Genomic DNA, 279,922 nt, shown 5'->3' on the forward strand with positions numbered 1-279,922 from the left:
GAAAAAAGGCAGCCTTGGCTGGCATCCAGTAAATCCTGGTCAACAGGTCAACAGCATGAAGGAACCCCTATGTGTATGATGGCGCCAACCTCGAATTGCCGTAAAGCCCTTCAACAAGAACAATCCCAATTTTTAGGTGTCAGTGGCTGCATTTCCATCACACATATGCGCAAAACTCTATCAAAATTCTAGAAATATTTAAAAAAATACTATTTTGCAATTACACTGTTTCCAATAATTCAAAATTATGAAAAAAAAACACAAACCACCTCCAACGATAAGTCATTAATAAAATGAGACCGACGTGAGGAATCCTCTGATTTACAGCAGAGACATTTAAATTTCTGCCACAGCACTGGCGCTAATTGTCGTCCATCAAAGGAGACGTTGGCGTCCTATTCAGGACATGGAGCGGCGAGCTCCTTTGGCGTGGGATGAAGCCATTTTGGGAAATTGTGGTTGGTGATTTTACAGCAGAGCTGTGGATCCAACAGTTCCCCTTTTGATGAGCTGTTTCATTGCAGTTTTGAGAAATATATAAATTTCGATTTGCCTAAAAAAAACACCTCTTCTAAGAGCAAAAACTTTTTTTTTTTTTAATTTTTGTGTTTCCATTAGTTAAATTAACATCGCAATTACAATTTGCACAATTTTGTAGTCAATGGAAATGCAGCAATTGACAGGATTTTACTTTGAAGGCTCCTGAAATCAACCACTTAATCAATCACTAAATATATAGACGATATTTCATCAGCATGTTGTAGATTTTACAGTGGTTGACATAAAGGAATGATGAAAGGAATTATTTAAGATCTAATTTAAAAAGGTGTATTTTTAATTTCTGTTAAAAAAATAAACGACTATACAAATAATAGATACAACCCTTCACTAATTCATCACCAAACTCCTCTCTTCTGTTTTTGTGACAACAATGTAGATTTAAACTTAACTTTTTGGCTCAGTATTTCTGAAACTCACCACAGAGTAAACATAGTTAGTACTGACTTGTCAAGGAGCAGCTCCTCCACATATATTTCCTATAGGGGGTCAGCTCACAGAAAAACTCAACAAATTCGCTTCAGTTTCAATTCGTGGTTAAAAAAAAACTTTTATGATATTTTCCTGTAAGGGTTTTGGTTTTTCGGGCCCATTTTCTGAGTCTTCTACTATATGTTTCATTAAAATTTGATGCTTTTTTTTTTACTCTGTGGAAGAAGAATTTCACTGAAATTTTGAGCTAACCTTAAATGATTTTAAAAGTTAAAGTTTCCCACACATTACTTAAAAAGACGGTCTGTTTCTCTCGATAATTCAGAAAAACAAATAAGTAGAATAACTAAAACAAAATTTTGAACTGGAACTCTGAAGTTTAATCAAAGTGAGGGAAGCTGCTGAGTTTTTCTCTTCAAGCTCGCGACTGCGTCATTGTGTTCATCTCGTCACTTGATACACAGTTATTATGGAAGATATTGATTAAAGCTGCTTTAAACTGCGTGCATTAGCTTCCCTAGTTTGGATTTACTTTGCCCGTCAAGCTTTCGATCACTTATAAATCACCAGAAAGTCCTACTCTTTGCAAAAGCTTTTTTTTTTGCTTCATTTAAGTGATGAAAACCAGACTTTCAGACTTAATGTGAAAAAAAGCAGACTTCTGCAAGATTTTTCTCCTCTTGGTTTGTCTGGGTTATGAATTTTTGAGGGCATCAAATGTCAGTCTGATTGGTGGGAGAAAAAGCTCTGACTCACTCCAGGCTATGCTGGAAGTTGAAGCTGTTGTTTTCTGCGATTCCGAGACAGAATAATTTGTGTGACTTTGAGTTTCTGTCTGTAATTTATTGTCTTGCTGTGCCACTGTGGAGCCGTGGTTCTCCAGTAGAAAGCCACATGGTTGATCTATTAGTCTTTGTGTTAAACATTGTGTTTCCGGGGAGTTTGTCTGTTCGGGAAAAGTCCACCTCGGCCGCAGAGCTCAATCATTTTTGTTCTTCTACAGTGACACACTTTGGTCTATATTTCATGTCCCTTTGACTAAACTGCTCTGCTGTTGAGATGCCCACATTAAAGTTTGATGCACTCCTTGTGTATGGATTTAGCTGCCATGCCAGCAGAGCACTTTGCCTTGAGAGAGAAATTAAACCCCCGAGGTTATTCTAAGATAGATTAAATAGGGAGGAGAGCTAAGACTGTTGGGCTCGTGGGAGGGGCGCCACCCAAATATAGAGAGTCTGCCAAATGCCAGCCGGGCAGAAGCAAAGAGGCCGGCCTTTCGGATTCCTGCCGGCGTGGGGGGGGTTGCAGGAATTCAAGGATGTGTGCAGAGATGTCTCTCCTGCTTGTGTCTGTGAGTGGGCGTGCTCGAGTTTGTCTGCACAGGTTGCACACTTACAGATGAAAAGCTTCAATCGCTTCTCTGCTGAAGAGGAAAACTGAGAAGAGGAAAAAAAAAGAAATGTTTGCTTTGGCATTGAACTTGCTTATTCGTGTCTTTTTCTGATGTTCCTGAGCTGAGAGTGAAGGCAGAGGTAAACAAAGGCAGGTAGAACACAAAACACCTTCAGAGGACGGGATGAGGGGGATTAGGGATGGGAATCGTTCAAACACAGAGCGAGAAAACCTTGTTTGCTACGTCTCACATGTTTGGTTACTCGAGCTGATGAGCAGCAATTAGACAGCAGTTAATTAACTCTGGCCATCAAACTGAAACTGAGGGAAAGGAGGAGGAGCACATGAGCTAGAGGGGGAAAGAGTTGGGGGGATTGAGAGAGATGGTTGAGTGACCTGGGAAGCACAGACGCTGTTATCGTCAGGGGAAGTTCATGTGTGCATGCAAATGAGGGGTGTGTACCTCCAGATGGGACCGTGCATGTGTGTGTGTGTGTGTTCCAGCAGAGGGAGCTGTGTAGGTCCGTGTCACTGTAAGTGCTCTACATGACCATCTGGCTCTCTCTGTCAGAGTGGATGCTGAACCTTCAGTTAACCCGCTCCCTGCCAGCATCCTCGGCTCACGAAATCAGCCCATTAGTAGATACCATATTGTCTGACTCCAGCCACATGGAGAAAAGCCTCCATTCTGTTTGTTTTCATCTCAGGAAACTAATTGGTGAATAGTTTGGACTTCATAATCCCGGGCGTAGATGAGTGATGGTGCACTGCCTGAGCCGCTGTGGCTCCTCTCTGACCAGACTGGGCCTCTGGCCCAGGAGAGGAGGGAGCAAACGGTTAATTTCGCATTCTGAGTGCTGATGCAGTGTTCCAGCTGAAGCCTTTGGAGAATCTCCTGCTTTCTCTCTCTCTCACACATATACACACCCACAAATGCACACCACACTGTTTGCCAGGCAGCTTGCTGCCCCCGCTTTAATTAGGCTAATTGAAATGCGAGAATAACCATTTTCTTGATTGCTAACTTTTTTTTTTTTTTTGAAGTGGGGCGATGAAATGAAAGCCACACTGAAATGTAAAGAAGAGACAGTTCTGCCTTTTTCCTGCATCACATCGGACCCTCTCCACTTGAACCTTTAGCATTCTAGTTGTTGCTTCCTTGCCTCTGCCCCCCCGGGAGGGAAGCGTCCCCCGCCAGTGGCTCCAGTGTTGTTAAGCCAGAGAGTCAAGTAAGATTTTCCACACATCCTTGAGACAAATTGTCAGACACTCTTTGCGCTTAAGTGCTTTTGGCAGGTCTACAGGTGGTTGGGCAGCTTTTCCTGTGTTGATGGGTTCTCTGGAAACCCACTGTGGACCTTTAGCTGTGATGAGGAGCGTCCCCAGGGCAGTCTGTGTTCACAGAAAACAGAAAAAAAACCCAAAACAAGTGGGTTTTGGGGAGAATAAGCCATAATTCTGACTCATTTGCATGCATTTTCCGACAGAAAGACAATAAAGTCATGGATGCACATGCTTTTTAGCCGTGCAGAAGAAGCTGCAACACCTCTAACATCTATTATGCTGCATGTACACATTATGCATACACACAGGCATTTGCAGATCAATGTGATTTCCTCAAGAACATCTCTAAACGTAATGAGTCATTGAACTGACTTCTGCTGCTTTCTTAATCTGGCCGGTGTCAGCAGCGCTCTCCATGGCAACCTGAAGTTCTGGTTGTCACCTCTTGAGATATGAGGAAATAAAGAAATTTTCCCATCATGCCTCCACTCCACAGGGATTTTTTTTATCCTGAAGTCAGGCCTGTGAAGGTTTGTGTTGCTGATCTTTTAGCGCCCTCTGCTGAGAAAAGAAAGAATTTCAAGTCAAAGAAAGGCAGAACATTGATCTTATTAAAGGAGTGTTTGTAGTTGATAGAGTTGCTTGGGTTCATAAACAACCATGGATTGGCTGTGTGGGGTCAGGCCTGCTCTGAGAAGTATGTCCGTGTATTGACCTGACAGAGATCAATACCAGACTGAGGTTCATTTAGAATTTTGAGAGCTTACTGCACCATTGAACTTCATGAGGTTATTAGCATGCAAATGAGGAGTTTCCACTTTGCTCATTCAAACTAAAGCCTGGTGACGCCTGCATATTTACACTGCACCTCCAGAGTGAATAAAATACATTTTATTGCAGAGTTTTCCAATTAGTTCTTTCAAAATAAAGGTCACTTTTAACTGAGATTTAGATTGACAGATGTAGTTTTGCGTCTGAAGTGCGAAATATCACATCAGCCGTTCATATCCATGTTATGAACATAACATGTTCATATCCATGTTATGTTCGTATCCTAAACAAAATTTGTTGTCACACATCATCCTGAGCGAGACCTCATCTGAAGAGCTTTTCAAAATAAACAACTTTCTGGGTACTCCTGTGTTCTAAAAAGCCACAGCTAATTATATGACACAGTCTTTGTTCCACTGTTGAAGCTCCAGATCTCCTGACCATGACTCAACAGAAGCATCAGGTAAGGTTCAATGCAACAACGTCTGTTCAGATGAAAACAAATCATTATGCTGATGTGGAGACAAGGCACGAGCATTGATGAAGGTTCTTTAGGTGCATACAGATGTGCTGCATTGTTCAAACCGCCACTTTCAATGAAAAGTCTATGGAAATGCGCCTAGACCAGAATTTTGGGCTTCCATGTCTAAAACTCCCATGATTGAGCGTGAAACGCAAGTTTTTAAGTGAGGTCACAGGCTCTACGGCGGTTACTATTCGGGTGTTCATTAATTGTCAATTCAATTCAATTCAATTTTATTTATATAAACCAATATTACAACAATGGTCGTCTCAATGGGGTTCATACCGGTATTATTGTCTGCTGAAAGTTCAACCAGTTGAACATTATCACGCTGAACCGCTCCAACGCAGCACTGTGACCAATCAGGAGCTTGGATTTGGTAGTGACGTGTGGGTGGCGTCCACTTCAAAACACGGAACAAAGGACAAATTAACCATAAGGGGTTTGTCTCTGTTCAGAATAATATGAGACCAAGATGGACATTTATAGGAACAAAGCTTTGAAAACGAAAAACCTGGAGGAAGAGTTACGGGATTTTCACCAGTTTGACATTTCCCTCAGAGCCTCTACCCATTGTAGGTGGCTTTTTCTGATGCTCCAGAGCTGAGAGTGAAGGCAGCGGTAAATAAAGGCAGGTGAAACACAAAACACCTTCTGTTTACTAGCGAACGAGCGCTAGTAAACAGTAAAAACACAAAAGAAGAAGAATCCCCTCCCTGCCGCTACCATGCGGGTAGCGCATGTCTGGGGCAGTGTAACACAACCGGCTGAATACAAATTCATGAAACCATGTATCTAACATATGTGCGTCTTAAATGCATCACAGTGTGAATACAGCTTCACACTGCCGCTACAATCTGCGCATGGATGAAATTTCTGTCTTCCGTGATACCTGCTGTGTGATATGGCCTACTACTTCAAAAGTGTTTCTTGCAGTCGTCATCCGTCAAAGTGCGCAGATGTCCTTCCACCGACGGGTCTTCAGAGGGGAATTGGGTTTTGAGCTGTTCAAAAATTTTGGACGGTTGCAGTTCATGCATGGGTATCATGCGTCATGCATGATATCTCTACCAATAGTGGCTGGTTGGTCGCTAATAGATGCCAATCTCAAAGAGACGCCAGCTCCTCTTTAAGAGCCTAGTGGTCGATCAGAACGCAGAAGCCTGAAATTCTGGTCTACACAGCTTAATCACCAGTAAATGCAGCCGGTGTGCAAGCACCTTAAAGGACTTTTCAAGTATTTACCACCGATAAATAACTTTCATATCGCGTATACGGTGCACAAATCACACGAAAGGTTCTTAGGCCTAATTGATGCACGACTCACTAATAAAATGCACATTAACAGCCCAATAATCACGCACGGTTGATGCATCACTCGCGCAGTGTGTGACGGGTATGTAAATCTGCTGCTCTTTCACCCTTCCTGCTGTCTACAGTGACGGGGGTCTCCCGCTGGGTTCTCCCCAGCTGCGGCTCCAGTTGGGGGTCCCCGTCTCGGCCTTCAGTCACACCTGAAACCCGCCTCCATCTAAATCCTTAAAGTCATTCACCTTCAACTCTACTCACCTACCCTCACCGCTCAACTTGACTTCCTTTCATCAAATCCTCTTAGTTACATTTTTTTAATGAGGCCCTCTGACCTTAAACTGATGAAACTGAACTCATATGCATTTTCTTTATTAGTTCAGCTGTTAAGATTTTTTTTTTTTACTACGGTGATGTGTTAGAAGGTTGAAAGAGGCGGATCTAAGCTGAGAACAACAAAGCTTGATATCATCCTTTTCTTTCTGAGTTCTCTTCTTCATGAGGTGTTTTCTGTGATGACATCAGTGTCGTTTCATCCCAGGCTTCTCGTCTAGCAATCATCCCATTGAGTCACCCTTCTGCAGGGCTCCCTCGTGGTCGTCTGTTTCTGCGGTGACTTCATCGACTTAGAGCGTGGCTTGACCCGGACACGGCTTTCCTGACACAGACATGCAGCAGACTGGTGGCTGCTGCTTCAGTGTGGGGACGACTGTGACACACGGCAGCTGTGGACGTGTTGGCAGGCAGGTCTGTGAGTCTGAGCTGATGATGGCTCACGCATCCTCTCCACGCTGTTCCTGTTCCCTCATCCAAGACTCAAGCACTTGATATCTGAGCTGCAAATTTATTCCCCAAACTGTTTGGAAATTCAGTCAGTTTGCAAGACAAGAACAGATTTATTTATCTTTGAAATTAAAGACAAAAAGGGTTTTCCTGGGAAGTTTTCTTACTTTGGTGGTTTTGTTTTATTTACAGACATACATACAGCATTTTTCATTCCAACCCTTATCTGGACTGAAAGGATGAGACTAAACATCTGATGGCAAACAGCAATTATCAGTCTCATCTGAGTGTTGCGCACCGCGTCTGCAACATGTTTGGACCTGGCGCAGATGCTGACATGATCCTAATCACAATGTTAAGATCTCTGTGATCCACTGAATCAGAGTATAATAAAAATGTCACTTCTGTTGAAAGGAAATGTTAAAAAACAGCCCATGAGTTAAAACCCAGCATCAAGTTACGTCTTTAAGATGTTTATTTATCATTCAAATGACGGTGAAAAACATCTTTTGATGAAAAAAATAATAGTTAAAATGTAGTAACTGAAACTTCTACCCGAAAGTACATTAAACAGGTAAAACAGATTTTTTTTTAACAACAAAAACAAAAGAGAAAAGCTTTTTTTTGTGTGTTTTATAGCTGATCTCATTTTACTCTGTCAGCATGTTTGTGACTGTATACAAAAAATAAATCTAAAAAATAAAAACGGTGATTCTGAACTCACCACACGTGTCGGTGCACCTTTACATTCCAGCATGGATTCCTTATATTAAAGCATTCTTAACATATTGATTTGATGCATTCTGAATGAACTGAAACATTGTGTCCTTCGAAAGGTTGCGAGCCTGAAAGCTTTGGTGTCGACCTCTACAGAAATGATCTCTGTGTCTCTGTGAAACACAGAACCATGCCTTTTGGAAATTCCTAACATTCTGTCTGCATTCCACTATACCACTTCCACGTAATTGGCTGGATAAAGCCCCTCCCACCCACCGTCCTTCATCCCCCGACACCATCCCTGGTCATCCTCATCTTCAATCTTCAAAAACTCCTCACCTGTATTGAGAAAGAAAAGACTTAATTGTTTAAAATTGTTTTAAAGTACTTAAGACATTTAAAAAAAACAACTTTTCATTATTACATTTTTAGGATTTTTTAAAATATAAAACTAAGTCAAACATGAAAACAATCTAAGTGCCCCGTTCATCCATGTTCCTCCACTCATCTGGGACTGGGGGCAGCAGTCTAAGCAAAGAGGCCACTTCTGCCAGCACCTCTGGGGGAATCCTGAGGCGTTTTCAGGCCAGCTAGATGTGGTCTAGCTAGACGTGTCCTGGATCTACCCCAGTGTCTGAACCCCTGTGGAACACCTCCCCAGGGAGGTGTCCAGGAGGCATCCAGACCAGATGTCTGAGCCACCTCAACGTGCTCCTGTCAATGTGGAGTAGCAGCACTTCTACTCCGAGCTCCAGGTGACCGAGCATCCAGCCGCCCTACAGAAGAAACTCATTTTGGCCGCTTGTATTCTGGGCCTCATTCTTTCAGTCACGACCATAAGTGAAGCATTGGACCAAGGGTCAAAATATAAGTGTCCAAATCAATCAAAGTCTGAAGAATCAATAGTTAACAGCATTAACTTGTGGTTTTCTGAGCGACTTCTCGCTGTCTGACACACTTATAGAGAAATATTGGCGCATTTTAGCCTTAGACTTTATGAATATTTATAACTATTGTCGTCCTGAGGTTTTCTTTTCAGCAAATTAAGGGTTTTATTAATTTATTTTTTTTCAGGATGAACTACTGCTTTGGATCGTTGGGACTCCATGACCCACATTCAGTCAAAACCTCATCTGTCAGTGAGTCTGTCAATCACCAGAGAAACAAGAAGGAGCTCAAAGCTGATCCTGGGGGCAGTCCCACCTCCACCTTAGACTCCTCTGTTTCGCCCACAGCAACAGGACATCTCTTCCAGCTTTTAAAGAGAATATATCTGTTCATGATTAACATGGTTATCTTGACTTTGGGATCCGATCAGATGTCCTTCCCGACATTTGCAGTTTCTAATCACTTTCTATATTCTTTCTTTAATGGATGTCTTCCTATTTGGGAAGCCTGCAAGTGTCTTGACTGCACTTGGCTTTAGAATAACTCCTCTGTGCTTAAATAGGACTTAAAGCTGTGTAGGAATGGCTGATGTTCTGCAACAACAGCTTTTCTGAGATGACGACTGATTTCTTTTCACCTTAAGAAATCATGTAGAGCTAATCCATAAAAGTCTGTATTTAACCAACATCGTCAGCTTGTCAATCCCAAAGATTTCAGATTTTCATTCATGCTTCTGCATTTTGGTAGAAATATGGTTGAAATTCCTGAAAAATATGACACTCTCTCTCAGCTTGGCATGACATGTTTTACCTTTACTTTGTGTTTACCTGCTTTAAAGGAGAGCTCGTCTGTCTCCTGGCCCACATAGTCATACAAAGCTCTTACTCGTACTCCTCCAATCATCACACTATGAAGCAAGCAGAAAAAAGACTTAAAAAAAGAGGGTTATGAACTCTGAACATCATTAGATATCTATCTGCGTAGACCTGGATCTTATCTTAAAAAAAAAAGTAATTTTGTTAACATTTTAGAACCTGCAATCATATAACCAATACAAAAAATATCTGAACATGAAGATACCTGCATTTTATTCAACATAAAGCGATTTTGTTTAAGTTGCAGATTTAGACAAATGCTTGAACTAAAAGTTGTGGTGTATAGGTGCAGAATTGCTGTAACCATTGTTGTTGAGCAGCTTTTGAGATAAAAATAAAGATCAAACGTTTGAAGACAAATCCATTGTGAAAACAACTTTAATTTCCCCAACTGGATCATATTTCTGCAGAACAATTGATCGCTTTAGAGGTCAAATCTGGGAGAAAAACATTTATTTGATCAAATAGAAGACTGATGGGTATTTGTATCTTGCTGTAACAGAATTAGCTATTTTTTTTCAGTAGATGCAGCTTTGACTGAGGTACAATTCAATTTTCTTTAGGCTATAAATCAAATAAAGCATTTTTTTAAAACTAAAGCTCCTAATGTCTGTCCAGTTCCCTCTGTTGTCTTTACAAAAAAGTTCTAATAAAACACAAGTGTAGTGTTGTTTAAATAAACCAAGAAGTCAGAACAGCCTTCATTCTCCTTTCCTTCAATTACCTCCAGTTGAGGCAGGAGTGAAGGAAAGGCAAAGACCCACTCATGGAGCAAACAAAGGTAAATTGCATTAAACAAGTCCTGGAAATCACTGCAAAATCCATCAAAATGTTTGACTAAAATCAATTTTAGTCTAAAAAGCTGGCAAACAGAAGGAAGGAGACCTAATAAAAGGCAGAGGAGAGTCTGAAATTCTCACGTTGTCCATAACAGGCTTTCAGAATCTCCCCACAGTAAAGCTGACTGTGCTTTGTTACTTACCTCTTCTCTATTTTTGCTTGCTTTTCCACTTCTTTCTTCCCTTTTTTAGTTTTCTTTTCAGGTGTCCATTCCTGAAAACCGTGATAAAGGGAAAAACAAAAAAAAGGTTTGAAAGAATCAAACTAACAGCTGAAGTTGAAGGGTGAACAAATACCTGGAAGTGAGGCCAGTTGGTGGGCATGCCAGGCCCATAGGTGTTTTTCCACCAGCGAAGGTCCTCCTGCTCGTCGATGGCCATCAGCGTGTTGTGCAGGTCACTGTACACAGCTCTCACACTGAGACAAAGCAGGAAAGATTTCAAAGCTTCAGTCTTCCTCGATTCACAAAAATGTTTCAGAAAAACAAAGCTTAAAAAAAAACAAAACAATCCATAACAATAAACCAATAAGATCTGACATCACCAGCCCCAAATCGGACTCTCTAGAAATCGTCACAAACCTTTCATTGTTTGTAACGTCCAGGTGTTTGTGAATGGAGAGGAAGGTCTGCTTGAGAAACACAATCCTCTTGCGTTCTTCATCCTGGGATTGGTCAAAGATGGTCTCCATCTCCTCCATGTAGCGGGGGACATAGCGGTTGACCTCATCCAAAATTTTTTCGTATCGGGCTCGAACCTGCAGAAGTTGAAACCACAAGAGAATTCGGCAGTTTTAAACGATTGCTTATATCTGGAAACACGTGAACTTGGCAGAAATACAATAACGAGAAAGAAAAACATCTACAACTTTTCGGTCTATGTTTAGCAGCATCATAAGGCCTGGGCCAGAACCAGGACCATTGACTGTCTTTGAGGAGTGACCCCTCATCCCTGGCGTGCCAAACAGGAAGTACCCTCTGGTTCCTAGAAGCCAAAATCCTATAGACATATATGGAGAAAAAACAGCTATTGCTCAGTCATTCTATTTGCTCTGCTACCTTTTCTACCAAGGAAACCTAATTTTTTAATGATGTTATGTTGTATTGAAAGTTAAAAACTGACCAATCAGATGCCTTGATAAAAAAGTAGGTAGAGCCAGCTGGCCACCATGTCCAACGCTCAAAACGTTTGACAGATTTTGTGTAACCTACTTTCATTTGCAGAGGGCGTGGACTTGCAACAAGCTCACTTTTGATTGGAAAGAGGGGTTGCCATTGAAACGTTTTAGACCAACCACTGCTTACTGACGTCGTCTGGCTGCTACATGGCGATGTCTGTGTCACGAAGAAAATGGCACCTGAAGTGACTTTATTTTGTTAGAGCTGGAAGTGAACTATTTTCTATGGGGTGCTCCAAACCAACTCTAATTCTCAGATACAGACAATAAGCCGATGGATGGAGAACAGTAAACTACTCTGATGTGTGTTTCACACCTTCTCAGCCTCCTGCTGAACCTGCTCCCTCTCCTCTTGGATCTTCTTCTGTTTGTCCAGGGCGACGTCCGGGTTTCCCTGAGCGTGTGCTTCTCGTTCCCTGGCTGCGTGCTCCTTTCGGCTCACCTTGTGGTACGCCCGCCTGGCTTTGTCTAGCTGTGGGCAAAATAACCAATCTCAACCTGCAAAGCACAGTGCTATACATTGGATTGTACAGTAGATGTTTAACCACCAGAACCGCAGAAATGTTTCTAGATGTTTAGGTTGTGGATTTGATGGAAATTCATGTGTACAATATTTAGATTTGTTTAAAAAAAGATAAATTAGAAGAAGAAAAGTCAGATTTTCCTGCAACAGTTCATTCTGTTTGGCTTAGTTGAAATAACAGTTGCAGTAGAAAGTAAATATGTAAATAAGAGATTGTGGTCAAAAAGATTAAATCAATGGAAGTAAACCGATTGACAAACTAGTCAAATTAACGGTTTTAATGAGGAAATTATCTAGAGGACACAGATGATAAACATTTTTAAAAATAAACGCAAAATTGAGGATTTTAACATTTAAATGGTTTTTCTGCTCTACTGTATTCTACTGCTGCCTCAGATCAGAAAAGTTATATTACATCTTTTGTTAGAACAAGACAAGACTGCTTGTGGAGAACAAGATCAGACGATGTTATAGAGTCGCTTATACCCCACTGATGACCATCATTTCTGTTTGTCCTCACCTCAGCCTCTTTTTAGAGGCTCCTAATTACAAAGTGGAGGTCCATTGTCCTCGTAAAGTGCGTCAAGAGCCCAATTGAAATGCGACACATTAGCTAAGAGAATCAGCTTAATGTAAGGTGAACTGAAAGATCAAGTCATACATCTTGTTCTGGTATCCTCAGGGAACCATCAGAGTGCCTACGTGTTAGATTAATTATGAGAAACTTCCATATCACAGGTTATAGAACAATGCAGCTCCTGAGAGAGCATCCACCCCGTGTTTAAACCATTTTGTGCAGATCTATTGTTAAAAAAGAGAATTTTTTTGGTGGTACTTTTAAAAAATATCCATTGTAAACTTCCAGAACGGCCAGATGCACTGCAAACTATTTGATACTTGCAAAGATTTCAAACCTTGTTTTTTATACATTCAAAATATTTACCAGGTTTTAAGACGTTTTAACTCCTTTCTGCTCCAAACATTTGTCAAGCTTTCGTCACAAATTCAGCACAATTAAGAATTTTTTATCCAATTAATATCTAGACATATGGAAAATATTATTAAATTGAGTCAAAATCCTGTTGCTCCATACTCGACAATAGAAAAATTTGATTAAAAAAGTAAATTAAATAAAAACACTCAATTTGCTCGATTTGAGAAATGATCAAGCAATTTGTTGTTTTTGTTAGCAAACTTTTGCAAATTTTATAGAAAAGCTACATTTATTTACATTTTTAAGTGCTGACATTTTATTTATTTTCTGAATAAGAACCACAGTCATTTTTGGTTCAATGTTAAGGATGCTATTTCAACGTTCAATAAATGTTGGCAGACTGGAATTTATTGTCATTATTTTGGAAACAAACATTTTGGTTAATTCTAAGAATAAATGATAGTTTTAAATTTTAGGAGGATTTTCTGAAGATGGGCCAACTTGTACTAAATTTTTCATTTTGTTCACATTTTCTTTTTAAACGAGTCATTCCCACTTAATAAACTAGTTTTTTCTCACTGCAATCAAAATTAAATACAAGTAGGTTTATAAAAACTCAAAAAGCACAAATCACATTTGCTTAGAATTAGCGAAAAATACTTAATCTTGGGCTGAAAAACATTCACTTTGAAATAATCCTGTTGGCATTTTTAGCTAATTTTGGCCGTTTTTGAATGTTTGTGTGCAACTTCTTTTTTCTAGATTTTGATATCTTATAATATTTCTTGTTGACTTGCTGCATGGGCAGATCAGTCTCCCACTTTCTAGTGATTTTCTCCCTAAGAATAGCATTTTTTTACAATTATTAGGCTACCTCTTTTTGGAAGGTCTCCCCCTGCAATACTCTGAAAGTGTGTTATATTGTCAAAGGCTGGAAAATGAAAATAAATACGTTAAGTGAGGGCCAATGAATGATATCAGCATGCCATTCTTTAAGAATGATTTCTTCTATATTCATACATTTTTTTATAATGAGGGCAAAATTATAAAGCAAGACAAAAGCAGACTTTAAATGAGGTGTGCAATAAAATGTGTAGAAGCTGGGATGTCTTTATGAAAGCACAAAATTTAAGGTTTTACTGTTTATTTTTTCCCATTTTACTTCCAAACTGTTGACTTTTAAGTCCAAAAATCTGACCTTTTTAAGCCGCTTGGCCCATGGTTTCTGGGTGCGTGCAAACCCACTCTCGATGTCTTGCGACTCCTTGAATCCTCCAAATAATTTTTTGTGGAAAGTGTCCTTCTGCCAGGTCCTGACCTGGTCTCCGTCTTCCAACACCAAGGAGCGACAGATGGAGGCGTGTAAGGAGGCCAGCCGGTCAGCGGAGGACATGAAACACTGCCAGCCCTTCAGAAGAGACCCGTAGAGTGGACCTGAGCGAGGAAGAAGAGGAGGAGGAGGAGCAGGAAGAGGGGTTCATTTTTGTGGTTTTCATTGACATCAAACAAAAACATGGAGTTTATTTTTGAAATCCCAGGACAGGGCTGCAGCTGCTGCACTCACTGGAGTCCACCACTGGTTTCCACTTGTTGCTCCATTCACTGAGCTGCTGAGCGTACTGCCTCTCCAGCCGAGCGCGCTCTTGGAAGCACGCCACCATGTCATTACAGGCATGGAAAGCGTCTTCTGTGCGCTTCACTGTGCGCTGATAGTTCCCAGGCTGACAGGACACAAGAGATACGGAGTCATGAGAAACATACAGAGGGGCCTGACCTTTGACCTTTTCACATAACAGTTTTATAAACCAATTGAGGGGAACACGTTATACCCCTCATTCAGTTAATTACAGAATAAATATTTACAATAAGGGACAATATTAAAAGAAATGTTTGCTTTAGAGTTGGCTAAAACAAAATTAAAACTATGCCTGAATTTATTTCCAATTACATAAAAAAATATTCTTTAGTTTCCATTCAAGGTGATGCTAAATTAGATTGAGTCCTTGATTTAACAATGTGCTGCAAATCTGCGACTTATAACGTGAAAAACTAAAAAAAAAACAACTAAAAAACTAAGGTTTGGCTGACAGGAGACACAAACGACGTCTGTTTCCAACCCGACAAGAGACAAGATTTCCTTTAAACCTGTTTCAAGGATGAGGGTGTGAAGGTAAGGAGGCCTCATTTTGTACACAAAGCTCGACATGGTGGTGGAATCCGTGTGTTTAAAAGCAGAAACCAATTGGTCTAATGCGACCGCTTTAGCTCCTCAGGAACCCAAACAGTGGGTTCATTTTCAAAGTCTGCAATTTGCAAGGCCCTTAATGCAGATATATGACCAAAAACAGTAAACGTAAAGGATAGTGACATTTGTGGAAAGGGATCATCTTTAAAGTAAGGCTAAAATTTCTTCTCAAAGTTTTTCAATGATCTCCATTCAACTTATTTACCCCTAGAAGCCAATCATGCAACCTGGAATTTTCCCAGAAGCCTCAGAAAAATCAGTGTTCATCAATGCTGGTGAGTATAGACCATAACGCATTGCATTTGAACGATTGGTCATTTGAAAAATATTTATGTAAGATTATTATTTATAAATGATCTAAGATTTCATTATCAGAACACAGTGCATCCATAAATCGTCTTTGTATTACAACGGTTTTTACTTCGACAAATAGGTGACGCCATGTTTAGGCATTTAAAAAAAAAAAAAGAGAGTATGCCTGAATTGTATTAAAATCCAGAACACTGGATGGTCCCGCACCTTCAGGGATGAACTCTTTAACAGCAAAGCTTTAGCTCCACTGTCAATGTTTTTTTGACTGCCGCAATTCTTCAACCGTTTACACAATTAACGTAATTGCAGTGGATCCTGAGGCGGAAAAAAAAGCAGCGTTACACTTTTCAGTAGTGAAGTGCTCAAGAAATCAACATACAATAGCTGATGGTTTTGTGCCATCATGCAACACTTTCCATTAGTACTGTATAGCATAATGGCACAAAGCCAATATAAACCTCTCTTCCCCACGTCGGTATCAGCTGATTGAAGTTGATTGCGTAGACAAGACATCAGCATTATGGCACGTCAAAGAGCTTATGTCATTTAAGTATCGCCGGCGACATCTCAAGTGTTTGAGGGTTATGGAGAAGAGAGGGAATTTGGACAAAGCCTAGTTCTGACAATAGTTAAAGGGCCTATATCACGCAAAATTTAAATTTATGAGCTAATTTACATTAGTGCATTATAATGTAAAGTCCTCACAAAAAACCACCCCAAAGCGGTATTTTGATCCATGCATGCATTTCTGAGTATTTCTCTGAAAACCTGCACTCTGAGCACCAGCCCCTCCCAATCAATGACAACAAGTATGGTTTGTTTTCTTGGAAGAAACGCAGCCCTGCTGTAGAGTTCGGCTCTTGGTTGATGTCATGAAATAGGCGGCACCCACACTGAGCGAAAGGCGGAGCCTCAGAGATAGAGTTATCTGCGAAAATAACTCGCATTTCATAAAAAATGCGTTCTTTTGTGTAATCTATAATCAATTATATGGATATGGTTTACACTGAAAGGCTTAAGAAAAGCATGAAACAGGCCCTTTAACTTTCATTTTACATTCCTCTCTGTGACTGTGACTGTGTCTGCCTGCTCCTCCAAGACACAAGTCAGGTTTAATGCACAGGAATATGAAAGCTGTATGCCTTTTTAGGTTAAAATAAGCAAACATGTTGGACGTTGTGGGTAAATTATGCTTCCTGTTGATTATTTCAGCTCTATTTTTGTTAATTTTAACTTAACTCTGTTCCAGTTTGCATAAAAATGGGGGAAATTCTTGTCACTGTAAGAGAAAACCAAACTATTTTGTGACAGCTGGATGTCGAATGTACCAGGGAACAAGGCCTTTTCTCATCTAACTGCTTCTGGAAAATCCTCGGTCTCTTTGTCATCATACAGTTCATGCTTGCACATCTGTGATACTGTAGCAGCTGTCTCTGATCCTCGCAGTCATGGTTAACTCTTCATCTAGCCGCAGCACTGTGGGCCGTGGACGTGACGGGCAGACAGAGAAGGAGCGGCAGAAGCGCAGCCCTGAGTGGAATAACACATCTGAAGCAAGCGTGTTGTTTGTGGATGTGGAATTTGGAAGTCTCCACAGTTTTCCTGGCAGCTGCTCTGGGCTCCTTCTCACTCTGCTCACACTCACTCCCGCTCCCCTCCTCGCCTTCTATCTGGTCGTGGCTGACACGTGTAGACAGCTGGCCGAAAGACGCCGCTCACTGTGGGCTGTCATGTTCTGTTAGATCACTTGAAGAGGCACTTCTCATGTAAATACCACCAAGGAACAAAAGAGAAGCAAACAGATTTTACCTGTCAAACAACATTAAGATCATAGACAAAGTGGATATGAATGCAGAAAGTAGAGTTCTTCTTTAAGTACTGTTACACATTTTTTATAAATGGCTGGCACTCTAAGACCCACTCCAAAGAAATTCACATTCATGGTGCCTTTAACATGTTCTTGTGGCATTTTACTCATGATGAAGGATCTATATAAAGAAAATTACGATTAAAATTGTATATCTGGGCATTTTCTTGTTCACATTATTTTGACTTAGAAGCAGACGAAAAAATGCCTTTTAAAAAAGGTTGGGGATGTGAGCTCTCAGCAACAAGGAGGGAAAGGGGGGCGGGGTTGCTCCTTGCCAACAGTCCCGTTCACAACTCAGAGGTGAGTTTCTATTGAATTACTACCACTCTGCAAAAACTATACTCACTTTATTAGATATACCTTACTAGTACTGGGTTGGACTCCCTTTAGCCTTCAGTACTGCCGCAGTCCTTGTGGCATAGATTCAATAAGGTACCGAAAACATTCCTGAGAGAGTTGGGTCCATATTGATATCTGCATACAATAGCTGCAGATTTGTCGGCTGCACATCCATGATGCCAACCTCCCCTTCCACCACATCCCAAAGGTGATGTATTTAATTGAGATCAGGTGACTGTGGAGGTCATTTGAGTCCAGTGAAATCATTGTCATGTTAAAGAAACCAGTCTCAGATGATTCCACCTTTATGACATGGCACTTTATCCTGCTGGAAATAGCCAATCAGAAAATGGTCCACTGTGGTCAGAAAGGGATGGATATGGTCAGCAGCAATACTCAGGTAGGCTGAGGCATTGTAACCATGATCAATTGGTATAAAGGGGCCCAAAATGTGCCAAGAAAATATTCCACATACCATTACACCACAACCACCAGCCTGAACCATTAATACAAGGAGGATGGACCCATGCCTTCATGTTTTTTGAAACCACATTCTGACCCTACCATCTGAATGTAGCAGCAGAAATGGAGAGCTCAACAGACCAGAAAGAACTTTTCTGATCTCCTTTTGTTTAGTTTTAGTGAGCCTGTGAGATGTTGGCTTCTTGGTACTTCCTGTTTGGAACTCCAGGGGGGAGGAGTCTCTCAGTCCAGTTCTCATATACAGTCAACGATGTACATGGAAAATGATGCCGATCACATGGCACAAACTGTTGTACTGAAATTCACACTGAGCATAAAAAGAAGACAAGACATTCAAGTGACTTATCCTTAATTCAGGCAGGTGGTGATGGTGTGATGGTATGGGGAATCAAATGTTTCAGGAAAGACTAACACTTCGGAATTCCTAAGAAAAAAATAATACATGGAATTATTCAATATTTATTCATTTTTCAAGACAAATATTCTCAGGTATAAATGTTTTCATACCACTAGTCATAAGAAACTTATTTCTTGCCTTGAGAACTACCAGGAAAGCAGTTTTTCATCACATAAATTCAAGAAATCACATTAAAGGGGAAATTGATCCATGAATTTTTAAAACCTTAAAGCTTGTGAGTCAAGATTTATTTGGAGGGATCAACTTTTTTAAACTCCTTCTTGGACACTCGAGTTCTGTTGCTTTCCTGCATTAATTCTGCATTAATGAATCAAATCTTCATGGTTATTTGAAGCATCCACAGCTTTCGTTTGAGGCAAAAATCGAGCATTTATGAAAGAGCTCATTTTTATATATTTTTAGTAATGATAAATTGACAGAAATGTCATTTTTAACAAATATTTTCCTACATCTCATTTATTTAATTTGGCATCCAAAGCTGGCTACATTTTGGAAGTCAAAAAATCTACACCTGTATTAAATAAAGTGATTTATTGTGGTTCTAGCAGCCTTCATTAAGCAGCCCCAGTCCCTAGAGAGCTCCTAATGAAACACTTCAGGGTTTTCATGCTTTAATCAGAATCAGGAGGGGAGCTTTACATCAGTGCCCTTCTTGTTCCCCTTCTTCTCCCACTTCCGTTCTCTCTCCCTGCCTCTGTTGTGGTTTTGCACTGACTCTCCACTCGTCTGTGAACTAAGCAGAAACAGCTGAGGAATCCACTTAAAGGCCAGCGGCGAGGCTGTAAAACCCGCCATGTTGTCTCCCATGAGGAGGACAAAAATCCTCTACTGGAGGGATTTTACCAGCAAAAATATGTACAAACTGTCAAATATGTTCAATGTGGAAAAAAAAAGCATTTTGGAAAGATTTCATGAACACAATTTTTAAGTAAAGCAGACATGCACTAGGCAAAATGTGTGCATTTCTATTATACTTGGAAAAGAGTCGTGATGGAAACCTGGTAAAACCTTGAAAGACAAAACGTAAGGGCGGAGGTAAAAACCAGAATTTCCAAAGCTGAAACTGCTGCAAAGTGGATAAATACATCTACAAGACCCACTTTGATGAAAATTGTGTTTTTGGCATTTTTAAACATGTTCTAGTGGCATTTTCCTCATGACAGAAGACGTATATTAAGAAGATTTCTCAGTGTTTCTTTATTTTCAAATCGTGAATCAGGAGTGCACGAAACAAAAAGGTCAAATTTGTGATTTAGAAAATACTCTGGGTGGGCTAAAAGCTCCCTGCTTCATTGCATTTTGATCCACTTGCAGACAAACAAATTCATGTACATCTTTGTTTTCCCCGTCCAAGCTGGAATCTGGATTTTTGTTGTACCCATAATAGTCAAGGAATGAGGGGCTCTAAGCTAGTGGGAGAGGGCCTCAAAACAAAGAGCTCTCAGTAACTGTGTTGTTCTGCACCAGTGGAAGTGAATTTCCAAGTTGTAAATCACTCTAAACACCTGAAAACAGGCCACTGTTTTGGGAAAAAAGTAATTAAATTTTAGGAAAAAAATTCTAGTCACCTAGTCTAGTTTTCTCAAACTAAGATTGTTCTCTTATTGAAAAACTTTTTTAATAAGATCTTTTTTTTTGCATGACAGAAAGTAAGACAATTTTTTCTTGAAGCAAGAGTCTTTATTTTCTTAAGATTCAGCTTTTGCACGAAAGAAACTATGTTAAATAAAATAACAGTTTTTTTCGTTTGTTTTTCCTAAAAAAACGGCATAATCATAATTAAAAGACCATTGCTTCAAAATAGATCAAAAGAGGATCCCAGGAGGGTCTTTAAAAAAGAAAAAAAAGACGTTTGGTGGTATTTTGATCCAAAATCAGATTATGAGACCCAGAAATGCAACACTTGGCAGATAAAAGTCTGGACCTGCATGCCTTAAATGAATAAAGATTCCACTGAAACATCAAATGCCGCCGTTTTTGTCGTTTTAAATGTGTATGGTGAGAGTTGAAAAGACAATCAGTGGTTGTGTCTAAAGTGTGACAAACAGTGCATCTCTGAAGTCTGCAGACACAACAGCCAGACGTTTCAACACCACTTCGATGACTCGGCAAAAAGCACAAGAGTCTTGGCTTGCAGTAAAATGACAGACACCCCTGACGGCATGACGGCAGGATGACATGAACAGGAAGCAACCTGGAAACCCACCAACACCACGGGAGGCTTCCAAATTGACAGCGGGGGGAGAGATGAAAGGGAAGCAGCCGGTACCAACAGGGAAGCACATTTAAATGAGACCGTCTGGCACAGTTAAAGCAAACTAGTGCCTCAATTTCACTGCAGTTTCCACAAAGAAGAGTTGAGATTATTTGAACTGGATTGAACTGTTCTGGAGAGAAATTTCCTCCAAACAAGGCTTTTCTTGGAACCAGTGCTGCTGGTAAAGTGAGAGCACAGCCTTGTTTACAGAGATCTGCAGCCTGAGTGACAAAAATATTTGCACTGTTTTGACTAGAAGGTTACCCTGACTTGCAAAATTATCTTCTCCGTCCCCATCAGTCATAACAAATAGAGGCAATATGTACGTACCATCCAGAAGCTGCGGCTGTAGACATCCTCAGAGCTGGTTTCAGAGGACGCCGTCAACATCTTGTTCCCTAAGAGAGAAAGAAGTGAGTTGATGCACGCGTTGACCTTTGTGACTTCATCCTTCACTGACAGGAAATGATGGCTAAGGTTCCAGCGTCAATGAGGGATTAAATGTGCAAAAAACATTCCTTCGTGAAATAGCCTCAATTATTTGATAATAATTGAATAATTTAGCACAAAAAAAACACTTTTTAATGCTTCTGTTTAATGCTTCAGCATTTTGGATTTAGGAGCAGAACCACAGCTCTGTATTGGGGCCTCTCACGTTTGTAACAAACACACCTTTTTCAGCCTGAGGGGTGGATTTTTGTGTTTACTGCCATTCTTGCTTGGTGATACTGAAGTCAAGTGAGGAAACTCTCCTGTCAAGATCATTGGTAGTTCCACCTAACTAGTCAGTTCTAATTATTTTATGAATACAATTTAAAAATATAACTTTGGAAGGAAGAAAGAGTGTGGTGAAGGTTTCTTTTTTGGTGTTCCTCTCTAAAAACGTAACTTTGCATCTGGTTATATCATTCCTGCACACAAATATTTGCAGTTTTGTTAGTTCCTGCTGATGGAAATATCTGTAGAAGCCATTAGAGCATCTGATAAAAACTCCAGCATTCCCTAAAAAGGCATCAGCAGTAACCTTCATTGCAAGTTTTAGCTTTATTCTACTGTGCAGCATTTTGCATTTGGTGAATGGCTAAATGTTAAGTTTGTAAACCATCTTTAGCTCCAACTGCATCTTGAGTTCACCTACTCAACTTCTACGACCACAGAAATCTGATAACTGGGAACAATCAGATATCTGCAATGTTCAAACATGGTGCATTTAAATTCAGTTCAGCCATTGGATGATTTGAAAACGTCTTTTATGAGATTTATTTTACTTTATAAAGGATGACAGAACGTAAGACCCAAACTGTCTGGTTTGTTTAAAACAATCTAACGGTCATTCATTCCCTCACTGAACTTCATAAAGATGTTTTGACACTTTGTGACATCAATGCTATTTCTTTAGGTTTAGTTTGTTGATTTGCACACATTAAAAACACAAAATAAATCACATCAATTGATAACAGAAGACATAAAGAGGGAAGAAATAGGATTACTCCAAAAACATCTTTAAGTGTGTAAAATCAGATGATCTCCATCTAAATGATTTTAAGGTATTCTGTTTTTATGATCAATTGATCAATCATTTAAAGAGTAAGAAGGAGGTTTGAATGTTGAATTTTTTGAAATACATTTTCCAGACGTCTGTAGCTATGACTAATGATGAGCTCAGAACACACCAGCAAACGCGTGCATGCTACTTCCCAGATTAGCAACCTGAACCTTCTCGAAATAAAACAGCAACTGTAGGTCAACACGGCCGCTCATCCTCAAGTCTGTGGCAGAGGAGCTTTGATTCAGCTTTTAATAGAAAGGAAAAACTTAAAGCAGGCGTGTGCAAACTCCGGCCAAATGCGACCTGTGTTCACATTTCTATCGGCTCACAGGCTCCTTTAATAAAATCAATAATATGCAGCCCCAAGCATTTTCTAAAAACTACGTGTACGGTTTCTAATTAATGATTTTTTTATTTTATTTACTTGTCCTGTCCAACAGCTGAGCAGACAGATAGGAGCTGAAGGCATCTTGTGTTGGACAGATTTTACTATTACCATTGGGGTTTTTGGATCAACTGACACACAAGGTGTGTATTTGTGTAAACCCCTTTTGTGATTTAGGCTAAACTTTATTTATTGATCCTTTTTTATTGTGGAACTGGACGAAAAAGAAGAACAGGAAAGAAAGGAGGGATGATAGAGAGAGGGGGAAAGGGAACAGCAGAAAGGGGAAAAGGGGTGTTAAGGAAATCTGGAGGATGATTACAGAAGTGGTGGGGAAGTTCAATCATTAAGCAACAAGCAGCAGCGGTAGCCAGGGCCCCCCCAACACCGGCACGGTTGTGCGACCTCTCTGTGACACTTCCCAGCTCACTTTTAAAATGTTAACTCTAAATAAAAGAGGAAAGTTGACAGTGAGGGCCACCGCTTCCAGGACAAGTAGAAACTTGCCATAGTTCAAGAATGAAACATAAAACGACTGTATCTGCCTAATATGCAAAGAGGCTACGATTTATTTCAAAGAGTTCAATATCAAGAAGGACTTCCAGACAAGAAATGCTAAATACGACAAGCCAACTGGGACTAAAAGGTGCAGAAAATTGATAAAAAGAAACTATCATGTTTCCTGGACTATACGTTTTTCTGGACTTTAAGTCGCAGCAGCCAAAATATGCAAGAAGAAAAAATGGGACAAATTTACTTTGCAAACTGCGGTAACAAGAACACACATTTAATCAAATTATAAAGACGGAACAGATAACAACAAAAATAGACTGAATATGTGCACACGTCACTACCATAACATGAAACATAGGAGGAATGTAGTATATTAGTGCCACATATGAACAATTATTCAGATATCCACAGCATAAAGAATGCTAACATGTCAATCAAATACATTGTAATCCTTCAGATCACTAAATCTGTTGAATTTCTCAATTTTGGAACAATCCTCCAAGGCCGACGTGTGATTGAGTGACACTTCTTTTTCTGCATTGCTGTCAGAAGCAAATACAGATGCATGTGCCCACAGTGCCCTCTACTGTATTTGGTTTTTTAAGAATCACATTTAAGTCGCAAACTCCGGTCAAAGTATGCAAGAAGAAAATCTGCGATTTATACTCTGAAAAATGTGGTAATTTAGGTAAAACAACATTTAAATCTATTACATTTTAATTATGCCATTGCAATTTGCATTTAATGTTATTAAAATAGTTCAAAGAACATCAGGATGAGTGGTTGGTCCTCAAACATTTTACTCACACCAAAATCATATTTGCAAAACGTTTGGACACCCTAAACTTTAAGGATCGGACAGATTTGAATGAGTTTGCATGACTCTGCGTGGCCTTTAAAGCTCCTCGACGTCCTCCTCATTCCGTTTGTTGTCTTTCATTGGATTTTCATGCATCATGTTACACCGTAAAAAAGATCTCACAACAGCAGCCTAGTGCTCCCCCGATGACCTGTTGTGTTTTTATCTGACTCTACTTCTGATTGTATTTTTCAAAAAAAAAGAAACTAAGTCAGCATTTTTTTAAATCCGTCATTAAAAGCTGAAGTGCAGCCGAACAGAGCCTTCATTGCTGGCTTGTTTTTTGCACCATCTCTCCTCGCAGCAACCTTCAGGCGCACAATTACATTCAGTGATTTCTGCTGACATCCTGCTGTTCACGCGGCGTCACATGCTCTGCTCAGAGAACAACCTCCGAGGCTCTGGAGGTCCAAATCTTCCCCAGCCTCGCTTCGTTTTCTCTGTGCCACTGTGGGTTTGTGGTAGATTACACAACACTGTGATCTGCAGGAGGTCACAAGTAATGAATAGCATCCCTTTCAACCTCTGACCTTTAACTTCCTGAGTCCCCGTTCCTCAATAGCTGCTCCTCCTAAAGTAAGACTGGATTTTTTTGGAGGAAAATGGGGGGTTGGGAGCGCTGACGTCTTGTTCTCATGTCAAATTTTTGGCGCCAGCCTTTGCAAAATTTCCTATAACCTAAAAAGCAGCTTGCAACCATATTGATGGCTTAAAATTAGCTCTGCGTGCCATTTTGAACAAAGACAAAAGAAAACAGCTTTTTGTCAGATTGATTTGATCTCCATTTGGGCCTTTCACAGGTTTTTTTGTTTGTTTTTTACCAATTCTGAGAAATCCATCTGGAATCGGTTATGCTAGCCACACAGCCAATTCAAACATGAGTTCATAGCTTTAGTAATCAAGATAAACAGGCCCTGAGAGGGTGGGATTGACCCAGATTTTCCTGTCATTGATTTAAGACTCAACCCTTCCAAGATAATGTGGAAGAAACAAAAAGCACGTCTCATTTTTTGACAAGTTTTCCCCTCAGGAATGTTTCACTTTAAGAAAAGGATGGGAATTTTGTCTTTTTATGCTGTATTACTCTCTTTTAAAGTTGAATCAAAAGCAGGACTCATCCCCCTATGGGAACACACCAGAATTCAGCATGGATCCTCTGAGTCAGAGGTACATTTGTCCCATCAGAAGTTCAGGTGTGGATCCAGGGAGTTGCTTAAAACCTTCTAGCAGGACAAACTAAACTTGAAACTGATAAAAGGCTCCATCTGGAGCTCCCAGCCTGCTAAACCCTTTCACCCTGTTCTGCAGCACGCTCTCCCTCCTCCCTCTGACCCGTTTCATCTGTCGCACATAACTCAGCGCACATTGCAAAGAGGGGAATATATAGTAACAAATCCACAAAGCAGATAGACAAGATATGCCTCTTGGAGATGTTTTTTAGGTTTTTTTGTGTGAAGGCGTTCAAAAATATGTAACTTTTTCCTCACCTTTTGGTCCCTCCTGAGTTTTCCTTCTCTTCAGTTGTGCAAAAGTTCTTTGGTAGTCCTTCTCTCTGCTCCTCCAGCTTTGATTTTCCGCTCATTCAGGACACTGCCGCTCCTTCTCTTCCCCTTTCTTTGGCCCACAGCTTGTGTCAGATGAGTTGGCTTCTCTTCTTTTTTTTTCCTTCCTCCCTCCCTCCCTTCCTCCTCTCCTTCCCTGCCCTGTAAAAGTTCTCCTCCTCTCTCCACCAGCACAGCTGCTTGGTCTTTGGACGTCATCACTTATCGGAGATCGTCTCTGTCTTTGACTCATCATTCGTGTCTTGACTGAATTAATGGGGACCATCATGTGTGTGCATGTTTGGGAAGCTCAGCTCATCGTTGACTAATTCAACCTGTTGGTTAGGAAGCTTTGATTTATTTCATTGTTTTTGCCACATTACAGAAAATTCAAGGCCGCTTGACCAGATAACCCTGATCCTTCCTTAGTCTCTTGACATTCCCTGGAAAAGTTTGGAAACCCTCCACAGCTAGAGGACACGTCCATGTTTGTGTGCAAAAGCCTCAACTGCTGCAGGTGAATTATTCCCCCTCGTAACCTAATGAGTCACGCAGCATTAAACTTGCAGATACAGGCTCTGCAAATAACAGACATACTGTTTTGTGTTGCAACGATGCAACCTGCTTTTTTTTCACACAAAAAAAAAAGACTAATTCTGCCATCCAGTTTGGAAAGATAGCAAACGGGTGTCGGTCGATTCTCCAATTACACTGATGACACAGGAAGAGCATTGCAGCACGAGAATATCTGCTCGGAAGTAACTTGAGACGGGAGTAAGCTCCTGAGACTCATCTTTGATTTTTCTGTCCTGACTGACATTTTATAACCCTTTTGTTGATCACTATCGATCATTTGTAAATTCTACTATCAATGGAAAAGAGGTTAATTTTTTTTTTAAAACTGCTCGGATAAGAACACGTACAGCAAGTTTGAAGCAGTTTAAAAATAATCGAACTGTTTGTTGGTTTGTGGACAACATTTCACTTTCAAAACAATAGAACAGGTTCTGTCAGTTCTTGAATCTTTGAAAAGAGTTTGACAAAAGAGCTGATGGAACGCTGCGGTAAACCTCCCTGTTTGGACATGTTGGGGATTTTTAATGGGGATTTTTTTCCTTACTAAAAAATAATTTCTTTGATTAAGATTTTGATGATTTTGTGTTTGACAGCAGTCAACAGTGTTTGAGAAATGGAATTAGTTAAGACAAGATCATTACTTTTTATTATTTCTCAAGTATTATTTGTTAGCTGCCTATGTTTATCATTTTTGATTGTCTCCTGTTTTTATGACACAGTTATACGATTCATGATTTCTCCATGAAACAGCGTGGGATTTAGCTGAAAAAAGGATATAACATTTTTGAGAAAATAATTAAACCAATATGATGAACCTAACACTCAAATAACAAATAATATTGATAAAAAAAAAAAACAAATTGAAGCAGAAGAAGTTGGATTCAAACATCTAGTTATTACCCTTAAAACACAATTTTAAGCTGTAAAGAGTTTTTATGTCTTAGGTAGACTATTCTAAGGCTGCAATTGTAGAAAAACAAATGTGTTTTAAAATGTGTTTTTTTTTTAATGTCATGTTATTGCCTAAAGGGCCCATGTTAGGGCTGTTTATCTGGAAATTCAATGCTTTGTTTTCACCACATCCTCTGTGATTTAAATTGCCAGGGCGGTTCAGCCTCTCCTAAAAAACGATTCTTGGCCTGGAATAAAAAGTATTTAGAAGAAAGATGTTATTTTAATTTTAGATCTCTTGTAGAGACGAAAAGAAGCTACATAATAATAATAATAATAATAATAATAATAATAATAATAATAATAATAATAATAATAATAATAATAATAATAATAACAATAATAACAACAACAATAATAATAATAATAATAACAATATAATATAACAATATAATAATAATAATAAATTGTTGTTTACATAAACCCTCGTTGGCATGTTTTTTTTTATACATTTAATTTTTAGGCATGAATTCAGTGTAATGCCAATCAGTGTTGTAATACTCCAGTCCACTAGGTGGCGATAACAAATTCAGCACACCTCTGGCAGACGCAGAGTTTATAAAGCAGAAGAGGTGCATCCGTTTGAAATTCTTGCACAGAGTCAAATCAGCAGAACGCACCGGTTAGAGTGGTAAGACCTCGATTCATCACCTTTTTGAAGCTTTGTATATTATAAATTAATATTTTTATGATTATGTCAGTAATTTACTATGTTAAGTGACGTCACAACAGCGAATATGGATAACGATGTATCTATTATTATGCTTTTACGAAATGTCGCAGTCAGTATAACCCTTAATCGTTATTTATGAAGATTTACTATAATAGTATTAATATTAAAAAATCATCGTACTTTTATACTGACCGGTGATAATACTTGGTATTATTCCTTTACTTGTGGAGGCCTCGTGCCCACGTGGTGAGGATGCTACAAGCTAGTAGCTAAACACTGCAGTCCAATCTAGCAGCGCCATCACGCTTTAGAAGTTTATTTTTCCTTAATTGAGCTTTAATCGGACTTCTCCGCTGATGTTTTAGCACTGGGCTCTGAGTCTCCATGAAGAGGCTGTGCATCTTCGGCCTGACAAGCCGAGGTTTCTGAGGAGAACGCTCACACAGCACGTGGGTCCCTGGCATCGGGTCATGATGCTACACTAAACATGTGTTTCTTTTTCTGTTTGCAGAGTTCTGGTCAAACCAAATCTGGACCCTAACACTAACAGGTTTGACATTTAGACTGGTTTTGATCGAAGATGCTGCTGCTGTGAGACTCTTGTGATGCCTTGCACTGGGCTCAGAGGAATCAGTGATGACACAAGTGCAACTCTGCTACTGACATGGCAGAGTCTGAAGAGACAAACATCATGAAATCTGAATTAGATCATTTTGCTCTTTGATCTGACAGGTTTGTGTTTTTCTCCCACAGGTTTCTATCTGCGACCACTAACAAATCAGCCCGATCAATAAACTTGCCTGCAACTCTACCATGTTCTCTGGTCTCATTTATATACACGGGTTTCAAACGAAAACTTTTTAAAAAAATAGATAAGAAAGGTTACCTTGTTTCTTGTTGCACATAGCAAAGTATATCCATGTTACTTTTGTTAAAAAAATTGCGAAGCTGAGGATGCTTTTTTAGGCTTTGATTGGAGGTCGAGACATATTTTAAAAAATGTACATTTGAATGGCTATAGATGCAGGATTTAACTGCTCTTTCTTTAGCCTCAAAAGGATGCCAAATCTTTCCAGAGTCCCATTTATAACTGCACTCGCAGAAAAAGTAGGCCAGTGGCCTCTAGGGATGAACCATGAGGAACCCACATAGAAAAAAGTGAAATGCTTTACGAGGCTTCCCAACCCTATTTCTGCCTTGCTGTGTCCTGACTGTGACAGAGCACACCTGTTCTAGATATTTGGCTGCAGGTAAGGCTGAGAACCAGACAAGGTGGTAGACTTTGAGCATCAGGATCAACCGGCCATCCATCTTCAGAATCCACTAAATCCCCTTTTGGGATCCAACCTAACTACTGTTTGGTAAACCCAGAAGTGGTTGACGGGACGGTGGCTGCAAAAGTCCAAGTCTGCTCTGCTGAAGATGCCCACACTCACCTGAAAATCTTCATTGTTATAAAGAAACATTCAACAATCAGAACAGTTTCTGTTTATTATATTTCTAACAATTTATTTCTTAAAACATCTGAAATTCATATATTTGTATGAATGTGTGTATATGCATATAACATATACATATATATTCTGTAAGTTAACTTTATCAGCTCTTTTTTTTTTTGAAGATCTCTTAACTGAAATCGATTGCTTTCTATAGAGTCGGACCGATTCCCCCAGATGTTTTCGTCCAGTTGTATTCCGCGAGCGCTCGCTCTGTCAGCAGAGAAATGAGTCAAAGCTGTTTCTCATAGGTCATTTCAAAATTTGATCTGCTGGAGGTGTGGGCAAAAAGGTTTTGGCCCCAGTTTCTTTTCTTTTCCCCCCAGACCTGATGGAAGCAGAATCTGAGCCACAATGTTCCTGTTTGGCCTTCTTTTAGATGAAATGACCTCAAAACCTCCAAAGGGAAATGTAAAAAGTCACAGTTGGTCATGAGAAGAAGATTGTTGCATAATGTAGAGGTACAGGTGGATGAGCTGTGAGCACTTTGGCACATGTGACCGACCGTTTGCAGGAGCTGCTTTGTACAAACTGGAAGATGCGAATGAGAGGAAAAGAGCGCAAAAAGGCAGAGAACGGGTCAAACTGTATAGGAAGCAGAGCAGTTAAATAAACACATTTTACCTTTTCTTGTTAAACGTTATTTGGAAGACAAAGATTCTTTAGAACTTTTCAGATTTCTCTTGTTTGTACATCTTAAATGATAGATGAACATTATTTTCATCGTCCTTAATGTTATTTCTTTTACATCTAAATATAATCTCTTTTTGCCCATCTGTCCATAAACGGGTACAAAACTAATCACTCGAAGAACCTCTGCAGAATCACACTTCACAGCCTGTGTGCACTTTGAGGAACAAACATGTAGAACTTTGCTTTTTTTTGCAAAAGTATACCGAGGAGAGCAGGAATGGCCGTCTAATTCACATTTGACAAAAGTGTTCGTGGACTTGAGGACAGCAGGAGAGGTGAAGGTAGAGGTCATGAAAGAGCCCTTATATTTGATCTCAGCAAAGCTACGACAACTAACGGAAAGTGGCAAAAAACAAAGGGAAACAAGAGTTTGTGGTGAATCAACGGGGGCTTGCTTACATGCAGGTTGGAAAATCCAAAAGTGACGCATCCTAAGATTAGGAAAAAAAATCTTGCCTCCATGGCAACAGCTGCTACATCCTTACAGCATCTGCATATTATTGAGTGGCAGCTAATTTAAAAAAAACTGAGAAAATTATACTTTGAGGCCTTTTTAACATTTTAAATGAAAGCTTCACAGTCTGACAACAGCAAGGTCAACATGTCAGAGAAATGTGCTTCACACTTGGTCGCTTTTTCACAGAAATTAAGCAATGGTCGGGGTCAAGTGCAACTTTTCAAAAATACCCTCACATACTTTAATATTAGTTACCACAATGATTATCTTCAGCAAACAGCTTAAAATAAAGAGGATCCCTCGGGAGCAACCTCTGAGTCTGCAAAGGCAAAGCGGGACTTCAATAACAGTAAGGACGATGATAGTAATGATAAAAAGTAACAACAAATCTCTTTGTATCAATATTCCAGTGATCCCGTTTAAAGTTTAAAAAGTTTAAGAACAATCAGTGTATTAAAACTTAATGAAAGCATTTGTTCCTCCTCGGCCGGGCGTCTCGTCTCCTCCTGGGTTTTCCTTTCCGGGGAGAACTGCGTCTCCTGGAAGGAGCTGAGGGGGTTTGGTGGGAAAGAACACAAAAGAGGCAGTTTTTACTCTTCATCCCCGCTCTCGCTTGAAGACTCCACCACTCAGAAGGTCTGAAGAAGGAGCATATAGCACCTGTCTTCATGCTGAAGAGATCTGTCTCTGACAAAAAAAAATAAACATCCTTTGGAAGATTTCTCTTCACGTAAGTCCCACCTAACAGTTGAAAGCACGTCCCGTCTCCTGGATGCATTGTTGGATCCAAAAATTAAATGTGTCTATATAGAAGGTGTCCCAATAACTGTCACAGACACCTGGAGCGTCTACATGTTTGATGTATGCATGCAGGCTTGAGTGGTAGTAACTTGGGTGCCTGTGTGTGCACATCAATTATTTTCATTGTTTTTTACGTTGTTGGTCTGGGCACTTATTTTTGCTACAAATTGGTGATACAGTGACCAGTCTGTATATCTGTTGGCAGAATATGATAAAGAGCTTTAGGGTAACGTGTAATCCTGATGGCGGGACGCGCACTGAGAACAGAGCCCTAGCAGCCATGAGGTACAAACAACACGTGCCCAATCCAAGTCGAACACACAGCAAGCCTCCCTGCCTGGAACCAGGGACACCACTCATCCATCTGCTGCCTCGTCGCCTCTAAGACTCGAGGAAGAAATACTGCTTTGTCACCAAGCACACAAATGCACCTTCTGCACACATTCATCAGCATTCACCCTGAACTGCTTCCTCCTCTCTGTGACGCGCGCACAAAAAGGCTGCACTCCTCAACGAAAAGGAGCCGCCAACTGAGGAGTGTGGGGACTGAAAACTCACCAATGGAAGTTTTTCACTGCATTTGGCCTGTAATGGTTCCTGCTAAGGACCTCATCACTGATTGGTGCTGCAGAAACAGAATCCTCTCACACATTGTAGATGAAGGGGGGTTTGTGTCTGAGCGTGTGTGTGTGAATCGGTCTGTGTCAGCCGTCCTTCCATCCTGGGGTTTCTTCAAGCCTTAAACTTTATTTCTCATACTCTTTAAAATCTGCCCCCCTCCCCCCTCTTCATTTGTCGTGTGAATCCCCTGTGGATAGCAGCACTGGCGTCTTCCTCCTTCACTGACTCCCAGGACTCCTCATTTCTCTCTGAGCTTCTCTTCGGAACAGACCTGCAGCCTCAGCTTCGACTCCCGTCCTCCATCCTCCTCTCCGTTTGTCCATCCCGAGGTGACAGGACAGAGATGGGAAAAGGGCTGCTGGATAATCTGTGGACAAAAGCACAGTTAGGACTTCCTAACTATAAAAGTTAAACAAGGATAAATTGTTGTTTTTTTTACCTTTCGGCATATCCCTCTAGGGTTCGCCACAGCAAATCAGCTTTCACTGATTTGGTTGTTTAGCCGAGATTTTTACACCGGGTGCCCTTCCTGTCACAACCCTGCATTTTATCCATGCTGGGGGCCGGTACAGGGGTCCCCCTTGTGGCTACGTAGTTAGGCAGCAGTGTGAAAGGTCTTGACCATGACCGACCCTGGCTTCCCATGTGCCAGTACTACACGAATTCAACTGAGGCATACAGACGCTTCAAACAAGAATCAATCTATTCCTAAAATATTTTACAGGTGACTCATTTCCAGGAGATTCCACAAACATGAAAAGCTAGAGAGCATTTCTCCTCACATTCTGATACACCTGACCAGGTTATTTACTGGATTATAAAACTTCAACCTACACCTCTAGCTCACAATAAAACAACAAGTGTGACATCTCCAGATGAATCAAATCTAGATGCTCTTACAGAAGTCAACAAGAAGAGGGCGCTGTTTGTCTATAATAAGGACCTCGACGCTTCTAGGAGTTTACTTGTAAATATATTGAAATGCGACCCACATCTATTTATATAAAACACTTTAACGTCCTTTTTAATGTTTAAAAAAATTACTTTTTTTCAAGAAAATGTTAAAGAGAATTGATCCTTTAAAAAGTTTACCTGGGATGCAATCAGGTGTTCAAAAGGGTTGGGTTTTAAAAAGAACCACTGACGGCTGAGAGACTGATCACAGAAAATCCCCATCCATCCTTTCATCCATCCATCCATCTATTCATCCATCCATCCATCCATCCATCCATCCATCCATCCATCTATTCATCCATCCATCCATCCATCCATCCATCCATCCATCCATCCACCCATCCATCCATCCATCCATCCATCCATCCATCCATCCACCCACCCATCCATCCATCCATCCACCCATCCATCCATCCATCCATCCACCCATCCATCCATCCATCCATCTATTCATCCATCCATCCATCCTCTGAACTCCTTTTAGGGTCATGGGGTCTAAGCCTTGCTACTGTTGGATGATGGTGTTCAGCCTGAACAGATTGTCGGCATGTTGCAGGGGCACACAATCACACACCCCTTAACATACACTGACAACCCTTGGGACACTTTAGAAGGACCAATGAACCCACTAAGCATGATTTTGGACTGTTGGAGGAAGCCAGAGTGCCATGAGAAAACCTACACATGCATGAGGAGAACATGCAAACTCCACAAAGAAAGGTCTCAACTGGGATTTGAACCTTCTCACTGTGAGGCACCACCATGCAGGCCCCACAGTAAATTCCTCATAAAATGAAAAAAAAAAAAAAGTTTAACAACTATACAATTTCCCTGTTTCAAAGTTTAAAAAGAAATCTCTGTGTCCCTATATGTAGCAAAAAGCTTCTTCTTGATCTTTAAAGCCACAAACTCATCACAGACAGAAAAGATTCGAGGAATTTTGACGTGTACATGTGGGTAAATTCTCAAATGTCACAACAAAAGTGATGATGCTAAAATTAGCACTTAATAAAACAAAGTTTTATTTATTTATTTAACCTTTATTTAACCAGATAAGCTATTGAGAACGTGTTCTTATTTACAATAATGACCTAGTTCAAGGGTGTGGGAATTTTCTAAAAAACAAAAACTAGAATGATGCGATGCATTTAAACATGCAAGCACTTTACATGATTTTGCATTATTTTCTGCTGTCAGACTATGGTTTTAGTTTAGATGTGAGTGCTTAAAAAGCAGTTTCAGTTCATGTTACTTTGTAAAAGAGACATTACAAACGTTACCCCCCCCAAATTCCTTTAGAAACTGACACAATCTATTTAAAATAGATGTTCAGGCTCACCTGTCAATCACACTCCTCAAAGCTCGTTCTATATTCATGCGGTGGCCAACTCTTGTAACTCCCAAATCCAGGTAGTCTTCCTTCGTCAAGGAGGGTAGGTGGGTGCCATCAATCTCGTTGTCAAGGAATCGGTCTCTGTGTTCTCCCAAGTTCAGGTATCCCAGCCAGTCAGCAACGTCATACTTGGTCCAGTAGGGCAGGGGCTTGGAAGCAAAAGGCTTGGTGGGGGACGGGGGTGGTAAGTGGGGGTAACTCAGGCAAGTAGGTGGAGGGATAGGGTGTAGGGGCGGAGAAGATGTCCCAGACAGAAAGTGAGTTGGAGAAAGGGATCGAGATACCACCAAAGTGGAGTTTGGAGGAGGAGGTGCACCAGATGGAGCAAACAGGGGAGGGGAAGGTGAGAAATAAGGATCGCCAAGGGGGTTTCCAGGTGAGGGTGGGGTGATGGAACCACGGAGGTCATAGATGGCACTATACAGGGGTGAGGTAGGGAGCAGAGGAAGGGATGATGGGCGCGGCGGGCCCAGCTTGGGCCTTTCGGACGGGGAAATGAGCGGGCTTGGGGCTCTCCTGCGCTGAAGTACGTGGGATTCTGCTTTTCGAGAGTCTCGACTGGGGATGAACTGAAATTCTAGAGCTTTGGTCCGGTAGACAGGTCTGTGTTTGGGGGAGGTGGGGTACGGGGAATAAGATGTCGGGGACACTGGGGAATGGGAACGTGGCGGCTGAGAGGCGGCTGGGGGCTGAGGTGAAGGTGATCGTCCCCAGTTGGGGTAGTGGGAAGCGGGGGTGGGAGATGGCGATAACGACGGCTGCGATAATGAGATTGGTGACGGGGACTGAGATCGAGCTGAGGGGGGGCTCAGAGCTGAAGCAGAGTCTTCTGAAAATCTGTCAAAAGAAAGAGGAACCAAGTTTAAATTTTTTAAAAAAGGAGAACAATGATGAAAAACATGCTCGGACTCAATATGGGACACGCCCTTCCTCCATCTCTAACTATCTTTTGTTCATTTTTGTTTCATGACAGAATGTAAGTTGAGGTCAAATCTCTCTTTTTTCAGACAGAAAGGTAAACAGTGTTAAAGTTGTGTCTCCATTACCTGTTTCTGCTTCTGGGAAAAACACATGGAAAAAGCCAGAGAAATAATGCAGATTTACAGATTGTAGACGCTTACAAAAAGCAGACAGCAAAGGTTCAAACATCCGTTTGTCGAGATAAAGAATTTACCATTAATGTTTTGGAAAAAAACAAAAACAAACTTTTTGGCTTGCATGTACCTGTGTCTGCTCAGTGGTCTCTGGCTGCTCCAGCTGTCTTTGCTTCTTTGCTGCAGTTTGCTGCTCAGCTCATTAATGATGTTGGGCTTCATACTGGATACAGGGGGGTAAATTTTCTTCCCTTCCAAAATGGCTCCCGACTGGCTGCTTCCATCACCGCTCATCTGTCCGTCTCCCCAAAGAGGCTTCATGTCCGGCGTGCGTGGCCGATCGAAATACGGCGAAGTCGGACGTCCCAAGTTTTGCATGTCCCTGATATTATATGCATCCTGCCCACTGTCATCGTCTGCCGCTTCTTCCTCAAGCTCATCCTCCTCCTGCTCCGTCCTTTGCCTGTGGGAGTGGAAGGATGCAGGAGCAGTGCTCGTCTGTCTCTGCAGCTCCCCGGTACGGCCTCCGTCTCTGAACCTGCTCGTTTTTGGGTAGGTGGAGGCTGCAGCGGTTGCATTCTGCATCTCGAAAGTTTGCCCATCTAAGTAGTTCATGTAAGACTCAAGGAAATCTCCCCCTCTTTCTGTCTCCCCTGTCCCTCCTCCTCCCAATCTCCCTCCCGCTCCTAACCTCTCTCCTCGGTCTAGTCTTTCCCCGCGAACACCAGCACCACCCAGTCCCAGGATGCTGTCGAGGTGGTGGTCGCTGCTGCTTCGACTGTCCAGCTCCTCAATTCCAGAGTCCACCACCGTCTCCTGAGACTCTCCTTTTTTGGTGGTGGGGTAAGAGCGCTGTTGCTCCCCCGGTCTGCGACTGCCTCCAGTGGTGGTGGAGGTGGTTGCATGTGTCATTTGTGTTCTCTCCTGGTAGAGGTGGACGGAGGTGCTTGTTGTGGTGGCAGCAGCAGTGGTTGTAGCAGCACAGCTAGCGGTCGTTGCATGGGAGGCAGTGCCCCTGTGCGGGACAGAGGTGGCAGCTGTAGGGGGAGCCGGGGGACCCCGGTATGCTGGGGGTGGTGCAATATTGTGCGATGGAGGTGTGGGTGAAAATCTTCCAGTGGAAGGGGTGCTGTTGTAAAGATGGTGTGACATAGAGAAGGGTCGATGGTATGATCCAGGAGGAGGCGGGGGAGAGACCGCAGGGTGTGGTGGGGGTCTCGTGGTTGGTTGCAGAGTTGATGGTGAGGAAGGCGGAGGCGGATTGGGGGATGTCTGGGAGGGAGATGGAGCAGACTGAGTCAAATTTGCCACCTCGCTGTCATATGACGTGAGGCTAGAGGCGGTGGAGTCACCTGCCTGGGGCGAGGGCAGGGGTGTGTGAGCAGGAAAGCCACTTACAAAATGGTCCTTGTGGGGCGGAGGAGGAGGTGGTGGCGGTGGAGGAGGTGGAGGAGGTGGGGCTTGTTGTTGGCGGGAAGCCATATTGTTGGACAGCATCCTGTGTTGTGAGTACCCGGAAATTCCCCTATCAAAGCTGTTCGCAAACTCTAACGGTGGCGGGAGGGGGTCTACGTACACAAATTCATCATCTGCATCAATTGAAGGAGCAGGAGGAGGAAGAATCATCAGGCCTGTCCCGGTGCCTCCTGCATTGCTCACTGGTTGCTGGGTGCTGGTTGGTGGAGGAGAAGGAGGTGTGAGTGACAACCTATAAGCATCAGCTTGACTTTCCATCCTGAGAAAAGTGGGCCTCCGTGGCTGTTGAGACTGGGGCACCTGATGACCGGTGCTATCAGCTGCAGCCGCATTGGCAGCAGTCTGCTCTGCCCTCCTCATGTAGCCCTCCCTGTCTTTGTCCCTCTCCCTTGACAGCTCCCTTTCTCTCGACCGGTCGCGTTCCCTCTCCTTGTAGGAAGGCTGATATGGCTGAGACTGATAGTGGTGTGTGTGGACCGTTTTGTCCTCAGAGAAGCGAACCCTAAGCCCTTCCCGAGTCCCTCCTTCCCGTTCCCTCTCTCCTCCACCACCTTCATCACCCCAAGAACTCCCAGCTCCTCTGAGGATTCTGGGAGACGGTGGGCGACCAACTGTGGGGGTAGTGGCCGCCAGGGAAGAGGAGGTGACTAGATATGAGCTGGAGGACTGTGATGTGGAGGACACAGCCTGAGAGGTAACAGAGGACGAAGGGAAGACCACACTCGACATCTGGCGGGCGAAGTGATGCTCTGGTCCTCTTCTCAGCGTGCTGTCGTCCCTCAGGGCCCGTTCTCTAGCAGCCAGGGCAAGCCCTAATGGCGATGTGGGGTCAAGTGCTTTTCCGGTAAGGGGGTGAATGAAGGTGGTGTTTGTGGGGAGTGGGGGCTGTCTGCCTGCTGATGTGTACAAATCAGCAGGGACAGACTTGGGCTGATAGTCCAGGGCAGGCGTGGAGTATTCAGGCAGGCCAAAAGCTGGGGGCATACTCCGAGTGTGATGGATGAAGGTGTCTGCAGAAAACATGCCTTCATCAATGGATTTGGAGGGTCGTAGTCGGGTGGATGAACTGTCAGCCTGTGAGTTGAGCGGCTGCTGGGACAGCTGAGTCCTTGTTATCCCACCTATTCCATCACTTACTCCCCCAAGACTCACGTCCTCCTCAGCTGACATGAACAAGGAGGCGCTCTTTCGCCGCGCCTCATGAAACCGCTCCCTGTCTCTACGAGCTGCACCAACAATGGCAGCCCCAAACTGGCTGGTGAAGTCCAAGTTTTCCTGGGCTCGAACTGAAGGCAAAGAGGGAGGTGGCGGTGCTGGAATGGATGGTGGCGCAGGAGGCTGTGGAGCAGGAGTGGAAGGTGGAGCACCATGAGGTGTTTTTGTTTCATTTGCCTCCCCTGATGCAGGAACGTCGGCCTCCACACTGCTGCCTTGGCTGCTGCGCCCACTGCTGCTGGTTGAAGGGGCCTTAACAATGATGGTGGGAATAGGAATGGAGCTTTTCTCCACAGAGTCTTTCCCCCCCAGAGTTCCCTGGCCTACACGCAGGTCTTCCACTTTGGACTGCTTTACTAGAGGGCCTTTACCTCTCCTGGCCCCTCCTTTAGGACCCCCGGCTGACGCTGCGCTGCGGTCTGCACGCTGGGGTTGGCTCTGAGTAGTCTGTTGTTGCTGGGGCATCACTGTTGCAATGCTGGATGGAGGGACGGCTGTGCTGTAGCCTCTTCTGAGACCTGCTGCCTTAACCCCCATCCCAACCCCAACAGGCTCCCCGGTGTAGGCAACCTTTCGCGAAGCAGTCCTGCTTTGAGCTGTATGGACAGCCGCAGCATGTGCATAAGATGTGGTGTGGTCCACTGCTCCATCTCTAGGGCCAGCACTGGTACCACCTGCCCTCTCCCTGCCACCATGGGTGAAGTGCACAGACTGGGCCTGGGAGTAGGGCTGATAGTGTGCAGAGGTGGACGTAGATTGGGACACGGAGACAGACGGCTGCTGAGAGGACTTGGCTCTCCAACCAAGTGGAGGAGCCGAGGAGAATGGAGGCTCCGGTGGAGCAGTGGTGGGAGGGGGAGGAATTTCGTCAGGGCCGGGCACTGATAGACTTCTGGCAAACTTTATCCCTGGAGGATGCAGGAACTGTTTTTCCTCCTCAGGCACACCTGCAATATTTGTAGAGAGTAAAAAAAATGTTACAAAACGAAGAAGAAAGAAGAATGAATAGAAGATAGAATAAAAAAAGGGGAATGCTGAGAGTGTCTGTCCAAATCTGCCTGCCCAAGAAGCTGCCAGAAAGTCTGTCCTCATTGCTTTGTGCCACATATTCCTCCACTTGAAGAAAATATACAGCAAATAACAGGAACATTATTATCTTTTTTTACCACAAAGAACTTAGCTGTGTCCAAAAGAAAGTTTAAAAAAACTACAAGCAAATCAGATATGGGCAAGAAAAATAAGCAGGTGCTGCATGTTACATAAAAAAATGATATCAGACTAACAAACTTTTAGCCTCCAATCAGATTCATTGGCCACAGACAAGACGAACAGGTCAGCACAGCACAGACCTCGACTGAGCCAGAGGACAAACAGACAGCCAGGTAAGGAGGGGGCAGACAAAGAAACAGACAACCTCACCGATGGATTTCTGCCGCAGCATACCGTGCGGGGGGGCATGACCTGAGGCGTATTGTCCTCGGTCGTAACCAAGGCCCGAACCTGACGACATCAGCCCCATCCCGGACTGATCCCCATAAGCCTGCTGGAAGAAAGCCGCACTGACACAGGCATTTGCAAAAGCTTCCAAACCTGCCGCGTGCATTAACAACACACATCTGTGATCTGTTTCACAAGACACACCTCATTGCCATAGAAACTTCTCCCCCTGTCTCTCTTTGGCCCCTGTCCCCGTGTCCCCGGCGCCTCATTGTTGCTGATTGTCTGTTGAGCTGCTGCAAGAATTTCATCGAGTTTATCTGAGAGAACGTAAAGAAGTAAAGAGACAGACAGGAAAGAGAAATAGAGACACACGGCAATGAAACAGAAAAACGGACAGCAACAAAACAAGAAGAACACTCGACAAGTGTGACCAGATAGATACGGGGGAGCTTCAGCTGACAAACATGAGCCTCCTTACTCAGAGCCATCTGATAGACTGTCCTCTTCTTCTCTACAGCTTGTGAGGATTCGAATTCTAAAATAGGGAAAAAGAAGGCCAGTCAGAGACCGGGTGCCAAGTCATTTTGGACAGACATAAATACAACGGCTTAAGCTGCAGTGCATCCGAGCATACCTGATTTTTTTTTCCATGGGGTAGCAGCTGGGAGGAGGACAAAAGGAGACTTAAGTTTTGGCAGAAGTGAAAGTGCAATGGCGTTGTGACAGTGAATACTAATCATTTTCCCCAGGGCCTCACAAACTGAGTCACCTCGTCAGGTTTTTCGATCCTCTATGAAAAAGGAGGCATATTCACACACCCACGCCCCCCACAGCCGACGAACGCACACGCGTGTTACAGGAAACATGCTGCACTCACATGCAACCAAACACACATTCAATCTACACTTAGTCTGAAGACGCTCCCACCTCTCTCCACTGTTGAGGTCCCATCGGCGTGGTTGAAAGAAAAGAAAAGAAATGTGGTTATTAGCGACGAGACCGACGAAAAGGGAAGAGGATGGGTTAAAAAGTGAGCCCTTGCATCCACTGGTGTCAGTAAGTCTGTGTTGCTTTTGTCCTGAAGGATTTATCCAAAATAAACACACGTAGATGATGATTTTCAAATCCTTTCAAAAAAGTTTCATAAGACATGCAGCAAAACACATTTGAGCAAGACTTGTGACAAACTACAGACGAGTTTACAGTATTTGTGAACTGGGGTGCCTTAAATAAAGATTTTTGTTTTATTTTAATGCCCTTGTTGTCTTGCAGCATGACTTCCAGGTGAACTGGGACACTGCAGCAATCTTAGAGGTGAAATTGTTTCACAGCTAAATTAATTCAGATGATTTAAAATCAGCCTATGGCCCAAGCAGACATCCTTCCTCTCAGAATGTAGTGTCAGAACTGGAGTTAGAACCCGCTTTCTTAAAGAAGTGGATTTAAAGACCCACGCCAATGAAAATAGTCTTTGTGGTGCTTTCAGCATGTTCTTCTGGCATTGTTTTTAAGATGGAGGACATATTAACAAGAAAATGAAGCTTAAAATTGAATTTCTGAGTATTTTTTTATTCAAAAACAGACCAAAAAAAATGTCATTTGTAAAAGATCATATTTGCGACATAGAAAATATGTTGGGCGGGCAACAAGCTAACTGCCGCACTCTATTCCGATGTATCTAGTTGCAGACAAATATATCCATGCACGTCTTCCTTTTCCTCATCCGAGCTGGCATCTGGCTCCAATATTTCTCGCCCTTTTTGTTGCACCAGTAATGTTAAGTTTGGGGTGTGAAGGACTGTTAGCTAGCGGGAAAGAGCGTCAACAAAGGGATGACGGGAAGTCAGGGGAGGCTAACTCCACGCTAAAAGTCCAGCCCACAACTCAGAGGTGAAATAAATAAAAAAATTAATCTTTTTTTTTTTTATCTTGTCTAAAAACGAGAGCGCTTGAGAAAGAATTTCAAAGAGGACTTTACGTTTTGATGACTGAAATTTTTCATCTTGCATGTTTTTCTGGGTAACAGTTTTTTCTAATATAAATACACTTGGAACAAACATATTTTAACCTCAACAGTTTAAACATCATATTATCTATTAAAATGGTTTATTCTTCAGGTTACTGGTTTCAACATCAGTACAGAAACCATTTAATTGCTCATGCTGAATGTGAAGGGTTAACCAGGCTTTATATTTAAAACAGGATGTTTTCCCTCTCAGATTTCTCATCACTTTTCTGCGAAACTCATGCTGTATCAAAAGGGATGCACAATATGTCCCCCTCATGAATAAATCCATACAGTGAAAAGTACTATTTTTTAAAGCAAAGATTGTGGCAACCAGAAGGTGGTTTATAGGTTTAGAAAACGAGAGTCTGTGCATCAGGCTCCGTGTTCATGCTTTGTCGATCAGGTGAGGTCACATCACATTGAGAACTCAGGTAAGGGCAGAGGAAGGGGTGGAAGGCTGACGTTTTGCAGCAGGAGTGCCTGTACACTTTACAGAGATGGACTGCTGCGGATTCTTTAAGAGTCCCCTCCCTCGTGAACATCTCTGTTGCTCGCTGGACTCGGTCAGAAGCAACACGCAGAAGACATCAACCAATTACCGATGCACCACCGGCCAATGTTCTAATCTGCAAATGGGGGCGTTGACCCTGGTCATGCAACTCCCACTATTTTGCCTCAAATAGAGACGGCGTAGTCGAACATAATGGCGTTACTATGGCAACAGACCTGGAACAAAGTTGTTTTTTTTAATTCTCTACAATTACTCATCTTTATCTTCTGTGTGTTTTCTTTCAAAGCAAAGACATTTTCAAAAATAAACTGATGGAGAAAGCAACGCTTTTGCTGCTTTATTAGAAAACAAAAACCTGAAATATTATGTCCCTATTTTCTCCCAAGAACCTGGAGGCTCCATTAGGGCGATGCCCTTGTCCTGTCAACAAGTGTCTGTTGAGAGAAGGGTTGCGTGTTAGGGAGGTCTGGTGTTAAAGTTGTGGTTTGGCGAGGGAAGAATAGGAGGTGCAGGGGGGGGGTCAAAGGTAGGAGAAGCGGGCAGTGAGAGGAGGATCAAACTGTGGATGGAGACACTTTTTCTTGTGGGGTTACCTGTAGTGGGGGTGCTGGAAGTGACAGTGTGGAACCTCTGAAAGAACAGTGAAACGCATTGAGACCGTCAACCATGGCGACAGCCAATCTGTCTTTATCTCCTTTCTGTCACTAAATAATCACACCACGACCTCTCTGCATTCTCGCTGTTTAAATTCAGCCAAAGTTCAGCTTCCTCTCACACTTTTATTAACAGTGACAATCACTCCTCATCACCTCAGCCTGTTTCAACCAGTGAAACTGTTTCCTTTATTGTCTGTATCTCTCTGGCCCCTTTCTCTGTAATCCCTCCCCTTTCATCTTCTGTAAAGTTAATTTAAGGCAGTTTCTTACCCATTTCCTCCAGCTCTGAAGTCATTGATTTGGAACGTAGGGCAATAGCCGGAGTGTTCAGCCTCTTACTCTGCTGTGGGACTGCAGGAGGAGAAAAAAAAGAGCAAATCAGTCGGTCAAAGTGTTCACAAATAGGACCAGAAATCAAGGCAGGTACTCACTTTTCTTCCTGGAGCCTTCCTCCATGTCTGGGTTGCGTGTTACCATGACAACCTTTACCATGAGGCTGTTGCCGCCCTGTCGTATCATGTTGACCACCTGCCGATGACCCACCTTCACCACGTTCTGACCGTTAACCTGTGACATGAACAATCCTTTTCTTACTATAGTCTGTCTTTATTCTACTGCAGTAAAGCTTAAATTAATTCAACTGTAGACCAACCGGTGCTAAAGGATGTTTTATACGAATAAATGTGCCTTACCTCTATGAGAAAATCCCCCATCCTGAGCCCGGCTCTCCAGGCCACTCCTCCTTCGTCCACTGACTCCAAATACTGCAGAGCTGGAAAGGCCGGAGTGGGTGTAAACTCTTCGATTGGAGTCTGAGCTGGAGACACCATAAGAACAGCAGACTGAGCATAAACATTGCAGGTGAGATGTGACAAAAGCAACATGAACTTTACTGTTACAATCACAAAGTCAAGAGAAAATCTTTACAGATTTTTCTTACCTTTGGCCCCCCTTAGCACAAAGCCAAACCCCTCACTGTCTTTCTTCTGGAGGAGCACAGTCTTCTCCTTGATTATGTAGTCACTTGCAGGCACAGACAGAAACAGTAAGCAAATGGAAAATTAGAAGCAGTTTACAGAGGTTTTGTCTTTCTCGTGTCTCCCCTGTCAAAGGTAAAGGCCTTATAGAGCCTTAGAAAAAAAAGCAATTGGAAGACATTCACTCCCTGTACAGCTAACATCAGCACAGTTCTAAACAAATCAAGTTGCAAAGACTAAAAATGGAAAATAACATCAACTCTTCCTCAGTTTCAGCTGCTCCAAATTGGCAAAAAAATGTTTTGACATCCGCAGAAAAAATGTTATCTGTGAATAATGAGCAATTGGACATTGCATCACTATTTAGTTAATTAACTTACTCCCATCATCTTTTTTCAAAGCGTTCTCAGTGGTATTTTAATTATGTTTAATGCCATTTTTAGCCAAAAGCAAAAAACCTGTGACGTAGTTTCTGCAGAGTGGCAGAAGTTCATTAGAAATTCACCTATGAGTTGTGGGCGGGACCATTTATGTGGTGTAAGCCCAGCCACCCTTCCCATCACACATCTGTTTACACGACCTCCTGCTAGCTTACAGGCCCACAACCTCAACCTAACATTAGCAGTGCAACAAAAATGGCGAGCAATATCAGAGCAACCAGCCACACAGTTTAGATCCAGATTCCAGCTCAGACGAGGAAAACAAAAGCGTTCATGGATCTATTTGTCTGCAAGTGGACGCATCAGCCTGTGGCGCACCTACGTCACAAACACGGAATATTTCAATCTGCATATCGTTTGTCTGCTCCTGATTCAAAAAGATTTTAATAGAGAAATTCATAGAAATATAATTTTAAGCTTAATTTTCTTCATATCTGTCCTCCATCTTCAGACAAATAACAAATGACTTTGTTAAAAACACTAAAAACAAAAACTAATGAATTAAACTAGTACTGCTGAGGAGCAAGGATGCATAATTACTCACTGCTTCTGCATTTGAGAGTTTTCCTTACCTCCTTTTTTATTGTTCTAACTTACTCATACGGTTTGAACAACAGAATTAGCCACATACATTTACCATGCAATACTGTTAAAACAAGAACAGATTTTGAAAACATAATAATTCTTTTCATGAAAGCAGCGAGTCAAAACTGGACTCTGTTTCGCTCGCCTGTACATCTTTGACAGCCTGCCAAGAGCCAATTTCTACCAGAACAACAGAAAGAGATGCTATATCCAGGACCATGGCGCTGCTCGTTGCCTCAGCAACAGCTAGTACCAGACGCAAGGAATCTTGGGTAGGTCCACAGCCGAGTCAGGGTATGTTAACTGTAAATTATTAGTCACTGACAGAAGACGACGGCACGCTCACAGGTGATGTTGGCAGAGCATTTCCTCGCTCTGCTACGGCACAACAGGCGGGAACGTGGCCAATCTACAGAATCTACTTACTGGAAAACTGCTAAAGCTACTGTGAGGTTCTGTGTGATTCTATCAGTAAAATAAAAAACGAAGAGCATAGACTGAACCGGTTTAGCTTTTTTTGTTGATCAAACATTGTGTTGTTGGTTTAAAACAAATCACAAAGTTTTTTGTTGAAAAAGCCAAAGCAGTTTGTTATCAATAAAACCCTGTGTGTTCTTCACATTCTGTCTATTGTCCTTGTCTTACGGGTCAAAAATTACTCACCCTATCAAAGCCCCAAAATAAAACAACTTCATTGAACTAATATCTATTGTGCACACTGAGACAACCTGTTAGTCATGAATTCAAATCAATTGAATTCATTTTATATAATTTTTTTTGCTACGCAATACAAAAAATACAATCACCAGAGAACGTTATTACACTTTGTATTGTATTGCATCATCATATAAATGTGAAGTGATCACTTCAGAATTCATTTATAAAGATGTAAAACAACAATCTCAGATTCTTTGTCAACAGTTTATTCTTTAAATATTTTAGAAAGTGTGTGTGTAGATGTGGGTGGTCTCACATTTATGACTTTGTAGAGTCCAATCAGAGGAGCCTACCAACAGTGTGGAGTTGCATGGTCACTGTAGATGTGTGACTCTAGGTGTGTCTGGGTGTAGGTGTGAGCGTGTGGGTATGTGTGTAGTTGTTAGTGTGTGTAGCTGTGTTTGAAGTTTTGTAAGTATGTAGTTGTGAGTGTGTAGGTCTGTGTGTATGTGTGTAGTTGTGTGTGAATTTAGTTCCACATGTTTCTGTGTGTGTATGAAGGTGAGTAAGTGTGTAGTTGTGTGTGAGTGTAGTTGTACATGTTCGTGTGTGGGTGTGGGTGTGTGTGTGTAAGTGTTTAGTTAAGAGTGTAGACCTGTGTAGGTGTAAGTGTATGTATGTGTACATGTGTGTAGGCGTTTGGGTGAGTGTGCAGGTGTAGGTGTGTGTAAGTAGGTGTGTTTCAGTGTAGAAAGAAGTGTGTGTTTGTGTAGGTAGAAGTGTGTGTTTGTGCATCTTAGAGAGACTTAGAGAGTTTATGAACTTTTTTCTGCTGTTTAGATGCTTTTTTAATCCACGGGTCAACAATGAAACAATCTCAGTGCCCTGATGGAGCACAGCCCACATGTAAACACGAACAAAATAACTTTTTTTTACTGATGGAGTCACTTTAAGAAAAGTAATAAGCTTTCAGTTTGGTAAAGGATATGTTAAGGTATTTTTTTCTACAACCAAACATAGTAATGGGCCTTGTTTAAAACAATTTAAGGGCTAATAAGATAATTCCAGCAACACTTTTTAAAATCTATGTCAAACTAGCCGCTGCAGGTCAATACCAACCAAAGACATTTCTTGAAACTTTGAACCAGTTTCAAAGTTAGTTGTAGCATCACTTCTCTGGGACATTTGTTATGAATGAATGGACCAAACAAATAGCTGTGCATCCAGGCAGTGACTCACACAAGTATATATATCCTATCAGCTGTAACATACTGTAACCACATGCTGACAATCCCACTGTGCACCAAAATAGTCCCGTCCCACTCCATCTGTTCATCCCTCTTTCCCTCTCTTTAGTCTTTTTTTTGTTGTTGCATACTACCATCCGGATGGCTCCTCCATTCTGAGCCCTACACCTTCTGATCAAAAAGTGACTCTTTTCTTCTCTTCTAAGACCCCCCCCCCCCCCCCCCCCCCCCCCCGAGATCTTTTCATTCAGTCGATTAAGTGTGTGATTCTCTCCATAAGCCATGAGAGCTGCTCTGTCTCTTCCCCGGCTCTGCCACTTTGTTACTCCTGTCCTCTTTTGTCCATCTCTGCCATGAAGCTCAGATTTCACTTCTCTGAGGGGCATGGAGAGCCAACTCGCGACGAGCTCAGGACATATTCAGCCTGACGCGTGAATTGGCAGAGCTCAGAGTTCATTGCTTAAAGTTGAATCACATTTTACAGCTTGGCCTGTTGTATCCCTGCAGGCAAAACATGCAACAAGTCACTAGAGTCTTTTCAGGTGGGGGAATGCAAGTTTGTGGGATAAAAAGGTTTGACTAAAAATACTTCACATTATTCAAAGAGAGATGTTTCACACTTTCCTGTCTGATCACATTTAAGCACTGAAAACGGGCTAGAAAGTACTGGATTAGCCCGGAAGCAGATCCCAGGTTTAGCTGGACTAACTTGGAAAAATCTCTCTCTATGTGTGTGTGTGTGTGTGTATATTTTTTTTAATTGCTTGAAATAAAGAATTACAATTATGGACTTTTTAACCTTTTATATTGTGCCCCCAAAACAAAATGCCTCTCACATTAATCATTAACAGTTCTGAAATCTATGTGCATGAGATACTGCACGAATTAAACCTGGAGAACCCACAGGGTCACATTTTTCTTTTCTTTCAGTTTTTTTAAATTGTACTGTTTGTCAATTTTTGTCCTATTTTAATGCTTATATTTTTAGTCCTTTATTTTTTTTGGATGCTGTTTATCGCTGCTACCCAAAATGAACAATTGATTAGAAAATCTTCAAATTTCCTTCAAAAGCCCATAGGAATATTGTCCTGGGGTTTTACAGCATTAAATAGTATTTCATTCTTTGGGCACTCTCCAGACCAAGCTCTCTGCATTAGTGCTCCCTAAGATCTGCTGTTTGCTCCCAGATCTTCCTGATGATTACTGAACTTGTCCTGTTTTTACCATTGACTGTATCTGAGACCTGGACTGAGTGAACTAGTGACAGACAGACGGATGGATCCACATACAGCAGCTCTATTAGCTCAGCTAAAAGTCAAAAAGCTAAAACAGGGTCAGGCAGGCAGGGTCGATAACAGGAATAAGATCATTAGAGGAGAGACAGGGTAGTCAGGATCCAGGCGAGAGTCGGCGCAGGCGGCAGGCAAACAGAGTCAGATACAGGTCCAAATATAACGCTCAGTAATGAAGGCAGAGTAGCACAATCAAGACTTCGCAATACTTCATATGCTGTGGTTGATTGAGTGAATGAGAGTCAGGTGTGTGGCATCCAGGAAGTGTGCGCTGGGGATGCTGGGAGCTGTACTGTGGTTGAACTCAGGAGACAGTTCCTGCTGGTGACCAGAGGGGGAGACAGTCCTCTGACCTCTGACAACTAGTGTGAGTTGTTTTGAGTCAACATTACTATGGCAACCACTCTTGCCAACCAGAATTAAGGTTGTTGGACGGCCACACCCCTATTACTTGAAAACGGGCTACATGAAATCTGTCAAATGCGTTGAACATTGGGGACCGGCACACCCTACCTAATTTTATTGAGGCATCTGATTGGTCAGTTTATAACCTGAATGACTTGGCAATAAAGAACACATATGAAAAAAAAAGGATTATCAAGAACATGTTTCAAAAGGTATCAAGTTATTCTAACAAATAGAATGACATAGCAATAGCTGGTTCTTTATCTATAGAAGTCTATAGGATTTTGGCTTCTTTCAGGTAGCGGGTACTTCCTCTTCGAATGCCAGGGGAGTTCTGAGATACAGTCACAGCTTTTTTTGTCAACTGTCACAAACATTTCTCTGGTTCAGGTTTTTCAGGAAGTCACAAACCTTAAAGTCAAGTAAACTTAAAATCAGCAAAAAAAAATTAAAAGAAAATCTGCATCACAGCCAGGTGCCATCTCCACCGTTCAAGACTTTTCAGGCAAACTTCTTTCTCATCCTAACTTAGGTTAAAGTTATATTAAACAAAACAGACTGCAAGACACCATACACAGAAAATATTATCTACAGTCTGTTAATTGATGGACCTGATTAACTAACGAATGCAATTTTTAATCAAAGTTCATCCTACTTCAGAAGATCTGATGACCTCCTTGCCAACACTGTTAAAGCTTTGGAGCAGGACCGTGCAGAGCAGGACCTGCCACAAGGCTGCAGGCAGCTTCAGCTTAGTGAGCATCCTTGAACTTGTGATGATGCTGCATCATTCAAACTCTCCCTCCGTGCTCTGTTTGCTTTCTCACAGTTGTCTCCATCACTCACACACCAACACTGGCGAAGACACGCCGACGACCACTCGCAGCGAAACACACCAAACCTGACGCTGGCTGCAGGAATCTGCTCGAACAGTGGCAGAAACGCCACGCATTCCGACATGTATGCAACACAAACAAAACGTGCAAGCAGCCTGCACATCAGCACAGGCAGCAGGCGTCACTTGTGCCAGTGCAGCATCGCTGGAGGACATTTGTTCAAAGCGGGGAGAAAGGAAACGCCACATTCTGGCGTGTTCACACAGAACAACTGCACTGCTCCGACACGGCTGTGCCGCTGCGCTCAGCCGCACACGCGCCCATTCTAACACAGCTGTATGCAGGCATGCTTTGTAACATCTGTCAATTCATCCCAGTGTGACGTCCACACGCATGCATCCCTCCTTCACCTCCTCAGCATCTCTAAAAAGACAGAGTAAATGTGGGGATGGGAGGGATGAAATGTCATGGCAGGTACCTGTAAATGAACCAGATGCTCCTATTCAAAGGGCCCAGCGACGGCCAGGAAGAAGAGAGGGAGAGGGAGAGGGAGAGATCCTCCTCGCCGCATGCCCCCATCGCCATTTCCTCCCCTCCCTCTCCTCCTCCTTCTCCTTCTCCTGCTCCTTCTCCTTTCCGTCTTCAAGCAAGACAGCAGTGAGAAAGAGCCGCGAGAAAGGAGGAGGAGGAGGAGAGGAGGAGGAAGAAGAGGAGAGAGAGATGAAGGAAGGGAAAGGGAGAGGGCCAAGCTCTCCCAGCCCCTTCATACTTAAGACAGAGAGGAGGAGGAAGAGGAGGAGGAGGTCTGGGAGAGAGTGAGGGATTGAGATGGTTAGCAGTGACTGCGACACAGTGAAGGAGAGAGAGGAGGGAGGGGAGGAGAGGGAGGGCAGTTTAAAGGAGAGAGAAAGTGAGGGGTGATTGGATTGGTTTGCAGGGGGCTTTAAAGACCCACTCTGATGAAAATCAGGCTTTTGGCGTTTGTAACATGTTCTTGTTGCATTTCTCTTATGATGGAGGACATATATAAAAGAAAATCAAGATAAAAACTGCATTTCAGAGTATTTCTTTATTCAAACTGTCGTGAATCGGGAGCAGATGGCAAAAAAGCTGTTGCAAAGCCTGTAGCAGTGACGTATGTGCTACAGTCGGCGAGCTACAGGCTCTCTGCTCCGCTCTTAGGCATCCACTTGCAGACCAACAGATCCATGAACGTCTTTGTTTTCCTCGTCTGAGCTGGAATCTGGATCAGAACTTTACGAATGTATAGCTCTGATATTGCTTGCGATGTGTCTTGCACCGGTAAAGTTGCATTGGTAGTGTGAGGGGCTGTAAGCTAGCCAGAGAGAACATAAACAAAGGAATGATGGGAAGTCAGCGTTGGCATACGCCAAGTCAACAGTACAGCCACCAACTCAGAGGGGAATTTCAAAATAAACTACTGGCGCTTTGCACAAACCATGTCCTAGAAAATGAAATTTTTTTAAAATTATGGCTAAAAACTTCATAATCACGATTTAAAAACCTTTATAAATAGTTCAAAAGATGATCGGAGTGGCACTTTAAGAGCATCAAATCATTACAGACGAAATGAGACAGGCTCAGCATTTGGATGCAGCTTTTTTTTTAAATATTTTTTAATATACGCTTACTTTGGCTGGCTGGGTTACAGAAATGATGTCACTGACTAAAGCATTGTTTTGGGCTCCCGACACCATCTGACACATTAAAAAAACAAGCTGATTTTTTTTCTTATCAGTCTGCACAACAGCTGGTACCCCTTCTCACCTTCACCCTGAAAATGAGTCACAGTGTTTGTAAAAAAGGTGTCAAACATGTTTTGGTCATGTCTTGCTTTCCGTGACCAACCAGTTCCCCATCTGAACAGACTTGACCAGCATCCATCTGCCTGATTCTGCTGTCTCTCCCATGTCTCCCTGCTTCCCTGGAACCTCCTCCTGTATTGAAAATTACGTTTTTTCTTAAAAACATTGTGTACTCCCTGTCTGCAGATCTGGAAGCCCTCCAAAATAAAAGCATACATGTTATGCTTCTTTGGAGGTATAAATACCACGATAATCAACATTGTTGGGGGCAAAAAACAGAGAAAATACCTAATTTAACCTCTTCACTACCCCAAATCAAGCAGCTTTGGTGCATACATTTATAATTTTATGGCTTTAAATCTAAACTTTGCCAGGACAAAAATTGGATGTACAAGTCCCGATCAAACATGTCCCTGTATCAAAGATCCTGAGACTAATTCCTCAGTCACGTCAAATAAACAGGATTTTCTTCAGGCGTTGAACATGAACACATGTCTGCGTGTCTCATCTCTGTTGATGTCAGCAGCATACGCTCTGAATGCATCAGAATGTGACATCCAGTGAGTGAGAACAGGTTGTGATGCTCCACACAGGAATTCATCCGACTGTGCTGCTTCTGACACCCTTTAAAATCAAACACGGCTAACCTCACCCACCCTCCTGTTTTTTTTTCTCCCAGCATGTCTGTAAAACACCATTCTTCTCTGTAAACAAAGCATGAATGAAAGAGGAGGGAGGGGCGGACGCAGACAGGAAGAGGGAGGACAGAGAAATAGCTGGCAGATGAGTGGCAGAGGGAGGAAGAGGACAGAAAGGCACTCACATCATCTCCCAGCCAGCGCCTCCTTCAGCGTACGTCAAAACGGCCAGCTCGCCCCCCTCCCTTTTGCTTGCGCCCCTACATTTGTCATCCTCTGAAGTCCCTCCTGCCTTTGACCGCAGCTCCTGCTCTGTCTCTGGTCATGTCTGTTCTCCTGCCTGCATGTTCGGCCACACCACTATGATTGCGTGCGTGCAGAGCGCATGCATGTGTGATGGCAGAGAGCACGGCCGGGGTGGAGCAAACGCAGACAGAAGGTGCACACGCTCCTGTTTATCTGTTAAATGTGTGTTTCTGCTCATCTGGGAATCTGCAGATTCATTCTGTCCTTCAGCAGTTCATTCAAATCGATATTTTAAAAGCATTTTGAGTCAGAAACATGTCTATAGTGTTAAATATAACAAAAGGCACAGATTAGCACTTTAACTCCTTAAAGTCTCACTCCAATCATGTTTTGATTTATTTTCAAAGCGTTTCCAGTGGTCTTTTAACTCTGGTTATGCCATTTTTAGACTAAATTTTAAAAATTGTGGGACATACACGTACTCTCTGCAGAGCAACAGTGGTTTGTTAGGAATTTGTCTCTGAGTTGTTGGTAGGACTGTTGGCATGGAAGTAAGCCTCCCCTTATTTACCATCATTCCTATGTTTCCACTCTTGCCTACTACCCCTCAGCCCCTCACAACCCCAACACAACATTACAGCTACAACAAAAATGGCAAGCGACATTGGAGCTATCCCACCGTACAGTTTTGAGCCAGACACTAGCTCCAGATTCACAATTTGACTAAAGACATATTTAAAAAATGCAATTTTAAGCTTAATTTTTGTTACACCTCACCTCCATCATCAGTAAAAGAACATGTCTCATTGGGGTGGGTAAAACCAGCCTGAACAAAGCTTCATGTGGGTCTGCAGAGCAGCAGCAGGTGTGAACAGGTAAAAGTTGTTCTGACACATTTTTTTTTTCACTTTTTTCAAGAGAATTACATTTTTTCTTTGCAGTTGTTCAGTATATGCACCAAACAAAAGTCTCTATTTATGTTCCCAACAGGAAGCTCTGCATTCTAAGAAATGGTAAAAAATAAAACTATAAAAAGCTGGTGTTTCATTTCAACAACACCTCACAACAACGCAACAGAAATCTGGCACCCTTCACTTTTTTTTTCTTTTGCTTCCAAGCAGCCAGACTTTGCTGTAATCTCCTTAAGTGGTCTGACGCAAAAGTTTCCCAGGATTTCTGAAAGTCGTTCGAAGTTTTTTTTGTCTTAGACTTCTTAGCCACTTAACCCCTATGAATGATTTATGCATAAAAATCAGCTCACAGTCAGTTGAAGCTGTGTTATGTCTTCATAAAAAGCAAACATTGAGTGAGAGGGCTTCATTCTGATCCCTGCCAGGATCCAGTTATCACGCCTGGTTACGGCGTCACGGCTTGTCCTGTCCTCCAAACGTCAGACCGCAAAATGCCTCATAACAGTCCGTGAGCAGAGCTGGATGATGAGGAGGCACGAGTCTTCTTATCTCATCACAGAGGTGTTTATTATATTTTATTTTTTTAGAAAGAACTCAGTGTTATCCAGGTAATCTTTTAATTGATATTTTAGTGAAGTTTTTCAAAAGAACCTAAATCCTAATGAGGATGAAGATTTCTGTTCCAAGTTCAAAAAGTGTCAAAAACAATTGAAGTTGTTTGGATTACTGCTCTTTTATTAAGACGAATAGCAGGATTTTAGTAATCAAACCACAAACATTTAATATACATTATTTTTAAATCTGTTTGTTTTGTCCTTTTCATCCAAACCTTGAGAAATAAGAACTAAGAAAAGCAGTTATTCTCATGAGAGGAATAAAGTAAATCCAAGTTTGCATTGTTTTGAATGATAATTTTGACTGCATCAATAAAATTTAAAAAAATTCTGTTGTTGTTGTTGTTTTACTGTTGTTGCTGTTGTCTGGGGGGGGGGGGGGGGGGGGGGACTCTTATTTTGTGAAGAAAATGCTGACTGATTGATACCTTATCATGATATCACAAGTCTGGAGTCCAAACAGACCTGACGTCTCCTGAATCTTTCACAACCTGCTGACGTCTGCTTGCTGCAGCTACATAAAAACTATATCCATGTCCTTTTATTGCACCACAGAATAGTCCTCTTCCTCCGTTTGAGCTCCTCATCCCTCTCTTTTCTCTTCTCGGTGCCCTTCACTGTCTGACCTCCAGATGGAAACACCACAGGGAGGTGAGGGTGATAGAAAGAAAATTAAAAAGTGCAGAGGGGGTTCCTCATGCCGTGATGAATAGAACGTGAAGGAGGGACGCAGGGATGGTCAAAAACCCGGCCAAATATAAACGAAAGGACACGGGAACAAGTGTGAGGGCGGCTCTGAGTCAGACGTGTCTGCACGTTCTACAGGTATGCACCTCTGCCTGTCTTTCTGTGGAATGAAGGAAACCTTGATGTTTTAAAAAAAAATCCTTTCAGTTTTAAGATGAGGCTGTGAGAGGACAGCTGATGTAGGGAATAATATGTGGAAAAGAAACAGCAAAGAAAAGTAAAACATTGCTGAAAATGGGTATAGAAGTGAAAGATTGTCATTAATACACCCTGATTGATGGAATTTTAGTTCAATTTAAGTTCACAGTTTTTCACAAACTGTGTCATTTAATAGAAGTTAATTTGAAAAAAATAGTTTTATTTTGAAAAGCCATCCAAATACTTTCCAAAACTGCCTTCATTGAAAACGTCGAACGTCTACAGCTTTCCTTTTTTCTACTTTGTGTTGCACAAAGTTCACTCTGATATATTTTCCCTACAAAATGTATCCAACGTGAATGAATGAGTAAAAGCATCTAGAAATACTTTCTTATTAAAATTCCTCCATGTGTGCTGGCGAAACTATCAGAAGGCAACAAAATCCTTCATCAAAGCTATATTTTCTTTTAGATATTCATTGTGATGTTGATTGAAACAATAGTTTGAACTCTGTTAAAAATCATCTGCCAGTTATGCAGCTGAGCATGAGTGGATGCTGATGAGGTTGTGGTGAGAGGATGAGTGGCTCGGCTGCTGCTTCATCGCACAAAACTGGGAAAACTATCTCTATCATCTACTGAAATCTCAAAAACGGTCCAAACAAAGAGGAACGTATAGGAGCTTAGAGCTGCAGCTGAGTGCGGATGTTTAAAATAAAAACTTCTAAAGGCAGCACATCAACTGGTGAAAAGGAGGCCGGCCTCCCCCAAAACTGTGTAAAGAAGACGCCCATCCGAGCCGGAAGATCAGCTTGAAGTCTGGAGGCGGTAAACCCGAATACATCATCCGACTGGATGAATCACTCACAGCACTCCCAACCGGTCAAAGTATCACTGGAGTCTATGAATCATGTTATCTGGGTGGATGTGTGCAGTTTGTTACCATACAAACAAATCTCCTGCCAGCATGCGCCGCAAACTCGCAGCGAGAAAGCGAGGAAGGGGGTCAGAAGGAAGAAGCTGTCAGGTTCAATTCAGCGGAAGTGAAGTCGCAGTGAATTTATAAACGACTCTGCAGAACAAAAAAATGTTCAAGTCTTTGTTTCTGGATGAAGCCGAGATCCGTGTGGAGTAGAACTGTTCACTGAGGGACTCATGGTATAACTCTTCTATGGTCTTTTTTTTTTTAAATTGTATTGCTTATTTGCTTAATTTTCTTAAAAGCTACGATATATATATATTTACTGTGTTAATCTGGAAAAAGTTCTTAATCAAAGAATTAATGGAAACAGGTTTGTTAAAAAGAGAAACACAATTATTCCTTTGTTTTTGTTTTAGATTTGTCTACATCTGCTTCAGTTTTTATTTACGTTTTTTATTTTTTATCTGCGATTTATATTTTTCAAGCAAACTTTTTAAGTCTTTGATTGGTGAGCTCAAAATAAGACGGAAATAACAGGAAGAAATAACATAAACGTCACTTTTCTGCTGCCTGACCTGCAGGTCGGTGAAGGAAACGCTCTTACCTGGGAGCATCAAAGCTGTCGTACGAGCCCACAGTGTAATGTCGGAACAGCCTTTTAGCTCGCTCCCCTCGACTCTCTGAAACACAAAGATCATGAGGTCAAAATGCTGGAACAACTGAAGCCTACCCGTGGGTTGAAATATCAATAGCAACATCAAAGAAAGGTCTCAACACCAACATTTTTGTTTTTCTTTTCACAGTTTGCGCAGTTTTTTCCTTAAAATTGACAAATTTGTGAGACAAACATGGCAACCAGTCAATCAGGAGTGAGCTTGTAGCAAGTCCCCATCCCTGGTGTTTGAACACAAAATCTGTCAAAAGTTTCAAAGGTTGGGCGTGGGGGCCAGCAGGCTCCACCTACTTTTATTGAGGCATCTGATTGGTCAGTTTATAACTTGAATAATTTGCTTATTGGAAAAAAATATCCTGATTATGAAGAACAAGTTTAGCTGCTTATTTCTCTGTAACACTCAGCGGTTCAGTTGAGTCAGTTACCGTGTGACTTCGGGTCTATTCAGTTTGTGACTGATTACGGCTAACGATGGCCCAAAAAGGGAGGAGAGTGGGCCAAGCAAGGGAAAAAACAAACTTTCCCAACAGATCTATCACTGCTTCTGGGAATACAACAGGATCCCGATGGATTAATATACAACAGATGTTTCTCTGGACGCATCGTTGGGGTGTGTGCCAGAACTTTCTGCCACACATCATAAGGTCTTCCTTTTATCGGAAAGTCGTACAGTAGTTGACTCAACTGTACCGGTAAGAAGCCGCTGTCCATCTGAATGCAGATGGAGCGTGAAAGGGCCCACAATATTTCAGACTGCTTTGTCCTGGGAGACGAAAGACGCCAAATAACTGATATTTTTGTATATATCTGTGCATTTGTCAAAAATAACAAAGTAACTGGGAAACATCCTTGGGGTTGTTTGTGTAAAAATAAAATGAACACAAACTGTATAGAAGGAAAGAGATCCGTCCTGTGTTTTTTTAATAACACTCATTTAGTGTTGAGTGTTCCATCTAAGGGATTTTGGCTTCTTGGAACCAGCAGATACTTCCTGATTGGAACGCCAAGAGGGAGGGGCCACTCAGGGGCCACTCAGTCCACAAATCAGACACCCATTTATTTTAGTGCTCGCAATTTGACAATTTCTACTTTATTCAAAAACTTAGATTAAGTCTCTGACTTTACTTCAAGCAGCAAATGACTGCTGCACGGGATTTCCGAAATATAATGTTTCAGATGCAAAAACAATAGAACCCCTTTGAAACCTACATTTTGTACTGTTTTTAACATTTTCTTGTCATATTTTCTGATGATGAAGGACATATATAAAGAAAAGTAAGATTAAAATTGAATTTCTGCTGATTTCTTTATTTAAACTATTGTTAAGCAATACTAGACTATGACACAGTTTTTTAAATTTTGGCCAAAAACAGAATAATCAAAATTAAAAGACCACTGGGGAACACTTTGACACTTTAACAGCATAACAACAAAGTAAAATTATTTTATTTTTATGGTTGCACAGTGTCAAGTCTTCGCAGTGATGTGTGGTACTTGTGATGACCTGATCGGTTGTCTTGGCTCCGCAGCATCACTTCCTCCACGCAGTCGGAGGGGAACCATCCTGTGCGGCCTCTCACCGTGCCCTCCCAGTACCCGCCTTCGCCGACGCTCAGCACTAAAACACGCCAGCAGGGAAGAGCGCGGTGTTAGGACGCTGCATCAAAACGTTCCCAACCACACAGACGACAACGATAAACAGACACACACAAAAACGGATGTTACAAAAACATAAAAGGATTAAAAAAAAAAAAAACGCACACACTGACATGCAAACCTCCTACATACTCACCAAGACATACATACCTGGAGACACCTTAGACTCACTCACAAACACACACATATTCATACCTGCAGACATTAAATACAAACATATATGGAGGCCTTACACTCTTGAGAGGACAGGTGCATCTTTAAACGGGCAGAAACTTGGATCTCTGAGCTCCACAGACTTTGTTCAGTCAACAGCACCAAGGCTAAGGTGAAATTCCAAGAGCTGCCTCTGAACAACTAACTCTGCTGCCACGTTACCTCTACTGATTTTTGTCTGAGTTCTGATTTTTGGCCAACACAAAGCCAAAAAAGAAATGTGTCTTCTTCCTGCTGTCATCACTCCAAATAAGAACAAAGCAAACACAGGAAGTCTTTTTTCTTCAGAAAAAAAACAGAAAACATTGGTCTTAAATTAGACATGTTAAGTTAAACATGTAGAGGCTCAATTTTGTGGATTTATTTGGCAGATTAGTGAGGCGGTGAGTAGTTTGTCAGACAGCTGTCTGTTCCTAGTTTTTGTTTTTTGTCTTTTCTGTCCTCACCTTTAACCCTGTCTCCCTTATTGAAGCTGATTTCTCGCTCTCCTTGTGCAGAGTGCGCACGAGTGGCCACAAAGACCCGTCCTGGGACGGCGCTGTACAGGCGTCTGCGGGGATCTGCAGTTTGTGCTGTGGTGCTGGTGGAGGAAGGCCTGGGGAGGAAGAGGAAGGTTTTACCTGAAGATAAAAATTTCAATGCTATCCAAAAAAAAACAGCTTTTAAAGTTGTTTTTTTTACATAAGTGGTTTTGACATTTTCTAGTTTTTGCTTAATTGTGGCCCTCTTGGCCATTAAAATATATCAGTTGTTGCACCAGTGATATTAGGTTGAGAATTTGAGTGGGCTGCAAGCTAGTATGAGAGTGCAAATGGGCAGTGTTAGGTAAACTATATTCAAAAAGTAATGCATTATTTTACTTTAGTTTCTGGATGAAATTGTAATTAAATGACTTGTTACTTATTAGAAAATGTAATCCACTAATTATTACTTTACTTTTTATTCATCCATATAAATTCTCAAGGTAAAAAACAGCACATATAAGATCCTCTTTTCTTTCACTTAACTTAGTTTTTTAGACAAACCTGGTTTTGTTAGAATTCAGACAACAGAGTGAATGACACAAAAATAAGTTACAGCACATGCGGTCTATGCCACTACTCAAAGTGAGATGTGGGGGAAAAAACTGTTACACCTACTATATCTATAAAATTGGAGTCATATCTATCAAATCTGAAACTTAGCCATTCTTTTGAAAACACAAACTATTAAACGCCTCCAGCAGTTTCTTCTGTCTCCTCAAATGGAAAAAAGTTATTCTGACTGGACAGGGCAGATAAAACAGAGCCAGATAAAAAGTAAACAGTAAATGCTAAAATCAAAAAATAAACCACTATTTACAATTCAACTTTTTACTTTATAACTTTTATATACTTTGTCATTTTAAGCTAATAATTAGTTAATAATAATAGTAATTAGTTGATGTAAAAACAACACAAAACGAATATAAAAAGCACTTCTAATTTAAACAGTTTAAATATTTTTATCAAGTGCTGACAATTTAGAATTAAATAAAATATTAAAATTAGTCAAGATTCTAGTTTCAGTTTTAATTTTTCTACAGAAAATAACGTTTCGCCCTTTAGTCTTTACAAAATAAAAGCATGGGAGTATTGGTACCTGAAACCTGGGCTGTTGGGACTATGCTGTGTTCTGTCAATGGGAATTGCATTACTTTTGCTTTTTGTTTCCTTTAGTATTCTTTTAATCTAAATGTTTGCTTTGTCTGTTTTTTCTTGGTTGTCAAAGATAAAGCTCAAATTCTGTCTTTATTAATTTTTTAGGGTTTTTTCAGGTTTTAATTTCTACTCCTGTTTTATTTTGAAGTTTTCATTCATACCACCTATCTTGGTAATTTCCCTGTTCCATCGTCTGTTGAGGTTTATTTTCAAAAAAACAACAATCCCATCATCTGCATCCAGATCCTCCATGATCTCCATTTCCGCTGAACACAAAAATCCTTCTATAAAGTCATATAGTTCTATTTTGTAACATGCCTGGCATGAAAATATTAATAATTTGCTTTTTGCTTTGAGTATATTTCTGCAAAAAAAGACACTTTATATAAAGTTTTAACACATAATTGTTTTTGTTACTCTACAAATCAAATCAAAAAAGCTTCCTTGAAATGGATTTGATTTTAAATTGGTTTTAAAAGTGCAGGAATGACACAGTGGCTCTAACTTGCTGGTCAATTTTAAACAAGGTTTCTGTTTTCTGTTTTTTGGCACCTCACCCCTGCCTCCGGCTCTGCCTGCTCCGTTCCTCCTTGTCACCGATCCTCCCTCGTGATGGGGAGCGTGTCCTTGCTCCTCTGGGGCTGCTGGAACTCCTCAGAGCTCCTGTGTGCTTGAAGCCCTGAAGAGCAAAACATGAGACGGTCAAAGGTCATTTTTAGACAATAAAACAAGCCCTGTTTAAGCTCCAACGTGACAAAATCCTGGAATAAAAACAGCTTTTTGATGGGAAAAGCAAAGCTTGCACTGCACAGAAGGACGCAGTTTCACATATGGAATCACATTAAAAGCAATTCTTTGGAAATTATTCTGACGGATCTTCAGAAATCTCAAGCAGGTACCTGCACAGAGACAATGTTGGAGGTCGGGGCGTTGGGCACTGCCATCCAGTCTGGGAGGTTCATGCTGCTGTCACTGTTCGCCCGGAGGAACGGGTGAGGGTGGGGCACTGCCAGGGTGCGGGAACTGTCCCGCCTCTGGGGGGCGTACTTTGGAGACTCCACAAAGGGAACTAGGATGTTTTCAAAAATTGCAGAATGACTGTGTGTCAAAATATTACTTTTTAATGTAACTTTTGCAAACAATTCCATGAATGTTGCACTTTCCTGATCTGTAGAGCAACTTACCCGTCACTACAGTGAAAACACAAAATGTAAGGTAAAAAAAACGGAAGGTCAGCTTACCCACATCCACGTCCCGGTGGTTTTTAATGATTTCCCCAAGTTCAAAATGACCAGACATGACAGCCACCTGATGAGGACAAGCCGCAAACCTTTAAGTGCTTTAACTGAAATCTCATGTCAGACATTTTTTCAACTGAATCAGATTTTACAAAAGGATTTTGTTCTACAGAGGAAGATGTCGTTTACGTTTGGGTTTTTCTTTTTTGATAAACTTGACATTTTTACTGCTGAAGGAAAAGAAAAATGGGCTTGAAAGCTCAAAAACACTTGATTGCATCCAGGAAACTGTGTGAATGCCATATAAAAAACAAGCAAAGAAACCCACTGAAATGAGGGAAACAATAACACTCAGATAACCAGATACCCAGCATGCAACAGGGCAAAGGTTTGCCATTTCTTCTACAGTATGAGGCCGAACTTTGATTCAAATCACTGCAGTTCTGTTGGCGTTTTTCCATCCGTATGCATAAACAAAATATAATTTAGAATTGAATATCCGTTTGAATTACTGGTGAAAAAACGTCCATGCAGTTCACATAAAGCTGAAGCCTTTATTTGTTCACTTGGAGTAGGTAAAGCCAAAAACCTCAACCCCTTGTCCTCCTCTTCTTCCTCTTTAGGTTACGTCTTAATTTTACTCTTTCGGATTATCAGGATAGTCTGGGACTATCAATTATTTAGCTAATTCGGACTCTTTGGATTTGGAGATTTGGAAGCATTTGTGTCTCATAATTCAAAATAAAAGTCCGTACCTGAAATGCTTTTCCATTTTCACAATGACGCTGCGTTTGTTGACTCAAATACAAAATGAAAAATCAATCCGCCAAACAGCCTTTTCTTTTTCTCATTCTGTCACTTAATTAAAATGATAAATAAAATGGTATTTGACATTTTATTTTCAGAAAGTTCCTCTGTAAATGTGTAGCAAAATTCAATTAGAAGTATCCAATTTGACAATTGAAATGGATGAACAGAAGTGCTTTTTCATTTTCACAATGTAACTGCATCCAATGACTCAAAAATAAAATTAAAAATCCCTCCTCTGAAATGTTTTTTCATTTTCTGTTTCAACATATCTCATTATGTGACATAATTAAAGCGATAATGCAAAGAGGGGATTGCATTTTCACATCCACAGCGCAAAAAGTGTTGCATAATTCATTTCCAGTCAGCAGTTGCAGAGGGAAGGCGGGGCGATGACGTCGAATTCCAGACACTAATGCTAGTTTGGTTCTTTTTATTTGGGGACCTTTAGAAAAATGAAGTCTGAAGTCTGATGTGATTCCAAGCAGTCTCTGCCACTTGGAGGGATTTTTTTTTTAGAACATAAAGCCAGAAACCATGTAAACCAGTGAATCACCTGAAAGGGCGTCTGCCCGCTGTTGTTCTTAGTGTCTTTACTGGCTCCACGGTACAGCAGGATTCGTGCACAGCTTTCCTGCAAAACAAACTGTTCTTTTAAAAACAACTTCATGCACATTATATTATCTGGTTCAAATAGAAAAAGGTTATTTTTGCTGTCCTGGTAGACATTTTCATTTTCCTCATTTGTAATTAATACTTACATTTTCTAATAAATTACATTTCAGGTTGATAAAATATATTAAAAAGTTGTATTCTGGGTTAAAGGTTTTCATGGAAAGTACTTTTAATACAGCATCAAATGAATATGTGGGGTTTAACTGAGCATTTGGGTTCAGCTTTATTCCAACGGTTGATCCTAAAACCAGCTTTCAATCTTAAACATTCACCATCTGGCAACAAATTGATTGTTTTAACTGGTTAAAAACTCTACTTTTGTTACATGACTCTATTATACTTGAATTTGAGAATTCAAGCAGGCTGATTTAAGTTCAGAAAACACAATAAAATAAGAAGAACAGAAATTCAGGAGCAAAATTTGAAGTAATTTTTGAGCGGAGATCAGATGACTGCACACAAATTTAACCACAGTAGGTTCAGGTTAAGATTTGCAACCAACACCTCAAACATTGACGGGTTCTAAGCTTTTCAAAGATGAAGTCAAGATGCACCGTTGGCACCTCCTCATCTGCAGACGGCTCTGCTGCAAAGTTTTTCTCTTCACATTTCGGGTAATTTTGTTGCGCTTCGGGTAATGCCATTGTGTTTTTTCTTTTGTATGTAGTGTGAGCCCTGTCGGCCACCGTAGCTTTAAATAAAAAACCTTCACACCTTTTCTTTATTACATTAATTTTTCAAACTGTTCAGTTACTTTCCTGTGAATAGAAATTCTTAAATACTGTAAAACAAATGAGCAGAATCTCATAAATATCTTTAGAAAAATAGTAAAATCATTTAGATTTTGTTTCACTCAGTTAAACTACATTTTTCTTTTTTAACAAAATGGACAGATACAGCAGTTATTTCTACTTTTACTCCGCAAATACCTTGTTGTATAAAGCACAGATGTGCAAGGCAGTGTTTCCAGAGGCATTCTGGGAGGAGGAATCTGCCCCGTAGAAGAGGAGGTGCTCCAGATGCTGCGAGTTTCCGTTCTGACAGGCCTGTGCGTCAACGTGTTGGAGAGATGATAAAAAAAGAGGGGGAGAAGAAAGAGACACAAGTGAGATGAATCAAAGCGTGAACAAATAAGAATGATGTGGTTTTTAATAAGGAGATGAGGGGAAAAAGCAAACACGGATGAAGACAATGATACGCACAGATACGCAGGATGAGAGCCACTGAGCGACTCCAGGTTTAATTAGCACCACCTCTAAAGTCAAAGAGAGGGGAAGTGAGATCACAAAGGCTGGAGCCATTCTTCCCCTCAAACACATGCAGAGGTTCCTGTCACTAGATGGTTGTGTGACAGCTGCTCATTATCTTTTGTGCTTCCACAAGCTAGTTTATCTTTATAGGTCACATTTGGCCGCATAATTATGCGTCATTTTTATTTTGTTTCAGTGGAAGATTAAGATGATCTAAAGCCCCATTTATCTTCTAGTAACTCAGTGGGGGGCAGACTCAAGGCCTCCTGCAGATTTTCTGACTTATCTGCTGCTGGTAACGTGGAACAGGTGTGCCAAGTTTGACACCTGTGTTTCTAGTTATTGAAGCTTTTCTGTATGCTTTAAGAACAAAATATGTTTCAAAATATAATAACCTACAAGGGTTTTCCTTACTTTTATTGTAAATGATTTTTTTTTTTAGTTTTGGATTTGTTTTTGGTATTTTCTGTTTTAGCCTCTTGACGTCTATTGATGCATTAATGCAGCGAACCACTTCAGCTCCAAAATAACAATTATTCATCATGTGAAAGCAAAAACACAAGTGAAATTTTCTATAACATAGCTGGAAATGAATTCAAATGATGATGTGGGGTGTTTCACCTGATGGAACTTTTTGGTTCAATTTGGCGTAAAAAACTACGCTAAATGTTTACATTCCGGGGATTTTCAGAAGATTTTTTTCAGAACTTCCCCCTAATTGAAAACAAAACGCAAGAAATTAAAAAGAGCAAAGACAAACCTTGACTTTCTCTTTCTTTCACATCTGTCTTCATAACTGTGAGATGAGGGGGATAAGGGGATGAAGGGTGACACGTCTGATGGCATGAGTTTGAATGCAGACACACACTCAGAGGCAGGGATGCGTGCAAACCTCTGCCAAAAAAAGCATACTCAAGTATATTTTTCTTGATTTAAGAGTAAAATGTCTGTGGATCCACCCGACTCTACCTGATGCGTCTCGTCCCAGCCGTTCTCGTCCCTGATGCCCAGCTTGGCTCTGTGGTACAGCATTGTTTCACAGCAGGAGGTGTCGCCTCCCGTCAGCACAGTGTGATAAAGCGGTGTCAGCCCCCGCCGGTCCTTGTAGTCTGGAGATGCACCCAAAGAGAGCAGCACCTGCAGGAGCAGATGATATTTATGTATTAGTAAATGGTGGAAACAGTCAGAGAGTTCAGGGGATTTAAGCAACACTTCAGGCTGTAAATGATCACCGTCCTCAATTTTATTGGAATATTTAGGTCTAAACAGCAAACCAGCTTCTCCAGAACTTCGTTGGGAAATACCAGAAACCTGGACAGGAGTGAAAATCCACTCCTTTTTCATCCTCTAATTCAGAGCACAGCAGAAATCACATCACGTCAGCACCATGGTCAGCTCCCATGCGGGCCCTTGGGATGCTTTGTTTTAACTAAACAGTGGGAGTCCCCTGGTCCGCACCACTTCTAAGTCAGCTATGGGCGCCAGCAGAGGCAGCCTGCCGGGGGTGGGGGGACACTGGCAGGGACAAGGAACACCCGGTGGGGGCCGCAGCTGGGGGGATTTGCCAGAAGGTCCCGGCGTGCATTTAGAGCCGCATCCACGCCTGGACACTGGCGTGCGTGAACAGTGCAGGATTTTTGCGCTGTTTATATGCACTTTATTAGTGGTTTTCACGGGTTAAAATGTACTGTCCACCCTGTGGTGTGAGTTGTGCTGTTAGAGAGTGTACGAGATGTGTGCGGCTGCCATTAATGAGCTGTATGGAGAAGTGCCATCAGTGTGGAATATGGAAAACAAATATTGCGAGATCTTTCAAACAGAACACTGAGAGCGCAGGTGGCAATATGGATTTACGCTGGAACTGAACCACTACGTAAAGGCTTAATTCCATATTCCGCGCCGAGCTCACAGTGTTCGGTTTGAGAGACCCGTCAACCACGCACACAGAGACTCACTCCGGACAAAGAAATGCCGCTGAGTATTGCGCGTCGCTACGCATGTTTTTAAGGTCCTGTCGCCAACTCTATATACATTTCGTCGTTCATTAACCGCGCAAAGTTCAACCTGGACACGCGCCAGTGAAAAGTTAAAAACAAAAAAGAATCCCCCCTCTTTGCAGCTCCCTGAGTGTCCGGTGTGAACAAGACAAGACGCACTTAATGCGCGTTCAGTTTCAACCGACCAAAGATTTTGTACGGCTCAAAACCAAATTCACGTAAAGACCCATCGGTCGAACCCCTCGATGGACATCTGCGCACATAGACAAATGACAAACATAAGAAATAGTTATGAATTATTAATCTCACGATTGTATCACGAAAGACCGAAATGTCATCTGTGGACAATGTGCAGATCGTTGTACGTGGCAATGTAACCCGGCCTTAAAGAAGGTTTGTTTACCAGCAGGGCTGTGTGATGGTGGCCTCGAACTGCTTTGTGCAGCGGTGTGAGTCCATCTTTGGCACGGAAGTCGATGTGAGCCCCTCCATCCACCAGCACCCGGATGGCCTCGCCCCCACCTGGCTCGCACTGCACCGCCAGGGTCAAAGGAGTCTCTGCAGGAAAACACAGATCCAGAGTTTGATGGACTTTTTTTCAGAAGGGACCTAAACAGAGTTACAACTTTTTATTCTTTGCTTGAGTGTGTAACAAGTGTAACAGTTAATGGAACTTTAAGTTTCATTTTGAATACGTGCGGCCAACAACAAAATGCAACCTTGGATGCGCATAAAATAAATACGTGTACAGAAATGAGCATCTTGGCTGCACGCAATATATGTAGCCAAACTGAATTTCAATCACTTTTTGTGCTGGTCACATGTATGTGCCAATGACATCAGCCTTCAAGAAAACAAACAAAAAAAAAAACTTTATTATTTAACTATGTGGTTTCAGCTGGGATTAAAGACAAACTTCTGTTCACTTTGAAGCCTCTCAGTCTAGTTATAGCTGATCTCCACTGATTCTCTCTAGGACAGATATTTGTGTCAAACAGGGGAGTGTGTTGATGTTTCTCTGCGCTGTCCATGGTGCTGAAGCCGGGGGAAAAACCGTGCTTGCAGCATCTTTTCTTTGTCGTGGTTCTAAAACACTTTGTTTTTCATTTAAATAAAAACGTAGTTTAGACATAAAACATTTTGTGTTTCACATGTCTGTTAATATCGTTACTTATGAAATTAAGGGAAACTATTTTCTGGAAGTCAAAGCTGTTTTGTTTTCTATGCTGTACTAGTTAGGAAAGTTAAGAATGGCCTTCCTCTCAGCATTCAGCAGCCAGTCATTATATTGTCTAACAGTTTCTTTTTTTGCATTACATCAAAAGTAATTAGTGCAAACAATAAAAAAAATCTTAAATGACATCTTAAAATTCATATTAGAACAAATAAAAGCATAAACACCATATAAATTTGTATAATTTGGTATACTGTTCATTTTATTCTCAAACAGCAAAAAATTAGTTAAAATAAAGCAACTTTAAAAACAAATTTACCTTTTTTTGCTGTGCCATACAAAAAAAATTCAGAAAAAAACAGATTTAAATGCTAAAGATATGAATTATATTCTTTAGTCAGTTACTCTAAAGTTCACCTTAATATAAGACGTCATGTTTCAAATTTTATTTGAAATTTAAGTGATGAATCATGAATCCTTTAGTGAAAAATTCCATAGAAAGTAAAGTTAGATGTACAACAAAAACTTTTTTCTGCTCTGAAAAACAGTATTAACATGTTTGAACGTTTGCAACGTTTTTGCAAACAATCTTTAAATATTTCAAATAAAAAAGGCTTTAAACTGTAAACAGACATTTTTAGATTAGTCCCTTTGCTGGAAGGCCCTTACAGGGGCTCTCTGCTGCCCCCCAGTGCTCAGCACTGGGAGTGTGCTTCACACCCCTGATTACACGCTGCTTTTTGTGTTTTGACACCTGGTCCCAGAACAGCTGGAATGGCGCTGTGCAACACACCCAAACTGTAGAGCAGCCGTCTGCTGCAACCCCCAGAGCAGTAACAGCATCTGAGAAAAGCCACAAAATCGTGAACAGTTCTGACTCAGATTATGCACTAAGTGTGAAGACACACATGAAAGTGCTGAGGGCGGAAAGCTAAGCAGGAGGCCGGGAGCCTGCAGACACTGTAAAGGTTGAGTTAAACAGCTGAGCCTGGGGGGTCATAGGTCTGCTGGGACCAGCATGCTGGTCTCATTTAAATGAACTTTTTGTCTGGATTTTACTGTTTAGAGATGTTGTTTTTAAGCCACTTTTCACGATCAGTTTCTTCTACCTTGAGGTCAAGTCTAGATGTTGACAGTTTTAGATCGCAAACATACATTTGTCTCCTGCTGGAATGGGGAAACACTCCGTGGACGGACTTTAACTACTTCTGTCAGTCAATTTTTAGCTTTTTAATGGATAATTTAATCATGCTAACACCCATTTAAGGCATTTTTCTGATGATGGAAGATTATTATTTGGAAAATTAAGCCTAAAATTGTATTTCTGAGTTTTTCTTTCTTCAAATTGTTGTGAATCAGGTGCAGACAAAAAAAACGTTGTTTTAAAAAGCTTTTAGTTGTGACATACAGAATACACTTGGCCCCCTTTTCCGCTCCATTCTGATGCATTTCTTTGTAGACAAATAGATCAAGGTATGTCTTTGTTTTCCTCGTCTGAGCTGGAATCTGGCTCATAACTTAACAGCTGGATACCTCTGATATTGCTCACCATTTCCATTGCACTGCTAATGTTAAGTTGGGGTTGTGAGGGGCTGTGAGCTAGCGAAAGAACGTGTAAACAAAGGGATGATGAGAAACTGGGAAGGTTCACTCCGCGCCTACAGACCTGCCAACAACTTAGAGGTGAATTTATAAAGAACTTCTGCCGCTCTGGAGAAAATGTGTCCCAGAAAGCAACTGTTTTCTTTTTTTTTTTGTGACTTAACCTGGCATAATTATAGATAAAGGGCCACTGGGAACACTTTTACAAAAGATGAGGGACTTTATTGAGTAAAAGTGGTTGGTGAAACTTTGTTAATGTGAACCTAAACACATTCTCTACAGTTTTGATTGTCAGATATTGTTTTTAATGTCCTCCATGTTGTGGTGGCTCCCTACCGCCAGTGTCGGCATCCTGGTAGTTGGGATCCAGACCCTTGTCCAAAAACTTGGCCATCTTGTCTACAGCGCTGGTTTGAATGTAATCCATGAATTTCTTCAGACTGGCCTGAAGTGGTAAACCACACAGGGAGAAAATTGAAACAATCAGGAAAAAAACAAACCGTTGCCTGTTTATTGGTCACATATATTACACACATGTCCCCACAGAGGTTTGCGTACCTTCGTGTGCAGCTTGGCCAGCTGCTTCTCATCCAGATTAGTTTGTTTGTATACCCTGGTTTTATAACGGAACTAAAGTGGAGACAGAAAAAGAGAAAGGGGTTAATCCTCCTGACACACTGGGACTTTGTCCTGGTTTCTTTTAGCTCCTTTTGGCCCAAATCCACCCAGTGAGGTCTGTAGATTTACTGCATAGACAAGATTTATCTGCTTCCTTCACTGCTTACCAGATTGCAAGTAGACGTCTGTGCAGACCAATGAGACTTGAACAGGTGGGTCACCGAGCAGGTAAGACTACAATTTGCCTTAAAACCCTTTTAGAAGGCAGGGATTTAGTTTATTTAACCTAAGCCAGTGAATGGGAAGTTATTACACCTGTGGTGGAAAAGGTGTGTTTACAGCTTAAAGACATTGTAGGACACAATGTGAGGAATGTTGTCTTGTTTATGGAGCTTACCGATCATCACAAACATTTAGAGAATTTTATACGAAAAAAGAGTTATATTTGGAACGAACTTTATGCAAGCATGTTAACATTTTCGCAAGATTTTGTTCTGTAAAGAGGAAGATAATCAGAAGAACAGCGCCCTCCTGTGGGCATTTATGATGTTCACATTAAGTACAGGAACACAAAGTGTTTCTGGAGGTTTGGGTGTTACCTCCAAATATGGAACCCCTTTTTCAAAGGACTGTGGGTACTCTCTGAGCAGCCTCTCCTCCTCCAGGAACTTGGCGTCGTGGCCGTCCGTTGCGGGCTGGAACAGACCGTAGTTCAGAACATCTCGTAGAGATTCGGTCAGGGAGCAGAGCACCTGCTGCTTGGCCTTCCACACTGTGGCATCCGGGTTGAACCGCAAACATTTCTGCAGGACAAACACATTCCATTAAAGGACAGGAGCTAACGCGATAGAAAAAATAACACTAATGCAGAAAGAAAATGTCAATGTCAAATGTGAGATACGAAACAGTCTTACTTAACCAATAGACACATTTATTGATATGTTTATTAATGAATACAAACATTTATTTGTTCTTCTGCTAAACTATCAGCACTTTAAACCCAACAGAAAACAACACAAAGGTAAAACAACTGATCCTTTATGATCAACAGTCATAATTTTCTTTATTGTCATGCACAAGGACATTATAATGCTGCCAAGGTGTTTAAAAGAGTCTGTAAAGTCAGGCTTAGAATTAAAAATACATTTTTAATATGAGATATAAAAACCTAAAAACATGTACTTTCAGGATAATGATAGAATGATCATTTTTTAAACATGAACGCCCTTTGCAAAGAAACTGTTCAAAGTTTTTAAAAACCTTATTGGATCAAAATAAACATTAGAGTTCTGACATCAAGATGTAATATCCCGGAATCAATATTTTATATTTTATTGGAGCTACGCTGATTTTATGACATTTTTTACTGTGTGCATTGACCTGGTCTTTGCTTTATTTTTAGATTTATACATTTTATGTTTTTTCTACATGTTTGATCCTTTTTTGTTACACATAAGATCAGTTTGGTCTTAATATTTGGTAATTTGTTGTAAAAAAGACCACATTTACCATTTGATAATAAGGTTTCAGGTTCATTGTGGAATTATTATGCAATATAATCAAAAATATACACTAAGAAGATGGATGTCAAACATTGTTACAGAAAAAACATGCTTTAATTATAAATTAAGCAAATTATGAAGTAAAAAAAAAAATTCCCAAAAAGGCCCCTGATTACTAAAGGTTAAGACTCTATTTTGATTTTTGATTAGTAAGCTGTTTAACCACAATTAAAACCACTAACTCTCCCAACCCTCCTATTAAAATGGAAATGAACCCGCAGGTGTCTCTACCTATATTATTATTAGTTTAGTTTAAAACAAACATAACAACGTAATTTATGAGACTCCTTGAAATAAATCGTTGTAACATTATTAAGTGGAGCTTTGCCTGTTTTTTTAGACATTTTTTGTTTGTTTTGACTTTGTCTTTGCTTTATTTATTTTATTTTGGAAACGTTTTTTTTGTCTCTACATGTTTAATCCTTATAATAAAACATAAAAACAGTTTTATCTTACTTTTTGCAGTAAAATAATGACAGTTTCAGGTTCATCATGGAATCATTGCATAATATAATCGAAAATATCTCTGTAAAAAAAGAAACGAGATTGCCACGGAAACTGTTTTAAAGATAAACTAAGCACATTATAAAATAAAATAAAAGCTCAAAAAAGTACTACTAAGGGTAGTTTTCTTGAAGATCATAGAAGCCAATAACACTTCATGATAAGTTTTGATGGTTTTATTTTATAGAAAGAGCAATGTGTAAAACGTTGGAAGATCAACTATTAAGATTATAAATTTATGTCAATCAGGAAAAAAGGTCTTGATTGAAGGAAAAACAGCAGAAAAATAAAAACAAATGTAAAAGAAATCATCCATGCATGCAGCATGGGACGGTAGCGTCATGCTGTGGGATGCTTCTCAGCACAGAGGAAACTGCAAAAGTTTTTGGAAAAGCAAAGATCATTAGCCAGTGATGACAGTCCGCTCTTAAGGAAAACAATCTGCAAAGAAAAATGATTGTGAAGGTGAATGTTTGAGGTCTTCTGCTTGCATCTAAACCTTTGCAGAACTTCTGTGGAGTAGCAGCGATGCTCAGAATCTTCCCGCCAGAGTTTTTATTTAGATATGCATTTTATTTATAACTGCGGATCCAGAGCGTGCAACATATATGTGTCGCTTGAATCCACTCCAGCTCAGCTGCTTGGAAGCAGGTGTTCAGTTTGCAGCACTCTCAGGCCGCTCCCCCCGAGAGCCAGAGGGGGGAGACAGTGTCGGAGTAAAGAGGATGACTCCTCACAGCCTCCGTCAGCAGAAAGGGAATGAATGTCAGATTCCTGCAGCCCTCCGTGTCTGCGGCGGGTCATGAGCATCCAAGCAGCTCACAGGCTCCTTCAGCAAAGATGAACTCCCTCACGCAGATGGCAGCTCTTCCATTCTGCTCTCCGTCTCTTCTCCTCTTCGACCCCCTTTCCCTGCACTTTTTTCTGACCTTGAGGCGGCAGCAGGATGAGTTCCAGCAGCTGCATGGGTTCCTGGCAGGGCTGCTCCCTGACAGAGCGTCCTTTCAGCGTCACTCGTCCACATCACATCGACACACATCTGTGTCCAACCGAGAGAAAGAGCAGCCTGCGGCTTAGTGCAGAGGACTAACATCCCATTCTCTCCCTCTGTTTTACTGAGCCACTCTGTTAGCGCACAGCCAACACGGTCACCGTGGCAACCAGTTCATTAGTGGAGCAAGCTGCTTGTTGCCATAGAGACATCGCTGTGTTCCCAAGAAGATGTGGTACTGGGAGGGTGTGCTTGTGGTCGCACGTGAGCACGTGCAACGGCGTGCACAAGCTTTCGCGCGCGAATGTGTGCCACAGCACACAGGAGATGCTTTGAGGGTGAAGAGCACAAAAGATAAAGACGTCTGCTTGTTTGTGGCTACAGATGCGTGCACGATCCTGCACGCCCTTACAGTGCCATCGAACAAACTCTCAAATTAGTCACAGACTCAGCAGGAGAGGATGAAAAATGAAGGACTCAGCTGACACACCGCGAGAAAATCACCACAATCAGCTGTGAGAGAATTTTTTGTGGAGCACAGATTGTGGAGAAAAGACAGTTATTCTGCTGTTTGACTGAGATGGAGACATGGATCAGAAAAACAACAAGAACAAAATGATCCTATAGGTTCAGATGACCCAGAAAAAAACACACATTCTCGTGTTATTGACTTGCAAAGTTATGGAAACGAGACATTTGTCAGGATTTTTTTGAGGCAAACATCGCAAAGGTGGTCATTTGCAAATATTTTTTACATAATTTTCTTTTGATTAAATTTTCCTTAAAAAATAAACTTAGTTCAGTGCTGATGGTAAACATTTTTATGTTTTTCTGTTTAAGGTGGTATAAACTTTTCATATTTATTGACTTTCAATTTAAAAAAAACACCAAGAAAGAAATAAGACTGACATCTATTTTGTTTTCTTCTGAAAAACCAGTGTTTATGGGAAATAGTAAAGCTGTAGAGATTTGATGAAAGTATAAGGAACTGAAGGCTGTGTCAAACTGCTGCTAAGTACAATTTGCACATTGTCTACAGATGAAAACTGGTCGTCCTTGAACATGGATGTAAAAAGTAAAAAAGTTATAGTTCTTCTGGAAAATCTTCCCAGATGTATCATCATAAACAATGTTAAAACCACGAAAGAAATACTAATAATGCAAAGAGCACGCAAATCTGCGCTTCATTGAATTTCTTCACTTTGAAACTCAGGGCACTGAGCACCATCGCATCAGCACCATGGTCAGCTCCCGCCGAGCAAACAATGTTTTTTTTTTTTTATATATTAAACAGTCGGATTCTCCGGGTCTGCACCACTTCTAAGTTATACTTCAAAGTGATTTGTATTCTCTCCATCGCAGTTGTCAGTAATGGTGACGTCCCTGCCCAGGGTCTCTGTCTCTGGGGCCCCTGCCGAGACAGGGACCCCAGACTGGCTGCAACTGGGGAGATCCAGAGAAGGGCACACCGAGTTGCACGTGCCGTATCTGGATGACGGGGGTCGGGTGGAGCGGGAGACCCCCACTGGTATTATGGAGTCAAAACAGTCAAAACTGTGTGCTTAATTCATAATTCTTGAAACCTAGCGAGAGAGCATACAAACGCTCTCAACAACGCCTCCGGCAACAACTGTTTTTGATTTGGGCTAAAAATGACCATCATAATTATAAGACCACTGCGAACGCCTTAAAAATGGGTCTTTTATAGCTTTTTGTAACATTTAAATCTTTTATTTGAAATCGCAATTTCTATCCTGTCTGTTAAAGCTGCAATTCCACTACTCCCTGCTCACACACACCCACCCACTCTCTCTGTCCATGCTGCTCTTTATCTTCCCTGCCTCTCCGTCTCCTCCCCGTCCATCTTCTCAGGAGCTGCTCTGTCACTTATAAATGCAGAAATACGAGGCGCTCCTCTTTCACTGCCAGCATCTCTGCAGGCCAAATGCAGGAGGACGGGTCTCTTTAACAATATCTGTGGGGAAATAAACTCTGATTTAATACAAGCACACACAGCTCAATTGAACTTCTTTCTTCTGTTTTTTGTATAATTATTTAACCTTAAAAGACTTGCCTCCTAGCTTGCCCCTTCTCCTCTTCTTTATCTCATCTTTCTGCACTTCTCCCTTTTTGACTCATTCAAATCCTCTTTCTTTTTATCTCTTGACCCCGGACCTCCTCCTGTCATTAGCATACAGCCTCTTCAGCAGTGAGGAGAGGCCTCCTAGACTCTGTCCTTTAGTTCTTCACACTCCTGTCTTTTAGTCTGAGCCTAACTCCTGACTGAACGATACAATGTGCACCTTGGAGTTTGTGAGATTCAGCTCAGTTCAAACAACAGAGAAAAAACTGTTTGTCTCCTGCTGTTTAATGCGCTCGCCTGACAAATGGCAGCTTGGCTGGGTGTGTGCAGATTTGATCATCTAATAAACTTGCAAACATTGGAGCCCTGAACTCCTGCTGCGAGAGAACCGAAGGAGGAACGTGACTGTCGCTGTGAACACTAGTGTTCACGGACCATTGCCTTTAACAGCAAATAAACCTGAGAGTGAAAAGAAACTGAGCAGCATGCGCCACGAGCTGCGTTTGTGTCGTCTCCTTTGGACCGGCTGCAGCTGTCGCTTTTTATTTTTCTGCTTCTGCAGTTGATTTATTGTTATAATGTCCAACCTCTTCTCTGCTGCTACACAGAGGATGAAAATATCACATAGAACATGAATCGGCCGGAGATAACAAAAAGAAATATTTATAAATAAATGTCACATTTGTACATTTTTCATGAAAAAATATGTTTATTTCAATTTGATATAAATGTTATAAGGCCTTTCTGTCACAATCCCACTCACTCCTGCACACAAAGTCACACACTGATGGTGGCTCCACTGTGATCCAGGGTGCCAACCTGTAACCACCTGTCAGTGTCGGGACACTTTAACACAAAGGTAAGGCAGCAACCAAACCTGAAACCTTCCAATCAGAGGTCAAACACTCCACCTCTGCAACAGCTGACACCTTGTTTCACAGGGTAGATGTAGCTCAAAGGAATAAAAGTTCAGGATAATAATTTAAAATTCTAACGTTTGTAAACTAACGGATCACAGTTTCATATTAATTTAATGAATAAGCATTTGAATAATAAATTTAGTTAAGTATTTATTTATAAGTTTATCCGAAAACAAAAGATTATAATTAAGTACCCATTCCAATCATCTTCAATCTATTTTCAAAGCGTTCCCATTGGTTGTTTAATTATGACTATGCCATTTTTAGCCAGGACACAGTTTCTGCAGAGCGGCAAAAGTTTAATAGAAATTCACCTCTAAACTGTGCCCCCCCCCTTTCCCCTTACCCATAACTGAGTGCTCCCTGTACATGTTCTCACACGCTAGCTTGCAGCCCCTCACACCCCCAACCTAACATTATCGGCGCAACAAATATGGCAGGCAATATCAGAGTTATCCAGCCGTACATTTTGGATACAGATTCCAGCTTAGAGGAGGAAAACAAAGATGTACATGGATCTGTTTGTCTGCAGGTGGATGCGTCAGAGCGGAGTGGAGCAGGGAGCTTGTGGGCCCGTCCAGTGTATTTTTTGTCTCAAATGCTACTGCATTTTTTACATTTGCTTCTGATTTACGATTTTAATGGAAAACTAAAAATTGTACTTTCTTTATTTATGATCTCCATCATCAGAAAAAGCCACAAGAACATGTTAAAAACACAGATTTTCATGGTAGTAGGTCTTTTAAAAAAGGCCTTCAAAAGCTGGTTGTGTGTGCTCACTCAGCACCTGCTCAGGTTTCCTTCCACAGAAAATGCTGCATCAGTGTTGGTCAGGTGGGATGTCAGCTCTGTGATAGTAGCTCTCATTTCATATTTGTTGTAGCATCTGGTGTCTCTTGCTCTTAACAAAACTTTGAATCCACTTTATGCCTGAAGTCAGACAGGAAATCCTACCAGGGTCAGCGTACGGGTTCCTTCAGAGCAACAGGCAGGAACTAGGTCATGCTAGAAGAACAAATAATTCAGATTTCTTCTAATGGTCCTAATGGTGATTATTAGATGAGTTTTCCTTTTTGATTGCATACATTTCCCATTAAAAAGTAAAGTGATGTGAAAGTTTACCATTAAGGTCACTGATGTATGCAGAGACAATGGTAAATATTTCAGTCAGACAACTCATGCAGTAATGCATTCAGTATGCATTCAGATTCCTTTAACTTTGCATTTCACATTCCTTTAGTTTGGCATAAGACTTCGTGCAATTTCATGAGACAAATTTCCATAAAATTTTGGGTAACGGAGATTAAAAGGAGCTCAAAGGTGAAAGCCGGGGAGGTGGGTGGGGCCACAAACGCAGCGCTGCAGTAAAGAAGGATGAAAAGCTTACACACCTGGACTTAAATAGGACGCTGAACAGGTGAGTTGATTAACTGAACCGACCTAGGGGAGTAACCGAAGTAAACGCCTGCCTGAGTTATCTGCTCGAAATTGCTCCCAAGGTCGCTCACTTCATGTACAGTTATGGAGGAAACATACCATAAAAACATATGGAAAACATGAATTTTTTGGTTCTACTTTACTGAAGTAAAATGACTTTTTTTCCAGATTTTTCATGAATAAAACAAAATTAAGTCAAAAGAAAATTGAATTTGATCCTCAATTTAATGTGGGGGAATTTGTGTTTGCAGCTCATATATTTACAGTACAGCAATATAAAAGGTCAGTTTAAAATAAGATTTAGTATTTCTTTTTTTTTAAATAAAATACAATTTTAAAAGAGGGTTAAAAAAAAAGAGTTGCTTGACATTTCTCACATTTTTCTATAGACAACAGAAATGTCCATCACATCTTGCATCTTAGTTTTTTCCTTTTAATCTTTTTTATTCAAAGATTGTGTTTTTTTCTACGAAGACATATTTCATAATAATTCATACAATTTGAAAAATGTTCGATTTTGAAGGTTTGCCCAAATAATGTCACCTAGAAAAGGAAGTTGATGCGTATGTTTTAGTGGCAGAAAGTAGAGAACAGCTACTTTTTGGATATACATTTGCTCCTAAACTGTGAGTTTTCTTGTTTCAGGAACAGCTGTGAATGAAAGACATAACAATGACTCAAATTGTGTTAACATGTTCTTGTGGCATTTTTCTCATTATTCTCATATATAAAGAAAATTCAGCTCAAAATTGCGTTTCTTTGTTCAAATAGTTGTGGAGCAATGCCATTTGAAAAAGATCTTATCTCAATTTCTAATGAAGTCCTGCTGCTCTGCAAAAAGTAAGTCCTAGAAAACGACACACGTTTTTTCATTTGGGCTAAAAACAGCAGAATTATCCCTAAAAGACCTCTGGGAAAACTTTTACAATAGATCAAAAGAGGATCAGAGGGGGACTTTAATGACAAAAAACGTTAACCTTATATTTCCACAGAATCCTTCAAATTTTTCTAAACAGAAACTTCAAATAATTTTAAAAATAAAAAAGTCTCAAGGGACTTGTTGCCTTTGATGTTCTAGTTCAGTATTTCACACAGTCAGAAATACAAACACAGATACTTTATGTATTTTACACTTACAAAACACTAACACAAACTAATTCTAACAGCCTGACCTGCCTGTCTGCTTCTGAAACTCTCCTTTAACTGAAGCAGAGCAGATTTGTTATCCACGTGCATCAATGCAGCACACAGTCTGCTGAGAAATACCACAGGAGGACGGAACTGTGTGTCTGCAGAAGGAATCAGGTTCTCATCTAGCAGAGACGGGTTTGGTGCAGCTTTAGCATCCGTTCTGTGGGTGGATCTGACTAAAGTGAAGGAGAATATTTTCTGCAATGTTGACAAGACTGCAGACAACATTTAAGTTAATCATTTTAAGTTTGCTCTTCAGGTTTTTCAAAAAGCACAAAATGTCCAGCTGCCAGCATTCATCTGCTGTTGTTACTTTCCATGGAAGGAGAAAACATCATTTCTGATTAAATTCCCTCCATGCGTCGATTTTATTTGTCTCTTTTAGCTAACATTCTGCCTCTAAAAAGACAATATTTTGTCTTTTTTTCCTAATACTTAACTTTCCTGACCACATTAGTGTCATGGTCAGTTTGCGGAGGTCACTCTGTAACCGAGCTCCATCGTTTCACCTCACACTCAGAACAGAAGGATTTAAAGCTCTGTTTTCTCTGCTGCAAAATGAATGAACAGTCACCAGTTCATTTGTTTTATAATGTGTATCCTCTGAAAAAGCTGCACATGAACGCACTTTTTTCCACTCACATCCTCCTCCCTCACTTCCTAATATGTTCATTTGTGCAGGGCTTCCACTCCCCTGTCTCATTTCAGCACAATTAACCAACAATTAGAATATATTGAGAGGGAATTTGCTGACATGTAGAACAGACCAAATACACGGGGAGTTTGGAGGCTCATCACCCAACACATCAGAGAGGGGGAGGGAGAGAAACAAGGGATTAAAAAAAGGAAAATTCACTGAAAATATGGCAGAAATGGAGCTAAAAAAGGAGAGCTGGGTTGCAGCTCCCCTGACCTAAAAGCCCGCTGTCACACTGCCACTACGTACAATGTGCGCATTGTCCACGGATGACGGATGTCCTCGGTCTTCCGTCATACATGTGTATTATACTTAATTGACAAGTGTTGCTTAGGTTTGTGTGTAATTCGTTGATGTGCGCAGATGTAAGTCGACGGTTTCAGGCGTCCAGGGGTTTATGTGAATTCTGTTTTGAGTTGCCCAAAATTATCTGCTGGTTGCAGTTCATGCATAGGTCTATTACCGGGTGGTGTCCAGCGTGGACGGAAGGACCACTGAAGAAGTCCCAATAAACCACCCAAAGAGCATGTAAACCTGCGCTTTATTGATATTCTTCACTTTGACAGAGCACTGAACTGAAATCACACCGCTTCAGCACCATGGTCAGCTCCCGCAGTGGGACCTCGATATCCTTTGTTTTAATTAAACAGTCAGATTCCCCTGATCCACACCAAGTTTAAGTCAGCTACTAGGACTCCCGCCCAGACTGGAGACCCCCACAAGAAATACCTGGCGCCTGCCCCGAGTCCCATCCACGCCTGCTGTACCCGACCCGCCTCCCGCGCGGCGCCGGACACCGCCCTGCAAGAGACCTATGCGTGAACTGCAACCCACCAAAAATATTGAATTTCAAAAACCGAATTCACGTGAAGACCCTCACAGACATCTGCGCTCATTGACAAATGACGAACGCAAGAAACACGCGTGGATCATGTATGTTACACACGTATTACGAAATACCAAAATGTCATCTGTGGACAATGCACAGATTGTACACAGCAACAGTATGACACGGCCTTTAAGGAGAAATGTGGAGTTCATGAATCTTTGCAGCAAGTCTGTAAAACAACTTTTTTCCAAGTTAAATAAATGTCTCTTTTTGCCTTTTCTCCATCTCTACACCCCACCCACAAATCTAAAACTGCATGAATGGAGCTTCATGTTCCTAACTTTGCCTTTCAAGTCAAAAGCAGAAGGTGGAGAGCTGTTCAGCAGTGTGAAGCATTATAGAGTGAATGAAAGATGAACTCACTGAAGCCTGAAACTCACATGAGAAAAAGGGATCCAATACACCACATTAATAACACAAGAAATGAACTGAGGCCAGTTTTGAAACAGTTGTGAAGGACGCAGTGAGATTTAACCAACCAATACATGTAGAATTAAAGCCATGAGGCCACGCTGTAGGACCCGCCCCCGCCATCCCCTTTGAGCCACCCCCGCTGGCTAAGCGGCTACTACATGCCCCTCACTCTCCTGCCCCCGCCCCTGCCACCATGGTCAGAGCTTTTCAATATGGTAGCTTTTCTGTTGGCTTTATCTCCATAGCAACCATTTTGTTTTTTGTTCCCGTGGGTGTGAGGAACGGGTCTATATAATTTTTTGAATCATTAGAATCTGCAAAAGTAAATTTTTTGATTTCCTTGGCAACTGAGTTTTTTTTTTTTTAACCATGCCCACATTCCTAATATGTTCTCGCATTGCTCGCCATTTATGTTGCACGCTAATGCTAAGCTGGGGTTGTGAGGAGCCGTAAGCCATGGCTGCTCCATGCCATCATCCATCCACAACTCAGAGGTGAATTTCTAATGAACTCCTGCCGCTTTGCAGAAAATATGCCCCAGAAAACGACACAGGTTTTTTTTTTTATTTGGTTAAAAACGGCAGAATCATAATTAAAGACCACGGGGAACGCTTGGAAAATGGATTAAAAGAGGATCATACCTCTGCATTCTTGGTCCTACACCACCAGTTCCAGACAAAAAACACACATTGGTTTGCAGCTAAACATTTTACTCATTAACTTATTTGATCTAGTAAAAAATCAAAGCTACTCCAATATTAAAACATTTGTAAATGGAAACTTTTTTTTTGCTTTTATTTCTTACTCTAATACCTGCTCCTGCCATTGCAAGAATTAAAGCAAATTTTTCTCCATTTGCTTTTGTTTCTTTACTCCAACGTTTCGATCAGCTCTCTGCATTTTCTCTGTGTTTTGATGCTTCAAAAGGACAATTTTGCCTAATTTATGAGGTTTTGACTTTTGCTAATTTTGTTGCAAACGTTTTTAGTCTTAACTGACTAAATATTGTGGTTTCCAGCACACACACACACACATCCACCGCAAGCAAAGATCAATACTAAATCACAGAGCAGTGGGAGGATGAAGTGTTCAGAGAGGTATTTGTGGTGCAGTGTGGTGGTGAACCTGATATATGAACACAAATACATGCAGGAAGACACAAATACACTTAGTCCATTTGCCGCTTTCTGTCCTGCGTGTGATGTGGACGTGATGTGAGCCGGATGCAGAGAAAAGACTGACAGCTGATGCTGTGAGCTCCACAGCCTTCTGCTCCTCCAAAACAAAAGCGCTCTGTCTCGTGTTTTCTGTGCAGAGGAGCGTCCCTCGCCTCTCTCTCCGCACTTCTGTTTTTCTTTTACCTAAATTTTCTTTCAGCAGCACATTCGCACTTATCTCACCTTTGGTCCCCCACAGCAATGATTCCCCACTGCTGGTAATTCAATTATCAGAACAATTGTGTCTCCGGCGACAGTTCACTGAAAGAGATTACTCATCACCCAGGCGGGAGGGGGGGCATCACGGGCGTCTGGCGGTGCTGGCTGTAATTTTGTGTGCTGTTGAAGTGTGGGAGAGGTACCGTTCATTGAGGCAGCTGCATCTATCCATTTAGACTTCTGATAAAGGCTTCGCCTCCTGACGTCACACCGCTTTCGGGAAGGTGAAGAACCGCAGATTGGTCTATCATGATGTTGGACGGCCCTTCTAAATGCATTTCAGGCCAACAGAGCCTTCAGTGGAGGCTTTGTTGCACTATTTAAAAGCTTTTTGGCAACATTTACCAAGTGGCTGTGCTTCCCTTCTGTTAACCTCCAGCTCATCCTCACTTCAACTTCCCTCTCTTTGACTCTGAATCCTCTCATGCTTGCAGGCTTTTTCAGAATTGCATTCATGCACTTTGGCTCTGCCGCTCACTTCCCTTCCTCTTCCTGAGTCACCTTGAGAGTCATTCTCTCCCAGATTAGCCAATTATCGGTCCCTCTTTGGGGTTTTTTCAGTGCTGATGCGGTGAAAGAAGGACGGTCCTCTGAGACCTGCACAGTTTCTTCTGCACTTTTGCACATGCAAAGTTTCAGGGACCAAATCTTTACAGGATCAGAAAACCTGATGCTTTAACTTCTAATGTCAATATGGCGACAATATTCCAATCCATACATTTCCTTGTCATTTTTAGCAAGAACAGAGTTTTTTGAACCAAAGTTCTTGAACCAAAGATATTAAAGGACCAATGTTGTTAAATTTAGACAGACCCCTGTAAGTCCAAATCACTGATGCTTGAGTTTTAAAGAAGAGGGAAAGCAGAAAAACGGTTGAAGTGCGGTAAAGATTTGCTTGAGCAATCATCAAATGTTGCAGTGTTGGTGGCCAGAAGCTGTTTTCTCTCAGAAGTTATTCCCACGGAAATAATTTTCTGTTGAACATACCTCGTCTTTCAATCAGTGACGTCCTGTAATACCAACCATTTCCTGTTTCCTCTTTAGTTTCATTTTATAACATTTCATGTCTGGAAATTACTGGTGTTTTCTAAAACATTTCATTTAAATTTTGTTTCTTTTTCTGTTTTTTACTTCCAATTCTAAGATGTCATATCGCTAATTATCATTTTCTTTGCTTTTTTAAATTGTCTTAAATATGTTTCTTGCATTGAGTGATTTGTTGATGTGATTTGCACTTCAGGGCCACCGTCCTTGTGGCCGGTCGGTCAGGTGTCTCTCTGTGTTTTTGTGTTCATGCATTTTTGTAACAGCTTGCAGGGACAGTGTTGTGTGCTTGGCGGTTTGCAGTGATTGTGTGTGGGCGTGCTCTCACCGTTTGCTTTATGTCTGGGATGCCTATGCGGAACACCATCATGGCGATGTGGGCATCTTCAGATGCCACTGAGTTGCGATCCTTCAGCCTCCTCTGCTGCTGCATCTGATTGGCTGCTTGTTGGTGGGGGGGTCCGGGGTTGGATGAGTATGGGTTTGCCGCGTGTCCTGGATTCCCCGAGCGTCGCTCTGCCGCGGGCCGCCCGGACGTTTTCCCAGACTGCCTGTGCCCCTGACCCCGGTCCATCCGAGACAGACCTCCCCGTCTCACCTCCTCCTCCTCCTCCTCATCTTCCTCCCCCTCCAGCTCACCATTCTCATCCTCCTCTACTTCCTCGTCTCGCTCGTCTTCTTCCATTTCCCCCTCCTCCTCTTCCTCCTCCTCCTCTTCCTCGTCTTCTGCCCCGGGATAGAGAAGCCTACTGTTTCCCAGCATCCTTTGTTGCTCCTCGTCACTTGACAGGGGGCTGAATGGCATCGTTACGGCATCAGAGGGCGCAGCATCGGCAGCAGCACCATCATTTCCAGAGAGACGCTGAAATCAGTCAAAACAAAGATGAAGTTCATGAGTTTCTTCTCGGCTTGGTTTCAGGTGCCTACACAACACTCTTCTGATAAACTCCAGTTTCCATGGAAACAGACTCCCTAACTGTCAGAACTACATAACAGTCATGATGACATACTCTTCACACCTCGTGTATAAACACACCCACGATGGCTGTAATTTGCACCCACTTGACTCCTGACTGACACCCAGAACCGTCCGTGTTCTGCTGAGAACCGGGTCATCAGACGCCTGCATGACTATGAGAACCGCATCACAAAAGTTAGAACTGTTACACGGTAAAGGTGCAAAGTAAGGTCGGAGCAGCTCTCTGTATGAATGGGGTTATTATTTCTTTTGAAATTATTTCTTTTAAAAATATAAAACCAATTTAAATCAAAGACATTTTCCTGAAATATCTCACAGCTGCATGTTGATTTTCCTCCATAAGGCAGGTTCTGCAAACACAGGGGACAAAAATACCCCTGTCACAAACCTTGTAATCTTCCTCTTGCCATCAGTCCGAACAGAGCCAAGGAGCCACTTCAGAGCACCAGTGAGCAAGATTACAGATCTGTCCCTGAAGGCCACCGCTTGGCTCCACGAGCCGCTTCTGGATTTTTCAGGAGCACTTCAGCCTGGAAGGCTGCGCTCCAAAACAAGCAGCTGCATCACAAAAAACTCCACTCGTCAAAGAAGGAAGGACCAATGAGAGGAGAAAGATCAACTGGAAAGAAGTCTGAACCGATTGTTTATCACTAAAAGATGAAACACTTTATGTTTTTGGGTTTGACATGCATTTCTGTCTCAACGCTGACTCGAAAGGTTAAAGAAAATGAATGTTTAGCGAGAAAAATCAAGTTCAGGTAAATTAAAAATAATTAATATTGAAGGCAGAAGATCAGTTTTTTGTTGTAAAGAAAAAATGCTGGTAGACGTGTAATTATGGGGCTCATTTTAGGCCTTCTTTCCACTGAGCGGTCTGGTCTGGTCTGGTCTGGTCTGGTTTAGAATGGTCCAGGCAATTCAGGTGAGCGCTTCCACTTAAAGATGTACCGTCACAACAACAACTATGGAGGTCCAGCTGCTCTTTTTTTTCCACATTGCTGTTGGTACTTCATGAAGAATTCGATTGAGAGAAGATTGCGGATACATCCGCTTTCTTGGAGCTTTCTTTTGTCGTGACGACCTTCAACCAATCAATGGGTTTCAACAGTCACTCGATCCTAACCGGTTCATTCCATTTCTCTTTTCTTTTTTTTTTAACCTGTTCTGTCCAACAACTGAGCAAACAGATAAGAGCTGAAGGCCTTTTGTGTTGGACAGATTTAACTATTACAATAAGAGGTTACCTTCTATTAGCCAAGGTGTATGTTTGTACAAACCTTTTTGTTAGTTATAATGTCTTTATCAATTTATTACATTTAATGTATTATATACATTTTCTTTTTTACAGAGGGAAGGGAGGGGGGAGATGTGTGAAAAATAGGGGAAAAGAAAAAAAATGGGCGGGAGTAGACGATACCCAGATGCTGGCCAAGGACAGAGCCAGAACCCAGAGGACCCAGGAGTCACCCACCTCCCACCAAAGATGGGGACGCAACCACAGCCCCCCCCCCCCCCCCCCCCCCCCCCCCCCCAGACTAAAAACTCTCCTCTACAACCCCCTCACCCAACACCTTCCTCAATCCCTCCACCAATATCCGCCCATTTTCCTATGGACCTACAACCAACAGGGGCACCAAAAAAGGGTACGGTTTGGACCACTTGATGGGTCCATTTTATAATGGAAACGCTCAAAATACCGGACTGGACCGGACCAGACCGCACCACTCAGTGGAAACACGGTTTAATTTACTGTTATTCTGAGTCTCAATAGCAAATTGAGATTTAAGCGATGACAGCTTTTATATGATCATTTCTGATTGATGAAAAGTAACTGTTGGTTAGATTTTTTTTCTGAATCCATTTTCAGAACTCACTGAGTCCCTCTTATGGTCATGGGGTTTGCTGGAGCCCACCCAGGCACTGTTGGGCAAAGGGGCAATTTAGAGATGCCAATGAGATTATGAATCATGTTTTTGAACTGTATGGGTGCCTGAAGAGAACATGCTAACTCCACAAAGAAAGGTCCCAGCTGGGATTTGAACCAGGGCCTTCTTGCTGTGAGGGGAAAACATTTACCGCTTACCCCACTGTGCCCAATATTTAGCTTTTTACAGGTAAAACTATCAGAAATTGCTTTAAATCCAGGTCTGAATCGGAAGCTGCATGGGTTGTTAAGTAAATAATGTTTAACCCCCTTGATACAAATATGCATCCAAACCCTGCGGGCCCAAGATTACTACATTTTAAAGTCTACAGGAAAGCAAAAACATAAGTGAATGTTTTTTTGTTTTTTTCTTAAGTGGACATGAATTCAGGCATCAAGGGGTTAAATCTGAGCTGCAGGTTTATTGTGTGCTGCTCGATCTTCTCATTTCTCCTGACTTCTTCCACACTCCAACGACTGAACACAGACTAACTGCAAATCTCTATGGCAGCAGTTTTTTGAAAGCCTGTTAGCACTCCAACTTCTGTAGACCATCAGCAAAGAAGGAGACACAGATGGCAGCCGAGCGTGAAGCAAACTGCAACAACATCCAGACTGCATCGCCCAGAATATAAATAATAAAATAAAAAAGGAAAAGAAGATTTGACATTTTTCTGACATCTGAGCTAAAAATGACTGATACGGGGATACCAAACGTTTTAAATCAACTATATAATGACCATTTTTTAAATGAAAGCTGTGCATTTTCAACAGAAACTAAAGACAAAAAAATGATCTACAACAAAAAGGAGTAGTTCAATTTACCCCAGATCAGGGGTAAACAACCCAAATGAATGGGGGTTAAATGTACTTATTTAAACCTTTACTATAACCTTTACTATAACAACAACGGAGGCTAAATTTCTTCCACTTATCGAACAAACTGGGTAATTTCATCAAGCACTACTTTTCTTTAAATAAAAAAGCTTTCTGATTGGGTCTTCTCCACAGACCCTTGTAATTGTGTCAATGGAAATGTTTGGTCTCATCTTCAATGATCAAAATGTACAATTTCATCTGAGCAGCGTGGCTGCCTCCTCTCATCCTCACACCTTTAAATTCAAAGGGACCGTCGCTCTCCTCAGAGCAGTTTTTCCTTCTCTTTTATTTCTTCCTGAGGTTTTATTCTTCTATTGTGCTTTTGTCAACACAAAATCTTCATCCAGATAGATGATAGTGAGATCATGCATGCATTTTACCACATTTAGACATTTCTTTCCATATGTGCTGCACAATTTGTCATCCCAAATTTAAGTATTATCTGTAACTTGGTGTTGACGTTTTAAGGTGTTGATGCTAAATTCAATCTAAATATTAATGATTAATCTTAAATGTAAAAGAAAAATCTCAGTGTAAAATATAGTTATATGTAAATAATAAACGTAACTTTACATTTGACACTGAGATTGTATACTTATACTTACATTTTTTATTTAAAACTAATTGTTAACACTTAGATATTTTAACATCTAAGAGTTTATACCTTCAACTCCAAATACATTCAATTTTTGATTTCCTACTCTAGATTAAGATTTAATTTCTGTTTTTATGAGTGCTTCCATAAAAGTATTTAGGCTACTTCTGCAGAAAATCAAATACACCAAGTACTTGAACCCGTGCAAACAAAGGTGAGCGGCGCTATCGCCTGGTAGATTTTTAAATCATCAGAAAAGGTGAAATGGCGTCCCTTTGGTGGTTGCTCGAATCGATTCTGCCTCTTGTAAAAAGCGAAAAAATAGCAGCGAAATCCAAGGAAGCTTGAGAAAACACAGACAGAGAAGGGAGGACAAAAGCTGATTCGAACTGTTTGAAGGTTCAAATGACGAAAAATGATGAGAACAATGGAAAAAAGGAGGAATCGGTGAGAGCGGACGGACTTCTGCTGAATTTGCACACATTGAAGATAAAAACAGAAGGGGAAAACCTATATTTTTATAAATTAATGCTGACAAATCATGAAAAGAGAGAGGAGGCTTAAGAGATAAGCATCAGAAAATGAGATGACAATGCTGAATCTGTCCAATTCATAAACTTTCCTTTAAATATTGATGATTCAACTTCAGAATATATGTTTTTTTTTAATCATGGTAAAAATGTAATCATACAGTATTGCTTTATGATAACTGAGCTTTAATAAAGGAGATCTTTAAACTGCAAAAGCAACTTTTCCACTTCAGTATAAAAAAAAAACCTTTGTCTTAAACCGTCAGGTTCATGAATAATCAATAATTTAAAAAAAATGTACCTAAGGGAGATTTAAAGGTGTGAGACAACCGTGGTGCAACAATGATGAGGATTTGTGATGGAATGAAGAAAAAAGGAATTTAAAATTTTTGGGATTCAGAAGAACAAGGAAAAACCAGAACTGCATTAGAGTTTAGAACTGGAGACGATGAAGACTATGCTTAACTCCCAAATGTGCTGTATTTATAGCTTTTTGCTCCATTTTTAGACTTCTTTTTAAAAATTTAATCCATAGCCAAAAAAAAAAAGCTCCATAACCGTATTTACAGTAGAAACTCAGCAACCCCCGAATGTTTCAAATGTAATAATAAATTGAGTTAACAGTGAAGAGCTCAGACAGCTTTTATTGCAGCTTTTCCCCAGACTGATATCTTGGGTGTTTTTTCTCCACCTACACCACAGCAATCATCATCCCTCTGAAATAATAACGTGGATGGTGTGACAGACCTATTTGTCATGCTTTCTTGGCTATTTATTCATACTTTTATGGTGGATATCAGTCTCATCCTATGGGATGAAGCAGAAAAAAAGGAAAAAAAATAAAAGACTAAAACTAACCTCTGATTGAATCGGTCACCGTCAATTAAGCTGGAACAGGTCAGGCCGGACGGGGAATCATGACAGAGACTGATAATCAGCTCCCCAGGGGAAACAAAATGAGGCTCGCTCATAAAAGACTCATAATGAATGTTGTGCGTGTGAGAGCTTATCAGCGTCTATCTGGGTGATGATGTGATTAGATGTTATCTAATGTAAGCCAGCGTCTTCCTTTCTGAGAAAGGGAATCTTTATCTTTTGCCGCTCTCCTCAGAGAGACGTTTGAGGTCAGATCATTAACTCTTTTCAGCCAACTCACCAACCGAAACCTACGCTGACCTGGCTGAGCAATTAGAGACATCCACTTCAACAAAAGGACTGAGATCTCTGCGACAGATTCCACTTAGTACAATGTTTGTCAGCGGCTATGAAAGCCTGTTTCAGCGCTTTCTATGAGCCCAGTGTTCAAATCTACATTATCTGACAAAATTCAATTCTTCCTCTTTTATGAAGGCAAACAATTATTTCAGTTTTACTTTTCTTAATTATTCTTCAAACAGTTTCTCAAAATTCTTTAAAAAATAAAAAAACGTTGTTACTTTTATCACACGGCACCACTTTATATCACCAACAGCATCAAGCACTAATCCAATGATCCAGGTCTTACATGGTTCCAAGAAAAGTCAAAAAGAAGAGAAGAGGTCTTCCCTTGATAGAAACAGGCTCAAACCTGACTATTCATCCGTCCTTTTCCTAACTTGCTGAATCCTTTCCAGGGTTGCTGGAGCCTATCCCATCTACTATTGGGTGATGGTGAGGTACACCCTAAACAGGGTGCCAGTCCATCATAGGGCTCACAGTTGACTAAAAACCTGGAAACCTAAATCGAAACTGGCTTTAGCTACCAGGAAATGCTCTAAGCCAAGGAAACTTGTCTAAAACTTGGCTCTGATGCGAGAGAATGAATAGTTGGGAAAGCTTTACCCCCTTCACAGGCAAAAAACATTTTTTTTTTAAATAATGGGCTGATTTGTAGCTCATTTAACCTTTTAACACTGGAGCGTTATACTGCAGTCACATATTTAAAATGCCACCGCGCTGCGACCCATATGCAAGTTTTTTAGGAAATTTAGCAGGTATTTGTAATCGGATGGCGGCTGTTGCATTTTTTACACGCCAAAGTTTTAAAAAAAAAGTTCAAATTAAACACCTGTAGGTCGCACGGTGGGAGTCGTCTGTTGATCTGCCAATTTCAGACTGCCACCCCACTGCCCCTGTGTTGCCGTCTTTGGACTGCTAGGCCCTTTATTTTCTTGGGAGTTGGGGCCTTGCCCCTTCTTCGGAGTGATGTTGTCTAATAATGGGTCAATTTTTCAGTTGACAAGGTCATAGTGTGTGCTAAAATCAGAGTTGCAAATGAGAAGTGGCCCGCCGTCTGCATTCATGACCACGCCAACAATTTTCCAAAAATTGGACGGCGGCATTAAATCTTGAAGACTCTGCTGATGCCTCCCTGTCCCACGGCTGTAGTTGTATTTTTGACCAAAGCATGAGATACGTTATTGACATTCTAAACCGTTCACACAATTAAGAGAGATCCAGAGCAGAGAAAAGCTACACTTTGGGTTAGTAATAACAACGTAAGGTCAGCTGATTCACAATGATCACGATAACTGTCGAGGAATTACAGATGTTAAAGGGTTAACATATTGTGGCATTTTGTGAGCACTTTTCTAAATTAATCAAATTCAAATAAAGTTCTTCCTTGGGGAATGTTGTCAGGTCTTTTTGTTAAAAATCTCTTCTTTTGAAAAAGCATTTAATTCTATTTATTTTCAGTTTTTTTTATAATAACTTTTCTACACACATCTACCATAATCTCCTGGAATAAAGATCATTTTCATAAATTTGATTAAAAAATCTTTTGTAGCCAGAAAACGTTTTGGCATCTTTTCCGTTTGAACCTTCGCTGGATGAAGATCTAGTCAAAATTGCTTTAATGTAAAATCAAGATCAGTCAGAGAAGTTGTAGCTGCAGGTGCGAGTGGCTTCATCACTAAACTCATCGCCGTGGCAACACAAAAGAAGAAGCTGACTGCAGAGTAGAAATCCTCCCTTCAACCTCTGACAGAGGGAAGCACACAACCATCGATGTGAAGCTTTTGCTCCATCGTGGGAGATCAGTTCTTTTCTTCTTCATCGTCTTAACACTCATTTGCTGCAGAAGTTCTCCACCCAATGCTCCACCTCCTTCTACTCAGTTCCATACACCAGCATCTAGACTCTGGAGTCTCTAGAATCCTGCACCTGATCTGAGCTTTCAAGCCACGATTAATTAATTACATTGAAATGTTGCTTTAAAAGAAGATTTATCCAACAAAAAGTATTTGCAAGGTCAGAAATACAACAGAAAGCTGAGGTCTGAATGTCAACCTTACAGGTAATTCTTCAGTCTCACTCATAGACAGATGAGAGTCACATGATACAAAAACAGCCTGAATGTGATGGTGGAAAGGCTTTGGAACCAGAGATCTGAATGAAGTCAACTGTAGCATCCTCTGTTAGGTTGTGAAAAAGCGTGATCCATTGAATTTTTAAGTTCTGAGACATCTGGATGTGGGTTTATGGATTATAGGTCACAGTGTTTGTTTTCCTGCTGCCAGCGTTGTGTCTCAGCACATTTACAGAAGCTGAGATTAATTTGTCTTCCTGCAAAGATCTGACACTTTTCACATTTGTCCCTTTCAGCAGTTCTGCAGCCGAGGCTTATATTGGATGGAGTGGCGTGCGACGCACACGAAGACCATCGGTCTTGTTTTGTGATGAGCCGTATTATGTACAGCTGGCTCTCTTTTTGTGTTCCTTACAGAACCGACATTGATCCTTTCTTATTAATTCTTAACGACCTGATCCGACAAAACTGTATTTGTGGTGTTTTTCACATGTTGTTGTGGCATTTTACTGATGATGGAGGACTTAAAGAAAACTATAAATAAAAAAAAACTAAGATCAAAATTTTCATTTCTGAGTATTTCATGATTCAAATTGTTGTGAATCAGGAGCAGATGCCCTTTAAAAAATCTTGTAGGTGTGATGTAGAAGCTGCTACGGCAAGCTTCAAGCTCCCTGCTCCGCTCCATTCTGATGCATCTTTTGCAGACAAATAGATCCATGTAAAGCTTGGTTTTCCTCGTCTTGAAACAGCTCCATTTTTGTTGCACAGCTGATGTTAGGTTGGTAGTTTAGCAGGAAAGCATGTAAGCAGATGGATGATGGGATCTGGGGGCGGACTTGCTCCATGCCAACAGCCTCGCTCACAACTCAGGGTTGAATTTCTAATGAACTACCGCCGCTCTGCAGAAACAATGTCCTAAAATAATGACACACATTTCTGGATTTTGGGAACGCTTTGACAATAGATCAAAAGATGATCGGAGTGGGATTTTAAACCTAAATATGTCTCTATCAGCTCACCCAATCCACCGTCACAGGTTTGACCCCAAAGCAATAAACTGAATGAATTGTGTAAATGTTCTAAGCCAGGCTTTGCTCTGATCCTTTGGAGTTTAATATACTAATGAAATGAAAAAGATGGCTGTAACTACTGTAGTATCACTTTTCAAATATGAGAAAATTAAATATTCATGAACGAGAACATGCAAGACAAACTAGTAACACTTGTTTTGGAAGGAAGGAAAGAAACGGCGAGATCTACAGATTTGTTTGCCAACCTAGTTTGTAAATGTTCTCAGAAACATAATCAGGAACACACTGATGCTAATGATCAACCAAAATGGTTTTGAAGATGGAAGGTTCTTTAGCTACAAAGGTTAAGAAGTAACTTTTGCGGTGGTGTTGCCAGAGGTTTGACCTTGTTCAGCTCGTCTTCGATCGGTCCGCCGTCTGCCGTGACTCCATCAAACTCAACCTTGCTGCCTTATTATCTGTCCCAAACATCTTCACAGCTCTGTCTTTCTCTTGATCTCTGTCTCTCTGCTTCACCCTCTCTTTTATGTAGGACACATGGATATTTTCAGTGTCTCAGTCCCCAGGAAATTTCACTGGGAAACTTCCAAAGAACAGATCGCCCCACTTTCATGCCACTAAACTGGAACGGCCGATCTCCCTCCCTGCTCGTTTGACATCTACACACAAACCAGACGCTCCCAGACACGGCGCAAGGAGACTCACTCCTGCAAGGAGATGGCAGGTTTGCAGCTGATAAAGTTCATAATCTATGACCTTCTGCTCCGCCACATACTCATGTGTTCGTGGTTCGACTGCAGGAGCGGTTAGTTCATCACACATAAGAGCTGTGTGAAGGAGAACGAAGCCACTTGTTTTACACAGGTTCTTACGCAACCTTCCCCTGTGCTGTGAAACTAGGGTGAGGCCCGGCAGAGAAACCTGGTTCCAGTTTGAAGGAAAAGTGGGGCAGGTGAGCAAAAACGTCACTGGTCGTGCGCTTTCAGGGAAATAAGCTTCAGTACATGTAGTGTCCCAGAACATTTCATCTCTGCAGACACGCAAACATCCCATCATGTCTGCGGTTCCTAACAACAATCTCTGGATTGGAAGTCTCAGAGGCAAGTTGTTGTTTTTATTAATGGCTAAGATGTCATTTCACCAAGTCATTTGACTAAACCTTTTGATTTAGTCCATTCACCTTTAGGTCGTTGTCATTTTGGGATTCAAGTGTCAAACAGATCCCTGAGCCATTGACCTGGATGAAACTCCAGGATAACTTATTAGAAGCTGCTCAGTCCCCGAAAAAGTTAGGACTTGCACATAAACATGGAGGTGAAAGTCATAAATTCTTCAAGTTGTCCCTTTTAGTTGTCCCATTTAAAAAGCAGTAATGCTTGTGGAAAAGCCTGAGTTTTTTAATAATGTAAAAAAATCTAGAAAATCACATTTTTAGATTTTCAAAGAATTTATTTATATAATGGTGCAGAAAATAAATATTTATCACCCAGAAACAGACGAGAATTATGTCACTCTAAATCTGTTACATCTATAAGAAGTTCTTCTATCCCACACTTTTTACCTGTATTCATTTCACCTGTCTGAACTGGTTATTTGTAAAAGAGACATCTGTCCACAACCTTAAACAGTCAGACTACAACCTCTCGAGCGAAGAGCTGTCAAAGAACACCAGACGACTGAGAAGAACCAATCCACAATAATCAGCAGCTTGATGAGAAACTGTTGGAGCAATTATTTGAAAATGGAAAAAGATCACTGACAACCCCCCACCCACCACCACCACCCCACCCACACAGACACACACATGGAGCTCCATCAAATATCTCATGTGGTGGGCAACAAATGATCAGTGAGGAAAAAGCCCAGAACCACACAGGACTATGACCTGGGGAGAGCTGGGATCCCAGTAACAACGGTTGCTTTGGTAACACAAGGCGTAGTCATGGATTTAAAGCCTGCAGAGCTCCAAAGGTCCTCCTGCTTAAACCAGCATATGTCCAGGCCCATCTAAAGTTCTCCAGAGACCATCTGGATGATCCATAGGAGGATTGGGAGACGGTCCCGTGGTGAGATGAGACCAAAACTGAACTCTTTGGTATACACGCCGCTCGCCCTTTGGAGGGAAAAGAATGAGCTGCATCCCAAAAACAACCATACCCCACTATAAAGCATGGTAGTGGAAACATCATGGTTTGGGGCTTCTTTTCTGCAAAAGGACCAGGACTGTATTAAATATGTTATCTTGTGGTCACCCAGCTATTGACATTTATAATTAGTTAAGTATTGATAATTTTATTCATTGAGATTTTTAAGTTCACCACTCAAAGAAAATATATTTTTAAGATAGTTTAACTCATAATTAAAGTAAAAAAAACATGTTAGAAACCATTCAAAACACCCTGAAATACAGGGACAGTTTTATAAAAATATTCTTTATGATGGTTGATCTGCAAACATGTCTACATGATCCTTCTTGAAAGTACCAGTGCTGTTAAAACCAATGAACATTTATTTTTCATCTTGTCACATCATCTGCTTTTCCAACAGACCCCTGCATCAGTTTATTACGGCGCGAAAACCAAATCCAAAACACATCAAAGGTTGGCAATTATGACTTTCATCCCTGAGAAAAAAAAGGAATTTGCACTGACAATCAGTCCAAAGACGGCGCTCCAACTCCATGTCCTCACATCAAAAGGGAGATGAGTGCAGAACATTTAGAAACATGCTGGGGAAAAGCAATAAAACTGATGCCCAGAGGGCTCCTCCGTACAAACATCAGTCTTTATCGTGTGGATGTTAGTGGGTGGATGAAAACACGGGGATGAAATGAGCGTGCACACTCCTCCTGTGGGGTAGGACTGACCTCAAAGCCTACTTCCCTGTTTTTCAAAATTTGGGGTGTGCGGTCCCTCAGGAAGGAGGCTTCAAAGGTGTTTAACGGTAAAAAGCTTGTTTTCCCGTCCACGAAGATCAAGATCTAATGTCAGAAGTCACAAACAACAGCTTTTTTGTCTCGGTTGACTTTAAACAGACATTTAAACACAGCGAATCACTCTTGGACAAACGTCTCTTTGCTTTTCCGTCACAAACATGGCGACTTGTTTACCTGTCAGACCTCGACAGCTGATAAAGGTCAACGGTAGAGCAGCTCCTGCTTTCAGCCATTTCTGTTGTCATGTTTTAATCTTACAAACTAAACTGTGAATAGTTGAAGAAGAGAATATCGGGTAGAAATTCTCTACAAAATCAGAAACATGAAAAAAAATGTTTGACATTAAAAAAACATTTAATATAAGTTTTTTTTTATAATTTTAAACAGACTAAATTGACTATCATTTTGAAGAGCAGGAGGTTGCAGGTGCGTGTTGTTCTTTGACCCCCCTCCTTTGTAGCTCTCTGGTTAAAGAAAAAAATTTAAAATGTTATTCATTTTAATTTTAAGTTCGGACGATATGGCCACCTTAAAGCTAAATAAGACAAAACAGAGGAAAACCTTGAAGCACGGCGGTGGCAGCTTCATGCTGTGAGGCTGTTTTCCAAAAAGAGGATGCTAAACTAAAAGTGAAGAAACAGGAATGAAACAGAATTCCAGCAAATTATTTTACAAACCAAAAGAAAAATCTTCTCAAAGTCCCACTCCGATCATCTTTTGATTTGTTTTCAAATTGTTCCCAGTGGTCTTTTAATTATGATTATGCTGTTTTAAGCCGAAATCAAAAAGTCGGTGTCGTTTTCTTTTTTTTTTTTTTTTTTTTTTTTTTCTTTTTTTTTTAACTTGTCCTGTCCAACAGCTAGGCAGACAGATGAGAGCTGAGGGCCTCTTGGGTTGGACATATTTTACTTTAACAAGAGGGGTTATTAATCTTCAGACAAACCAAAGGTATGTCTGAATAAACCCCTTTTGTAATTGAGGCCAAACTTTATTAATTTCAAACATGTCTGAAAATCTTTGGTGTTGGACCGGACGGAAAAGGAAAGAGGGGAAGAAGAAAGAGGGACGTTAGAGAGAGGGGGGGTAGGGGGTGATAATAGGAGGGGAAGGGGGATAAGACCATGAAGCAGCATAAAGCAACAAGTTTACTGGTTGTTAATCATTATGGTAAGGTTCAAATGTAAAAAAAAAACAAAAAAAAAGGGCGGAGCCTGTCCACACACACACTCAAATGTTATAAACACACCTGTTAGTTGCAAAAATGTCCACCTGTCGACATGTACACAAAACAGATAGTGTTCACACGCATACTTATGCCTTAAAACCAACTAGTGTGAAATATTTCAGTCATTCAGTCTGTTGAGCTGACACCTGTGCTCAGGTGAGTGTTTATGTTCTTCTAAAATGGATGGTGGAACGTGAAAAGAAGGAGGGAGAGTGCCCAGCCATCCCCACCCCAAGACCCCCACCGCACCAGCAGCGGCAGCCGGATTCCCCCCAACACCACACGGGAACCGGCAGGGAACAACCGCCGCCCGGGCGACCAAGCCCGCCACCCAGGCCAGGGCCAGCAGGGCCGCCGCAAGGCCCCCAGAGCCAGAGAGCAGGGAGGCACGGAGGGAAAGAGGGCGCCGCCCCAGCCCAACCAGGAGAGCAGCCCCCCCGCCGCGCCGGGAGAACCCAACGCAGGGCCCCACCGGAGAAGGACGCCCACAGCCCCAGACGAGCACCCCACCACCACCCAGGAGTTCTGGGCATCCCCCCGCCCCAACCCCAGGTACGGGCCAGGACCCCCCAAGGGAGACCCACTCCGCACTCCAGGCAGCCATCCGCCCGGCCAACGGTTGGTCCAGGGAGGAGCGAGGCAGGGGCCCGCCGCCCCCGCCCAGGAGGGGGGAACCCCGGGGAAAAAAGAGGGCCCACAAGGGGTGTTGTAAATATGGCCCGACCAGGCTCGGCCACAGTTGGAAATTTGGCGGGGCCCAGCACTCAGGAGCAAGGACCAGAACCCACCCCCCAGGGACACGAACACCCCCGGCTCAGATGTAATGTGAACCCCCCCACCGCGCGGAGAGAGCACCGCCGGGCCCAGGAAGCCAGCACCCCGGGGACACAGCCGCCGTTGCAAAGGGGCCCGTACCCCCCACCAGGGAAGAGGCAGGGGACAGATGGTCCTAGGTCCCACCTTCCTTGCAAAATGTGTGTGCGTGTATGTGTGTTTGAGAGAGTGTGTGTGTGCATGTGTGTGTGTTTATGTTGGGATGTATATATTGAGGGGGGAGGGGTGTGTGTACTAAGGGGGGTGCGGTTAAAATTGGCGGGTAGGGCACTAAGGGGACGTCTCCTGATTACTCACAGTGACGTCCCCTCACCCTCCCCACCAAGGGGCCCTAAATGTCTAAGGTGCGGTTAAAATTGGCGGATAGGGTGCTAGGAGGACATCCGCTGCTTGCTGGCAGTGATGTCCAAGCACCCCCCCTACCAAGGGCCCTACATGTCTAAGGTGCAAATAAAACCGAAAGAGGGGGGGCCCACTCCATACGGCAACCACAGGAGGGGGGTCACTGCCTAGTAAACCCCCCCCCCCAAGGCTCATCGCAGGCTAAGCCCCCCACCCCTTCACCCTATTATGAGGTTATATGAGGAAGGGGGTAAGTTGGGGACAGATGATAGACTGTCCCCCGGTGGTCAAACAGCCGTCCCCCGCCCCCCCCCCCCAGCAAGGGGGCCAGGCCCACCCAGCCCCGGGGCCCCACCCCCGGAGGCGCAGACACCCCAGGCCCAGCACCACCACCCCCACACAGAGAGAGGGGAGCCAGAAAGCGCCGCCCCCCCCGGAGCAAGCCCAGGCCCCCACCCCCAAACGCCGGCCCTAGAAGAGCTCTGGTCAGGCCTCGACGGGACCGAGGCAGCCAACCGGCCGGGGAAACCGCCGATGGCCTCAGCGGAGACCCCGACCCGTCAACCCCCCCTGCCCCGTACCAATAGTGGCCCCCCCCCTCCCCCAGAATGCCCCCCCACAGGACAGGGCCGACAAGACCCCCACCCCACCCCACCCCCAGACCCCGCAGCCGAAGCGGATGACACCCAGAGCGACCGGGGGCCCCAAGAGGGTTGTCCCGTCCCGCCCCAGAGCCAGGGAAGGGCCGATCCCAGCCCCAGGTGTAGACGGGAAGCCCATCCAGCGCCGCTGGGCCCCCCCCCCCCCGAGCAGCGCCCCCCGCCAACCCCCCCCAGCACAGGCAAAGGGACCACCCCCCCAAGCCAAGCCAGACCACCACCCCACCCACCACGCACCCCCACACCCAAGCCCAGAGGACCACGCAGCGCCCCAGGCCGCCCCACCCAGGCGCCGGACCCGACCCCCCGACCAACGGAGCCCCCACCACCCCCGGCCAGGCACCGGAGGCCCCGACCCCCACCCCGGCCCACGGCAGAAGGGCAAGGAGCAGCGACGACCATGCCCCCCGCACCCCCTAAGTCACGGAGTTAGCTATGGGAGACCAGAGAGACCGAATTCTTTCAAAGTTACTTGAACTTTGGGCTGACATTTTTTCCAAGCTGATATGATCAAGCAGCAGATTTCTGTGTTGACTTATATTTATATTTTTTTTGCTTTTCCAATTTATTAAAATAGTTTTTTTAGCAATGCAAAGAGTTATGAAAATGATAGAGCCTAATCCTCCTTCTACATCGATGGCACTCATGTCACCAAGCACACAAAGTGACGGTGAAGCTGTGATTGAAACCTTAAGCCAGACTGATAGATCGGCACATACCTGCTGCCAGAGAGCCTGGACAGGCGTGCAGAACCATAGTGCATGCATGTAATTGTCGGGTAGATTACTGTCACAGTGCTGACAAATGTCTGAGTTACTGAGACCCATCTTGAACATCCTCTGTCCAGTGTAGTAAATTCTGTGAAGAGTTTTGAAATGGATTAGCTGCAGATTTGGATTTTTTGTCATTTTAAAGGTGTTTAGACAAAGTTCTGACCAAAAACTTTCATCTGTGCTGATGCTCAAATCCGCATCCCATTTTGTTGTCGGAAGTGAAATATTGTTATCTAAATTACATAAAAGTTTGTATATTTTGGAGAGAGTTTTATTCATTGAGAAATTGATCAGAGTGGTAACTACATCTGGTAGCTTTAAATCGTTGTCTCTGTATTTAAACTTTTTAGTAATAATTGATTTAAGTTGCTGATATTCCAAGAAGTTATATATTCCATGTTTGTCTTGAAGTTCCTGGGGAGTTATGAATCTTCTATCAATAATTATGTGCTCTAGTTGTTTTATGCCCCCTGCTTGCCAAGCTGGGAAGTGGATAATTTTTTTGTTTATGAGGATGTCTGGGTTGTTCCAGATGGGTGTCATTTTGCACGGTTGAATTGATGATTTTGATATTTTGAGAAATTCCCACCAGGCTGTTAAAGTGGCATTTATATTAATACTTTTGAAACAATCCTGTTTTTTAACTATTTGACTAATAAATGGAAGATCTGACAGGTTGATCTTTCCACATAACGCCTGTTCCAAGTCTAACCATGAGTTGGTTTCTGGATTATTTTTTAACCATTTTAAGATGTATTGTAATCTATTTGCAAGAAAGTAATTGTGGAAGTTAGGTAATTCTAATCCTCCACAGCTTTTTGCAGATTTTAAAGTTTTTAGACTAATTCTTGCAGGTTTATTGTTCCATAGAAAGCTTGATATGGATGAGTCTAATGTTTTGAACCATTTTAATGGCGGTTGTGTGGGAATCATTGAGAAGAGATAATTAACTTTGGGTAAGATTTTCATTTTAACCGTGGCTACCTTGCCCATAAGGGACAAAGGCAGGTTGGTCCAGCGTGTTAGGTCGTCCTGTATGTTTTTCAGTAATGGGGTGTAGTTTAGCAGCACCAGTTCTGATATTTTGGGGGAAAAATAAATACCTAGATATTTTATATTGCCTGATTTAACTGGTATTGTGAGTCCTTGCTCCGCATTACTGTTCAGTGGTAATAAAACAGATTTATTCCAATTAATGGAATAGTCTGATATAGAAGAGAATTCATTAATGATTGTTGCCGTTTCATTTACAGAATGTATATTACTTAAAAACAGTAATATGTCATCTGCATAGAGACTAATTTTATGATGGCTGTGTTTGGTTTTAATTCCTTTAATACTCTGTGTCGTTTTCTAAGGGGGCAACTCCGCCCCCCTTCCCCTCCCTGTTGCTGAAAAATTAAAGCTCCTTTTCAAACAGCATTTTTTTGTCTACTCCTAATTCACAGTGAATAAAAAAAAACTCAGAAGTGCAATTTTAAGCCTTAAGTTTCTTTATATATTTCCTCCATCATCAGAAAAATTATCCAAAGAACTTGTTAAAAACCCCATTTTCATCTGAGTGGGTCTTTCAAACATTTTCAAACTTGTCACAGCTACAGGTTTGCTTTCATGCTTTTTTCTAAGGTTATTTCTTCTGTAAATTGAATATTTCTGTTTTTTTTTTTTTTTTTTTTTTGTCATTTCAGATTTTGTCTTTGTCTTTGAAATGTTTAGATAAAACAAATATATTCTGAATGTTTGACATTGTTTTCAGAGCTGTAAAATTACAAAAATAAGCAATGATGACTTCATACAACTGATCATGTTTTTGTTGTTGTTGTTTTTTTTTCGCTCTTTACCAGTTGAAGCCGAGCAAAATCCATCTGCATGGTCGCGAACGAGGCCAGAGGGTTTGTCAAAGCCGCTATTTCCAGCCGTAGACATGAAGAAAGTCAGTCAGCTGGGGAACCAGAGAGCTGAGATCACATTCAAATAGTCTACTAATTAATTAGCTTTATTCCTCATCACCGCTAAACCTCAAAGGGGCCGCCGTGCAGAATGGGTTTTGGTGTTGTGCTGGCAGCCATGTGTGCTGCCTGTTTCAGAGCTGAGTAATATCCCCAATCTTCCAGACTCATCTCTCGCCTGGCAGAGCAGCTGAAGCGGTGGCTCGGCGCTGAGTGGCAAGACCCACTTGCTGCTCTGATGTCTCACTGAGGGCCAAGTTGGAGCTCATAGCTGGCACTGCGTGTGAATAAATGAATCACAATGGGAGTAGCTGTAGGGGAGGAGTCTGGGTGAACATACGATGCTGTGAAATATTAAGGTGGATGCTGCTTCGGCGCTTCAGGGGCCTAACGGGAGCCTGGCCATGCCCTTCAGCTTCCTGCGTTTTGGTTTTCATGGGCCGTCACAGAGCAAATGAGCTATTCGGCTCACCGGCACGTTCCCTGATAAGGGAACCACAAGCCCTGATAAGAACGTCAGCCATCAGCAGAGGAAGTTTGATCTGAGCCGCTGGGAGTTGACCAGAGCAGCGTTTGTGATGAGCACGCCACTCTGGATAAAAAAAAACGGGGGGGGGGGGGGGGGGGGGGCTCCTAAATGAGATGAATTCAGCAGCTTCTGCCAGCTGATTCATCCTCAGACAAACTAAACAGAGAACGAGTGTCCAACCAAGCTGCCACACTTTGAGAGCAGCGCCTTCTTCTCAAGTCAACAGAATTTCTGTCTTTGTGGGAAAGTCAGAGTTTTTTCATTTAACAGCCTAAAATCAGAATGTGTATCTCCGCACTTTGGAGAATTTTAAACACAACTTGAATCTTTTCTGTCTTGGATGATTGGCAGTTACGCCAAACGTTCACCAGAAGAACCTGAGCAAGGTTTGTGTTCCTGTCTGGTAAATTCATCGAGACAATAAAGAGAGAAAAAACACACACAACAAGAAACGTTTCAAGAAGTAGAGAAACCAAGGTGAAATGGCCAATTAGGGTGTCGTGCCATAAATCCTTGGTAATGCTTTCAGTTGTTTTCCTCGTCTGAACTCATATTTGTCTTAAAACTGATATATGGCTCGCCATTTTCGTTTGCACCACTTTTTTATATCAGGTTGGGTGTGCGAGGGGCTGTAAGCTAGCGGGAGAGCATGCAAGCAGATGAATGACGGGCAGGGAGGGTAGGGTTGCTCCGTGCCAACAGTCAGGCCTACAAGGCACAGGCACATTTCTAATAAACTCCTGCCGCTCTGCAGAAACTATGTCCTAGAAAACAATACAGGTTTTTTGATTTTGGCTAAAAATGGCATAATCATAATAAAAAGACCACCGGGAACAATATGAAAATAGATCAAAAGATGATTGGAGAGGGACTTTAATCAAATCAAATCAAATCAAACTTTATTTATAAAGCACTTTTCATATAAAAATATAACACAAAGTGCTTTACATTAAAACAACAAAATATAAAAACAAGCAAGCATTAATAAATAAATAAATAAATAATAGGGCCCCCCTCCCCGTACCTAACCCCCCACGCCTTTCACACCTCCCACTCTCTAACTGATGGAAAATGACAATGAAAAATAGGCTGTAAAACATATGCTGAGCACAAAAACATGATGCGGGAAACGCTAGTAATTGGAACCTCCCCCCCTGTGAACAGCCGCATAGACAGCCAAATGCAACATCACAGGCGGGGACCGCTCCACCACAGCTAAGCGGTGATGCAGGTCCCCACCCAGAGCTCAACAAGTCCTTATGTGTTGTGTGAATGTGGGTTTGTCCCTTGTGTCTTTGTTTCTGGGTTTCTCTTTTGTTTTATGCAGGTTATCTTCAGCCCTTGTAGAATGATAATTGATTTTATTATACCTTTATACTTGTTGACTATGCATATACTTGTTGTAATAACGACTGTGCTCGCTTGCTGCCAACTGAACAAGCGGAGCCTACATGAATTGCCATAAAAGGGCATGGAAGTGCTGAAAGTTTTTTTTTTTTTTTTTGTCTATGACTTTTTGAACAGAAATGAAACATCTGTGGGGATGTGGACCCAACTGTCCTTCACTCCAGAAAGTTTAAGATGGTCTCTTAATCTCATGCTTGTACGGACAGACACAGAGCCATCGTATGCCATAACTTGATTTACACATTATTCTATTACAATTAATAAGTGCTTGCCATGAGGGGGGAGCTCAGAGCAGGCACTTCTTCTCTGTAGACGACCCTGGCTCTCACTTTGCAAAGATTTGAAACTCCATGCAGACTCTAGTGTGAATTTCCTTTTTCCAGAGCACATTAGGTTTAAGGAGTCCTAAACCATTCGGACCTGGTAAGGCCTGACGCGGCCGCAACACCCTCCTGAGTTCTTGTCTCTGTGTAGTCATTATTTAAGGTGGTTCTCTTGTTGGAGCGTCTTTTGTGTTTGGATCTCTCATCAAATCCTTTAAATGCATTGGATTTGTTCAAGTCTTCCTGCTCTAAATAAACATAACTACTCCTTAATGTTAAATGACTCATTATTTATTTATTATAACTTTTTAAAGTGGCAATTACAGTTGCATAGAAACACATGTTTGCTTGTTATTCTAGCATAAATCCTTTTACATTTGATGCTGTCAGGTTAGGTTATATGGACAGAGTTTAAGTCCTAATGTGTTGTTGCCCAATACATTAAGAATAAATGCACAAATATTTTAATTTTTTTATTTTTAGAAATTAAAAACTTTTATGTTCTCGAGGGCCACATAAACTGACACGGCGGGCCACATTTGGCCCGGGGGCCTTGAGTTTGACACATGTGATCTGAAGCTCACAGGCTGCAGATTAGAGCAAAAACTAGTTTCCTTCACAGAGAAAGAAAACAGTCCATCCATAAACGTCTGCCCTGCGTAAATGCATACCGCAGTTAGAAATCTGACTTTGGGGTAAAATGAGGCAGAGAAAAAGATGCCCTGTGGTGTGAATAATCAAAGTGTAAAATTCAGTTTGGAACTCATGGATGTTGCATCCTTCTGGGTAAAACGGCAAAGGCATGGAGGCATGAAATGAACATTAAGGGCTATTAAATCATTAATTACAGCTGTATGAGCAACAATTAATCTGCATATTAAATTTCAGGATTGTGGTAGTGCCGTACGCTAGCACAAAGAATCCATCACTGAGGGAAGCTTGATCCTTTAAGAAGAAACCATCCATATATGGAGATTATAGCAACATTTTTTGGCATTTAATTGATTTTACTCGCATTTTTTCAACGAGGACAAACTGAATTTCAAAAGGATTTAAAATGAGATAAAGGTTTAAACTAAAGGTGAACTTGGAAATCAAACTCTTGTAAGCATGAAATCAGATTTCAAAGCAATCAAACCTCCTTCAAAGATCCATCGCAAATTGTTGAAGATTGCTTTGAAAAATCTTCAATGATGGAAGCATTTGTGAAGATAATTTTCTGGACTTTAAAAGCTAAAATCAACCTCTTTAAGTGAAAGAGATTCACTTTAAATGATGTGTGAAGAAATGGTCTACTGATCTAACGGCATTGCTCCTCAGCTCCCGCCTGACAGAGAAAAGCTGTTAAATAGCTCCTAAATGTTTTTGAAGAAGCAGCAATAGTTTTTAATTATCATCAATGTATCCTATTTTCAGGATCTAGTTTGAAAAAGCTCAATCTGAGGCAAATATTTTCAGTTCAGGACAGCCTAAACTGCTACGCTGTTGGGCTTTGCTTCATTTAGTTCCTGTGTTGTCAGACTTTAGCTGAAAGGTGGATATTTATGTCATGAGGGGCTCTGCTTTCAGCGCGAGCATCACAGATGGAAATGGGCTGCTTATGGCCATGTTTTTGTTAATTCCTCCTGATAGAAAACAACTTCACAGAAATTCAATCAGGAAATTCGTGTGAAGGTTCAGTGAGTCGCAAAATGAAATGTAATTTCTTCATGAATGATTATCACTACGTTCATTTTTACAGAAATCTCGGACAGACATGTTCATGAATGCCCCTTTATAAAGTCATCTATCTCTTTCTGTGCTCAAAAATATTCAGCCAAATCCAAACTCTCCATGCATTCCTCTCCTCCCATTCATCAGAATGGAGTGGAGCAGTAGGCTTGTGGCCCATCCAGCATATTTTCTACCTCACAAAAACGATCATTTTCAAACTGCATTTCTTTGTCTGCTCCTGATTCACAACAATACTTAGAAATGTAATTTGAGGCTTAATTGTCTTTATATATGTCCTCCATCATGAGAAAAAGGCCACAAAAACACAGTTTTCGTGGGAGTGGGGTCCAAAGTGAAGGTTTGATCTGGCCAATGAGACAGGGGTCTCAAAAGGTGTGTATAAATAACACATAAATGGATATATAGGGTTAAAATGTGTGACTTATTGCTTGTTTGCAGTCATTTTTTTAAGTTCAAATGACTAAATAAGTTAACAAAGGGAAGGGAGGTAATCTCAATTTACTTTTAAAATGTGGTTAACAAATTATTTCAAAGAGTTGAAATGACTCAAATAATTAGACTTAAACAAAAGTAAACTTGAGTTTCACTTTTGATGCATATAATTATTTGACTTAATAAAAAATGTCCCAAAACAAAGCAGCAGGTCAGGTGAATTTGGTCTTTTAACATAATGATGAGTTGAAAACATTTGAAATAATTTGCAAATTGTAATGTTAAGGTCATAGATTTTGTTTTGTTGTTGTTGTTGCGGTTTTTGTTGTTGTTGTTGCTGTTGTAGTTGTTGCTGTTGCTGCTGTTGCTGTTTTTGTTGTTGTTGCTGTTGCTGTTGTTGCTGTTGCTGCTGTTGCTGTTTTTGTTGTTGTTGCTGTTGCTGTTGTTGCTGTTGCTGCTGTTGCTGTTTTTGTTGTTTCTGTTTTTGTTGTTGTTGTTGTTTTAGCTGCTGTTGTTGTTGTTGCGTCGACTTAAATTTTTTTATGATGCAAATGCAAAGTGCCGTTTTTCTATGTATAATGCATTAAGACTCAAAAAATCTTTCTTGGTCCAATACTTTGCTGAATCATCATGACCGTACACCCACTGCTCCCTGCTGCTGGTGCAAAACTGGCGCCCAAGAAGGAGCAGAGGAGGGGCGTGCGCACACACCGACGCACGCTTCTGTCCCAAACAGCTTCACGGAGCAGTAGGAGGCAAGCAAACATGAAAGTCTGCATTTAAACTCAAATCAACACCACTGTTTTAGAAATAATAACATTTATAAACTGAAACAGTTCTGGAGAAGCAATTTGAGATGCAGTACAGCTGCTTAATAAAACCACAGGGAGATGAGGAGAAATAATGAAGTGTTTTTGCAATGTCAGAGATGATCACTGTAGCGGAAAACGAGCAGAGTCAAACACATACATGTCTGTCACGTGCAGCTGCCCACACAACAGGTTACTGCATGACAGAAACACAGCCCTGCGGCTCGACACCCTTCAGTCACAAGAAGCAAATCTGACAGCAGGTTAAATTTGCTCAAAGCTGCGAGTCGCACGCGGCGACAGCATCATCACTCAGCTCCAGACAGAGGTCCTGAACCAACTGATGAGCTGAGATCCGCTCCAGCGTGCAGACGGAAACGTCACCAAAATAAAAGCCAGGAAGGAGGTGAACGAGGTCATCATCTAGCAGATGTTGGTTCGACTCCCTCAGGAGCAAAAGTAACCTCAAGCCTCGCACCACTCCTCCTCATTTCCCTGTAAAAGACCCACTCCCATGAAAATTATGTTTTGTGGCATTTTTCTGATGATGCAGGACATGTATAAAGAAAATTCAGCTCAGAACTGCATTTATGAGTATTTTTTCCAATTCAAATCATTTTGAATCAGAAGCAGATGAAAAAATGCGGTTGGAAAAGGATCGTATTTGTGACGTAGAATTTACCCAGCTTCATTCCGATGCATTCACAAGTAGACGAATAGATCCGTGTTTTCCTCGTCCGAGCAGTGAGGGGATGTAAGCTAGCTGTGTTTCAATGGAGAGCTCTCAGCAACGGGGAGGGGGAGGGGAAGGGGGGACGGGGTAGCTCTGTACCAACGGTCCCACCAACAACTTTTTGGATTTTGACTTAAAAAGACCATTGGAATTGCTTTAAAAATAGATCAAAAGAGGACCAGAGGGGATTTTTAAGTGTTGAGACTCACATTGAAAGTCCAAAACAATATTTTTATCTGAATACTCTGCAACCAAACTTGCTGGGTATTTTTTAAACAAAATCTTCAAATAAACTTAAACTAAAAACTAAACTCCATTTAACACTTCTTCTTTTTTTTTCATGGGAGATGCATTTTTGTCTTCACTTGGCTGCCAATGCTGGGAGCATCTTTTAAAACAACAGCTCTGGGTAGGAGACAGTTTGCTACCAAGATGAGTTTTTTCAAAGACATGAGTCTTTGAAAAAACAAAACAGTTAAAGCAGATTACCCTTATATCCTCCTGTAACACCTAATGTGTAAAATCTTAAATCTTTTCTGGCTTTTCAGTGCAAAGGATGGACGGACAGCAGTTTACAGAGTTTCTTGCGTTTGTTAATGGAGAAAGAGCTTCCCAGACTCTGATAGAGCTGTGCTTTCAAGTGGGAGGCTGGTATCGGCCGTTTGTCCCAGAGGACTTTAGTGCAACATTAGATCCTCCTGTTGATGCTGAAGCTGCTGCCTTCGGTTCTGTGCAAACACTCAAACACGGAAAATTACACCCCACCCGATACGCTGCTCATCATCCCGGGCCAGCAGCGCTTTACTGCATCTGCTGCTGCTGCTGCTAAAAATAACAACCCCATTGATGATGCAGCAGTGACTGTGGGGAGCACTGAAAGCCCCCACCCCACTACAGTACAATTAGCTGTAATAAACCAAGAGGGAATTCAGCTTGACCAATGCCCTCCCCCTCTCCGCCTCGGACGAAGGCATTCCTCGCCTTGATTGGGATCTTTGCGATGGGACACATGGGAGACAATCAGAAAGTAAAATCCTTTAGGCTTACGTCTCACCTGAATGAACTTTTTAAAGAGAAAAATGCATCAAATTTAGGCTTGATTAAAATTTTAAATGCAGTTTTTTTTTTTTTTTATTGCTATTTTTGACATTGCTTTCATTTTATATTAGAAAAAACAAATCAGTAAAAACGAAATCATCATCAGGGCTAAGTGTTTACTCGTCTGCATTGCTAGAAGAAGTTTGGAAAGTAAAACCAGGTTAAAACAGGTAAACATTTTCCATAGACAAAGGTGTAAACAATAGCATGATAAAAATGCATGAGTAAACACTAAAAAAGAAAGCACCTGCTATCTTTTTAAGTAACATGAACCTAAACAGAGGTTTAACCATACAGGTTCTGGGGTTTGTTGGATTGTCCGGGCCCATGAGGAGCTGCAACTTCTATGCTTTAGTCACAACTGCCCTTATGGATGGATAAGAGCAGTCTGCGGGCAAAACATGGGCAAATTTGTAAGGGGAACACAGTTGGTCCACACAAAGTATCAAGATCTAGACCACTCGGTGTGCCTTTAGAGAGATGCACATTTTTGCTATGGGCAAGCTGCCGCAGATAGATTGTAGTGAACACTTATACAGTATGCAAGGGTGAGTAAAGGTGAAGTAGGTGAGATGCAAGCCCGTCCTACAGATTTTTCATCTCTCTGATGAAACCTGCGCATTGGGCAAAGAGCCCGTTAGTGCTGTTCACCTGAGAGGTGTGCACTCCTTGCTGTAGCCTGACTGTTAAAAATGAGGAAATTAGACAATCAGAGTGTAGTAGACATCCTACAGGTATGTGATCGAGCTTTTGGAGAGGCCAGTTCCACAGCCGACTGGTGAAAGACTTGTGTGTTTTTTTTATAAAGCTGCACAACTTCAACAATTCCCCTTTTTGCAGCTGAAGGAAGATGGCATTTCATGAGCCACAAGCATCTACTTTCTGAATCAAAAAAATAGCGAAAGAATTTATAGCATTTGAGTCGCGCAAAGATCCTGAGTGCCTGTTCAAGTCCCATTCTGATCATCATTTGATGTATTGTAAAAGTCTTCCCAGTGCTCTTTTATTTTAATGATTATGATGTTTTTAGAAAAAACTCAAAAACTTTTTTCTAGAAAATAGTTTCTGCAGAAATTCCCCTTTGAATTGTGGGCGGAATTGTTGGCCCGGAGTAAGCCTGCCACCATTTCCCATCATCTATTTGTTTACATGATCTCCCACTAGCTTAGAGCTGCTTAAACCCTACACACCTCACATTAGCGGGGTGGAGGGAGCTTGTAGCCTGCCGGTTGTAGCCCCCATGCCACACCTACAAACATTTTCTCATCTGCTCTTGATTCGCAACGATTTGAAAATGGAAATACTCAAAAATGCTGTTTTAATCTTAAGTTTCTTTGTCGTCCATCATCAGAAAAACATACGAATACGTTAAAAACAAAATTTTCATGGGAGTGGGTCTTTAAAGGCAGACAGAAGCATCCGTCTGGTTTGAGGAAAACACAGAAATCCAAAGGAGTGACGACAATTAAGTTGCTAAAAAAATGGGCAGGTTGCAGAAATCGACAAGAAAAGATTTGAGAAACAAGGGAGAGGGCAATGCAGAAGTAGGACAGAGCACAGGGGAAGAGTTTCTGTCCCAGATCAGTCGTTTGCCACCGGAGACGACGGAGAAGGAAGAAGAGAGAGAAGAAGACTGTGAACAGAATTACTAAATCCGGAGATATCAACTATGCAGTTCAGCAAATAGTGAAAAGAAAGGTAAGCTTCTGGCCCAGGAACTTTGACGAATAATGACACTTGTCTAACAGTGCAACTGGTGAGCCCTCAGAACAATAATCCATCTGCACCTCCCATCCTAATGAATTGTACTCTGAATAAACATGGCTTGAAGAAATCTAATTAATTTTAATTAATCAAGATTGATCCTGGTTAAAGCCTGTTATTCTCCACAAATTAGGCCCCCTCTGCTCCGATGTGGCGATAAATACTCGTGTTTGCAGCCCTTTACTGAGACTAAACGTGTGCTGAGAGGAGATTGTGCTCCCTGAACCCCAGAGAGAGAGAGCTAACCAGGTGGAAATGTCAACTGTGTGCTGAGTCCTCCGTACACAAAGTGGAACTAAACTATGCACCGTTCAGAACAGAACAGAATTCACAGTCCTGTCCCGATCGCATGAGCTGAATGTTAATGCGCCACCTCCTACAGGAAGTGATGCGTCTGCTGGACCTTTTACTAGGCTCAAAGCTCTCTAGTGAACCAACTTGACCTTTAAAAGGCCAAATTTGCAAAAACTTTTGAGAAATAAATCCAACAGACAAGAACAATGCCAGATGAAGACATTTTGGTGGAGCTGGTGGAGCAGGAGCTGACCCAGACATGATGTTATGAGTTCTCCATCTAGAGAGACATCTCCCATAACATCAATCAATTACATTTGACACTAACGAGCTTTCTTTCCAATGTGTCCAGTATAATGGATTCAGCGGATTAGGAATAATTACTTTGCATAAGCAAGAGAGGCGCCGCGATCTTTGGCTGCATGAGTAATGGCTGCTCCACATCCACACAGAAAGAGTGAAGCAAAGTCGAAGCCGTGGCTCTGCTCACAGACTCTCCTCATCATCACTGACAGCAGGATGTTGGTCTTACATTTGCCTCCAAAACCAACAGCAGGGAACAAACGCTAACTCACTTTGGCAAACTGAGCCAAGTGATGCAACTTCTGAGCAAGCTAAAGCCACATGTGCTCTACATCTGCAGCTTCCCTCTTTCCAGTTTAGACATTTCTGATTTCACTTAGACCAACTCCTTCAGCTGAACTCCAGCGGCATTTTCGACGCTTGTTTCTCCATCCAAACAAGGTATGTCAACAAGTTGTACCGTTTTTATTCAGACCTAAACTAACTCCAGTTAACCAGAAAAATGTTTTTTTTTCCAGTTTATTCTGGATGCAAATCTAAATATCTGGATTGGCTCAATGGTTTGCATTAAACCAGTTTGAAGCCAGTTTTTCAGCTCCAAATTTGCCGTAAGGTCAACCATACATAAAAACCGGTGGCTTATACATACAATTAGCAAAAATAAACACAAAAAGTGGAAGCTGAGGATTCAACAGTCTCCTGTCAATCATTAAACCACAACCTTGACTGTAAATTTCAGTCTGAAATACAAAACAAGGTTTTAAGGGTAATGCAAATTTGCCTCCAGTCAGGTCTAACAAAGAAGATGAAAAATAGGGTTTTCTGGTATCAGACTAACTTACTGATGCTACAAGGAACCTAGTGGTTTTCTACGGTGGCCCTGAAACACAATTTACCCCAACAAATAAGAGTAAAAATACATTAAAGACCACAACAACAATTAAAAAAGCAAAACAGATCATTACAAAAAAACTGCATTTTAGAAATCAAAACAAACTTCCAGAAACCAAAATACAAACAAGATAAAAAAGGAAACATTTCAGATACAACAGCAATTTCAAGCAATCAAAATGAAAATAAAAAAACGTTAACACAATAAGGAAAAAAAATGTAGGTACAATGGGACATCACTGTCCGGATGATGACGTAAATGAGCCTTCAGTGTCCGCGTACTACTAAAAGAGGTTTTATGATTAGTACGAAGGACATCTAGTATCGCATCATGCCAAATAACTTCCGGTTGAAATAATAGACAAACATCATCATCCACTCAGAGAAATCCCATGATTCCCACCCTTTCCGGTTTCGTATTGTGTTTCATTTGTAAACATTTCATTTTGATTTCTGAATATTAGTTTTGTTTTCCAAAACGTTTCATTTTTATTGCAGGGCCACCGTAGATATCTAAGGAACTGAGGTGGCTCCAGGTTCTGTCATTTTTAATTCAGCTCCAAACCGAAAACAAAAGTGTTTCCTTCTTTCTTTAAAGCTGTGATTGATTGTATTGGTGGTTGTGCTTAGGACAGAAGAACATCTAGAATAGTAGAAGAGTAGAATGGTAGTTGAATGTGCTGCTTTGGCTTGCATTAGGCTAGTTTTTTTGACGGCACAGAACCCTGGTTTCTCCTAAACTTGAGGCTGTTACAGCTGAGGAGTTGTGCAATTTTTGGTTAAAAAAAAGGAAGATCTTTGTCCTTCTTAAAAAAGAATATAAGAAATTGTATTTCTGGGTAAAAGAAATACAAGTTCTACAAGAAATACAAAGAAATGATTATGTGAACACCCCCTAGTGGTTACTGAGGGAACTGATCTAGTTACTTTTCAAATTGGCTTCATTCCCAAACTAAGTCCTTGTTTGGGCCAAATCTGCATCTATAGGCTTTTTCTCGTGTCTTTTTTTTTTTTTGGCGGGGGGGGGGGGGGGGGGGGTTATATCTAGCAGATATCTGGGGTTTCATCTGGCAAATGATTATTTTTCTTCTCTCCATTTGGAAAAATGTTTGCTGCTTTGGCTGCATGCATGCATGTGGGTGACGTCCCTGTTCTAGCATTGTCCCCTGAAACCCCCAACCTGAACTTATGGCCGCTCACTTTTATAAGGGCAGGTTTTTCCAAGCGAATCTGCAAAACCAAACAATACAAACAGAATTGTGTGCAATTATGTGAGGGTGGGCTGTCATTAGCAAAGACAAAGGCATCCATAGATAGACTGAACACACAGAAAGAGGTAATGACAGAACACATGTTCTCTGTGAAAAGAGTGAACCTCCTCTTGTAAAACCAGCTACTCAAGTGAGGGGGCAGCAGCCCGAGCATCATCCCTCAAATTCATCTCCCCACTGTGTGTGCAGTATTTTCTATCTGAACCTGTGTGCAACAGTCCACACTTTTTTAAGCCCACTTGCATCTGTGACTGTGTTCATTCATGCATACTCTCCCTGCTCACACCACAGTCCATATGTCAGGGAAGCCTTGCTTTGATTTACTGGGTGATTTCATGCACTGCATAGCCTTTTGCTGTGCAGCAAGCCACTGCGTGCACAGATCATCGGAAGCCCTGGAGAGGCAGGCGAGCATGTGTAGCTGAGATTATCAGTGATCATGAAGATTATATGTGAGAAGTAATGCATCACCTGCATGTGTACACTTGTATTTCCAAATTTTGGGATCAACTGTCTGTTGTTCTTTGTATCTTGTGCTGCAACACGATTTGTAAAGTGAGGATCCAAAGCTTGAATGGGTTTCATTTTCTTTCCTTAGCTGTCTTTGCGGACAGAAAACACTTCAAAAAGATGCTTTGTTTCCTCAATACTTGTGTTTTTTTCTTTGGGATTTGTGCACCCGTTGCAATTTTTTCAATCAAAGCCGGCATTGTGGGTGCATGAATGGAAAGAAATGCATGTTTCACATCATTGCAGTAAACTTGAACATGCAAAGCCCCCTCCCACTTTCTGCTGCACACAAATAAACCTCATTACTGACCCCACCACTCCTAAAAAAAATTACACTCTGCATTGCTTTTTCATGCACCTTCCCCTGTTTCCATGCATGCCCAGAAAGGATTTTTTTTTTTTTTGGAAAAGGACAGAAAGAGTCTTACTGTCTTCTACAATCCCTGAAGAAATACACAAATCCCTCCACTGGAAAAGGGGGACAGAAGTAGGAAGAAGAGGAGGGGCAGCCCGGCGGTTGCCGAGGAAAGAGGAGTAGATGGGAATGGGCAGAAGGAAATGGAAAAAAAAAAGAAACAGTCACAGCTGCAACAATAAAAACCCTCCTCCTTCTAACACCTCAAGGCATTACAAGGTGTCCGGCGAGCCGCCGCAAGCTGAGGGACGGAGCATTATCCTGGGCTCCCAGCCTGTCCTCCAGCAGCTCTGTAGTAAGACTTCTGCCTCCTCAGCCTGGAAGACTACCCATCCCTCGCTCAATGCCCTCCTCCCTCCCTCCCTCTCTCTGTTCAGCTTGTTCATAGTCCCCCCCACTCTCTCTCTTTGTACCGACTGGTTGTTTTCTATCTCTCCCCCTCCCTCACTTCCCTGTGTCCCTCCATCTCTCCCTCCTCCATCATTACCCAGATACAGGGAGTACCCCTCCCTCCTTCTCTGTATCGGTCTTTCCCTCTATCCTCCAGTCTTTGATGTTCTGGAGTTGACTCTTTGTCTTTTCTTTTTTTTTACAGAGCTGAGAGCAGCACAGAGAACACAGAGACCCATCAAACCACGCAGAAAACCAAACCACAAAAAAAAACTTCAAACAAAACTGACAGATTTTTTTTTTCCAGGGTTTCCGACCCAAACATGTCCATCCGGTCTGCAGCACAGCGCCCATGCACGCTCTCACCAGCTCAGAAACATGAATAAGAAATGAAAGCAGCGTGTTTGAGAGGATGATGGGAACCACTGCTGCAATGCTTATTAACATATAGAGGAGGATGAAAGAGATGACTGTGGGTGGAGAAGGAGCTTTCTACTGACGAGCTGAATTGAATAGCAAGTAGAGAGCAACTCCTCAACACCATTCAGGGCTGAGGGGAGCTTTATCGCTCACTCTGATGAGCTAATGCTTCTTTAACAGTTCACAGCTGAAGGAGGGGGTTACAGTAGCTGCACAAGCGTGTGAGATGGTTACAGAGACCAGGAGAGCCTACTGCCAAAGAAGCTAAAATCCTGAGCTGGCGGTGTGTTGATGCTCACGTGGAAACTCAGATAAAAGAAGAAATGCTGCAAAAATGCCCATGAAAATTGGGTTTTAAACTTGTTTATTGTGGCATTTTTCTGATGATGGAGGACATATACGAAGAAAATTGAGCTCAAAGTTGCGTTTCTGATCATTTTTTATTCAAATCGTGAAACAGGTGCAAACAAAAAAGGTTGTGATGCATAGACTGTCCATGGGGAGCTGAACAAAGCCAGGTGTGACGACACCGCGGGAAAACGCCTTACCTCTGGCTTAAGCTAAATGAAGCCAGTTCGGTCGCGACACGTCAGATGACACAGGCGCCGCCATTTGGAGCCAGTCGATAGTGATTAGTCCAAGTAGGTCTAAGTCACGTTTCTATGGCAACCACTGTCGCCAGTCATGAGAACGTTTATTTAAAGTCCTCACCCCTTCCACTGAAAGTGGCTCACGAGAATCTGCCAATCAAATGTTTGAGGTGGGGGCCAGCAGGCACCACGTGCTTTTACTGAGGCGTCTGATTGGTCAGTTTGTAACTTTAACAGCTGTCTATTTCCTGCCTTTATGCGCTAGTATTGGTAGTCTGTGTTTGTCAGATCTGTTTTTTCTAGTGTTTGTTGTTGCTTTGTTTTTCTGTTGTCTCACTTAAATAAATAAATTTAAAAAACAGTGCTCGCCATTTTTGTTGCACCAATAGTGTTAGGTTGGGGTTGTGAGGGGCTGTAAGCTAGGACAGTGTAAACAAAGGGATGCCATGAGGGCAGGCTTACTCCGCGCCTACAAATCAGAGGTGAATTTCTAATGAACTCCTGTCCCTTTGCAGAAACTCTGTCCTAAAAAAACAACTCAGGTGTTTTGATTTAGCCTAAAAACGGCATAATCATGATTAAAAAAAAAAGACCACTGGGAACGCTTTTAAAATGGATCAAAAGATCATCGGAGCGGGTCTTTACAGCTGTGCTGCATCGGAAAGGCTGATGTTATTCGTAAGTGCACCCAAGCAACAAAAACTGACTGACATGTTGGCCACACATAACATGCACGGCCAAGAATCACACTGCTGCTTTGCCTAAACGTATTTTTAATGAGTCCAAGGCTGAATGTTGTTGCTGTTTTAAGTGGTATTTTAACGGGAATGGTTACCAACATTTATTTCGGCTACGTTAATTATTAGCACTCAAAATGAATGTGGCCAAGAAAAAAGTTATTTGTTTTTTTTTTTTTTTTTTGCTCTTGTGCCTTGTTATTTGCATTTAAAGAAATGTTGGGGTGATTCCACAATGGTGTAATTTAGTCTAATTGTGTACTTTTTCTGCTTTATTCCCAAACGGATGCACTGTGCATGCCCCCTGGAATAAGAACAGCGGCATAATCTGAAGTGTCAGTTTTCTCTGACTGCAAGATTTCTCTGACAGGACTAAAAATTCAGAGGATGGCTCTCCAGTCCCCCTTCTCTCCTCATGAAAGCTACCAGCTCACTTATGTTCATTAAAGTTGGATGTGGATGAAATAAATCTTGACAATAGAGGAAAGTTTGATTCATTCGCCTATTCTAAATTGGGTTTGCGGTTAACGGGACTCGCCATCATTTAATGGTTTGAATCTGTATGAAAGGTTTTGCTCATCAGGCTCAGATCAAACTAAAAGCACCAAATGGCCAAAAGTCGGAAAGAAGTCACAGAAGTAAATAGCTGAGCTTCACCAAAGAAGAGAGTTGCCTCAATAGCAGCAGTAATAATGGAAAAACAGCTGATGTTTTCATTCAGCCTCCTCTCTGTAGTCATAACTCACGCTCCACCTCAGCCCACAGCCAACCATTTGATGCCGGTTCAGCCCCTCACCTGGGAAACGGCATGCACTAAGAGGTGCAGCTCTTTCTACTCAGCCTAAGGTTGCACGTGAGAGTCGGACACCGTTTGTGCTTCTGCCCTAGTTCACGCCCGATGCTGCTCCCAGGATCCCAGCGCCGGTGCAAAACCCTACAGCAGCTTAACACTGTCAGCCATTTTACAAGGCTGCAGCTGCTGTGCACGGCTCACATCCCATGACAGATTATAATCCCTGGAGTCCTGTGCAGAGAGAACATGCAGTCACGTGTCTGCATATGCACGGCAGCTCAGATTTAAAGAATGCACAGTAAAATATACAAAAGGAGATGTGTGACCTCCTTTCTTTCATTTATATAGATTATGTAATAACAATGCAGCAGTAAGACAACGGAGAGGCTTGCTCTGCTCGATGCAAAATCAGTCCTTTATCTCCTAATGTTGTGTTTCCTACTTGTTTAGCAACCCTCTAGCATCAGCTGCAGAGCAGTTTTGCTGTCGGTTTATCTTCTGATGAGTTTACAGTAGAAATGTCTTTGTGCTGCATTCAAACTGCATTGATGCCGCGTCCAAATCTGTGGAGAAACAACAAATTTGGCAGATGCACTATAACCCGAGGGACACTTGCAAGGATTTTTACAGCCTGTTCCCCACACTGCAAACCATTTGACACTTGCAGTGATTTGCAACCTTGTTTTTAGACATTTGGGATATTTTTTACTACTTTGCTTTAACTTCTCTGGTCTGGATCTTTCTAAGCGTTTATCAAAATCAGCACAGAATTGTTTTTGTCTCATTAAGAGCTAGAAACAAGATTTTTTTCCTTTTTAATGTTTTTTTTTATGTTTTAATGATTATTAATTGCTCCAACCCAAATATGAATAAAATAAGCAAATTAATTGTCAAACGAACTTAAAAAACCAAGAAGAAAAATGGGATTTTGTTATCCAGGGTTAAATTAGCTGAGCAACTAAAAAAATGGCATCCTAACTGTCACTTAGCACTAAGTTTAGTGAAATAAACCATCCAAATATTCTAAAATAGTGGGTAGAAAATGAACAGAAGTAAACAGGTAATAGTGGAAAAAAGTATGGTAGACTCAGCTTGAGATCCTATTAACCCAATTTATTCATTTGTTTTGTTTCTGTTCACTGAAAAAAACGCTTTGGGTGATGAAATAAAATAAATGTGAAAAATTGATGATGCACAGATTTAGAATAATTCCTGAAAAATATCAAATCAACTTCTTGATCTTTTTTTAATTTCATTTACAAGTATAGAGAAAAGCAACAGCTAACAAAAACTGTGATATAAACTTTAATAGTTGAAAAAATGCATCTTTAATGTTATTTTTTACACAATATAAACATTATAAACATTTACTGCTTCTTATAAATAATTGCCAACCAGAACCTATGCTTGAGACTTTTCAAGACCTAAAATGTCATCCAAATACCACTAAACACCTAAATATTCTAAACACCACTAAACCATGCGTTGCATCAATTTGAACGTATTATAAATATAATATACTTGTTTTTTATGATAACTTACACTCATGGAAATGAAATAAAAAGTCAGAGATAAAGATGCATAAAAAGAATTAAGTGTCTTTAATGTTATAGGCTACATTTATACATTTCTACAGCAGACTTCCAGTCAGACTAACAGCCAATTAAAAAAAGGAACTAGCTTCTCTGCAACACTTTAAAACTGGATAAAATTTCAAAGGTTTAAAAATTAAATACTCAATGTAAATATCATTTTGTCCCATTAAATAATAATAACAAAAACAAAATCATTGACTAGTTTCAGCAATCAACGTGAAATATAAATTACATCAAAGCACCTTTTCAAGAGTGAGAATATTAAAATAAATAATTGGCCTTTCCATTTCAAGACAGTACATGAATGTTAGTAATGTAAGGCTGTGCAGTCACACTGAACACCCTCGTCACATGACACCAACCGACAGACAGACAGAATGCAATGACGAAGAGGGGGAATCGCACTCGACCCTCACAAGCTAATAACTCCGCTCACAAGATCACCGTTTGTAACTACTGCAGGCAACAAACAAACCAAAGCTTTCTTCGGTCTATTTGGGGGAAAACAAATAAATAAGGAGGATTGTCACACTTTGGATGCAACGGAAACATTGAATATTTTCTTTATTTTGCCTTTCAGATTGTGGAAAGTGGAATGAATGTATTTCCCCCCTCTGGTCCCCAGATAACAGATGCTGAAAAGTGTCGTTCATTAAACCCATCTGCACCCAGATGACATGTCCCAGAATATCTTCTTACAGCTCAATTCGTAACACTTTTCCTGCACTGGCTTTGTCCTTTTGCACCACTACTAAAGTCCTGGGGTCGGACACGTTCTACCAACCAAAAGCATGCACGTTCTCACACAAAATTACACACAATTTGAGAAAAGAAAAAAACAAAGTATTAAAAAAAAAAACGAAGGGTCGGCGTTATCTCAACAGTTGCTTCAAAAAGTCACGAATATATCAAAGACCGAGGCACAAAGCTGCCTTTTTAAACCCCCAAAACAAGTACCAGCAAACAGCGGTGGCCGCCAAACGGCGTGGAGAAAATTCACACGACTATGTTACAGTACAGCAGAGGGGGATTTCACCTTCACCCCGTCACATACGGATGTAATGCTGAGTATTCTTCCTGCGTTTGGTTTTTCTGAGTGAACTGTAGTGGACTTCTTATTAAACCAGAAAAACACTCGGATAAACCCGCGTTACATAAAACCCTCTAGAACCATTTATACAATAACAGTCTATTGAAATAACACATTGGAAAACAGTACCGCTGGCGAAGCCCACGGTTGCTTACAAAAACATTTCTGTGGCAAACTGACGGCTGTCAGTCGGAGTACTGGAGGTCCAGGTCGACCGTACCGTCCGTCACCACCAGCCTCACCCTCTTGGGTTTTGTGGCGCCCATAGAGTGGGATGTTAGGACTGGACCGTAGTGTGACGTGGCCTGGTTTTCTCCGGGCTGGCACTGCTGCAGGTCTTTCCTGCAGTGGTCATCTTGACTCTTGAGACCTGAAAAAATACCTAAATTAGCTGCGTTGGAGAGCTGGGGTCCGCACGGCTCCAGAACCAGCCGCCCTTGAGTTCCTGAAGGCTCCATCAGGCAGTGGTAGGTGTAGTTTGTGGAGCCGAAGCCCGGATAGCCTTCAGCCCCGTCCCTGAGACCCAGAGTCAGTGAGTGGTCTCCGCTGAAGTTCAGCACGTACGGAGGACCTTGGTAGCCGTAAGGGAAAGAGGAGGACGTTGAGGACTGGCTCTTGTTTGCTGGTGCTGGCGTGGAAGGGGGTGTGCTCTGGATCACCTGGGGGCTGCTGTGCTGAGTCATGGACGAAAGCGACGACCCAAAGCTGTAATCAAAGGGGTCCTGTTGGGTGTAACACGGCTGGTTCTTCTCAGAGGTTGGCATGCTGGGCTTATCCAGCTTCAAGCTCTTCTCGTGCAGTGAGGCGTAGCTGTCTTTGCAGGGAAACACGAAGGATCTCGGCATCGCAGAGAAGTTTTTGTACGTCATGTTGGCTTCGTCTTGTTTGTCCGAAGACATCTTCCTTGCGTTGACAGGTTGTGAAATGGAAGAACTGCTTTTGTTGAAATGAAGGCTGGGCCTGCTGTGATTGTTGGAAGAACCGAACCCGTGAAGAGAGTTGATGCTCTTTTGATGACCACCAATGCCGTAGGCCTCATGGGGCTTCTCGCCAACACCTGATTTAGCAGCATGTGTCCTGGCCGTGACAGACGGGTCAGCAGCAGCCATAGTGTCTTTGCTAGGTGCGCTGTATAAGTTCTGCGTCTGGTTCCCCCCCTGAAACTTCAAAACCCTGTGGATAACCGTGGAGGACTTCTCCTGGAAACTGTATGGACTTTCGGGAGGATTGGGGTTTTTCACAGACAAAAGTTGAGGACTGAGGAATCTGTTGGACGTTTGAGGTGAAGCTCTAGCTGTGCTCGACTGACCGGTTGGGAACGACTGGGGTTTTCCCGGAATGGTCATGCGATGGAAAGGCCCGTGGCTTTTGAGGTTGGACTGGCTTTTACACTGGCTGGTGCTGGGCCGGATGCTGATGGATGGTTGGGTCAAAGTAACAGGATTTTGAGGCATAGCAGAAGACGGGGTGGAACCAAACAAACGAGGCTTGCCGGCCACAGACACAGACTGTGTTTTGAGGTCCTCTCTAGATCTCGTTGCAAGGTTTTTGCTAATAATTCGATCCTTTGTGGTCAAGTCGGAGTTTCCCACGAAGCCAAAAGTGGGATTGAGAGGGTTTCTGTCTTTAGCTGCCTCTCTGGCTTCACATTCCAAAGCGGCAGCTTCACTTTTAGAAGAAATGAGGCCCGGAAAAAACTGCAAATCCTCACTAGTGAAGTTATTTCCTGGACTGGGCGGGCCGAGGTACGGCGTTTCTGTGGTCCATGTGTCAGCCGGGCTGTGGGAGAGCGGGCTGCTAAAGGGATCGGTGGGTGGATCCAGGGAACACAGGTCTGACGGAGACGACGGCAGCATGCTCTGTGGCTGATAATACCCCTCAAAGTTCAGACACTGAAAGTCTAGGATGTCCTCACAGCAGTTGGTGAAGCTGGGCTCAGCAGAAAGCATGTTTTCTGCAGCCGCGAACAGAGGAGACTGCGACGACGGCTGGACCACAGAGTTGGAATCCGAGGAGCCGTCCGCCGGCTTCTCCAACGTCTGAGAGGAACACAAGCCCTCGGAGAGCCTGGACAGGCTGTTGTCGATTTGCTGGAGCGTGTGACTCAGGCAGGTGGGCGGGGCTTCCACAGGCGCACACCTGCGCGGTCTCTCCATTTTGTGCCTGGGTTTCCTGCCTCCGCTGTTCATCTCAGACCTATCGGCGGTTCTCTCTGCAGCAGAGGGTGGGACTTCCGTTCTACTTTCACTGACCGGCGACGAAAGCGATAATGGTGACAGAGACAGAGTGAAGGAGGGCGGTTCTGTTTTCAGCGGGGCTGCGATGCTGTTCAGTTTCTCCTCTTTGAAAGCACTGCAATCCGTGCATCCTTTAGGCTTTTTGTCTGACCCAAGACCCCTGATCTCCCTCTTAATGCAGAGTTCTGACTCACGGTCAGGCTGCAGGAGACCGTCCTTGCTGTCCACCTCCCAAATATCCTCCACTTTCCTCCGTAATTTGATTACTGGTAATGAAATATCGTCTAATTTGGACTCCAGCTTTGGTTCCAACCCACTTTCAAACAGGCAGCAATTATTTAGAAATCGATCCTCCGTTTTTGTTTCACGCCCCATCAATGGGGATGCAACACCGCCACCATTTTGGTTCTCTGTTGATCCTGAAAGCTGCTGCGATCCCGCGAACGTCTCCTTATTGGCCACTCTTCCGTTGACAGAGTCTCTCGGCCCGGTGCGTTCAGGGGATCTGGCAGGCGCTTGGCGAGCTGCAGCTGAACCGGAAACTTGTTTTCCGCTCATTTTCTCCGCCCTCCTTTTCAAGCGGTGCAACCGGTTCCGTGACTTCTTGCTGGCGTGCACATGAGCCTGAGCTGCCTCCATCTCCATGTTCAGAATGGACACAGAATCCATGATGGCTTTGAAAGGATCACACGGCACCACGTCGTCTCCTTTCTCCGCCTTTAGCGGCATGTTTTCGCTCTGCATTTCCCACACTCGGCCTCTTCTTCTCTTCAGGCGGATCTTAAAATCCAGGGTCGGTTTGGTGTCTTCAGAACTACTGTGTTCATCCACCTGCTTGTTCCCTTGACTTTCACTTCCTTCCTGCTGGGTTTCAGCTGCGTCCGCCTCCTTTGTGTTGTCGGTCTGTCGTTCCTGAGCAGCGGCGGGCTCCTTTCGCTTCTCCGATGGACCTCTTTTCGCTTTCCTCGCTAGATGTCTTCGCTGCACTCGGTTTGCTCTGGACCTAAGCACTCGTCTACTTTTGGCGGGTTTCATCTTTTTTCTTGCCGGGCCTTCTGCTCTGCACCTGACTTTGCCGTCCCTCTCCTGCGAACCCACAACGTCCTTCTGCTTTGGAGCTAAGTCCAGGTCAGGAATTTTGGGGGGAATTTGCTCACAGGCAGGATGGCGACTTTGCTCCGTGTCCACTTCCACGGAACTGCGAAACGTGCGTTTCTTCAGAGGTATGTTGGACTGCGTGTGCAGCTGCGGGTTAGTGTCTGTCTTTAGGTTGGTTGCAGCTTTTGCTAAACTTGGTGATCTGTGAGGTAGCGGGCTGGGACAGGAGGTCACTGGGTCGTCCTGCCTCTGTGGACACTGAGGCTGGAAACGTTCCTGGTTCATCGCTGCTTTAGCTGAAGCTGGCGCTTCACCCTTGCTTTGTTTGCTGTCAGCTTTTGTTTTTGCAGGTCTAAGATTTCTCTTTTGACCGCTCGCAGTCTTCCTTCTTAAGGATCGAAGACACCTGCTGCCGTTTATTTCCGTCTCTTCTAGCTCTTCCTTGACTCTTAGCGTCTCTGTGGAGACCGAGGACCTTAAACTCTCCAAAAGTACTCTCTCTTTTAGCGACTGACCTTTCCCTAAAATATCTGACAGTAAAACTTTTGCCCGTTTTATTACAACTTCCTTATTTGGACAAACTGGCTGCTCCTTGAAGTTCTGCTTGATTTGTTCCGACACCTTCGGAATCTGCTTACAAACACTTTTGATCTTATTTCCGCCACCATTGTCTTCAAAAACCGTCTCTTTTGCTTTCACGTCGCATTCATCTTTACATTGGACAACATTTGCCAGATCGTTTCTTCTTTCTCTCGGCGGTAGAGTTTCCTCTTTCTCGATGTCCTGCTGGCTCTTTTGTTTCAAAGGTTTTGTAACCGTATTGGTCCTGTTTTTGTGACAAACCTCCGTTTCCTGTAAGTTCAGTCTGTCTTTGGTCTGGATAAACGTTGCGTTCTTCTCTCCGTTCCCTTCACCCGCGCAGCGGTCAGACCTGGAACTCCGCTTTCTGCTCCGCGGTCTGGGACGCTGTTTCCTTGAACCTGAGACCACAGCCGTTTGTTTAGCGTCAGCAGCAGCCAGTGGAGTCAGCGGCACCGATAACCTGGTCAGGTTGACCGTGACGTATTGCTTCAGAGACACCGTTTGATTGTCTGCTGCCTTTTTTGACCCAACTGTGATGCTTTTACAGACCTCCATCAGGGAGGAGGACCTGACGGTTTTGTGCTCGGCAGACAGAGTTTGGTCCGCGGTGATGGTGCAGGACTCAGAACTGCTGCTCTTGTTGCTTTGACCTTCTGCGATTGCGGTCTTCTTCTCTTCCTGTGTAACTTCACAGCTGGATTTGTCAGCATTCATAGTCTGAGTTTGTGTGGTGGGCTCAACCGTACTTTTTGCTCTGGAAGAGGACCTGACGGGAGGAGTGGGCTTGCCCGCCACTTTGACGGGCTTCCTGTCCAGACCTGCTCTGTTCAGGGCCTCTCTGGTCTTCTGCTGGGATGGTCTGGAAGAGTTGAGGGTCAGAGGTTTTAACTTCAGCGCCCTGCTGCCATTCTGCTCGCCGGTGGAGTGACCTTTGAGGTTCATGTCCTCCAGTTCCTGAAGCAAAGCCCTTTCTTTGCTTTTGGGATTCTTGCAGTGAAGTAAAAAATCCACCGTGTGGCGCCGGACTCGGATACTGAGGTTCTTCAGAGTGACGTTCGACAGAGGCGGGACCGTCTGACACCGTTTGACCCGCCTTCCAGAAAGTCTCTGCTTCTCTCTCCACGTCTTGGTTTGGGTCAGTTTTCTGTTCTTCAGGGCATTTCTCCTCATCTGCTGGGTGAAGGAGTTCCTCGACGGGATGGCTACAAACAAAAGACAACAAGAAAAAAGAAGTTCAGGCATCTTTTTTAGTTTTAGTCAAACACTCAGTAGTGATGCTACCTTCACGCGCGACGCAACGCGATTCGAAATCAAATTGCTGCTCCTGTCATCTAAAAATGTGTTCTTTAACTAGACACCCCACATGTGGGAGGAGCTACCACCACATGTTTTTAGCATGATCGCTACATTGAGCAGTGTCTGCAGCATTTACCATGCATGGAAGACACAAATGACATTGAGTTATTTATTTTAAAGATGTTTTTTTCCCCCTTTGGGATTTTTGCAGCCATTGCAATTTTTTTTTTCAATTAAAGCTGGCATTACGCATGTTTCCCATAATTGTAGTAAATCTGAACATGCAAAGCCCCCTCCCACTTTCTGCTGCACACAAATAATCCCCATCACTGACCCCACCACTCCTAAAAAGTAAAAATTGAAAGAAATCACTCTCTGCATTGCTTTTCCAGACATGATCTCCATGTCTGGGTTCATTATCAGTTGCTATAGTTTTATATTGTTTTTGTTATGCGAGTTCGACTCCAGGGCACAGACACACTTTGTGATTAGTTTTCTTTTTTTTCTGACTTTTAGTGACAGTTTATATTCATTTGTAGTTAGTGTTTCTTTTTTGGCTCTTCTTCTTTTCTGTTGCGAACATGTGTTTTCTTGATAAATTATTTTAAAAAAAATCATCAAAACAGGCTTTTTTTGGGGCAGACCTACATGCTGTTACCACGGAAACGGTTGATTGTTGTTTACAAATCTTTGGTGATAAACTGACGTCTACGTTGGGTAGTTCCTCGTTCCCACCGTTCATGGGAGGCGCTTCGGCTCATGACTTGTAATATTTTTCCAAGAGGTTTCTTGAGTTTGAATCCCGAGGTTGGAGTTTTTAAATATAGAATCTTTGTACTAAAGGACAACCAACTTCTTCTTGGAAAACAAAACATTTTGAATTCCAAAAACTATAAATACTTTAAATTTGCATGTACAATGGACTTATGCCTGCTCCATTAGGGGAAATCTACAGCGCTCACTTGGCCATCAGTGAGCGTGTGGTGGCCTACAGATGACTCAACTTTGGACAATCTGTTCTCTGTTAACCCCTTACCTTAAAAGAGGGTCACACTTTTTAAAAACATTTAGGAATGTACATCAAATTTGGCTTCAATCCAAACACACTCTTAAAGAGGCCATGTCCTGTTTCCTACGTTGCCTGGACCTGCACGTCTGTATGTCAGTGTTGGATGCATAATGAGGAAATATTGCAGATAATTTTTCAAGTTTTTTGATCAAATGTGTAGAAGCTGTTTAACTTTTATATTATTTGTCACTTTATGGTTAATTTGATGTTTTTATTGTTGGCAAACCCCCACCCTGCCAATGGAATACAGTTGTGCATCAATTTTGTCCAAATAGATTAAATTAAAAGAGAAATGCGTCTTTTTTTTAATAAAAGGAGAAAAAGTTTAACTGGCAGCATTTGTCAAGCGCCTGATCCAAGCGTCTGACAGCACGTTTATTTTATTATTTATTTTTTAAACTTAAACTTTTTAACTGAAACCCAAGTGGGATTTAATGAACAGGCAGTCTTTCAGTGAGGCGGTGCTTTGAATAAAAACCTTCATAATTACATCCTCCTGTGTAATTAAGAGCTGTTATTTCTGTGGGTTGGCTGGGATTTCACAAAGCAAACAAAAGGAAATTTAATGCAAATTAAACTGCTTTTTTTTGTTGTTTTTTAAGGAGATTTACCTTTGAAGATGCCAGAGTGTAATCCAGGTGTGACTGGCCTCGCAGCAAAGTGGCCTCTCTCCCTTTGATGACGGAGGTATCGCTCCCTCAGGCGGTACTTTTGGCCCCCGGGCTCCTTTGTCTCCTCGCATTCGGGCTGTTTTCCTCTGTGTTTGAAGTGACCCTCCCCGTTCCTGAAGGACAGGAAAACATTATAAAGACAGTAACATACAAGCTGAGCTGTATTTTATGGATTAGCACTCAATGAGGGAGCCCAGTTTTAGACAAACACCCCTGACACGACGGACACACCTTTCACAGGTGCAGCATTCACACATTTCGTTGCCTTCGCCAAAAAAGCTGGCGCCGTAGTAACACGTGATCTCCTCCCCAGGCGATATGGGTCGAATCACCTCCACGCAGGCGACGTTTTTCTCACAGGGGACGAACTAGACAGGAGGAAAAGCAGCGTTAGACAAAGATGGCCCGGCCGCCTGGGAGGAAGCGTAAAAGCTGAAGAACAAAAGGAAACATCAGTCTAAAAGATATCGAGCAAGTAAACTGTGTCAGTGACGGCTAATTCTGCCTGATTTGATGTGATCTTCAATGCGTGCGCTACATTGTGCCTTACCTTGCAGTTTGGTTTGCAGTCTTCAACCCAGAAAAGGCAAAAATCAAGAAAAAAAAATAGTGCAAGTTAGTAATTCAGTCATTTCAAGACCAACATGTAGATCGGCAGCTTTTATTTATTTATTTTTTTTACACTGGATTCATTTTGCAAAAGCTCAGACTATAATCTGATTAAACCTTCAACAAAAAAAGCAGGGGGGGGGGGGGGGGGGGGGGCATTTTTCCACAGATCTTTTGTGTGACAAAACATTCAGTCCAGGTGTTTCTGCAGAGAAAAACTTTCTACCCAAAATCTGAAATTCTTCATCAAAAGCTCATGCATTTGCCGTACTATACAGTGAAAAAACTTTATTTAAACAAGTGCTGACTCTGTCACTCATTAAGTGGATTCTTTACAGTGAGGCTGTGAGAGGCAAAGAACTGAACCCTGAGGGTCACAAACATCAAGAACCGAGACTTTTAGCATCTCTGAAGGATCGATACAAACCATTTCCCACACAGGTGAGTCTTTTACCTGAAGGAATCTGTTTTCCCAGTAGACATAACATCTGTTTGGGTTCGTCTGTCACTCAACTGTCATTGTGTTGTCATTTCTTTGGATTTAGATCAGCGCCTACAGAGCAGCTTTCTGACCGAATGTTTGTGCAGCGGCATGTCAGGGACAGAGACGCCTTTGAATAAACATTTGGTATTTTTCAGTTCATTGAAGGGGGTGGGGGGGGCATTCAGTACTGCAGCTTTAATATATTGACCATAGTACAGGGGCCTATTTAGCTGATTTCCTTTAATCAAATCTCATAGGTTTTTTATTACAATCCAGCTGCCTAGAAGCCTAGAAAATAGAAAAAGCAAAGTGCCATAATACTAAAGATATTTACGAAATCTGCAACTAATTAAACAGCAAAATGGTTCAAAAAAGACAAACAAGGACATCGTGTGAAAAATAAACTCATATCTGAATGGGAGTTTATTACATAAGAAACCTGTTATTAGTTTTTTTTACATGTTCTTATGGCCTTTTTCTGTATGTCGGGAATCAGGAGCAGATGAAAAAATGCTGTTTGAAAAAGATCCTACTTGTAATTTAGAAAATATGCCTAAAGCTCTAAAGCTTTCTGCTCTGAGCTCTTAGCAACTGGGAAGGGGAGTGGGGCGGGGTTGCTTCGCCAGCAACAGTCCCTCGCACAACTCTGAGGTTAATTTCTATTAATCTCCTGCCACTCTGCAGGAATTAGAAAATGGGAAGTTTATTTGTTTGGATTAAAACAGCATAATCCTAATAATGAGGACCACTGGGAACACGTTTGAGACCCGGTCGGATTGTCTTTTGAGCGACATCTGCGCCGAGTTGTGGTCGGGACCATTGATCGAGCAGGAGCACGCCCAGAGTTTTGTCTACGTCAACAATAAGACCTTTTATAAACTGCACGCTTTCATCTGGTCCTAATTCACAATGATCTGAATAAAGAAATACTCAGAAATTCAATTTTGAGCTTCATTTTCATTCCTCCATCATCAGAAAAATGTCACAAAAACACGATAAAAACACAAGTTTTCATCGAATCTTTAAAACGGAGCAGCAGTTGGGGTGAAATCTTAATTGCGGGGGGTTTCATAAGCAAAATTATAGGCCCTCCACAGTCCTGCCAGCAACACATCAGCACCACAAAACAATTTTTACTAAGACTTAATTATTGGGGAGCAAGACTGTAATTAAAACGCCATCGATCAACGCTGGAAGTGTTCTGCTTGTGTGCGTTATGGAGGCCGGCTCACTCACCGTGGTTAAGGAAAGCTGCAGGCCCGAGCCACAGCTGAGCGCAGCGTTTGCGCGTGGAGTACATGACGCTGAAGTCATTGACCCCTGCTGTCACAAAGCAACTGTCCGCCGGACTCAGCTCTGCAATGCAGCCCAACAGGACCTCCACGCGTTCTCCTATAAACCTGCAGAGCAGCAATCACAGAGTCGGATCACTGCGGCTCAGGATCGCAGGACCGCGTGGACAGAAACTTACCAGTGCCTGGTGGATGTTATCTTTGCACCGTTCGTCTCTGAGGAGTATCTGTCGCAGGGCTCGATCTTGATGCCACTATCCAGCAGGAAGGCACTGAGGTAGCGGTAGACCTTAATGCATAACAACGCAGCAAACGCATTAGATTCTCCTTCCAGTTGCATTAACAGAAACACAAGTCCCCGTCATGCCCACATGTTGTCTCAGCAGCTCCTGTCGATGGCTTCCCAAAGCACCGAAGAAGTCGCCCGCCGGTTCTCCCACCGTCAGGGCCTCGAACGCAGCGTTGAAGTCGTGCGTGCGCTGGAACCGCAACAAGGTTTCTTTCAGGTTCCCCCATCGCCGGATCTCTGGTTGGGGACTAAATCACAAACGATTCAGAAAAAGCAAAACATAACAGCTTTTAGAAAAATTAAAAAAGGAATTTAAAACTAAACCTGGAATCACTGAAACTCCTTACGGAACCAAAGCTAAAAACAGTCATTCATAAAGTGAAAAAGTCCTGATCCTTCTCATAGGTGTGTGAAAAAATATATAAAATATTATTATTTTGCCTCACTCTGCTCAGTTTTATCTTTATTTTATGTTATGTTATGTTTTATTGTGTTTCGTCTGATTTAGTAGCTCAAGCTATGTCTCATTATATTTGATTTACTTCCATGTGTTGTAATTGTTCAATAAAAAAAGGTTTTACCTTTAAATAAAAATGTGACAACAGATGGATAAATTAAAATATGTTTTTTGTAGAAAGCTTAAGAAAAAAAAAACCTTTATTACTTGGTACTGAGTGAAATATTTGAGGGGGGGGGGGGGTTGTTTATAGCAGTTTACTTCATTTTTGACCCATTTCCAATGAAACATCATTTCAACCCTCTGATCGCAGCGCTGCATTTGCCAACCAGAGCGGCTGTTTCCGATGACCCAGCAATGACGCCTTCAGAAACCTTTCATTCATAATACAGAAAGAGGATTTCAAGAAAGCTTTTAGCTTTGGCATTTGGGATTTTAAACAAACATGACATGAGTTATGACACATAACTAACAAGGTCCTTCAAATGTCTGAAAATTGTCGAGCGAGTCTTTCATTTGAAAAGTCTGAAACGGCCACGCGGTCTTTGTTCGTTGTTCCAAAGTTGTGTTTAATGGGCCAATAGAAATCAAGGAATTCAAGCAAAAACAAACCACTGTTACGGTAATTCATCCTAACATCGTATCTGCGAGCAAGACCGAACAGTAGGTTTTGCAGAGCGTCTGTATGTGAGCCAGCAGAATGCACAGCTGCAGACAAACTAGGAATGTGACGAACAGACCGAGGTCAATTCTGATTCTGCAGGATTTGAAATGCATGATGACGTGTCATTTTGTGGTCGTTTTGACCTTCAATTTGATTTTTTTTTAAATTTATTTAAAGATTTTCTGTTATCCCTATTGTAAAACATGAAAACTAAATTTTGCAGTAAAAAAAAAGACAAATTATACTACTACGAGTTGTGTTTTATGTAAAGTTACATTGCTACCATTAAATAAGTATGATAAAATGAAACAATATCTCTAAAAAAAACAGAGAAGCTGGGGGATGGACTCATGAATCATGTTTTGGAGAACCAGAACGTTTCGACTCCTTGCCACAATTATCACTTAAGACCCACTCTGATCATCTATTTTAAAGAGTTCCGATGGGTCTTTTTCTTACAATGGTTGTTTTTAGCCAACATCAAAACACCTGTGTCATTTTCTAGGACATAGCTTCTGCAGAGCGGCTGTAGAGTTACACTCTGTCCCATCCCAACCGCGGTGTAACCAAAATAACAAACAATATCGGAGCAATCGAGTCATCCAGCTCAGACGAGGAAAAACAAAAGATGAACATGGATCTATTTGTCTGCAAGTGGATGCATCAGAATGGAGCTTGTGGGTTACCGTAGTAACTTCAACATCACACCTTTTCCAACAGCCTTTTTCCTTCTACTCCCAATTTATAACGATGTGTAAATAAATAAACCCCAAGATATGGAATTAATTTTCTTTTATACATGTCCTCCATCATGAGAAAACTGCAAAAAGAACATGTAGAAAACACTCATTTCGACAGAGTGGGTCTTTAATAAAACAAAACAAAGGTTAAAGGTCAATCTCCCATCATCCCTAAGGGGTTTATTTTTATTTATTTTAATAGCTGGATGAAAACACAGACAAAACAAAATAAAGCAGATGTTACCTGATGTTCATTTTGTGGGTGCTGAAGCCCAGAAGAGGGTCCAGCACCAAACTGGTGGCCAGGTCATCGGTCTCACACAGTTCCTTCACACTCATTCTAGTGCACCCGTCCATTGCCTCCCACCATCAGCATGCTGCAATGAATCACAGGGGTCAAAGTGACGGGCTTGAAGAAAAAAAACAACAAACTATGCATCCATCCATCATGCACAATCCAGAAATCTGCAGACATGATGATGATGCACCCAGCCGACCGCTTAGGCATTCATGTTCTGTTTTTTTTTCCTCTGGGTTCGGATGGTACCGTTTTCTCCAGAACCACAAAAGGATGCCAGAACTGTGTGTACCAATTAGCATCCATGGCCAATTAGCTTAGCATCTCGGAGGAAATGTGGGACATTATCAGCTGGAAGGGAGGAGGCTAAACATTGCGGCCGCCCTGGCGGCCTGCAGTCAGTCAGTGAGTTAACGGAATGCATCATCTATTTAGTGCATCAGGACGTTATTAGAGAGACCACCGGAACGGCGATCGGTCACACCGGTCATCCTACCTGGGAGTCTTTTTGTAGTCAACGAAAGTATCGTCAAATAACCGCAGGCAGCTCTGCTTGCTGCAGCTCCCCGTTCGCCTGGAAGGGAAAGTTAGCCTAGCCTCGCGAGCAGTTGCACTGGGCTGCTAGCTAGCCTCAGTCAGAGCTGCATCCGAAAATGGAGTCTCCTCGTCACTTCGCCTGCTTCTCGCTGCTTTACCGACGATCGCGGCTCCTAAAGCGGACTCCCGGGTCACGGTCGTGCACAACAGCACACACGATTCGAGTCGAGTAAATGTTTTCAAAGCTGCTAAGTAAGTAGCTTCGCAAGAATCCTCTAGTTGCAAAAGTTGATAAGCGACGTCCGATGCAACCAAACTGCGCGTAGCCACGCCCACTCGCAACGCTATTGGCTGAGGTTCAGGTCGATTTTGCGAACAGCGCCTGGAGTAAGATTTTCGCGCTCTGATTGGCTGGATTCCAATGCGTTTTGCCGCCCATGCGGCCTGGTTTACGCTGCTGAGCGGTTCCTCTGCGGGCTGTAGTGTGTTTATCTGCTCAACAGCTGACCTGAACACAAGGAGGCAGCCTCCGCAGGAGTCTGAAAGCTTCTCCTCCAGGCGTTTACTCCCATCCTTTGGAATGTGCTGCATTTAAATATTTACCCATTTAAGAAAGCTAAAAAAAAAACAAAAAACTAATTGTGTTTTTGGGGTTCGATTTACAGAGGGAAATTAATGTGGCACAGTCTAAAATACAAAATTTAAGAACTAATTTGGTAAGCTTGTATTGTTGTGTCATAAAACTGTTTAAAAATTGGATTTGAATATGGTTTATTTCAAGCAATCATAACAAAAATAAAACCAAAGAAGACAAACAGCAGTAATATACCAAACCTAAGATAATTAGTCATGAATGGATTGATAATAAGCATGCATTTACGTGAAAATAAATTAATTGTAATTACTCTATTCATAAATAGACAAATTAGCACTTTTGTATACGGTACATGACACATTGAAGCCAGTAAATATTAGATTTGTCAAAAGGAGTTTAATAAATTGCTTTAAAGGGAGTAGGAGGAAGCTAACTTTTATAATCCGCCCCCTAAAACTCAATATAGCAAAGCAAATAAACTAATAACCAGCCTTTAGAGCAATTTTACAGCATTTACCTGAAAGATAATCGCTTATTTGTAATATTTTCACTCTCTTTACTTAGTTAAATGGTAACACAACTGACGTCAGCCTTAATACCCCAAAATCTACAAAGTCCGTCTCACAACTGTGCAAAGTAGGGGTGTAACGATTCATTTTAACAATGATTCGAGTCATATAATGTGTGGTTGCTGATAGGATTCAGTCGATATTGGTTCATTTTGAACGATCCTATTTTTATCCGACTCACTTCCTTTTTTACGTTGGGGTAAAATAAACCGACTGTGGCTCAATCCAAATGGTCTTCTTCTTTCTCTTTCGGCTTTTCCCATCAGGGGTCGCCACAGCGAATCATCGTTTTCCACCTCACTCTGTCATGGACATCTTCTACCCTAACATTAGCCAACTTCATGTCCTCTGTTAAGACATCCATATATCTCCTTTTTGGCCGTCCTCTTGCCCTCCTGCCAGGCAGCTCCATCTCCAACATCCTTCTACCAATATATCCACTGTCCCTCCTCTGAACATGTCCAAACCATCTCAGTCTGGCTTCTCTGACTTTGTCCCTAACACAGGCAACATGAGCCGTCCCTCTGATGTACTCGTTCCTTATCCTGTCTAACCTGGTCACTCCTAAGGAGAACCTCAACATCTTCATCTCCGCTACCTCCATCTCAGCCTCTTGTCTCTGTCTCACTGCTACCGTCTCTAACCCATAGAGCAGAGCTGGTCTCACCACTGTCTTGTACACCTTTCCTTTGAGTCTTGCTGACACTCTTCTGTCACACAACACTCCTGACACTTTCTTCCAACCGCTCCAACCTGCCTGCACTCGCCTCTTCACCTCTTTTCCACACTCTCCATCACACTGAACTGTTGACCCCAAGTACTTAAACTCCTGCACCTTCTTCACCTCAGCCCCCTGTAACCTAACGCTTCTACCTTGATCCCTCTCGTTCAGACACATGTATTCTGTCTTACTACGACTGACCTTCATGCCTCTTCTTTCCAGAGCAAACCTCCACCTCTCTAGCTGTTCCTCCACCTGCTCTCTACTCTCACTGCAAATTACGATGTCATCCGCAAACATCATTGTCCAGGGAGATTGCTGTCTTACCTCGTCTGTCAGCCTGTCCATCAGCATAGCAAACAAAAAAGGACTCAAAGCTGATCCTTGGTGTAGTCCCACCTCCACCTTGAACTCCTCTGTCTGACCTACAGCACATCTCACCACCGTCATACTTCTCTCATACATGTCCTGAACTACTCTGACATACTTCTCTGCCACTCCAGACGACCTCATACAGTACCACAGCTCCTCCCTCGGCACCCTGTCATACGCCTTCTCTAAATCTACGAACACACAATGCAGCTCCTTCTGACCATCTCTGTACTTTTCCATCAACATTCTCAAAGCAAAAATGGCATCAGTGGTGCTCTTACGGGCCATGAAACCATACTGCTGCTCACAAATCTCCACCTTCTTCCTAAGCCTGGCTTCCACTACTCTTTCCCACAGCTTCATTGTGTGGCTCATCAACTTTATTCCTCTATAGTTGCTGCAGTTCTGCGTGTCACCCTTGTTCTTAAAGATCGGGACCAGAACGCTTCTCCTCCATTCCTCAGGCATCTTCTCACTCTCTACAATCCTATTGAACAACCTCGTTAAAAAATTCCACTGCTGTCTCTCCTAGGCACTTCCATACCTCCACAGGTAGGTCATCAGGACCAACGGCCTTTCCGCTCTTCATCCTTTTCAGAGCCTTCCTAACCTCATCCTTTCCAATCTCTGCTACTTCCTGCTCCACAACAACCACATCTTCCTCCCTTCTTTCCCTGTCATTTTCCTCGTTCATCAGCTCCTCAAAATACTCCTTCCATCTTTTCTGTACACTCTCCTGGGTTGTTAGCACCTTTCCATCTCTGTCCTTAATCACCCTTATCTGTTGCACGTCCTTCCCATCTCTGTCTCTCTGTCTGGCTAGCCTGTACAAGTCCTTCTCTCCTTCCTTTGTGTCTAACCTGTCATATAGCTCATCGTAAGCTTTCTGTTTGGCCTTTGCCACCTCTCTCTTCACTCTACGCTGCGCTTCCTTGTACTCCTGTCTACCTTCCTCAGTCCTTTCTACATCCCACTTCCTTTTAGCCAACCTCTTCCTCTGGACGCATTCCTGTACTTCCTCATTCAACCACCAAGTCTCTTTACCATCTTTCCTCTTTCCAGATGACACACCTAGCACCTTCCTACCTGTTTCCCTTATAATCTCTGCTGTAGTTTCCCAGTCATCTGGAAGCTCATCCTGACCACCCAGGACCTGTATCAACTTCTGCCTAAATTCCTCACAAGTTTCTTCATTCTGTAGCTTCCACCACTTGGTCTTCTTTTCTGTTTTCCCTCTCTTCTTCTTCCTGACCTCCAGAGTCATCTTACACACCACCATGCGGTGCTGTCTGGCTACACTCTCTCCTACCACCACCTTGCAGTCATTAACCTCTCTCAAATGACCTCGTCTACATAGGATGTAGTCCACCTGAGTACTCCTACCTCCACTTCTGTATGTCACTCTATGTTCCTCTCTCTTCTGGAAGTAAGTGTTGACTACCGCCATTTCCATCCTCTTTGCAAAGTCCACCACCATCTGTCCCTCCAGATTCCTTTCCTTCACACCAAACCTGCCCATCACCTCCTCATCACCTCTGTTGCCCTCACCAACATGCCCATTAAAGTCTGCTCCAATAACAACTCTCTCTCCTCTGGGGATACTCTCGATGACCTCATCCAACTCACTCCAGAATCTCTCCTTCACTTCTAACTCACAGCCAACCTGTGGTGCATACCCACTGACTACATTCACCATCACCCCTTCAATTTCTAACTTTAGGCTCATCATCCTGTCCGAGACTCTTTTCACCTCTAGAACACTGTTTACAAACTCCCCCTTCAGAATCACTCCTACCCCATTTCTCTTCCTATCAACACCATGATAGAACAGTTTGTATCCTCCTCCAATACTACGTGCCTTGCTGCCCTTCCACCTTGTCTCCTGCACACACAGTACATCTACCTTCCTTCTCTCCATCATGTCTGCCAGCTCTCTGCTTTTCCCTGTCATTGTGCCAACGTTAAGAGTCCCTATTCTCAAACCTATGTTCCTGCCTTTTCCCTTCTCTCTCTGGCCACGGGCCCTTCTGCCTCCCCTCTTTCTTCGACCAACAGTAGTCAAATTTCCACCGACACCCTGTAGGTTAACAGCATCGGTGGCGGTCGTTGTTAACCCGGGCCTCGACCGATCCGGTATGTCCAAAGTGTTGTGGATGATTCGCATGGTTATTTTGGCAATTTTTACGCCGGATGCCCTTCCTGACGCAACCCTCTCTATTTATCCGGGCTTGGGACCGGCACAGAAGTAACTGGCTTGCAACCCCTGTGGCTAGATTAAATGGTATTTTCCAAAATCTATTTATTCAATTTTGAAATGGTTTTATAATGGTATAGGCCAATTCAATTAACAACTTGCCTCAGACCGATCCATCTGGTTGGATTATAGGAACTTAAATAGTATAAACTACAAAGTCATCAATGAATCAACCATAAATTCCAAATGCTGATCTATTCTATGTTCTGGTTGGTCACAGCAGGGGCCTTATTTTCAGCTGTTTGGTCTATTTCTGTTTTTCTTGTTTTGTTTTTTTCACCAGAAGCTATGAAGGTATTAATGTTCCAAAATGGACGAGCTTGTATATTTGATTTGAGAACTTGTAATACAGAATGTGAATACTTGTGCAAAAAAAATCTGCATCTGTGTGCAAAAATCTTCTGCTGTGAACTGACAAATTTCCATCTGCATGTGTTCATTTAGAGTTACAACTTCAAATCTGTGATTACAACTGCTCAAATGTGCTTCTGCGTGTGCTTGAATCTGCTGGCGCAAATCACAAGTGCGCTACAACTGCGCTCTGAATTTTGACACATTCCTGGCGAGAAACTTGAGTCAAAACTGATCTGTGTCCGATAATGGACCTAGGGGGGGGGAGGGAGGGTTAGAGGAGGCGGAGTCAACCAATCAGAGTGCAGGTTCGGAGAAGTAGGTAAAGTTAGAAAGAGCTTCACAGAGTCGGACTTCCTGCTTCAATAACTCTTTTGATAAACGTTCAAATGTGACAGCAAGTCTCTCAATCATTTTGTAATAACACGGAGAGTGAACTACAAATGCATTTCTGAAAAAAAAAACGTTTTTTTCCAGCATTTTAATGAGAAATTATCTCTCCGTGCTTTAAATGCAGACATACAGCTAGACGGCTTCGAACGGACAGCAGGAAGATCATCTTTGTTGCAGTAGGACAACAGGGCCAGGGCTATTGAGCAGCTTTATTATAAATCATATGGATTAACATTTGAAAAAAAATGTATTAGATTAGATCAAGGCGTTCCCCGCGATGTTCCAGGCGACGGCACGGCGGAGCGTGGCTGTGACGGTCCCAGCCCACTGAGCAACGGCTGTTTCTGTGCAAGAGACAGGGCGTGCTCCACCGTCGGTCGGCGGGATCCTCGCTTCTTCTTTCCTCGGCGGAGCTCGGCGTCTGGCCGCTGAGCTCCGCGAAGGAAAGAAGAAGCGAGGATCCCGCTGACCGACGGCTGGGTCCACGACACCGCGCTACGCCCTCGTCCAGCGGGATCCTCGGCCTCTCCTTCCTCCGCGGAGCTCGGCGGCTGGCAGCGGTGTGACACCGCGCTACGCCCTCGCTCAGCGGCCAGACGCCGAGCGAGGGCGAGGCTGGGTCTGCGCGACCGCCGTGCTCCGCCGTCGGTCAGCGGGTCCTCGCATCTCCTTCATCGGCGGAGCTCCACGGCTGGCCGCTGAGCGCCGGCGTAGCGCGGTGTCACAAACCCAGTATGGTTTCTAATATATGTTTTCAAAGGTTAATTCGTATGATTTATAATAAAGATGCTCAACAGCCCTGGCCCTATTGTCCTGCTACAACAAAGATGATTTTCCTGTTGGCAGCCGTCTAGCTGCATCGCATGTCTGCATTTAAGCACGAAGAGATCATTTCTCATTAAAATGCTGGAAAAAACGTTTTTTTTCTTTAGAAATGCATTTGTAGTTCACTCTCCGTGTTAATACAAAATGATTGAGAGACTTGCTGTCACATTTGAACGTTTATCAAAAGAGTTATTGAAGCAGGAAGTCCGACTCTGTGAAGCTCTTTCTAACTTTACCTAGTTCTCAGAATCCTGCACTCTGATTGGTTGACTCCGCCTCCTCTAACCCTCCCTCCCCCCCTAGGTCCATTATCGGACACAGATCAGTTTAGACACAAGTTTCTCGCCAGGAATGAGTCAGAATTCAGAGCGCAGTTGTAGCGCACTTGTGATTTGCGCCAGCAGATTCAAACACACGCAGAAGCACATTTGAGCAGTTGTAATCACAGATTTGAAGTTGTAACTCTAAATGAACACATGCAGATGGAAATTTGTCAGTTCACAGCAGAAGATTTTTACACACAGATGCAGATTTTTTTTGCACAAGTATTCACATTCTGTATTACAAGTTCTCAAATCAAATATACAAGCTCGTCCATTTTGGAACATTAATACCTTCATAGAAGCCCCCTTGTGGGAATTGTCTTGGAAAGCAGGCCTGGCCTCCACCAGCCAGTCTCTCCTTCTGTGGACAGGTTCCAACTGGAAAACAATTCAACCCATTGCTGCTGCAATATTTAAGCTACTCCACAGATATGAAGCTGTTGTAAAAAATAAAAACTGCTCACTCTGTCATCACAAAGACTGTTTTATGTGGCTAAACAAATCAATTTAACCTTAGAGTTTGGTCATGTTAATAGACGTTTATCAAAGAGTAAATCTTTAACCTCCCTGGAGCAGCAGCTCCTCTTTAAATATAATTAAGTCGTCTGATCTCAGATGATTTATCTGTATTGATTTAGCTTTTAAAAGGATTCATTTTGCTCGAAAAAACTATTTTAAACTCTTAAAATCAACAATGATCTGGGGGGCATCCGCCTGACTTTGTGGCTGATTGATCCAGAAGCTGAAGTCTGAACTGCATCCACCGTCTATCAGTAAAGGCAGAAGGTAACTGACAGTTTTTATCATCTTATTCCACACAAAAAAAGAGACACTGATGTGCATTAAACCGTGAGCATGACGTTAATCTGAGGTGAAAGAGCACGCCGTGCTGTGATGAACTCTTTGTTTTCCATCTGTCAGGACTGAGTGCTGCAGATACTTTTGCAGTTTTCTGTGCAGTTGGCATGAAAGAGGCAAAATACGGCAACACACAGATCCAATGCCACCCATCCGGATGACTCGGCCGAAGAAGTACAGCCCGCACATGCTCATCCCCTCACTTTTCCTCTAAGATTTCACGAAAAAGAAAAACAAGACACAAAGTTCCAAAATTCTGTATTTTATTTTTGCCTTGGAACAGAGACTGTCTGAGAGGCCTGAAACAGATGAAACCCAAATAATAAAAACTATGGTTTATTTCTCTTTCTTTTGGAGTTTAACTGCTTTAATCCTATGATTTTAGACTTTTCCCCAGCAACAGTGCATGGTGCAAAACATCCCTGATTGATTAAAGGTTCCTACACTAACGAGCTAGCAGTATCTTAAGTGTTCAGTCAAAACTATAGGAAAACTCAGAAAGCAAACTTTAGACTCAACACCTTTAAACAAACAAGATAAAGATGCTTAAAGCTGAAGTTTAAGAGGAAAAGTGTCCATCTATGGAGCAATAATGCAGGAGATTTACTCATCTGTTGATGCTATCCTAAATTTCTTTTACACCCATGATAGAAGACATTTCCCACATTTATGATCAGTGTTTGCTGACATTTACAATCAGAAGTAGCAACACCTGAACATGACAGGCTCCTCATAAACATTAGAACGCCTGTTTACATTTTTATTTAAATGTGAACATAAAACTTGCTTCATCCTCTAATCATGGGCTGTGAGTGTTTTTCCATGTGGATCATTAAATTGCATGATTTTGTCGTTGAATTTTCACTTCCTGAGTTGACTTGCTGGGTGTTTAAAGAAAAAAATAAAAATGAAAGTTGCACAGAAACCGTTCAACAGAATTTACCGGTGACGTTTGAATCTCTTGTCTGGAGAGGCCTTGAATTTAGCACCTCTGGCTAAGAAACAAAAAAGAAAAGAGGAACAAGAGCAGGTAGAACTCCAGCTCCTCCGCGCTCTGACGTTTAGTGGCTTCGTAATCTCAAAGCTGCATGTGTTTACACTTGAACAGAGCGCTCAAGAATGAGGATAGAGAGCAGACAAATGGAGCCATTATGCAACACGACGGACGGACGGACAGAAAGTGTGTCTGGGTTAGAAGTAACGGGCAGTGAAATACTTTTAATACGCTGCAGAGGGAAGCCTTTTGTGTTTTTCACCAGGAAGCTGAACGTCAGCCTGCTTTCACTGGGAAGACCCTGTGTGCCTCTGAACTTAATGCACAGCGGTAATTATAAAATAAAAATCACCGCATTTGAAAACAGTTTTGTTTTATCCGTCTATGGCTCTTTTTTCCCCACAGCTGAACCAAAAATTATTGCAGGCAAAAGCATCCCAAGTAATTCTACATTCCTTATGCAATTTCTTTTACTAGATTACTAAACGGCAGAAGCTGGTCGCGTGGAAAACGCCTTAAGCTAGGTTCAATGGGAATACGTGGTTGTGATTATCTGAAGTATATTTGTTGAACAAAGTTTCATACGCACTTCCTACAATTCCAAACGGGAGTTATTGCACTGCTCTCTCCTCGGCCACGTGTGCCCAGTTTAGATTGGGAATGTTTACATTGAACTGAACACTTGAATGTTGAAACTATTCATAACATGTAAAAAAAAAAAGAAGAAACGAAAAAAGGCTCTGTTTGTGCACCTTTAACACAAACGTCCATTCTTAAAATTCCAAAAATGTGTCTATTCTCAGCAAGCCAGCAACACAGAGCTAAAAACAAAAAAAAAACATGACCTTGACAAACATGACAAACACAAAAGTGATCCGCATGATGGCCAACTTGAAATGAGCTGTGATTTTTATTTAGTCAACTTTGAGTGAACTAAAGAAAAACAATGCTGGTTTCATGTTTCTACAAAAATAAAAAGAGGAAATCTAACAGCACGTCCATGATGATGAAGTCATATCAAAGTGGATGTAGGAATAATAAACATAAAAACACGTTATTGTGGTTCCGTCTTTCAGCATTCAACCGCACGTCTGTGCACCCGTTCACCTACTGTGAAGCCCCGCCCCCCTCCCTACCATGAGTTGATCCCAAAACAGGCCCCCCACCCACCCCATCACACAGACAGACATGGCCCTCTGAAACATGGTGGACAAACGCCCTTGTTTAGCATTAAACAGCCCCCCCCCCCATAGATGCAGCTAGGTTCAAATGTACAGAATTCATGAGAAGATCTATTTTTACAAAATGAAGAGAAAACAGAAGGAATAAGAATTCAGAGGAGAAGGGATATAAAAGAAAACAACTCCCTTTTTTACCATTCTCACTTTTTACCCAAACGCTCACATAAAACATGCAAATGACCAAAGAAACAACCATTAAAATTAGTTTTACAATGAAAAACCCTCTCTTGTTCTTTTTGGTTGATGGTTTTTAACCAGAAGAAAAATGACAAACAAGTTTGGGAGGTGAGGGGAAAGAAAAAAAAAAAAAAAAACTGGGCCGACAGAGGTGGCGCGTTGTAGGAAGGGACCTCAGCGGGTGTTATTTCTTGGCCTTGGCAGCCTTGGCTGAATTTCGCGGAGGAGTCACCGGTCGTCCCGATCCCATTCCTCCCCCGTAGGGATACAGTTTCTTATCTGCTGGCTTCAGAATCTGCAAAAGGCGGAACGTCGGCTTTAGCTCTAAAGGCTTCGATCCAGAAAACGGAGGGACAGAAAAGGTTCTGCTCACCTGGAAGGAGCACATGAGCGTCTCGTCCACGCTCATCATAGCACCAGCGTTGTCGAACTCGCCGCAGTAGTTGGGAGCTGAGAATAGAGTGACCAGTTGCCTCTTTGCAAAAAACTCATAACCGTCTTCAACCACCTTGAATTAGGAAAAGAGAAAGAATGGTTAGATCTGTTTGATTTTGAAAAGCCCCATCATCCAAGCAACCATATTGTTCGCACTATAGGAAGCACCGTCGGTGATCATCTATCTTCCAAAAGGCGCATTAACACAAAGGAGTCAAAGACGACTCCGTCAGACGTTATTCTCTACTTTCCCAGAACCTTGTTTTTTTTAACGCTCAACACGTTAGCCAACTTAGAAGCGTTAGCATTTTTGCAATCGCTGCAACTCCCAAACTAACGTAATAAAATAGACAGATGCCGCTTAAACTGTCGTAACTGTGACTGCGCTAACGCCCAACCTTGTTTGGAACATGTAGAAAAAACTGACAGACCGCTATGGACAATTAAGGCATTTAAAGGGCCTATATTATAGAAAATCATCCGTTTGAGTTTTGAAGTGTATTATAATGTTTATTGATCACAAAAAAAACAACCTCAAAGCCGCATTTTGATCCATTCATGTATCTCTGAGTATTCCACTAAAACCTGCGCTCTGAGCACCAGCCCCTCCCAATCCACAAAAAGGACTGGTCCTCACATTGTGACATCACAGAGTGAGGAACCGCCCCTTCCAGGAAGAGTCTGCGCTGCCGGCTCCGCCCCTAGGCTAACACACACACTTTCTTTATGGAGCTAGCTGTGATTGGAGAAATGCTTTCCTTTCATATGAACAATACGTACAAGAGTTTGGATGTTGTTTGTTTTTGTGAAAAAACACATTAAATGGGCGTCACCATTAAGGAAAGAAAGGCGGGGCCTCAGTGATCGAGGCGCCTCACTTCTTGGTAGGAAAAGAGTTCATGAAAATAACTTATATTTCATTAAAAAAGCAATTCTATAGTGTGCCAAAGGTCATATATTATATATGTAGTTTACTCTGACAAGCTTTAGAAATGCACGATTGAGGCCCTGTGAGGCTTTTTTAGGGGTGCCTTACAGTGCGGAAAATAGGATAACCTGTGCAGCACAGGCTAATATTACCTGATGTGCCCTGCATATTAGGTCCATGTCATGTTTGTGCAAAAATTTGGCCACCACATCTGCACCGAACGTAAAGGAGACCCCGCGGTCGTTTTCCCCCCAGCCCAAAACGTCTTTGTCTGGATCCGCCCACAGCAGGTCGCACAGCAAACCCTGGTCCGGCACGTCTGTGGGCCGCATTACTCTGCGGATCTGCTCCATTGACTGAAGGTCGGGAGAGAGACCTGGACAGAAACGAGAGGCGTTCATCGTTCTCTGAATGCGTCTGCTTCTTGACGGCTGATGTTCAGGTTCATCGAGGGCCACCTCCATGACAGCAGAAGATTTTCTCATCTACGATGGCAGCCACTGGTAAACAGTTAAAGCAGTCTGTGAAGGTCTTCCACAGCTTAATGTTATACCGCCGCTTACCTATAGACACACCAAAGACACAAAAAGGGAACATTTACCACCTGAAAATCAATTCCCATCCCTCCCGTGTGTCTCCTGAACTCACACTCATCATAAAAGCCGTAGATTCGATTAATAGAGGCGCACTCGTGGTTACCGCGGAGCAGGAAAAAGTTCTCTGGGTATTTGATCTTGTAGGCTAAAAGGAGGCAGATGGTTTCTAGTGATTGTTTCCCTCTGTCCACGTAGTCGCCCAGGAACAGGTAGTTGCTTTCTGGGGGGAAACCTCCATACTCAAAGAGCCTCAGCAGATCGTAGTACTGACCATGAACATCACCTGTAGAGGGCAGCAGAGAAGAGGAATTCAAAATGTGGATTCACTCCCAGCATGAATTTTTATTTCTCTCAACAACCAGCAAGTAAAAATGACAATTACCTGCACGTTGAATGATGTGTGCTATAAGCTGAGTCAGTCAGGCTCTGCGTTCATGTTTAAATATGAACAAAGCCACAAACAATGCTGAACTATTTTAGTGATGTCAGTGTGTTTCAGTCACGCGCAAATGGCCGAATCAACAACCAGATTCCCAAACGGACGGCAGGAATGTAAAAATCAGTCTCAGCATGTTACTGCAACATTTACCCCCCCACCTGACTGCAGAAGTTACACCACAACAGCCCTTTATAAGGGCACTTGTACACTGCTATAGTCCTATGACTATAAGCCATCATGAGAAAAATGCTACCAGAACATGTTAAAAAGAAAACAAAAATCTCAAGTTGCTTGGTCTTTAAAAGACAACAAAAAGTGCTGTGCAGCTGTTGGGACTTTTTGACGTCTGTTTATGACTCATGTTCAGCTGCAGGAGGGTTACGGCTGCAAAACGCTTCAGCGCTGAGCGCCAGCTTCACGGCTGTGCCGTGCAGCGTCACGCAGTCCACATATGCTCCGACGGTGAGAATCCCTTCACCGACTTTATTCAAAAGACGACTACAGTGAGAAAACGCAGACACCGTATTACAGGGTTTTAAATTACCCAGCATGCCTCTCACTGTCATCATAAAAACTACTAGGGATGCACCGAATATTTGGCAACTGATTATGTTCAGCGAAATATTGCAAAAAAAAAAAAGCCACATTCAACTTTAAGTGGGAGTGAGTGAAAGTAAGGCTGAAGAGCGCCGTGTGTCACAATCAAAGTCTGGCTAATCAACGCGCAGCGACGATCTTCTACAGTGTGGAGGTACGCCTAAGTGATCGAGAACGGCAATAGAACTGCAGTTTGAAACAAACCTGGAACCAAATCACACAGAGGGGGTTCATCTGCTAAATACTTCAGCACCTTAGTGTTAATTCTCGATGGATACGAGAATCACCAAGGTGGTAGTTGAGAACGTGGCTTAAGGTGAGCAACAGTTTAGTGTTGAAGACTTTGGCTTAAACCAGAGGTGGGCACTGAGGGCCGCATTCCTGCATGTTTTCCAGCATACCCTGCTCTGGCATGTTCTGATTGGCTGGACACACCTGAACCAGGTAATCAGCCACGAGTAGGGCAAGATTATTGGCTGGACACACCTGAACTAGGTAATCAGCCATGAGTAGGGCAAGACTATCTGGAAATCATGCAGACACACCGGCCCTCGAGGCCTGGAATTGCCCACCCCTGGCTTAAACTGAACCCAGTTACACGATACCGACCCGGCGGGATTTCTCACAAGTGTTTCCCTGAGATGTAAACATTTACTTTATTTATAAAACCATGTTTAAAGGTGATTCGAGGCCATTTATGCAATACTTAAAAAAACCATGAAAAAGGTAACATCCACATTTGATATTTTTTATTTTGATGCATCCCCTAAAACCCACAGAATCATCTGAACTCTGAGTGCTGTTTCACAGGAGACATTTGGACTCTGCTGGAGGGCGCAGAAGCAGCCCGGCTTAACCAACACCCAACTTACCGCAGATTTTTAAGGGAGCCTCGAGCTCCAGCAGGATTGGCTGGCTCAGAAAGATTTCGCGGGACTTGAGGCAAAGGCCACGGATCTCGTTTTCTGTGAGCTGCACATTCTTCCCTGGCCGAGAGCCTTTGACTGCAAGAACCAAAACAGAAGTGAACGTTTGAAAGGAAACAGAGCCTTTACAGAGATGCATTTACAAGAATATTGACGTAGAGACAGGAAATGAAATGCAATACTCAAATGTTAAACCAGACCGGACGGTTAACACCTCCCACCAGCCAAATGCTGTCAAACTCTGTTAGCGGTTCAGTCAAGGCACCATATCAGGGGACACTTCAATCACTTCAGAGGTAGAACTGCACTGTGAGGAACTGAGCTGCTAACATGACACGACACAATGAGCCGGCACACAAAGGCTTTCTCAAAAAACTCAGTGGAAAACTAGATGTAGATTGTTAACCTCAACGCACATTTTTTGAACCTGGAAGAAACTTAGAGACACGGAGCCACTTCCTCTTGTTGCTGATGTTGCACAAACTGCAGACGCATCATTAAATTCCTTCTGATGTGAATTTGACAGTAGTTTCCAAACTGAGGTGCATGGGAGGGGGTGCATTAATGATGTATGACACACTGTGTGCAAGCACATAAATGTCATTTGGGTTGTTGTTTACCTCCGTCTTAAGCCTGCAGTAAAGTAAGGATTGATTGCATTCACGTTCGGGAGGAAGTACAGACGGATTGTGCACATGCATGCATGCATCTGTAGATGGGCTGCAACGAAGAACGGCTGTGTCCGGGCTAAAGGTAAAGCCTGTTCATTCTGATTTACACGATTTTCTTTCCTTGCACATACTACATAAAACTTCTCACTAAAAAGGTGTGAGAATTTTAATGCTATTCTTGCAGAATTATATTATGGAATTTTTTAAGAAAAAAGTTAATATTTTGAAATTATTAAAAAAAAAAAAGTCAGCAAAAGGAAAGAAATCCACTTATACGTCACGCACTTTGAGAACTGGTAGAATTTGGGTCAACAGTTCCCAACTATGAATGTACCTCAGATAATCTGTAGGCACTGAAACTGTAAGCAAGATTGCTAATGGTGCAGTTTGAAAACAACAAATCAAATGACAGACGACAACAACCCCAGCCATGACAGCGCGGCTTCATGCCCAAACGCCACCCAACCATGCCGATCCATCAAATGCAGGAGCTTCCAATGGGAACTAAAGCGCTCCAGTGAATACCTATGACACATTTCAGTGTTGGGGCGAGTGTGAACGGAGCTCATGCTGTTGTAGAGGTACAGCTTCAGACAGAGTTTTGTTCGATTTTTTGTATATAGCCCAATATTACAACAATAGTCGTCTCAAAGGGCTTCATATCGGTAATTGTATAAGAAACATGAAATCATGAAGTCATAATTTAATAAGTAATGGCTAAACTACGCAGACTAAGCTACACTGGGAATCCCTGCCCTTTGACCCTCCTTCTGGGCGAGGAAAAACTCCTAAACAAATCAGGATTCAGGAACAAAAGAAGAAACCTCTGGGGTTATTTCATGAATTTATGACATTAGCAAACACAGACCTGAATAAAACTGAACTCTGAAGTAGATTATTGCAGTAAAAGATTAAAAAAACAAAACATGCAGCTATTCACTGCTGCCGACAAAACTTAAAGCAGAGAGCATGCGGTGGAACAATAACTCTGTTGTGAAGGGACGACAAAAGGCGATGAAAAGTAGATATAAATACTGCAGCACGGCTTGTTGTTTTAAACCTGGATTAGAAAAGGCTAAGCCCCGACAGAGTTCACTCCAAAGTTAGCTTCACAGTCAGTGGGCAGCAGCGAGCCAATCACGTGGACTCAAACAAAAGAATTTCCACAGCACGGATCACAGAAACAACAGAATGATGCTCGCCGTCGGAAGTGATGGAATCGAGATGCGCGTCCGACGCCGTGCCAGTTATTCCTGTTAGGCTGATGTGATGTCACACACACACACACCAAGAGTCTGCCGAGCTTTCAGACCCGAGGAAGTAATCCAATTGAAGCTGCTCATTACCCAAACACGTTTAATTGGTTTGGTTTCAAAACGGAGGCGACTCAGGATCAAACGGCAATCTTTTGATGCATCATTTATCCTTTAATCTACAGTCCTCTTGAAAAGAGATGGATCTAATGGAAGTGTCAACTAATGAGCGGCATTCAGAGCAATCGAACGCATGAGCCAGAAAAGGTCAAGAGAGTTACACAAGATATAAATACTGTCGGAATCAGGCCTTTTCTGTCTTCTCCTGTGTTTGTTAAACACCCTTATCACGGTTAGTGCACAGCCATCCATGTACCCAACACTTCAGCGTGCCCCACAGTCAAAGTCAAGCCGCCTGGAGGCAATTTTATTGCCCGGGCATATTTGTGTATAATCCCAATCACCTCCAGCAGCTCAGCTCAGCTGATCATGCGGGCCAACGCATAAGACGGTAAACACACTGAAGGTTAAGGTTACACTTTTCTCACAGGGCTGCTTCTAGGAAACATCATTCCAAACATTGTTTTGTTTTTTTACTTTTCAAAAACACCTTTTTATTGCGACTTGGAACAAAAAAATAACTAAAACGGCTGAAGACACTCATCACTTTATCATTCAGCATCTCTTCTGTGTTTATAGTTGGAGGCTTTAAGAATGCCAGATATTTTCAGCAGAATATCTACACCACAAATGTAAATTAAAAACAAAGAGCGTCTAAAAGACTGAAGAAAATGAGCATTAGAAGAAAAAACACAAAACTAGAAAGCATTATTATTAACTCCACTTTGCCATTTCCGAAAATTTATTCTGAGGGAAATTTGGGTTTTTAAAATGATCCTAGCACTCTGCTCACTTGGGCTTCCGTTGTTCCGGATACGGTTAGCCTCTCGCAACGCACAGACGTAAAGATGCCAACTAGCAAAGAGGAGCTTGTTCCCAAAACAGGAACTGGTTGTGTTCTGTAAATTCAGACCTGGAGCAACAAACCTGCACGCTGCTAAATCTGTTTGAAGGCTAGCAAATGTGGGAATATGACAAATTTGTTTCAACGTCTGAATCAGAGGCTCTGTCAGTCGAGCGCCAGAAGTGCTGCTCTCTGTGAGATGTTCAAACTAGCGGCAGCTCACAAAACAACCACCAGGGTTTTACAAGCATTTTTGCAGCCAATACAAATATTTTTAGGACTTTTCACCAAGGCCTAGTGGAAACTTGCTTCAGTGAAATTGAACCAGGTAAAGCTGAATAATTCCTGCTTATTGCCTACAACATGGAGCATGTGTGGGTGCACGCTGACGTCCAGGCAGCCGGACCTCAGTGTGTTGACATTAGATGTTTGAGGATGAGCGATCAATGAACTAAAAGCTAGTGTAGCTTTTGCCTTCATGTGGGAGCACATCACCTCATTAGCTTTACCTTCTGTTGTCTGCATCCTTTTAAGAGCAACACTAAAACCCAAAATGTTTTAAGGAGCATTAAAAAAATGAAGCTTAGATATTTGTAACATGACTCTTTTCTCAAAGAAACTGAATAAAACTGAAAAATGTAACAATTTGCTGAATGTAGCTGTATAATCTGATCATAAAGGGACACAAAACAGTGGAATAGAGGTGAATTAAAATACACTTGAGATAAAAAGCAAAAATATATATCTTTTTTCTTCTTCAAGACTGTTTTTCTTAAGGGACTTGATATATCTAGATATATTTAAATGCGCTTATTTTTTTTTATCAATTTTGAAGTGGATGTTTAGGGCTAAAACCTATTCATTTATGCAGATTCATGCAAAGTTATTAAAAATAAAGACATAAATAATGCGTAGCAGTCAATAATTCTTCCAGTTTAGGTAGAAATAAAACTATACAGCAAAAAACAAACTATAGTCTATAAGGTGTGGAGAACAAACCAGGAAAGAAAAAAGCAGGAAGACATTCTTTAGAGCGTGTAAACAATACACCTCACTACTATGGAGTTATTCTGATTTAAAACTGGAATTATATTTAATATTAGTCACACTATGAATCCCAAAATCTAGCAAAACCTGAAATCTTACAGCAAGAATAAACACAAGTTATGATCTTTCTGCTTTTGATGAGTAAAACAGAAATTTGTACTAATAATTGCAACAGTTTGAGACAAATCACCTCATCTGGAAGCACTAGAGAGTCAGCCAGGGCCACATTCAAAAAATGATCTTGTTATTTTAATTCAATGTCTTCTTTCAAACGCACATAAACTCCACATTTAGGAACATCTGAATAACAAAAAGGTTAATCATTTTAGATTTTTAATTTTATTCCAACCACTGAACCTGAGAGCAAACTTAAACATAATCATACATAATCATAATAATAAACATAATCAACATTATCATAAGTATGCTATTTTATCCCAGCGCGCCGCGACATCATTAGCGTTGCATGACCTACCTAGTAAATATGTTACACACATTTCACAGCCACTTAACTCAATAAACGGTGAAAATAAAAGGGCATTTCCGTTAACCGTGAGTTTAATTCTCCTCACCTTCCAGAAGACGTTGAATTATAGAGTCGATGTTTAATTTGTCCGGCTCCGCCATTTTCCGTATTTTCCGACGTTATCGAGCTGTAGACCTTGGTTCTTTAGTGCTGCGCCTTCAAATTCAAAAACAGACAGATTAAGACAAGTTAACTGTTGGTCAAATCATTTGTTAGCTTTTTATTTGTTATAGTTTGGTATATTTGTGTGAATGTGACGCACCGGCGAATCGAGCAACAGAAAAACAATCAATGAGCTTAACTGAGACTAAGCTAACGAAGCTAAGCTAGCTGCTAGCCAAGTAGCATACGCGAAACATTCAATAATATTCGCGACTAGCTCAACAAAACCCCAAATCAGAAGATTAAATGTTCCCAAACCTTATATTCGGGGTGACAGGTACGCTGCTTGTATGTAAAGAGTGAAAATATATTTTCTTTGAGTTAAATCTTGGCCCCTTTCCAAGGGGTTGGCCAGGTCGCTCCGCTCTTTGCCCAGGAACTTTAAAACAGGGCCATTCCAAATGAGCGTCTATGGTAGAATTCGGGGCGGGGCTAACAACTGTCGAAAGGTGATTGGTCCGTTGAAGATTTACCAACACAAAAATCTGGATATGATTGGCTATAGAATAGCTCCGTCAAACACGTAGGCCCCGCCCGTGACAGTTCAAAACGCATCAGGTGATGACGTACTTCCGCTAAAATCTCAGCCTGCTAAGCCATTTCCGCTCGCGCTGAAGCGATTGTTTACAAAGCGACATAACAGCAACTACAATATGACTAGTAAGAAAACGTTCAAATTTCAGCGAACCATCTATAGTACAGCCGAGCATTGCTGTGTGTCTCTGTGTCAAGCTTCGAGCAAGTACAACAGTTTACTTAGTTTTCATACATTTCCATCTGACGCGGAAATCAGGCGAAAATGGCTTGTAGCTATCCGGAGGGACAATTCACAGTTACTCCCCATACCCGAGTATGTAGCCGACATTTAAACAAGGATGATGTTCGTGAGCTCTTATCAGAGACGGGGAGGCGGCTATTAAACAAGGGAGCTGTCCCAGCACTGTTTGAGTGGAACAATTTCACCCTTCCCACTTCACGACCGGGGGTGTGGGAGAGGAGAGAGCGTCCTAGCTTTGTAAATTACTTTGTATAAATTGAATTTTATAATTAATGTTATGTATGCACTGCTGTACATTGCACATACTCTTTGAATAAAGAACTACTGAATTATTTGCATGTTATATGTACTTTACCTCACCAATGCTTTTAAGCCATCTGTAATATAAGAATAATACTTTCATGCACAGTGAATTATTTACTGAATAACATTTATTTAGGGCTCCCAATTTACAAACAACAGTTATAAAATACTATTTTTAGGTAACCAATTATCAAAAAAATTAATCGGAAGAACATGTAACATGTAATTTAATAATAGATTAGTATTAATACAACAAGAAACATAGTAATACTATTAAGAAAAAAAATAAAAACTTGAATCAATATATATGTACAAATATTTTGAAATGGATTGAACTAATAAGAGTTACTGCCAGTAAGAGAAATGGAGAAAAGAGAAATTAACAGCACTCTATAAAGAAGTGTGACAGGCAATCAGAATCTAATTATTTAGGGAAGCAAAGAGTTTGTTTTGTGTGCGTTCTCTAATGTTGTTTCCAGGGACATCATGTGGTGCTGCTGATGTTCAGTGCAGACAAAAGAGCAGGTAGCGGGTCCCAGCCTGTAACCCTGAAGTGGCAGCTGTGGGGGAGAAGGAGCATCTGTGTGGGGACAGGTTTTTGGAACTCTTTTTGCTGGCATATGATAGGATAACACACTTCCTTCTTGCACTTTTCCAAATGCAGAGTCAACCAGAGGAACATTAATGTCCATAGCCATAGTTGTTATCAGTGGAGCCACATCACTTGGAACATCATGGTAGACTTCATCCACCCTGAGTGTGGAAAGTTCAGGCAGAGCTGAACTGACACCCTTATACAAGTTGCTCCTATGGAAAAAACAAAATAATGTTTTTTTTTAATTTAATTTTTTAAAATGAGCCATAAAGTAAGTTACATATAAGTTGAATGAACAAAATAACAACAAAAAAGCTTTATTTATTTAAACATACAATGTATCATATGATGAGATTATTACTTTATCTGAGGTCTCACTGATTACTACAGAAAATGCATTACTACTATATCTGCACTTGAGAGCACTTTGACTCGGCGCAGTAATATCCACAGAAATATCCTTTTAGGAGTGATGATATTACTGCGCCGAGTCAAAGTGCTCTCAAGTGCAGATATAGTAGTGTTCCCAAGTGCTATTCTGCCATACATTATAGTTATCCATTATAGTTATCCAGAGCAATTAAGTGCACGCACTGAGACGAGAGAGGTATGCATCAACTCATCTTAGTTAAGGAAATAACATAGTTTAATATGAAAAAACAGTGGAGTGTTCCTTTAATGATAATAAAAATAATACTAACCTAATGCCTTCCATCAGTTTTCGTTCCTTGGGTCTGGCTGAAAGAATCACCATGTCATTTACAAGACCAGGTTTAACACCCTGCATTTGAACAAAAAAGGTTTTCAATAAACACAAACATCCATAAATAGAAAATTAAGTAGAAAAGTACCCTGTTAAAAACATTAGTTACCATGGATCTTGGCTTATGCCACTTCTGTTCAGTCTCTGTGCAGCTGTGTGTTGGGGGAACAGAGGTGATGCTAAGCTGGCAATAATGTGCAGTCTGGTACAACAGTGCTGCCACATGATTACACACAGCTGTACCTGCCACACAGGTACACTGGCAGCTTTGTAGCTGCACAGGACGGGCATCCGCAAGCACAATCTGAAAATACACAAATCTGTTATAATAGAATAAAAGCGCAGTTTTTTTAAAAAGAGAATACATGAGTACAGTGAGAATGTTTAACAAAACAAACAAATTTGAACCATCGACATATAATTATTAACTACTAAAACAATTAATAACTACTAAACAATTTGTATGAGCTAAAATTGTAGCCACAATATTATTTATATTATTATTTATCTCACTTTACTCATCATCCCCAACAGTGGACACAGAACGTGTGTCAATGCAGTGACAAAACGGAACTCAGTTTCTGTGAATCCCAGTGATTAGCGTACATATTTAAATATCGATAAATATTCCAACACACCAGTGTTATTTATGGTATGGTAAATGAAATTTGTCTTTAAAATAACCTTTAGCATTATTAGATGCAATGATTCACAGAAACTTTGATCTGCCAAACGTAACCTGTCTCATGAACCATGAACCAATCTGCGCTGAACCTGCAGTATAACTTTCTCTTACGCTTAAGCTGTGAGGCTTTTGGCTTTTCCTCATAGATAGATCTGTAGCACTCAGCCCTAATCGTTACCTCTCCTGTGCTTGAATCCTTGTTTGAAACTGACATTGACAAAGGCGTTAGGAAAATTGGCTGTGATTGACACATAATAGTAAACATAGCCTACGCTGCACCTGCTGCGCTAGCACTAGATAGCATGCATGCTATGGGCATGTAAACACAGAACACGTCCAGATCTTACCTTCAAAATTGTGGATGTAGCTTGACACATACAATTTGAAGCCCTTCTCTTTCTTGGTTGTCGAAGTGTGACATAACTTTTGTATGATTCGACTCACGTCGTTGACCGTTACCTTTGGGACATCTTGAAGGGACCGAGTGAAAAATGCCATAGTTGTTATTGACGCTATGTGCTCCGTCGACGCCGGATGTAACCTGGCTGGCCGACTTGGAATGCGGAAGTGAGTGTGCATATAGCCTATTGTGCCAATGGCTCCACCTAGCTTTGATATTTAAAATCGTTTTCAACCCATTCAAAACTGTACATTTTGTTCGCTTTTGAGGAAGTTTTAACATTTTTAACATTAACATGTCACTGTGCACCCCGCACAGTGACATGTTAAAAAACAAATTTTTATTTTTTTAAGTCATTAATTTAAACTGTTGGGTTGCTGTGTTTGTAATGCCAAGCCAACCGCTTTTACTGCTTGTGATGCCACTTTAAACACTGACACAGGCAAGAAACATGGCTTTTTTCAAAAGGATGATTAAACTGTTTTAATAACATTATAACTTTTGAATTAATTTTTTTCACAAGTTATTGAGATTGTCTTTAATCCAAAGGTATGTTGTTTTCATAGTAGTGGATTAAATATGGTATTTCTTATTGCTTTGTGTTAAACTTTAGCTCTGACCGACTTCTGCATTTAAGAAGCAGACTCATCCTGTAAAAAAATTCAAGTTGTTCCAACTTAAAATAATTTGTAACCTGGCTGCCTTAAAATTTTAATTTAAGATAGCAAAATATTTGTTGTTATTTAAACTCAATGATAGTATTTTCAACTTAAAAGTTCAAGTTCACATAACTTATTGATTTGTTGTGCGTACTTAATGTTGTAGTTGAAAAAAACATATAGTTTGTTGTTTCAACAACACAAATCAAGTAATCACAACTCAATTTTAAATCTGGCTTACACATTTATTTAAGTAGTTTGAATTTAGTTGTAAGTTGACATTATTTAACAAATTAGTTAGACTTAATCAGAAAGTTAGTTGAGAATACTTGACTTCCTTTGTTGATGTAATAAAAATATTTGTTTATTTAACTTAAAAAAAGATTTTTCTTAAACAAAGCAATAAGTGATATAAACTTTATCTTTTAAGTTTGGGAAACAAATCGATAGGTTGAAGTTACTTGAAATAATTTGCTAGATTTAATCAAAATCTTAAGGCAGCCAGGTTACAAATTATTTTAAGTTGAGTCAACTTGGGATTTTTTACAGTGTGCAGTGATTCACAAAAAGGGGTGTTTGCATTGTTTTTATGCTGTTTTTAGCCACCTCGGTAAGCTCCTCCTCCAGAACATTTTTTTTTGACTTTTGTCAAGGATTGTTTTATTAAAAGGTTTCTTAACATTGTTTTTAACTGAATTCTAATAAATTATATTTTAAAACAAACCACCGCCTCTGCCTTGGTTTAGAGCAGGACCTGCACCTGCCTTACTTCAAAATCTTTTCCTGGGGCCCAGCAGCCCCAGGTGGCGTTGTCAACCCGTTTTCTCGTGCTGCCACATGTACATTTTGTTCGCTTTTGAGGAAGTTTTAATTTCAAACTGTACCCCATTGTTCCCGTTTCAGTGGCACAAATATGACTTTTACCACATGCAGGGTTGAGAGAAACAATACTTTGTACAAGAAAATGAAACTATTTTCAGTCATTGCTATTTTCGTATTGCGCAGGACCTTGTGATTTGTGTTTTAATGCAGAATTTTTGTGATATTCAAATTAAATTTTACTTAAAAAAAACCTTAAACAGTGCATTTATTGTAAAATAAACATCTGATCCACAGAGCCCAATTCTGTGATTATAAGTGTGGCCTAACAATGATTTCTCACACCTCCTGGTTGTCGCAACCTTTTCTAAAATTATTTCAATGTATTATGCAAGTCAAAACTGTTATGACTGCATTCCTTTTATATGTACATGGCTTTTATATTTGACCTATAAAACAAAGCTTCACGGTTCCACGAAGCACCTCCTGCGGTCCCTGCCCCCCTTTCTCGTCGTTCATCATCCTGGTTTCAACACAAGAAGGTGTGGACCTCAGACAGGTGGGTTGGAAATCTCCTTGGGAGTTGTTTGTGTTAAGTTGAGTGAGGGAGAAAAATGTCGGGAGTTCAGCTGACTCACTTCTGTTGTGGTGGAAACTTGGGATTGAGAAATGACCATCAGCATCATCAAAATGCTGTCTCAACACTTAAAGACATGGGGTGGCTGTTCTATTTGATAAAAGGTGACAAGAAGAATTTATATATATATTAGGGGGTGTAATGCACACCCCTCCTTCCTGAGGTTTTTTTCTCTTTTTTCCTCCCTGGAATTCTATGTTTTTCCTTACCGAAAAGGAACTCTAAGGGCAGAGATGCCCACTCTAGTTTAGTCTGTTTAGTTTAGCAATCAGCCATTTAACTTTATAACTGATTTTATGTGTTGTACAATTAATGAATCCCGTTGAGACAACTGTGTTGTAATATTGAGCGATTTAAATGAAACTGAATTAAATTAATGATTCGTTTTAACGATTCGATTCCTATAATTTGTGGTTGCGATTCGATTCGTATTCGATTTATTTGGAGCGATACGATTCACTGACCTAAAATGGATTCCAGGTCATCTTTGGCCAAAAATTCCACCAGTGTGACTCAGAGAGAAATACCTGAACAGTGCAGGGGAAGGTTTACAGATGATCTGCAAGATAATCAACTATAAATGAAATATGTGCGCAAACAAACCAGTAAACAAGAATGAAAGTCAAATTCATTCATATTTTAGCTTCAGAAAGTTCAGGCCACTGCCACCGCAAATAACCCAAAGGGGAGGTTATTGGAACATTCTACTACACTGTATGGTCACATGTTTTTGCTTCATTCAAAGGATGGACTGATCATTTTTTGCTGCTTCACGTGTGTGTGTGTCGTCTGCTGTGATTTTTACCTTATAGTAAAGTAAATCCTTTATCCAAATGTTTCAGTATGGATATAATCCATGTATTTCTTTTTAAAATGATTTTACAATTGTATATAGATTTGCGTGACTTCTCTGCTTTAATGCAAAGGCCTAAATACCCCAGCTGGACAAGCTGATACTAGTTGGTTCCAACTCTTCAGGTTGAGCTTTTCTTTTTTTTTTTTTGAGCCCCTCCCTCCACCTGCTGCCCTTCTTAAATACTCTGACATTGTTAGACGCAACACAGTTCTACAGTTTAATAGAAAACTGAATCTGCAACGACCCACAAAAGGAAAAACTTCAAAACTTGACCAATTGTTCAATCTTAAAAAAAAGGTAAGAAAATTCTTTTTTATTCACAATATTGTTTTTTCCTGCTCCAAAAAAAGTTCTACAGGTGTAGGAAAAAGATCAGAAGACAAAAGAAAGCAGGAATTCTTTGTAAAATTGCTTGAATTTTGTGGGGAAAAAAATAACTTTTTTTTTTGAGAGTTTAAAAGCAAAAAACAGACATGAACGCTGGCAATTTTAAAAGTATTCCATCACATTCATTTTTTCTGATTTGTTGGTATAAGAAATAAAGTTTGTAAAAGATCTAGATTTAGGTTTGTTTCTCAAAAAGTTTTTACATAAATATTTTTCAGATTATTTAAAAATTAAGTTTTATAAAAAAAAAATTTTTTGTCTGTTATCCTATAATTACAGGAGTGTTCAAGGTTTTTTTTGATACTGTTTTAAAATGTAAAAATACTAAAGGCTTTCAGCGTCTTTTGTACTTTTTATGAAGATCCAATCTTTTGTTTGTTTTTGTGAAAAATTAAAAAAATCTGGATGAAAATGTTTGGCTTTGAAAAATATACATTAAGTAAATCCTGGGTGAGATTATATAGGGAGAGATTTATTTTCCTAAATTAAATGTAGATTTATTTTTATTTATTGCCCGATTAAAGAAAAGAGCTTTAGTGTTTAGGTGGTTGTGAGGGTGTGGTTCTTTTAGCCTGAGGTGGAGGGAAAGATGCTTACAGCTAGATGGAGCAAGTCTGAACAAGCCTCTGAGGAAAAAAAAGACAAGTTCTGTTCCTGGAGGCAGCAATTTTTCTGATTGCTTAACTCTCTCCCTTTAACCTTTTATATATATATATATATATATACATAAATATAAAAGAATAAATAATTTGATATTTATACAACTAAAATTGTTCCCTCAAAAATGATCTTTTTTCTCTGAATGGAGAGTTTTCTGATCCTCTTATTTCTTGTTTTCTCCTCAGCTCCTCCTCCGCTAAAATGGGATCTTCTGCCGTCCAGATGGCGTGCGTGGTCCTCGGGGTCATGGGACTGATCGGCATTGTGGTGGCCTGCATTCTTCCTCGCTGGAGAGTGTCGTCCTTCATCGGCTCCAACATCGTCACGGCACAGGTGAGGAAAGGTTCTCGCGTTATGCTCAAAACGTCTCAGAACGGGGGCTTGTGGTGATGCTGAGGTTCTCGGTGTCTTTGTGGGAGCAGAACTCCGAGGAGGGCCTGTGGATGGAGTGTGTGGTGCAGAGCACCGGCCAACAACAGTGCAAGAACTACGACTCCATTCTGGTGTTGCCCTCCGACCTGCAGGCCGCCCGGGCCATGACCATCATCAGCTGCATGCTGGCGGTCCTCAGCCTCCTCATCATGTTCTGCGGCGCCGACTTCACCACCTGCATTCAGAACGAAGACGCCAAACCCAAGATCAACCTGGTGGGCGGGGTGGGTCTGCTGCTGGCCGGACTGCTGGTCATCATCCCCGTCAGCTGGTCCGCCCACATCACCGTGAGGGACTTCAACAACCCGCTGGTCCCTGCCAGCATGAAGAGGGAGATGGGGGCCTGCATCTATTTGGGCTGGGGCGCCGGCGTGCTGCTGCTTCTGGCCGGAGGTCTGCTGTGCTGCTTCAGCCGGCCCAAATCCAGCAGCCCCGGGCCAACCGCCAAGTACTACAGCAACAGCGCTCCCCCCTCCAACAAAAACTACGTGTAGAGTCCTTCAGAGAGGGGACGAGTGTTGAGAGAATGGAGGAAAAACTGGGACGCAGAGATGAACCCAGTTGTTGATTTCAGGAAAAATAAGTGTTTGTTCAAATGTTGACTCCAAAAATAGATTTGTGATAATATCTACACTGTTTTCCTTTTTGGTTTTGACATGCCTCATAAAGGAGAGGCTACACAAAAACCCTCATTGACTCCACAAACATTTGAGTTTTCCTGAAAATCAGATCAAAAACCTGGAAAGCACAGATCTGCCAGCAGATACTAACCATGATTATCTGTAAGCTAGGAAATGCAAGGATTTAAAGCGGCTTTACAGGCACAGATTTAGATGATCTGCTGTTTTTCTCTTTGTTTGTATTATTTGTTGTCAGAAAAATCAATCACAAACAAAAATCACCTCAGTAAGAATATCTGTGCATCGTTTTCTGCAATGATTCCCTCACATTTATGCTCATTTTCTATGATAATTGACTGAAATGATGACAGTTTGGTCAACCTAAACGGATGTTTGTGCGCATTTTTAAGATGAAAAAAAAGACATTTTGAAAATATGGAAGACTTTATTCCAAATAAAATCATATATTTAAAAAGGAAGTATTTTTATTTTAAATTTAATTGGTCACTAGAATCAAATAAATGAATTCTCAAACTGGAAAGGTTTCACATCTGTCCTAATCTATCCCTTTGTCTCACTTCCACCCAAAGTGAACGGCAGTTTCTGCGCTCTGTCAGGTTGTGCTCCTGTGTTTCCATCAGCTCTTCTGATGCATTTTCTAGCTTGGAGGTCTGTCATCTTTAATGCTTGCTCTCCAGCTCCATCACACGCTTGGTCAGCTCTTCTATCGCAGCTTTAAGGTCCTTCACTTCCTTCTTCAAAGACTGCACCTCCTGGGAGACAGAAAGGCAATTTTGCAGCATTGATTTACTCAATTTACTCTAAAAATAAAGAATTATAAGCAAATCAAGTGGGAAAAAATGTATTTTTTTGAGAGTGAAAAGAGTCCAACATCAAAAACTTAGTAATGATGGCTTTTTTAAAAAGCTGAACTATGTCAAAAACATAAACATTTAAGGTTTTAGGTCCAAAAAGGCTCAGTCAGGAAAAAGAACAAAGAAATCACCCCGCTGCTGTCCGGCTGAGTTCCCGCTGAAGCAGTCGTGGTCTTCAGGAGACTCTTGTGAACTTTGAACTCCTTGGATTTGGTCGTGGTTGCGAACCCCTCCTTTAGAGATATCAAAACCGGAGGAGCGTCCTTCCCTGCGAACCACTCGTCGGCCTCGGCCGAAGGCTCGGAGCCGAGGGTGTCGGGGTACAGATCCTCCTGAAACAGATCCGACTACACAAGCCGGAGAGGGCAGAGCAGTGAAGAAGACGTCCATGACAGCTTTCTGAAATTTGTCTGCCTAAACCGTACCTTGCGAGGTACCGTCATCACAATGGGCTCACATTTCCTCTCGTGCAGTTTGTAGAACCTGCAGGTGGAAAAAGGTTCATGTTTCAGGAAGTTCGGTCAGGGAAAGGGGAAGCAAATGGAGAGTAAACACACTCCAAAATGTTTGTTTGTTTGTTTGTTTGGGTGGATCCTACTTGCAGCATTAAACTGGTGACACACATTGTTAAAGACCCACTCCAATCACCTATTTTCAAAGTGGTCTTTTAAATATGATTATGCTGTTTTTAGCTCAAAGCAAAAAACCTGTTGTTTCTGCAGAGCGGCAGGAGTTCATTAAAAATTCCCCTCTGAGTGACCCATAACTGAGAGCTCTCTGTTTACATGCATGGGTTCTTATTGGAGCTGTCCAGTCAAACAGTTTTGAGCCAGATACCAGCTCAGATGAGGAAAACAAAGACTCACATGGATCTATTTGTCTGCAAGAGGAGGCATCGGCATAAGGCACAGCAGGGAGCCTGTGGCCCCCGCCCAGAGTATTTTCTACGTCACGAATACGATCTTTTTCAAACTGCATTTATTCGTCTGCTCTAAAGAAATACTCAGAAATGCAGTTTGAAGCTCATTTTTCTTTATCATCATTAAAAAAATGGCACAAAAACATGCTGAAAACACCAAAAAGTTGTTTGTTATTTCATTAAGCTTCTTTTACTACCTGGCAATTTCACATTTGTTGATCTCCAGGCCCCTCTTGGGCATCCAGCCCATCCCCTTCTGGCTCTCTTTGCTGCTGTAAATGGACAGGTAGTGGATGTAAGGAGCCTCGTCTGTCACCTCAAAGTAGCGGATGCTGCTGTCTCCCTGCGGTGAACAACAAACAACTGAGGCGTCTGCATCAGCGCGGGCCGAGCGGCGGTTTCAACATCAGCTCCTGACCTTGCCACAGAGGTAGACCACGTTGGTGTCTGGGTCATAAAAGGGCAGGAGGACCCCGCTGCTGGTGTCCAGCTCCTGCAGAGTCAGCGGCTCGGAGAAGTTTTTCTGTAATCAAACAATCAGAGGAAATTTTACTTTTAAATGTCTCTTAAATGTCTCTAATACACACATAAAACAAGCCCGTTCTGCAGCCCGGAGGTAAGCCTGGGCCTTGTTTAATTGAGGCTGACGTGGCGCCTCACCCATGTTTCAGTAATCTGCTTGTTGTGAAACAGTGTTGTAAGACATACATCAGTATTAAAGTACTAAAGTTAATCCCTGTAGACAAATGTCCAGCTGTCTAGATTGATGTGTGAAACTGAAGCAGCTGAAAATGTTCTTAAACGACATCCAGCACTCCAGCATCACTTCTCTGAACAAAGCCCGGATGCTTCAAACAAACACGGAAAGATTCCCGTTCCTTTGCAGGGACTAAAAAGTGGAGTGGGAGAGTTGGTGGAGCTCACCGGATCCCACAGCGCCACCTGCCTCTCGCTCATCCGGCTGAAACCGGTGCTCAGGATCTTCCCGTCAGACGTGAAAACGGCTCGGATGGGCCTGGAGCCCTCGTGAGGCTTCTCCCGCTCCTGCAGGTGAGAGGCAGAGCGGAGGAGGCGGGGTTAACGGAGACACAACACTTTGAAACAGTAAGTAAACAAAATCCCTGTTATTGTTTTCAATAAAAATAAAATGAATGAATTTATGATTTGATGGATATGAGCTTCTATTATTCAAGCGCCTGCGACGGACAAAAATCACAGAAAGGGTTTCTTTTAAACTAAATCTTTTAAGTTAACATAAGAATAGCATGGAGATAAGATAGCAGAGTCCTCTGAGCGTTTGGGTGAAATCACAGTTTCTGTGGTCAGAGAAGGAAGCGTACATAGAGGACGGTGCCCTTTCGGGGGTCCAGCACTCGCAGCGCCTTGTCTTTGCAGGAGGTGAGAATCTGGGATCCGTCCCTGTTCCAGCAGGCGCAGTAGATGAGGTCAGTGTGGACGCTGTCGATCCTCACGGCCGCTTCCCCCCGAGCCACGTTCCACAGGATGACCACATTGTCACAGCCTGCAGGGAAAGAAAATTCAAAAACACTCGGTGTTCGGATCGTTTTCACAGCAAAACGCTTGAGTGGCTGAAGAAAAAGTTTTACAACTCAGCTCTGTATGCAACAAGCAGAATAGGGGAGATGGTTACCGTGGAAACCGTGAAAAAAGGAACAAAGCATTCCAGGAAGAGGAAAAAAGTCTTAAAGTTGCTTTGGATGAGTTCTGCATTACAAAATAAAAGCTTGGGGGGAAAAAGTGGAAGTTCATTATTCTAAATATAATCTGCTAGAGGCAGCAGATACACACATTTGTTAATAAAATGACTGTTTATTTATCTTGCTATTTATGTAATTTGAGTGTTGTTTAAACGCCTCTCTGGTGAACGTGAGCTTCACCTGCACTCATTAGCACATTGTGGGCGGTGGGGTGCCAGCTCAGGATGCCAACTCGCTTCGAGTGGCCGTCCAGCTTGACCACCGGCTCTGTGAGGGACGTGGTCAACCCCCCCTCTGGAATCTCCCAAATCTGGAGGGAAACGATGGATTTATCAGCACAGTTTTGCAAATTTGTACCAGAAAAAAAATAAAAAATAAAAACCTGACCTACCATGACACTGCAGTCTTCAGACCCACTGGCAATGATGTTGTCGTTGTGAGGGCAGAACTCGATGTCCAGAACCGGACCTGTGTGCCCACACACAGTGGGGTAGGACATGTCGATGCGTCCAGTCTGCAGGAAATCATGGAGAGGAACGCTGACAACAAACCTCTGGTTCAATTTAGAGTATTAAAAACCAGAGAAAATGGCAGGTATTTCTTTACACAAAAAAACTGTGTTTAGATTTTCTATAACAGATTTCTCTGCAAATATTAACACATTTTTTGAAAGTTGAAACGTTTCAGCAGGTAAGAATCACATGAATCTTTGAGACTGAGTGAATAGAGGAATTTTTAAAGGAAGCAAGAGCGGCAAAACCTAAAATTAGCAGAAATTTACGGCTCATAACCATTTCCAGTAAGAAAAACAGGAAATGCAGAAAACACCAAGGTGTGAAAACAGAACCTAACAGCTGTGGACTGACAGATAATAAAGAGCATCAAATCCGATTTTATTGCTCTGTTAGATAAGATGCTAATGAGCAGGTGCCTGAGGGAGCAGACGTTCACATGCTCAGGTGAGGATTGAGGTCGACGTTTTGGAGGCATAAAAAGCTCGGGTGCAACCAAGCACTCCTCCGGTGACTGTAGAAAGAAATTGGGTAGAGGCCACATCCTGTCTATCTCCACTGAGCTGACAACAAACTCCTAATATGGTGAAAACTGCATGTCTGAGTGACGTGTAGACAGACTGAAAGACTAAATCAAACTTCCTTCTTTGCTTGAAGGTGTGAGGCTGCTTTCCAGAAGAAGACACATCCTTCTTTTGGAAAGTCTGCAGGGGGGGGGGCTGACATCCTCCCTCACCTTGTTCAAAGGAAGCACAATGAAGGCGCCCCCACCACTGGCGTCCACGATCATGGCCACAAACTTGGGGTTAACGGAGCAGAAGTTGCTGTCCCAGGTCATCTGGGAGATCCGGATGTCGTCGTAGCATTGGTCGGCCTTCACCGCCTGGCCGAAGACGTGACGGAACTTACTGGTCCTCACAACCTTCCTGGACATGGTGAACTGGGAAGAAGATGCAGGTGCTTTAAGGTGAGAGCAAGTCTTCACTGACACTTTTTGTCCCTTTTATGGTCATGCTGTCGGATTCAATGTGGAACCAAAGTGACAGACTTAAAGCTGACACTGCTGTAGAGACACAGGAAAGTTTAAAAAAACAAAAAAAAAGGGAAGCCAACGCTTTCACAACTGCTTCCTCTAATGCCTCTTTTGTCTCCCGTTTGTGCTTTAACGACACATCAGAGTGGACAAAAACGTGCAAAAAAAAAACCCATAAAAGACACACAACATGCTCTGGTGACGTGTTTGAGCCCCACATGCAGTCAGCCAAAAAAGGTAAAGCAGCTGCCAGAGATCGGTTACACCACATCCTGCAGGGTGAGCAGCAAAACTCCAAAGCTTTCACATGAAAACTCATCCCACCATCAGTGCTCTGCTCTAAAGCTCTGCGTCAAAGACCTCCAAAATGACGCAGAAAACAAAGCACCAATCGGTCTAACAGCATCTTAAAAAGCTGCAAGACAAACCTTTGCATCGTTAAAGAAAAAAACAAATGCTTGAATGGCTGCAATTTACCTCCATTTGCAGATTTGACTTCCTGGACTGTGCGGCCGCGCCTAACTTCAAACCCAGAAGTGCACAACTGTTGAGCTGCATGTGCATCACAAGACCTGGAACTCTGTCTAATTTAATAACTCCTCAGAGGGAGCTGTAATTTTGTCAAGCATGTCCGTAATCTGCTCGTGTCACCGTGTCATGGGAAAGTTAAGAAAACCCGCCGGTGATTCAGAAGAAACCACATCTTCACCTTCCATGTCTACCAGGTGCACTGAAAGCTGTGTGAGATGCTGCTGCAGGCCTACCTGGGGAGCTTCAGGGTCGAAGGCAGCCGGAGGAGATTCAGGAGTTCACCCAACACCCTGCCAACCAGAGTGACGGCTCACAGGAGACGGCGGCTTAATGTACATCACAAAGTGACATGAAGGAAGTGAAAATTTCAAATGAAGGTGGAAGTGGGAGGTGTCTTCTGCAACTTTGTGCTCTTGAAAAACGGCAGAGGGACGCGAAATGAGAAATACGGATGTTTTAGATTAGAAAGGGATTTGAAAAATGCAGACTGATTCTGCGGATACAAACCAACGGTTTTCAGGAGCAAACCAGCTCTGAACTCAGAGAGCAGGAACACAAATGTGACTGTTATAATAGCAGAGGTTGATCCTTAAAATCCTGCAGACATGCAGAGTCCAGCCACTGTCACAGGCTGCTGATGGTATTTGAGTAGAAATAATGTGAATATAGGTCATTTTTATTTATTCTATCACCAAGTTGGACCTAGTAAACAGACATTCTGCTGTATAAAGACCCACTCCAATGAAAACTGTGTTTTTTGGCATTTTTCTCATGATGGAGGATATATATTTGGGGAAATTCAGCTTTAAATTGCATTTCTAATGATTTTTTTGTGCAATTAGTCTTAAATCGAGAGCGGACATAAAAATACAGCTGAGAAAAGATCGCAGAAAATACGGCGGGTGGGCCATAAGCCCCCTGCTCCGCTTCATTCTGATGCATCCCCCCCCGTAGACGACTGGATCCATAAACGTTTTTGTTTTCCTCGTCTGAGCTGGAATCTGGATCAGAACTGTACTGAGGAATAGCTCCAATACGGCTCGCCATTTTTGCTGCATGGCTAATGTTAGGTTTCAGACGTGAGGGGCTTTAAGCTAGCAGGAGAGAGTGTATGGATGACGGGAAGGGGTGGCGGCGTTGCTCTGCACCAACGGTTCCGCCCACAACTCGGAAGTGAGTTTCTAAGGAACTCTGCAGAAACTATGCCCTGGAAAATGACAGTTATTTTTTTTCCTAAAATCAGCAAAATCCTAATCAAAAACCACTGGGAACGCTTTGACAACAGATCAAAACATGATCGGAGTGAGACTTTAAGACATTTAAGCTTATGGCATCTGTGTGAGGAAAACAGAAGTGACATCTGCTGCAGCAGGAAGACGCTCAAACATGAAGCTGTGTGTCTTTGCAGACATTTTCATGCTCATCGGTTTATGATAACGTATGACTCAGGTCCCACGAGAAAGACAAATGGATCCGGTGATCCGTTACTTTACATTCAATGTTTTTCTGGAGAAGCTTTTAATCGAATAAATGCAGTTACCTTTGTGAAATATTTAAATGTCTTTTTGAGTTATTTAGGCATAAATAAAAATATTTTTCACTGCAACATACAGATTTGAAGACAGGTTTAAAAATATAGACTTCAGTTTATTGCACAATCGTTGCTGGAGACTGAGGAGGAGGAGGAGGAGGAGGAGGAGAGTCTGTCTGTTACCCGGGATGCCAACGTTGGACGGCGAGTGTGTGAATGTTGCGCTGGCTTGTTCCTCCTCCTAGGTGGGGGGGGGGGGGGGGGGGGGGGGGCTGCAGCCAAGGCCCCGCCAGTGCAAAATCAATGGACTCCGCAGGTGGACTCCAACGCACGTTTACATACATGGTATGAATGTACGGAGGCCAGCGCTGACACGGCGACGCGCCGGTGAGCTGTGAGGACTGCGACAGCTTCCACTAGATGGAGGCACCATCCCTCAACCCTGCAGATATGAACAGACAGACTCTCCAGAAAGCTCCCTTCGTTATAAAAGAAAGGGCTGACCTCATGACCTGTACACATCGTCACATAATTCAAGTAGGCATAATAATTAATACATAACAAGACATATAGTCGTTATAAACAGGCTGTGAACAGGCTTTCCGGCACCTGCAGTGTTTAAAAAACAGGTTTAAGTCTTGTTGGAGACGCATTTTGGGTTGTTTTGTTCTTCTCAGTGAACAGACAAACAGAACAAAGCCAGTTTCTTTTCTGTACCGCGGTTCCTCCAGTTTGCCTGCAGTCTGCTACGAGGCCCACGGAGTGAGCAGACCGACCTGGAGCCGGCGTGCTTTCGGACGCCTCCCAGCCGCCGCTCGGACAGCACGTGTTGCAGCTACAGTTACGGCACCCTGAGCAGTGGGAGGCCCAGGGTGTAGGAGCCCGCCCGCCCGCCCGCCGTTTGGAGCCACACGCGTCCACTTGAACGGATCCTTCAGCTGATGATGCATAGACTGACCGAGTGCGGTCGAGAGGTATTCACATGCCTTGCTGTGGTCACAGTTTATACGAAGGTAAGCCTCTTTTTCCCAAACCTCCGTCATTTGTTTCTGTTTACAAATACGACTGATATGGACGCGTGTGGCCCCATCCCTCACTGTTTCCCACGAACGTGCATCCTTTCTTGCTTCCCTTCTTGTTAAAAAAAAAAAATCCTATAATGCCTTTTTCCTGTGTGTACATATAGATATATAGATCATCTAAATACACGTATTTACATGATGTATTTGGACTTTAAATATGAAGGAGATGCAAAATTCACTTAAACTAAAGCCCTTTAGAGAACAATGAACATATGGGATTTATAGAAGTGTCCTGCAGGGGGCGCCGCACTGTCCACCTCCAGCAGAGCAATGAGGACTAGACCCTTCTGTGTCCCAGCCGTCCAAGTTCATGCAACACTTTTCCCTTCAGGGGCCAACGATGCAGGAGTTTCTGCTCCGGCAGTGTCCAGTCCTGAACTCTGAGGGGCTTGTGGCTCACTACCAGCTTCTTAACTCATCAGTCAGCGTCAGCATCAGCGTCAGTGTCAGCGTGCAAACACCTCCGAAGCTGCGGGTCTGAAGCTGCTGTTAGCAAATGCTCATTTGAGATGGACGGTGAGGGGAGCCGCTTAGCCCCAATTCTGACTGTTGCAAAGGGAAACAAGTGCAAAGACCTTTTTTTTCCCAGACATTTTGACAATCAAATCATTTTTTAACAAATAAATATAACTCAATATTGCACCAAAAAGAAGAACAAACAAACAAACAGTGGATTTGCACAGCAGGAGGGTGAGGGGTTCATTCCTTACAGTCAAACTATTTAAAACCCTAAAATGTTCCAAAAGAAATGTGCAAAACCTTTTTCCACCTAAAGGATTTTCAAACTTTAAGCTACTATAAGTTAAAAGTATAAAAAATAGAAAGGATGTAAACATTTATGGCAGACACAAAATACAGCAGAGAGGTAAACGTCTGTTTTTTTAAGCAAAAATTTTGGGGAATTTTGGGGAGAAAAAAGTGCGTTTGGAGAAAACGTGGAGCAATTTTCCAGGTTATCAGCAGACAAATTCAGCCCATAATCTGCAAAAAAAGAAATCTCCTTTAAATTTCTTTTGACATGTTTCTCATGAAGTGCAATAGAAACACTTTTCAGACTAAAACAGCGTCTTCCTCTCACTTTCGGAAACATTTAGAATGAATGGAAGATTATATTCCTTTAGGTCTTTCAATGTAAAACGGGGACAAAGGTGTCTTCAATCATATTCCACAAAGCCCAAATGATTAAAACATTGCCAGATTTAACTCCTTGATGCCTAAATGTGCATCAAACCACTTTGGTTTCAAAATTACCTTAATTTTGCATCTATCTGAAACCAAGAATAAGTGATTTTTTTTTAATAGCTGGAAATACATTCAAGCATTAAGGGTTCTGAAACAGGCCTAATAAACTCTGGCCGACAGAGTCAATGCCTTGCTAAAGAGCTGGTGCACCGCAGAATGAACCCCTCGCCCGTATCCAGAGTAAAGACAGGTCACAGCGTGCTGCACACAGTGGCTGAAACTCATTAAAGTAAGAACTCAGCGGTGCTAGCGGGTTTAAATAGAGGTGATGTGGAGCAGTCAAGATATAGACGGAGCATGTGATATTATTATTTATCAACTGCAATAGCTGAAGCCTAAACTCAGCTTTTATCGTCGCAGAACTGCTCGGCCTTTACTCTTATTGCATTTTAGACGCTTTTCTCAAACTCTGCGTCTCTGTGCCACTGAAGCGGAGCGGCCTTCGTAAAACATCCAAATGACAAAAAGCGTTTCACGCTGCTGGAAAAGGTTTCCTGCGTCTCGGTGTAAAGGATCCGTCAGCTCGGTAGATCTTTAGGGATCTTTGCAGCGGCAAATGAATCAAACACTTCTGCCGGTTTGTACGAAACTATTTAGCAAATGAAGGCGAGCTTAAGCTTTGCCTCGAGAGACAATTACGCATTTGTTCGTACTTCTGAAGAAGAAAAAAAAGGAACGAATGAATCGTATCTCTGATGAGTCGGCGTTAGCTTGAGTTGGTAGCAGCCCCGTCTATCCACAATGACATCAAGATTGTATGAACTATTTTTCAATCTTCTGCTCACTTTTTGACATCTTAAAACAATCTCCTGCCGCCGAGAACTTTCAGAAAAACGGCACAGGAGAACATCTGAAGCGGAAAAGGTTTCTGTGCTTCCGAAGAAAAAGTTGGTCTCGACTTTTTATCCGTTTGCGGTGATTTGAAATGAAGCCAAACGATGTCGGTTCTACTTCTACACACATCTGACCTTTTACGAAGTTTTGCATATTTTCAGAGCTTCTTGTACGCTTTTCTAACATCTTGTTATAAAAACTAACCTAATGAGTAACTACACCTCCCTTTATTAGCTGTTAATTAAGGTAAATCTGAAAGGTTTTCCTCTGAAATGCAGAGAACCAGTAGATCTGTCATAAAACAATTCTATTATTGCAGTTCTTCCTTTTTTCTTGACGTTTTACCTGGAAAACTCCTCAAATTCTGTCATGAGAAGCGCTCCTAACTTTACAGTTGTATGCTCTGGCACACCTGTGCACACCTGTGTGAAAGATGCAGCAGTGGTGGGGGGGTGTGAATGCCTGTGAGTTCCCTGCGAACAAAGACGAGCGAAGGTGTGAACATTCGACGCAAAAGTACATGAGGTGAGACACTGTCCCACTGTTTTTACTCCCAAGGCACTCCCAGCCGCCCCCTGAGGTCCTCCGACGTTGAGTTCTGGCGTTCCTCGTCCGTAGGCGGGGGCTGGAATGAGGGGGTCAGTCGGAGGGACAGTTGTAGCTGTTGATCCACAGCAGGTCGTCCAGGACGCCCCAGTGCAGGTAGAGAATGGACCCCACCACCAGAACGTGCATGATCTGGTGGCTGTTGCACCAGTAGTCAAAGAGTCCCGGTCGGAAGCGCTCCGGGATGCGGGCGATGTTGATGACCCCGCCCAGCACGGCCAACGTGTCCATCGTGAGGAAGTGGCGGAGGGAGGTGGGGCTGCCGCCGCCGACGCCCACCCAGCGGAGCAGGAAGAAGGAGAAGCGGAACAGCGCCTGCCAGGCGAAGGAGCGCAGCCGCCGCACGCTGCTCCGGGCCGTGACGGCGCAGTAGATGGCGTGGCTGGACAGGAGGATGTAGACGAGCAGAGCCACGGTGCGGATGAAGGGGTAGCACAGCAGCGTGCTGTAGACGATGGGGAGAGCCCCTGAGGCAGGAAACAGACGGTCAGACAGACTCGCTTCTGATTCATCCTCAGCCAAAGTTACTGACCTAACGTCTTCTCTTTTCTACGACTCTCTCTCTTTTCGGCATCATCTACTCGGGTTTTCAGGTGAGGAACATAGTTTACGATCAAAAGATTCCCCTAAAAGCAGCAAAAGTCATTTATGGCTCAGTTCATGTTTGGAGTCATGAAGACAAAATCCCAAACTGTTGTTTCATTTCATCCGTTTCAGTCATGTGAAAGAAAAATAAAGTTAAAACAAATAAAAATCAAACATTTTCATTCAGACTCAAATAAAACTAAATGTTTAGATTTTAAAATGACAAAGAGGATCTAAAAGGTCATATACATTTTTTTAAGCTGAAACAATGATCATTTATGTTCTCTGGTTCTAAAACATTATCTAAATTGATTCATTAAAGGCTCTTCTATTCCTCTATTGTGGCTAATTAGCTTTGAAAAAAATTCTAACCAGTTGAATACACAATGGTTTGGTAGTTAAGGTCAATTTATTTGAATTATGAAAATGTTTTCTCGTGATGGAAAAAAAACATAAAAAGAGTAAAATTGTGTATTTTCTTGATTCAAATCACTGTGAATCAGGAGCAAATGAAAAAATACAGTTTGAATAAGCTTATAGGTGTGACGTAGAACCAAAGATGCATCCAAGAAAGATCCATGTGTGTCTTTGCTTTCCTCATTTGATCTGGTTCCAAATTTTGGCTAAAAAAACAGCACAATGGGAACGCTTTGAAAATAGATCAAAAGAGGATCGAACATCCGAATGTCTACATTCGGTCCACTGCTCATGAGTGGGTCTTTGAGTGCGTTTCTTTTTATTTCTTTTGAGATTGTAAACAAGCAAGCAAAATAAAAGGTTGAATCTACTGTCAGTGGTTAGAAGAAGCTTCAAAGTCCTACTCCGATCTTCTGTTCCATCAAAGTGTCTAGTTACTGTTCAGAGGCAGCGTTCACATGTATAGATTTTTTGATTCCATAGCAGTGTTGCTTATGTTCAATAGTAAAAGAAGAAAAAAAGTGAACCCAAGTCATCGAGACAGAAAACGTTGAACTCCTGCTGCAGCAGGAAGTTGTGATTGGACTCTGGTGTATTTTATTTTGAGAGGAACTTGTATCCACTTCTGTCAAAAGTCAAATTCATTAAGAAAAATCACATTTGACATAGTAAAAAAAAAGTGTTTTTTTTAAAGGAATGTTCCACTATTACAGTCTTTTTGTTGTTGTTGTGGTTTTTGATGGTTAAGATGGTTGAATTGATATTACTTCACTTGCTCAAAAAGTTTATTCATGATTTTTCCTAATGAAACTTAATTTGCACATATTTTTAACTTTTGATACTTGATCCATTTTTGCTATGAAGATTTTTGAAACAGTTACAATAATTACAATTATTTTTTAATCATGTTAATGATTTTTCTAATGAATATAATCTGCATATATTTTAGATAACTGATCTACATTTGCCATGTTGATTTCTAAAATAGTTATGTCTATTCTTACATAATAATTAAGTAATTCATCTTTGTCATGTGCTTTATTGATACCTAAGGATTCTTTATCTTGTCTGATAAAACCAGATAATGATAAATCATGTAATAAAATGGTTACGGTAGAACAGATATGGGATTATATAAGTTCCCGTCCTTCCCCTCCCTTTAAGCAATATTTATTAATATGTCTAATTATCCTAAGTTTGATTAGTTATTGTATTAATGTCTAACTGATGATTGTATTGTTTTTGTGTATTATTCTAACTTGATTGCTTGAAATAAACCATTTCAAATCAAATAAAAAACTAATACTCTTTTAACTCAGATATTGTAAATGTTAAAAGTTGAATGAATGTAAATGAAAGGCCACAAAAACATAAAGTTTCTCTAAGTCATCGCACATCATCAACCAAACCTCTAAACTACATTTTCTTGCTGAAATACAATCAGCATTTGTGATGTAAATCCATAAATATATAATCCTGCTGTTCTGTTCTGAAAACAGCATGCAGATGTAGGGTTAGACGGATCATTTTTTACATGGACCCCTGCTCCGCGGCGGAGCGCTGCGCAGTGAATTGTGCTGTCGGATCAATACTTGTACACCTCCAAAGCAAAACGTTTGCTCACTAAGTCACTGGCGATCGATAAACCCTCGAAGCAAACAGGTCAGCAATAAAAAAGAGGCACCTGACCGTGAACCTGGAGCGACGGGCCAATCTGAGGACTCACCCAGTGTGTTGATCATGCAGATGCCACACACGTCCAGCTTCAGGAGGGTGTGGTAGACCGGCTCCCCTCCCTCGTGGTTCATGAACAGGTGATAGAGCACGGAGCCCAGCTGGGGCGACAGGCAGGCCAGGAAGTGCACCACCCCCAGCCAGGTGACGCTGATTTGAGACCAGGGGATGTTGAGGGGCAGAAGCACCAAGAAGCAAACCAAAGGGATGCCTGGGAGAAAACGCAAGGCTTATTAATGCTTTTCAAGATGGGAGGGGGGCCCTTCAAGTGGACGGGACCGTGGGAAAGGAGGCGACAGGATGTCAAATTCTCACAGAAAAGCTCCACAATTCTGCCGTTCACACCGGGCGGATGACGCTTTTAGCTAGAGCTGCACGATATGAGGAAAACCCGCGATATTAGTGATCAATATCGCAACGATGATATAACTTGCGAAAAATTAACAACAAAAACATTTCCATTTCACTGCAAAAGTTTAATTTAAATAAGAGTCAAAATACTCTAAATTTTTCTCCAAAGGACCCTCGTATAATTAGGAGGGCAACATCTAACATAAAAGCTCCATCTGATTGGTCAACAACGTGAAGGGCTCCATCTGATTGGTCAAATGGATAAAGAAATTTATTCAATTCATTAAATAGTTCAAGTTGCTAGAAGATTGTTTTAGCACAATTAAGGTTTACCATTTATTGCGATTTTTGCCGACTTTTGCGATATGGATATTGCACAGCTTGAAATCGCGATAACGATAAATTTGCGATTTATTGTGCAGGCCTAATTTTAGCGTAAGCTGACTGAACTTTTAACACGTAGACGGTCATAAAACAGTGACGTGAGACGTAAACGTGAGTTTGGAACGAGGAATCCTGCATTTACGCTCATTTACACAGACTTTTCGTTGGAAGGGGTCAAGAGCGGTGTGAGCGTATAAAGAGCCCATCGCATGAAAATCGTGTTTAAAACATGTTCTTGTAGCATTTTTCTGATGATGGACAGCATGGATAAAGAAGATTCAGCTCAAAATCAAATAGTTCTGAATCCAGTGCAAACGTTTGAAAAAGATCAAAGAAAATACGGTGGGGGGGGGGGCAGAAGGTCCCTGCTCTGCTCCATTCTGATGCATCCACTTGCGGACAAACAGATCCGTGAACGATAGCATTTTTATTGCACCGCTAATGTAATGTTGGTGGTGTGAGGGGCTTTAGGCTAGAAAGAGAGCGAGTTCTGAGCAAGGGGAAGGGGAAAAGGGGCGGGGTTGTTCCATGCCCACAACTCAGAGCCAAATTCCAAATGAGCTACTGCCGCTCTGTAGAAACTATGTCTGAGAAAATTCGGGTTTTTTTTGTATTTTAGCTAAAAACAGCATAAACATCATTAAAAGACCATACGGGATGTTTTTACAATAAATTAAAAGATGATCAGAGTGGGACAGTAAAACCACTGAAATGACGCTCCTAGAACCAAAATAAAGTTCCAATTAGGCTTTTATTTTGAAAGAGCCAAACCCTGTGTTGTTCCATTCATTCCCTGCTTGACACTGAAATCCACACCTTGAAATTGCATCCATAAATAATCTTCATCCACTGTTGCTGCACATATGAGGTCGCACACTCCACGCTCTCCTCTGCCGCTCGAGCCGCCCGCTCCCAAAGTCGGAGCTTTTTGTCCCGAGCAGGTGATGCACCCAACACCATCTATGGTCGCGTCTATTTCAAGTGCCATGTCCCTGCTCCCCCCCACGCTGGTCCTGAGCCAAGCCGACAAAGTCAGGCGTGGACGGTCCATCTTGAAGCCTGCAGGCTTTTTTTTCTCTGTTCGTATGCAAAGCAAGGCAGCACCTGAAGCTTAATGTTACATCATGGAGGCTCCACCTGAGCGGATCGGCATTGTTAATTCACCAACTTCCAAACGTGAAGGTATCAGGACGGGGCTGTCGGTGAGGGTCAGATGGCTACGCTGAACTGTAGTTAAGAGTTTGCAGGTGAGCCCGGATCATGACAGGCGCTGCTGTCACCTGAGTGACCGCCGGCACGCCTGACAGCCCCACCTGGAGAATTTCAGACATGATACTGCTGAGCGCGCTGCGGACAACCGTCCATGAGGAGGAATAGAGAAAGCAGAAGAAGAAACAAATGTGTGCTTTTGTCAAGAATAAACACAGAAAAAATAGCTCCTGTTTATCTTTGGCTGCAAAGATTGTTAATATAAACTCCGACTTGCATTAAATTATTATAAATATTGTGAGAAAATAAGCTAACAATGACATTTGGGGCCAAAGCAAAACTTCTCTAAAGCTTTTTCTCTTTCAAATAAATAAAAAATCCTTTAATTCATCATTAAATTCCAACATAAAACGAATAAAATACCTAGTATTTACCACAACTTTATATCATTTTTGTTTTACACACCAACATCTGGACTGCAAAGCTCACAGCAAAGGATTTGGGGCTAAAAGATTCTGCTAAAATGATGCAGAAGAGATGGAAAAGTCCACAGAAGCTGACCAATCAGAGCTGATGAGCCAATCTGGAAAATGTTTGTACCTTTTCCTGGGAGTGACTAGTTTGATTTATTTATGTAGCCGTTGTTTAACCAGATCCACAGATCTCTTTTTCAAAGGAGCCCTGGTCTAAAGGGAAATTACTGCACAACCCAGACATTTCATCTACAAAACATCCCAGTGGAAATAAAGCCACAGGATGTATTTCAACTTTTTTTATATATATATATTAAATCAACAACCACAATATAAGATGAGCAACAACCTTCAAAGGAATTTCAGCTTTTGGGAGAAACAGTGTATTAGGGCATGTACGGATGATTATTTTTTATTTTAAAACTGCTAAAAACAAGAAGGTTAAGGTGAAAAAAATAAGGCAGAAAAACATCCCATTTATGTAAGAAATAGATCTTTCAGGATTTTATGATGCTCAAAATTTAAACTCTATTAACTTTATGACATTATCATTATGTCAAACAAAAAAAAAAATTTAGCCATTTTGGTCATGAAATGATAAATTAAGAAAGATATTAAAAAAAAGTCCACCCTAACATTGATCAGTTAGTTAGTAACACAACTATTACATGAAGCTACAATGTTAAATTAGAAATTCTACAAGAACCGATATAAATCTATATTTGCTATGTTTTCTCATTAAAACAACAACTAAATAAGTCAAATTTTGAACTCCAACATTCAATTTGCAATAAAACGTATTTTCATTAAATGTTGTTAAATTGTATATCCAAAAACAAAATGTATTATTAAAAAAATAAAAATAAAGTCTTCTTTTTGTCTTTTTGACACAAACTGCCTTAAAAGAACATTAATCTATAGAACTGATCATTTTATTTTTTTAAATAAAGATTGATTTAATTTTTTTAAAACCCAGCCTAACGTTTTAAAAGAAAAAAACAATGATTACAAAAACAGTTTAATCATTTAACTTTTAAGGCTATTAGTGTTGAAACTCTTACTTATGAAAGAATAAAATAATATTTCTCCATTTAGACTCAGTAATGTGGTGTGGTGTAAAATAAAATGCAAAAATAAACTTTTGTCTACTGATCTGTCTAAAATTAGTCAAAGACCCACTCCGATGATCCTTTGATCTATTTTCAAAGCGTTTTTTAATTATGATTGCACAGTTTTTAGACAAAATCTAAAATCTGTGTCGTTTTCTAGGACTTAGTTTCTGCAGAGCGGCAGGAGTTCATTAGAAACTCACCTCTGAGTTGTGGGCAGGACTGTTGGTGCAAGTAAGCCCCGCCCCCATTTCCTGTCATCTATCTGTTTACGTGCTCTCCCGCTAGTTTACAGCTCCTTACCACCTCCAACCTAACATTACTATGTGGCCGTACAGTTTGGAGCCAGATTCCAGCTCAGAAGAGGAAAACAAAGATGTACATGAATCTATGTGTCTGCAAGTGGATGCATCGGAATGGAGCAGGGCAGGGCCGTTTTACGCATTGACTGTATAATAGAACTGGACTGAGCGCGTGTGACTTCAACCATAGAAAATACCATACCTCCATTTAAATGAAGTACATTCGGTCACCATTTTTCCGTGATACAACCACGTTGGAGCCAGACGTCAATCACTGATCTGAGTTGGTCTGAGTCAGCGTTTCTATGGTAACAGCTGTTGGCTTTTGGGAGTTTGCTGAAAGCGGCTCAGGAGAATCCATCAATGAAACGTTTGAGGTGGGAACCACTGGCTTTTACTGAGGCATCTGATTGGTCAGTGATTAACTTAGGATAAAGAAAAAATAAAAGAAGATAAGAAAAGTTATTCTGACAAAAGTTATGATTGAGTAATAGCTGTTTAATTCTCTATAGAAGTCTATGGGATTTTGGCTTCTTGGAGCCAGAAAGTACTTCCTGTTTCAGTCCAGTTCCCATATACAGTCAATGGTTTTACATCACAGCTACAGCTTTTTCATGTTTTCGTCTGCTCCTGAATCACAACGATTTGAATAAAGAAATACTCAAAAAACGCCCCTCTCTCTTTTTTAAATAATCTTTCTATTGGTCCCGCATCTGATCCGCCGCTCACCGTGAGTGTAGATGTTCCCCAGCTCATTGTGCAGGTAGAACAGGCTCCGGATGCAGTCCTGCACGGAGGAGCTCGGCCGGTATCCCGTCAGGACGTATCTGTTGAACTGGAGGTGCGGAGGGGAGTTCGCCCAGTCCAGCAGCCGGGGTCCGTTCAGAAAAGCCATGGCAAACAGGACCGTTAGGAGGACTCCGCCGAACAAGTAGAACCTCGCCTGCAGCCCTATGTACACGCCCAGTAGAACTACTGCCACCCAAACCTTGTTGGATAACATTGGTCTCGGTTGTTTCTTAATTTGTTAAAAAAAATGTGTTTAAAGTCCGTTAGCCGCCTAGCACCGCGCTAGCATGCTCCTGTCAAGTCCTCTCGGCGCGTCCCGCCGCTGCTTGCATCCAAAGCCCGGTCCCTGTGCGAGCGTCATCCCCAAGGATGGAGACAGACACGGCCGGCAGCGGAGGGCATGGCTCCGGATGCTCATCCCGCTCGGCATCCGTGGATCGTCGGAGCCTCACAGATGTGCTTCCAGAGACGGGAACGGCCAGCGCTCATGGCGACTCTTTCCCTTCCTCGTTCGTTAGCATTCCAGCGCAGAGGAACTGTCTTGATGATCGGGGATGCTGCGAGCGCCGCGCGGACACCCGACTCCAGAGGATGCTAGCTCGATCCTTCCAGCGGTCAGATTTACAGCGGAGGACTAGTAGCTGCACGAAAATCCAGAGCAGACAGGAGGTTCAGCCGCGGATGTTAGTAACAGATAACGGGAAAAAAATAAATAAATAAAAATGCGGGTTCGGAGCGGTAATTTTGAAGGACTCAGCTAGCAAGCCGGCAGATGGCTACCGATGTCCGGCGCGCGTGAGGATAAGAACATTTCTCCGAACCCACATGACCCGGTCCGCGAAGCGGGTATCTATTTTCGCCTCCACACGTTGATCTGTCTGAATATCTTCCTCCCAAATATTACAGTGACAGTCTTCCTTTGGAGCGGAACCCTCTTTAGCGGCCTCAAGTCCCCACACATCTCCTCAGGTTTTCTGATTCTTTAAATAAGAACCACCGCACTTCCGGTTTATGTTTTCAAAATAAAACACGCTTCATAGAACATGCCAGATTGTTTGGTCATTTCAACAGATAGCACGTGGAAGACAATGAAACTATGTTAGTAACTCACTAAATATATTTTAAATGTTTTTTTAAACGTTTTTTTTTAGTTGTATCTTTTTATGGAACTACGACTTTTTTAGATGTATGTGTGAAATAAGGAGTATCGTTATGCTCATTTTTTCTAAATGCTTAATAAACTGAAATTTTCCTTCATTTTATTTCATTTATTTATTTATTAGAATTTTAGATCAAAAAATGGGGAAAAACTGAACCATACACTTGTCAGAAGTCAGAGCTCTGTCTCCCCCTCTGGTCATCAGCAGGAACTGTCTCCTGAGTTCTACCACACTACAGCTCCCAGCATCCCCAGCACTCACTTCCTGGATACTGCACACCTGACTCTCATACATTCAATTAACCACGACATACTCAAGCACTGCAATGAGCTAAGTTCAGTGCAGAGTATTGTTTGTGCTACTCTGCCTTCCTTACCGAGCATAATATTTGGACCTGATCTTCTGTCTCCTGACCCGGTATCTGACTCAGTTTGCCTTCCACCTGCCCCGACTCTCACCTGGATCTTGACTACCCTGTCTCTCCTCTGATGATCTAATGCCTGCTATTGACTCCTTTGTGGACTTTTAGCTCAGCTAAAAAAACTGCTGCATTTTCATCCAGCCATCTGCCTGTTCTTGTGACAATACTACATAGGCATACTACAAAGCCACATAATTATCCCCCCCCCCCCCCCCCCCCAGAAAAAAGAAAATGTCCAGACAAATGCAAAATAATCTCAACGGGACTCAAAACTATTCAGTGTAACCACAAAAATGTACAAAATAAAACAAGCACTGATATTAAATAATCCACAAAAGGCAGTTTATCTGGTATTTACTCCAGTTTTATTGAAAATATATAACCAGCTGTGTTAGGGAGAAGGATTTCCAACTTTGCAAAAAATTATAGACCAAAATTATACTTAGCTAATGGGCAGAGTTGTAAACTTACACCCTTAAAACACAACAGGAAAATGTAGGTCAAGTGATTACAAAACATGTCTGTTCTGCAGTTAACTATATTTTTGGGCTTTGTTTGGGCCTGTCTCTTTCTCAGAGCCTCTAAACCAGCAGTCTGCAAACTTCAACACCAAAAAATACATTTGGGCCAATTCCTCTCAGACAAGAACCCTGTGGAGCTGCAAAGTCTTACTTATAAACATTTGACACAGTTTTGTAATAACGTTGCTCATGCCATATATAAATAAAATGTTGCTTTTGTCATTAATAAAATGTAAAATATGAAAACAAAATGTGTGTGTTTCTAAATTTAAAGACTTTTTTTTACTTTTTCCAGAACGTCGTGTGAAATCTTTTTTATAATTGGACACCCTGTGTAACAAAGGATAATTTCACTGTAGGATATGTACGCCAACATTTTGAATGGCTTTTTCTCTAGTGACAGCTTAACTGTACCTTCGAGTGCTGTCATCTTTCTTCTGATGCTGTTAACCTGAAAATAAACAGGAATGAATAGGCTCATGAGCTAACTTCCCTCTGGGCAGTAATTAAACATTGTTCAGTAGTATAAAATACATGCCTACAGAAGATCAAACGTTTTACCCACGTTCTGCTCAGTATTAGAAACCAGTGCAGTCAGTCTTTGTTCACACAAAGGTTTTTGATTGTCAGCAGTGGTGTAAAAACTTTACACACTTTACTGCTATAGAAATACCTCGGCGATAAATTTATGAAAATGACTAACTAAAACAAAATCAATGCTAAATAGGTTTATGTTTTTTGTTTTCTTAGCCACAGAGCCAAAGATGAGTGTTAAAAGAGCCACATATGGGCTCCTGGATCTCAGGTTGCAGACCCCTGCTCTAAACTAAAAGACATAGCACTTCTTTCTTCTCGTTCTTGCTGACACCCTTCTGTCACTCATCACACCTAAAACCTTCTTCCACCTTCCAACCTGCTTCTAGAAACCTCTTCACTTCTTTGCCACTCTCTGTTAATCTAAACTGTTTGCCTTAAGTGTTTCAAATTCTCCACCTTCTTCTCGTCTCCTCCCTGTAACCTCCCCGTTTCTCTACATGTTCCTCCACCTGTTCCCTGCTGTCACGACAGATCACAATGTCATCTGCAAACATCGTGGTCCACAGAGATTCCTGTCTAACCTTATCTGTCAGTCTGTCCATCACAACTGAAAACAAGAAGGAGCTCAAAACTGATCCTTAGTGCAGTTTCACCTCCACCTTCAGCTTCTCTGCCACAGCATCTCACCACTAATTTTACACCTGTGGTTCTGTTCCTCTGCATGAAACCATACGGTTGTTAGTTCTGACCTCAGTCTAGCCTCCTCTACTTTTTCCCATGACTACATCGTGTGAATCATCAGCTATATTTCTCGGTGGTTTCCACAACTTTGCATGTCTCTGGTGTCCTCAAAGACATACTCCTTCATTGTTTACTCTCCAAGACCTTGATAAATAGCTCCATCTGCCACCTGTCCTGAACACTTCTTGTTGTTCTTGAAACAATGGTTTGCTATATTTTTATTTGATGTTTTTCTACCTTCATTAAGGCCCAAAGTGCCTTGCAGTCACCAGACTGAAATAATCCTATCTTACCCTCTCTTCACCTCCTGAATATTTTAGTGTCCTTTCCTCCCTTCCTCTTTCCATCTGGTCTCTTGAACATACAGGAAATCAATTTTTTTCTTTCTATTATGTCTGCCAACTCTCCAGTATTTCCTGTCAGTCCCAACATTTAAAGTACCTCCTCCAAGTACTTCCCTCCTGTCTTTCCTTTCGCCTTCTCTACAAGTGAACACGACTTCTACCCTTAAGGTCTATGACACCAAATATGGTATCCGAAACTGTGAATAAATTAACAGTCAAACCATTATTTTTTTAAACTTTTGCAGATGTGTCACAAAAAAAAAATCCTCTTGCGACCTTGTCAAACCAAACCCTGTCTCTAGTTTAGATGCGGTTTGGCGTTTCAAGTGACTCTTTTTTTTAACCGTGTCAAAAACAACAAAAAAACTTTTTGGACAATTTGAAACAATGATTCATTAACATGCCTATTTTTAAATAAATGATTCATTCAATAATGGGATAGTACCCTTTCAGAGCTTTGATTGAGAGCAGAACCTTTTTTTTTGTTTCTTTCTTAATCAGTGTTTTGGAGTGGCAAGATGAGTCACAAGTAATATATTTGAGCTAGATTTAGTAAAAGGATTAGTCAAAATAAATGTTCAAAGTTGGGCAACTTTATGTCCAGCAAAAGTTAATCTTGTTTGTGTGTGTTTGTTTGAGTCTCCTAAATATATTGTTGTGTCACAGAGTGTAAAAGTCAAGGCGAAAGGCCCATGACTCTCCCTCAAACAGTCGATGCATCCGGTAAGTACCATCACCAGACGCCCCTCAGGAACCATGGAACAATCACACACTGCAAAGCAGAAAATAACTGTTACAAAAGGTTGTTGCCGTAGGAGGAAGGGGTTGCCTCTTGCAATGATGGAGGAGAGGTGGGGCCATTGAGCAGAGCAGATGGACAAGGACCGACCTGCTTGACTTCCCCAGAAAAGGCGAGAAAAGAAAAACAGACTCCGTCGGGGTTTCTTCCAGAATGGTCCTATCTTTGGCTCCATGCATCTTCCCATCAAGTCTAACCATCCTCCTTGTCCCTGCTGAAGAAAAGCAGAGCCCAACAATGATGCTGCCACCACTGTGTTTGACAGTGGGGATGGTGTGTTCAGGGTGATGTGATGTGTTGCTTTTCCACCATCCATCTTCCTCCGCTTATCCGGGACCGGGCCACGGGGGCAGCAGTCCAAGCCGAGATGCCCAGACTTCCCTCGCCCCGGCCACTTCCTCCAGCTCCTCTGGGGGGACCCCGAGGCGTTCCCAGGCCAGCCGACAGACATGGTCTCTTCAACATGCCCGAAACACCTCTCCAGGGAGGCGTCCAGGGGGCATCCGTACTAGATGCCCGAGCCACCTCAAACTTTTAAAGCTAAAAATTTTACACCAAACATGATGTTTTGCATTGTTGCCAAAAAATTGGATTTTGGTTTCATCTGACCAGAGCACCTTCTTCCACATGTTTGTGGTGTCTTCCAGGTGGCTTGTGGCAAACTTTAAGCAACACTTTTTAAGGATAACTTTAAGAAATGGCTCTCTTCTTACCAATATTCAAAAAGGTCAGATTTGTGCAGTATACAACTGATTGCTGTGCTATGGACAGACTCTCCCACCTCAGCTGTAGATCATCATCCGGAGAGATCATGGGCCTCTTGGCTGCATCTCTGATCAGTCTTCTCCTTGTTTGAGCTGAAAGTTTAGACGGACGTCTGGGTCTTTGTAGATTTGCAGTGGTCTGATACTCCCTCCATTGTGCGTGCACAGTGGTCCTTGGGATGTTTAAAGCTTGGGAAATATTTTTGTATCCAAATCTGGCTTTCTCCGGCTTTATCTCGGACCTGCCCGGTGTGTTCCTTGTTCTTCAAGATGCTCCCTGTGCTTTAAAGGGATCTCTGAGACGATCACAGAGCAGCTGCATTTATACGGAGACTTGATTACATCCAAGTGGATTCTATTTATGTTCATTAGTCATTTAGGTCAACATTGGATCATCAGGGGATCCTCACTGAACATCTGGAGAGAGTTTGCTGCACTAAAAGAAAAGGGACTGAATGATTTTGCACGCCCAATATTTCAGTTTTTTATTTGATGAAAAAGTTAGAAATATCCAATACATTTTTTTTTTCACTTCATGATTGTGTCCCACTTGTTGTTGATTCTTCACAAATACTTACAGTTTTATATCTTTATGTTTGTTTGAAGCCTGAAATGTGGCAAAAGGTTGAAAAGCCACTGTATATGTGGGTGTGTGGATATGTGCAAAGTGCAAAAATGGGCGTCTAACTATGATGGATTACACCTGCTTCATTTTAACCACTAACTTTTTAAAAAACAATTTGTAAGAAGGGACAAATTCATTTGGTCAACCAATGGAAACTGTCACTTCACACCTCACTCCCCCCAAATTCGCACACCTCCACAGCCCCTTAAATGTTGCTGCATCTCTGTTGTGAGCTTCAGACCCTCAGCGACAACCCATCAGGCAGAGGAGACTTCATGCAGGTTTGTGTTCACTTATTTTCTCAAAATACAACAGATAGGCTCTTGATCCGTTGAGTCTCCTTTAATAATTTTGCTATTAGGCAGCAGAAAAGAAATGTATTAATGTTAAAAAGTTAAGGATTAAAGGTTTATTTGAAATGTGAGGATAAAGATAATTTCCTTAAGGAAATTTCCACAAAAAATGTACAATGAATAAAGCGATGCTTTTCCACCTCCTTAGAAGGCCCACAGCTATGGGATGTCGTTTGTAAAGTGACAAAATAAAATTTCAACAGCAATAGTTTTTGCTATTTAGCCTGTTATAGGATAAAAGAAAAACAGGTTTCATTTTTCAAATGCGCATTTTTATCTTTTAATTGGAAATGTCTTGAATCAGTATAGCACAAGTGCATGCATGGACAACAACATTGGCAAGAATCAGAATAAAAATCCAGCTTTTATTTTGACACTCCACTTCCATTTCTTGGCAAGTTCTTTATCACATTAACTAAATAATTAGTAATAATATTTGGTTAAAAAGTTAAATATTTTATTTGGACTTAAATATTTATATAACAAACAAAGTGTTTAGTTATGAAGCTCAAATGCTTAGTTTGGAAAATAAATTTTTAGGTCAGATCTAAATATTACATTTGCAAACCAAATGTTTCATTTATCAAATTTAATATTTAGCTTATCAACTAAACATTTAATTTATAAACTAAACATATAATTATAAAATATTTTACTTTAAGGAACATTTTTAGCTTGCTAACTAAATATTTAGGTAGTAAATGTTATATTTATAAATAGAGTAATTAAAAGGTGAAAATATGCATTTCAAAGAGAAAAAAAACTGACAGCTCCGCTGCAAAATTATGACACCAACTTATAACTACCACCAATATGGGGTTCAGTGTCGTGCCCAAGGACACCTGGACACATGGGTGAATGGCATGAACTGAAACAGTGATCTTCTGATCAGAGGTCGACCGCTGTACCTTTGACCACGACCATTGATCTCGTCTTTATGGAGAGGATCGGTGATTGTCTTCTGGCTAGTTGTCAAGTCCGAAGTCGTCCCATAATGAACCCAACTGAGTCAATTGAACTGAACTAAACCAATGTAATGACATCTGGGAACCTGTGCAGATGCTTTAAGTTTAGTAGATGATTAGTTGGTGAAACTCAGTTTTAGACATTCATACCCTGCAGAATTTGGTCAGATTTCTCAGGAGTGTTCCAATTTTATTAAGGGAAGCAACTATTTGTATGTAATAAGGGCGGGGTCAGGGTTGCAGTTAGGGTTATGGTTAAAATAGGCACGGCAGGAATGTCCGTTAACATGAATTTCCATCAATTTTTGTTCTTGGTTGTATAAATCCTCTTGTTTAAGGGTTTTTTGAGCTAGAACCTCAATTTCTGTTAAAATAACAAAACAATTAATACTATAAATCAATTCAACAGTGGGCCCCCAAATCTTTATTCCATCAAAGTTGGATTTTTTTTATGGAAATGAAACACACTTTTACATGATATTGTAATTTTTTGAAAAGTGTCTGCATGTGCACAAATAGATAGGAGTTCCAATAGACCAGATTAATAAGAATAAGAAGAATACATTTTATTGAGAAAGAAATGCGTTTTACATTTTGAAAAAAATCTCAAAGCGCTACATTATAGATCAGAAAGAAAGGTGTCAGCAGATAAAAAGAAAGACTGCCACATCAAAGGCACAGTCCAAATCACTGGTTGAGGTTTGGAACACTTGTCTAAAAAATGTTTTCACAAAATTTGCATAGTTTTACAGCAAGGCATTTTAGCTGGAGGTTTGTAATGTATAACTACTTTAAGTTAAAGAAAACTATAGGGTGAGTGGGAGTCTACCCTGGGTTGAAACTTGGTCACAAACAGCTGTAAATAGAAATAGTGTCAAAGAATATAGCAGATTAAAGGCTCTATTTAAAAAAAGCAATTAAAAGAATGGTAAAATGGAGTATACTTATATAGCACTTTTTTACCTTCTTTGAAAGCCGAATGTGAGCCCATTCACCCATGCACACACGCATTCACACACTGGTGGCGGCTCCGCTGCCGAACACTGGCGCCAACCTTCCACCAAAGGGAAGGTGGGGTTCAGTGTCTTACCCAAGGACACTTCGACACACGGGCATGCAAGGCGGGAATCGAACCTGCAATATTACAATCATGGATCTACCGCCCTACCACTGCACCACATCCACCCCTATGATGATGATGATGATGATCAATGAGGCCAGAACAATCTCATAATTCTGAAATGCACACAGTCCGATTCACAGCTGTAATTTTATGCAAACATTCAATGTACATTTGGAAATGCACACATTGTGTTTCACACATGCACACTAAATGTTTCACAAATGCACAATAAGTGTTTCATACATATCCACGCTGTTTCTCAGCGTGGATATTCACCATAAATGTTTCAGAAATGCAGAAATAAATGCTTCACAAACATTTTCAGATAGACTTGTAAAATGAACTCACATATCATGCAAACTGCAGAATGTGCATTTACAAACCCCCTCTCATTTGTGAGAGAAATCCCTGTGGTGAATTTTGAGACTCCCCTGACGTAGCAGGTCAAATAATATCATCATTGGCTTATGAATCTGTCAATCAAATTCATCAGCAAAGCAAGCGTGTTCGCCTTCTAGTTTTTTGTATTTAAGGTGTACAGAGGAAATGTTTTATTACGCAGATCTTGTTTGAACTAAACAATTTTTAAAAATTGTCATACATTTTACAGGTGAACACCATCATGTTCCCTGTGAAGTTTTCCCTCTTCCTTCTGCTGATCTTTCCTATGTGCACATTCGAGATGTGCACAGACGGGACGCCCAAAGAGTGCCAAGAAGCAGAATTTGCTCCGGGTTCCAATTTAGCCGGAGAAGGCTTCGACATCACTAGTATGGAGCGCAAGGGGGCCTTTGTCCTCGACATGAATCAATGGAAGCGTGAGAATAAAGCTTGCACCCTGTGCACCAACCCTTACATGGACAACAGAAGGCAGAAGTTGCCTCTGTCTGTGGTGGATTGGAGAGCGACGCATTCCTGCAGCAGCAAAGTCTCCAGTCAAATTTTCAAATCCAGCGAGTCTCTGGTCGAGTCCACCACCTCTTCTGTTGAAAACAACTGGAAGGTGGGTCTCAGTTTTGGTGCAATCTCAAATCTGATGCTGGCTGGAAGCCATTCCAAAGTCGCTGGCTACTCAATGCAAAAAACCAAATCTGACAAATTCAGCTTTACAACCCAAGGTCTGTCTTGTGAGTACTACAGGTAAGATAACAACAAAAGCTTCTTAATCATACCGTAATTTTTACACCTTAAACTATGTTCTCTGCCCTGTTCATCTCTGATAACAGTTACCGTGTATCCAAAGCCCCAACTTTGCAAAAAGATTTTCTGGACTCAGTGAAACAACTTCCTAAAGTCTACAACCCACAAAGCAAGGACAACTATTACCATCTGATTGACACCTTTGGCACCCATTACATCACCAAGGTGAAACACAACAGATGAAACATGTTACTTGACCTGGGCGGCATGAATCCAAATAAAACACCCTCTTAATGTTTCTTTACAGGTGAAAATGGGCGGGAAGGTTCAGGCTGTCACCAGCATCCGTGAGTGTTTGGCCCACCTGGAAGGAATTGAAGTGAACGAGGCGGAGATGTGCCTCAGGGTTGAAGCGTCCGCAACTATGAGCATAAATACAAATTCAATTGAGGTGCAGAACTGCCAAGCCAAAAAAGACAAGTCAGGGAGAAAAATTGCTTTCTCCAGCTACTTTAATGACAGGTATGAACTTGTTTCAACAAGCAACATCGAAAAGTTTGATACAGTGAGTCAAATTATTATTTATACACCCTTTGATTTAGCAAGTTCTGCCACTTAGAAATGATGGAGAGGTCTGAAATTTTCAAGCCACGGAAGCCTTCGCGTCGGATGGTTGCTTCCGCGAAGTCTGTTCTGTTACTTTCTTACGTTCTTGTTATTTGTTCAGTTTAGATCACTTTTTTCACAAAAAGCGGACTATTTTTTACTTGGTGCTGCGTATTGGCATGTTACCATGACAACGCGCTGCTTAGCCGGCTAAGATGGTAACTGACTTTGACTGCAGCAGCAAAGGAAAGAGATTAATATGCTGATCATCTTGATGGGTTAAATAATCAGTTGAGAAAGAAAGTTCACGTTTTACCGCTTGATATAGAACAGTGATAGAGAACATTTAAGCAATGTGACCAGCACTTTTTTTAGGTGTGCATTATCACTGTGGATTGTCACTTTTTTATCCACACCCAGCAGCCAATCAAAATCGAGTAATCGCCTGGACCATGGTATAATCAATTTTATTCAATGTTAGAATTTGGTACAGTAGCCTTTGTTTGGGACCACACACGTCAGACGTTTCCTGTAGTTTTTAACCAGGTTTGCACACACTGCAGGAGGGATTTTGGCCCAGTCCTCCACCCAGATCTTGTCTAGATCAGTCAGGTTTCTGGGCTGTCGCTGAGAAACACGGAGTTTGAGCTCCCCCAAAGATTGTCTATTGGGTTTAGGTCTGGAGACTGGCTAGGCCAGTTCAGAACCTTGATATGCTTCTAACTGAGCCACTCCTTTGTTATCCTGGCTGTGTTCTTCGGGTCATTGTCATGTTGGAAGACCCAGCTACGACCCATCTCCATTGCTCTAACCAAGGGAAGGAGGTTGTTCCCCAAAATCTGGCAATATATGGCTATGGTGATCCTCTCTTAAAACAGTGCAGTCTTTCTGTCCCATATGCAGAAATACACCCCGTAGCATGATGCTACCAACACATACTTCACAGTAGCGATTGTTTTCTTGGGATGGAACTAATCATCCTTCTTCCTCTAAACATGGTGAGTGGAATTAAGACTAAAAATTTCTATTTTGGTCTCATCTGACCACATGAATTTTCTCTCATGATTCCTCTAGATCATCCAAATGGTCACTGGCAAACTTTAGTCAGGCCTGGACGTGTACTGGTTTAGGCGGGGAACCTTTTGTGCCATGCATGATTTTAAACAGTAGCTGCGTTTACATGGACAAAAGTTATCAGAAAGAACGCCTGATCGGAAGAAAAATGCATCATGTAAACACGCCGTTCGGAATAGTCTGCCCCGATCAGACTCGTTCGGATCAAAATTTCTTTACGATCAAGATAGGTGGGTTATGCCGATTGTTGATCCGATCGTGTTGCATGTAAACAGTTCATTCCGATCGTGTGTCACTACTGCTCTGGTTTACGTCACGCATAGAAGGTGCAGTGCTTCAGAGAAAGCTTTGGACGCATACGGGAACGACCGGCTGCTCCACGCGAGTGAACCGTGTCTGTGAGCAGAGCAGCCGGACTTATAGCTTTGTGTTTGCGGACAGGGCGGGGGTGCTTTGTTACATCTGCGCTCCGGGGGGGAGGCTTCCGGCCCGCCGCTCTGGGTTAGCGGCTGCCGGACTCAGGAGAACTATGTGTCGTACTCGGACCGCCAGCTCACATAGCGGCTTTGGGTCGGTGTGTGAGCTTTTCAAAGCAGAAATGTCACTCAGTCCTTAGAAACCGTTCAAATAGCCTTCTCCTAACCCTTCTTCCAGCTCCGTTCTTCCACAAAAAAAAGCACTGACCACACGGATTAATAATAAAATGATGAGCGAACAGGCGTTTCATAATATTCATAACATTACTAAAACCCCATTTAGAACATCATCTCGTATATTACAGAACTCCTGCATAAATGTATATGGCAGCTCACTTTGTTTACATTGGATCTCATTATCAACACTACTGCGCATGCCCAAATGATTTATTCCGACCGAAAGTGTGACCATCTGAACATTTGTTCTAATCATAAAAAGTTTTTCTGGGCCCATGTACACGGTTTAATTCTAATCCGACCATTGGTCCGATCAAGACATTTTGCCCATGTAACCGCGGCTAGTGACTTTTTGGTGTGTTGTCAACAGTAACCTTGGAGATGGTGGTTCTTGCTATTATCAGGTCATTGACCAGCTCCTCCCATTTAGTTCTGGGCTGAGTCCTCACCTTTCTTAGGATCATTTAGAACCCCACTCCAAGGGAAATTGACAGTCATGTTTAGCTTATTCCATTTTCTACTAATTGCCCCAACAGTGTATATTTTTTTCCAAAGCTGCTTGGCAATTGCCCTGTAGGCCTTTCTAGCCTTATGGAGGTCTACAATTTTGTCTCTGGTGTCATTGTACAGCTCTTTGTTCTTTGCAGTGTTAGTAGTTGGAGTCTAACTGATTGTATGGGGTGGACAGGTGTCTTTATACATCTAACCACCTCTAACAGGCGCTTCTGATTTAGAACAATAAGTGGAGTGGAAGGTGAATTAACACGCCTTTGAAGATGAGAATTCCAGCTGATAGACAGGGGTTAAAATACTTATTTATAGCAGAAGCAAATAAACAATTTAAAAACTTCTACATTCTGAATTTCCAATTTTTTTTTTTTTAGATCATGTCTCTCACAGTGGACATTCATCTAAGGTGAACATTTCAGGCCCCTTCATGATATCTGAGAAAAGCTGCAAAATCACTGGGTGTTCGAATATTTATTTGCGTCACTGTATCATTCCTCTTTTTAAACATTTTTTTTACCAATCTGATCTTATCAAGTCTAATCCCGTAATATTCAGGAATTCAAGTTTCCTATGTCTGTTTGGTTGCCAAACAACAAAACAAATATAACACATTAATGCCTTTTTAACAGGTTCACAGAAGTAAGGGGTGGTCAGACAACAGAACCAGACCTCATTTTCTCCGCCAAAAAAGATCCATCAGCCTATAAGGCTTGGCTGAACTCTGTGCCACAGAACCCCGACATCATTTCTTACTCTCTGGACTCTGTTCATGAGTTATTTCCAAAGAGTGACTGTATGAGGGAAAACCTGCGCTCTGCAATCACCCATTACATCCTGGAGAAAGGCCTGTTGAAGAATTGCACTGATCCCTGTAAGGCAGGTATCAAGAGCAATCCAAGAGAGCCCTGTGTCTGCCAGTGCCATAATAACCCTGCTGTGACCCCGGACTGCTGCCCAGCTGAGAAGAGTAAGGCTCGTGTTATCATTACAGTGGTGCGGGCCTCAGGTCTTTGGGGAGATTACTTTACTGCCACAGATGCCTATGTGAAAGTGTTTATTGGTAAACTGGTGGGTCGTACTCCTGTTATCGCCAACAATAACAACCCACAGTGGAACATGGCTATTGACCTGGGAACCCAGGTCCTGTCAGAAGGACAAAAGCTGAAGTTTGAAGTTTGGGATGAGGACAACAAATGGGATGATGACCTGCTTGGAACATGTGAGCGAGCTCTGACATCAGGCAACAAGAGGGGTGTTTGTGCCCTTAATCATGGTGAGTTATTCTTTAACTGGAAAGTAGAATGTACTCCAAATCTGAGTGGCAGTTACTGCCAGAATTATCAAAGCAGCCCAATGGATAAGAACCTGAAGGAGCTGTACAGGTCCAGGCACTCCCTCCCTGTTCCCAAAGACATCCTCCAACAGATGGGTGTGTTTGTGAACGAATCCACTTCAAGAAGAAACGAGAATCTGATGAAAATCTATGACGCCAACAAGAAGCACTCTAACTTTACCAAAGAGTATTTCCTTTAAACTGGATCCATCTACTGACCATTTAACATCAGGAAACGTTCTTAACACATGTCAGGTTTGATGGTCAAGTATTGCGCATGTTTTCTGCAGCTAAGAATTACACATTTATTTGAGCTTGAGGATAATTACATATCTCGCATTAGCATTTCTAATTGGATTGAAAATGGAAAGATGTCAATTACTTGAATGTCTTTCATTTTTTAAATTTGTGCTATTGTCTTGCTCTTTCTGTAACGCTCACTGCTTATCCCTTTGCTTATCAGCAAATCTCCTCAGAGGGGTTCACACCTGGAAGGATTTTGACAGTTCTGTCATTGATGGTATTTACTGTCATCAGTTTTTCCTGTTAAAAAACTGAAAACAATAAAGAATGTGACTATCTTTTTCTGGGAAATACTTTTCTGTGGTTTGTGATTCTTCTCTGACTGGAAAGCATTTAAAATATTGATGATGTGACATTGTCTACACAGACCACCAACTCTTCAAGCTTTTCTAATGAGCATGAACAAAACTGAAACACCACCTTTTTTTTCCTCTCATCTTTTTGAGACCACTGTCACATCACCACCTCACTGCCTCCTTATAGCACCACTGTTCATTCTTGTAGCAGTTAGTTTCAGCTTTAACTGAAAAGATGTGTGAGTTTCTTCTGATGGGTTTAAAGAGGCCTGGCCTCGTCCACGAATGAGGTCCATCAAGGACAGGCGCTGCCACTACTGTATGGTTTCAATTTTTGCCTCTGTATTGTTCTACAATATAATAGCTAAAAATGGGCGTTAGAACTTTGCTAAAAAGTTAGCAAAGAAGACACAAGCAGTATTGAAACTATTGAAACTACTTCAGTGAAGCAAATGCAGCCAAGCACCGTGGCAACGAGCATTGTCGTTTACGCATGTGCCAGTACTAAACCACTTCCTGTTCCTCATCCCCAAACACTTTGATGCTGTGTATCACGGAAACACTCATGGATGCCTTATCTTGAACTGTTATAATGAAAATCAACTCCTAAAAGTCTTTCCCTCTTGTCCTTCTTTTTGCCCTATCTTCAAATGAACATGACCACTTCCTGTTTTTCTGCCACCAAATGGAGTCCAGCTTTTACCAGCACCCTTAAGTTCTGCAATACCAAATAGGGTGTCTAAACTGTGTAAAAAAAAAAAAAAAAAAAAGCCAGTCAAGCCATTAGTTTTCACACTTCTGTGGATGTGTCACACAAAAAAAATCTTCTTGCACGCAAGCCAAACACTGTTTTTAGTTTAGATGTGGTTTGGCTTAACTTGTTTGTAGAAAAAAACTTATAGGAGAATCTTAAACAAAGCCTCTGTTAACATGGTTATTTAAAACTGGAAGAGGCAAAGCAAGGTTCAGCCTTTGTCTGAAGGTTTGGTGGTGTGATTGATGCAGATGTTACAAATTCGGTTAGATCACATTTTTGTCAATGATTTTCCACTAAAAGTCTGCTCTTCTCTGTCTCGTCCATATCTCATGTCCTTTCTTAACCCAGGGAGTTTGCCATTGTTTTATTGGACACTTTGTTTGTTCATTGATCAAAAATATAAAATATTTTTATATAAAACATCTGATAGATGACAGATAAATACTTTATTGATCCGCAGAGAAATTATATGACAGCCTGTTGCCATTTACACACATCAGATCCTTCACAAAAGTTATAACAAACAATGAATGAAAAAGTTTTTTTTTTTTAAGTGTTAAAACATATATAACATTTTCCAACCACTAACTTGTAAAAACAATTTGTAACAATGAGAAAATAAATGTGGTTAACCAAATTAAATGGTGACTTCACACCCCGCTCCCTCCAAACACACACACCTCCACTGCATGGTCCTTAAATTTCGCTGCATCTCTTTTGTGAGCTTCAAAGCCTTGGCAGCGACCATCAGCCAAAGGGGACTTCGTGCAGGTTTGTGTCCGTTTATTTTCTCCAAATACAAGACCGCATCTTTGTCCTTTGAGCCTTTTTAAAGAAACATGTTAAAATGTTATATCACAGTTAAATAAAAAGACATTAGCAGCAGAAAAGAAACGTTAATTTTCAAAAGTCAAAAGACTAAAGCTATAGTCTCACTGGATTTGTGTGTACGTAATTCTTGATTTATAAATCAATACCTTTTGTCCGTATCTGTGTTACAATTCTAATTTCAGACGTACAATCAAATATTAAAGACGTACAAAGAGAAAATACAATTTCAGTATGCACAACTTGAAATTACATCCCCTTAAAATTAAGTTCTATGTTGGCATTCACAACTAAAATCCGGTAAGCATCTTATCCTCCAAAAACAAGCTTTTGTTGTGATTGGAAAGATTTTCTTACAGAAGATTTTGAAACTGAATGATATAGAAATTAATAAAAGGCAATTCTAATCAGAAAAGATTACATTGAACAGATACATTTAGTGGCAGTAGTGAGGGAGCTATGAACTCACCATAAATACTGTTCATTTATTTTGAAAATTCCCTGGCGTTTTTTTATTTTAAACTTAGATCCGAACTTCCTGTACCCGCACAATCTGCCGAATTGATGCGCTGTATTCAGACGTCTGGCAAAAGTAAAAAGTGACCCCTTGACAAATGTAGAGCGTTTTTCTAAAATATGAACCATATGTAAGCTTGTTAAATCAGTGGATGGCGACCAGAACTCTCAGGTTCAAGTTGCTTACTGTCCCATCTCTTCGGTTTTCCGTTGGGCAGCAGTTTCTCTCGCTGTCCCCGGCTGTCCTTAACTCTCTCTGAGTCCGAGTGGAGCCGCAAAGACAGAAAGGCCAGCTCAGAAATGGGCCTGATAAAATACAGCAGGGTTTTGTAGCAGGGTTTTTTATTTGTATCTCTAACAGAAATGGATGAATGTTAATACAAAAAAAAAGAAAAAAAAATCAGAGGGCACTTTTTATTTCTAGGCAAAAAGGGCAGGTGCTCAAACACCTATAGGGCCCGATGAGTGCACGTGCCTCGATTTACTGCCTTCTAGAAAAATGCCCAAAGTGCTTTACAGACACAGTCCCATTCACACTAACACACACATTCACGCACGAATGGGGGCTCTGCTGCCAAACACTGGCCATACATAACTGGTGGTTATGGTGGTGAAAAGACTGATGGTCTATAACCACCAAGAGCAATGTGGGGTTTAGTGTCTTGCTCAAGGACACTTTGACGCATGGGCAGACAGGGCAGGGACTGAAACTACGATCGTTTTATAAGAGATCGACTGGTCTACCTCATTGAAAATGTGTATTTCAAAATTACATTAAAAAATAAACTTTGATAGAATATAGATTCAGGGCCCACTGTTTAACTACGGAGCTCATGACCTGACATGGAAAAAAATAATAATAATAATTCGTTCCCACGAAATGGTAATTTGTTCCCACGAAATTATTGTGACCTTTTACACACCCTATATTTTCAACCAGAAATAAACTTAAATGCTTCCAGTTACATCTTTTTCCATTGACTATAGCGAGGTAATCACTACGCCGGGTGGCTGCCAGGAAGACAGACATAGAGCTGCTGCTGTATGGGGAAGCACCCAGCTCAGGCCTCCTAAATGTTATGATATTTTTCATAATTTCACAGAGACAATAATAAATGGATCCCCTAGTTTGTTTCTTGTTTTTATTTTTCCCCTCTTGAATGAATGTGGGTCACAGAGACACGGAAGTAGCGGCGGAAGGCAGCTTTTAAGCAGGACGGAGTGCGTACCAGAATGTGAATGAACCCAGATAGAATAGAATAGAATAGAATAGAATAGAATAGAATAGAATAGAATAGAATAGAATAGAATAGAATAGAATAGAATAGAATAGAATAGAATAGAATAGAATAGAATGCCTTTGTTGTCACTATACACATGTACAATTCGCATCAGGAGAGGTTGAAGATCTCTTTGAAGATAAGTGCGAGCTGAGAAGCACATGCTCTGAGCACTTTACTAGGAACTCCATCTGGGCCAGCTGCCTTTCTGGGGTTCACTGCTAGGAGCGCCTATAGAGACGTGATTACCTATGCTTTTGTAGACCTTTTTAAAATAAATGAATCCGATCTCTAAACATCCTCCGTGTTTTCCATGCATTGTAATGAGATATACACAGACAGAAATGCGAAGGAAGTACTGCTCACGTCCGTGTTTATGAATGACTTATCACAGGAATTATTATTTCATGGTAAAAAATAATTATTTCGTGGGAGTAAATTAGTATTTCGTGGGAACGAATTATAATTGATTGGGAACAAATTTAATATTTCATGGGAACGAATGAATTACTTTTTTACCCATGTCAGGTCACGGGCTCCATATTTAACTGATTTCAGCTGTTGTTTTGATTACTTACACTAAGTTCATAGAACCCACAAAAACAGGATTGAAGAAAGTCAAGTTCATCAACACCAGCGCCTGATATTGCAGCCCAAATGATGACTGTCTCATCATGCCAGGAGTGATTAAAAACAAGTTTATTTAAGTATTATAATATTACCTCAATTAAAAAAAAAATCGATGGCAAAATGCCCCCCCAAATCAATAACATTAATGAGCCATTCATAAGATTAGGTTTGTTACATCACCTCATTTATGCCGTGTAAATTTGGGCAGACCTCTTTAGAGTATTCTAATGATCTGAAATCCTGTTTTTGTGTGTTTTATGTGCTTAAGCCCCAATTTATATAAAAAATTAAGAATACACAAATCTTGTGGTTCACCCTATGTAGCTTGTGGCTACAAAGTTGCTTAAAAGGGCCTTGACCAAGGCCGGGTTTATAGTTCAAAGTGATTTGTAACATCGCAATGGTCGCAAGACCATTGGAGGGGAATCACCCAAGTCGCTGCAGACTGCCTCACCTCCTGATGACCACACCTGTGACTTGTAGTGCAAATGCATACAATCGCGCCATTTAACCTGAATTTACTTCGAGCAACAAGAGTACGCAATAAGGGACAAAACTGTCCAGCAAATTGTCTTTTTAACACTATGATGATAAAAACGTAACTGAAGTTGAGAAGAAATACAAAACTTTACACACAGACAGAGACACACAGAGAAGACAGAAAGTGCGGACAACAAGATAGGAAATTGAGTAAGTTAACGGAAAAATATATCTCATATAGATCGATCTTACATCTATCTATCTTTCTTACTTGAACTACAGAATGCAAATCTCCTTTTGGGGCTTGATGCCTCACACCACTCCCTCCCGTCTGAGCGGATTGGCAGGCGCAGCACGTGTGAGGAGCATGTCGTTCATGTTAAAAATAAATTCTGGAAACATCAGGTTGCTTGGAAAGTATAAACACCACTCAGAAGTTCATTGCAGGTGTCTGTATGGGTCTGTATGTGCACAGACAAATATATTAAACAAGATTAGAACTCTTCGGAGTGTCTGGGAATATACCCCGGATTGAACCTTTTCAAAATTTTTTGGTGGTCACAAATGATTTGTGAATAAAAATTGGGTGGATAATCACAGTGTCGCAGTGGTTAGCACTCTTGCCTCACAGCAAGAAGAACCGCGGTTTAAGTCCCGGCTGGGGGAACTGAAACAGAACATCGATGGGGGACCTTTGTGTGTGGAGTTTGCATGTTCTCCCCGTGCATGCGTGGGTTCTCTCCCGGGTCTCCGGCTTCCTCCCACCATCCCAAAACATGCTTCATGGGTAACTTTCCAACCCTAAATTGTCCACATGTGTCAGTGTGACCCAGTGACAGACTGGCGACCTGCCCAGGGTGTACCCTGCCTTTGTGGCTGGGATTGGCTCCAGCAGCCCCTTGACCCCGAAAGGGACAAAACGGAAGAAGAAAATGAATGAATGAAGGAATAATCATAGGAGATTGAAGGCTTGATTAAAAAAACATGGTTAAAAAAGTGCTAAAAAAACAAAACATCTGCTTTTTTAAAGAATCTATTTCTACTACTCAATATGAGGTTTTTGTATTCAAGCTGTAAAACGAAATGTTGTATTTTGTGGATCTTGACTAAACTAAACCTTTTTTTTTTATTTAAATACATTTTACAGGGGACCAGCATCATGTTCCCTGTGAAATTTTCCCTCTTCCTTCTGCTGATCTTTCCCATGTGCACATTCGAGATGTGCACAGACGGGACGCCCAAAGAGTGCCTGGAGGCAGAGTTTGCTCCAGGTTCCAATTTAGCTGGAGAAGGCTTCGACATCACTAGTATGGAGCGCAAGGGGGCTTTTGTCCTCGACACAAATCAATGGAAGCGTGAGAATAAAGCTTGCACCCTGTGCACCAACCCTTACATGGACAACAGAAGGCAGAAGTTGCCTCTGTCTGTGGTGGATTGGAGAGCGACGCATTCCTGCAGCAGCAAAGTGTCCAGTCAAATTTTCAAATCCAGCGAGTCTCTGGTCGAGTCCACCACCTCTTCTGTTCAAAATGACTGGAAAGTGGGTCTCAATATTCCTTTCAAAGCAAATCTGATGCTGGCTGGAAGCCATTCCAAAGTCGCTGGCTACTCAATGGAAAAAACCAAATCTGACAAATTCAGCTTTACGACCCAAGGTCTGTCTTGTGAGTACTACAGGTAAGATAACAACAAAAGCTTTTTAATCAAACTATTTTGTGAAATACTTTCTCACCTTAAACTATGTTCTCTGCCCTGTTCGTCTCTGATAACAGTTACCGTGTATCCAAAGCCCCAACTTTGCAAAAAGATTTTCTGGACTCAGTTAAACAACTTCCTAAGACCTACAACCCACAAAGCAAGGACAACTATTACCATCTGATTGACACCTTTGGCACCCATTACATCACCAAGGTGAAACACAACAGATGAAACATGTTACTTGACCTGGGCGGCTTGAATCTAAATTAAACACCCTCTTAATGTTTCTTTACAGGTGAAAATGGGCGGGAAGGTTCAGGCTGTCACCAGCATCCGTGAGTGTGAGGCCCACCTGAATGGAATTGAAGTGAATGAGGTGGAGATGTGCCTCAGGGTTGAAGCGTCCGCAACTATAAAAGGAATTACAATTTCATCTGAAGTGCAGCACTGCCAAGGAAAGAAGGACAAGTTAGGGAGAAAAATTACATTCTCCAGCTACTTTAATGACAGGTATGGATTTATATCAACAAACAACATTGACAAGTTTGATCTTATGGAATCTAATCCCATTTTTTTTTTCGAATTCAGGTTCCCTTTGTCTATGTTAGATAGCTAAGCCAAACAACAGAAATTACACCGTATACCACGTGTTAAACTCAGGCCCGCGGGCCAAATGTGGCCCGCCATGTCAATTTATGTGGCTTGCGAGAGCATAAAAGTTTTGAAATTCTTAGAATAAAAAATAAAAATTGGTGTGTATTTATTAATATCTAGGGGGAATCAGACTTGAAATATCAGATTGGGCAACTACACATTAGGACTTAAACACTGTCCATATAACCTAACCTGACAGAATAAATTTTAAAAGGATTTATATGCTAGAGTAACAAGCAAACATATGTTTTCTATGCAACTGTAATTGTCTCTTTAAAAAGGTATAGTAAAAAAAAGATTACGACTTATTTAACATTAAGAAGTAGTTACATTTATTTTTCATTTAGTTTCATGGATAAGTTCTATCTGGCCCTTGAGGACAGTCGCTATGCTGATGTGGCTGATGTGAAAATGAGTTTGACACCTCTGCCATACACCAACAAATAAAATCAACCAGTTTATTATGCAGTAGTTTATATATTGATTTATTTTTTCCAACCATTACATCTTATTGGATTTTTTCCTGGTAAAATCGCAAATTCTGGTTTATTTCGTCTGTGTGTGGTAGCCAAGCCACAACACAGATTGTATATACTGTAACACAGTAATGCTTTTTTGGCAGGTTTATGGAAGTAAAGGGTGGTCAGACAACAGAACCAGACCTCATCTTCTCTGCCAGCATGAATCCATCAGCCTACAAGGATTGGCTGAACTCTGTGCCACAGAACCCTGACATCCTTTCTTACTCTCTGGATTCCCTTCATGAGTTATTTCCAAAGAGTGACCCTATGAGGCAAAACCTGCGCTCTGCTATCACCCATTACATCCTTGAGAAAGGCCTGATGAAGAGTTGCACTGATCCCTGTCAGGCAGGTATCAAGAGCAATTCAAGAGAGCCCTGTGTCTGCCAGTGCCACAATAACCCTGCTGTGACCCCGGACTGCTGTCCAGCTCAGAGGGGCATGGCTCGTGTTATCATTACAGTGGTGCGGGCCTCTAAGCTAAGGGGAGATGACTTTACTGCCACAGATGCCTATGTAAAAGTGTTTATTGGTAAACTGGTGGGTCGTACTCCTATCATCGCCAACGATGACAACCCACACTGGAACATGAAACTTGACCTGGGAACCCAGGTTTTGTCAGAACTAGTTAAACTGAAGTTTGAAGTTTGGGATCAGGACAACAAATGGGATGATGACCTGCTTGGAACATGTGAGCAAGATCTGACATCAGGCACTAAGAGGGGTGTTTGTGCCCTTAATCGTGGTGAGTTATTCTTTAACTGGAAAGTAGAATGTGCTCCAAGTCTGAGTGGCAGTTACTGCCAGACTTATCAAAGCAGCCCAATGGATAAGAACCTGAAGGAGCTGTACAGGTCCAGGCACTCCCGTCCTGTTCCCAAAGACATCCTCCAACAGATGGGTGTGTTTGTGAACGAATCCAGTTCAAGAAGAAATGAGAATCTGATGAAAATCTATGACGCCAACAAGAAGTTCTCTAACTTTACCAAAGAGTATTTCCTTTAAACTGGATCCATCTACTGACCATTTAACATCAGGAAACGTTCTTAACACATGGCAGGTTTGATGGTCAAGTATTGCGCATGTTTTCTGCTGCTAAGAATTACACATTTATTTGAGCTTGAGGATAGTTACATATCTCGCATTAGCATTTCTAATTGGATTGAAAATGGAAAGATGTCAATCACTTGAATGTCTTTCATTTTTTAAATTTGTGCTTCTGTCTTGCTCTTTCTGTAACGCTCACTGCTTATCCCTTTGCTTATCAGCAAATGTTCTCAGAGGGGTTCACACTTGGAAGGATTTTGACAGTTCTGTCATTGACTGTATTTACTGTCATCAGTTTTTCCTGTTATTAAACTGAAATCAATAAAGAGTGTGACTACCTTTTTCTGGGAATTACGTTTCTGTGTTTTGTGATTCTTCTCTGACTGGAAAGCATTTAGGACATCCATGATGAGATTTCTGGGCAGACCACTATCTCCCCAAGCTGTTTAATCAGCATCAACGAAACTAAAGCAAAACCACCTCCTCTTGTCAGTTTGAGACCATTGTCACATCACCGCCACACCACCTCCTTATATCAGTCAAACCTGCAGCACCAATCTTCATTCATTCATTCATTCATTCATTCATCCATGGTCAAGGCTCTCTGAAAACAGGTGCTGCTGCTATGGTATCATCTCAGTTTCGCATTCTGTATTGTTCCACCCATTAATTGTGCATTAGAACTTGGCTTAAAAAGTTAGAAAAGAATGTGCAAGCATTGATTAAACTACTGAAACTACTTAAGCAAAGAAAATGCAGCCAAGCGCCTCTGCAACAACCACATATCCATCCTGCAAGACAGCACCAGAGGCAGATCAACCATCAGGCAAAGGAAGGCGATTGTGCTGAACTCTTAAAATATTTCTTAAACCTTTTCCACGCTCATTATCATTTATCTATGTCAGAAAAACATAAAAAATCAATAAAATGGCATAAGAAGGCTCATGTAAAAATGTTTGGTCCTCCCCCGTCCCTCTGCAGCAATGGACTATTCCGTCAATGACAAATTAGCAAGCGGAGACTAGCTAACTTGAAGTAGAGCCCTGCGCGGGACTATTTTCTTCATCCCGCTCCCGCCCGCACCCGCCAAATTTCTGACCAATCCCGCCCGCTCCCGCAACGTATGCGTTACACTCCCGCCCGCACCCGCAATATGTATGTCCACTCCCGCCCGCACCCGCAAAACTCATAGAATTTAGTCCCGCACAGTAATAGAGATGCATTGATTTTGTATCGTCTCCCGTCGCGCAGAAAAAAACACGTATTTTTATTGATATTATTAAAGAGATTCATGTCCCTCCTCCAGTCTCATCTTTTCATGCATTCCTCTTTTGTGTAATGTGCAACATAATCATTAAATATATTTTCACAAATCCTGTTCGGTAAAAAAAGTGTGCGTGTGTCCGCGCGCAGACAGACAGCTTGAAGCGCGCTGAACCAGCTGGGATAGATGCAGGTCAAAGTCATTTGCAGGAAGAAAAACATTGTAATGGTTCAACAGAGCTGAAAATCTATGAATTAATTTTTTCCTGACGGAAAAATACTTTTTTTTTTTTAGCTTCAGCCTTTTCCCGTTTTTGCTGTTTTGCGCCTCAGTGGGGCATTGGCACGCAGATCTGAACACGATGAACCTCGTTTGAGGTTCTTTTCTGCTTCATCAACTGACATCATGTCCCTGTCAGGAAACCTCTGCTTCTTCCTTATCCCGCGCAGTGTTGCCAGATAGATTGACAGCTCTTTCATCCTTCTGTTGCGCTAGAGCGTTCCGACTAACGTGTTAACCTGCTATGACCGTATTTTGCGCTCTCTGTGTAGAATACACTGGGAGCGCGGGGAAAATAACTCTAAGCTGCAGAAGATGTGAACAGGTGAACAGGTAGAGAGGAAAAGCAGGTAAAGAGGCGGGGGAGGGGCTTTGGCTTCAAACTCTGTCAGAGAGATGGAAACACGGCTTCAGATTCAGACGCAGCTTTCACTGCGGGAGTTGAAGTAGAGACTTTCTCTGGGATGATTCTATGAACTCAAACATGGAAACATGATTATCAAGCAGAACTCTTTAAAATAATAAGCCTGATCTCTCCACATTCTTCGTGTCTACCATCATTGATGCACACATCGCTCCATGCAGCGATCAGACCAGAACTTTAGCTGATAGCTCCGCCCATACGCGACCGCGGTATCAGGCTTTAAAGAACACAATTTCTAAGAGGCGGGGCGGGGCGCTGCACACCCCCAACAACAGGTTAGATGAAAGTGGCCATTGGGCGTCTCTACCTGGTGCCTTCACGGAGCTTCAGTACATAAGACTCCAACAGCCGCACAGCCTAACGTAGTCCACTATTATATATTCATGAGATATTCATGGCAAAACTGATCCCGCAGAGTTTTTTTTTTTTGCCGCCCGCTCCCGCCCGCAGTATAATTCAAACCGCCCAATCCCGCGAGATTTGCGTTGGGTCCCGCGGGACCCGGCGGGACCCAATCCCAATGCAGCCCTCTAACTTGAAGCAATAATCAAGAGGCTGTAACAAAAGGAAAAGGCGTTGAGAAAGAAAGGTGTTTGTTGCTACACTTTCAAAAATGAGGGAAGGAAAGACAAAACAGGAGAAAAATAGATTCAAATGAACTACATAAAGAGTTAAAGAAAGTGAAGAAGGAGAAAAGGGACAGAAAAGGAAAGGAAGGGAGGCTGGCAGTATAATACGAAGCCTCTGACCCGACATGAGTAAAAAACACATTTTTTTCCCACAAAATAATAATTCACGTGATAAGTCACTCATAAACTTTAATTTACTTTCATTAACAGCAGATACCTTCACATTACTTTCTATTTATATCGCATTACAATGCATGGGAGACACAGAGGATGTTTAGAGATATGATTTATTTATTTTAAAAAGCTCTACAAAAGCATCTGTAAGTACATCTCCATGTCTGGGTTCATTGACATTCCGTCCGCAAAAGCTGCTTTCCGCCGCTTCTTCCGTTTCTCTGTGACCCACATTAATTCAAGAAAGAAAAAAAATAAAACAAGAATCAAATTAAAGGATCTATTTCTTGTTGTCTCGATAAAAATAATGAAAAAATATAAGATTCCCATCCCCATGTTTATGAGTGGCTTATCACGTAACTTATTATTTCCTGGAAAATAATTATTATTCTTTTTTTTACCTGTGTCAGGTCACGGGCTCCGTAGTATCATGATTTGGTTGTTACAAAGCTTTTTCCAGACGCACTGTGTTGCTGTGGTACAATTTGGATATTAACATGTTAGTCTTTGATAACTTTCTCATTTGCACTTCCAAAGCTGTTGAGCGGAGACAAAACATTGAAGTGAGGGTGCAATTTTTAAAGACTCACTCCAATGAAAATAGTTTTTTTTGTGTTTTGAACATATTCTTAGAACAATAGGAACAAATGACTATTTCAAGGGAAGAAATTGATTATTTTTTTAACCATGTCAGGTCATGGGCTTCGCACAAAATGGACCCTATTGAGAACAATTAGTAAAAAATGATGCAATATACTGTTTTCCATGCAGACAGTTCATCACGATGAGGTATCATTGACCTTTTGTGAATTCTCTTTTTTACATTTTTAATTACAGTTAATGTTTGAGGAAGGTTTGTTTTTCTATTGTGAGAGTTTAAATAAATGCGGATACTTTTGATAAAATGATAAATTGAACAGCTAATCTCCTTTGGAGCCAGATTGGAGCATCAGAAAAGATTTTACTTCTGCTATTGTTTTTTTTTAATGATTTGCACTTCTTTTGGCCACATACCAGAAGGTTTACAACAGGAAGTCGCATTGGCACAAACATTGCAGCAAGTGTCACACAGCTAGTGATTAGATCAGCTCAAGGAACCCGGTGCTAAAATGATAAAAACCTTAAATGTTTGAAAAGGCATATTCACGAAATAATCATCTGATCTTCTTCTTCCTCTTTTTCTTTGGGCCTTTCCAGTCAGGTGTCGCCACAGCAAATCAGCTTCCCCCGTCTAACCCTGTCTTCAGCATCCTCTACTCTGACACCAGCGACCTTCATCTAGTCCATCCAGTCCATAAGCTCCTCCACTGTTAGAGCCAGTTGTGGAGGAGACAACAGCGTCATTTCGGGTAATAGGAAGACAAAAACTTTAGGGGAACTTCAGGGCGCTGCATCAACATTGCCCACATGCACGCACAGATCAGCACTTATTTTGAAACAAATCACACTTCAGGATACCGCATTGTATCAAATAACAGAACAGAGTATTTTCTGTTCTTTTGCAACTAACCCAACAGTACAACTTCACTTGTGATGTGGAACCTTCAGGTCTTTTAAGCAGCTTCATTGAGTGGTTTGTGGAAATTTCCAAAACTTTAACAGGACGGTTTGTCCAAGATCCTTCAACAAATCCTCTTTTTTGAGATCAATTTCATCAATTAAAGATCTCAACATATATACAGAATGTCTGTGTGTGGAAAATCAGCACACAGGGAATCTGTTGAAACTCTGAATGATATCAGTACAAGCTCGTGTCTGGATTCTACACGCTGTTTTCCAGAGTGACGCTCTTTTTCAGAACCAAATTTGTTCTCCTTCTGTTCAAAAAACAGATTCGAAAACTAGATCTTTTTCCAAACATCACAAAGAATAAATCTGCTATTCTCAATGCTGAAGTATAACAAATTCTTTATGCTGCTTTTTTGTTTGAAATATTTTGCTTTCCTTTTATAATTGTGTTAGTTTTAAAACTTTTGCAAAATGCTGCAGGTTTTCTGCAGAGCAGACGCTGATACTTGAGGGCCACTTTAGAAAAAGTAGAAACGGACACGCTGACTCTAAACCTGAAGTGCATCAGATTGCTCGTTTTCAAAAAACCTGTGTCTTCCAAGTGAAATAATTAATAGGTTTGCAGTTAGGTTTTGTCATTTATATTTACATTTTAACAAACAAGCCTTGTAAAGGTTTAATCTACTGTCAGACTGGATTGATATCCAGCTTAAAGTTGGTTTTCTTATCTTCTGCTAAATAACAGTGTGTTGTTATAATTTAGAGGCAAAGTTCTTCAAATACGGTATAGAATTGCATAAGAAATAGATTTAGATAAAAAACTGATTCTACACCCATGTTGTCATGTTTATATTCAGTAAAAAAGATGAAGGTGCTTCAAAGTCACACTATAGAAAACACCATGTTTGACTTGGCTTTTTGGTATTTTTAATTGGTGTTCTTTTTAATAAATGAAAAGTGCCAACTGTTTCAAAAGTCATCATGGGAGACGAATAATAATTGTGGTTTGTGCCCAAATTAAATCACACCAAGTCTTTCTTATATTAAAACAGATGCTTGAAAGGAAAAGCCAGACTGAGCTTTGCAGCGCTTCAACGTTTTGCATCAAGCCTCTTCCAACTGTTAGAACATGCACTAGAACAGGTAACTCCCATTCTGTGAGCCTTGCTTTCTCTCTATCTGGTCCCAGCATTCAAAGTTCCTCCTCTAAGTATCTCATTTCTGCCTTTCCTGTCCTTCCTTCATCAAATGTACTCCAGTTTTTACCAGAACCCATTAGATTTAAAACACCAAATATAGGATCTAAACTTCTGTATGAGTTATCAGTCACACCATTAATTTTTCACACCTACTACTGCAGCTCTTTTACAAAAAAGAAGAAATCCTCCAACGTGCTACGCAGACCAGACATTGCTTCTAGTTTCAAGTGACTCTTTTTTAATCATATAGAGAAGAAAAACATTTCAGAAAATTTGAAAGAAAGCATCTGTTAATAAGCAAAATGATTCATTTCAGACATGAGAATAAACCCTTCCAGATCTGATAAAGAGCAAAATCTCAAAAACTCTTTGTTCTTTCTTGAACATCTTTGGGGTGCCAAGATTAATCAAAAGTTATATTTAAGTTAACTTTATTAAAGAGGTTACCTCAAAAGATTTTTTATTTTTTTATTTTTTTTATTTTGCAGTTTGGCTGTTTGGCTGTTTGGCACCATCCATTGCATATCCAGTAAAAGAAAAAATCCTGTTATTGTGTGTTTGTTTGCGCATTCTAAAACAAATTGCTCTGTGACTGAATGTTAAAGTCAGGGCGGAAGGCTCACAGTTCTGTCTGAAAGCCTCAAAGAGGCGATGCATCCAGCAGGTACCGCCAGACGCCCCTCTGGAACCGTGGATTCAGGACCAGAGCAATCAACCACTGCAAGGCAGAAAATACCGGTCACAAAATGACGCCACCACCCAGCCAGCAAGGCCAAGTGGGGCCCTTGTAGTTTTAAAGTGGGCAGAAAATGTGGGCCCCAGATGGCTTTGTCCGCAGTTTCCATGGTGTTGTCCTAAGTGAACATGGATGGGTTGGATATCTACAGCTACCCAGATACCCGGTGGACAGCACTTCTAAAGAATGGGTGTTGGAACATCTTATTAACAATGATATTCCTCCAAGAAAGTCTTCTCTGTCTCTTCCATATCTCATGTGTCCTTCGCATGACAGGGAGTCAGGCAGTGTTTTATTATGTATAATTTGATTATTCTGTGACAGAGTGGCGACTTGTCCAGGGTGTCCCCAGCCTTCCCCCGCAAGTGGATAAACCCCGGCAGCCCTGTGACCCCCAAACAGATTAGAAGATGAATGAAATAAAATGTCTTCAATGCACAAAAACTGCTTCATTCAAGTACAAAAATGTCATCTCTGTTTGACTACATATCTCTAGTTTTTAAACACTAACTTAGAAAAGTCAATTTGTAAAAATGAGGAACCAAATTTGATTGAGAAATAGAAACTTCTACTTCACACCACACTCCCCCCAAACACGCACACCTCCACTGCATGGTCCTTAAATCTCGCCACGTCTCTGCTGTGAGCTTCAAACCCTCAACGAAAACCCATCAGGCAGGTTTGTGATCATTCTTTTTTTTTTAATTCAAGTCCGTCTAGCCGTTTTTGTAAACATGTTATATGGTTCTTTACAAAAAATAAGAAGTCAATATTAGCTGAAAATTAATGATTTTCTTTTGAAAAGCGAACAAACTATAGGTATATACAGTTTATGACGATAAAGATAATTTAGAGATAAAAATAAAATATTCTGACAAAATTCCACAAATGACTTTTACACTTTCACAGTTTTTCGTGCTTTTAAGTTTGACATTCAGTTTAAATTTAATGGAATTAAGTTCCAGCATTTGTTTAAAATACTGAAATAAAATGAAAAAGTAAATTCAATCTTATTTTACCCTGAAAAAAAAAACATTGGTTGTACACATGAGATGTTACTCCGTTCTCCAAAAATGTCTTTACAAACTCAATCTTTGATAATTACAGAAGTGAAAACTGATATTTTTTGGTTTGTATGTGAACATATAGATGATCTTTGTTTAAATTTGTCTTTAACAATTACGTACAGGTAGACATCAAGGGTTGACGCGACAGACCAAGACTTTGGCCTACACATCTTTAATTAAATGTTTTCTTTTTTATTGATTAATTACAATGTTACTGTTCATGTACTTTTCAGTATTAATGATTGATAGATGGATGCAAACTGTTTCACTGAAAAAAAAATCAATTACAATGTATAAAAACCTTAATTAGAACGCCAAACCTGTCCTTGATCATGTTTGTGATTTATCAATCAGAGTTTCAGAAATTTACAGCTTGTGAAGCAAAAATTGATACTTATTTATCTAGAAAAGCAAAAAAACACAACATGTTTGAATTAGTTTTAATAAACCAGATTAGAGAGAAAAGTGTCAGAAGGAAGAGGAAGACTGTCGTATTAAAGGTACAATCTAAGTCACAAGTTTGAACCCCAGCGTGTTACAACTTTTCACAAAACTTGATTAATGGCATTTTTTTTAAAATGTATAAAGTATCCGACTACTATTCAATTTTTAGGTATTTAAGCTGTCATAGGAAATGTTGTATTTGCTGATCAGGACAAAGCTAAATCTTTTTTTAATTCACAGAAAATTCACAGACGAACAGCATCATGTTCCCTGTGAAATTTTCCCTCTTCCTTCTGCTGATCTTTCCCTTGTGCACATTTGAGACGTGCACAGACGGGACGCCCCAAGAGTGCCAGGATGCAGGGTTTGTTCCAGGTTCCAATTTAGCCGGAGAAGGCTTCGACATCACTAGTATGGAGCGCAAGGGGGCTTTTGTCCTCGACATGAATCAATGGAAACGTGAGAATAAATCATGCACCCTGTGCACCAACCCTTACATGGACAACAGAAGGCAGAAGTTGCCTCTGTCTGTGGTGGATTGGAGAGCGACGCATTCCTGCAGCAGCAAAGTGTCCAGTCAAATTTTCAAATCCAGCGAGTCTCTGGTCGAGTCCACCACCTCTTCTGTTCAAAATGACTGGAAAGTGGGTCTCAATATTCCTTTCAAAGCAAATCTCATGCTGGCTGGAAGCCATTCCAAAGTCGCTGGCTACTCCATGGAAAAAACCAAATCTGACAAATTCAGCTTCACAACCCAAGGTCTGTCTTGTGAGTACTACAGGTAAGATAACAACAAAAGCTTTTTAATCATACCGTATTTTGTGGAATATTTTTACACCTTAAACTATGTTCTTTGCCCTGTTCATCTCTGATAACAGTTACCGCATATCTAAAACCCCAACTCTGCAAAAAGATTTTCTGGACTCAGTGAAACAACTTCCTAAAGTCTACAACCCACAAAGCAAGAACAACTATTACCATCTGATTGACACCTTTGGCACCCATTACATCACCAAGGTGAAACACAACAGATCAAACATTGTATTTGACCTGGGCGGCATTAGGAGTAAAACACCCTCCTAATGCTTCTTTACAGGTGAAAATGGGCGGGAAGGTTCAGGCAGTCACCAGCATCCGTGAGTGTGAGGCGCACTTGGATGGAATTGAAGTGAATGAGGCGGAGATGTGCCTCAGGGTTGAAGCGTCCGGAACTATAAAAGGAACTACAATTTCATCTGAGGTGCAGCACTGCCAAGGAAAAAAGGACAAGTTAGGGAGAAAAATTACATTCTCCAGTTACTTTAACGACAGGTATGGATTTACTGGGGAGGACATAAATATTTGATTCCTACTCTATTCAAAGTCTGACGTCCTAATGGTAGGTTTATTTGAACAGTGAGAGAAAGAAAATCCCAATGAAATCTAAGAAATCAGCTATAAAGAATTTTAAAAAATCATTTCATTGACTTAGTACTTTGTGACAAACCTCTTGTCAAGCACAGAGGTCAGACTTGATGACCCGGTTTCTGCACATATCAGGAGGTATTTTGGCCCACGTTTCTTTAGAAATGAATTTTAACTCATTTAGATGTGGTGACTGTTGCCTGGCAACCATGAGCTTCTGTTCTCTGTATAGGTTTTCTATAAGATTGAGGTCCAGAGACCACTCCATAACCTTGATATGCTGCTTCTTCAGCCTTTTCTTGGTTGTCTTGGCTGTATGTTTTGGGTCATCATCCTATTGAAGAGCCATCCATGACTGGTTTTTAGCCTCCCAGTGGAGGGAAGGAGGTTCTCACTCAGGATTTGATGGTACATAGCTCCACCCATCCTCCCATCCACATGAGGAAGAAAAGTCTTACCGATGGTGAATGTGGTCCCAACTGCTTTGAGACCATCAACTAACTCATGCAGTGCTGTTTTAGGCCGAGGTGTCTTTTATTCATGTGATTAGTTCAAACAGATATCTTCTACACAGGTCACAGGTTAATGGGGATCAAATACTCACTTCCCTTGATTAAATGGAAATAAATGTGTCTCAATTTTAAAAGTCGATTTCTTGATTTTCCATCTCTCACTGTTCGATTGTGGGTAAAACCTACAAAATCAGCAGGGATCAAATACTTATTATATCCACTGTATACCAACAAATAACATCAACCAGTTTACTGTACGGTGTATATATAAATGTGTATATACACGTGTATATGTACGGTGTATATATATATGTATATATAAAAACTTGTGCCTTTCACCCTTCCGTGGGTGGTTTCTCACTCAACTCACCTGGGAGCTTTAGGGTTCTATATATATATAATTTAACCTTTTTTCAAATTTTATTTCCAACCATCACATCTTATTGGATTTCGTCCTGCTGAAATTCTGGTTAATTTTGTCTGTGTGTGGTAGCCAAGCCACAACACAGATTGTATATGCTGTAACACAGTAATGCTCTTTTGACAGGTTTATGGAAGTAAAGGGTGGTCAGACAACAGAACCAGACCTCATCTTCTCTGCCAGCATGAATCCATCAGCCTACAAGGATTGGCTGAACTCTGTGCCACAGAACCCTGACACCCTTTCCTACTCTCTGGATTCCCTTCATGAGTTAATCCCAAAGAGTGACCCTATGAGGGAAAACCTGTGCTCTGCTATCACCCATTACATCCTGGAGAAAGGCCTGTTGAAGAGTTGCACTGATCCCTGTAAGGCAGGTATCAAGAGCAAGTCAAGAGAACCCTGTGTCTGCCAGTGCCACAATAACCCTGCTGTGACCCCGGACTGCTGTCCAGCTCAGAGGGGCATGGCTCGTGTTATCATTACAGTGTTGGGAGGGTCTTACCTATATGGAGATGACTTTACTGCCACAGATGCCTATGTGAAAGTGTTTACTGGTAAACAGGTCTTTCGTACCGATACCATTGACAACGATGACTTCCCAAAGTGGAACATGAAACTTGACCTGGGAAGCCAGGTTCTGTCAGAAATAAAACTGAAGTTTGAAGTTTGGGATGAGGATAACGAATGGGATGATGACCTGCTTGGATCATGTGAGCGATCTCTGACATCAGGCACTAACAGTGATGCTTGCAGCCTTGATTATGGTGAGTTATACTTTGAGTGGAAAGTAGAATGTGCTCCTAATCTGAGTGGCAGTTACTGCCAGACTTATCAAAGCAGCCCAATGGATAAGAACCTGAAGGAGCTGTACAGGTCCAGGCACTCCCGTCCTGTTCCCAAAGACATCCTCCAACAGATGGGTGTGTTTGTGAACAAATCAAGTTCAAGGAAAAATGAGAATCTGATGAAAATCTATGACGCCAACAAGAAGCTCTCTAACTTTACCAAAGAGTATTTCCTTTAAACTGGATCCATCTACTGTTAAATGTAACATCAGGAAACATTCTAAACACATGGCAGGTTTGATGGTCAAGTATTGCGCATGTTTTCTGCTGCTAAGAATTACACATTTATTTGAGCTTGAGGATAGTTACATATCTCGCATTAGCATTTCTGATTGAATTGAAAATGGAAAGATGTCAATCACTTGAATGTCTTTAATTTTTAAATTTGTGCTTCTGTTTTGCTCTTTCTGTAACGCTCACTGCTTATCCCTTTGCTTATCAGCAAATGTTCTCAGAGGGGTTCACACCTGGAAGGATTTTGACAGTTCTGTCATTGATGGTATTTACTGTCATCAGTTTTTCCTGTTATAAAACTGAAATCAATAAAGAGTGTGACTACTTTTTTCTGGGAATTACGTTTCTGTGTTTTGTGATTCTTCTCTGACTGGAAAGCATTTAGGACATCCATGATGTGATTTCTGGGCAGACCACTAACTCCCCAAGCTGTTTAATCAGCATCAACGAAACTGAAGCAAAACCACCTCCTCTTGTCTTTTTGAGACCATTGTCACATCACCGCCGCACCACCTCCTTATATCAGTCAAACCTGCAGCACCAATCTTCATTCATTCATTCATTCATCCATGGTCAAGGCTCTCTGAAAACAGGTGCTGCTGCTATGGTATTATCTCAGTTTCGCATTCTGTATTGTTCCACCCATTAACTGCGCATTAGAACTTGGTTAAAAAAGTTAGAAAAGAATGCGCAAGCATTGATTAAACTACTGATACTACTTAAGCAAAGAAAATGCAGCCAAGTGCTTCTGCAACAACCACATATCCATCCTGCAAGACAGCACCAGAGGCAGATCAACCATCAGTCAAAGGAAGGCGATTGTGCTGAACTCTTAAAATATTTCTTAAATCTTTTCCACGCTCATTATCATTTAACTATGTCATAAAAACATAAAAAATCTATAAAATGGCATAAGAAGGCTCATGTGAAAATGTTTTCTTCCTCCCCCGTCCCTCTGCAGCAATGGACTATTCTGTCAATGACAAATTAGCAAGTGGAGACTAGCTAACTTGAAGCAAAAAGAAGAAAAAATAGTGGAGGGGCAGAAAATTGTAATTTAAAATTCAGAATATTTTTTTCTTTATTTTTGAGAGGGGACGCTGGATGTTTTATGCGGAGCCTGCAACCTGATGTGGATAAAAAAAAAAAAATAATTTGCTCCCACAAAATAATGAATTCGTTCCTACGAAATAATAATTCATGTGATAAGTCACTCGTAAACACGGATGTGAGCAATACTTGGATTTACGGCAGATGCCTTCATATTTCTGTCTGTGTGTGTCTCATTACAATGCATGGAAGACATGGAGGATGTTTAGATATTGGATTTTTTATTTTAAAAAGGTCTACAAAAGCATCTGTAAGCAGATCTCCATGAATGACTTACCAGGCAAATTATTATTTTGTGGGAACAATTGTTTTTTTTCCACCCATGTCAGGTCACAGGCTCCGTAGTATCATGATTTGGAGGATGTTTAGAAATCTGATTTTGTTATTTTAAAATGCTCACCTGGAAGGAATTAAAGTGAACGAGGCGGAGACTTGCCTCAGTGTTGAAGCATCCGCAACTGTGAGCATAAATACAAATTCAATTGAGGTGCAGAACTGCCGAGCAAAAAAAGACAAGTTAGGGAGAAAAATTACATTCTCCAGCTACTTTAATGACAGGTATGGATTTCTGTGATTGTTATTTCGTGGGAACAATTTTTTTTTTCTTTTCACCCATGTAAGGTCACGGGCTCCGTAGTATCATGATTTGGTTGTTACAAAGCTTTTTCCAGACACACTATGTTGCTGTGGTACAATTTGGATATTAACATGTTAGTCTTTGATAGCTTACTCATTTGCTCTTCCAAATTTGTTGAGTGGACACAAAAAATTGAGGTGAGGGTGCAATAATTAAAGACTCACTCCAATGAAAGTAGGGTTATTTGATGTTTTGAACATATTCTTATGGCAATAAAAGCAAATTATTATTTATTGGGAACAATTTTTTTTTCCCATGTCAGGTCATAGGCTCTGTACCAAATGGACCCTGGTGAGAATATTTAGTTAAAAATGATGTAAAATACTGTTTCCAATGCAGACAGTTCATCATGATGAGGTATCATTGATGTTTTGTGAATTCTCCTTTTTACATTTTTAATTACATTTAAGGTTTGAGGAAGGTTTGCTTTTCTATTGTGAGAGTTTAAATAAATGCAGATACTTTTGATAAAATGATAAAATGAGCAGCCAAACACCTTTGGAGCCAGATTGGAGCATCAGAAAAGATTTTACTTCTGCTATTTTTTTTAATAAAGATTTGCACTTCTTTGGGCCACATACCAGTAGTTTTACGACAGGAAGTCACATCGGTAAAAACATTACAGAAACTGTCACACAGCTAGTGATTAGATCAGCTCAAGGAACCCGGTGTAAAAATGATAAAAACTTAAAAAGTTTTAAAAAGACATATTCAATAAATAGTCATCTGATCTCCTTCTTCCTCTTTTTCTTTGGGCCTTTCCAGTCAGGGGTCGCCACAGCTTCCCCCATCTAACCCTGTCTTCAGCATCCTCTACTCTGACACCAGCGACCTTCATCTAGTCCATCCAGTCCATAAGCCCCTCCACTGTCAGAGCCAGTTGTGGAGGAGAAAACAGCGTTGTTTCGGCTAATAGGAAGACAAAAACTTTAGGGGAACTTCAGGGCGCTGCATCAACATTGCCAACACACACACACACAGATCAGGTCTTTTAAGCAGCTCCATTGAGTGGTTTGTGGAAATTTCCTGAACTTTAACAGGACGGTTTGTTCAAGATCTTTCAACAAATCCTCTTTTTTGAGATCAATTTAGTCAATTAAAAATCTCAACATATACACAGAATGTTTGTGTCTCTTTCAAAAATGTGTCATGGTTTGGGTTTCTTTCTCTTGGTTTTTGCCTGTTCTGTCATATTAAAGTTATTTTTCCTGTTTTATTTTGAAAGGTTTCCTGTTTTGTCATGCTTTTGAGTTTTACTTCCTTGGTCCCAATCTCTCCTGATCTTGTTCACCTGTGTCTTGTCAGTCCTGTCTGTGTATAAGTCTTGTCTCTGCCTTCCTCTTGTGCTGGTCCAAGTCTCTTCCCTGGCTGTAATGTCCATGTTTGTCTTCTGCCATGTTTTCAAGTTTTGCCCACAGTGAGTTTGGTTTTGCTACCCTGCTCTGCAGCGCCTTTTGTTAAATAAACCCCTTGCCCTTGAACCGTGTGCTTCCTGTCTCTGCATTTTGGGTCCTTCACGCTCACCAGCCCCTCCAAACCTGACAGAATGAGGTCTGGGGAAAGTCAGCACACAGGGAATCTGTCGAAACTCTGAATGATATCAGTACATGCACGTTTCTGGATTCAACAAGCTGTTTTCCAGAGTGACGCTGTAAATGCTGGTCCCAGCATTCAAAGTTCCTCCTCTAAGTCTCTCATTCCTGCCTTTCCTGTCCTTCCTTCATCAAATGTACTCCAGTTTTTACCAGAACCCTTTAGATTTAAAACACCAAATATAGTATCTAAACTTCTGTATGAGTTATCAGTCACACCATTAATTTTTCACACCTGCTTCTGCAGCTCTTTTACAAAAAAGAAGAAATCCTCCAACGTGCTACGCAGACCAGACATTGCTTCTAGTTTCAAGTGACTCTTTTTTTAATCATTTAGAGAAAAACATTTCAGAAAATTTGAAACAGTGCTTCTGTTAATATCCAAAATGATTAATTTCAGACATGAGATTAAACGCTTCCAGATTTTCTAGATAATATTTAAGTTAACTTTTTAATAAAGGTTACCTCAAAAGATTTATCCATTTATTTACTTTTGGCTGGTTGGCACCATCCATTGCATATCCAGCAAAAGAAAAGAATCCTATTCTTGTGTGTTTGTTTGCGTATCCTAAAACAAATTGCTCTGTGACTGAATTTAAAAGTCAGGGCGGAAGGCTCACAGTTCTGTCTGAAAGCCTCAAAGAAGCGATGCATCCAGCAGGTACCACCGCCAGACGCCCCTCTGGAACCGTGGATTCAGGACCAGAGCAATTACCCGCTGCAAGGCAGATAATAATGGTCACAAAATGACGCCACCACCCAGCCAGCAAGGCCAAGTTGGCCCTTGTAGTTTTAAAGTGGGCAGAAAATGTGGGCCCCAGATGGGTTTGTCCGCAGTTTCCATGGTGTTGTCCTAAGTGAACATGGATGGGTTGGATATCTACAGCTACCCAGATACCCGGTGGACAGCACTTCTAAGGAATGGGTGTTGGAACATCTTATTAACAATGATATTCCTCCAAGAAAGTCTTCTCTGTCTCTTCCATATCTCATGTGTCCTTCCCATGACAGGGAGTTAGGCAGTGTTTTATTATGTATAATTTGATTATTCTGTGACAGAGTGGCGACTTGTCCAGGGTGTCCCCAGCCTTCAACCCTCAAGTGGATAAACCCCGGCAGCCCCGTGACCCCCAAACAGATTAGAACATGAATGAATACAATGTCTTCAATGCACAAAAACTGCTTCATTCAAGTGCAAAAATGTCATCTCTGTTTGACTACGTATTTTCTTAGCTTATAAACACTAACTTGAAAAGTCAATTTGTAAAAATGAGGAAACAAATTTTTTTGACCAATAGAAACTGTCACTTCACACCACACTCCCCCCAAACACGCACACCTCCACTGCATGGTCCTTAAATCTCGCCGCGTCTCTGCTGTGAGCTCCAAACCCTCAACAACGACCCATCAGGCAGGTTTGTGATCATTCTTTTCAAAATTCAAGTCCGTTGAGCCGTTTTTCTAAAACATGTTTTTGATTTTGATTCTGATTGATTTTTTACAGAATAAATAAAAAGTCAATTTTAGCCGAAAAGGAATGATTTTTTTTGAAAAGCTAAAAGATTATAGGTTTATACACTTTATGACGATAAAGATAATTTAGAGATAAAAATAAAATATTCTGACAAAATTCCACAAACGAATTTTACACTTTCACAGTTTTCAAGCTTTTAAGTTTGACATTCAGGTTAAATTTAATGGAATCAAGTTCCAGAATTTGTTTAAAATACTGAAATAAAATGAAAAAGTAAATTCAATCTTATTTTACCCTACAAAACCATTGGTTGTACACATGAGATGTTACTCCGTTCTCCAAAAAATGTCTTTACAAACTCAATCTTTGATAATTACAAAAGTGAAAACTGATTTTTTGGTTTGTATGTGAACATATAGATGATCTTTGTTTAAATTATTTTTAACAATTACGTACAGGTAGACTCCAAGGGTTGACGCAATAAAACAAGACTTTGGCCTACACATTTTTAATTAAATGTTTTCTTTTTGATTGATAATTTCCAATGGTACTGTACATGTACTTTCCAGTATTGATGATTGATGGATGCAAACTGTTTGACTGAAAAAAAAAATCAATTAAAATGTACAACAACCTTAATTAGAACGCCAAACCTGTTCTTGATCATGTTTGTGATTTATCAATCAGAGTTTCAGAAATTCACAGCTTGTGAAGCAAAAATTGATATTTATTCCCTTTAGAAAAGCAAAAAGCACAGCAGTTTTCTTCTTATGTTTCAATGAATTTAAATAAACCAGATTAGAGAGAAAGGTGTTAGCAGAAAGAGGAAGACTGTCGTATCAAAGGAGCAAGTTTGAACCCCAGTGTGTTACAACTTTTTCACAAAAGTTGAATAATTGCATTTTTTTTAAATATACAAAATATTCAACTACTACTCAATATGAATTTTCAGGTATTTAACCTGTAAAACGAAATGTAATTTGCTGATCTTGACTAAACTAGAGTTTTTTTTTAAATTTACATACACTTCACATGCGAACAGCATCATGTTCCCTGTGAAATTTTCCCTCTTCCTTCTGCTGATCTTTCCCATGTGCACATTCGAGATGTGCACAGACGGGACGCCCCAAGAGTGCCAGCAGGCAGAGTTTGTTCCGGGTTCCAATTTGGCCGGAGAAGGCTTCGACATCACTAGTATGGAGCGCAAGGGGGCTTTTGTCCTCGACATGAATCAATGGAAGCGTGAGAATAAAGCTTGCACCCTGTGCACCAACCCTTACATGGACAACAGAAGGCAGAAGTTGCCTCTGTCTGTGGTGGATTGGAGAGCGAAGCATTCCTGCAGCAGCAAAGTGTCCAGTCAAATTTTCAAATCCAGCGAGTCTCTGGTCGAGTCCACCACCTCTACTGTTCAAAATGACTGGAAAGTGGGTCTCAATATTCCTTTCAAAGCAAATCTGATGCTGGCTGGAAGCCATTCCAAAGTCGCTGGCTACTCCATGGAAAAAACCAAATCTGACAAATTCAGCTTTACGACCCAAGGTCTGTCTTGTGAGTACTACAGGTAAGATAACAACAAAAGCTTTTTAATCAAACTATTTTGTGAAATACCTTCACACTATAAACTATGTTCTCTGCCCTGTTCGTCTCTGATAACAGTTACCGTGTATCTAAAACCCCAACTTTGCAAAATGATTTTCTGGACTCAGTGAAACAACTTCCTAAAGTCTACAACCCACAAAGCAAGAACAACTATTACCATCTGATTGACACCTTTGGCACCCATTACATCACCAAGGTGAAACACAACAGATCAAACATGTTACTTGACCTGGGCGGCTTGAATCTAAATTAAACACCCTCTTAATGTTTCTTTACAGGTGAAAATGGGCGGGAAGGTTCAGGCTGTCACCAGCATCCGTGAGTGTGAGGCCCACCTGAATGGAATTGAAGTGAACGAGGTGGACATGTGCCTCAGGGTTGAAGCGTCCGCAACTACAAAAGGAACTACAATTTCATCTGAAGCAGAGCAATGCCAAGGAAAGAAGGACAAGTTAGGGAGAAAAATTACATTCTCCAGCTACTTTACCGACAGGTATGGATTTACATCAACAAACAACATTGACAAGTTTGATCTTATGGAATCTAATGCCATTTCATTTTTCGAATTCAGGTTCCCTTTGTCTATTTTAGATTGCTAAGCCAAACAAAAGAAATTACACCGTATACCACGTGTGTTAAATTCAAGGCCAAATGTGGCTCGCCATGTCATTTTATGTGGCCCGCGAGAACATAAAAGTTTTTACATTTTTAGAATTAAAAAATTAAAAATTGGTGTGTATTTATTAATATCTAGGGGGAATCAGACTTGAAATATTCGATTGGACAAATATACATTAGGACTTAAACACTGTCCATATAACCTGACCTGACAGAATAAAATTTAAAAGGATTTATGCTAGAGTAACAAGCAAACGTATGTTTTCTATGCAACTGCAATTGTCTCTTTAAAAAGGTATAGTAAAAAAATAATGAGTTATTTAACATTAAGGAGTAGTTAGATTTATTTTTCCTTACATTTAGTTAAATGGATAAGTTCTAACAACAACCAACAAATAAAATCAAACAGTTTATTGTACAGTAGTTTATATATTGATTGATTTATTCCAACCATCACATCTTATTGGATTTCGTCCTGCTAAATTTCTGGTTAATTTTGTCTGTGTGTGGTAGCCAAGCCACAACACAGATTGTATATACTGTAACACAGTAATGCTCTTTTGACAGGTTTATGGAAGTAAAGGGTGGTCAGACAACAGAACCAGACCTCATCTTCTCTGCCAGCACGAATCCATCAGCCTACAAGGATTGGCTGAACTCTGTGCCACAGAACCCTGACATCCTTTCTTACTCTCTGGACTCTGTTCATGAGTTAATCCCAAAGAGTGACCCTATGAGGCAAAACCTGCGCTCTGCTATCACCCATTACATCCTGGAGAAAGGCCTGATGAAGAGTTGCACTGATCCCTGTAAAGCAGGTATCAAGAGCAATTCAAGAGAACCCTGTGTCTGCCAGTGCCACAATAACCCTGCTGTGACCCCGGACTGCTGCCCAGCTGAGAAGAGTGAGGCGCGTGTTATCATTACAGTGGTGCGGGCCTCTAAGCTGTGGGGGGATTACAGTAGTGGCACAGATGCCTATGTGAAAGTGTTTTTTGGTAAACTGGTGGGTCGTACTCCTATCATCGCCGACGATGACAACCCACACTGGAACATGAAACTTGACCTGGGAACCCAGGTTCTGTCAAAAATAGTTAAACTGAAGTTTGAAGTTTGGGATGAGGATAATTGGGATGATGAATTGCTTGGAACATGTGAGCGAGCTCTGACATCAGGCACTAAGAGGGGTGTTTGTGCCCTTAATCATGGTGAGTTATTCTTTAACTGGAAAGTAGAATGTACTCCTAATCTGAGTGGCAGTTACTGCCAGAATTATCAAAGCAGCCCAATGGATAAAAACCTGAAGGAGCTGTACAGGTCCAGGCACTCCCTCCCTGTTCCCAAAGACATCCTCCAACAGATGGGTGTGTTTGTGAACAAATCAAGTTCAAGGAAAAATGAGAATCTGATGAAAATCTATGACGCCAACAAGAAGTTCTCTAACTTTACCAAAGAGTATTTCCTTTAAACCGGATCCATCTACTGACCATTTAACATCAGAAAAAGTTCTTAACACATGGCAGGTTTGATGGTCAAGTATTGCGCATGTTTTCTGCTGCTAAGAATTACACATTTATTTAAGCTTGAGGATAATTTCATATCTCGCATTAGCGTTTCTAATTTGAATGAAAATGGAAAGATTATTTTCCCACAAAAAATATTTCGTTCCCAAAATATAAAATTTTGTTCCCACAAAGTAATGAATTTGTTCCCATGAAATAATCATTCTATGGCAGATACCTTCACATTTCTTTCTGTGAACATCTCATGACAATGCATGAAAGACATGAAGGATGTTGAGAAATCTGATTATTTTATTTTAAAAAGCTCACCTGGAAGAAATTAAAGTGAACGAGGCGGAGACTTGCCTCAGTGTTTAAGCATTCGCAGCTATGAGCATAAATACAAATTCAATTGAGGTGCAGAACTGCCGAGCAAAAAAAAGACAAGTTAGGGAGAAAAATTACATTCTCCAGCTACTTTAATGACAGGCATGGATTTCTGTGATTGTTATTTCGTGGGAACAATTTTTCTTTTTCTTTCTTTTTACCCATGTCAGGTCACGGGCTCCGTAGTATCATGATTTGGTTATTACAAAGCTTTTTCCAGTCACACTTTGGTGCTATGGCACATCTTGGATTTTAACATGTTAGTCTTTGATAACTTTCTCATTTGCTCTTTCAAATTTGCTGAGCGGACACAAAATATTGAGGTGAGGTCACAATTTTTAAAGACTCACTTAAATCTGTCCGGTCCAATTCCGTCCGGTCCAACACAAAAGATTTTCAAAACGATTAAAATGAAAAAAGTTTGGCCTCGATTACAAAAGGGGTTTATTCAGACATACCTCTGGTTTGTCAGAAGTTTCATAACCCCTGTTGTTAAAGGAAAATATGTCCAACACAAGAGGCCCTCAGCTCTCATCTGTCTGCCCAGCTGTTGGACATTAAGTTAAAGAAATAAAAAAAAAATACACATTTATTTGAGCTTGAAGAAAATTACATATCTTGCATTAGCATTTCTAATTTGATTGAAATGTTTGTGTTTCTGTCTTGCTCTTTCTGGAACGCTCACTGCTTATCCCTTTGCTTATCAGCAAATGTTCTCAGAGGGGTTCACACCTGGAAGGATTTTGACAGTTCTGTCATTGACGGTATTTACTGTCATCAGTTTTTCCTGTTAAAAAAACTGAAATCAATAAAGAGTGTGACTACCTTTTTCTAGGAAATGCGTTTCTGTGGTTTGTGATTCTTCTCTGACTGGAAAGCTTCCACAATATCGATGATGTGACTTTGTCTGGGCAGACCACTAACCTCTCAAGCTCGTTTAATCAGCATAAATGAAACTGAAGCAAAACCACCTTTTTTTTCCTCTTGTCTTTTTGAGACCACTGTCACATCACCCCCTCACTGCCTCCTTCTGTCAGTCATACCTGAAGCACCAACGTTCATTCTCGCAGTAGTCAGTTTCAGCTTCAACTGGAAAGATCGGTGAGTTTCTTCTCATGAGCTATAGAAAAGTTTTACTTCTGCTTTTTTATGTATATGTATGAAGTATATATATATATAAATATATAGATAAAAAATTAAACTTCTGTGGACCACATCTCAAAATGTTTGCTACAGGAAGTGGTTTAATCATGTTGCATTGTAAAAACTTTGCACCAACCTTTATGCAAGTCTTTTCTGTATCATGTTTCATACTTATAACTTTTACTTCTGAAAGAAAAACTGGTAGAGCATGAAATTTTTTTTAAATTTGTTGGTGCGTGAAAGAGCAGACGGCGAAGAGTGTTTGAGGGAAAAGCAAAGAAAAGCAAATTTTCCTTTTTTTATTTGCAATTTTAACCTCAAATGCAGAATATTAACACAAACAACCTTACTTTACAAGTCTATGAGTGTTATATATCAACAAACAGCAAAAAGTTTGTTTTTGTGGAAACAAGCAAGTTTAAAGAAACGTGTTCAAACTTAAAGAGACAAATCCACAGATATGGACAATTTCTATTTAAGAGCTGCTTTTATTTTGAAACCATTCACACTTCAGGAAACCCTGTTGTAATGAAAGAAAGAGCAGAGTATTTGCCTTTTTGATGCAACTAGCTTAACAGTACACCTTTACTTGTGGTGTGGTCCTTCAGGTCTGTTAAGGGGCTCCATTGAGTGGTTAGTGGAAATTTCCTGAACTTTAACAAAACCTTTTTTTGAGATTAATTTCATATCAATTAAAGATTTATTTATATTTCTGCCTCAAAACGGGGAGTGGGGAAAATCAGCACACAGGGAATGTGTGATGTCTCTGTTTTCTGCTTTTTTTTAATGGTACGAAGCACTCCAAGATTTTCTACCATAATTTATTTACAAAACACGTGCAAATAGTGACCAGTTTCTCCACACTTTTCTAAAGTTGCAGCTCCGTATACATGTCTGACAGTTAAAATATAGATAGAACGGTCCATGTCTGCTCCAAACAGACTTAAGTCCTGAACTACATTGCTCCAGTTCATAAATTATTTCAGACTACTTTTTTGTCTGTCGGTCAACATGGAACAAACATGTGAGATTAAAAAATGTCCACAAATGAAGTCATAAGATTATGAGAAATAATTTTTTTTTTTACAACAATAAAGTTAAAATTTCACAAGTTTATCAATTGAGAATATATTACATAAAGTCATACTTATGATGCAAAAGGCTAAAAAAAATTGCAACAACAAAAAAGAATCAACCTCATATTTCAGTAGAGGAGACCTCTAGAGCGTTTACGTCAACTTTGGCTCCACAAATGAGGAAGTCTTTTAGCAAGTCCACATTATATTGGTGTAAACAGGCATCTGCAACCTTAAACATTTTATGAGCCGTTCGGATCGATTTTGCACCAACTACAACCCAGCAGCGGCTGCAAAGTCTCATTTCACCTTGTAGAAGATTAAGACACTGCTGTATTTTTGTGATATTGTCATTAATAAAACATGAACATAAAGACATATTAGCCTTTCTTTTTAAATATGAAAACGTTTCTAACTTTTGACAGAGGTTCACATGACTTCCTTTCAAAATAAAAGACCCCCTGTGTCACCTGAATTCAGCAAATGTAGTAATAGGCAGTGAAATGTCAGCAGTGATTTAAAAATCTCTTTTCCCTCTATGGTTCACCTCTTCCTGGAAAAAATAGTGAATCTAAGTTAATTAAGTGACACTTACTTTTTCAAACCATGAGGTGCACCTAAAATGATTCAATTTTGCTCAAAAATAGAAAATCATCCTTATGGTCCAGTGCGCCTTAATTCTAGAGATTTCTGTGGTACAAAATATGTTAAAACAATTTTGTTTGATGTGTGAAACTTACTTAAATTGTTTGTGAATGAGTTGAATAAAGTTTTTTTTTTTTACCGTACTACTCAGTTACTTCTTACTTTACAGTTTGAAATAAAAAACTATTCATTTTTCTATCATTGGAGGGGGTAAAAGAGCCCCATGTGGCTCCAGAGCCTCGGGTTGCAGGCCCCTGACTGTAACTATAGCAACATTAAAAAATGATGTGCAGAAAATTGTTCAAACTGTCACACAATTGGGAGATTGTGGCAAAGGAGTTCGATTATAAACTTAGTGGCATCGACATAAGTGGCTGCAGTGATGGATTTTGTCTTTTCGTGTAAGGTCGATGGAGGCTTACACAACCAACTTTGTTTTGGAAAAAGCCTAGCTTCTTTCATTTAAAATTACAAATTTTGTCTCTCAAATTATATGACTTTATTTTGTAAATGTTTGACTTATTTCTCATACTTTTATGACTTTCTTCTTTATATATTTATATAATACCGTACTTTTATGGTGGCCCTTATACTCTGTTGTAGAAATCTTATCTTATCATTTTATCAAAGAACAGTCTCAACCTTTCTTTAACAAACATTGTGATACTAAAATCTGTTTTTTCTATATTTTATTTATATTTTTTTATATTTTATATATTTTTTTTATATTTTATCTTTCAAACATTTGCAATCTGTACAAAATGCTGCAGGTTTTCTGCAGAGCAGAGATCCTTGAGAGCCAGAAAAAAAAGATGTGTTACTTCTGCCAAAGCAGACACTCTGACTCTACATCTGAGTTGCATCAAACTGTTGGTCTATAGTAAGGCTCTTCAACCTGAGGCTCTGGAGTCAAATGCAGGATTTGTATGCCTACGGTGAAGTGGGACTTTGCGGCTCTCGCTGGGTTTTAGTCTGTAGGACACTGAACTAAATGGCTTTTTTTTTTGCTCTAAAGCATGTATTTATCGTGGCCAAATTATGCGTTTTTCAAAACAAATTTCAAATGAAAGCGGAGTTCAGCACGCTTGTTCTGACACATCAGAGGCGCAAAGAATGAGAGCGAGATCTGCTTTCAAAGCAGATAAGAGATTCTGAGGAAACCACAGAAGTTCATCAACTGTTACATCTGCTTTTTAGTGATCTGAAGATAAATTTATTTGTTGCCAAAAAGAGAAGTGGAGAGGAGCTGATCACAAGACTCAGCGGAGACCCAGCTGACCTTCTCCACTGGCGAAAAAGAGAAGCATTTCTGTGCCGAACAAAATAACTTGTTTTTACTACTGCTTACTGTACTTATCGGGGGGTTGCAGGTTCACTCCCTGCTTTGCCTGCCCCTGTGCTGAAGTGCCCTTGGTCAACACACTGACCTCCATTCTTCACACAGGGGTTGGCAGTTCAGCCAGTTTTAAGCCTTGAAGAAGGTAAAAAAGCACAGCTTCTGCTCCAATAAGGAGTTGATAGATGACTAATAAGAGCATTTTTCACGTTAGTTTAGGTTTTGGATTCAATATTCTGTATTATTATACTAAATATTCTGTATATTTTGCATTCTCTCCATCAATCAGAGACTGAAACGTCCTCGTTGCAGGAAGGAGCGCTTTCACCCGTCTTTCCTCCTGCCAGCTATTAGACTCTACAGTGCCTCTCAGACACTTTTATTGTGTTATTTATTCTTTCTGTGCTGTTTTCATAGAGCTGTGGTAAAACATCAATATCTCCTTCATGTGATCGATAAAGTTCTATTTCATTCAAGTTCTGTTTAAAGTCTATCATTAAAACATTTCTGGGACGGTGAGCTTTAATGCTTAACGTGGTTCAGTGACTGTGTGAAATAAGTGAAAGGATCAATTCATTAATTAATCTCACAGGTTGTTAGTCTTCACAGCAATAATAATTTAAATTGATCTTTGAGAGAGCTGCACCGAGGCGTAGTGGTTGATAGAAACTTAGAAACTTTTATTTGTCATCGTCAAATGCTATTAGGTCAGTGCATGATTCATTAAAAAAAAAAAAGAGTTTACTGCTAATTTTTTTATTTATTTATAAACAATGTATTATTCAGTCATTTAAAAAATGTAAATAATTTGCAACAAAAAAGTGTATCATATGGTTATTGAAAACAAGTAATTACAACTAATTCAAACTACTAAAAGGTCCACTTGTCATTAAAATGTAATATTTTACAATTGAACAGAGTCTTACAATTGTTTATAAATTATTTAAGCTGTCTGTTGTCTTGTATGGGCAAACTCCAGCATACATTTATGACCTTTGAACTCTTCGGCTCGGTCCCTGAGATCTACAAACCAAAAACTTTTACAAATCCCCATAACCCGCTCTAAAACCAGAGGAGACCTTGCCTTTCAAGCTGTCGTTGGGCTGAAAAGTGCTGTAGAAATAAACATTTCCTTTCTCATTTTACAGCCTCATGCTAATGTAAGAGACTCGTTCCGATTCTTTCGTTTTTTGTTTTCTTTTTTAGGCACTATCCATCATTCAACTAAACAGCAACATGTTCCTGTGGCACATCATCATCCTCACGCTCTTCCTCCTCTGCTTACCTCGCTGCACTCTTCAGACGTGCACTGACGGGAAGCCCAAAGAGTGCCAGGAGGCAGAGTTTGTTCCAGGCTCCAATTTGGCGGGAGAAGGCTTCGACATCACAAAAATGGAGCGTAAGGGGGCTTTTGTGCTCGACATGAACCAATGGAAACGCAAGGATAAGGCTTGCACCCTGTGCAGTAACCCTTATATGGAGATGAAAAAGCAGAAGTTACCTCTATCTGTGGTGGACTGGAGGGCGAAGCATTCCTGCAGCGGCAAAGTGTCCAGCAAACTTCACAAATCCAGCGAGTCTCTGGTTGAGTCCAGCACCTCTTCTGTTGAAAACAACTGGAAGGTGGATCTGGAAATGGAGGTGACTGACAAAAGCGGGTCGGTGATGCTGGCTGGAACCAACTCTAAACTGGCCGAATACGCAATGGAAAAAACCAAAAATGACAGGTTTAGCTTTTCTACTAACAGTATAACCTGTGAGTACTACAGGTAAGAAAGGATTTGATTGAAGATGCTTCCCACTCCCACCTCAATCTGTGACCAGAAATCAATCACTGTTTAAATTCTCCATTGAATGCAGCTACAGAGTGTCGAGCCATCCCAGGATGCACCAAGAGTTTCGTAAAGCCGTCAGAGAGCTCCCCAAAGTTTACACCCAAGAAAACAGGAAGATATTTAACAAAGTCATCGAGAAGTTCGGCACCCATTACATCACGAAGGTGAGTGAAAATGGGAGGTGAATATTCCTTTATGCCTTAACCATTAGTCACAACTGTTCGTATGGGTGGATATGGGCCGCCTACGGATGAAAAATGGGCAAATCTGTACGGGGCACGTAATCGGCCCACAGAAAATTCTTAGATCTTAGATCGCTCATTGAACCTGTTGAGTAAACTCATACAGGCAACTGATTAGCACATCCTGTCCTTAAAGCATTTGCACACGGTCAGTAAGGCGCCAGATCTAGCACCACACCAATGGCTATAGTGTGGCATGAGGATACAGCAAGTGCGTGTTACTTCGATTATCTATTATTGTGCAGTGTGTAGAGTCGGGGGTTGAAAAAACGTATGACACACCTGTGTCACATCCACCACCCCTTACTGACCTTTGTGTGTTGTATGAGTGTTCGCTATGACCTGTCACCTGCAGCATACTCGACAAAAAAGTGCTCTGAGATTTTCACTGAGTAGTCTACAATCTTATTTTTAAAAAATGTGTGCAGGCCACCTGTGTGCCCCGCACAACTTTGACCATTAATCGCCCACAGATGTGCTTTAAAAACGTTTGGGTTTTCGTTTTGTTAGCAACCAAAGTCACAATCACAGATGTTTCAATCGTCACAACAACTTTTTTTTTCTTATTCTGATGATTCTCAACACACTGTTTTAATTTATGTCTTCTTGCTCTGTTTCTTTTCAGTCACGTTAAGTGATGTTAACGTTCAAATCAGTCAAGTCGGGCTTCTTCAAAAGTTTTGGACAAGTCTTTCTCAAATCTGTAAAATCCCTTCTGGGTGACTGACGGTGTGAAATTTTCTGCCACAGGTGAAGCTGGGGGGCAAAGTTAAGACTGTGACCAGCATCAGGCAGTGCGAGGCCAGCCTGCAGGGTCTCTCTGCCGAGGAGGTTCAAATGTGTCTGGAAGCGGAGGCGTCCGCAAACGTCAAAATGAGCGCGAAAACAGAAATGAAGCACTGCAAGAAAGATTCCAACAAGCTGGACAACAAGCAAGCGTTCTCAGACTTCTTCACAGACAGGTGCGGTACCTTTCTTTCAAACATTCTCTTAAATGTTTTCAACAATTCTTTCTAAACAACAAATGTGCTCACTTGTCAAACCTTCTCACCATCAGGCTGACAGAAATCAGAGGCGGTCATACCACAGAACCAGACCTTCTGTTCTCTGCTAAAAAAGATCCATCAGCCTACAAGGATTGGTTGAGCAGCGTGCCGCAGTATCCCGACATCCTCTCATACTCCCTCGATTCCCTTCATGACTTACTCAGTCCTAAGGACCCTGTCAGGAAAAACCTGCGCTCTGCCATCCGCCATTACATCCTGGAGAAAGGTCTGTGGAAGAACTGCAGCCAACCCTGCCAGGCCGGTATCAAGAGCGACTCAAGAGATTCCTGTGTCTGTCTGTGCCACAACGAGCCCGCTGTAAACTCGGACTGCTGTCCAACTCGGAAGGGCATGGCCCGGGTCATCATTACAGTACAGCGAGCCTTGGATCTCTGGGGGGACCACTCCACCCCCACAGACGGCTTTGTGAAGGTCCTGGTCAACAACCAGCAGGTTCATCGTTCTCCTGTCATCAACAACAACAACAATCCACACTGGGAGAACATCGTCGACCTGGGCTCAATGGATTTGTCTTCCCCAAATATCATCCGCTTTGAAGTTTGGGACCAGGACAGTGGCTGGGACGACGACCTGCTGGGAGGGTGTGAGGAAATTCTGACCGCCGGGACAAAAGAGGATGTGTGCACTCTGCAGCACGGCCGATTCTACTACAAATGGGAGGTGAAGTGTGCTCCAAGTCTGGGAGGAAAGTCGTGCACGGACTATGAGGCTTCCCCGATGAATCAAAGCCTGAGGAAGATGTACACATCCCGACACGCTCACCCTATTCCAGAGTCCATTCTGTTGAAGATGGGTGTATTTGTGGATAAAGATCGCTCATCCACGAATCTCACTCACAACCTCAACTGAGGGCTAAACAGCAATGTTATGTGTGGCTACCTATCCCCACCAGATTGCACCACAGCGGTCCAGTCAATGAACATCCAATCATGAAGTCTTTCATCAATCTAACAAGACATCTCCACCAAGATTTGCTCAGCTGGAAGACAACACTTTTCTATTTCAATCTTTGTTTAAATCAACATTGGTACATATCGAGGGTCCGATTCCCATTACAAACTCACCACCCATGCCTAAAAGTGACTTCCTGACGATGTTTTCAGCTTTTGTTGCTCACATTAGCTCCCTGTACCCAAACATTATCCATCCGCTTGGACAGTCCTGCTAAAAACTGTAACCTGCCTGCAGACATCGACAACACACCCACTCCTTCCGTTATAATAAAACACCTTCCCATTTCTCATAATTAGATATTTTCTAAAGTAATGGTTCTCATTTGAATCCCATTTTGTTTCTAAAACGTACAAAAGATCTGCACCGGCATTAATAATTTCCCTCCGATCATCTTTTGATCTATTTTCAGAGCGTTCCCAATTGTCTTTTAATTATGATTGTTGTTTTTAGCCAAAAATTATTTTAAAACAGTCATGTTCTGGGTTATAGTTTCTGCAGAGTGACAAAACAAAGACCAACATGGATCTATTTGGCTACAAATGGACGTATCAGAATGGAGCAGGGAGCTTGTAGCTTGTGGCCCGCCCACCATATTTTCTATGCAAAAGAGGGTCCTGATTCGGATCCCAGATGGGTTCTGTGTGGAGTTTCCACATTCACCTCGTGCATGTGCTGGTTTTCTCAGGCTTCCTCCCACATTCCAAAAATACACTTCATAGCTGAATTGGTTTCTCTGATGTGTCCCTGCGGTAGAGAGACGACCTGTTCGGGGTGTACCCCCGCCTTTGCCTAGCAGTGGCTGGGATAGGCTCCAGCAGCAGCAACATGACCCCAAAAGGGAGTCAGAGGGTTTGGAAGACAGATGGATGTGTAACATGGATTTACTTGTTTTAGCCACAAAAAAAACCCGAAAGAACATAAATACAGAATGCAGCATTAACCTTTTCAATAATTTTCTCTATGTAACCGTAAATTTCATCATTACTTTTAACAATGTATTTACAGGATCTTAAAAAAAAAACATGCTTGAAAAACTCTTAAAATCACTCTCCATATTTAACTGAATATTTATGTGAAATGTTTGATGTATTTAATACGAGTTTGTGTGTTTTTCTAGCATCCGCAGAATAAAAGCAAAGCATTACAGCTGCTTGTGCTTAGTCTCATGTTTTCACTGGTTCGTTCAGAGTTCGCAGTAGAACCTGAGGTGAGAAGGGAAGTGGTTCTGCTTCCTGTGTACACACACATGCACAAGGTTTGTTTTTTTACTGTTTATGACAAACACAGGGTTGCATCTTCATGAAAACTGTGACACCACTGGTCTAACATAATTTTGTAATTTAATTTATTGGTTCAGAACAGAAAATGACAATAATGACAAACTTTTTTTTTCCATTCGTGTCTTCATTTCTGTTCAAAAATCACCACCTGCTCTGACAGAAAAGAGCCGGTGGGGCACCAGAGGATTTAAATTCATTCTTTTCTTTTAGCAAACAACAAAAATGGTGTCAAACATGGACGTACAAAGAAATACAAGCTAAAAAGACAAAGACAAACTAGACTAAAACACATACGAACAGGTAAAAAGCATCACACTGGGCTGTTGATCACGTCAAGAGGTCCACTCCTTTGAGTTCAGCCTGTTTGAAAACACAAATGAAGGAGTTTAGCATCCTGGCTGTTTTCTGACCTAACTTTTTTAAAATTAAACCATTAAAAGGTCTTAAAATGAATGTGTTATCACCTTTGTAACCATTACCCAGCCCGCCATTCACTCCTCCATATTTGCTCTGCTGCTGCCCTGTGAGAACGACCACGGATGAGCAGAAAAAAGGTTAGCAATAAACTAGAAAGGAAAGGTGAATCCTTATGAGTATTCTCCTTTTACATGAATAAAAACTGACTAAACAAACCCAAGAAGAGAGCTTTTCCTCTTTATATCTAAGAGATGAAGCTCAGACCAACAATAAAAGCTGAAGCTGAACAAGATGTACTCAGCTACCTTTTAAAAGAACATTGTGGAAAAAACACACATGACTAGGATTACTAGAAGCAGCAGAGTGAGAGGGGGTTCATCAGAAAAGAGGAAGAACCTGTTCAAATGTCTTACCCAAGGCCTCTTGAGCTGCTCCGAGCTGCACGCCAAAACCTGAACAAAGTTGAAAACCGCACATATGAAACAAGGAGAGGAAACACAGCAGTTAAATATAGCTGTTTTATTTGGTACATGAAAGGAAGCTGGAGTGTTCAGCCAAACAGGTCATGTATGCACACACACACAAAAAAAAGGTCAAGCTCACAAGGACACTGGCGTGATTGAAGACTTTGGGTTTTAGAGAATGTTTTTGCAACTCTACCTGCTTGCTGAGCTCCAAATCCTTCAGTGGCTCCTGAAATAACATATAGCCGTTAAGCACAAGCAGAGACTTGCATGATGAGTCACACAGAAGTAATGAAAGGATGCAAACAAAAAAAAACCCTCTCTTCAATCCGTCTTTACATTTGTAGTCTCTGCACGGTTGCTCTAGTGACTCCATCACCACAAAAATGTTAAGTGGTTTCTAAGACAAACTGGGTAACACCCACAGCAACAGACAAGTTTCCATTGCGTCTCTGACGCTTGTTTTAACCAAATAACTTCTCTTTCTCACCATATTTGCTGGCGGTTTTGGTCCCTTCAGCTGCGAGGCCGAGCTGCTGAGCAGCATACGGGTATCCGGCGTCACCTACAGCAGCGACAAACCGTCAACAAAGCTGTGATGTTGTGAAAAGCTGTCAGGGTGTCACAAACTGCTGACATTTGGGTGCTTGGCTGCACTGAAACTGAGTTCAGGCCAAGCGAGAGCAGCTTTTTCAGTCACAAACGTCTCCAAATTGAGCAGTCTATTATCTTTAGAAGGGTGTGACTTAAACCCCCTTCTCCTCACAGATAAATGAAGCTGTGGAGAAGCAGGGATGGGGCCTCCATTGTCCTGTTTGAGCGGCTCTTACCCTCCAGAGCAGCAGGAATCACCGGAGCATTTCCATAATGAGCCGGAGCAGCTGCTCCTCCTGCTGTGAGAAAGGAACATCGTTCAGTCGGACTGACTCACATCTCCAGCCACACTTTACCCATGACAACCGCCCTGCTTCAACTCTGACTGATGCGTTATAAGGCCGCGCTGAGTCATAGTGGGGCAGAAGCACTCACCGTATTTTCCACCAGCTGACTCCAGCCCTGCCCCGAGAGCTCCTGCAAGAGGAGGAGACAGCTCATAAGTGTGGATGTCCCTTTGATTCAACAGAATCATGACGCAACAGAAATGTGCACTCCTCACCAAAGGCCCCCTGAACCGGTGCAGCATAACCTCCGTTGCCCAGCGCTGTAAAGTCATGAAAAAATGAAGAGGTAAGCGTTGAGTTTTCACTGAAAAGGCTAAATATTATTTAAAGCATCTAGATGTGCAGAAACGCCTGGAATAAAGCGATCTGGATCTGTGTTAGACACCCAGCCTGTGATTCTTCAAGCTGTCACTCATCTCAGCTCCAGCAGCTACAGGTTAGTGCTCACACCTGTTAGAGGTTTCCAGCAGCTTAATGTTACCTTTACTCTTTCCTGCTTTGTACTCAGCACCAACAGCTAACTCTGCAGGGTAATCAAGCCCTGAAACATAGTTCTTATTAGTGGTACAGTAGAGGGAATAAGTATTTGATCCTTTGCTGATTTTGGAGGTTTTCCCACTTAAAAAAGAAACTGACAGTCTGTCCTCCTAATGGTGGGTTCACTCTGGTTCCGACCAGTTAGACTCTTCTAATCAACCAGCCAGCTGAACTAAATACACCTCCAACATGTGAAGACGGAAGATCTTTCAGTGGATTTAAGGGAGATGACTGTAGACCTGCACAAGACCACAATTGACCAAAACACCATCAGTAAGAAGCTGGAGGTTACCATGACAACATGACCATCAATCCACCTGTAGCTCTGGGGCTCCTAAAACAACACAGCAGGAGTTAGTTGTTCATCTCAAAGCAGCTGGAACCACAGTCACCAAGAAAACCATTGGTACTACTTTAAACATCAATGGTTTAACATCATGCAGTGCTCGCAAAGTTCCCCTGCTGAAGAGGACACGTGTGCAGGCCAGCCTGAAGTTGACTAATGAACACCTTAATGATTTAAAGAGGGATTGGGAGAAGGTGAGCTGAGCAGTGTGGCATCAACTCACCCTGTCGTGTTTGGAGGAAGAGAAATGCTGCCTATGAACACAAGGACACCATCCCCACTGTCAAGCATGGAGGTGGAAGTATTATGTTGTGGGGGTGTTTTTCTGCTCAGGGCTACTTCATCGTGTGGATGGGTGGAGCCATGTGCCACCAAATCAAACATCCTTTGCCTCCACCAGGGGGGTTAAAAGGGGTCATGGATGGGTTTTTCAACAGGAAAGTGACACAAATCAACCGAAGTTCATGGAGTGGCCCAGCCAGACATCTTAATCCTATAGAAAACCTTTGGAGAGAGCTGAAGCTCAGCTTTACCAAAAAAAATCTGTATGATTTAGAAGTCATTTGTAAAGAAGATTGGAGCAAAATTCCTCCTGATATGTGCAGAAACCTACTGATCAACTACAAGAAACCTCTGATCTCTGTGCTGCTGATAAGGATTTTGCCACAAAACACTAACTCTTTCCCGCAACAGGGTTCAAAAACTGATTTCCCTCAATTAGAGGCAAATAATTTGTGTCGATTTCTTGATTTTCTATCTCTCACTGCTCAAATGACTGACTGTCAGTTTCTTTTTTAGTGGGCAAACTTGCAGTATCACTAAGGGATCACATACTTATTTCCTCCCCTGTAATTAAGTCTGTAATTTAAAAGAACAAGCTTCCCCTGAACAGCTGAAGGAATGGACTCACCAGTGCCATAACCGTTTCCGAATCCGTTCCCGTAACCTGTGGACAGAAGATACGAGCTGAAGCATGCAGAGTGGTTTTGAGAGGGATGCAAAACAAACGAGAACAAAACCTGCAGACAAAGTCTTTCCAGCATCTCCACCTGCAGAGAAAACAAACAACAAGGTAAACAAACACCGAGAGAGAGCAGCTTGAGCTGAAAGCCAGACGACACAGCGTCAGCTCTGAGGCTCCTCTGACTTACCAAAACCATTCCCTGCCACCGCACCAAGGTATCCGGTTAATCCGTCACCATAACCTGAGATAAAACACGTTCAAACGGCTTTTATGATGCTGCTTTTATGTCAGAAAGACATTAATGTAGTAAATACAACACCTGACTGAGATTAACGCTTCCTTCAATAAAAAAATTAAATTTTGCTCTCAATTTGAAGACAATTCATAATTTTGAGCAAAAAAAAGGTCAGAATCTTAGATTAAAAGAGTTCTATCTTTTTAAAAAACTCTTCTTTTTATTAATATGACTGTACGTTTTTTGATCTGCTCAGTCTTATAACTAACAAATCTATCAAAAATAAAGAAAAACCATTCTACAATTAAGTCAGTGATTGAAACCGATGCAAAGTTGCCATAGCAACAACTTAAAGCCAGGGTCAAGGGAGCCGCCAAAATAAAAGCCTGTATATTTTTTCTTATTTTTTCTTTAAGTGTTACTTGAGAGTCTCCTGAGATGGAAGGCAGTTCCAGGAAGCCGAAGAAAACATCCTGTGTCTTCATCAGCTTCCTGGAACTTCAGGAAGTCGAAGAAGACACAGGATGTTGTTTTAATAGCAAATCATTCATTTAGTAGGCAAAGTAGCCTCTGTCTGGCTTGGAGCTCAGCTCCTCAGCAGCTTTCTTTGAGGAAAATCGTGAAGCTAAACTTCTGTTCACAACAAGAACGGGAGCAGCAGAAGGAAGGTGAACAGAAAGAAGAACGGTCTCACATCCTCACCGTCCTGAGGATACTCTGTCATATCACACCATTAGCTGGAACTTCACATTTATATTAGGAGAAAAATGTATGTAAAAAAAAACATACATATGGCCAATCATCTTTGACGCTGCACAAATAATACTTCTACAATCTAACCTCCATGTTTTCCAGCTGCACCTCCCAGGTAAGCCCCCTGCCCCAGACCTGTGAACACAGATGTTAAGGGAGTGAAAGAAAGCAGCACAGCCTTCCATGTGTGACAAGGGGAAAACCAACCTGCTCCGTAGCCTCCAGCTCCCACACTGGCTCCCAGGTAGTTTCCTGCTCCAGCCGGATAACCTGAGGAGACATCCAGCAGATCACTGCGGCTGTTTCATCCTGTCTTTATCCACTTCTGCTGACTACTGTTTGGCAAAGCAGATGTAAGCATCAAGAAAGCGCATACTGTCATTTTACTACAAATTCTGATCTAGTTGATCACTGAAAAGGTGATCAACTCTATGCAGGACTACACCAAGCAACATGTGCAGGAATGAGACAACAAAGAAATGTTTCTACATTTGTCCTAATTTGAAAAGAGTCGTTTCTCAAAATCTACTGGGAAGAATAAAACAAATAAAATAAATACATGTATGTCAATGGAATACATGCCTTTTTCCATTGAAAAAAAAATGTTTTAACAATGAACAAGAACACGATTTTGGATCATGTTGCCTTTATTAGGCAACAAAAGCCTGGCAGCGTTTTTTCAAATAAACTTTGTAAAATAATTCCTTCCATCACTTCAAGTTGCACAATAACTCAGGGAACCATAAAAGACACGTTTTAAGAAACTATTAAAGACAAAATCAAAACTTTTTCTCAAGTGAGGCTGAAGTCTGGCACAACATGTGTTTGAACATAGAGGGAAATGACAAAACAAAGATTTTATTCCTAATTGTTACAGTCCAGTAAAATACAACCTTGAACTGTAATCCAAACTTCCTAAGATACCAATGAGGATAGTTGTTACAGTTCAAAGTTTGGAAACGTGCATTTGAGCGTCCACTTTCAGTAAAAAGTCTGTAGAAACGCACCTCAATGCAGGTTATCTGCATTCAAGCATTGCTACACATATTTTTAAGTCTGTTTTCGGTTCTACGTACAGAGTGCCGCTTTTAAACACCCACTAAAAGTTAAACAAGTTGAACTTTGACCAATCAAGGACTCTCATTCAGTAGGGACGAAAGGGTAGCGTCTTTTTCAGAACACGGAAGTACCAACCATTTAAAAATTGATCATGCAATCATAATTATACATAGTACAATGCTACGTACACCCCGGGCATGTGTGGACCCGCTGAACGTGGGTTTTTGTATGCGCTTTTAGCCTAGAGTGTTCACACAGATCTGTTGTTACCTGATACTGGCACATGTATTCAAAGCTTGAAGAGGCTTGATGCAAAATGTTGAAGCGGTGCAAATATGGCAATTTTTTTCCAATGAAAGATAAAGAAGTAGATGAAATTGATCTATATAGCACTTTTTACAGGGTAAAATTTCAAATTTGATTAACTAAATAGGTAAAATACAATAAAAGTTAAAACAAGTAAAGGCAGTCAGATGCAGAAGTTAGCTAAAAACCCGTCTGAATAAAAATGTCCAAAGAATCTTTTTAAAAGAAGCAACAGATTCAGCCATAAGGAGGCTTAACGGCAGAGTCTGGGGGCTACACCTTGAGAGGGCAGGTCTCCACCAGTTTTAAACTCTGTTCTCAGGACTTTTAGGAGGTTTAGGTCCAAAGACCATATCAGACATTGAATTGGGCGCTTGACCTTTTGGGGCAGAAATAGGCATAGAACAGTTGCGGCTGTGCCCTTCTATTGGTTCCTTTCCAAGTCACATTCTGGACAAGCTGGAGGCGGGCGACAACAGATGTGTCAAGACAGATAACCTAAGCCTGGATGACCAACTCTAGGTCAGATTTTGGAAGAATGGACCTACGTTTAGAGATGAAAGAAACTGTTTTAAACTAAGTGTCTTGAAAAGGCGTCCAAGGTCAAAAAGAACACAGAGGTTTCTGAGGTGTGGTCGTAAAGTGGAGCATAAAAACCAAAGCATTGCTTAATGTTGTGAAAGACCTGGTGTCATATAATTCTGCCGAGAAAAAGCTGCACTTATTAATATCTCCTGCATGATTGAGTCCTTGATTGGTCAAAGTTCAGCTTGTTTAACTAACACGTTTTCTACGTAGAGCCCAAAAAAACGCTTGAACGGGAGACTTTTGAACACAGAAGCCCGAAAAAGGCATTTGCATGGACTTTTCATTGGAAGTGGATGCTGGAATGTGCGTTTCTGAGCCTGGTGTGAACGTAGCATTTAATGCAGACAAGATCCCACTAGAGGAGAAGGAGAAAGCGTTATGTAGATGGATGGGGAAGAAGAGGAGGCTTACTTGCTGCCTGTGTTCTCCTCTCAGCCTGTCCTGGGATAGGGAGAGCTTTTGGTTTTCTTTCTATCCTTTCAGCTTGTGAAAGGCGCCTCGCCTCCTCGCCAGTAAAGCCATGAGCATCACGCTCTTTTCCAACTAAAGCAAAGTCCCAACCTTGAGTTTCAGTTGGACCGTTTTTGTTTTTAGCCAGTGGTCCTTTGGCATCCTGCCTGTCTGCCAGAGAAGGTAGATAATCTCTGCTTCCCTGCCCCTGAACAGAGAAGACATTGCCTCTGGGGTCTTTTGTCAGAGGTCGATAAGTTCCCTCCTTTTGCTGCAATACTTCAGACAAAGGGGATCCGCAGTTTTTAGCTTTAGGAATTTGCTGGATGGATGGGTCAAAGTCTTTGGCACTGTGTACCCGTGAATAGGCAGAACCCAGAGTTCTGATGTTGTCTTTGCTTAAAGGGAGTTGCCCTCTTCTGCCTCCTGGAGCTGGAGTGGCTTCAGGACCTAATGTCCCCTTTCTTCGAGGGACCAAAGCCCCAAGGGGCCCTACCCCGTGAGCTCCTGAAACATCTAGACCAAGCATCCCCAGCTGTGTGTCAAGCGGAGCCGCAGGTCTAAGATCTGAAGACCGAATGAGCGGATCGAGGCGTTTGACCTCGAGTCCTGAATGTGACTCAGGAGGATTGGGACCGAGAACACCGGTCCTCCTCATGCCGGGCATTTCAGGTCCAATTTTTCTGTCTTTATCGCCGAACTGGTTTCCTACAGCTGTGCTCTTTTCTCTCTTAAGATCTGGAGCAGCTTGGCCCAGACCGGCCACATCAGGTCCACCATTTCCTGCTGCCGACACACCTGACAGAGAAATACCATCATGGATTCACTACTTCCAGACAGTTGGGACACAGCAGATTCTGAATGCTGTTTTCAGTCAAAAGAAACAAAAAAACAGTGATCTTTAAACATAAAATGGCCAAACTCAGTAATTCAAATAGCATTAGGGCATCCAGGAGTTCACCACTCTCATGAAAGAAACACAATCTGCTTTCTGGGCAAAATTAGGAGGAAAGACGACAACAACTGCAAAAGTACATGAGCGTGTCAGTTCAACGACACAAAAATGGAAAATATGGCATTAGAACACAAACTGTGGCAATGCCATCAAACATTGACAAAAGCACAAAGAGGCATCATTAGTGTCTGGCACACAAATGATGCAAAAAGTGGAGCCCAACATGTATAGAAATGCTGTCATGGAGTTAGCATTTGTTCACTCCGGCAACAAGAGGCAGAATTAAAAAATGAGGCTCGCTGGAATGAGCTCTTGTTGGGTTTCCTGCACAGACAAAACACTGGAAACCTTCTAGGACCTGTTTGTGTCGCTTCAGCAAAGTTCTGGTTTTTGAAGCTTTGTTGTTTCCGATTATGTCAGAAAGACGTTCATGGCGATTCTAGGCTGGGGATCCCTCCACCTCTTCTGGGCGAAGAAGAAACTTTACGTGGGTGTGCTCTAAAGGACGCAGGAGTTCACATTTAAATGTAATAATTGATTTTTTGTTTTTGTATGACTTTCTAGAGCTATTAAACCGATGTTGTTATGTGATTTCCAAGCGCTGGCAGGTATGCTTCAACGCAGCTCACCAGTGGCGGCTAATGATGACATCATGGAGGGGCAGTAACTAGTTGTTCCTGTACCTGTACCTGTTTTTGGGGTTGACCTGTACGGTTTTTGGGTTGTCTGTGGAGGGTCCTATAGGGGAGTGGTCGCATCTTAAGGGGGAGCACAGGTGTGTCTTACGGTTCCCTTGAGGCTCGTGCGGCCAGCTGAAGGCACATCATGAAAATGGAACGTACCATTGTCGTGTGTGTGGTAAGTGTGAAGAATTTGTGAGGTAAATGTTATTTGCGCGCATGTATGACGTACAGTTAATGCTGTGTCCTTATTCCACATTCTAGTAGTTAGAATGGTGAGAATACTGTATCATCTGGGATGGGATGGGTCAAACCAAACATCCGAACAAGGGGACCCACTGTCTGCAATCACTAAATGTGCAGCCGTGACTTCAGCTCTCTCAGGGCAAAGGTCCCACACTTGGATGTTTCAACCACAGGCTATAAAGAGATGGACCGTTTTTTTGCATTGGTCCAATCTGAATTGTTCTGTGGTCACCAGCAGGTTGGCTGACAAAGACGAAGACTCCCAAAATATTCTGACAGGAATATATACAGTTAGGCAGCTGAAGATTCAACATCTAGCTGCTCATCTAAATTCTGGGACCACATTTGAGTGCAAAAAAAAAACAAAAAAACGTTGAAGCTCATTAATCTAAAGACAGAAGCAAAAAAATGCATGTGAAGCAGCAAGGTCATCGAGTCAGAGGAGGAGGACTTTGGCTTACTCATCCAGCAAAAAATGTTGTTTTTCAAGGGAGTTTCAGGTCGGAGGTTCTGTTTTCTTTTCTTTACTGATCTTTACTTAAACCAAAGCAAATTTGTTCACGAAGAACAACTAGGCTGATTGTACTGGTGATAAAATTAAACTGAGATGAGATAGAAGAATAGATAAAAAGGCTTTGAAGTGAAGCACAGCAGAAAGCTAGACAGTTTGAAGATTGAAACTGGGGTGGATTCTTCATTTAATGGGCATAAATCCCAACAAACGCAGAGCCTCCACTCATTAAGAGCAGTAGTTGTTATGATTTCAAGCAGGTTTATGCTCTTAGGATCCTCTCTCAGTTTGAACTCCATAGAATTCATTGGAAAGAACTAATGACAGGAATGTAAAGTTGCAGCAGAAAGAAAGAAATGCAGTGATAACATAAAAAAAGAGACAAAATAAGCAGGTAGGACACTCATTCACAACGTGACGGGAGGCCCAGCTAAGACTGGAGTCGACACTCACCTGGACGAGAGACAGGATAGCCAGCTCCTCCAAAACCTCCATATCCTGACAGGATAAAAACAGGATCAAACAGATTATTCCCAACATCAGACAAATCTAATCATACAGAAAAGAATTCGGTTCTCAAAAAGGAAAGAAAACAAAGATCTGAACGAAGAAACAGTTTGTACCTGGAAGAGCGCCAAGGCCGGCGCCATATCCTGCATGGAAACAGTCATAAAAGACACAAAGTTATGATGTTTATTTTATGTGCAATCACACACAGTTTCCACCCGTCTGACGGAAAAGCACAGAAATCTTCTGTCTCTCAACGACGCTCTGCAATGCTAAAGTCACAGCACTGCATGCTGGGATTGATGTTAGGAAATGAAACCAAAAAATCTGCAGCCCAGAACAACAAAAAAAAGCAAAATGAAGCAAGAATAAAAGAAAAAACTGTGCTAAATCTGTAAGCCTTTAGTTTAAGATTGCTCCTGGACCTTTTTGTCATCCAATCACAATAAAAGAATTTGACATTTTAGTAAAAGTTTGTCTCACCGCGTTTCCCTCCTTGGCCCAAGTTAATTCCCAGTCCGTTTGCAAATCCAGGTCCCAGGCCCATTCCTGTCCCCATACCGGCTCCTGCAAACACAAGGCAGCCAAAACTTTTTCCACTGAATATTCTCACCACATGGGGAAATTGGTCCTTTCTCAGTAAAACACAGTGGTCAGTGAAGGCTTGTACCATAGGCTCCCCGGGCTCCATATCCTCCCTGCATGGCTCCATATCCTCCCTGCATGGCTCCATATCCACCCTGTCTCATCGCGCCTCTTCCTCCTAACCCAAGATTCCTGTATCCTCCTGCTAAGGAGCAAAGCAGCAAACTCTTAGGAGTCCACACGCGTGTTTCTCTGAACTACAGGCAAAGATTTGGAAAAACTGCAACACTTGAATCATGAAATTTGATGGCAAGTTACCTGTGCCAAGGTGAGCTGCAGGATAACGCCCAACTGAGGTTCAAAACACAAGCAAAATGTCACCCCACTAAAAATATCAGAGCTTCAGAATGCAGGTCTTTAAGATCAGCTTACTTCCAGTCTTCATTGCTTTGGTTCCATATCTGCTCCCGAGTGCTCCAAGTGCCCCATTGACTGAACAGAAATGAAACCCATCAGGATACTTTCACCCGAAAGAAATGCAAAAATGGGTTCAAGAAGGAGCGTCATTGTTCAGACAAAGACCCACCTCCAGGATTCATTCCAATACTGACACATGAAGGCAAAAACAATCCCAGAAATAAAAGAATGTACATTTCTAAGCCACAACTTAACAGCTTCCAAGCAGTAAACATGATATTGATCAATTTTTATTTTTTATTTTAGAGGAATAATTGGATTTTACTTTAAAAAAAAGTTTACCTCCAGCAGCCAGGGGTCTCCCATAAGCCACACTTTGCGGTTTAACTCCTGCAACGATAGGAAAAATGCAACTGTTTACATGATTCAGACAAAAAAAGGAAAGAAAAGTGATCTGTCCTCCACTGGTTGGCTGGTTAACTATCGAATACAGCCTAAAACTCAGGACACTTCTGCTCCTAGAAGCTTTTTCTTAGTTACTTTAAAAAGAAAAAGTAAGTCAAGATGTACAAAACAGTGCATTTTTAACTATTTCACAACCCATTTCAATTGCTTTAACTGTTTTCTCACTGGAGGAGCACAGAAACAGACATGTATTGATGCAGATCAGACTCGGAGGCCGTTCCTTCTTCTCGCAGCGGCTTGTCACATTTGACCTGCAGCTGCCATTTTTTTTCATTGCATCCTTTGATTCAGTGAAATTATAAGATGGAGAGCACATGATGTCACTGATGTTGCAGCCAAAAAAAGTCTGGAAGACAGCAGCGTTCTTTTCTCCCTCCGTCTCACGGACATGAAATCTAACAGGTATGTGAGGCCGAGTCGCACGAAACGCTGATCCCACTGCAAATCCTTTGATGAATTTGACTTTATTAAAAAAATTAAAAAATAAAGTTTTTACAGTGAAACGTGTACATTTAAAACCTTTAAAAACAAAAAAAGAAAAAAAAGTGTACAGTTCAAAATAGACGGTGATTTTGTCCCAATACATTTCATATATTTAGGTAAAATGTATTTTAACACATTATGTTCCATTATATAGAATTATAATTACTCTATTTCATAAAACAGCTCCTATCAATATTGTAAAAATAAAATTGTTAATATAGCAAAATTTAAGCACTTGATTAAATGTAATGAAGCAATTTATTTGTAAAGTATCTTACAAAATATGAATACAAGGCAACGTAAGAACTGATGAGATCTAAGATGTGGTTAAAAGTTACAAAGATCAGCTAACGAACCAAACCAGATAAAAACGAGATCTGAAATTCTTTGGTGGGGTTGTGGGTTCCTTACCGCCCTGCAGAGTTTGCTGAGCCAAGCAGAGAAGCAGAGTCAGCGCTGGAAGCAGCATGATGGAGCCGGCCGGGTTCTGTGCAAAGAAGACAGCGGGGGGATGAACCAGACCGAATGCAAGACTGGACTTAAAGCAGAGCTCCCCCCTTTAATGTCTTTTATATGTTGGAGGGTTTTTTTTCTCTGTCTGATACCGTCCGCCCCTGACCAGTCCTGCCCTCTAAACATACATTTCGCACTAGTGCACATAAACACGAGGGATGTGAGATCAGCACTTTTTCCTGGAGATTTTTTCCAATACAGTTAATACCTGGCTGAGGATAAATGAAAATTTATGGAAAATTGGTCTACAATTTTTTCTAAATCCTCTGATTTGATTATGGAGTAAATCAACCAACAGAATGTGCAAAAACTCTAGATAAAACCAACGAAATATGCATTTTAAGCACAAAAACTGTCCTAACTAAAAGGACAATTGTACAGTGAAAAGTATTTGAGAGCTGCTATTTTTTGCAGATGAATGTCTACCTGCATTACTTTTCCTTCACAGAGCTGAGAAAACACAGCAGTCTCATTCAGGAACAATGATGTTCTTTTTTCTACACATAATTGGTTTGATGTTCTTGGTTTCAGCAAACGAGCCAAATGTCACACCAAAAACTAAAAAAAATAAAGCAAGAAAAAGTTTGTTTAAATGTTCTAGTAAGTCAAATAAGGATGTGTGACATCATTATTATTATGTCTGTGTTTTGACATCTGCAGCTTAAGTTGTGACAGAAATAGGCTGCAATTACTATTAATTATGGCAACAAGGCAAAGAAACGACCCTGAATAGAGTCGGCTCAACTGATGTCAGTTTGTTTGACTTCTTTTGCTTTGTTTTGTTATTTTTGACGCAGTCCTGCAGTTTTTGTCTAATGTTCCCACCAAACGCGTCCACTTTCAATGAAAAGTCTATGTAGACGCATGTCGATTCAAACTTTGGACTTCCTTGGAAATGCATTCATGCGTCGCTACGCAAGTGTTTAAGTCCGTTCGTGGGCTCTACGTTACGTTACGTTCGTTGATCACGCGCAGTCAGTTTAACCGGTTGAACTTCTTGGCTGTTAAAACGTGGTAACGCCGAACTGTGACCAATCAGGGACGCGGTTTTGGTAATTATTTGTCGGAAGTGCCAACCATTGTAGACACTATCATAGAGGAGAAATCAATAATTGCGCTTTTTTGTGCCCCGGCTTGATCTATATGACACCGAATTGTTCACATATCGGAATAGAGTTGTGAAAGAAAAAAGCCTGGAGCACCACGTCAACATTTCACGTCAAGCCTCATCCCACTGTAGGTGGCGGACAAGCGCTAGTTAACAGTAAAAATACTAGAGAAGAAGTATCCCACTTCCTACCGCTCCCTGCGTGTCTGATGCGAACACCACCGGCTAAATGTGCTTCCATGAAATCGCGCCACACGTGGACGGTGTGAATGCAGCATGAAAAGTCAATATAATCACGCATTTACATGCGTTTACATTGGCTTTACATTATGTTTACATACGCAACACAGTTTTAAGTCAGTTTTTGGGCTCCATATACAAAATGCGTAGCTGTCATACGCGAGTTACTAGTTAAACCTGACCAGGGAACCCGACGTGCTAGTGACGTATGGGTTGCATCTTTTTTGATTCATGGAAAAGCCTGGAGTACGAGTTACGAGTTTTGCGCGGCTACAACATTTCGCACCAAACCTCTCCCAACTGTGAGTACATGCGCTTGTATCGAGTAACGATACACATGCATCAGGCCTTGGGAGCATCTGCAGCCTTTGGGTTCCACCTTATGGTCTATACTGTGGTGGGTCTTAAAACAGCCACAATGCAAAGGTTTATGTAGGAATCTGCCATGCACTGACTGCGCTCAATGCAAACGTCTGACTAAAGAACCACATATTTTGGTTAAACTTTGAAAAAAGACAGTTGTTTTTCGGCAACTTAGGAAAACTGTTGTCACACGTGCGGACCACCGCATCGTCTCCTCTGGTGGTACGGAGCACATGACAATAACAAACCCCCATCTGAGTCATGAGGCTGCCACCCATGACTCCCCCTGTAAACATCTGTCTGTCTGCGTCTGTCTCATCTATAAGGAGCGTGTCTGTTTTCCTGAAGCAGAGGTCCTTGAGAAGAAAGGCAGGCTGTCAGAGATGGAGGAGAAGACTGGGACAGGTTCATTTATTCACAGAGGAGTCGACACATCTGGATGACAGTCCCACTGGGGTCAGATAGGACCCAGTTCTATATTTCAGACATCTCACCTCCCATCACTGTGGGAATGAGTGTCCTATCAGCTTATTGACCCAAAGCTTTTTTTTAAATTACAATATCGGTTCTACGATGTTTATTTTTTTTTCTAATAGTTCTAAATAAATAGAATAAAAAATGTCACTCTAGCTTCCCACAGTTCAAAAGCATGCTTCACAGGTATGTGTGTGATTGTGTGGCCCTGCAACAGGCTGGCGACAGGTCCAGATTGTCAGATTTGCCAGGTTAGGCTCCGGCAGCCCCAGGACCCCAAAAGGGTTACAGGGGGTTGAGAAAATGGATGGAAATGGGGGAAAAAAAGTGCTGCCAGAAGGCTGGAAAAGAAGGGAATCAGGATGCTGCAGTGACTAAAATTTAATGTCAGCCTGCTGCAAAATTAAGAGAGGGACCTGGCTGCAGACTAGATGGCCCTCACCAGCCTGAAATGGAAATTCAACAAGATTTCAGAATTGGAGCATCTTTAATTAAAACTTTTTAATGTGAATAAACCATTAAGTGTGCAAGATGATCTTAAAATGGGACAAAAACACGTGTTTTGTTCCTTTCAAAAGTCATACAAACAAAAGGGTTCAGATTTGTAAAACTGCTAACCCTTTGAAACTGAAGCTTTAGCTCCGGTGTTTGCATTGCTTTTCAACCCTTAAGGGGTCTGTGTCATGCAAAATAAACTTTTTGAGCTTTCAAGTGTATTTTAATGTTAATTCATCACAAACAACAACCCAAAAGCGGTATTTTGATTCATTTCTAAGTATTCCTCATTAACCTGCTCTCTGAGCACCAGCCCCTCCCAATCTACAAAAACAAGCGGGTTCTCACATTGTGATGTAGATAAATGAGGAACAGCCCCTTCCAGTAAGAGTCTACCCTGCCAGCTCCGCCCCCAGAATAACACACACACACACACTTTCTCCGCCGAGCTAGTGATGATCGGATAAACGCTCTGAGTTGCGAAAATAACTAATAATTCATTAAAAAACAAAGAAATCTTTAGTGTGCCAAAGGTAATATATGGATATAGTTTATTCTGAAAGGCTTAAGAAAAAGCATGATATACTGTAGGTCCTTTAACGCCATCTCAGCACATTCTGGGGCGGAGAAAAGCCGCTTTAAGGTGTTACTTACCGCCACTTTTCTCTGTGGATCAGCTGATTCACGTACATAAAGAGTAATAGTATGTCGAAGAGCTCAGTAGGTTTTGACATGAGACATCTCCAGTGTTACAGGTTTAAAGCTTAAGTCAGAATAACAAAGGAACTGGTAGGGTCGGCAGTTAAAGACGTCTTTGCCATCTTGTTGGCTGCAGCTGTTTAAAATGAAAAGAAGTGACTGTTAAAATCTGCCTTTAGGTTATTGTTCATCTGAGGTGATTTAAGCTCATTTTTAAGGAAAGATAATGTAGTTTTCATGGACTCTGTGATGACCACTTTGCTGCGACACGTTCTCCAATGTGGAAGATGACCTTTGAAGTGGCGGGTGTCTTTCTCTGTGGACTTGAGCTGCGGTAAAGTCTGCTCTCTCAGCCTCTGGAACAGAAGTGTTTATCAGAGGTTTTACGCTCATGTATGTCTACACCTTGTCAAGCACTCCGCTCCACCTCCAGGGGGCTCAATATTAGTGTTGAGCTCTGTGATGCGTACAGACTCAGCAAAGAACACACAGATCACCGCCAGAGAGGGCAGACAGCTGAACCCCTTCCAACCAGGACAGACACTAAATACGTTCAATCAAAGTTTAATCACATCCTCAGAGCCAGAAGGAAGTGTCAGGACTGAAGCAGTTTGATGAGTAAATAAGAATGTCGAGTAAAGTTTCCTAAAACTGCAGATGAATGAATTAGAGATGTGACAAGCTGGATGATGAAGCCAGAACTTTTGCACGTCTGGAGTCAAATATCTCCACCTCAGGCAAAAAAAAACAACTTTACAGTTTTTCTTGGAAACTGATGTGTTCCTTTTTCTTTTTTCAGAAGACGAGTGGGATGTGGGAGTCACTTTACAAACTCTACGGCCCAGCAGGGAAGCAAAGAAGTTTTAAATAATGCAGATTTTTGAGGATCAGCTTTTGAGAGACTTAACGTCAGTCCTGCTACCACTAAGACACAGAAAATGCAAAATAATGTCCAACTTGGCAGAAATCTGAATAATTTCCCTCCAAATAGTATCTGTGGTGTAAAAAAAAGTCAGGTTAAGAATGTACAAAACAGCATCTTCAGGACAAGACCTTCCCTTCCCTGCAGGAACCGAGATATTTGTTCTCTCTGTTTTGCAACATTTAAAATCTCTGATTCTTGCAGGACTCGTCGAATCAGCAGGTGACATATTGGAGCCAAGACCCCAAAATACTAATAGAAAATCCTTTTCAATGTGTAAAAAGTTCCAAGTTCTTCATTCAAATAGCCATGGACACACAACGCCACTTACTGGACAAGCAGCGCCACCCGGTCATAGGGCACCTTCGGATTGGTAGCAGGCAGTCAGATGTTTGTGACAGACCCAGGAGTGGAGCCCCGTCAGTGAAAGACCACAACCGTGACTAGTTCCTAAGGACTGAACTCAGACATGGTTTAGAAAACGCCACAAAGCTGCAGACCAGATGTTCGGGGTACCAGGGTTTCCAGACAAACCATTCACAACCAACTCCATCGCTTTGACTTGAATGGCCGGCGACGGTTGCAGGTGACTCCACTGACGTCAAGACACCGGCGTGAACATCTGCAGTGTACACAAGACCATGTGACCTGGACAATGCAGCAATGCTCTGCCGTCCTGTTTACTGTGTCGGGTGTCGGTGTCTGTGTCGGGTCACCTTGTACAAAAATGATGGTCGTGAGTCATACGCCGGGGTCAACTCTGGTGGAGGAGGTGCAACAGTCTGGAAAGGCATCACCAAATATCATAAAACCCATTTGCTTTTTGTAGAGTTTTGGTCACTGCACGTTCTTACCTCAGAGATATCATAGGACCTATCATTCTCCCCCAATTCCACAACTATCTGTTCATGGATGATAATGCTCCACATCACAGAATTGTCACAGCTGGACTACAGGAAGTGGGCGTGGCCTCATATGGTTTGGCCAGCAATGACCTGAACTCTGTAGAGCCCATCTGGAACCAGCTGATGATGGTACCCCCATCCCCAAGTGACCTGGCAGAGCTGTATGTTGTGGAGGAGTTTGCCTCAGAACAACATCATGAGGTTAGTGAGAAGCATGAGATGTCGTCGACAAGCCGTTGTTGCTGCAAATGGTGGTAGGAAATGGTCAATTGGGGCTATTTGTTGGAGTTAATAAATATTAAACACAATGAAAATTGTGTCTCTTCAAGTTATCTCATTTAATTCAAGGGAAACTTTTACATTTTTCATATAGGAAAAGCATTCATGAATACATAAATAACCCATGGTGTAAGTCATGTAAGTCATGTGCGTTGGAGCAGAAAAATAAGTAAAGCTCGCAAAGCAGTGGCGTTTGAGGATTTGGAACCACTGATGTCGAGTAACTGCATAAAACACTGAAGTCCTCGGTCAAAGGATCTTCAGCTCTACTGCAGAGCAGACTGCTAATAAAGGTTATTCCTTCCCGCAGCAATTAGAAAACATAATTAGCCTCCGCTGTAACCCAATGACTTTTACTTTTACAACAACTCAATTTCCCTTTAGGATTTACAAAGAACATTTGAGTGGAGTTTGATTGACTTTAAATGCCTGTTCAGATCTAGGTCAAAATGTTAATAGATGTTCAGCTCATCCCCATCATACCTGGCAACAAAAAAAAGATTATAAACTAATTTCTCCACTTTGGATTAGAGTTCAAATCAAAGTTTTTTGTTTTGTTTGAATTTATTGGTTCATTTCAAGAAGTTTCCACAATGGAAAAAGACAAACAAAACACATCTTTAAAGATATTCATTCATTTCGTTCAAACAAATGTGTTTATTTGTGATTAGTATACTAGTTATTTTTTAGAATACATGAAAAAAAAAAACACTCTGATCTTTAGGGATAAATTAAGTTGAAAAAGTCATTTTGAAGCTTGAATTTTCTGGCTAAAACTTCACACAGTGTTTGCACAACATGAACACCAGAGACGTGGCTGCCATGGCAACCCTTGGAGACCTCGGCTTGGCGAAGGCCAGACGAAATGTGACTTGTGAAACTGGCACAAACCCCAGTTCCACGTCTCACGACACCTAGACTTATCTGTCTTGGCATCAAACCTGCATGAGCTCAGCTCGCACGGCTTTTTCCCCCCCCAATTTCATTTGCAAACTAGTTTGTCACCGTTGAGGGCTGATTTTCAATATCCTTGTCCTGAAAATTGTAAAATAAACAGCCATCAAGTCAAGTGATGTTTTTTTGAACGACTTTATGAGTCTGTCATGCGCACGCTGGGATTTATTGAGTCTGCAGTGTTTCCTTCACTGCTCAAGCGTGTGTTCAGCCTTCACAGCCGCCGGTGGAAAAGCTGCTCCTTTACTCCAAACAAAAACCTGTTGATTCCTTCAGAAACGCAGCCGTCCTTCAAGCTGCAGAGACTCCACATGCACAGCTGATGCAGGTAAGCAGACTGTGGAGCTCACACGTCTGCTGTCCGCTCAGTCATATTTTCTGTTACCTGAACTGACTGATCTGCAGTTTTATGCTGGTTCTCATCTCAAATCACACGGAGAGTCAAACAGAAGCTCTAAAGTAACCCAGGTGAGAGCATAAATCTTTAGGCTGAATGAAGACGTGCTGGACGTTCAGACTGGCTGCTCGCACGGCCAGCTGGCTCCACTTCTGTTTGCACGACTGTCTGCCGCTGCCCAGATGAGACTCTCAACAGAGAAGCAACTAAGACAGGAGCTTCTGTCAGAGTTAAAGATGGTTAAAAAAAAAGCCTGGAAAAAAAACTCCTAAAAGCTGCTTTTGTTCAATCCTGAATAAAGGACACAGACTGCAGAACAGACATGTAAAGTGAAATGAGGCAGAAATAGAAATTTCAAAGTGTCTTTGAGCAAGGAATTGAACCCCACAATGCTCCTGTTTGGTGTGGTGGCGCCATGAGTGTGTGAATGTTTGTGACTGTTTAAAGCACTTAGAATGAAGGTAAAAATAAAAAGAGCTGCATACGTTTGCACCACTTACCATCACAAAGAAAAATCTACCGAGAAGAGTCACAGTGAAAGCATTTAAAGACAAGCAATCCTGTGAGAGAACATCACTCCATCTGCTGGACACTCCACCTCTGAGCATCATTAAAGGTCTCTACTAGACATGATCCACCTAAATCTGAAAAAAACTCTCACATTTGTGTCTTTTGTGCAACTTTAACAGGCCTTTAAAAAAAACAGCCTCTGAATCTATCTTACATCCTCTCACACCCCCAACCTATCATTACCAAGGCAACAAAAATGGCGAGCAATGTTGGATATTTTTTTGTCTGCTCCTGATTCACGATGATTTGAATGAAGAAATGCTCAATTTTAAGCTCAAATTTATTTTTTTATTTGTCCTCCATCATCAGAATAACGAAGAACTTTAAAAAAAAAAAAAACATTTTCATCTGAGCAGGTCTTTAAATTGTAGCTGAAAACCCCAACTTTCAAAATAAGAGCACACTTTGTGATTTAATTTAGAGAATTTTACAGCAAAAAATGCAAAACAATTTACTTTGCCAACTATAAAAGTTGTTGTTTTATTGTGTTTTGAAAAAGTTTGAGCTTCAGCTTTAAAGAAAGGTAATATTAATGCTTTGTAATAGACAGCTAAATTAAGTCCTGTTGGAATTTCAATTAAGTTGTCATTAGCCCTTGTGCTATCTTGTGGGGTCCAGATGACCCCACGGGTCATCTGGACCCCACAAGATAGAACAAGGGTTAAAATGTGTGCCCATCTAAAATATCAGACAAAAATTCTTTTCTGTCAGACTGCAACAAACTCATATCATGTTTAAAACTTTGACTGACAGCTGAACTGTCACTTTCAGTGCAGGGAGCTTGAACGCTGACCTGCACCTTACCAGAACCTAGAGAAATTCAGCTCTTTGGCCCCTGTGGAAGGCCTGGAAAGTCCCCGTCATGCATGTGCGGCTGCACTCCTCCTGTTTCACGTCCTGAATGCAGCACCTCCTCCTCCAACGACTGAGCACTTTCCCAAATATAAACCATTTCTTGGCTGAGCGACAGATTCAAAACGGGGAGGAGTCTGACGCCGAGTTCAACTCAGGACGGACTGAAGGACAAACAAGTAGGAAGATTTGTGAGAGGACAAAGGGAACAACAAAGCTTCTTTTTTTTTTTGACAAATTCCAGGCTGGAAAGTAAGTGTTTGCTTGATGTTTTCTTCATAGTTTAACATAAACAGGCTTGTGTGGTGTTGATATATCTGGGGACCAGCAGGACATGCCTCAAGCCTCTGTTTGCTCAGGAGAGGACGTGTGCTTGACGCTTTAAGATCTTTTGGAGGATCGGTTTATTTCTGTTTGGGATGTTGGTTCATTAGAAACCATAGAGTTGAATTCAAATGTATCCACACTGTCTTTGCTGAGAAGGTCACCAATGTGGCTTCAGGCGTGAGCGTGTGCACAATGTGACGCAGCTCTGACTTTGCCCTCCCATTGTCCTCTTCCACAGATGTCTTCTGCCACCTTGGCCGCTCGTCGAGTCCTCGCCGCTGCTGCGTCACATGCAGCTGAGGAGGGAGGAGGTGAGTTCGCCATAGCAGGACGTCAGGATCTACCGCAGCCATGTAGTCGTTTCAGATGTGAGATTGCAGGCGCAGAGTTTGAATCCACGGTTAAACATTAACGGAAAGGTCAGCAGGGCTGAAATTCAACCTGATAAGCAGAAGAAATCTGCTCCTCTGCATTTCAGTCTTCAGTTTGGTTGAATGTTTTTTTCCACAGCAAGGACCTGGAAGATCCTGACATTTGTTCTGGCCTTTCCCGGCGTGGGCGTCTGCATGGCCAACGCCTACATGAAGATGCAGCACCACAGCCACCACCAGCCGGAGTTTGTGCCGTATTCTCACCTCCGCATCCGCACCAAGGTGAACGTCAGGCCCACTTCATTAGCAGGCGATCTGTATCTCCATCACCTGGAAGTTGATCTTTCCTTCCCGCAGAAATTCCCCTGGGGTGACGGCAACCACAGCCTGTTCCACAACCCGCACGCCAACGCTCTTCCCGACGGCTTCGAGAGCTCAGAGCACTGAGAGCATCACTCAGTCCGCTCAGCTGACGCAGGCCTCCACCCTCGCTTTGACAATGTTGGCCAACGGGAGAGGCAGCCCTGTCATCGAGGGGCTCGATGGGAATAAAACCACTTTATTCTGTGTGAAAATGAGAACCATTTCATTTCTATTGCATTTAAATCCATGAGATGTTTGGGATCTGGAGCAACAACCTGAATACAGGAAGTACAGCGTTCTCTGGCGTCTGTTTTTATGAAAACAAAAAGCTGGCAGAGACAAAACAACTAAAGCTAGAAAAAACATTCAAAAACACCTTTTGCTGTCAAGTCCAAACCTCTTATAAAGACTTTTTAAGCAAAAATGAAATTTAACAAAGATGTCTTGAGCTTGTGTGTGTGTGTGTGTGTGGGGGGGGGGGGGGTCTGCTGAGCCAGAAAGCTGAGTGTCGTGCCCAGAAAACAACAGGAAAGGAGGGCTGAATGGTTGAGAAAAGTTTGCGGGAGGGAGGAAGGGGAAGAGGATGATGAGAGGACGTATGAACTCTAAAGAAAAGGTCATGTGGAGGTGGAGGGTGGAGCTGAGAAAATCCAAACGGTGCCGGACAATCCAAACAGATTTAGAGTTACCCTAAGAGGTCATTCTATTCCCAAACTCTAGGACACAACAGAGGGGCAAAATAAATGAAAAGTCCATTCGGTCCATTCCTCCATGCAGATCTTCTCCAGAGCTGCGATGTTTTGCCGCCGTTTCTGAGTAACAGACTTTTCTCCACAGAGTCTGTATTGGACTGAGGTCCACAGTTTGGCCAGAACACTCCAGAACCTTAAATTGCTTTTAACGTAGACACTCCCTCGTTGCCCAAGTGACGTGTGTGGGATGATTTTCATTGTAGAAGATCCAGCCATGTTTCCTCCTGAATGTTCTCACTGATGAAAGGACAAGTTGGTGCAAAATCTTTTCAGACCTGCCATCTTCTTCTTCATACGGATCAGTCATCCTTTCAGAAAAGCACCCATGATGCTTCCACCTCCATGCCTCACAGTGGGTATCGTGTCCTTCAGCATCCTTCCCTCTTTGAACACAGGGAGTGGCGTTTCTCCCAGTTCTGGGCCGTTTCCTCGCCAATCCTTCATACTCCACCAGGTGAGATCGTCCATGGAGCTCCAGGTGGAGGAAGATTGAAGACTCACTCCAACTAAAATGCTGTTTTTAGTGTTTTGTACATGTTCTTGTGGCATTTTTCTGATGAATATTAGGAAAATGTAGTTTACCATTACATTTATGAGAGGCAGACAAAACAAAAAGCAGCTCTGCAGAAACTATGTCCAGGAAAACATCACAGATTTTTTACATTTTGGCAAAAAGCAGTTGTTTTTTTTGTCTTACTTTGTTCTTATTGTAAACCATTTCTATTCCTGCCTCCATTGTAGCGCTGAGATTGTATCTAAAATGTAAAGCGCATTCTAAATAAAATTTATTATTACTATTATGGAAAAATCACTGGGGACGCTTAGAAAACAGATCAGAAGGCGATCGGAGTCGGACTTTTAAAACGTTAAACGACAAAGAACCATAGTTCATGAGGGATAAGCAGCTACATAATGAGATATGATGCAGATAGTAAAACATAAGCTTTTAATTCAGAAAAACAGGTCAGTTTTGGAGGAAATCTGCTGGACTTTTTCTTTTCTGCATATTTATATTTGGATAACTCAGTTTAGATAGCTGGTCTCATCCCAACGGCAACATGTTTTTAGGCTTCAGTGAAACAAAAACACCTTTTTGTCGTTGGATTTCATGAAAGTCCAGAATTACAGTCCAGCAGGTCAGGTTTGAACTTTGAACTCCACTGATGTCAGTTTTTGTCTGGATTTGGACCTCCCGGTTCTAATTCGTAAACAATTGTTTCTGCATTTGGATGCAAAGAAGACAAACTGGAAACCAATTGATGTTCAAAGAATATATTTAGCTGCACACTCATCATATCTGACAGCTGTTAGTGCACGTGTGTCGTTCCATAGCATCTCTATGTACAAAATAAATAACCGGCTCCTACAGCATTCCTTAAGTCCAGCTACATGACGGTTCAGGGATGCTCTGATGTCCATCCAATGCACAGCTTCAGAAGAAAAATAATACTGTTGTAAGAAATAAAATAAAAACTGGAACAGAAGCTTATCATGAAGGGACAGGTCCAATTATATAAAAAGAAGCAGATCTTTTTCGTTTATGGAGCTCCAGTGGATGTGAAGAGTTTGTGGAATCGCTGGAAGCTCGTGGTCGGGATGTCTTCAGCTGAGAGCGGCCGAAGCCAGATGGAGCAGGTCCTGCTTCAGAGTCTCTGTGCTGTCCGCCGTCTTGGCTAACCTACGGAGGCAAACTCCGGCGGCGGACGAGGACGGGAACAGCGGGGGCCCATCCCGGACGCCGAGCAGCAGGGACAGGCACGTCCGACCCAATGTGGGGTAGTTGTAGCGCTGCGAGAAGCAGTACATCTGAGGAAGCAGCGAGGCCACGAGGCCAGCAGCTGCCGGCTCCTCACCCCACTGGGGGGGTTCTTTTACTGGTTTTGAAGCAGGAGACACTTTTTTGGTTGTGACTTCGCTCAAAGCATCCAGTCCTGTGCAAATGTTGTGCTCTGCTCCAGAAAAACCCCTTTTCTTCCTCTCAGTTTGCAGCAGAGGACACTTCAGTCCCGTCAGCTCTGCCTCACATGTTGGACTCGCCAGGTTCACCTCAGCAAACTCCTGCTCCAGCTTCCGCTTTTCTGCGTTCCGGTCTGCAGCGGGTTCTCCTCGAGGAGCAGCCTTTGAGGAGCTGGACCACAGGAGCGAAACGCAAAGATCCTCTAAGTCTCTCTGCAGCGGATCCACCAGAAACCTGCACGCTCCCACCATCGCTTCGCCTAAAGGGGTCTTCAGAAAAACCGCGTCTTTGGTTGAAAGCTCTTTGGCCGTTTGGCAGATGTTGAGTCCATCGTGGACCAATGTGTCCAGGATCAGACACGTTGCTTTTGTCCCGCCCCCCTGACTGGTTTCCCCGCCAAAACGACACCCGTGGAGGTAATGAAGCAGCGGGAGCAGCATTCCTGTAGTTGCGTCTTTGATTCTTATGGCTTCTTCTGCTTTAGTCTGAGCTTCTCCAAAGCCTCCTCTCAACAGAGCCCGAAAGTACTGCGAGTGCACTTCGCCCGCTCCCTCCGCCCCGCCCACGGCCGCTCTGTTGACCGGGAGCCGGCTGCCGTCGTCCAGCAGCAGGAACAAGTCGGACGCCGACAGACCGTACGGGCAGGTGTCGGAAAGGCGGGGCTTTTTCAAGGGAGGGGTGGAGTCCACTTCAGGGTGACTGCGTGACGGCAGTGAGCGCCTATCTGTTCTGGCTACGTCAGCTTTAGCGGTCAAAGCAGACAAGCATCCAATCAGGAGAGAGACGTACAGAGAACGGAGGCGAGAGGTCCGACCGGAGGGGGGTAAATTCATCAGGTCGGGAAGCAGCCGGCCACACTCCACGGTGTGATCTTTATCGTCCCCCTCCTCATCGTCATCATCATCAGCGTCAGCGTCAAGACCCAGAGGTTTCAGAGCCAGAAGCAGACCCCCAGTGTCGAGAAGAAGCTTCCTCAACAGAGTTTTGTTGCTGGAGAAGAAACAAAAACATCTTTTTTAGGTCAACTGTGTCATCAGATAACCTTTAGTAGAGTCTGAAGTATACCAGATGTTTACAATGACCGAGGAATGACACCGACCCATGAAACCCATTAAAAATGCTTTAAATGAGGTTAGAATTTAGGCTCCGTTACGGCAGCAAGCAGCCCTGTTAGATGCTAGCACAAGCAGATTGTTGAATTCACTCGCACAGCAAATAGAATGAAATCCCAGGAAGAAAGTGACTATTATTCACATGTAATTTTCCAAATACGTGGGGGCAGAGCTGAACTTCTTTCTTGTCCGCAGGGACTCAGAGGATGGGTTGAGTTTAGGAATGACGGTTACGGCGAGGCTGTGTTCACACCGACGCGGTATGAGGTCCAGACGTGCAATCTGAGTGACGGGAGCAACACAAAGGTCTGGCAGCAGCGGGGCGCAATTTGGTACCCGCCTGAACCAAATGAAGGCGGAGTCACCCTGGGCAGTCTGTCGCAGGGCGGCTGGAGCAGGAGCGATGGCGATCATTATGCCGGCACCCGTGAGGCGAGCTAAAGGCCAGACAGAGAGCCAGGCTGCCGGCAATGATTAAAAAAAAAAAGTCCCCTGATTTTATTCTCGTTTTTATTATGACCCTCACCGGACAGCAGACCTTCAAACTCGGCCAAAGGGAGAACACAAATGCAAATACGTGTCAAAAACACAAATAACATGATTTTCATGGGAAAGGGGACTTTAAACTAACATTACAAGAGTTGTGACACATAACTGTGTTATTGGGATAAATCCTTTAACATTTGTACGTCATTTAGTGGGACTTCGTAGAAAATTTTGTCGACATTTTTCTTATTGTTTTGACTTTATCTTCTGGATGTATTCATTTTTATTTTCTCTCTACACATTTAACCTTCATATTAAAGCATAAGATCTCAATTCTTGTGATTTTTGCAGTAAATAAACGATCGCATTCACTTCTCAGGATTGAGTTTTTGGACATTTTTATGTGGAATTATTGTGGAATGCAATGACAAATATCTGTACAGAAAAAGAATCTGAGGTTGTACTAATGAAATGGATGTCGAGCAGTGCCGTAAAAAAACAGGTTCACTAATAAATCAAATTGTATAGTAGTAAAAAAAATGCTCTAAACTCCCCTGAAGGGTTAAAAAAAACATAAAGCAAAATAACACATAATCGCTTATCTGAACACAACAGACAAAGAATTAAATCGTCTCCTCACCTGTTTAAGAAAGGCAGAGACAGCGCACAGTTCATCCTGTCTGACTCCGAGCCCGACAGCATCACATGGGAAAGGACGCCGGAACCAAAGCCCGACTCGCACTGAACCCGCAGGTTATTCAGAACAGCGACGCCTGCAGAGGCAGAAGACAAATGCAGAGCCTTCAAGAAGAGTCCTCCACACCAAATGAGATATTTTAAAGATCCACTCCGATTTGTTTGTTTATTCTAAACATGTTCTTGTGGCATTTTTCTCATGGAAGAGAACAGAATTAAGCTTAGATGGGGTTTCTTTCTTTAAATCACTGTAAATCAGGAGCAGATGAAAAGGCGTAGGAAATGCTGGACTGGCCACAAGCTCCCTGCTCTGCTCTATTCTGATGCATCCACTTGGACAACCGGATAGCCGTTTTTGTCGTACCGCTACTGTTAGGGAAGGGGGGGCGGGCTTACTCCACACCAACAGTTCCGCTCACACGTCGGAGGTGACTTTTCTAAAAAATCCTCTTTTTAATTTACCGGTAATCATTTAATCTTGATAAAAAGAAGACTGGGAACGCTTTGAAACAGATCAGAAGATGATCGGAGTGGATCTTTAATGCCATTTCTTTCTTTTGCTTCTTCCGTCTTACCCAGCTGTTTCACTTTGGCCTTCACTCTCTCCGTCTGCCTCTCCTCTCCTCCTTTAGTTTGGCAGAGGTGATGGTGAATGAGCGCCACCGAACCCGTCCGGACCAGAGCCTGCAAGCAGTTTGGGTTGCAGCTCAGGCGGCTGAGCAAACGGAAGCACCTGCTGCTCGGGTCCTGGTGCTGAGTGAGGTAGTAGAGCAGCCCAGACGTGACACCAGAGCTGACCAGAGCGCCGCTCGGGTCGCCGGCGTGGGAGAAGCGGGACAGCAGCAGCAGGACGGGAGATTCGGGCGTCCAGGGTTCGGGGTGGTACGGGTGTTGGTAAGCCGCTGCCGGCCGAGGCAAAGACGGAGGGGAGTCCAGAGTGACTTTAGCGAGGAGAGACGCTGAACTGACTCTTCTCTTCTTCTGTGGGGAGGAGAACTTTGACGGAGAGGCCGAGGCTTGACTTGTCTTAGAGGAAGCAGAGGAACTAGTCTCCAGCGCGCTGGAAGGAGACGAATAACTGTACGTCTCTGAAGAGGAAGAGAAGGCAGGTGAAGAAGAACCAGTGGAAAACAAGGACGGCGCGGGGGAAAACGAAGAGGACGCAGACGGAGTGACGGCAACTTTAGGAGACTGAGCGGTTTTAAGAGAGGAAGAGCTTGGAGAAGATGATGGAAGACTCGCACATTCTCCATCCACACGGGACGAATCCAGAAGGTCCCCTTCAGAAGATATTAATCCTTCAGACAGCAGCCAGGATCTGCAGAGGAGAAACGTATAAGTAACTGTAGAAAACATCTTCGACGGTTCCTTTTCTGTACCTCAGACTCAGAAAGCTCGAGGATCCTTGCTCTCTGCAGGCTTCCTCCTTCTTGCTTCCCTCTGGAGGGGGGAAATCAAAGGACTCCAAACACGACGTGGGTAGCAGCTCTTTTGGAGATGTGCCGGATAAGGAGCTGGCATCCAGCTTCTCGGCGGTCTGCTCCTCTTCTCTGGTGATCTTGACAAGCCGTGCGACCAGAAGCGGGACGAGCCCCAGCTCCTGCAGCTGCTCCATGGCGGCCTCGTCAAAAACAAAGTCCACGCAGGCCAGAATGGCCAGCCTGGAAAGCGAGTGGTTCTGATGAGAAGCTAAAAAGCTGGTGAGAACCTCCAAGCCCCCGCTCTCCTTCACTTTGGCCCGATTTACGGCCTCTTTGCAGCACAGGCAAAGAGCCTTGAGGAAGACTCCCGACTTCAAAGGGTCCTTTTTGATCTCCTCTGTGAATTTCTGGATGACACCCAGCGAGCCCACAAGGGGGCGCAAGCAGCCCTGAGCGCACATGTTGGCCAGAGTTTTCAGGGCCAGCTCCTCGAAGCCTTTCCCCGAGTCCTCCGACACCATGAGACCCAGCTGGGCCAGAACCCCAGAACGAGACACCTCCCTGGCACATTCCATGCCGCAGCCTCTGGTCAGCTCATGGAGGGTCTTCAGCGACACCCGCCTCAACCCCTGAGGATACTCTGGAGCGATGAGTGGGGCGAGGGCCGAAAAAGCTCCCTGGGTGATCAGGGAGAGGCGACTCGAAGGGGTATCTGAGAGGTAGAGGAGAGCCCGGGCGGCAGACTGGGCACACTCCAGTTTGAGGCAGGACTCTGCGGGAGGAGCAGCGGTGGGGGAAGACGGAGCCGAGGACATGGACAGACAGAGGACGAGAAGAGGAACGCCACCTGTAAACAGGGAAATACAATTAGTGCAAAACAATGTGATTTTTTCCATTCTATTTTTCTTTAAGGTTTAGACTCAAGTTTCTCGTTTGGTATCCACAGATTTTGCACATAAATAGTTATATTTTAGCACCACAAATGCTTCTCAGCATCCATTCCTAATGACCTGCAGAGTGGATGAGGTGAGAGCCGTCTGGATCCATGGCCAAGTTCCCCAGAGCCCGGGCTGCTCGGTTCAGAACCGATTCCAGAGTCACGTTTCTCTTCATGATGTCAACTGAGTTAAAAAAAAAAAAAACAGTAAATTGCACAAATGTTACAAAGATTTACAGATTTGTCTAAAAGTAAAGTAGGAAACTTTTTTATTTTTAAACATCTGCTTCTCTGTTGGTTTTATCTCCTTGTCACCTTTTTAATTTTGTGGTCACCAAACAGGTCGATTTAGTTTTAGAAGAATGTGAATTTCCTTCACAACAGAGATTTTTTTTTGTTAACCACGCCCACATTCCTAATATGTTCATTGTGTATGTCGTAATGTTTCATTCAGCATTTTAAAAATATAATGTGCAGGCAATAGATGAACGCTACTTTTGGGAGTTCGCTACGCTGACGCCATTTAAAATTACAAACTTAAAAGCAACACTTTTTCACTCAGTAGCTTCCCACTGACGCTCGAGGAGTTAGGAGGCGACAAATCGAAATCCTTAGGAAGAGTTCAGCAGGTACTAAAGGGATTTTTATTTTATTTTATTAAAGACAGTGATGTCTTCCCGAGCTCAAAGGTAAAATAAACTTTGTGGTTGTAGACTTAAGTTGGGAGTGTGTGTGTGAGACTTTGGTAACTTCACTACATCACTATTTGTAGGGCTGTCTGAATCTACATTTTCAAAATCCAGTGCCCTAGAAATTTCCCAGAAGTCTCTGCGAAAAACCAGTGTGGTAAATATAGACCACAATGCATTGCATTTGAACAATTTATGTGGGGAAAAAATGTATTTTAATCTTTAGTTTTTTTTTAAATAAATTATCCAAGTTTTCATCCAGTGGTCATCCCATAATGTTTTCAAACTCCCCAACACGTGTGGTTTCATCTTTAGAGTCCCATATGAGAATTTGGTTCCATTCTTTTTTCTTTTTACATTTTTGCCCGATGTTTTGTACTGGGAGTTAAAATTTTGGTGAGCTTTTCAGTATGTGACAGGGGTGAAATGTTTGCTCAAAAGGTGCATTAAGAAAAAAACCATTGGGAAAACAATCTGTTTCTTACGGTCCAGGACTGCTACGATTACATACCTAGAACATTAATCCCATCCATCTTCCGAACCTGTTAAAAGATAAGCAATTTTCATGGGTATTTAAATGAACAACAACAATAAATAAAAAAACAGTGCCTGTAAAATGTGTGTCACCTCTCTGCGTGTGTCCTGTTCTGTGCAGCAGTTGCCCAGGATGCTGAGGGCCAGGTCCAAAGTCTTCCTTGGGCATTCAGACTGTTTGAGGAGATTCATCAAAGGCCGGAGTCCACCATAACCTCTGAATTTGGCAATGCCAGCCTTCCCAGCCTTGATGTGCTGGGTCCGAATAGCAACCAGGGCTCGCCATTGTGAGACTCGAAATCTTTTGTCCACGTCTTTACCAGAGCCTGCATCCACCTGGTTTTCAGTCCCTGGTCCAGATCTGTAGAGGTGCGCCAAACACCAGGACAGAGATGACTCTGGCAGTGCAGAGTGGCTGTCTTTGGAGGGGGGTCTGGAGTGCTTCCATTCACTCTTTATTGATGATCCAGCCATGACTCCTCAAACTGTCAGGCAAAAATATCCCTCTTGTCTGTCCCCACAAACATAATAGGTCACCACTGGACACTTCCAATGAAACTCCCAGAAATGAAAAAGCATATCTACGCACTTTTAAATGTCAGATAATTCATCCAAATGGAAAATAATAATTTACATAAAAATAATAAAACTTTTTTAAAGCCTCTGGTAATTTCTAACACGATATAGGCACCGGGGGAGAAACAATTAAACTTGTACCACCTGACACCGCAGTCACTGATGGGAAATGGAGTTCACTCTTCCGGTCCACTCCCTGAAAAACAGGCCTACGCGACGATCAAACCAAACGACCTTTATTCTGCATTACAGAGGCGTATCTGCTCAATATTATGCCTTTATGTCCATCTAATATTCCCATTTCATCGTTATTTTGTTACAGATCATCGAAAAACAAATTGAAAAAAAATGCAAACGCTGTGGCTAGCCGCTAACGCCATCTTTAGCAAAGCAACAAACAAGGGCGGGCACAAAAGGGAAGAAATGAGAAAAGAGGTCGGTTGTTTATATGAATTCTGGGATTTGTAGTTCATATGGTATTTCTTTGGTGTTACTCGCTGCATTTCAGACTACATTCCCCACAAAAAAGGTTTGCGAAATCAAAGCATTTAGGGATTGTAGTTTAGATTAATTTTGGGCAAAGTTATTAAGGATACACAGGACTACAAATCCCAAACAAGCAGGTAAAACGTTGATCTTTTTCGACGCCGTAAAAAAGCGTAATGGATTCTGAGTTTGGTTGTTAAATTCCGCGATAGACATCATCGCTTTTAAGGAGAGTTTAGATTTATATTTGGCAAGTGAACACCATGGATGCAATGGAGACTATTGTAATAACAAATAATGAAGGGAAAGAGACAGATAAGACCATATCCGGTTCCGACGTGAGTAAAACGAGAGCAGGTTGGTACTCAGTTCATCAAGTAAAATAGGTTTCATCCCTCATCGCATAATGCGATGAGGAACTGGTGAGTGCGCATGTCTGACTATTGTCGACTGTATACATATTTAGACTTTAAATTCCACTCATCCATCTTTTAAACTATTTTCAAAGCGTCTTTTGATTATAATGACGTTTTCGCCAAATATATAAAAAAAATCTGTCTTGTTTTCTAGGACATAGTTTCTACAGATTGACAGGAGTTCATTAGAAAGCCTGTCTCCACTTCCCATCATCCCGTTGTTTACACTCTTTCCCGCCATCTTACAGCCCCTCACAATCCCCGACATAACATTAACAGTGCAACAAAAGTGTTGGAGCTATCCAACCGTAAGGTTTTAAACCAGAGTCCGGCTCGGATGAGGAAGACAAAGACATAGTTGGATCTAGTTGTTTAGAAATGGATGCATCGGAATGGAGCAGGGAGCTTGTGCCCCACCGACTGCAGCTCCTAAGACACAAATACTCATGATTTACCAAAACTTGATAAACAGAAATGCATGATTTCATTTTAATCTTCTTTATATATGCTCTCAATCATGAGAAAAATGCATAAGAACATGTTAAAAACACAATTTTTAAATGTTTTTATTGATTCTTTTTTTTTTTTTTTTTTAAATCCATAGAATTTATTTGGACCGTGCAAGTTACATGGCAGCTTGTCAATACCCGGCTGGAAATGGACCACGCTTTTGACCAGCCTGTGTGCAAGAAGAAGAAACTGTGGGAAGTGGTGGCAGAGAAAGTAAACAGCAAACTGAGGGAGTCGGAGGCCTCAGATTTCACAGTAAAAGCATACGAGTGTGATCTCAAGTGGAGAAATATGCTGGCCACATACAGGAAGAACGCAGAGCGGGCAAAGCGGCTGGGGCCCGCCAGCGTCCACTGGGAGTTCTTTAAGGCCATGCATGAGGTCCTGGGGAAGAGCAGAGATGAGATCGAAGCCCAGCGCAGGGCCAAGCTCAGTGGCACTAAGGTGGGCAAGGCTATAGCGAGCAAGAGGTTTACGCCAATCCTGCCCACGCCTCCCATTATGCCCGCTCCCTGTCCCGCCAAGCCTCCACAGGACGTCCTGCAACTGTACATGGATTTGCAGGAGAGGAAGTTGAACATGTGGGTGCAACAGAAAGCACTGGAGGAGAGGAAAATAGAAGCAATCAACAATCTGGCCCAGGCCATCTCCAGTCTGGCTCAGAAGAACAGGATGACAAACGAAGGACACTAGGACAGCAGCTTCTATCAGACTTTCATGACACTATATTAATGCTGCGTGTTTTAAACCTCATCATAAAACATTTGATCAAAAAATAACAAACGGCTGATTTATCAGAATGGCTCACGTTAATTTTAATCTTATTGATACTTAAAGAGGTTGTTGTTTTTACTAGACTCCCAAAGAATGCAACAATAGTTTATTTTTTTTGCCTTAATCATCAGTACATCCATGTTAGTATTTAGAAATACTAACAGTTTTACCAAAAACAAATGTGAAGCAACTACCAATCAAAGACAAACCTATTTTTTATAGTTTCAAATTTTGCTTGATCAGGCAGATTGATGGTGATGACAGGAACTCTGCCCTCCTCTTGTCACTGAAGGTTTCAACTTCATATTTCTACAAAACATCAATATCCAGTTTTTTTCATAACCACCATTTACAACCGCATACCCAGATCCCACTGGACATACGTGGAATGTGCAAACATGAAATGATTTGTCTTTAATTATTGTGTTGCTTTGAGGGAACGGCAGCTGAGTAAATTATTGACATTAACTACTCTTCAAAGTTGCAGAAAATTCAAAGTTTTTGTACATTTTTGTGTTTGGTTATTTTTTTTTTTAAACGTATAAATTACACTTTTAATTCTTTGTTTTGTTGTCAAGATCAGAACATGTCTTAACTCCCTTTTCAAAACACAATCGGATATGAAAATGTTTATCAGCCGAAAGATTAATTTGCTTGAATTCCAAAGAAGTTCCTGCAGCAAACACATTGCTTAACTTTTTGTTTGGCTTTGTGTTTGTTTGTTTTTTAGTTGAAAAAATTTTTTATTCTGAAAAGCACTTTTTCTTGTTTTTGTATGAAAAATGTTTTATAAATTAAGATTGAATTGATGGAATGGGACAAAACAGCAGTGACAGAAATTCAGGGAAATCCGATAAAGATGGTGTTCATCCTCACTGACCCACATATTAAATCCTCGCACTGTTGACATTTTTAAACAGCAACTCTGCAACTCCATCTCGATGAAGAATCCCCTCCTCATCGACTGCTACTTCTCTCTCGGGGATCGGGGCCTCCTCTGTCTCAAAGGGTCCCTCAAACTCTTGTCCCGTGTTCAGGAAAACGTTGTGTAAAACACAAGCGGTCAGCACAACGGCTCTGGCTCGCTCAAAGTTTCCCACGTCCAGGTACTTGAGTCTTTGGAATCGAGCTTTCAGTTTAGCCACAGCCTGATCAAATGTCCCAAAATGCTCCTCTAGAGTTTGGTTGAAGAGCTCCTCCTTCCGTCCGCAGCTGTTTTCGTATGGAGTTAAAATCTGTGGAGTCAGTGGGTATCCGGCCCTTGCTACGAGGAAAGAACCTGAGGGCGTCAGATCAGGCTGCTGTGCAAGTCTGTTCCTCAGAGAGGTGCCTCTCCCGTCCTCTAAACCTGTTCCAGCTCTGCAGTGGAGGATCTGGCCTCTGTGGTCACAAACCAGCTCCAGGCGGAGCCAGGAGCCAGGATGCGTCTCCATCTTCATTTTAGCCCTCTCCATGACACGTTTGCCTACTGGCAGACGGATTGGGATCCATGTGTGTCCCAGCACTCCTAGAACTTGAGGAACCCCTTTCCCGTTCTCCTGCTCGCCTTTTCCAAGCAGACTGGAAAATGGAACAAGCGTCTCCGCGGCGTCACTGCCTGGACGGTAACATTCAACCGTCAGTTACAACATTTCAGCCCAGAAATGACCCTGACCCTCTAAACCCGCTTAAACTCACCAACTGGCCATCTAATGAGCTTCTCCTCCAGCCTGTTGATGCGCTCACAGAAAGAGAAGAAGATCCGGTGGATGTTTCCTTTCTCCAGCTGGAAGCGGTCAGACACTGCCCGGTAGCTGACCCGCTCCGACAGCAGCGTGAGAGACAGGAGGACCGTGTGGGACAGAGACAGTCGAGCCCGTCCAGCCATCCGAGTCCCAGCTTTGGAGCTCTGCAGGAGCTCTGAGATGTGCTGGAGACAGAATCACAGCTCATCTCTGGATGCAACTGACATTCAACATGTTCTCATTCACTCCCCAAACGCTATGAGGTTGACTTTATCCTACAGAAACGTTTACGATTGTTTTATTAATTTTTTTGGACATTAGGTGACACTTCAGGTCCAGACTTTATGGAAGTTTAAAATAAAGAAAAAGCATTTAAATACAAAGCAATCAGCAAATATTGGTAGCCTCCTTAAAATAATCAAGTTTTCTTTTTTTTTAAATCTGATATATTTCAGAAGCAAGTATCTGCTAAATATGTGGATGCTCATTCAGACCACGTGATCACCTGAACAGCCGCATCGTCCACAGAGTCCCGCTTCGGCTGGGACTCCACGGCTTCTGCAGACCCACTTTCTGTTCGCATTTGAGGCGCCGCGTTCGCTTGACTTTGTGTCAACTGTTCATAAATACAAGGAGACTTCTTCCTTTTAAGTGTTGATGCCAGGTCCGACTCCAGGATCTGCTCCACCGCCTTGTCCAACTGATGCTCGAGCTCGACCGCGTTCAGAGGCTGCCATTCCCGCTCCATCATGTCCAAAACGGCTTTCCCCGCCGACAAAACATACTCAGTGACGTCCATCTGCGCGGATGAGAGGTGACCCACGTCCACCTTTATCCACGCAGCGAGAAAAAAGTTCACAAATCAGACAGACCTTTAGCTCTTGCACCATAGCTAACTGCACACAGCTAGCTTAGCCTGTTGTTTGCTGCCTTCACGTACCGTTGGAAATTTGAGCGGCATGAGACGTTTAGGATCTTTCGGAAATCGTACATTAATTACCTTATGTCGAGAGTTTTATTTTATAACAGCGCCAATAAATGACGCACTTCATTCAATACAAGTATACGTGTATTGTAGTATAAATGATGACAGGAGAGGTCGCTATCACGAGGCTTCACGCACGCGCGTATATTAGTTTTTTTTTTTTTTTTTTATGTAAGGAGTAGTCCTCAGAAGACGCACACTCACAGGGAGTATATTTAAACTCCACACAGAAATAAATGTTTCATTTATAAAGACATTTTTTTAACCAAATTCTACTTTCTTTCAACAACAACAAAAATAACTTTTACACTAGTTTTAGTTCAGAGGAAAAGCACAGCTTACCATCAGCAGCAGTTAACTGACAAAATGTCAACAGTAATAAATCACGGTGCAAAAACAGGTCAAAAACAATTGTTTTAATGTTAAATGAAACAAAAGTGCAGCTCTGTTTCCGCCACACAGTTCCACTGCTTTGATTTTCAAACACATTTTATGCAACAATAAACACTTTTGACATGGTCGGTGAGTGGGAAATAATACAGGAACTCCTGAATGAAGTTCACAGTTGTTTTACACCATAACCTTTATAAACTTTTTTACCCCCAGTTCAACTCAATATTCTATGGGTGATGTTAAAAGGGGTGTTCGGTACCAAAGATCAAAACAAAAGGAGTCAAATGAGCCGCCTGCTGTATCTGAAGCAATGAAGGCCACTCATTCAAATCACCGCCTTGATTTTCCAGCTACAATCTCGTTTTTAGATTCCAATAATCTGAAAACATGTCTGTTCTTTTTATAAATTCTTGTCCTTTACCTCAAAGATTGACCAATTCCCACCTTTTGTTGCAACACATTCAGACCAAAAAACATGTTAATCCTAATTTAAGTTTCATAAAGAAAGACAAACATAAAAGCCTAAAATGTCACAACTTCAAAACTCAGAGTTTTAAGCCAGCAAAACAAGAACACAAAGTAAGACAGCAGTTACCTTACTTAAAAAATAAAAATTAAATAAAGAGGTACAAGTCTTAAATTCAGCCTTTACCAATCCAATGGATGACTGACAGTGTCATAACAAGTCCAACAGATGTTTCTGAAGGGTCTTGTAAAATGTTGTAAATTTATCTAGCATGCGCTTTCCAATTCAAGGCAATTTAGGTACCCTCCAATTACAAAGGGAGTCCATGTTTGTTGATGCCCTGCTGAAGATCTGCCAAAGACACAGGAAAACTTGTCTTGCAGAGGCATAACTTCCCAAAATGCAACCCATCCTTCCCTCTGCGTGTCCCTCCGGCGTCCCCGCTTCCTCCCCTCACTGGATGGCCTGCTCGTTGGCTGTGCTGCCTGAATCTTGGGGTTTCATGACATCAGGAAGCTCAGGCGGGGTGGAAAATGACTCGATCCTCAGCTGCTCAAATGAGTCGTCTGGGAGGAAAGGGACAAAAAAGGAAATGTGAGGTGAAAGGAACAGCCAGGACTGGAAGAGTTCGAGTGAAAACGATCAAATGAGCGAAGACGCGACTCACCACCCAGACGAAAGGCTAAACCCACTGTCGCCGGGGCTTGAGGTCGTGCTGTTTGATTCGTGAAGCCACAATTTCCAAGAGTCTGAGTGTCATTAAGCAGCACGTCATCCTTAAAAAAAAATACATAAAAGTGAAATGATGAAGAGCCAACTGTTCACTTGTTTTACTTAACATCTGAGAGGATCAACTTGAGAGTAGGGAAAAATCCAGCAAAATTAAAATAGTATGGATTAACCAGCATGCTGCCAGCAGTCATTTACATCTGCATGATCTTTTTTAAAGCCATTATTTAAAGCCATTATTGCATCTTTTTAAATGTTCGTCCTTGTGCTCTTTGCCTCAGAAAGGCAGATTCTTCACATATCTTTTGATAAAAGAGGTTTCAAACTTTTCTGTTTGCTCAGACTTTCAATTTGTCTATAAATGTCTTTGTGAGAAAGACATTCGTCTGAACAGGAGCTCGCAGTCACCTCTAACAGTGGCTCAAGTTACTTGGCATGACCCCCTGGAAGATTTCTGTCTAATGAATTTATGTAACGATGGAGGGGTCTATACCAGAAAGGCCTTACCACACCACACAAGCTGATTTTGAGTGTATACTATGTTCAAAACTTAGGAGTTTGTATTTGTTAAGAAGGATTTCTTATCCAGGATTTTCTTTTAAAGCAGAATTCAACAATTCTTAGACCAGAGGAGTCATAATGTAGTTAATGTTGTACAAATTATAGTTCATAGTTTTTAAAATATTGTTTTCCAAGATGATTGGAGTGGGACTTAAAATGAGAATGCATTAAAACCAGGCTTTCCAGGGTGTCCCCTGCCTTCACCCACAAGTGGCCGGGATAGGCTCCGGCAGCCCCGTGACCCCAAAAGGGATAAAAAAAAAGGATTGGAGAATGAATGAATGAATTCTAAAAGATTGTTCTGAGTTCCCTATGAATGATGACTGAGAACCTTCACCATCCAAACATATACGAAACTATCAGGTCTGGTTAACAAGAATTCATCCTGAAAAACAATGTGTCAATTTATGATAAACTAACAGCAAAAGCATAAAAGGAAAACATACATGGGGAGCGTTTAAGTCACCTTATATAGTCTCTGATCTTCAGGTGGCTTTTTCAAAATGCCTTCCACAATGCGCTTCAGTTCATAGACTGTGGTAGACTCTTTGGCATCTGTGAAGATGGTCGTCTTGTGACGTCTGATCATTAAAAACACATCCTAAAACAACAACAAATGTCATTAGGAGAATGAAATAGTCCCTGATGTCACGCAGAAATGCTTACATCCCAAAAAGGCTTTTATTTTTAAAACAAAAACCTCATTCTGATAAGATCAATTTTTTGTTTTATAATGCAGATAGAAGCAAAACACAATTTCAAAGACTGAAAGCACGTATCATGAGGAAAAGATCAATAATCAATTAATGTTGTCAAGTCTTTTTCCCCTATTAAACCTCAATGGCAAATTCATGTCTATCAAATGTGTGAAAAGTAGGACTAGCATGAGTTAGCTTTATCTGCTTCAAAGCTAACAAACTATTTAGATATTTTGTACACATTATTGTCATGGGATCATTTTTATTAGCTAAAATCTGAAGTTGACTTAATTGTTTGGCCTCCTAAAAGCAGCGATACATCTGTCGCTTAGCGTCTAGACTAGACGGGACAGCTTAGCTATTTCAGCGTTAGCTAATGCTAACCATTTCACTAAACATTAGTTTCTCTTCGCTAAGGACAATTCTAGGATACGTGTGTTAATAATTACGAAACATACAGCATTTTACAATTAATCTGACCCTGAATCAATACAACTTAAGACTGTACTTGAGTATTTTTTGTCAAGTTCTTCCACTGACGATTACGTTAGCAACTTAGCTAACTCCCTCATGTAGCTATACATATTTAAGTTTTTTGTTTACTTATTGTTTGCGACAAACGTTATGACACATTTTAACCATTGCTAAACTTTTTTTTCCACCGACACTGCTGTCACGCTGTAAGAGTCAGCTGCCGTGTTCATTAGTGGAAGCTAATCGCTTTTAGCACAGGTTAGCTAAACACAAAGACGTCTGTTTTTAGAAAGATTTTTTTGTGACGCGCGGAATTACGCGACTAATTTTAGACATTTTACAACGTAGACACGGTTTCGGTGAACTAGTAAGTTGGGTTTTAATAAGTCAAAAAGAGATGAATGTTGTGGGTTGTTATGTTTTCCACACTCACCATTTCTTGCGGTTTGCTGCACACAGGAAAAAAAAGCCGCAACTGCACGACGACAACTCTGAGCTCATAACATTATTAGGCTGCCCCAACTGCGGTTCCACCTTCTGCCAGCTGGGGGCAGCAAAGACGCTCCCATTACAAACAGCTGCTTTTGAAAATAAAAGAAATCGTCCATGGACATTGCACAAAATGGCAAAATAGAACTTAGAAAAATAAATGTTTATTTATGTGCATTAAATTGATTTAAAAAAAACAATCCCTTGTTTGATGAAATAGTTGTTTTAAATAGCCAAAACTCCAAATATACATCTATAATGTAAATTAAAGCAAATAGTGGTGGTTCAGTAATAGCATTGGTGACAGTTTAAGACCTTTTTAGACTAAATCTTTCATGTCTAAAAACCTCAACATTTTAAATATACAGAAAACCTGCAACCTAAATAAATAAACAAAGAGGAGATCTCGCCTTTCGGACCATCACTCTATATCTTTGGAATTCCCTTCTTTTGTGGCTGCGTCAGAACAACTCCATCAAATGTTTTAAAACTCAGGTAAAGATGAATTTATTTAGGATCGCTTGATATTTTTTTTTCTAATGGTAATTTTAACTTTTATGTGCACTTAAATTGTGGAATGTTTTAAGCTGTCTGTGTTTGGGCTTTGGTTTTATGCTTTTATTTTTGTAACGCACTTTGCGGGTTTTATTCTGTAAAAGGTTTTATATGAATAAAAAAAAAAACTAAAGCTGTACTGTTAAAAGCAGTGAGTGCAGAGATCCACACATCAGACAAAACCTCTCAAAGAACACAATTAGTTACGTTAATCAACAAAAACAACTGGAGAATCATTTAAAGAGGTGAAAAATACTTTATTCCTGGTTAAAAAAAAATCTTTAGTTCCCAGCAAGAATATATATGAAATTCTATCCTGGTTTAAATACAAAGCTGGCTTGGCTGCAGATTCAAAGGCCCTGAAAGTAAAAATCAATTCATCAAATCCTGCACTACTGTTGGGAGAGAATTTGTTAAGTAGCTTAAAACATGAAGCTACTTTTTAAAAATATAAACAGCTACCCAACAACATAAAAAAAAATACAAAACACTCAATTTTCCAAACAAAATATAACAGATTCTTACCATTTTAGGCTTCATCTTACAACAAAAACACTGTCTTGGATCTCGGAGGCAGAACGCTGTGGAACAGAGAGAACCCAGTTAATCCTTTAACCACCTTTAGACTTCAAATGTTCAAAGCTTACATCCAGCTCTCTGGGGGATCGATAAGGCTCCACTCCATTACAACAGAGTATTGAAAAAGGCCTGTTCTTCAGGGAGGGGTGTTCATTGAAGCACAGACTGAAAACTTTGGCCGGCAGGTAAACGTTCCAGTCAGCCGCGTGCTCCTCAGTGAGATCACACACCATCCTGTTGTGTTGGAGACAACCAAGCCTGACCTTTAATGACGAAACTCCAAAAAAACAAAAAACAAAAGAGTCATCCTCAAAGTCATCTGAGCACCGGCCTGTCAATCAGCTGAGGTGTGACCAAATCCAAAGAGCCCGTCTGCTGATGTTGGACCACGATAGGGACGGAAATCTTCAGCTGATCTTTAAGCTCTTGGTTAACCTTGAACAAGGAAACAACAAATCACAAATAAATCCCAACATGGTCTTAAAAAATCTGCTAAAACTTATCCGGACGGAGTCATCATCAGTTTTCTCTGACGCATTTGATGACGGAAGGTTCTAAAATAGTTTTCACTCTTAGAGAGGGTGGAGGAGTGAGCTGCTCGTGGGTCAACTTAAGCATCAGTCATATCCTGTATGTGCTGAGGCATGATGGAGGAAGGAAAGGAGCACTTACTCAGGAGAAATTGGGTCATAGTTTGAACATGATGCCCCTTTATTTACTAATATTTACATTTCTGAAAGAAATATTAATTTTCTTAGTTGGCGCTACTGGCACCTTGTTCTAGAGCCTCTATCCTACTTTGGTGCCAACAAAAACACGTGTTGAAGTCTGCAGAAGTAGTGTAAATGAAACACTCACTTTGTGCACGATGTCATGAGGAAGTCTGGACAGGATTCTGAAAGGGTATCCAAAGTAGGCGATCATATCTGCAACGTTCTTCGCCACATCTGAAGGAAGGCAGGACTGCATGGGCACGGCCTCCACCCATCTGGAGTAGTAGTCTGCGACGGTCAGAATGTATCTGTGGCCGTTCAGCGTCCGTGGCAGCGGCCCTCTGACGTCCAAGCCGAGCCACTGCCAAGCCTCCTGTACCTGCACGGCCAAAATGGCAAAGAGTCAGTTCCAGGCGAGGACTCTCATCTGTATGTTGCGTCAGCCTGTTTCTAAAAGATGTACCTCTATAATATTTACAGAGTCTTTATGGTTCGTCTGTGGAAACAGAAAGGAAAAATGAAAATTGCACTAATATTGAGAGATTTGGGGTGTTTTTTTATGACAGTTTTTCAGCTACTTACAGTAAAATCAAAGTCTGGGATCCACTGAACAGTCTGTAAACGCACAAAGACATGTGAGAAGATAAATGCGCAGTTAGGATACTTCTTCTACTAACTATAATTAGTTCAGGTCAAACACACACAACATAACGTACATGAGGTGCACAGTAATGTCCATGAAAGAAATGCGGAAACGATTTGATCTTCATCAATCCTTCATCAGCTATGATTCTCCATCTCTCCAACTTTACAGGTTCTTTGTCTCTAGACATAAAAAAACACATGATTACCACAATAGAACCTCTAATAACAGAAAATATCAGAGTAAAAAGACAAAAAAAAGTCAGATTTTTCAGATAAAACACTGTCAAATGGTTTCACTGCATTTTCATTTTAAATCATCTTTTCTTAAATGTGGTCCAAGTGGTCGTTTGATTTTTATTAAGACGTTTTTAAGCCAAAATTCTAAATTATTAGAAATTTGTGGCTGGGATCGTTGGCATGGAGCAACCCCATCCCCTCTTCCCATCACTTATAACCGAGCTATGACTTTACATCCACTCCCGCTTAGCTTACAGCCCCTCACACCCCCAACCTTACATTCCCGGCAAGCAACCCATGCAGCTGTACAGATGCAAAACATACACAGATCTTTTTGTCCATAAGTAGGTCAGGGAGCTTGCAGAGTATTTTCTACGTCACAAATACGATCTTTTTCAAAGTGTTTGTTTCCTGCTCCTGATTCACAAAAAGAAATATTCAGAAATGTGATTTTTTTTTATATATATATGTCCTCCTTGATCAGAAAAATGCTACAACAACATGTTAGAAACACAATTTAAAACGATCTTAGATATTGACGATAACATGAAGTGTCTTCTCAGTTCATTAGAATACTCATAAACCTGCCTTTGCTCATATTTCTGGGTTAAAACTTCCAACCAGCTATCATGATAAGTGACAGATATTTGAAATAATTGAAACCTTTTACAGTGTGAATATCATAGAATGACTTCTAATGAATGTTTTCTGATGATAATCAACCAGCACTTGATTTTGTTACTTGAAAAGAATCTATCGGATCAGAACCGGATTATGGCAACTATTCAAAACTATCAAATGAATTAACTCAGTCAGTAGGAGTGGGATTGTATCAAATTGCATCTTCTCACCCCTTTTCAAGCAATACATTAAGCTCTACATGACTTTAGTTAATAGACCATATCTTCAATTGAGCAAATGTGAATCAACTGTTTTTGTTTTTTCAGTTTTTTTATCTATGCATTAAATCATTTTTGTACTGAGTTTGATAAATCTGTGTGAAGTTTTTATTGCATTGGCTACAATAAATGGTTGAAATCAATCCATCAGTGGTGAAGACTTAGTGACATACGTTTGAGTTTGTTCTGTTTGGTCGACCTCTTTCTGCTGGGCGACGCTTCTGGATGTTTCTGCAGCAAACTGAACCGTCTCCGACTCCAAAGCTTCAGAACCAGCAGGCTGATTACAGAAGTTCAAGTTAGCAGATGGTATAAAGACCACAACAATAAACCGGTTTCATGTTTACGGGATAACACTTATATAAATTTCATTTTATTGCCGTTTAGTACCACCTTGCTTCTCTTTCGTCTCTGACTGGCAGACACCTAAAGAAAAAAGAAAAAAAAACATTACGGAAATTTTTTCTCATTATTTATGGTTCATGCCAACTTTACATAGGAGATATTCGTTTGTTTGTTTGTTTTTTAAACTATGGACAATCGGAGTCAGCAGGAAGTTATGACTGAGATGCAGACAGATGTTTCCATGGAGGACAGACAGAAACGCACAGACCTTTTTTTCCTGCTGTGTGATGATCTTTGAGGAGGAGAATATCGTAGGAACCGCGTCTCCTCGCAGAGTCACGTTCTTTCCTGTTCTGTCGATGTATTGCTCCTCAAAATGATGGATGCACAGCACAGAGAAGCGAGACGGAGTCCAGTCCTCCAGGTTCATATTCGTCAGCCATTTTTTGAGTTTTCTGCTGTTATTCAAAGGAAACCTGTTGGACAAGAGATTTCAAACTGAACCTTTCTGTTCTTTTCAACATCCAATCGATGCACTACATACATACGTAAATAATCTGAGCCCCGTTCCCAGTCTGTTTAACAGATATCAAACTGTCTTATAGAGAACATTTGCCAAATATAACTCATTTTGCAGAATTTGGTTCACGTCTGTCTGTGTTGACTGTTTCTTTTCGACAGAAAGAGATTCTTACTTAAAGAATTTAACGTCGGAACCGCTTGACTCCTCGCAATTGTATGCACAACGATATCTTCCCATTTTTATAAGTTAAATTCATAAAACAATAACAATAATAAAGTTTCAGTCAACTTTTAACCCGACAAACTAGTACTGCTGCTAAAGATTTTGTCCAAAACACGCCAATCAATAGCTGACCCCGTATCTACATCCGGTTTGGTTTTTCAAAATAACATTAAACAGCAGAGTTTCTTTGAGGAAAAGAGAAAAACAAAAGTTTTTACACAAACATATTAAATCTTCTTCACTAAGAAAATATTTCGCATATATTTTAAGGAAAAACTCATTTATATAGGTTGGATAAACATGAAAGTTATTCCTATTTTGTCGAATAGATTTCCAGACCGGATGTTGCTTCTTCTTCTACACAATTTGCTTCGACACTGCCCCCTTGGGGAAGCTTGTGACAATTCCTTTCTGAAACTTTATTGTAAATGTCTGGTGCAAAACCACAAAAAAAAATGTCATTATACATTGTAAATAAACACAAAAATTAAACAAGGAATGAAAAATACAATAAGATAGAATGCCAGGGGTATGATTGAATAAATAATAGCACAGAATGGGTGTGTAAAGCTACATATGACATAACATTACAGATTTAACATGAAAAATGTTTATGTTGGGAACAAATCGTAACACATTTTAATTCGATATAACAAGAGAATTTTGTTAGAAAATTTAAATTCATTATTGTAAAATGTATCAAAGAGTAGAAGTAGTAAGTTTCTTAAAAATTCTAACGGCTTATTCTTGTGTTGATGGAAGCCACACAATACATGTTTCAAAGGCAAAAAAGGAGTGTGTAACAAAAGAAATCACCATAAATGTGCCAAAAGATTAAAAAAAGGGGCAAAGCCAAAATAAATAAACGTTTCAGGTGAAAGTTTACAAAAGGTCCACATTTTCTCATTACTGGATTTAAATCTTTTTAAATACGTTTTTGAAGGGTAAAATCTAGGTAACATTTTTAAGAAACTTATTTTACATCACTGGAAATAAGATAGTGACTACGTATCCTTTAGCAAGATACATCATCTGCATTTTTGTCTGCAATAATGAATAACACGATGCAAAGTTACAATATTTTTCTGAAAGCTCTCTAACATCCTCATTACTTTTCCTGGAACGTGATGTGAAACTGATTTTTCCAACTGTGGATTGCAAAGATTGAAAGTGAGAGACTCAAGTTAGGCATTCCAGGAGATATTGTACTTAAAACTTAGTATATTCTTCAGGATTATTTTTGGGTGCATCTTTTTTTGGGGGAAATTCGTGATAAATATTTAAAGTGCAACAAATAAGAATCTAGCCACAGGGGTTGCAAGCCAGTAACTTCTGTGCCGGTCCCAAGCCCGGATAAATAGAGAGGGTTGCGTCAGGAAGGGCATCCGGCGTAAAAATTGCCAAAATAACCATGCGAATCATGCACAACACTTTAGACATACCGGATCGGTCGAGGCCCGGGTTAACAACGACCGCCACCGATGCTGTTAACCTACAGGGTGTCGGTGGAAATTTGACTACTGTTGGTGGAAGAAAGAGGGGAGGCAGAAGGGTCCGTTGCCAGAGAGAGAAGGGAAAAGGCAGGAACATAGGTTTGAGAATAGGGACTCTTAACGTTGGCACAATGACAGGGAAAGGCAGAGAGCTGGCAGACATGATGGAGAGAAGGAAGGTAGATGTACTGTGTGTGCAGGAGACAAGGTGGAAGGGCAGCAAGGCACGTAGTATTGGAGGAGGATACAAACTTTTCTATCATGGTGTTGATAGGAAGAGAAACGGGGTAGGAGTGATTCTGAAGGGGGAGTTTGTAAACAGTGTTCTAGAGGTGAAAAGAGTCTCAGACAGGATGATGAGCCTAAAGTTAGAAATTGAAGGGGTGATGGTGAATGTAGTCAGTGGGTATGCGCCACAGGTTGGCTGTGAGTTAGAAGTGAAGGAGAGATTCTGGAGTGAGTTGGATGAGGTCATAGAGAGTTTTCCCAGAGGAGAGAGAGTTGTTATTGGAGCAGACTTTAATGGCCATGTTGGTGAGGGCAACAGAGGTGATGAGGAGGTGATGGGCAGGTTTGGTGTGAAGGAAAGGAATCTGGAGGGACAGATGGTGGTGGACTTTGCGAAGAGGATGGAAATGGCTGTAGTCAACACTTACTTCCAGAAGAGAGAGGAACATAGAGTGACATACAGAAGTGGAGGTAGGAGTACCCAGGTGGACTACATCCTATGTAGACGAGGTCATTTGAGAGAGGTTAATGACTGCAAGGTGGTGGTAGGAGAGAGTGTAGCCAGACAGCACCGCATGGTGGTGTGTAAGATGACTCTGGAGGTCAGGAAGAAGAAGAGAGGGAAAACAGAAAAGAAGACCAAGTGGTGGAAGCTACAGAATGAAGAAACTTGTGAGGAATTTAGGCAGAAGTTGAGACAGGTCCTGGGTGGTCAGGATGAGCTTCCAGATGACTGGGAAACTACAGCAGAAATTATCAGGGAAACAGGTAGGAAGGTGCTAGGTGTGTCATCTGGAAAGAGGAAAGACGGTAAAGAGACTTGGTGGTGGAATGAGGAAGTACAGGAATGCGTCCAGAGGAAGAGGTTGGCTAAAAGGAAGTGGGATGTAGAAAGGACTGAGGAAGGTAGACAGGAGTACAAGGAAGCGCAGCGTAGAGTGAAGAGAGAGGTGGCAAAGGCCAAACAGAAAGCTTACGATGAGCTTTATGACAGGTTAGACACAAAGGAAGGAGAGAAGGACTTGTACAGGCTAGCCAGACAGAGAGACAGAGATGGGAAGGACGTGCAACAGATAAGGGTGATTAAGGACAGAGATGGAAAGGTGCTAACAACCCAGGAGAGTGTACAGAAAAGATGGAAGGAGTATTTTGAGGAGCTGATGAACGAGGAAAATGACAGGGAAAGAAGGGAGGAAGATGTGGTTGTTGTGGAGCAGGAAGTAGCAGAGATTGGAAAGGATGAGGTTAGGAAGGCTCTGAAAAGGATGAAGAGCGGAAAGGCCGTTGGTCCTGATGACGTACCTGTGGAGGTATGGAAGTGCCTAGGAGAGACAGCAGTGGAATTTCTAACAAGGTTGTTCAATAGGATTTTAGAGAGTGAGAAGATGCCTGAGGAATGGAGGAGAAGCGTTCTGGTCCCGATCTTTAAAAACAAGGGTGACATGCAGAACTGCAGCAACTATAGAGGAATAAAGTTGATGAGCCACACAATGAAGCTGTGGGAAAGAGTAGTGGAAGCCAGGCTTAGGAAGAAGGTGGAGATCTGTGAGCAGCAGTATGGTTTCATGCCCCGTAAGAGCACCACTGATGCCATTTTTGCTTTGAGAATGTTGATGGAAAAGTACAGAGAAGGTCAGAAGGAGCTGCATTGTGTGTTCGTAGATTTAGAGAAGGCGTATGACAGGGTGCCGAGGGAGGAGCTGTGGTACTGTATGAGGTCGTCTGGAGTGGCAGAGAAGTATGTCAGAGTAGTTCAGGACATGTATGAGAGAAGTATGACGGTGGTGAGATGTGCTGTAGGTCAGACAGAGGAGTTCAAGGTGGAGGTGGGACTACACCAAGGATCGGCTTTGAGTCCTTTTTTGTTTGCTATGCTGATGGACAGGCTGACAGACGAGGTAAGACAGGAATCTCCCTGGACAATGATGTTTGCGGATGACATTGTAATTTGCAGTGAGAGTAGAGAGCAGGTGGAGGAACAGCTAGAGAGGTGGAGGTTTGCTCTGGAAAGAAGAGGTATGAAGGTCAGTCGTAGTAAGACAGAATACATGTGTCTGAACGAGAGGGATCAAGGTAGAAGCGTTAGGTTACAGGGGACTGAGGTGAAGAAGGTGCAGGAGTTTAAGTACTTGGGGTCAACAGTTCAGTGTGATGGGGATTGTGGAAAAGAGGTGAAGAGGCGAGTGCAGGCAGGTTGGAGCGGGTGGAGGAAAGTGTCAGGAGTGTTGTGTGACAGAAGAGTGCCAGCAAGACTCAAAGGAAAGGTGTACAAGACAGTGGTGAGACCAGCTCTGCTCTATGGGTTAGAGACGGTAGCAGTGAGACAGAGACAAGAGGCTGAGATGGAGGTAGCGGAGATGAAGATGTTGAGGTTCTCCTTAGGAGTGACCAGGTTAGACAGGTTAAGGAACGAGTACATCAGAGGGACGGCTCATGTTGCCTGTGTTAGCGACAAAGTCAGAGAAGCCAGACTGAGATGGTTTGGACATGTTCAGAGGAGGGATAGTGGATATATTGGTAGAAGGATGTTGGAGATGGAGCTGCCTGGCCGGAGGGCAAGAGGACGGCCAAAGAGGAGATATATGGATGTCTTAACAGAGGACATGAAGTTGGCTAACGTTAGGGTAGAAGATGTTCATGATAGAGTGAGGTGGAAAAGGATGATTCGCTGTGGCGACCCCTGATGGGAAAAGCCGAAAGAGAAAGAAGAAGAACAAATAAGAATAAGAAAGAAAAAAGTCACAAAGCTTAAATCTGGTCAATAATCGCTTTATTGACAGCAAATAAAAATGTGCCTCAAAAAACATTTTCTCCTTTTTATGTGAAAGATATAACAACTAGACAAAAAAAAAACAGAAGTCCTTTTAAATCAAAAGTGGATCAGAGGATTAAAAAAAAGGAAAGCTCAGCTGCTTTTTCTTTTCCACTCTGCTCTCCATTCATCCCAGTTGAGCAGAGTTCGTTTTGTGTCCCATCCTGCAGCTTCCACACCTGCAAATATTAGCAAATTGTGCTTTTTTTAATGTAATACAAATAAATACATTTCATAAAAAAAGAAAAGCTAAATTACGAGTGATAATTTTAAGTTAACTCACCTTTGAGAAATGTGTGGAAATTAGCATCAATGACCTCTTGACTCTTCTGGACCATTTCCCACAAACCTTTGATGGAAATAAAGTTTAGAGTAAAAAAGAACTTCAAAAAGAATACAAAGAGATGTCAAGACTCACTTTGCTTGCTTGTTTGACTGAATGAAGGACTTTTCAACATATTGCTCAGGCACAAGGCCTGACATGCCGCTCGGATCTCATCGTGCACTGATGCCCCAGATCCCAGACAAACGCAAATACAACCTGAGCGGAAAACAGGGTTAGTGTTAACACGGCAATTAAATATGCATCGTTTGAAGGAATACGAGTTACCATTTCTGACTCCTAGGAGGTAAGCCATGGAGTTATTCCTCAAAGCCAAATGGAAGTCTTCTGGGCTGTGAATGAAGCAGTTTAGTTTGTTGATTTGAAAGAAAACAACATTTATGCAAAAAAGATAGACCGAGTCACCTCTGTACAACATCCTGCAGCTTCACTCCAAGCTTGATCGGTGTGGTTATTTTAAACTCTGCAAGTTAAACAAACAAAAGACGACATTTCATCACCGCAAAACGACAAAAAAGTGACAGTGGAAAAAATGAAAAGATTTATTACAAACCCAAGAAAACGGGCTCTCTCCGATTGGCCTCAAATGGACTCAGGATGCGTTTGTCCTTCAGGTACTGCTGCAACACGATTGAAAGTCGAGCTTGGTTGAAGGTTTCCATGACAACTGAACGCACAGCCTTGTAGTTGGCAAACAGATGGAGGATGGTGAAGAGGAAGAAGAGACCAAGACTCAGCCTGAAGGGCAAAAAGCCAGGAAAGAATGAAGGAAGATTTGATATTTAAAAGGACTCCAAAGTTCGTGTTTGGAAGAAAAAACATTCAGATCACTTACGAGGAGTTATCAGTGATGAGGGGAATAAGTATCAAACTAACAACAAGTCCTGCCAAATTCACCAAAGTCTCCTGAATAAAAAATAAAAAGAGGGTAAATTCAGTAAATTTGTCCTGTGAGCCGTTTTCAGGTTTCAGAAGAAGTTTGGAAAAAAAACTTAATGTATGAAAATGACCTGACTTCCATCTTTGGCAGAAATGTCAGCCATATTGTCCCTGCGAGCCTGATGAACGGTCAGCGCAGCTCTGGTTGCACCTCCAGCGACTCCAACGATGGCCTAAAGAAGACAAGTGCAGACAGTTTCTGTACAGCTGAACCTAAATCCACCACCGTCTGCTCCATCTGTCTCTGAAAGTCAATGCGACTTGTTTTCCCATTTATGTCACAAACTGAGTGACGAAAAACTTCAAAATATCTACTTAAAGTTATTCGTTCCAACAGACAAAGAAATGTGAGCTAAAAAAAAACTTTAAAGACCCACTCCAATGAAATTTGTGCTTTTAACATGTTTTTTTAACATGTTCTTGATGCAATGTTCTCATGATGGAGGACATAAACAAATACTTTGTATTTAAACTGCATTTCTGAGTTTTTGTTTTTTCAAATAACGATGAATCAAAACCAGATTCAAAAAAAGCTCTCTTTTGTGACATAGCAACTAAAAAGGGCGAGTCAAAGTCTCCCTGCTCTGCTCCATTCTGATGCATCCACTTGCAGACAAATAGATCCATTAATAAATCTTGGTTTTCTTCGTCTGAGCTGGAAATTGGATCAAAAGCTCCAATACTGCTCGCCATTTTTGTTGCGCCGCTAACGTTAGATTGGGGTTGTGAGGGTCTGTAAACTAGTGGGAGAGATTGTTAGCAAAGGGATGATGGGATATCAGCAGAGGCTTACTTCTGCGCCAACAGTCCCGCCCACAGCACAGAGGCAAATTTCTTAATTCCATTCTGCAGAAAACTTGTCTTTGAAAACAACAGTTCTTTTTATTTACAGTTTACTTCATTTTGCCTAAAAATGTCATCATCATAATCAAAAGACCACTGGGAACACTTCTGAAGTAAAGCAGTGAAGTGAAGTTAGAAGACGCAGGGCTAAATTTAGTGAAATGATGGCGTCCATCAAAGGTACAACCACATTGCCTGATCACATCAGAAATTGGGAACATTTTACCTGATTTAAAAGTCTTAAAAGCCAAAACCAATGGTCATGTCTGCTATGTGCTGTTGTGGAACTCTATGCCTTCCCTTTGTTTCTTTGCAATGTTTGTATGTTTATTTTAATGTGATTTATCTATTGTGCTAATTTAGGCATATTTATGTTCCAACTATGCTAAAACATTGATGAACACATGCCTCGTCCTCATTTAAATAAATTAAATGAAACAATTGCATAACAGCATATTGTGTACCAGGGGTGGGAAAACCACGGGAAAATTTTATTTTTGTTTTTTTTACCTTGAAAACTCCTGCAGTGCAAACAATCAAAGTGAAGAAGGACGGGAAGAAAGGAGCCAAGATCTCTATGAACATGGCGATGTCATTGAGAACGTCGGCAAACAGTCTGGTAGTTGGAAAAAGAGGGGAAACAATCATAAAGCAAAAGAAAAAAACTGGAGTCGTGGAGCCTTTTTTTTTTGCTGCCTACCTCCATTTTTTAGCCTCAGAGTCCAGCCTACTCCTGAAAAACAAATGAGGGCCACTTCAGAAGAGGCGAATACCTAAAAAACTTTGATGGTCCAAAAGGCCGGAGTTCAATCCTACCCCTTCTGCCAGGCGAAGAGGATTCTTCCAAACATTCCAGTCCCATCTGCAGGAGAAAAAAATATATATGTTTGCAAGAAATTTAGAATGCAAATTAAAAAAAATACTGTTCTTATTTATGGTGTTAGTTAAATGACTTTTAACCTTTTAATATCCATGTAACCGTAGCTGCAGCTACAGTGGCATCTTGGTTTCCAACACCAACACCTTTGAGGGAAGCCTGAGTCACCAGAGTCCACGACAGGGTGCTGGCAAACGCCTGACACACATAAGGAGGGTGCAGACTCTCACTCTGATGCCAGAAACCATTTGTTTGGTTTGGCTGAGCCTCAGATT

General features: G+C 41.7%; 20 protein-coding genes, 2 long non-coding RNA genes and 2 other non-coding genes across 45 annotated transcripts in view; 12 read left to right on the forward strand and 12 right to left on the reverse strand.

Annotated features, from left to right (window-relative positions):
- Window positions 1-7,099: 7,099 nt before the first annotated feature.
- Window positions 7,100-25,896, reverse strand: LOC101165059 (protein kinase C and casein kinase substrate in neurons protein 3). Its single transcript, XM_004071229.4, has 10 exons — window positions 25,722-25,896; window positions 21,259-21,326; window positions 14,569-14,725; window positions 14,203-14,438; window positions 11,864-12,019; window positions 10,952-11,127; window positions 10,668-10,788; window positions 10,514-10,584; window positions 9,484-9,563; window positions 7,100-8,107 (listed from the first exon to the last, which is right to left on the reverse strand). The coding sequence occupies exons 2-10, from the start codon at window positions 21,316-21,318 to the stop codon at window positions 7,998-8,000; spliced, it is 1,167 nt and encodes a 388-aa protein (XP_004071277.1). The 5' UTR covers window positions 21,319-21,326; window positions 25,722-25,896; the 3' UTR covers window positions 7,100-7,997.
- A 1,931-nt stretch (window positions 25,897-27,827) lies between these two features.
- LOC105354512 lies at window positions 27,828-28,789 on the forward strand. Its single transcript, XR_909115.3, has 2 exons — window positions 27,828-28,525; window positions 28,729-28,789. It is a non-coding gene; the product is annotated as an uncharacterized LOC105354512 (long non-coding RNA).
- Window positions 28,321-28,411, forward strand: LOC111947848. Its single transcript, XR_002873798.1, has one exon. It is a non-coding gene; the product is annotated as a small nucleolar RNA SNORD88 (small nucleolar RNA).
- On the forward strand, window positions 28,570-28,660 carry LOC111947849. The gene has a single exon (XR_002873799.1). It is a non-coding gene; the product is annotated as a small nucleolar RNA SNORD88 (small nucleolar RNA).
- Window positions 28,790-29,450: 661 nt separating the features above from the next.
- Window positions 29,451-113,177, reverse strand: LOC101165307 (SH3 and multiple ankyrin repeat domains protein 1). 8 transcript variants are annotated; one of them, XM_023957350.1, is made up of 28 exons: window positions 112,494-113,177; window positions 82,349-82,882; window positions 69,452-69,655; window positions 68,793-68,864; window positions 68,571-68,679; window positions 65,862-66,016; window positions 64,431-64,598; window positions 63,141-63,257; window positions 62,093-62,170; window positions 60,733-60,799; window positions 60,391-60,560; window positions 60,049-60,170; window positions 58,259-58,407; window positions 57,448-57,561; window positions 55,875-55,950; window positions 43,731-43,813; window positions 43,483-43,607; window positions 43,222-43,357; window positions 43,061-43,141; window positions 40,543-40,551; window positions 40,250-40,276; window positions 40,094-40,150; window positions 39,817-39,908; window positions 39,595-39,718; window positions 35,615-39,122; window positions 35,437-35,448; window positions 34,337-35,227; window positions 29,451-32,410 (listed from the first exon to the last, which is right to left on the reverse strand). In XM_023957350.1, the coding sequence occupies exons 2-28, from the start codon at window positions 82,823-82,825 to the stop codon at window positions 32,323-32,325; spliced, it is 7,311 nt and encodes a 2,436-aa protein (XP_023813118.1). In that variant the 5' UTR covers window positions 82,826-82,882; window positions 112,494-113,177; the 3' UTR covers window positions 29,451-32,322. The 8 variants fall into 8 exon arrangements, with proteins under 8 accessions (XP_023813118.1, XP_023813120.1, XP_023813119.1 ...); XM_023957352.1 differs by having other exon boundaries at window positions 39,595-39,715; window positions 112,494-113,176; XM_023957351.1 differs by having other exon boundaries at window positions 39,619-39,715; window positions 39,817-39,932; window positions 112,494-113,176.
- Window positions 113,178-116,719: 3,542 nt separating this feature from the next.
- On the reverse strand, window positions 116,720-130,758 carry LOC101165555. The gene is made up of 9 exons (XM_004071231.4): window positions 130,378-130,758; window positions 129,828-129,960; window positions 127,805-127,970; window positions 127,613-127,722; window positions 127,378-127,541; window positions 125,599-125,618; window positions 125,280-125,416; window positions 124,989-125,161; window positions 116,720-123,214 (listed from the first exon to the last, which is right to left on the reverse strand). Exons 2-9 carry the CDS (start codon window positions 129,938-129,940, stop codon window positions 118,281-118,283), a joined length of 5,817 nt encoding a protein of 1,938 aa, XP_004071279.1. The 5' UTR covers window positions 129,941-129,960; window positions 130,378-130,758; the 3' UTR covers window positions 116,720-118,280.
- Window positions 130,759-137,925: 7,167 nt separating this feature from the next.
- On the reverse strand, window positions 137,926-149,045 carry LOC101169945 (serine/threonine-protein phosphatase alpha-2 isoform-like). Its single transcript, XM_020705073.2, has 8 exons — window positions 148,894-149,045; window positions 148,520-148,629; window positions 143,959-144,090; window positions 142,103-142,333; window positions 141,913-142,017; window positions 141,607-141,830; window positions 140,465-140,599; window positions 137,926-140,386 (listed from the first exon to the last, which is right to left on the reverse strand). The coding sequence occupies exons 2-8, from the start codon at window positions 148,572-148,574 to the stop codon at window positions 140,276-140,278; spliced, it is 993 nt and encodes a 330-aa protein (XP_020560732.1). The 5' UTR covers window positions 148,575-148,629; window positions 148,894-149,045; the 3' UTR covers window positions 137,926-140,275.
- Window positions 149,046-149,826: 781 nt separating this feature from the next.
- LOC111947734 lies at window positions 149,827-152,316 on the reverse strand. Of its 2 annotated transcripts, XM_023957354.1 has the most exons (5): window positions 152,107-152,316; window positions 151,184-151,378; window positions 151,013-151,092; window positions 150,354-150,523; window positions 149,827-150,276 (listed from the first exon to the last, which is right to left on the reverse strand). In XM_023957354.1, the coding sequence occupies exons 1-5, from the start codon at window positions 152,134-152,136 to the stop codon at window positions 150,221-150,223; spliced, it is 531 nt and encodes a 176-aa protein (XP_023813122.1). In that variant the 5' UTR covers window positions 152,137-152,316; the 3' UTR covers window positions 149,827-150,220. The 2 variants fall into 2 exon arrangements, with proteins under 2 accessions (XP_023813122.1, XP_023813121.1); XM_023957353.1 differs by having other exon boundaries at window positions 149,827-150,523; window positions 152,107-152,315.
- A 2,995-nt stretch (window positions 152,317-155,311) lies between these two features.
- Window positions 155,312-157,697, forward strand: LOC101170187 (claudin-4-like). The gene is made up of 3 exons (XM_023957355.1): window positions 155,312-155,427; window positions 156,363-156,510; window positions 156,600-157,697. Exons 2-3 carry the CDS (start codon window positions 156,379-156,381, stop codon window positions 157,101-157,103), a joined length of 636 nt encoding a protein of 211 aa, XP_023813123.1. The 5' UTR covers window positions 155,312-155,427; window positions 156,363-156,378; the 3' UTR covers window positions 157,104-157,697.
- On the reverse strand, window positions 157,659-163,183 carry LOC101170433 (coronin-1A). Its single transcript, XM_004071173.4, has 11 exons — window positions 163,051-163,183; window positions 161,990-162,193; window positions 161,133-161,255; window positions 160,922-161,051; window positions 160,364-160,545; window positions 159,948-160,067; window positions 159,442-159,546; window positions 159,221-159,366; window positions 158,530-158,587; window positions 158,236-158,451; window positions 157,659-158,002 (listed from the first exon to the last, which is right to left on the reverse strand). The coding sequence occupies exons 2-11, from the start codon at window positions 162,185-162,187 to the stop codon at window positions 157,910-157,912; spliced, it is 1,371 nt and encodes a 456-aa protein (XP_004071221.1). The 5' UTR covers window positions 162,188-162,193; window positions 163,051-163,183; the 3' UTR covers window positions 157,659-157,909.
- LOC110015451 lies at window positions 162,112-163,370 on the forward strand. The gene is made up of 2 exons (XR_002290647.2): window positions 162,112-162,220; window positions 163,012-163,370. It is a non-coding gene; the product is annotated as an uncharacterized LOC110015451 (long non-coding RNA).
- A 1,073-nt stretch (window positions 163,371-164,443) lies between these two features.
- LOC101165805 (progestin and adipoQ receptor family member 4) lies at window positions 164,444-176,729 on the reverse strand. The gene is made up of 3 exons (XM_004071232.4): window positions 175,406-176,729; window positions 170,841-171,059; window positions 164,444-168,579 (listed from the first exon to the last, which is right to left on the reverse strand). Exons 1-3 carry the CDS (start codon window positions 175,677-175,679, stop codon window positions 168,146-168,148), a joined length of 927 nt encoding a protein of 308 aa, XP_004071280.1. The 5' UTR covers window positions 175,680-176,729; the 3' UTR covers window positions 164,444-168,145.
- Window positions 176,730-181,553: 4,824 nt separating this feature from the next.
- LOC101166050 (perforin-1) lies at window positions 181,554-189,718 on the forward strand. The gene is made up of 5 exons (XM_011477813.3): window positions 181,554-181,658; window positions 184,429-184,958; window positions 185,045-185,183; window positions 185,266-185,480; window positions 188,431-189,718. Exons 1-5 carry the CDS (start codon window positions 181,587-181,589, stop codon window positions 189,332-189,334), a joined length of 1,860 nt encoding a protein of 619 aa, XP_011476115.2. The 5' UTR covers window positions 181,554-181,586; the 3' UTR covers window positions 189,335-189,718.
- Window positions 189,719-191,220: 1,502 nt separating this feature from the next.
- Window positions 191,221-198,452, forward strand: LOC101166302 (perforin-1). Its single transcript, XM_004071234.4, has 5 exons — window positions 191,221-191,261; window positions 195,372-195,901; window positions 195,997-196,135; window positions 196,218-196,432; window positions 197,199-198,452. The coding sequence occupies exons 2-5, from the start codon at window positions 195,384-195,386 to the stop codon at window positions 198,100-198,102; spliced, it is 1,776 nt and encodes a 591-aa protein (XP_004071282.2). The 5' UTR covers window positions 191,221-191,261; window positions 195,372-195,383; the 3' UTR covers window positions 198,103-198,452.
- Window positions 198,453-206,087: 7,635 nt separating this feature from the next.
- Window positions 206,088-209,626, forward strand: LOC101166552 (perforin-1-like). Its single transcript, XM_020705077.2, has 4 exons — window positions 206,088-206,650; window positions 206,748-206,886; window positions 206,966-207,180; window positions 208,333-209,626. Exons 1-4 carry the CDS (start codon window positions 206,133-206,135, stop codon window positions 209,231-209,233), a joined length of 1,773 nt encoding a protein of 590 aa, XP_020560736.1. The 5' UTR covers window positions 206,088-206,132; the 3' UTR covers window positions 209,234-209,626.
- A 5,088-nt stretch (window positions 209,627-214,714) lies between these two features.
- LOC111946272 (perforin-1-like) lies at window positions 214,715-219,049 on the forward strand. Its single transcript, XM_020705075.2, has 4 exons — window positions 214,715-215,665; window positions 215,761-215,899; window positions 215,982-216,196; window positions 216,889-219,049. Exons 1-4 carry the CDS (start codon window positions 215,148-215,150, stop codon window positions 217,787-217,789), a joined length of 1,773 nt encoding a protein of 590 aa, XP_020560734.2. The 5' UTR covers window positions 214,715-215,147; the 3' UTR covers window positions 217,790-219,049.
- Window positions 219,050-219,208: 159 nt separating this feature from the next.
- LOC101167041 (perforin-1) lies at window positions 219,209-226,988 on the forward strand. The gene is made up of 5 exons (XM_004071237.3): window positions 219,209-219,311; window positions 223,617-224,179; window positions 224,271-224,409; window positions 225,238-225,449; window positions 225,545-226,988. The coding sequence occupies exons 2-5, from the start codon at window positions 223,647-223,649 to the stop codon at window positions 226,401-226,403; spliced, it is 1,743 nt and encodes a 580-aa protein (XP_004071285.1). The 5' UTR covers window positions 219,209-219,311; window positions 223,617-223,646; the 3' UTR covers window positions 226,404-226,988.
- A 780-nt stretch (window positions 226,989-227,768) lies between these two features.
- LOC101167291 (glycine-rich cell wall structural protein 1.0) lies at window positions 227,769-240,272 on the reverse strand. Of its 6 annotated transcripts, none has more exons than XM_011477816.3 (23): window positions 240,109-240,272; window positions 239,092-239,139; window positions 238,765-238,824; window positions 238,651-238,683; window positions 238,418-238,534; window positions 238,231-238,314; window positions 237,864-237,893; window positions 237,694-237,738; window positions 234,810-235,646; window positions 232,653-232,715; window positions 232,533-232,580; window positions 231,645-231,698; window positions 231,513-231,542; window positions 231,404-231,439; window positions 230,092-230,151; window positions 229,826-229,870; window positions 229,699-229,740; window positions 229,500-229,562; window positions 229,160-229,234; window positions 228,866-228,898; window positions 228,619-228,657; window positions 228,253-228,309; window positions 227,769-228,148 (listed from the first exon to the last, which is right to left on the reverse strand). In XM_011477816.3, the coding sequence occupies exons 1-23, from the start codon at window positions 240,164-240,166 to the stop codon at window positions 228,144-228,146; spliced, it is 1,962 nt and encodes a 653-aa protein (XP_011476118.1). In that variant the 5' UTR covers window positions 240,167-240,272; the 3' UTR covers window positions 227,769-228,143. The 6 variants fall into 6 exon arrangements, with proteins under 6 accessions (XP_011476118.1, XP_011476119.1, XP_011476117.1 ...); XM_011477817.3 differs by having other exon boundaries at window positions 229,500-229,559; window positions 238,418-238,537; window positions 240,109-240,269; XM_011477815.3 differs by having other exon boundaries at window positions 238,418-238,537; window positions 240,109-240,269.
- An 8,313-nt stretch (window positions 240,273-248,585) lies between these two features.
- On the forward strand, window positions 248,586-249,827 carry LOC101170680 (cytochrome c oxidase subunit 6A, mitochondrial). Its single transcript, XM_004071174.4, has 4 exons — window positions 248,586-248,720; window positions 249,034-249,106; window positions 249,306-249,448; window positions 249,524-249,827. Exons 2-4 carry the CDS (start codon window positions 249,034-249,036, stop codon window positions 249,611-249,613), a joined length of 306 nt encoding a protein of 101 aa, XP_004071222.1. The 5' UTR covers window positions 248,586-248,720; the 3' UTR covers window positions 249,614-249,827.
- A 1,710-nt stretch (window positions 249,828-251,537) lies between these two features.
- Window positions 251,538-259,127, reverse strand: armc5 (armadillo repeat containing 5). The gene is made up of 7 exons (XM_023957357.1): window positions 258,207-259,127; window positions 258,091-258,121; window positions 256,964-257,074; window positions 255,912-256,800; window positions 255,108-255,850; window positions 254,477-254,609; window positions 251,538-253,228 (listed from the first exon to the last, which is right to left on the reverse strand). The coding sequence occupies exons 1-7, from the start codon at window positions 258,585-258,587 to the stop codon at window positions 251,884-251,886; spliced, it is 3,633 nt and encodes a 1,210-aa protein (XP_023813125.1). The 5' UTR covers window positions 258,588-259,127; the 3' UTR covers window positions 251,538-251,883.
- On the forward strand, window positions 259,075-260,880 carry LOC101170928. Of its 5 annotated transcripts, none has more exons than XM_011477821.3 (2): window positions 259,075-259,124; window positions 260,196-260,880. In XM_011477821.3, the coding sequence occupies exon 2, from the start codon at window positions 260,249-260,251 to the stop codon at window positions 260,792-260,794; it is 546 nt and encodes a 181-aa protein (XP_011476123.1). In that variant the 5' UTR covers window positions 259,075-259,124; window positions 260,196-260,248; the 3' UTR covers window positions 260,795-260,880. The 5 variants fall into 5 exon arrangements, with proteins under 5 accessions (XP_011476123.1, XP_011476121.1, XP_011476122.1 ...); XM_011477819.3 differs by lacking the exon at window positions 259,075-259,124 and adding an exon at window positions 259,144-259,312; XM_011477820.2 differs by lacking the exon at window positions 259,075-259,124 and adding an exon at window positions 259,319-259,597.
- Window positions 260,881-261,519: 639 nt separating this feature from the next.
- On the reverse strand, window positions 261,520-263,866 carry LOC101167792 (protein ALP1-like). Its single transcript, XM_004071240.4, has 4 exons — window positions 263,540-263,866; window positions 263,105-263,428; window positions 262,553-262,784; window positions 261,520-262,472 (listed from the first exon to the last, which is right to left on the reverse strand). Exons 1-4 carry the CDS (start codon window positions 263,558-263,560, stop codon window positions 261,763-261,765), a joined length of 1,287 nt encoding a protein of 428 aa, XP_004071288.1. The 5' UTR covers window positions 263,561-263,866; the 3' UTR covers window positions 261,520-261,762.
- A 121-nt stretch (window positions 263,867-263,987) lies between these two features.
- On the reverse strand, window positions 263,988-272,261 carry LOC101171580 (elongin-B-like). Of its 5 annotated transcripts, none has more exons than XM_023957358.1 (12): window positions 272,063-272,261; window positions 271,636-271,843; window positions 271,416-271,448; window positions 271,196-271,302; window positions 269,958-270,066; window positions 269,824-269,856; window positions 269,705-269,737; window positions 269,387-269,620; window positions 268,860-268,963; window positions 268,597-268,762; window positions 268,475-268,530; window positions 266,199-266,334 (listed from the first exon to the last, which is right to left on the reverse strand). In XM_023957358.1, exons 1-11 carry the CDS (start codon window positions 272,125-272,127, stop codon window positions 268,486-268,488), a joined length of 1,137 nt encoding a protein of 378 aa, XP_023813126.1. In that variant the 5' UTR covers window positions 272,128-272,261; the 3' UTR covers window positions 266,199-266,334; window positions 268,475-268,485. The 5 variants fall into 5 exon arrangements, with proteins under 5 accessions (XP_023813127.1, XP_004071224.1, XP_023813126.1 ...); XM_011477824.2 differs by lacking the exon at window positions 266,199-266,334 and adding an exon at window positions 268,186-268,308; XM_020705079.1 differs by lacking the exons at window positions 266,199-266,334; window positions 272,063-272,261 and adding exons at window positions 268,186-268,308; window positions 271,916-272,051.
- A 4,325-nt stretch (window positions 272,262-276,586) lies between these two features.
- Window positions 276,587-279,922, reverse strand: part of c8h16orf58 (chromosome 8 C16orf58 homolog) — a 3,770-nt gene continuing 434 nt past the window's right edge. The window contains exons 3-14 of the mRNA XM_004071179.4: window positions 279,731-279,845; window positions 279,587-279,632; window positions 279,471-279,503; window positions 279,281-279,386; window positions 277,999-278,100; window positions 277,824-277,894; window positions 277,542-277,726; window positions 277,394-277,451; window positions 277,256-277,320; window positions 277,064-277,186; window positions 276,929-276,994; window positions 276,587-276,824 (exon numbers count right to left, since the gene is read on the reverse strand). Of these exons, the coding sequence (XP_004071227.1) occupies window positions 276,739-276,824; window positions 276,929-276,994; window positions 277,064-277,186; window positions 277,256-277,320; window positions 277,394-277,451; window positions 277,542-277,726; window positions 277,824-277,894; window positions 277,999-278,100; window positions 279,281-279,386; window positions 279,471-279,503; window positions 279,587-279,632; window positions 279,731-279,845 (1,056 nt within the window). The 3' untranslated portion in view covers window positions 276,587-276,738. The remainder of the gene's footprint in view (window positions 276,825-276,928; window positions 276,995-277,063; window positions 277,187-277,255; window positions 277,321-277,393; window positions 277,452-277,541; window positions 277,727-277,823; window positions 277,895-277,998; window positions 278,101-279,280; window positions 279,387-279,470; window positions 279,504-279,586; window positions 279,633-279,730; window positions 279,846-279,922) is intronic.

This window comes from Oryzias latipes, chromosome 8, assembly GCF_002234675.1.
Source record: "Oryzias latipes chromosome 8, ASM223467v1".
NCBI lineage: Eukaryota > Metazoa > Chordata > Actinopteri > Beloniformes > Adrianichthyidae > Oryzias > Oryzias latipes.

Bases quoted from the DNA above. Each gene is read 5' to 3' on its own strand.
- LOC101166552 (XM_020705077.2), top strand. From the start codon at position 206,133: ATGTTCCCTGTGAAATTTTCCCTCTTCCTTCTGCTGATCTTTCCCTTG. The intron at 206,887-206,965 runs GTGAAACACAAC...GCTTCTTTACAG, and splicing joins GCACCCATTACATCACCAAG to GTGAAAATGGGCGGGAAGGT. The intron at 207,181-208,332 runs GTATGGATTTAC...CTCTTTTGACAG, and splicing joins TCCAGTTACTTTAACGACAG to GTTTATGGAAGTAAAGGGTG.
- LOC101165059 (XM_004071229.4), bottom strand. From the start codon at position 21,318: ATGTTGACGGCGTCCTCTGAAACCAGCTCTGAGGATGTCTACAGCCGC. The intron at 14,726-21,258 runs GTACGTACATAT...GTGTCCTGTCAG, and splicing joins ACAGCCGCAGCTTCTGGATG to CCTGGGAACTATCAGCGCAC. The intron at 9,564-10,513 runs GTAAGTAACAAA...CTTGCTTCATAG, and splicing joins CAAGCAAAAATAGAGAAGAG to TGTGATGATTGGAGGAGTAC.
- LOC101165805 (XM_004071232.4), bottom strand. From the start codon at position 175,679: ATGTTATCCAACAAGGTTTGGGTGGCAGTAGTTCTACTGGGCGTGTAC. The intron at 171,060-175,405 runs GTGAGCGGCGGA...GTTTTCTCCCAG, and splicing joins GGGGAACATCTACACTCACG to GCATCCCTTTGGTTTGCTTC. The intron at 168,580-170,840 runs GTGAGTCCTCAG...TTCCTGCCTCAG, and splicing joins CTGCATGATCAACACACTGG to GGGCTCTCCCCATCGTCTAC.
- armc5 (XM_023957357.1), bottom strand. From the start codon at position 258,587: ATGGCTGGATCATCAATAAAGAGTGAATGGAAGCACTCCAGACCCCCC. The intron at 258,122-258,206 runs GTGACACACATT...ATCTTTTAACAG, and splicing joins AACAGGACACACGCAGAGAG to GTTCGGAAGATGGATGGGAT. The intron at 257,075-258,090 runs GTATGTAATCGT...TTTTTAACTCAG, and splicing joins GGATGGGATTAATGTTCTAG to TTGACATCATGAAGAGAAAC.
- LOC101167041 (XM_004071237.3), top strand. From the start codon at position 223,647: ATGTTCCTGTGGCACATCATCATCCTCACGCTCTTCCTCCTCTGCTTA. The intron at 224,180-224,270 runs GTAAGAAAGGAT...CATTGAATGCAG, and splicing joins ATAACCTGTGAGTACTACAG to CTACAGAGTGTCGAGCCATC. The intron at 225,450-225,544 runs GTGCGGTACCTT...TCTCACCATCAG, and splicing joins TCAGACTTCTTCACAGACAG to GCTGACAGAAATCAGAGGCG.
- LOC101170433 (XM_004071173.4), bottom strand. From the start codon at position 162,187: ATGTCCAGGAAGGTTGTGAGGACCAGTAAGTTCCGTCACGTCTTCGGC. The intron at 161,256-161,989 runs GTGAGGGAGGAT...GATTTCCTGCAG, and splicing joins TTGTGCTTCCTTTGAACAAG to ACTGGACGCATCGACATGTC. The intron at 158,003-158,235 runs GTGATTTCTTTG...TCTGTCTCCCAG, and splicing joins CTCAGCCGGACAGCAGCGGG to GAGGTGCAGTCTTTGAAGAA.
- LOC101167792 (XM_004071240.4), bottom strand. From the start codon at position 263,560: ATGCCGCTCAAATTTCCAACG. The intron at 262,785-263,104 runs GTGATCACGTGG...TTCTGTCTCCAG, and splicing joins TGGACGATGCGGCTGTTCAG to CACATCTCAGAGCTCCTGCA. The intron at 262,473-262,552 runs GTGAGTTTAAGC...GTTACCGTCCAG, and splicing joins GCTCATTAGATGGCCAGTTG to GCAGTGACGCCGCGGAGACG.
- LOC101165307 (XM_023957344.1), bottom strand. From the start codon at position 82,825: ATGCCATTCAGCCCCCTGTCAAGTGACGAGGAGCAACAAAGGATGCTG. The intron at 60,800-62,092 runs GTGATTCACTGG...TGTCCTCATCAG, and splicing joins GCGGGCAGACGCCCTTTCAG to GTGGCTGTCATGTCTGGTCA. The intron at 39,933-40,093 runs GTAAGGAGGCTC...ACGTTCTCTCAG, and splicing joins AGTCTATCAGATGGCTCTGA to ATAAACTCGATGAAATTCTT.
- LOC101166302 (XM_004071234.4), top strand. From the start codon at position 195,384: ATGTTCCCTGTGAAATTTTCCCTCTTCCTTCTGCTGATCTTTCCCATG. The intron at 195,902-195,996 runs GTAAGATAACAA...CTCTGATAACAG, and splicing joins CTGTCTTGTGAGTACTACAG to TTACCGTGTATCCAAAGCCC. The intron at 196,433-197,198 runs GTATGGATTTAT...CTTTTTTGGCAG, and splicing joins TCCAGCTACTTTAATGACAG to GTTTATGGAAGTAAAGGGTG.
- LOC101167291 (XM_011477815.3), bottom strand. From the start codon at position 240,166: ATGCTGCTTCCAGCGCTGACTCTGCTTCTCTGCTTGGCTCAGCAAACT. The intron at 238,315-238,417 runs GTACAAGCCTTC...TTGTGTTTGCAG, and splicing joins TGGAGCCCGGGGAGCCTATG to GAGCCGGTATGGGGACAGGA. The intron at 232,581-232,652 runs GTTGGTTTTCCC...CTGTGTTCACAG, and splicing joins AGCTGGAGGCTACGGAGCAG to GTCTGGGGCAGGGGGCTTAC.
- LOC111946272 (XM_020705075.2), top strand. From the start codon at position 215,148: ATGTTCCCTGTGAAATTTTCCCTCTTCCTTCTGCTGATCTTTCCCATG. The intron at 215,900-215,981 runs GTGAAACACAAC...GTTTCTTTACAG, and splicing joins GCACCCATTACATCACCAAG to GTGAAAATGGGCGGGAAGGT. The intron at 216,197-216,888 runs GTATGGATTTAC...CTCTTTTGACAG, and splicing joins TCCAGCTACTTTACCGACAG to GTTTATGGAAGTAAAGGGTG.
- LOC101171580 (XM_023957358.1), bottom strand. From the start codon at position 272,127: ATGGGAAGATATCGTTGTGCATACAATTGCGAGGAGTCAAGCGGTTCC. The intron at 271,449-271,635 runs GTCTGTGCGTTT...TTTTTTCTTTAG, and splicing joins TCACACAGCAGGAAAAAAAG to GTGTCTGCCAGTCAGAGACG. The intron at 268,531-268,596 runs GTAAGCTTTGAA...TCTGTTCCACAG, and splicing joins GATCCCCCAGAGAGCTGGAT to CGTTCTGCCTCCGAGATCCA.
- LOC101170928 (XM_004071175.3), top strand. From the start codon at position 259,439: ATGGATGCAATGGAGACTATTGTAATAACAAATAATGAAGGGAAAGAG. The intron at 259,533-260,195 runs GTTGGTACTCAG...TTAAATCCATAG, and splicing joins CGTGAGTAAAACGAGAGCAG to AATTTATTTGGACCGTGCAA.
- LOC111947734 (XM_023957353.1), bottom strand. From the start codon at position 152,136: ATGTGTCAAGCTACATCCACAATTTTGAAG. The intron at 151,379-152,106 runs GTAAGATCTGGA...GTGTATTTTCAG, and splicing joins CTACATCCACAATTTTGAAG to ATTGTGCTTGCGGATGCCCG. The intron at 151,093-151,183 runs GTAACTAATGTT...GTTCAAATGCAG, and splicing joins GGCATAAGCCAAGATCCATG to GGTGTTAAACCTGGTCTTGT.
- LOC101166050 (XM_011477813.3), top strand. From the start codon at position 181,587: ATGTTGCTGCATCTCTGTTGTGAGCTTCAGACCCTCAGCGACAACCCA. The intron at 184,959-185,044 runs GTAAGATAACAA...CTCTGATAACAG, and splicing joins CTGTCTTGTGAGTACTACAG to TTACCGTGTATCCAAAGCCC. The intron at 185,481-188,430 runs GTATGAACTTGT...CCTTTTTAACAG, and splicing joins TCCAGCTACTTTAATGACAG to GTTCACAGAAGTAAGGGGTG.
- LOC101169945 (XM_020705073.2), bottom strand. From the start codon at position 148,574: ATGGCGGAGCCGGACAAATTAAACATCGACTCTATAATTCAACGTCTT. The intron at 140,600-141,606 runs GTAATATTAGCC...TCCTAATTCAAG, and splicing joins TAATATGCAGGGCACATCAG to GTGGTTGAAGACGGTTATGA. The intron at 140,387-140,464 runs GTGAGCAGAACC...CGCCTTTTGCAG, and splicing joins CGCTCATGTGCTCCTTCCAG to ATTCTGAAGCCAGCAGATAA.
- LOC101165555 (XM_004071231.4), bottom strand. From the start codon at position 129,940: ATGGACGGGTGCACTAGAATGAGTGTGAAGGAACTGTGTGAGACCGAT. The intron at 127,971-129,827 runs GTAACATCTGCT...TTTGTGATTTAG, and splicing joins ACCCACAAAATGAACATCAG to TCCCCAACCAGAGATCCGGC. The intron at 127,542-127,612 runs GTAAGTTTCTGT...GCTGCTCTGCAG, and splicing joins ATAACATCCACCAGGCACTG to GTTTATAGGAGAACGCGTGG.
- LOC101170680 (XM_004071174.4), top strand. From the start codon at position 249,034: ATGTCTTCTGCCACCTTGGCCGCTCGTCGAGTCCTCGCCGCTGCTGCG. The intron at 249,107-249,305 runs GTGAGTTCGCCA...TTTTTTCCACAG, and splicing joins TGCAGCTGAGGAGGGAGGAG to CAAGGACCTGGAAGATCCTG. The intron at 249,449-249,523 runs GTGAACGTCAGG...TCCTTCCCGCAG, and splicing joins ACCTCCGCATCCGCACCAAG to AAATTCCCCTGGGGTGACGG.
- LOC101170187 (XM_023957355.1), top strand. From the start codon at position 156,379: ATGGGATCTTCTGCCGTCCAGATGGCGTGCGTGGTCCTCGGGGTCATG. The intron at 156,511-156,599 runs GTGAGGAAAGGT...TTGTGGGAGCAG, and splicing joins CCAACATCGTCACGGCACAG to AACTCCGAGGAGGGCCTGTG.